We start from the raw sequence: 287,370 nt of genomic DNA, 5'->3' as shown, positions 1-287,370 counted from the left end.
ACACAGTGAGTCCATTTAACTGGAAGTTAAGACTGCCTCTTGGGCCCTTTGGGCTCCTCATGCCTATGAATCACCAGGCAAAGAAGGGAGTTAGTGTTCTGATGGGGGTGACTGATCCTGACTACCAAGGGGAATAGAACCATTACACAACAATGGTGGTAAGGATGAGTATGTCTAGTCTACAAGAGGTCCCTTAGGGTGTCTGTTATTACTGCTATGCTCTGTGATTAAGGCCAATGTAAAACTGCAACGATCCAATTCAGGCAGGGCTATTAATAGCTCAGACTTTTCAGGAAGGAAAACTTGGGCTACCCACTATGTAAAGAATTATGGCTGCTTAAGTTTTTGCTGAAGGCAAAGGGAATACAGATTAAGTAGTGAAAGAAGGTAGTCAAAAATACCAGCTATAGCCAAATGGCCAGTTACAGAAATGCAAAATGAGGACTATAATTGTAATGAATATTTTCTCCTTATTTTGTTACAAATGTGTGTGTGTGTGTGTGTGTGTGTGTGTAGATAGATGGATAAAGCAAATATTTTTGTTTTCTTCCCTCATCCCCCCTCATCATGTAAAATAAGATGTGTTGACTTTACATCATTGTATGTAAGTTACAGGACATCAGGGAGAAGAGTTAACATCATTTCAGGACTTTATCTCCTCTTCTAAAATGTTAGTGTGTTTCTGGTTGTACACAGAATAGTTTTATTATGATAGGAGGAAATACGACCTTGTTGTCTTTTTTGAGATTGAGTATGGTTTAAGGACACGTATATGGGTACCAAGTTGACAAGGGGTAGGTTTATGATAGTTTTATGTGTGAATTGAGTAGGTCATGGGGTGGCCAGCTATTTGGTCAAACTTTATTCTGGGTGTGTCTATGCAGGTGTTTTAGGATGAAATTCACACTTGAATTGGTGGACTGAGAAAAGAAGATTGCCCTCCCTAATGCGAGTGAGCCCTGAATAAAACCCTGACTCATGCATCACTCAAGTAAAGCCTTCCTTCTGGAGGATGGGGAGGCATAGCCTTGTTTTTTTTGTTTGTTTGTTTGTTTGTTTTGGTTTGTTTGCTCTTCACCTATGTAGACTTTTGAGTACTGCCTCACTTACAAAGTTCTTCTATTCAGGGGAGAAGATTGGGAGGAAAAGGACTCACACAGCTGCAAATGAAACCCAGGAAATCCACTTGTATCAGCTTCCCAGGGCTACTGTAACAGGGCACTACAAACTAGGTGGCTTAAAGCAACACAATTATATTTTCCCACTGTTCTAAAGATTATAAGTTTGAAATCAAGGTGCAGCAGGGTCATTCTTCTCTGAAGCCTGTAGGGCAGAATCCTTCCTTGCCTCTTCCTAGCTTCTGGTGGTTTGTGGGCAATCTTTGATGTTCCTTGGTTTCTAGTTGCAGGAATTCAATCTCAGCCTCTGTTGGCACGTGGCATTCTCCCTCTGTATGTGGACCTAAATCTCCCTTTTTATAGGGGACCCCAGTCATATAGAATTAGGGCCACCCTAATGACCTCATCTTAACTTGATTACATCTGCAAAGACTGTATTTCCAAATAAAGTCACTTTCTCTGGGATGGGGTCTAGGATTTCAAAGTATCTTTTTGGGTGACACAATTCAATCCATAACAGAACCTTCACTCATCAACTTAGAGCATCAGTCAAATAGTTTACCACATGTTTGACAAAACCAAAGGCATTCACTAACATGGGCAATTAGATGATCCAAGTAACCATAAGAGAACATTTAAAAACTGAATTGACTATCTTCAGAGAAGGTGTCATAGAGTAGGATAAAATATCCACAAAATAAGAACAGACAGCAATGACAAGGTGGCAATCAGAGGAAAACATAGTTCTTACAAATTAAAAAAAGTAAAATTTAAGAAACAGTCAATACCAGTGGAAGATTTGGAAAATAAAGTTACAGAACTCCCCCAAACTATAGAGCAAATGGCAAAGAGATGGCTACCATAAGAAAAAAAAAGTAAAAAAAAAAGAAGGAACAACTCTCCATACATAACGCTATCAGTTAGTAGTACCAAGAAGACAAAAAAAAAAAAAAGGGGGGAAATGAGGGGGATAGATAAACAAATATGTAACTGAGAAAAATTTCCCATAATCCCCTAAACCACAAGTATTGAGATTTCAGAGAGCTCTAAATGTTAAGACAAAAACAAACAAAAGAAACTTTTGCCTTAGACAATTATTTGTGAAATTTCAGAACTATTAGGACTCAAATAAATTTATAAAAGCTTCCAGAAAGAAAGAACACTGTCTGCACAGTAACTGGCTGTTGCAAACTCCAGGCAGCCCCATGTGCACGATATTCCCTGGCTTTGTGTCCCAGGGTCCAGAAAATGTTCCCTGAAGCTGAGCGGTGACGTAGCATTGGATGGGTATTATACTGCAGAAGTCAATAGACAAATGCTTGAAATGCTGAGTATGAATTATTTTGAAACCGCAAGTATATAAAGTATATATTTATCCAAACTAGAATTTAGATGTGAGATCAAAATAAATAAATATTTTGGCCTGCAAAGCCTCCAAAGGTTATCACCTACAGAACCTCTCTGAAATAATTGAGAATACATAATAGAAATAAATAAATAGGCCGGGCATGGTGGCTCATGCCTGTAATCCCAGCACTTTGGGAGGCCGAGGTGGGTGGATCACTTACGTCAGGAGTTCAAAACCAGCCTGGTGAAACCGCCTCTACTGAAAATACAAAAATTAGCTGGGCGCGGTGGCAGGCACCTGTAGTCCCAGCTACTTGGGAGGCTGAGGCAGGAGAATCACTTGAAACCAGGAGGCGGAGGTTGCAGTGAGCTGAGATCGTGTCACTGCACTCCACCTTGGGTGACAGAGTGAGAATCCATCAAAAAAAAAAAAGGAAAAGAAAGGAACCACATTAAAAAAATTCCAAATTAAGTATTTTTACTGATTTAGATTGATCTTTCACCAACTAGTCCCAAATAAAGTTCTGTTTTTATACTTATGAGAGATTAAATTTCTTCTTAATGTTATTTATGTGTGAATTGTTCTGTTGTATATTTGTGTGTATATGTGTGTGTAACCAATTCCTTATGATGGCTGACCCTCTCTACTATTATATTTCTGATCTGATTTTTTTCTGATGCCATTTTTGTGTCTTTCTAGGAATTTTTCAATTTCATCTACTTTTTCTAATCTGTTGGCATAAAGTTGTTCATGATTTGCCTGTATAAAGTTAAATTTTATGGGGTCTGAGTGATGTCCTTATATCTGATTTTAATAAATTATGTCTTGTCTGTTTTGTTCTTGGCAGGTCTTGCTAAAAATTCATCAATTTGTTAATATTTGCAAAGAACCAACTTTTCACTTTATTGAGATCCTCTATTGTCTTTTTTGTTTTTTATTTTCTATTATTTATTTTTAAATTGACAGGTAAAATTTTTATACATTTATGGTGTACAAAAAAAGAAGCAGCAGCAAGATCAGCTGAGGAAGGAAAGTTAGTTTAAAAAAGTAAGAGTCGGCTGGGCACGGTGGTTCACGCCTGTAATCCTAGCACTTTAGGAGGCTGAGGCGGGCAGATCACGAGGTCAAGAGATGGAGACCATTCTGGCCAACATGGTGAAACCCTGCCTCTACTAAAAATAGAAGAATTAGCTGGGTGTGGTGGCGCATGCCTGAGTCCCAGCTACTCGGGAGGGAGGCTAAGGCAGGAGAATTGCTTGAACCCAAGAGGTGGAGGTGGATGTTGCAGTGAGCTGAGATGGTGCCACTGCACTCCAACCCTGGAAACAGGGCGAAACTCCGTCTCAAAAAAAAAAAGGAGTCATGAATACTAATCAGACTGAGCCATGAGACAGGCATTGACTGATGATTAATAGTTTTAATTAAGTTTTTTTTAAAAACTTGCTGTCAGGAAATTTAATAGTTTCTATGATTTGGTGTTCTGGATTTAGTTAATTTGTCATTTTTTGATAGTTTATTAGTTTCCTAATAAAATTTCCAACACAAAATGCATATGCTGTAAATACAACTGAAGATGTTCAACAAGTCCTGGATGTTAGTTCTGGCTTGTGCATACACTATTTGCATAATTTGGGTGAGTTCGTATCAATTTCTCTGAATCTGTTTTAACTTCTGTGAAATGGCAAGTTTGGTCTATCTGGTCCCCAAAGTACTTTTCGGCTTAACAACAGTGAGAGAAGTTCTGGTGTATGCTGAGGTGCTGATATGGAAGAACACTCAGCCTGCTCTTCAAAGAGCAGAGTCTGGAGGTATTTAAACGGTCAGAGGCCAAGAAGGAAAGAGTGCAGACGGCTGTAGGTATTATGAAATTTCTTCCTGAACTACTCATTTATATTGGTGTATAAATAACTTAAGCATAAATGTAAAAATATCTTAGTGTCTACTTTAGTTGTGGTGACAAAATACATACAGTGGCCATAATATAAGGTAGAATGGTATACAGCTATAAGAGTAGTACTCTGAGAACAGAGAGGAACACAAAGCTTTCTTTCTTCATTTTTGGTTTTGCAAAAAAAAAATTTCGAAAAATATCATCTACAAGCAAGAAATGTTAAAAGTTAATTGGGCTGTGTGGTGGATTAAATATTACCCCAAATTCCTTGACATTCCTCCCATCCTAACTTGAAGATCTATGTCCCCTCATTTAAATCATAGTGGGCTCAATGACTACTTTGACAAATAGATTATGGCAGAAATGATGCTATGCCAGTGTCTGGGAACAGGGTTTAAGAAACTCACAGCTTTTACTAACTGTTACTTACAAAACTCTTTCTGGGAGCTGTAGCTTGTCATATAAGAAATATTATCTTGCAACTGCCGTGATGGTAAGGTCACATGTTGGTGCTCTGTTTAGTAGTTTCAACTGAAGTCAGCCTTTTAGACTTTTTAACAAAGGTGCCAGTGATTATCTCAATCAATCCCACACGGAGCAGAAGAGTCTCTCAGCTCAGATCTGTTCAACTTCTTTACCCACAAAATTGTGAGATATAATGTAATGAAAATTGTTGTTTGACACTGCTAAATCTTGGGGTAATTTGTTATGTAGCAATAGATTACTAGAATAAAATGATAAAATGCAATAGATAACCAGAAAGTAGACCCTTTTTTCCCTGAAGTTTTATTTGGTTTGTGGTATACTGTAAAGACAGTTTGTAAAATCAGACCTTCTAATCTTGGGTCTTTTTTGATGACTTCTTGAATGTTAAATATAGACAGAATTGCCTATACTCTTTTTTGCTCCTTCTCCTTTCTATTTCTGGGTGGGTGGGTTGGTATAGAATTCCTTTAGGTCTGTTTGAATGGTAATCCAAGCCCTATTAGGTAAGATCCAACAGCCTCTTATTTATTTTTTAAAACTTATTTATTTATTATTCATTTGATTTTTCTTTTCTTTTCTTTTTTTTTTTTTTGTAGAGATGAGGTCTGATATGGTTTGGCTCTGTGTCCCCACCCAATCTCATCTCTAATTGTAATCCCCACATCTCTAGGAAAGGACCTGTAATACCCATGTGTGGAGGGAAAAGGTGATTGGATCACGGGGGTGGTTTCCTTATGCTGTTCTCATGACAGTGAGTGAGTTCTTACGAGATCTGTTGGTTTTATAAGTGTTTGGAAGTTCTTCCTCCACTTCTCTGTCTCCTGCTGCCTTGTGAAGAAGATGCCTGCTTCCCCTTCTGCATGATTGTAAGTTTCCTGAGGCCTTCCCAGCCAAGTGGAACTGTGAGACAATAAAACCTCTTTCCTTTATAAATTAGCCAGTCTCAGGGAAGTTCTTTTTAGCAGTGTGAAAATGAACTAATACTAGGTCTTACTATGTTGCCCAGGCTGCTCTTGAATTCCTGGCTTTGAGTGAGCCTCCCGCCTCCGTCTCCCAAAATGCTGATATTAGGAATGTGAGCCATCTTGCCCAGCCAAACTCCTATTCTAAACAGGCCATTTCCCCCCATATATTTCTGCTTCCATGGTTGATAACATGTTGGAATTGGGAGAAATTCTATATCTATTTTTTAATCAGTTGAATTGGGATAGAAGAGCTAAGACTTTTAAAATGTAATTAAATTTTTCTACTTAAACTAATCCTGTTTCGCCTCAGGCAAACTACTAGCTTTACTATTTTATTTTTTTTAATAAAATGAGGATAGTAATTTCTACTTTGTTGTGCGGTTGGTAGCAAGTGTATACATGAAAAGAAAGTGCTATAAAACAACTTGGCAATAAATATGACATATAGAATGAAAAAATTTGGTCATTAGAATAAACTTCTTCCAAGTTCAAGTCCCATTCTGCTTCTCTTTCTGTTCATTTCAGCTATTACTGAATGCCTGAAGCATTTCAGGCTGTAATCTAGATACTGGACATACAAAGATGGATAAGTCACAGCTCTGGCCTTGAGGAGCTCACAGATCAAAGAGGGATTTGGAAATTGAATCATATATGTAAAATCATATAGCTCAACAACTGAGGCATTGGAAGGGCTCATTTATACATCACGGCTGCCCTAAGAACAAAACACAAAATCTAGGGAAGTTATTAAGATGTAGAACTCAACAGGAGAGATTCCCCAAAAGCACCGAGTGTGACAGGAGCCAAATCATGTTCTGAAAATCACAGTGAGAGGAGATACTGAGAACAAGAAAATTATTGTCAAATAAACCCTGGGCAAAAAAACCCCAGGTGAATTAAACATGCAGAATTAGCAAAAGCTTCTGATCGGCACAGATCAGAAAAAGGTTTGGTAAAAGGTTGTAAAAGTTTGGTATAGGATGCTAGTCCTTTGTTAAATAGGTTTAAAGGGAGCTAAATTGAACAGCTGATGCCAGTAAGGCTGCAGTGCCCGTTAAGGCAACACTGCCAAACTAGACCCTTTCACTCTGAGAAACTGAAAGTGAAACTAATTGCAATAAAATCTCAATAGCCTATGAAATAACATGAATGCATGCATATGCATGTTTACATCTGATCTACAACTGTTCTAAAAGTCACCTAGTCTCATGTTCAAGGACATATAAAACCTCCCCACCCATACTCAGCCAGAGGCCTTTTATAGACAAAACTCACACTCAGCCCCATCTGCACTACCTTCCAGGCCCTATCTCCTGTCTCCTGAACTTTCCCATTACTATTCCAGACAGAAGAGTTCAATGAAGGCTATTTAAATAAAAATGGTATGCTATAATTGTATATGTGGGCTCTTCATTCCTTCAAAAGTATTACTTGAGTACCAGCTATATTCCCAGTATACCAAATCATGTAAATTATAGTTTCAACACAAATGATTTATTTAGCAAATGGTTTTTATGGACTATCATAAGACCTCTGACAGCCTTGATAACTTGAGGTTCTGAAGCCAAGATTTCTTTGGGACAATTATTTTTGCATAAAGGAGAGTTCTATTCTCTCTGGATTCCAAAATTGATCACCAAATTTAAGTATGTCTGTTTCTGTACAAAACTATGTTTGGCTTAAGACAAAGCTATCACCAGTTTCAATACAATGGAAAATGCATGAATAGATAATTTGGTTGTTATGTTCTGTAAGTATCTAAAACAGAGATAAACAATATCTCCATTAAGGATAGTCAGTTGTTGGAGCATAAGTAAATAAGCATTTAGATACTAATCTAAAAATGCCTTAAGGTACAGCTACTTTAAAGATCATTAAAATATTTTAAAGTAAAAAAGAGAATTAAAACATTAAAATGTGATAAAAGCTAAGACTTTAGGATTAGATAATATAATAAGTTATTTTTAGAATAGTTTAATGTTTGGCTAACTACATTTTTCCATGATTCCTAGCTTTCCTATTTAAATATAAAATTAAAAAAAATTTTTATAATTATAAAATTGATTATGATGCAATAAAATTTTTTATTTTGCTGAATACCTGTTTTTAGAATTTTATTTTGCTGTTTACTAGAAAAACATTTCTTATTGGATTATGAGAATTTCAAAATCTAGAACTATTGGCCTAATACACTTGACACATAAGAATAAATACATTTTGTTTAGATAACTTTAAGTACAAGACGCTTTCTGTATTTTCTATTTACAAATTATACTAGAGACTTTTTTCATTGCATGTTATTATTTTAATTGACTCATTTGGAATGATAATAATCTAAAGGTTTAAATTGGATTAACATTTATTCAATTTAAATTGATAATATTGGATTATCAAATAGGAGATTCAGAATGTTATGGCTAAAGTTTGCTCAGAGATAAAGCAAAATGAAACCCAAGGGGAAACCTGATTCAGAAAGCAAATCCCAAAATCTTTCCAAGAGAGATGTCCATTAACTGGGCTCTATGAAAGAGTGTGATCTTTTTATTATGTGAAATACAATTTCCATTTCACGTGATTAATAGTAAATAGTAACATAACACTATTTTTTTAACCTCTGGCAAAAGTAGTTTTTAGTTTCACTTTTGGATCATGTTGTGCTGTGATTATTTGTACAGCCCTCTCGTTCGATTTTTGTCTCATTTAACTTTATTATATTTCCTCTTCAGATTCTATTCCCTTTCATATCTAGTCCCTTCTCCCCAGGATATATTCTAGGAGATTTTTTGTATCTTTAAAAAACTCATAATATTTCTTTTGTATTCACTTGTTTTTAATTTACACAAATGATATTCCACTAGGGTTTTCTTGTTTGTTTTGTTTGTTTGTTTTTACTTAACAGCATGTTTTCAAGATCTACCCATTGGCTTTGATTACGTCTAATTCATTATTTTTGACTACTTCATAACATTCTGCAACATGCATCATCACATTTAACCTATCTACTGTCTAGGTGATGAACAACTAAGATGTCTTCAAGTCCTCACTTTCATAAGTAATAATGTGAGAAACTTGTATCTGTTCCTTTATGGGCCTGTATAAGATTGTCTCTGGGCATTTTACCTAGAAGAGGTTCTAAGTCATCAATATTTATATGTCCATCTTATATGTCTTCCCAAAGAACCCAGCTTTTGTTTTGTTGATTTTCAAAAATTTTTTATTTTGTTTTGTTGCTGTTCTCTATTTTGTGATGTCTCTATCTTTTTTATTTCTGTCCTTTCTAGCTTCTTGAACCCTTAGCTCATTTATTTTTAATTGTTCCAGTTCTCTGATGTATTCAAAACTATACTGTTTCCATTAAGCATTACTTGAGTAATGTTCCATAGATTTGATGTATAATACCAAGTATACCATAAGTTCCCCTCCACTTTTTTTTTTGTTACCCAAAGGGTCACTTAGTAGTATGCTATTTAAAATCTCCAAACATATGGGATTATTAAAGGCATTCTTTTATGTTTAGTTCTATAGATGAGCTGGCTTAATATGTTGGAATGAGCTAAAAATGAACTGCTGCTCTACTATAGACCTACTCAGGTGTGGCCCTGAAAAACAATGATGAAGGAAAATCCTCCAGGGCTGGGGTTCAAGCAGCACACTAGGTCGGCACCTTTGTGGATAGAAAAGTGTTCTGAAAGAAGACTATACATAATATTTTGGAAAGTGCCATGTAGGTTGTCTGGTGGGTCAGGAGCTCAGAATAAGATTGGAAGATCAGCTTCAAAAAAGACTGGGGAAGAATCTTGTAGATACATCTTTGGGATGAGCATAAAATAAAGCGAAGGATTCAAACAATCAAGTGTGCAGAATAACTCATCTAAGTTAGCTAGCCTCTGTTATCTTGGCCATGCCAATGCCCACAATGAACCCACAAAGAGTGGTCATGATGGTGGAGATGGAGGCTAAACATGGGCTCAACAGTACAGATTCCTCCTACCAACATTAATCTAACTACTGCAGCTATTGATTACGTGAAATCTGCCAGCAGCAGAAACTGATGCTGAGTCCTCAAATAGAGATCAACTTTGTGGCAAGTTGGTTGCATTGGGCCCCTTTATGTCAAAGGAGGGATGAAAATAGCAGGTGACCAGGATCCACTGGTCTTACCATATACCACATTACCCTAATCTGTAAGTCTGATAGTGAAACAGAATTGTTCCCTGGACCCCTTCACAGGACTTGCAAAGGGGTTGGCTTGTTTACTCAGCCCACACTGCTCAACCCCTCTTGGAATGGGGAGCACACAGATGAGCAGGTGCAGGGCCTGGGACGAGTGTTTTTGGGTGCCGGCAGGAGCAGAACTCTGTGTGGCCCTGCGGCAGCATCTAGAGGGATATCCATGACCCCTGGATATATGCCAGAGGGCATGTGTTACGATGCTCTTTTAGCTTTGCCATCCACAGATGGCTTAAGTGTTTAACAACTCAGTTTGACAGCCCTCTGTATCCCGAGCTCTTGTTGGGCATCCAGGAAGAATCAGGACACATGAACAAATTGAAGATGGTAAATGTGGGGGATTTTATTGCTGATGAAAGTGGCTCTCAGCAGGATGGAGAACTGGAAAGGGGATGGAGTGGGAAGGTGGTCTTCCCCTGGAATTCAACCATTACCAGCTGAACTCTTCTCTAATGTATAGTCGTTAAGCTGTCCCTCTGAAGACAAGGTGCTTCTTGCTGATGTCATGCTGCTTCTTCTCTGTTTCTCTGCCAATCTGCTGCTTTGCTAGTGGGGCCTGGGGGGTTTTATGAGTACAAGATGGGGGCTGGGGTGAGCCCACGTGGTTTTGGAAAAGGCAACATTTGGGTGGGAAAACAGGAATGCATGTTCTCACTTTGGGCCATGGGTCCAGGCTTGAGGGTGGGGCTTTGCTAGGCACCCCGCCCCTTTCTGCCTAGTGTTTCCCTGCCTCTTGTCTGTTTCAACAAAATGGCCTCTTAACAATAAGGCTTGTGGATGACATTGTGGCTTTTGAGTGCTGTTTTTTAGGATATGATATATATTTTGAACCAATGGCCATTATATATCCTATCACTGTGACAGCTAGAACATACGGTTTCAGGAATCAAAGGATAGAAGAAGGAGTGGGTCTTATTATTACTCACAATGCACCACTTTGGAGGTTTGTGCTTTCATCTGCAAAACTTGTGTTATACTGGACTAAAAGGGATCAGTAACGTTCTACTAAATTTGAAGCTCTGGCAGCCACTGGCTATTTTTGGCTCCTTAGGCCAATAGGCCAGCAAACAAAGACCGGAATTACTATGCAGAAGGTGTAATTGATCCTTAATGTCGTGGAGAGATAAAGTTACTACTACTTAATAGCAGCAAGGAGAATTATGCCTTGAATTTAGGAGACTCACCAGGTTCCTCTAGGTGCTTCTATGTCTAATGATCACAGTGAACAGGCAATTGCAGAAACCATGAACTGATTAGAGAACAACAAAAAGGTGATCAGATCCCTCAGGGATGTGGGTCTGAGTTTCATTAAAGTGAAGCAACTTAGACTAGAAGTGCTGGCCAAGGTTGAGTGAAATGTAAAATGTCTGCTAAAAAGGTAAGATGATGAATAGCAGTCATAGCCTCAGGCCAACTGCAGCAGCAGAGGCTGCAGTTTGTCCCATTGGCCTCCTATTGTTAGTATTTAATTTCATTTTATTTTAAAATTGTGACTAGCCACTACATTGAAGAATAGTGACTAGATGGAGGGAATTTAATTCAAAGCATGAGTGAATCTGTGCAGTACAGTGGGTACAGTAGAGCAGTTACAGCCATATCCCCTATGCAATTATGTTTCCCATACATGCCAATAACTTCTTTACTTGAGGTACCTGCATCCCTTAGTCAGAGGGTTTCCTGGGTGGAGGGTGCTTGGCCTCTGTAATCTCCAGGGAGTTACTGTCCATGAGCACAGCTTTTAAACAATGAGGAGTAGAAATTGGTCTTCTCCTGGAGTTTGGCCGTCCAGAAGCCAATCTCCACCTTTCTTGCCCCTTGAATGGAACAACTCTGAGGCAAATTCTACATCTACTGGAGGGGCCCAGTGAGACCTAATCCAATTTCACCAAGTGGTAACCTGCTTGTTAAGGTATCCTGAATTCAGATTCGTTTTCTGTTATTCTCTATTTCACTTCTGCAGTCCTGTATTGGTGCTTTTTGAGATCACCACACGCATGCAAAAATTTGCACTAAAATCCTTGGCTCAGGGTCTGATTCTGGGAAAATCCAGCCTAACACAATATGGATATGTTCCCTTCCAAGATCAGTATCTTAGCCCACTTTTAACTCCCACCAACCATTCTATCATCCTTCAACTACATTGACATTATTATTAGTTTAATCTCAGAATCCTTATGATACAAACAGGGGTCAGGGAAATACTGGGTGGAAGAGGACAGTTCCCTGACAAAGGCCCCACCCTCAAGCCTGGAAACCCAAGGACCTAAATGGGAACAGGCATTCCTGTTTTTGTGCCCCAAAGCTGTTTTTTGGCCTGCCACCCCCCACTATCCTGTACACATAAACACTATAAACCACAGGCACCATGAGCAGATGAGCAGACAACCAGACAAACAGAAGAGCAGAAGAGTGGCAGAATGGCATGGCAGAGAAGGAGAGAAGAGGAGTGCCTGAATATCAAGAGGAGTTTTGCTGGGGATGGTCAGAGGGGAGATCAGCTGCTGGACGGCCAAACTCCAGGGGAAGATCACCTTCCCACTCCATCCCCTTTCCAGCTCCCTATCCATCCCATTGAGAGCCACCTCCATTACCCAGTAAAATCCCTGCATTCACCATCCTTCACGTCCATGTGTAACCTTTTTCTTCCTGGATGCCAGACAAGAACCTGTGTACCAAGAGGGCACTAAGCTGGTTAACACTTAAGCTGTCTGTGGATGGCAGAGCTAAAAGAGCACAGTAGCACACCCATGGGGGCTTTGAGAGTCACAGGCACACATCCCTAGACATCACTGTCGGGCCAAAGCCCAAAAGCACATACCCTGGCTCCTGCACCTGCCCATCTATGTGCTCTCCCTCCCATGAAAGCTTTGAAAAGTGGCAGCGGCCAAACAGATGAGCCACATCCTTGTCACGTGTCCTGTGAGGAGGGTTAGAGAACTCTCCCATTTCACTTATTGATGCATTGTTTTCATTTCTTTCTGTTTTTATTGTTTTTTTTTTCTATTTTTGATAGTGGTTAAATAAAAAGTGTTATTATTTCCAAAAGTGTTTTCAATAATGGTTTTAGTTTTAGTGTGATAAAATTTCTGAGACTTCGTATGCTTGAGAACATCTTCAACTTACCTTACATTTAAATGATTATCTAGACATAAAATCCTAATTTAAAGTTTCTTCAGCACTTAAAAAACACTGATTTGTTTTCCCCTTGCTTCTGCTGTTGCTATTGAGAAGCCTTATGCCATTTTAATTCTTTCTGCATTGTATATGGTCTTGTTGCATTTTCTTGGAAACTTTTCTTGTATATAATTTACTTTCACAGTAAGTGCAAGATCAAATTGTCCACATGACATATTGCTAAGATAGTATATATTACATTTGGCATTCAAAAGCTATGTTATCATTATGGGGAAAGAAAACTTCAAGGGCCACTATAATTTGAATAGGAAATGTGACAGTCACGGAGGTGTATTAGATCTTTCCTTGAGAGAGCCTGCCACAAAGAGTGTAGTGAGCTGACAGCCTCCAACTCTCTCCAGTCAGCTCCCTGGAGACACTAAGCACATCAGGGGTGCTAGATAACTAAACAAAGCAGCGATATTAGGGCATGGCAATTTCCTCTTAATCTGAAACTCCTCTGTTAGGAATCTGTGCACTAGAGCTCCCCATTGGGCTCACTGAGATTTTCTGCACCAAAAAGATTTTCTACACCACAGTGTGAGGCGCTTCCCCCTCTATCTTTCTTCCTTATGGCTTTTCTTTCTCAGGTGTCGGACTTGCATGGTGGACTGTAGGCTATCTCTGCCTACACTTTCTCCCCCTACTCCTTATCTTGCACAAGTGCATTATACCTCTTGAATTTCTGACTACATCTTAGTGTCTGCTTCCGGGGGACCAGGACTAACAAGAATAAATGAGTGTATGTTGTGTATTTAAGTAGAAAGCCCAGCCCAGAGAACTTGCAATCTGATAATTTTCCACATGATGCCATGGAGTTGTACCACCATCATCCAGCATCCTCTACTTTTCCTATTCTTGGCCCCATCAGGGCTTTCCGTGAAATGGATTTGGGGCTATCAAAAATAGATATGTTTTTATTATAGATTATTTTTACAATACCCTTTGCTGGATTGACATGACACCTTTTATATTTATAGTATGACAAGAATGCAAATGCTTACCATTATCTCTTTAATCCATTCACAATTTACCAAACCGACTAATTTTACCACAGTAGATTACAACTTGGATATAGATTTGATGGTACTGATTACATTGTTCCTGTTTACTTTCTTGGCTTTAAGAAATCTGTGAGTGGTTTCTGACTCAGAGTTAACATTTTCTACCTTTAGTGTGTTATGCTTTACAAAACACTAAAATTTAAGAATTTAGACATCAATAATTCAGAATATTTTTGTAAATTCTACAAGCAAGTTCATAAAGACAGAATAATTCATGTTCAAAACATAAATGTTTTTACTCATTTAAAATATGTTTATAGATATATAATAGTTACACAAATTTATGGGGTATATGTGATATTTTGATACAAGCATGTAATGTGTAATGATCAAGTCAGGGTAACTGGGATACCTCAAACAATTATCATTCTTTTATGTTGAAAACATTAAAGTTCTTCTAGCTATTTCAAAATATACAATACACTATTCTTAACTATAATTTTCCTATTGTACTATTGAATACTAGAACTTATTCCTTTTATCTAATGGTATTTTTTCAAACATTAACCAACTTCTCTTTCTCCTCCCCTACTCCCACTTACCTTTACAGCCTCTGGTAATTACCATTATTATCTTCTACCTCCATGGGATCAACTTTTCTATTTCTCACATATGAGTGAGAACATGTGGGGTAATTGGTATTTCTGTGCCTGGCTTATTTCATGTAACAAAATGACCTCCAGTTCCATCCAGTTGCTGCAAATGACAGGATTTCATTCTTTTTTATGGCTGAATACTAGTTCATTGTGTATATGTACCCCATTTTCTTTATCCTATCATCTGTTGATGGAAATGTAGGTTGATTCCATATCTTGGCTATTGTAAATAGTGCTGCAATAAACACAAGAGTGCAGATGTCTCTTTGATACACTGATTTCCTTGTCGTGGTAGTGGGGGTGGTATATATCCAGCAGTGAGATTGCTGGATTGTATGGTAGGCCTATTGCTAGTTTTGTGAGGATTTCTATACCGTTTTCCATACTAGTTGTACTATTTTACATTCTTACCAATAGTGTATACATTTTCCTTTTTCTTTACATCCTTGCCAGTATTTATTATTTTTTGTCTTTTTGGTAATAGCCATTTTAACTGGGTAAGATGATACCTAATTGTGGTTTTGATTTTCACATCCCTGATAATTATTGATGTTGAGCATCTTTTTGTATACCTGTTGGCCATTTGTATGTCTTCTTTTGAGAGATGTTTATTCAGATCCTTTGCCCATTTTTAAAGTGGATTTTTGTTTTTTGCTATTGAGTTGTTTGAGTTCCTTATATATTCTGGTTACTAGTCTCTTGTCAGATGAATAGTTTGCAAATATTTTCTCTCATTCTGTAGGATGTATGTTCGCTTTTTAAAATTGTTTCTTTTGCTGTGCAGAAGCATTTTAGCTTCATGTAATATCATTTGTCTATTTTTGTTTTTATTGCCTATGCTGTAGAGTTCTTACCTCCAAAATCTTTGCCCAGATCAAAGTTCTGCAGCATTTACTCTATGTTTTCTCCTAGTAGTTTCATAGTTTCAGGTTTTACATTTCAATCTTTAATCCAGTTTGCGTTGATTTTTGTATATAGTGAAAGATGGGGATGTAGTTTCATTCTTCCGCATTAGGATGTCCAGTTTTCCCATGCCATTTATTAAAGAGAGTGTCCTTCTCCCAGTGTGTGTTCTAGTCATCTATGTCAAGAATGAACTGGCTGTAAGTGTGTGGATTTGTTTCTAGGTTCTCTCTTCTGTTCCATTGGTTGATGTCTGTTCTTAGGCCAGTAGTATGCTGTTTTGGTTACTATACCTTTGTAGTGTAATTTGAAATTAGGTAGTGTGATACCTCCAGTTTTATTCTTTTTTTGCTTAGGATTACTTTAGCCATTTGTGTTTCTTTTTGGTTTCATGTAAATTTTAGAATTGTTTTGTTCTGTTTCTGTGTAAAATGTCATTTATATTTTGATAGAAATTTTATTGAATCTGTAGATTGCTTTAGGTAGTGATATGGTTTGGTTGTGTCCCTACTCAAATCTCATTCTTGAACTGCAGTTCCCATCATACCCACATGTTGTGGGAGGGACTCAGTGGGAGCTCACTGAATCATGGGGACAGCTACCCCCATGCCGTTCTTGTGACAGTAAATGAATTCTCATGATATATCATGGTTTTATAAGGGGTTTTTCCCCCTTTGCTCAGCATTCATTCTCTCTCCTGCTGCCCTGTGAAGAGGTGCCTTCCGCCATGATTGTGAGTTTACTGAGGCTTCCACAGCCATGGGGAACTGTGAGTCAATTAAACTCTTTCTTTTATAAATTACCCAGTCTCAGGTATTTCTTCATAGCAGTGTGAGAACTAATACAGGTAGTATAGACATTTTAGCAATATTAATTATTCTAATCCATGAGAATGAGATACTGTGTTAGTCTTTTCTTGCATTGCTATTGTGAAAGGAAAATCTTGGGGGCCCCAAAATTACTAAGCTAAGGGAAAAGTCAAGCTGGAAACTGCTCAGGACAAACCTGCCTCCCATTCTATTCAAAGTCATCCCTCTGCTCACTGAGATAGAGGCATATTCTGATTGCCTCCTTTGGAAAGGTTTATCAGAAACTGAAAGAATGCAACCATTTGTCTCTCACCTACCTGTGACCTGGAAGCCCCCTCCCTGCTTTGAGTTGGTCCCACCTCTCTGGACGAAACCAATGCACTTCTTACCTATATTGATTGATGTCTCATGTCTCCCTAAAATGTATAAAACCAGGCTGTGCCCTGACCACCTTGGGCACATGTTGTCAGAACCTCCTGAGGCTGTGTCATGGGTTCCTGTCCTTAGCTTTGGCAAACAAACCTTAGCTTTGGCAAACAAACCTCCTAAAATGATTGAGACTTGCCTCATCATTTTTCTTGATTGACACTATAAAGAAATGCCTGAGATTGGGTAAGAAAAGAAGTTTAATTGGCTCATGCTTCTGCAGACTGTACAAGCTTGGCACTGGCATCTGTTCAGCTTCTGGGGAGGCCTCAGGGAGCTTTTACTCATGGCAGAAGGTGAAATGGGAGCAAGCATGACACATAGTGAAAGCAGGTGCAAGGCGGGGGAAATGGCACTTTGAAAAATATCAGATCTTGCAAGAACTCACTATTGAGAGGACAGCACCAATAGGAAGGCACTAAATCACTCCTGAGAAATCTGCCTCCATGATACAATCACCTCCCACCAGGCACCACCTCCAACACCAGGGATTACAACTCATCATGAGATTTACAGGAGACACATGTCCAAACTATTGCAGATATCTGTTCTATTTTTTTGGTCTCTTCACTCTCTTTCATAAGTCTTTTGTTGATTTCTTTGTAGAGATATTTCATGTCTTGGTTAAATTTATTCCTAGGCATTTTATTATTATTTTTTTTTTTTGGTAGCTGTTGTAAATGGAATTTCTTGATTTCCCTTTCAGATGATGTTTGTATGTTGGTTTTATATCCTGCAATTTAAATAAATTGGCTGATCAGCTCTAAGAGTAGTTCGGTGGAGTCTTTTGGTTTCCCTAAATATAAGCTCTTGTCATCTGCGAACAAGGATAATTTGACTTCTTTCTTTTCAATGTGGATGCACTTAATTTTTTTCTATTGTATAATTGCTCTGGTTAGAACATTTAGTGTTATGCTGAATAAAAGTGGTGAAAGTGGGCATCCTTGTCTTGTTCCAGGTCTTAGTGGATAAGATTTCAATTTTTCCCCCTTCAGAATGGTATTAGCTGTGGGCTTGTCATATATGGCCTTTATTGTGTTAAGATATGTTCCTTCTATACCCAAATTGTTGAGGGTTTTTATCATATAGAGAACTGGTTTTTAAAACCCTTTGTATTTGGAAACATTCTTTATACAATTTCAATGTTTGTTTATTAATTCTAATTTATAAACTGTTTATTTTTAAAATTTACTTTTAAGCCAGGTGCGGTGGCTTACACCTGTAATCCCAGCACTTTGGGAGGCCGAGGCGGGTGGATCACCTGAGGTCTGGAGTTCAAGACCAGCCTGACCAACATGGAGAAACCCCGTCTCTACAAAAAATAGAAAATTAGCTGGGTGTGGTGGCACATGCCTGTAATCCCAGCTACTTGGGAGGCTGAGGTAGGAGAATAGCTTGAACCTGGGAGGCAGAGGTTGTGGTGATCTGAGATCACTCCATTGTACTCTAGCCTGGGCAACAAGAGTGAAACTCCATCTAAAAAAAAAATAAATAAATAAATAAATAAAAATTTCTTTTAATTGATTAATGGTAATTACGTATATTTATAGGATACAATGTGATCTTTTGATCTATGTATACATTATAGAAACTTTAACATATCCACCACCTGACCAACTTAGCATTTTTTTTGTGGTGAGAAAGTTAAATATCTATTCTTTCAGCAATTTTGAAGTATACAATACATTATTATTAACTGTGCTCACCATATAGTGCAACAGATTTCTAAAACTTATTTCTTCAGTCTAACGGAAACTTTGTAGCTTTTGTTTACCATCTTCCTTTTCCTGATCTCTCCTCTTTCTCCTAGTCTCTGTTTCCATGCGATCATCTTTCTTAGATTCATCATGTAATTAAGATTATATAGTATTTGTCTTTTTGTGCCTAGCTTTTTTCACTTTGCATAGTGTCCTCCAGTTTCATTCAATATGTGTATTTTTATATTAAAGCATACTGATTCAGTAAAGCATAAAGGACCTCCCTGGCTACACTTTTTAAATTTAGCTGTGGTAATATTTTTTTCTTTTTTTGAGATGGAGTCTCGCTCTACCACCCAGGCTGGAGTGCAGTGGTGTGATCTTGGCTCACTGCAACCTCTGCCTCCCAGGTTCAAGCAATTCTCGTGTCTTAGCCTCCGAAGTAGCTGGGATTACAGGAGTGTGCCATCATGCCCAGCTAATTTTTGTATTTTTAGTAGAGATGGGGTTTCACCATGTTGGCCAGGCTGGTTTCAAACTCCTGACCTCAAGTGATCTGCCCACCTCAGCCTCCCAAAGTGCTGGGATTACAGGCATGAGCCACCATGCCCGGCCTTAGCTGTGGTAATTTGGATTTGATAAAATATCAAATAATTCATAGCTACTCACCTATCCAAATCAATTCAAATCATTTATGTTTATAATAGATTATATTTATTTAGTTTGAAGGCTTTCTCCAATTACAAGTGATCAGCCTGCCAATTTGAAAATTAAGATATTTTATGAAAAACATGTGGTTTGTAGTGATGTGATTATGATTATTTACATATCAATTTTTATTTATATATTTATATGCATGCTGCCTTTTTCACTCTGTGGTTAGCGTTAAATGTCTGGCACCAGTGTACTTATGTAAAATAGACTACTGTGGAAATGCTTTTCAGAGTTCAGCAGATTTTACGTGTCCACAAAAACCACAGAGCTACTAGGTGTCACATAACAGCTATACTGAAGCAAACTTTTGTTCAAAGCCACACTTACTTTTGCTGCAGTGAAGTGCATTCTTACTATATGTACTCCAAAAATTTTCAAGGCTTTTCCTGCAAGAAAAATATTCTATATTATACCATCTTCTTGTTATGTGTGTGTGTGTGTGTCTCAGTCATCTTAAATTCATTTGAAATTCTTTGAGTGCAAGGTCTGATATTTTTGTTTTCAATTTGCATTTTAATACTCCATAATACTTAAAAGTTAAATAATATATGGCTTACAAGCATACCTGTTAAAAGTTAAAAATAGGAGAAAAAAATGAGTACTTTTCAAACAATTTAAAAAGTATTAGTTATTATTAATGATTAAATCTCTTGGTGCTATATAATAACTTCAGCCTAAATTTAACTCTTTCTTCATATTCCATTTTTTTTTTTGAGACAGAGTATCACCCTGTCGCCCAGCCTGGAGTGGAGTGCAGTGGTGCCATCTCGGCTCACTGCAACATCTGCCTCCCAGGTTCAAGCGATTCTCATGCCTCAGCCTCCTGAGTAGCTAGGACTAAAGGTGTGCGCCACCTCACCTGACTAATTTTTGTATTTTTAATAGAGACAAGGTTTCACTATGTTGGCCAGGCTGGTCTCAAACTCCTGACCGCAGGTGATCCACCTACTTTGGCCTCCCAAAATGCTGCGTTTACAGGTGTGAGCCACCACACCTGGTATTCTTCGTAATCCTTTCTCTTTCTCTTTCTTTGCTTCCCTCCTTCCTTCCTTTTCTTTCTTTCTTTCCTTCCTTCCTTCCTTAACTTTTGGTATTGGCTGCACTTTCAAACAATAAATACAGATGTTAATGAAAAGGTCCTTTCAATCTAAGAATTATGAATATGCTGGGTGAGTCTAGATCTTCTAGTCTTTCCACAGTGATCATTTGTAGTCATGGTGGAATTTTCCTGACCTTGGTAAGCTTACTCAAATATGAGGATGAAATCTCTAACTTTGGCTAGTTACCACTCTGCTTTTTCTATCCATATGCTATGTCATTAACTCTCTTCAGTCTCTTTTTCCCCCAAATGCATGGTGAAAATTCAAAGGTGATATCAACCATACAGGCACATTCTGGGGAAAGTGGTAGCAAGGATGTCAGTCCATGACCTCAGTCTTTTTCAGGCTCATTACAAAGACATTGGGAGGAGGTGTTAAGGTGTTAGTGGGCCTTTTTATAAAGACTTGTGTGGAAATACTAGTAGCTTGGGTTTCAGTTTGCAGTAGTTCCCGTAATATTGTTTCAATATAATACTCTATTAAATAAAAACATTTCTCAGATATCTATAAATCTGTTCATCCTTCTATAATCATTTATCAAGCTTTACAATATTTGTCCCAGAACTTTGCTAGGCTACAAGCTAAGGAAACAGGAAAAAATATGTATGGCTTTCGATGTCAAGGAGCTAAGAGGTTTGGAGAAGATGAAAATGAAAACAAGAACCATAGAGAAAATAGGTGTTCAAAATAATACAGGATAATACAGCAAGAGAAGAAGTTGAATGCTCATCTGGAGTGGAGAAAAACTAAGAGAAGTTTTAGGAAAGAGGTATTACCTGAGCTGAGTTTAAAAGAATGAATAAGGCCGGGCACGGTGGCTCACGCTGGTAATCCCAGCACTTTGGGAGGCCGAGGTGGGCGGATCACGAGGTCAGGAGATCCAGACCATCCTGGCTAACACGGTAAAACCTCGTCTCTACTAAAAATACAAAAAATTAGCAGGGCGCAGTAGCGGGCGCCGTAGCCGGCACCTGTAGTCCCACATACTTGGGAGGCTGAGGCAGGAGAATGGCGTGAACCCGGCAGGCGGAGCTTGCAGTGAGCCGGGAGGGCGCCACTGCACTCCAACCTGGGCGAAAGAGCCAGACTCCATCTCAAAAAAAAAAAAAAAAAAAAGAATAAAATTGATCACGGGCTTTAATTTACAAGCAAGTTAAATGTAAGAGCTTGGGGCAGAGTATAAAATACAGTTGGAGACGAGGGTGGGGACCAGTCTTCTCCATCCTGCTAAGGAGCATGGACTTGATCCCACATAGGTAGTGGCAAACCACTGAAGGATGTAAACAAGAGAAAAACCTGGACCACCCTTGAGATGTAAAAAGATGACTTCAAAAATTTTTATAGAGGACAGATTGCACTTGGATGGAGTTGGATGTAGAGATACCAAAGGAGAGACAATGAAATCTTAAACTTGAGACACAGTAATGAGAAAAGAAGAAGGGGATGAAGAGGAGACCTATTGTGTCCGAAATTGATGGGTTCTTGGTCTCACTGACTTCAAGAATGAAGCCACGGACCCTCGAGGTGAGTGTTACAGTTCTTAAAGACAGCGTGACTGGAGTTTGTCCTTTCTGATGTTCAGATGTGTTCGGAGTTTCTTCCTTCTGGTGGGGTTCCTGGTCTCACTGGCTCAGGAGTGAAGCTGTGGACCTTTGCCGTGGGTGTCACAGCTCTTAAGGCAGAGCGTCTGGAGTTGTTCTTTTCTCCCGGTGGGTTCGTGGTCTCGCTGGCTTCAGGAGTGAAGCTGCAGACCTTCGCGGTAAGTGTTACAGCTCATAAAGGCAGTGTGGACCCAAAGAGTGAGCAGCAGCAAGATTTATTACAAAGAGCGAAAGAACAAAGCTTCCGCAATATGGAAGGGGACCGCAGCGGGTTGCCACTACGGGCTTGGGCAGCCTGCTTTTATTCTCTTATCTGGCCCCACCCACATCCTGCTGATTGGTAGAGCCCAGTGGTCTGTTTTGACAGGGTGCTGATTGGTGCGTTTACAATCCCTGAGCTATGCACAAAGGTTCTCCACCTCCCCACCAGATTAGCTAGATACAGAGTGTCTATTGCTGCATTCACAAACCCTGAGCTAGACACAGGGTGCTGATTGGTGTGTTTACAAACCTTGAGCTAGATACAGAGTGCCGATTGGTGCGTTTACAATCCCTGAGCTAGACATAAAGGTTCTCCACATCCCCACCAGACTCAGGAGCCCAGCTGGCTTCACCCAGTGGATCCCCCACCGGGGCTGCAGGTGGAGCTGCCTGCCAGTCCCGTGCCAGGCGCCCGAACTCCTCAGCCCTTGGGTGGTTGATAGGACTGGACGCCCGGGAGCAGGGGGCGGCGCTCGTAGGGGAGGCTCGGCCGCACAGGAGCCCACGGAGGGGGTGGGAGGCTCAGGCATGGCGGGCTGCAGGTCCCGAGCCCTGTCCCGCGGGAAGGCAGCTAAGGCCCGGCGAGAAATTGAGCGCAGCGCTGGTGGGCTGGCACTGCTGGGGGACCCAGTACACCCTCCGCAGCCGCTGGCCCAGGTGCTAAGCCCCTCATTGCCCGGGGCCAGCAGGGCTGGCCGGCTGCTCCGAGTGCCGGCCCGCCAAGCCCACGCCGACCCGGAACTCCAGCTGGCCCGCAGGCGCCGTGCCCAGCCCGGGTTCCCACTCGCGCCTCTCCGTGCACACCTCCCCGCAAGCTGAGGGAGCCGGCTCCGGCCTTGGCCAGCCCAGAAAGGGGCTCCCACAGTGCAGCGGTGGGCTGAAGGGCTCCTCAAGTGCCGCCAAAGTGGGAGCCCAGGCAGAGGAGGCGCCCAGAGCGAGCGAGGGCTGTGAGGACTGCCAGCACGCTGTCACCTCTTACTATCAAGGTACACACTAACTTGTGCTCATAAGGGAAAGGGGGATTGAGGAAGCTTCTCAGGTTTCCGGTTTAGTTTGGTTTCTTGGGAGTATAATGGAACTATTAAAACAGAGATAGGGAAGCTTAGAAGAGGAGAATGGGGCAATAAATAATAGTAATGAAATAAGATTTTTTTTTATGTTGAGTTTCAAATGCCTGCGGGCGTTCAGTTAGAGATGTCTATTAAGCTGGTCGCAGGGCTGCTGTGAATTGTTATTGAGGTTGTCCACCATCCTAGGGTGCCATTTTCATTAACTGCAATGTGAATGTTGCTCCCTACTTTATGCAGAGCATTGTTTGTGCAGAGTATTGTTATAAGTGGTGGCCATGTCATTGGTCTAAAATGGCAGAAAACGATATGAACTAGGAACAAACATTTCATTTAATCTTTAACAAATTTTTGAGTGCGTGTGATGTGCCAGGCACTTTGCTAGACACTAGGGATGCAGTGGTGAGCAAATCAATATCCTTGATCTCACTGGACTTACATTCTAGTGGAGAAAATACTTATTTGCTCATTTTACTTGCTTGTTATTTATTTGCTCATTTTATTTGCTTATTTTCTGTCTTCTCCATTAGAATATAAGTGCAATGAGAGGATTTAATGGCAGAGAGTACTATAGGCTATTATTAATACATCTATAATTAATAAATAAGTAGTCAGATGGAGAAGAACTATTCCAAGTAACTTAAAAAACAGGGAGTCCCTGAAGAAATAGCTGGTTCTAGATTTTAGACAGGAATACAAGAAGATAACCTTATAGTATATTCTTACTCCAGAAAGCAAGTGAGTTACCAAAAACTACAATATTGTGTATATCCAAAGGACTCAGGAGCCAACTTGAAGAAACTCTTTATCAACTCAGATTCAGACAAGAGAGGAGCCATGACAACTATTATGGAAACAGAAAGGTTTATGATAAGAATTTGAATTTATATGAGTGTGGAAAGGCTGGGAAGGAAGCCAGAGGATCACATCATTAATGTTTTCAGCTTGAAGCGTCAAGTGGCTTGAAAGGCAAGAATTTGAGAAGAGTGTGAGAAGCTTTTAGTCTTCCTCCCACAGGCAAAATGGTAGCTCATGGAGAGGTCTGTGAAGCCACTGAATATCTGCTTCCACTTCCAACTTCCAAATTTTGCGTAAGTTACTTCTGACTTAAAGCCACATAGGGAAGGTAATTCTGGGAAATATAGTTTCCAGCCACAGAAGATGTGTCAGGAAATTCTCAAGTAAACACAGGACCCCACTCTCCAAATATGGACAACTTGAATATCAATGAAGATAATAACCGCAATTGACAAATACATCATACAATCAAATGCATGAGTTAATAATGATCTTAGAATAATGATCTGATAATTGGAAGAATGACCTTAAGTTACGCTGACTGCAAAAATAGCCTAAAGTATTCTCTTCCCTGTATTCATGTTTGTTATCATATGTTGGCAGCTCCTTCCATAAAGAGGTATTTTTCCCCATCCCTTGAACCTGGACTAGCCTTATAACTTGCTTTGATGAATAGAAGGCAGCAGAGAAAACACTATACCAGTTCTGAGTATGGTCCTCAAGAAGCCTTGTGTGCTTTCTGCTTACTCTTTTATACAATGTTGCTTTCTCATTTTTGCAACACTGCCACCACAGTGTGACAAAGTTCAGGCTAGCTTGTTGGCCAATAATAGATTACACGGAACAGAATTAAGTCATCTCAGCTGAGGCCATCCTAGACCAGCCAGCTGCCAGCTGACCAACAAAGCTCAGCTCAGAGAAGCCAAACCACCCAGCTTATTTTTAATGCCTATTAAAAAAAGTTTTATTGAAGTATAACGGATGCACAATAAACTATATGTATGTAACATGTACAGTCTGCTAAGCTTTGATGTATGTGTGCACGCATGAGACCATGAACGTGATGAACGTATGTATCCATTATCCATAAAAATTTTCTGAAGCCCCTTGGTAATCCTTCCTGCTGGTCCCTACTGGTCCCCAACCCCAGGAGACCACTTCCATGCTGTTACCACACGTTAGTTTTCATTTTCTAAATTTTGTATGTATGAATAAAATAGTATGTACTCTTCTTCTGGCTTTTACTCAGAATAATTATATTGAGATTCAGCCATATGGGAGTGCTTATCAATGGTTCATTCCATTTTAGTGCAAATTTACCTATTGATGGAATTTGGTTTCCACTTTTTAGCTTTTACAAATAAAACTGCTATCAACATTCATGTACCAGTGTTTGTATGTATATATGCTTTTATTTCTCTTGGGTGGAATGTGGAGCGTTTGGATCATAGAGTAGGTGTATGACAAACTTTTAAAGAAACTGAACTGCCTAAACTGTTTTGCAAAGTGTATGTACTATCCCACATTCCCACTATTATTATTCCCACCAGTATTAAGAGCATTCCAGTTCATCCACATTCTCTCCTACACTTGATATGATCAGTTTTTAATTTTATTTAAAATATAGCCATTCTAATAGATGTAGAGTTGTATCTCAATGATTCTAGTTTGTGTTTCCCTGATAACTAATGATGCTGACCATCTTTTCATATGCTTATTTTCCATTTGCTATTTTCTTTGATAAAGTATCTGGTCAAATCATTTGCCAATTTTTACTGAGTTGTTCATTTTCTTACTATTGAGTTTCTTTATACTGTCTGAATACAAGTTTTTTATTCTATATATAATTGGCAAATGTGTTATGCCCATCTGTGGTTTAGAGATTATAGAAATATCAGTTTTTGTGTATTGTTTCTCTATCCCATGGTCTTGATAAATTATTTGTTCTATAAATTTTTTGAAGATTTTATTGGGTTTCTATTAATTTATAATCTACTCACAACTGCTAATAAAGAGAATTTTGCTTCTTTCTTTTCAAACCAGGTGCCTCTTATTTATTTTTTCTTGCCTATTCACACTGACTACAACCTCTAGCACAATGTTGAATAGAAGTAGAAATATTTGTGATTTTTTTTCCTGATCCTAGGAGGAAGGCATTCAATCTTTCACCATTAAGTATGATGTTAGTTATAGATTTTTAATAAATGCTCTATATCTGATCGAAGATTTCTCTTCTATTTCTATTTTACCAAGATTTTAAAAAATTTTAATCTGATTACTATTTATTTATTTATTTAATTTAATTTTATTTTTTGAGACAAGGTCTCACTATTGCCCAGGCTGGAGTGAAATGGTACAGCCTCAGCTCACTGAGCCTCCTGGGCTCAAGTAATTCTTCCACCTCAGCTTCCCTAGTAGCTGGGACTACAGGTGTGTGCCACCATGACAGGCTAATGTTTTGAATTTCTTGTAGAGACTGGGTTTCGTCATGCTGCCCAGGCTGATCTCAAACTCCTGGGTTCAAGTAATCTGTCTGCTTTGGTCTCCCAAAGTGCTGGGATTATAGGCGTGAGCCACTGGGCTAAGACTAAGATTTATTTATTTATTTTTTAAATCAGAAATGGGTGTTGTCAAATCTATTGAGATGAACATACAATTCTTAAAACTTTGATTGATTCTTTAATGTTAAACTAACCTTGCATTTCTGGGATAAATATCCCACTTGAAAAACAATGGTGAGTCAGGTGGGTGGCTCACACCTGTAATCCCAGCACTTTGGGAGGCTGAGGTGGGAGGATCACTTGAGTCCAGGAGTTTGAGACCAGCCTGGCCAACATGGTGAAACCCTGTCTCTACTAAAAATACAAAAATTAGCTGGGTGTGGTGGCATGTGCCTGTAACCCCAGCTACTCGGGAGGCTGAGGCAGGAAAATCACTTGAATCTGGGAGGCAGAGGTTGCAGTGAGCCGAGATTGCACCACTGCACTCCATCCTGGGCAACAGAAAACAAACAAACAATCCAAGAAACAATGGTGCATTTTCTGTTATATATTGTTGGGTTAATTTGATAAAATTTTGTTCAGAATTTTAAACCTATGTGCGAAATATTAGCACATAGTTTTTTTCCTTGTAATGTCTTTTTTTTTTTTTTGTCATAGTAATGCTAGCATCATAGAATGAATTGGTATGCATTCCCTTATACTGTGAGGCCTGAGATTCCATGGGTTGCCCTGACATCTTCGAGCCTCCGGGGCTTCCAAGGCCTAGGTGTGTGTTCTCATGCTCTTATCAGATTTGCCCCCCACCAGTGTGAAAGGTTCTCTGCCCAGCTAGTTCTTCTATTAGCTGGACCAATTGCACTCTACCTAGTCTTCAACCTAAGAGGTTTTATTTCCCTGTCAGCTTGTAAAATTATTCAAAGAAGCCAATCACATCCTCCCATAGGAACCAGTGGTCACCCCACCCCGTTTTCCCTACATGGCCTGCCTCCCACAGTTTCTGCTTTACTCTTTTGCTGAGTGCAAGCTTCATGTGGCCATGTGGCTTGCAGTATCATCTTCCCTGGCCTGTGAGTACTGTATATGTGACTAAGCTTAATCTCTTAATTTCTTAGTCTCATCGGTACAGTGTTAGGTGTTGTGTGTTTGGCTATCTTGTTCTACTCAGGGTGGGGACTCCTCCTTAACGAACAGGGTGAGTAGGAAGTGATTAGAACATCTCTTCATTTCAGTTCTCTAGAAGAGCTTGTGAGGAATTCGTATTGTTTCTTCCTTTAATGTTCGGTAGTATTGACAGTGAAGCAAAGTGGCTTGGGGTTTTCTTTATGGGAAGATTTTAAACTATAGATTCAAATTTATTAATAGATATAGGGTTATTAGGTTGTGTATTTCTTCTTGAGTGAGCTTTGGTAGTTTCTGTCTTTCAAGATTTTTTTTTCACTTCATCTAAGGTGTAAATTTATAGGCATAAAGTTGTTCGTATTTCCTTATTATTCTTTAGTAACTGTAGATTCTTTTATGAGGTCCCCTCTCTCACTGTATCTTCTCTCTTTTTCATGATCTATCTGGCTAGCGGTTTATCAAGTTTATTGATCTTCTGAAATAACCAACTTCTGGTTTCATTGATGTTTCTCTTTCTTATGTCATTAGTTTGTGCTCTGGTATTTATGATTTCCTTTCTTCTATTACTTTGAATTAATTTAATCTTTTAAAATAGTTTCTTAAGGTGGAAGCTAAAGTAATTTATTTGAGACCTTTTTCTCTTTAATACTGGCTCTTATAATAAATTTCCTCTTAAGTAATACTTTACTGGCATTTCCCCAAAATTTGATATGTTCTGTTTTCACATTCAATACAAAATAATTTCTGACTTCTCTTTAGTTTTCTTCTTTAACTTCTAAGTTATTTAGAGTTGTATCAATTAGTTTCCACATGTTTGAGAATATTCCAGATAACTTTTTGATATTAGATTTTATCATGACTAGTGAACACATTTTGTGTGGATTTAATCCGTTTGAATTGAGACTTGTTTTATGGCTCAGAATACAGTCACTCTTGATAAGTGTTCCATGTGCACTTAAAAAGAATGTGCATTATGCTATTGTTGGATGGCATACTCTATAAATATCTATTAGGTCAAATTCTAATATTCTATATCATGCATCAGTAAACTTTTTTTTAAAGAGAAGATAGTAAATATTTTAGGCTTTAGGCTTTGTGGGCCCTAGAGGCTGTGTCAAATTATACTACTCCTAAAGTGCAAGCTGAAATCGTTTATTCAAGATGCTTTTCTTTTTCTTTCTTTTTCTTTTTTTTTTTTTTTTTTGAGACAGTCACGTTCACTCTGTCGCCCGGGTTGGAGTCCAATGGCACAATCTCGGCTCACTGCAACCTCCGCCTCCTGGGTTCAGGCCATTCTTCTGCTTCAGCCTCCCGAGTAGCTGGGATTTTGGGTGCCTGCTGCCACGATCGACTAATTTTTCTATTTTTAGTAGAGATGGAGTTTCACCATGTTGGCCAGGCTGGTCTCAAACTCTGACCTCAAGTGATCCACCCATCTTGGCCTCCCAAAGAGCTGGGATTACAGGCGTGAGCCACTGCGCTCCGCCCTTTCTCTTTTTTTAATAATGGCACTTAGTAGTATAGATTTTCCTCTAAGTACTGCTTTAGTGGTGTTTTTATATCCAATATTGGCATCTAGTGCCAATTTCCTTCTAAATCCTACTCTTCTGTTATAATGTGAAAGCAGCCACAGACACTATCTAAGTGAATGAACTTAGACACTATTTAAGTGATTGCTGGGTCAAATGGTAGTTCTGTTTTTAGCTCTTTGAGAAACTGCCACACTACTTTCCACAATGGTTGAACTAGTTTACACCCCCCAGCAACAGTGTATAAGAGTTCCCTTTTCTCTGCAACCTTGATAGTATCTGTTATTTTTTGACTTTTTAATAATAGTTATTCTGACTGGTGTGAGATGGTATCTCATCGTGGTTTTAATTTGCATTTCTCTAATGATCAGTGATGTTGAACTTTTTTACATATGCTTGTTGGCCGCATGTATGTCTTCTTTGGAAATGTGCCTCTTCATGTCCTTTGCTCACTTTTTGGTGGGGTTGTTTGATTTTCTCTTGTAAATTTTTGTACATTCCTTATAGATGTTGGGTATTAGAGCTTTGTTAGATGCATAGTTTGCAAATATTTTCTTCCATCCTGTAGGTTGTCTGTCTACCCTGTTGATAGTTCCTTTTGCTGTGCAGAAGCTCTTAAGTTTAATTAGATCCCATTTGCCATTTGTCAGTTTTTGCTTTTGTTGTGATTGCTTTTGGCATCTCTGTCATGAAATCTTTGTCCGTTCCTATGCCCAGGATGGTATTGGCTGGGTTGTCTTCCAGGTCTTTTACAGTTTTGGGTTTTACATTTAAGTCTTTAACTCATCTTGAGTTGATTTTTGTGTATGTTGTAAGGTGGAGGTCCAGTTTTAATCTTCTGCCTATGGCTAGCCAGTTATCCCAGCACTGTTTATTGAATAGGGAATCCTTTCTCCATTGCTTATTTTTGTCAGCTTTGTTGAAGATCAGATGGTCGTAGGTGTGTGGCCTCATTTTGGGGCTCTCTATTCTGTTCCACTGGTCTGTGTGTCTGCTTTTGTACCAATACTATGCTGTTTTGGTTACTGTAGCCTTGTAGTATAGCTTGAAGTCAAGTAGTGTGATGCCTCCAGCTTTGTTCTTTTTGCTTGGGATTGCCTTGCAGACACTGGGGCCTACTTGAAGGTAGAGGGTGAGAGGAGGGAGAGGGGCAGAGAAAATAACTATTAGGTACTAGGCTTAGTACCTGGGCGATGAGATCATCTGTAAATGAACCCCTGTGACACGAGTTCACCTGTATAAAAAACCTGCAAGTGTACACCCGAACCCAAAATAAGTTTTTTTTTTTGAAAGGAACTCACAGAATAAAAGAATAAAATGTGGTTGGTTGAATCCATCATTAAGAATTCATCTTAATGAAACAGAATTTTATCTCTAATTGATTCATTGACTTTTTATAGACCCTTAATATTTACAGTTACACTCATGTCTCCAAAGACTTGCAGGTGTGGCCTGCCATGATACATTCACATTGTATCATGAATGAACAGATATTTGATAAATGTTGTTCAATTGACTCACTGACTGAGGAATGGATGTTTCTTCATTTGTAAAATATAAAGAATAATAAAGCCTACTCTCCTCTCAAAAAAAAAAAAAAGGATTACCCTGGTTTTGAGCAATTTGTTTGTAATGTACCTTGGTGTATTTTCCTTTATGATTCTTGTGCTTGGGGTTTGTTGAACTTCCTGGCTCTGTGGCTTTATAGTTTTCATCAAATTTAGAAAAATTTCAGTTGTATTTCTTCAAATAATTTTTCTTTCTCCCCATTTTGAAACGTCCTCTAGGCACTTATAGATATGTGTACATTAGTCTGTTTCAATTATGTGACAGCTCACAGATCTGTTTATTACAAAAAAATTCCCTGTTCTCTGTGGTTTTATTTTGGATAGTTTCTATTGCTGTATATTCAAACTTACTAATCTTCCAATCTGTTCTTCTGAAATGCTAATCTGCCATTAACTACATTCAGCATTTTCATTTTACACATTGTAGTTTTAACCTTTAAAACTTTGGTTTGGGTCTAATAAATATATTTTACATCTCTATTGAACTTTTCAAATGTATAGAATACAACTATAACTTTTAAAATATTGTTGGTTGCTAATTCTAACATGTGCTGACCATTCTAGCTTGGTTTTGATTGAATGACTTATTTTCCCACTTCTCACCAGGCCTAATAATTATTTATGGGTTGCCAGATGATGTAAATTTTACCTCGTTGGGTGTTGAATATTTTTGCATTCCTATAAGAATTTTTAAGCTTTGTTCTGAGTTACGGCTATGTTACTTGAAAACAGTTTGACCTTTTGGGTCTCGAATATAAGATTTCTTTGATGAGAGAAGCTCAATACTTAGACTAGTGCTAATTAATCCCTTTCATTGAGACAAGACCTTTCCATGTACTATTCCCAATGATTTATGAATCATAGGGTTTTCTAGTCTGACTGGTGGGCATAAGCGCTATTCTTGACCACGTGTGAATGATTGGCATTGTTGGCTCTCTATAATTGAAATTCTCTATGATAGAAGTAAAAAAGGGATAATGTCAGGGAAAGCAACAGAGCCATAATGAGTACTGTTTTAGTTAGGGTGGTCAGGGAAAGCCTGTCTTAGGAAATGAGTTTTGAGAAGAGGCTTGATTGAAATGAATTAGCAACATGAGGATTAAAATAAGTCTATATTGTGCTTCAGTTAGAAAGCCATTGATGGCTTTATATTCTATTTTACTGTTTTCAGTGGGGAGTAGGGGATGAAGTTTGAGTGAATTGGCTGAAAATGAGGAAGGGAAGACAGTATTCTTTTTTTTTTTTTTTTTTTTGAGACATAGCCTTGCTTTTTTATCCAGGCTGGAGTGCAGTGCAGTGGTGGGATCTCAGTTCACTGCAACCTCTGCCTCCCAGGTTCAAGCCATTCCCCTGCCCCAGCCTCCCGAGTAGGTGGTACTACAAGCATGCACCACCATACCCAGCTAATTTTTGCATTTTTACTAGAGATGGGGTTTTGTCATGTTGGCCAGGCTGGTCTCGAACTCCTGACCTCAAGTGATCTGCCTGCCTCAGCCTCCCAAACTGTTGGGATTAAAGGTGTGAGCCACTGTGCACGACTAGTATTATTCTTTCTAATAGTTTACTGGGAAGGGAAGAGGAGAGAGTTGTTTCTCTTCTCTCAGGTGGGAAGGACACTAAGCATATCTGATACAGTACAGAATTTTCCACGTCTCTGCTTGGAATTGTCATCTGACTGCAGCTTTCCAAAAATTAGGTCCTTCGTATACACTTTCTTGGGATACACTGTCTTGGGATTATTTCAACGCAGTCCCAGGATCTATATGCTGTTTACTGAAGTTAGGCTACTAAAAACCACACATTAGGTTGTTATCCTATAGTTCTGGATACCTTCTTGGTAAAGCTAAGGCCATTTTGCTCTCAAATTAAAGTCCCCCATGGCTAGCTAACCTATCATGAGAAGCAAAAAAACATCACTCTTATAACCAGAATCCCTGGGCCCAATAACCAGTAATAGAGACCAGGGCAGAACTGCTGTTTCTGCATCCAAAGGCCCAACTCCACAGTTCTGGAAACTCTCAGAACACTGGTTTATTCTAAAGCACCCACTAAGGCATTTTCCAGCAGTTCAGTCCTGCCCTTTTCTAATGTTTCTGTGTGATGACATGGGAAGTGTGCATGAAGCACTTTTGCTGAACAATGAGTACGATGATGGTTATTTTGAGAAAATCACTAGGGATCTAGTTTGAATTGCAACTGAATTATCTGCTTCTTACCATGGAATTTTTTTTTTTTTAACTTGAAAGAGTGACTGCCAGACAGACCATGGTTATTCAGATGTGTGCATTTGGAAAATACTTTCTCCAAAATGAATGAAATGAACTTTTTACTTCAAGAAAGCAACTGATAGTATTTGTTGTCAGTGATAAATTTCAAGTTTTCAAGCAAGGGAGGATGCCTTTATATATATGAGGTTTACTTTAATATCTTTTTCTACTTAACTTTTCTGTAAATTATCCAAGAGATGGCCTGAAAATGGACTCTATTAAGCAACTCCTCCCATACGGTGTTCTGTTATTTGACACAACCAACTGGTACAATTCTTGTTGTGGTAAAAGAGCTACTTCCTGCAAAATAAGATTTTAGTGGCCAAAGACTACACTTTTAAAATGTGATTTAGCAATTGTATTATCTTACCAGTAAGGGGCAGCAAATAACAATGTTTGTTTGAAATACTAAGCTATTACCTTACGGTAATTTGGAATCTGTCCTTTTCTTCTTCTGTTTAATGAAGAAATCTCTGACTCCTTTCTCACTCTTCCTAGTGATGATAAAGTCAGAGAGATTGAGGATAAAAGGGACATTCTAAAGGGAAAATAGTAAATTATGACATTTAAACTACAATACTAAGAAAAGGATAAAATCTGCCTGTCCTTTAGGCTGACAAATGGTGACTTTCTTTTCTAAGTTGGGTCCTAGTAACTGCCATAAACCAAGTATCCACAAAACGTATTCAGTCCACTAATGAGAAAGAGAAGGTAAAAGTAATATCTTGCCTTAATTCAATATTTCTATCAAAAGATTGGTTTCTCATCTGTGCTTTAGGAATCAAGTTTTAAAAAAACTTTTATGTCATTTTAATAAGTATTTATCAAGCATGTACCATAAGCCAGGGCCATTCTAGGTATTTGAGACAAATGATAAGCAAAATAGATATAATACCTGTTCTTGTGGTACTTTGCTTTGGAGGGGAAAGTTATCCAAACTAAGGGAGGGGCTAGGTAGAACAGAAGAAATTATGAACACCAGACATAAACAGAGAGTAAGATGCTAGTGAAAGGATGGACAAAAGCCAAGTGATTGTGCTGGCAAAATTTCTTCAGAAACTTCTTTTGAATCTTTCACTATTTTTTTCCCGTCACAAATGCTGATGTGAAAAATGTAATGTTTTTCTTTCATCTGGATAAAATCTCTATCTCAATACCCTTTTCTGTCTGAAGGATAAAGCTTAATTATTTTCAAGTAAACTTCATTGCTCCGTGGATTTCTGAGTGTTTCACTTTACTGAAATTCAGAATCTGTTCTCCATAACACTCTTTCACCTTAGGTTTAGGAAACAACTTTTGTTGTTTGAGCTGTCTCAATGCTGTGTTGTAATCTTTGAAATATAACTCATTGCATATGGTACTCATGAGTTCTCTTTCCATGCTGACATCAATATCAAGATGTGATTACAACCAGGATGTGATCTGCTGTTGTGACTTCTGGCACTCCAGAGGGCCTCTGCAGGACAGCTAATGGGCGTGCACACACGTGCTCTCTCTCTGTCTGTCTCTCCAACTTTTACATTGTTTCTGGAATCTTTCAGAATTCCCAAGCCAAACCAGGCCATAGGATGCTCACTGGGGCTGCATCAGATCTTTCACTGCCCCTATATCCTATGTGGCTATATTTAAGAAATTGAACCTATATTCACCTAGAAAAGAAAATTATGTGGAAATATTCTGTGGAATAGAACATTTCAGTTGCTCAGGGTCCCATAAGTAAAGTAGGCTCAGAAACCGTTCACTTTTACAGTCCTTAATATATTCTGGGGGTTTCTATTATCCATACCTACACTTTGATACTTAATAGTTGGAGGAATTAAATGAGATATACAATCTTTTACAAGGCTTTTGAACTTGAAGGCTGATATTTGCACTTATTCCAGAAGAGTTTCCTTGAATGAGGGGTAGTCAATTAATGAAAAGGAATTTAAAGGAAAAAATGATACGATACCAATCAAGTAATGATTTACAATTTGACGTATATGTTCAACTACACCATTATTTAAGGATGAAAATCAAACCAACACATAACTTCTATCTTAAACATATTTCTCTTCTTTTTACTGCTAACCTTCTCAAAAGAGAAATACCTACTTCTGAATCATCCAACATGTAAAATTTCCCAGTTATATGGCATATATGAAATGGACATAGAAATACTTTGCAATTTCATGCAATTTCATGAACGGTCTTGTTTCAAGTTCACTAATGCACATCTGCATTAGAATACGGAAGTTTTTGTTTTTTCCAGAATTCCAATATTGTCTGTGAGTTTTAGATTCACCTGCAGAGGGCAGCAAATAGTAGTGCAAATCCCTGTTCTTTAAATGCTTAGGCCTCAAGTTTGGTGGTAGTAATTGATTATGCAATAAACATGAATGCTTGTTTACGTTACTTAAAATCAACACTGAAAGGTTGTTTTGATGTAAGAAAGATTTTTTGTGGCTACTTTAAAAAAAAGTAAATGCTGGGCCGACAGTGAGTAAGAAGTAGTTAAATTTATTTTTGGTAGCTCCTTATTCTTCTGGTACTTCTAGAGCTTTTTTTCTAGACAGCTACGACCTGCTTACTTAAATAAGTTTAAGGCAGAAACCATGAGAGATAAGTAAAGCACTGACATTGGTTTTTTGCTTTAGTGGTATTTGCTGAGCACAGAAGGTCTCAAGCATTAGTTGTTAAGGTTTCACGGATGGAAGACAAAGCCTATGACCCACTCAAGTTCAAGATTATATCAGGAGATTCCTTCTAAACAAAACTGGGACCCCAAAGTGTTATACTCCCAGTTTAAGAATGCATTAGAAATAAACTCTGACATTAATCTGGAACAGAACAAAAAATTTCCTATCTTGAAACTTGATTATTCAACCTTTATTCTCATGAGAGGTGGAAAGAATTTCTCCTGAAGAGTCACAACCACGATTTGGCTTCTATTCAAGTTTGTATCCAGAATTCACACCACCTGGTATTATGAAACACACACACTCAAGCAAAAAACCTGAAGCCAGTGATATAGTTTAAATTGATACAGACTGATAATGTGCACAAACACCTGACAGAAGCAAATGCTAATCCTCCCATGAAGAAATCCACTTTCATCTCAGGCCTCAAATAATTTCCACAGATAAATTCAAATGAAAATGAGAAAATTGAGGCCAGGCGCAGTGGCTCACGCCTGTAATCCCAGCACTTCGGGAGGCCGAGGTGGGTGGATCACCTGAGGTCAGGAGCTTGAGACCAGCCTGGCCAACATGGTAAAACCCCGTGTCTACTAAAAATACAAAAATTAGCTGGGCATGGTGGCGGATGCCTGTAATCCTAGCTGCTCAGGAGGCTGAGGCATGAGAATCGCTTGAACCAGGGAGGCGGAGGTTGCAGTGAGCCAAGATCGTGCCACTGCGCTCCAGCCTGGGCAACAGAGTGAGACTTTGTCAAAAAAAAAAAAGAAAGATCAAAGTAAAAAGAAAAAAGTCAATAAATATATAGGGAAACAAGACACTGTGAATGAGAGCAAGTATAAACAATATTAAGGCTCAAAAGTCTTCATATGTAGGAACTGTAAAACTGAAAAAATAAAAACAAGCTTGTTTAAAATGTTTCAAACAAATATATAGAATGGTGAGTAAAGAGTTAATAGATGTGTAAAACCCAACAGTTCTAGAAATGAAAAATATAATGAAAATGTAAAACTCAACAGACGATTTTACACAAAATTGTCTGTAATTGAAACCCAGAGTTATAAAGAAATAGAAAATACAAAAGATACATGAAGGAAAGAATAAGACGGTCTAATATTTATCCAGTTGGGATTATAGAAGAAGAGAGATAGAGATAGAACATGAGGTAGAAGCTGTATTTGAAGACATTAACTGAGAACTTTTTAGAACTTGTGGAATAAAACAAGCATTAGATCCGGGAACTCCAGTGAACGAGGATAACTTGAAGTGAAAGTTTGAGGTTCGCCAAATTACAAATCATTACACAAGAAAAAGAAAAAAAATAGAAAAAAAGAGGAAAATATTCTTAAAAGTTTGGTGGAATTTTTTCTGAGTAAGAAATTTATCCAAATCCTGTTTCCTGCCATGTCCCTAAGAAATCATTTGTCTTATTCTTTTCCCCGAATACTTGGACAAAAGTTAGAAAAACCTGTACTGTAAATCCTATTCCTGAATAAAAGAAAAAGAGAGGTTTTTTGGCGGGGGGTATAGGTCAACTAGAAAGCTTCTATCTTAGTTGACACCTGTTGGATGTTTCTGGAGCTGTGTCAAGACGTGATATGGACACCTCTATCTTTAAACAGGTAAACGTGGTATTACATTTGTGCTAGTATCACAAAATTAAATTCAGCTGAGCTAAGCTGACAACGTACAAGATACAATTTGCTCTGAAGATTCAACAAAGAGAACCACTGTACGGCATAATGGTTACCAGCAAGCTGAGTAATAGGCAATAAACAGTCCAGTTATTCTACAGTCAGTTTACTTCTGCATGAACCCAGTCGCTGATGTGAAGGGTAGGGGTCAGCGTAGTTAGGGAATCCGTGAGGCTCCTGTTACTGCGCATGCTCTAAGCTCCAAGCCCACAACCTCCTTCGAAAGAACACTACCGCCAACGCTAGCGCTACGGGGCAGATGTGGTTGTGGGTTTTGTGCCTGCAGAGGTAAATAGTCCATTTAACATCTCAGCAATCAAGTCGCAAGAACCTTCCAAAGCGCCACCCTCTAAATCGCAGCTGTATATACTAGAGTGATACTGTAATCAAAAAGGAGGAGGAGGAGAGAGGAGAAAAGGGGGATACAAAGAAACATAAAAGCAAAAAGAACTCACTTTTCTCGAGGAAGTACAATTACCTGTTCACAAATATTTGGGAATAGGTGCAAAGATTTGCTTTAAAATAGTTTTTTTAAACATAGTTCCCTTAATAATTAATGAAGGTATAACTTTCTCTATTGAATACCTGCAAACATACCTATTCAAAGAGCATTCATTATAACCTTTTCTTCTCATTCTCTTAAATGCCAACAATTTTTTTCGTTTTGTCTCTGTCAAGATTTATTTTGGGAAGGAAAAGTTGAAGGAAACTATTTCTCAAAATTTAATACATAATTCTAGGTGATTACATTCAAAACTGTTCTTGCAAGATTGGAACTCAGAATATTATTTAATAACAATATTTCAGTAACCATGTCTACTTATTTTTTAAAAATTAAAAAAGGAATTGTCTAGAATATTATTAATAATGATATTTCAGTAACTACATTTACTGAATTTTAATTTCAGAAAAATAAAAGGAATTGTCTTTGTTCTATGTTGAGTTTTAAAAATGAGAATGCTAACTCTTTTGATTTTAGTGAAGTGAGGTGAAGGACCAGAGGTGAAGTTATGGTAGGTTTCATGGTCAAATGAAGGAGACTCCTTTTAAAGTTCAGGCTGCCACAAACACTTTGGACAAACACGTGGACACTTAAAATTCATGTCTACTGCACACCATTATTCTTCCTTTGTAGTTTTCTTAATAGGATGCTATAGGATGTTTTGAAATCATTAAGTTAAAGCCAACACTCGTTATTTGAAGAACATGGTTTATTTCATATTATACTATATTTTTGGGCTAAGCAACATTAAATTCCACCATACATTTATTTTTTTCCACCCTCAACAACAGCAACAAACTGAGTAGATTATACTTCATAGACTACTAAAATTCATGTTTGAACATTTTCTATAGTTTGGGCAATTGGTATTAAAATTGTTAAAATAAACTTGACTGTTTTTTCTTGTCTTTTTTTAAATAAAAAAACTACTACATATTATTTTTCATTAATGGGAAGATTTTGAGAAAGAAAATGCATTTAAATTTTGGCTCAGGTTTAATAGCATACATACACAAGTCTCGTTCAGACAATACTCAATAGAAAATACAAATATAAGAAATCTATTCTTCAACCTGAGCCTCTAAATATTTTGCATATGATATACTAATAAGAGCAGGGAAAAGGATAGTCGATTCCTAATATATGCATGCATTTATAATTGAAGTTATTTTTGTGTAAGTATGGCAAGCAGAATAGATAGTATTTAAACCTTTAGATTGATAGGATGATAAAATAGGAAAAAACCCCAAAGCTTAACACAAAGAGTCATTGTTGAGTTCAGTTTCATATTCTGAAACACTGAAGTGAATAGAAACATAATAAATAAATCTATGAACTTGCAATTTACCTTTTAGTCCCTTTTTTTGTAGTATATGTAATGACAGCACAAGTTTGTGGACAGAGGGACAACCATGACAAACAGGCTTCTTGGAGAACAAGGGGAGTCCAGTTCAGTTGCTAGAGTCAACATATAGTGTGTTTCCTGTGATTGGTGTGGTTCTCAGGTGCTTGCTGTAAATTTGGGCAGTGTTAAAGGGTTGGCATTTCTATGTTTGGTCAACCTGATAGTGCTTGTACCATAATCATCCATAATCATATAAGATGGTGAAATGGGCATGGGCCTTAAGTCTTTAAGAAATTTAAGATCTATTTTTTTTAAAATGTAAAAGATCTAATCTTTTATATCTTTAAGATTTGATCTTTTAAGATGCTTGGGTTAAGTGAAACTGATAAGAAACTGATAAGTTGTTTCTCTAGCTTTTAAAAATACATGGAGTGAGTTCTATAATTCCTCAGGAAGTAAGAGCTGTTCCTTTTGAGCTGAAGAACATATTGCAATTCCTATTTCATTGCAGAGATATTTCTCTACTTTAAAATGCTACCCGCTTCTCATCCACACAAAAATTGTGAAACAGAGGGGGCTGGGGCCAGTAAGGAAGTTATGAAGAAAAGTAATTTCACATTAGGTGAGCTGGAAGCCAATAGCTTAATTTTAATATGACCAAGTGGATTATTTATTATTTATATCTGTTTTAAAATAATAACCAAAATATTGTCTTTAAAATAGGTGATTTAAAGCATATTCATATATTGTATAAATGATTAATAATGTATAATTAGCAAACAGATCTTTGAAATTTATCGTTATACATAGACATTTCCAGAAAATTAGTGTCCTATGAGTTTTATGTATTTCATTATCAGTAAGGTATTCTCTAATCATTGAAAAATAAGCACTGCTTTTTTATTTTTAGCAACCTCTCAGTTTCCTTTTTGATATTGACACATTTGCATTTCTTTTATTACATATAGAAGTGAAGATAAATATTTGGGATAAATGTGGAAGGGACAGAAATAATCACATGTCCTTTAAGTAACTTACAGTACTCTTTATAGTTGGTATAAAAACCAAACACTCATGAAGAAATTAGAGATACTTAAAACAAATAAGGAATTATTGGAAATAATATTGAGGGATACTGACTTCAAGCACAGTATGGATTCAGTTTCAAGGAGGAAGTGAAATTGAATCTGTACTTTGAAGGATAAGTTGCTTAACATCAAGGAGGTAGAGGGCATTTCACATGGGAGAAGAAAACAAAAAGTCTAAAGGGCAATAGAGACAAGAATGAGGAAGGCACATAGTGAGGACAGTGGAGAGAGGGACCAGATTGGAGAAGATAGCATTTGTTGGGACCAAGGAGGACAGTGGGAAGTAAGATTTTCCAGAGAGTGGTACTTTGGTTATGAAGACCCTAAAAGCCAGCAAGAGTCTGTATGCAGTGAAATAAGCAACAGGGAGACATTGATATTGAGTAGTTTCTTAAGTATTAATTTTTGCATATAAATTAGTAGTATTTTTTCTAATACTTAATAGACCCTACAGTTACACCTCTAGTCTTGTTCTCATCAACTTAGAATTTTCATTTCAAATGAAAGTTTCACCTTTATTGTTTAAAGGATTGAAATAATACCCTATCTAGAATATATGGAAAAAGGTCTCTGAATACATCAATAGAAGAAATTACTTCTGGAATAATTGCAGTTATGAATTTAATAGGGTAGAAGAATTGCATTACATTTTTCTAGAAAGCTAAACAACCTTTGAGCATGCCAGTCTTTTAGTAATAAGGATGGAAGTATAGAGCAAAGGGAAAGACTGTGAGTACCCACAGGGTGGTATTTGTGGCTGTGGCTGGGGTTACTGGGAGTTACTGTTCTACCATGGAGAGCCAGGAGCGGAAGGCCATCGATGACTTACTGGCTCTTCTCCACATTCAGCAACAGGAAACCCACAATGCAGAACACCAGGTTGCGTGTCAAATGCCCTCTGACTCACTCCTTAGTATGGAAAATAATGATAAATAATGCAAATTTCTATTTTGTAGTCTTTTAGCATTTTTTCAAGAGCATTTGCTTTATTTCACTCTATCTCCGTAGTCTTTCATCTCTAATCTGAAGAAAGCAGGTTAGATGAAATTTGCTTAGCATCAAGTTAATGATTAGCAGAAGAACCAGGATTTAACTTCAACCTTTTCTGATTTCAAATCTGGAATTTGTCTTTGTAACAAGCATCTTTGGTGATTCTTATGCACATTGCTTTGGTTTTCTGTGTCTACATAAATCAATAGGTAATTTTAGTGTCCTTGCAGAGGAAGAAACTCTGCGATAAAAATTGGAACTGAAACTAAAAACAAGTTTTGATGAAAGATTGCTTTGACAAGATTTATTGTTGTTACTGTTGGTAAAATAATATCTTTTTTACTCAAACAAAATGTTTATAGTTTCTGCCCTAACCAGAGTGTGTAAATTCTTTGAAAAAATTCTACTCTTCCCAGATCGACTTCAAGCATGCCACATTTTGTACAGAGAAGATATTCTGTATGAATAACTCAGTATTTATTATAATGTTAGAAAATATTTCTCTCAACAGTAAGTTCCTCATTTTAAATAATGAGAGAAAGCATATTGATTCAAAAGAACAAGAAAAATTATCACAATATCATAAGAAAATATTTACTTTATTCATGACAAAAATGTTAGTTTGCTTTTAGAAATATTTTTGGCAAAATAAAGGTCTGAATATAATCATTTTAGTTATCTAGTTATTAGAGTCTAGAAACACATTTTCTGAAACAAATTAATATGGACACATTTTGAATTGAGCAGGATTACTTTTGAAGGACTTCAGGATATGTTAAGGAAATATTTTTCTTGCTTCCTTTGTACTGTAAAGCAGTAAACCTAATTCTTTGACCTATGAGTTAAAAATAGTCTGGTATAAAGTCATGAGAAAATGGCTTCTTCCTTGAAATAGAGGAATGCATTTCAGCAATAAGCTTATGATAATCTCGACTTTCATGCTATTTGGTGCAGCAAATCAATGCATTGCCTAGTAATTGGCTTCCAATTAATTCTCCATTTAGTTTTGACACAGGACTCTCTGGGTACAGAGGGAAAAGCTTAACTTTGAGCCTGTGAATATGGGGATTATGCTGTGCTAAGGGAATTTTAAAATTTGGAACTGACATAACTGATATAAACAAGGGACATACCACTTAGGGCAAGCTGGGGATGGGTGGGTGGGGAATCAAAATTACTACAAAAGGGAAAGGAAACTGGTTTTGGAGATTCAAAATGGAAATTGGCCCTACTTAAGGATGGACCCATCGACTGCCAGGACTTGGATAAACTGTGCTGTAGATTTGACCCTGTGGGTTTATTGTAAAACAGAACAAAACCAAAATCAAAAAAATTCAGTTAACCCAGACAATCCATATACTTAAACCAGTTCTACAATTAAGACCATGTTTCACAAGCAGAAGTGAATTTTCAAGCATAATTTTTACATAGGTATGTCTATTGGTAGAGTATTGGAGTGAATTTAGTTTTTAGTAGTGTGACTTTCTATTTTTCTTTGGTCTTTTTTCCATGCCTTTCATCACTTGATAAGTTTTAGAGGAGTGGAGCAAAAATAAAATTTTCATTTAATTTTCTAGTGCCAGTATGTTTGAAATCCTAGCAGGAGGTAACTCCTCCTTATCTGGTATTTAACTATTTCTATGATATTTATATTTTCTTTTTCTACCTTATCGGTTAAATACATAAATCCTTATATTGCTACATTTGTTATAGGTGCCAAATATATATATATATTTCTGTAAAAATGCTTAGCTATTAGTAACTTGGAGGATTTTTCAATGAGAGAAAAATCTCATTGAAATCCTATGTATTCAGAGAAATATATCATGTTAATTGTAATCTGTCCTTCATAAATTTCAAAGAAAGCACAAATTGTAGATGATTAATCTCTACATAACCTATCTGACCCTACCACTTTAAAGATATTAAAGAGAGGCCAGGTGTGGTGGATCAAGCCTGTAATCCAAATGCTTTGGGAAGACAAGGTGGGAGGATCACTTGAGGCCAGGAGTTTGAGAGCAGCCTGGGCAACACAGCAAGACGTCATCTCTTCGAAAAGTAAGAAATAAAAAAAATTATCCGGGGGTGGTGGTGCATGCCTGTAGTTCCAGCTACTTGGGAGACTGAGGTGAGAGGATCACTTGAGCCCCAGGAGTTCAAGATTGCAGTGAGCAGTGATTGTACAACTGCACTCCAGCCTGGGCAACAGAATGAGACTTTGTCTCTAGAAAAATAAAATAGGCCAGTTGCAGTGGCTCACACCTATAATCCCACCACTTTTGGAGGCTGAGGTGGGAGGATCACTTGAGCTCAGGAGTCCAAGACCAACCTGGACAATGTGGTAAAACCCCGTCTCTACAAAAGACAACTTAGCCGGGTGCAGTGATGCATGCCTGTAGTCCCAGTTACTCAGGAGGCTGAGGTGGGAGAATGGCTTTAGCCCAGGAGGCGGAGGTAGCAGTGAGCGAAGATCACACCATTGCACTCCAGCCTGGGCAACAGAATGAGACCCTGACTCAATAAAATAAAATAACTAAATATTCATATTCATATTTTTTTCAGGAAGGAAGGCATGCTCTGTACCCTCAGCATGTAGGGGAAACACATAGATGAAGTGATAATAATTGGAATTTGTTGTGGTTCTTTGGATCATACACAGTAATGATAAACTTGATTCTCCTCTGAGCTCTGAAGGGATCTATGACTTTGTCACTTACAGCGTTATTTTCCTAGATTTGGGTCTCAGTCCAACTCAGATCAGAGGGCAGTGTCTGTATCTGGGTGAGCCTCACTCTCCTTGGGTTGTTCAATGGTTGTGTCTCTTAGTTTCCCAATACAAATATATAAATGTCTGAGATAAGTATAAATAAATTAACTCAACAGATAATTTTAACTTTAGAGCAAAGTCATTGAATGAAGAAATCACAGAATTAAATTTTGGTAAGTGAGAAGAGAAGGGAAAGAGAAGTAAACAGAGAATGACAGGGACTATGGCCAGCTTTGGCCTGTCAACTCAGCATAAGGGCCCTTGGGCGGTCAAGTGAAGTGAGGACAAAAGAGATGGCTGGGACACTCGTTTACCTGTCAGTTTTGAGGTCAGAGAGAAACCTCATCTACTTGTCAGTGTGGCTTGAGCAAGACATGGTCATTAGTATCTATGAGCTCTGACATATCTTTATGTGTTTAACATACCCAAAAAAGAAGTAACCGTTTCACCAATAGGCCCTTTCTGTTGGGTTCTTCATTTTGGTTAAGGATGTTATCTCATAGACTCATGTCTCTCCCACTGCTTGCTTATTAAATAATTTATTATAACCTGAGGATTGTACTTCTTCGTACCATCTTTCATCTGTTTCTTTCTTTTTATTCCCATTGCTAGAATCAAGTTCAGGACTTCATCACCTCTTGCCTGGATTACTGATTTGCTTTCTAACGGGAAGTCATCATCTCAATAATAACGCTGCTTTCTCTCTGATGGCATTGAGACAGATCCATTTTTTTTCTTTCTTTTTTGTTTAGATTTGCTCTAAACTTGTAATATTTTTGCTAAAAGTATCAGTGATTACCCATCGTCAGCAATAAAATTGACTGTAGACTTTTTTCTGACGTTCAAAGTCAGCCACAAAAATGCCCAATTTTTCTTTTAATATCCTTTTCCTCTATTGCTCTAAATAGTTGCCAAACTCATTGCTATTTATGAACATGCCCCACCAAATACTTGCATGGTGCAGTTTGTATCCTGATGTTGTCACAACCTGGAGTGTGCTCTTCCATTTTTCTTGCCCCAGTGCTGTGTATTTGACATGTGTTCTAGATACATTCTTTGTGAAATATTTCTGATTTTTCTAAACAAGATGCGATCAGTTTTTCCTCTGCACCATCATAACTGTGTAAACAACTTCCATGCCAGATTTTAGTTTGCTCTTTTCTATTATAGTTTTATTTTTTCTTGTTTCTCCTTTTAGACTGTAAACATATTCAGGAAAAAAAACTGTATTTTATTATTTCGTATATCTTCTATCTAGTATATGTCTCAATGCCTTGTATAAAATGGGAACTCTGTAAATGTTTGTTAGATTGAGAGTAATTTGTCACAGATCTATATATACATAAAATTGATGTAATGTACTCTTAACCACACCATCAGGAAGGAATATTTACAATGCACATAAATGTACAACTTAAAAAAAGGTATATATTGTTTTTCAAACGATCTTGGTTGATGATAGGTCTTCCCAAAGGTAGTCTATGACCTTGCTGGTTCAAATAAAATAAAATCCTCTCAAACTCATGGTTCTATTGTTTTCAAATCCTTTTATAAATATGGAAGAAAAACTTATGGAATTGCTTTGGCTCACTGAACTAGTAGAGTGACTAATTACAAAAATATATATGTGTGTACATTTATTAATTAGTGTAATATGAGTCTTTTTTCCTGTTCATTTCTACCAATTGGAAAAGTAGAAATATTTTAAAGTAAAGGGAAAGTTCTAAAAATTTCCATTATATTCTGTCTAGTAAACGGGAAATAATGTTGAAATCAAAGGTATGGAAAATACTGAAGTGCAAAATACCACAGACAATTTAGTTAATAACTGAGCTTATTAACAGAAATGAAATACATTTTATACTTTTAAAAAGATGTTAAGAGTATAACTGTGGTGAGTAATCTATGATATTTAGTGCTTTAAATTTGATTCCTAAGTAAACAGAGAGCAATTATAACAACGTCACCCATGCCCCTTTGTTGAGTTATTGTTACTAAGGTAAGGCTTTGATTTCAAATGCTGATAATATAAGGATAAGATAATATTATTCTAGAAGTTTATATCAAACATAATACATTAAATATGCACAAGTTCAGTATTGAATTATTTTGCTGTACCTAACCCACTTTATGATTACTCTTTGCTACCTAAACACAAGGACAATTTCAAGCTCTGACTTTTTTACATTTTCTGCAGTCACACTAAGTAAGAGTTGCTCCTTCCCCCTCCCTTTTGCTCAGGGTAAGATGGAGAAGGGACAAGAATGGAGACAGGAGAAATGTGTACTTTGTGGTGAATTATATTTTCTTATACAAAATAATAGAATTATATTATAAAACAGTAGGACTAGATAGAAATTATGGAGGGAGGTATGTTGTTAATTGAAAACTCCTCTATAATTATTGTAAGATGTAAACATGGAAAATCACTGTCATTACTATTGTATATATATATATTTTTTCCAGTTAGCTTTTTAGGAACATTGCATAGGCAAAATATTGTTTATAACCTACATAAATTATTTTCTAATTTTGAATACCCTAGAATAGTGGTGATCAATAACTTTTATATTCACATTGCTATTAAAATATAAATTATAGCCTTATCAATTTAGCAGTTTTCATGTATTTCCCTCTAAAAGCTTAAGTGTTTTATTATTTGGCATTCATCTAGTTATTCCTCCCCTCAAAAACCCCCATCCTTCAATAATAAACATTTTTAAAACTAACATCGACATCGCACAAGCTTTTGGAATGCTTTCTTGAAGTCTTCATTAAAGATTGTGTAAATCAGTGGATTTATAAGGGAATTGAGATACCCAAGCCATGCCAAAAAATTGGACATTTCTTCAGAAATTTTACATTTGTCACAGACATTAACAACTAATTCTTTTACAAAAAAAGGAAGCCAACATATTACAAATGCACCCAAGATTAATCCCAGGGTAGTGGCTGCTTTCCGTTCTCTTGTACCTGAGATCTTTTGCCTTCTCCAAGATTTCTCATGCTTGAATTCAGACCTGAGACTTCTCACTGTGCTATGAATTTTATCAAAGTCTGTTGATGGGTCAGATAAAGACTTTTCTAGTACATAGGATGTGGAAACTGATTTAGTGCTTTTCTCACCACTCTCCAAAAGGACTTGGCCATTCACCTCCTCCTTTGCAATCCTACTTGCTTGTCTCTTGTGGTATAATGTCTTTGCTGCTCTATATATTTTGTAGTAAAGGATCAAAATCAATGCCAGTGGGATGTAGAAAGCTCCAAATGTTGAGTAAATGGTGGAAACAATGTGGTCGTGCTTGATGATGCATTCATCATCTCTGCTAGTTCCTTGGTGCCTCCAGAATAGAGGAGGCATAGAGATAAAAACAGATATAATCCAAACTATTGTAATCATAATGCCAGCATGCTTTGGAGTCCTTTTCCTGGCATACTCAACAGCATCTGTGATTGCTCGATACCGATCCAAAGCTATAGCTGAGAGATGCAAGATGGAGCACGTGCAGCAGGTAATGTCAACACTCAGCCAAATGTCACAGACCACTTGCCCCATAATCCAGCTCTCTCTCACAATATACACAATGCTGAAGGGCATCACCAGGACAGCCACAAGAAAATCTGTGACTGCAAGGGAACAAATTAAATAATTGGCTGGATGGTGCAGCTTCCGGGTCACAATAATTGCAGCGATCACAAGGGAGTTGATAGTTGTTGTCATCAGTGCCAGCCCAGACAGAGTGAGGGACACCAGAATTTTGGATGGCATTCTGTTTAACAGTTCCTCTGAGGTCAAGTTTTGATCAGATGAATTTAAGAAATCCATTTTCTTTGTTTTAAAAGATTAATATAGCTGAAAAATGGATACCTGTAACAAGGGAAGAGAAAAAACAGTTCAGAGAAGGCTTCAAGAACTTTTCTCTTCCTTTCAGAATAATTTTTAAAAAGTGTATGTTATGTTTACCCAGAATATTCTATAGATTAAAAAAATGAGGTTCAGATTGAAGGTTTTAGTTTTCCTTTTTATTTAAGAAATTTAATGAGAACAGTAAAAAAAGCCAGTAACTTCCAAAACATTTCTTAAAATATAGGTTAAATACAACAATTTTTAATGAATACTCTAGCTTGTTACTCAGTGAAATCTCTGCCATTATAGAATTGGTTTTTCTCTTTGTCCATGTCAGAAAAAGTTTAAAAGTGTGGCAGGCCCGATCTCAATAACGCAGGCCTCCGTAACAACTGTTTCAGTACTACTGACTGACTAGTTGAGTTATATATTCAAAGCTGATAGAGCCAGTGCCCTTATTCAAAGGCTGGAATGTAACAAAGAGCCCACCAAGAGTTTTGCTTAGGCTTTTCCTAGGCTTGAAGCATGACAAAATAACAAAGGAATTCTTAACAGGATCCATTTAGGATGAACAAGTTTTATTGGGGGTCTGAAGAAACTCCACGAACAAGTTTATTGGGGTCTAAAGGAACTCCCCAAACCTTTACGATTTAGCAGGAGACAAGAAAAGGGTAATCACCCCAGCACCTAGACTCATTTAGATTAAGTAAACTTACTGAGGCTCCAGAAGAAGGCCTTCAGGACTCAGACCTCAGTTATAAATTAAAAGAAGTTAATCTTCTTTGTCTTTAGATGAATGCACACTTACATGAAGACATATAGCTTAGAAGGTATTTAAGCTCTGGAAAACTTTGTAATTTCCAGGCCTTCTCCCTGTAACTGGTTACAGAAATAAAAACTCTCTTTCTCCCCAGTTCATCTGCATCTCGTTATTGGGCTGCGAAAAATAGCAGCCTGACCCTCGGTTTGGTCTGGGAACAAAAGCACACACCATTTGTGCACTGTATGATGCAATATAAGAAAATATTATATTAAAAACTATTCAAAATAATAATTTTGTACTTAATTGAAAGTTACATTGAGAACATTATCATTAGGCTTATGGAGACTAAAGGAACTTTTAGTATATTTTATGTCAAGCTATGGAGGTTATATAAAGAGAAATAGCAAAAAAAATTAGTATATCCTTAGCATTCCATGATCATTGTATGAAATTAGGAAAATGTCAGAGTGCTTACTTGTCTTTGTGGATATAAGTAGTTAATTTGGTTTAAAAAGATAGAATAAGATTAGTTGGAATCAAATAATCGTACAACACTGCCCATTATAATAATGACAGCTATGATCAAACAAGTCCGTTACCAAAGAAACTTACTAGTAAGGACAGCCCCTAATGGCACTCACTCTGAAATGGAAATTATTCTTCTGTATAAGTCACCATTGTAATGACCGGGTTACCTTGCTTCTGAAAAAGGACTCTCCATTCATGGCTTATAAGTTTTGCTTTAGTCCATTATATTAATTACAAGTCAATTAAGAACATTTGGAGTATAATAAAATAGAATTAATATCTTTGATAAATAGCATTTTTTTAAATCAATCCTCTTCTCTCTAATAACTTTTTAGTAGTTACTAATATTTTAGGAAAGGACAATATGGAGACCTGATATTCTTAGGTAGAGCTATTACTATATTTTCATATTCCTTAAATTAATGTTAACGTAGTTCTGTTTTATTTGTTGGAACTGATAAATTAATACTTTAAAATACTTAATTTTTATATCAAGTACTTCATAAGAATATGAGTAATCATACATATAATGTGGTTAGGTATATTATAAAACACCTTGAACCAGGCCCGGTAGCTCATTCCTGTAATACCAGCACTTTGGGAGGCTGAGGCAGGGGGATCACTTGAGGTCAGGAGTTCAAGACCATCCTGGCCAACATGGTGAAACCCTGTCTCTACTAAAAATACAAAAAAAAAAAAAAATTATTGGGGCTTGGTGGCACACGCCTGTAGTCCCAGCTACTTCGGAGGTGCTTGAACTCGGGAAGTGGAGGTTGCAGTGAGCCAAAATCGTGCCACTGCACCTCAGCCTGGGCAACAGAGCGATACACCATCTCAAACAACAACAACAAGAACAACAACAAACCAAAACAAAAAACTTTGAAATGCAGCGTATTTTCTATTCTGTTCTACTTTGGGTACCAGTACTAAATTTAATTTTTAGTAACTGCTTGGGTTAACAGTACTAAATTTAATTTTTCTCTTCAGACATTCACTGAAGGCAAGTGCTGTTAAGCAAATTGAGTGGCAGAAGAAATTTGAATACCTTTCTGGTATTTGAATACCTGAAAAAGAGTGATTGTCTATTGTGTATTTGAGAAGTAGTTGCCTTTCTGTTTTTTTTTTTTATGTCAACATTTAGCCAGTTATAAAGGGCAACTAAGGCAACTCCTGGTAAAGAATGGAGGCTAAAGTCTTAGAAACTCTAAAAAAGTGGTTCTTGAATTTGGAGTGCCTCAGAATCACTTGGATGGCTTGTTAAAGCAGATTGCTGTGTCCCACCCTCTCGAGCTGGTGACTCAGCAAGTCTGGTGAGCTTGGGGCTCTAAAATCTACATTCCTAGCAAGTTCCCGGGTGATACTGATGCTGTTGGTCCAGGGAGTTAGGGTTCTGGGCATAATCAACAGGCTGTTTCTCATCTGTCTAATTTTTTTTCAATGCTGCCACATCTATGAGTTTCTCTCTCTTGACTTTTGTCCTCTGAATTTCATGCTATACAATTTTTTCAGTGTCTCTCATTTTTACATTCTTATTTCTTGGAGTTTCTTAAATTATTTTACACTGGCATATATATATAAAATACATATATACATATAATACATATATTTTATATATATATAATACATATATAATACATATATTTTATATATATAAAATACATATATAAAATACATATATATAATACATATATTTTATATATATAAAATACATATATAAAATACATATATATAATACATATATTTTATATATATAAAATATATATATAATACATATATTTTTATATATATATATATAAAATACATATATTATATATATATATATTTCCGTATTTTTATTGCTATCTTCATCCAGCTCTTGGACTTTGTGTTCTGGGTCTTTTAACTCCCCTTCTCTCATATTGTTTCTATTCTTTTCAGTTGATATGAAAGTTATGCTATGACCATATTTCCTAAAATCAGTATTGGATCACAGGACCTATGATGTAATGGTGTGCTTAGGCACCATCAGGACTGCCATTAAAATTCTTGATATATGTTTTTAGTATCAGTGAACCTCACAGTCTTTAGCTATTTTCCCTTGAAACATTTGTAGAAGGTCAATGATTACAGGTAAAATGCTTACTTCAAAACCAACAAGATGTATTAGTAACATGGTAAATTAATTAATTTCTACTTTACTTCCAATATCTCCCCTATTCCCTTATCATAAAATTTGCACTAAATATTAAATTTAAAAAACTGAATAATTTCTTAATGGGTTAATTCCTTTGGAATGGTGTTTATTTGTTTATCTATTTTATTTTATTTTATTTTATTTTTATTTTATTTTTTTGAGACAGAGTCTCACTCTGTACCCCAGGCTGGAGTACAGTGGCATGATCTTGGCTCACTGAAACTTCTGCCTCCCAGGTTCAAGCAATTCTTGTGCCTCAGCCTCCCAAGTAGCTGGAATTACAGGCACGTGTCACCACACCCGGCTAATTTTCTATATTTTTAGTAGAGACGGAGTTTCACCATGTTGGCCAGGGTGGTTCAGAACTCCTGGCCTCTGGTGATCTGCTCACCACGGCCTCCCAACGTGCTGGGATTACAGGTGTGAGCCACCATGCCCGGCCTGCAATGGTGTTTATTTAGTGTTATGGGAATTCATTTAAAAGTGCTGACAGTTTTCATAATATGAGCAAAAATAGCTTTCCATTTTAATTTGCCTGATAAACAATTTTGGCATAAGAGATCTTCCAGAGATTATTCTGAAATTACCTTTTGAATACAATTTTAAACAGGAGAAAGTGTCAGAAAGAGTTATGTGGGTTTCCATAATAAAAGTTAATTATGTAGCAAAATTGACAAGCTTAAAATTAGAAGGTGAATTGGTTGATAATTCAATGGATTTCCCTAAGCATCAAGTTGTAGCATTTAAATTAAGCTCAATAAAATGGTACCTAATGCCAAGAAAAAAATAAAAATTTTGGGTTATATTCTAGAATTATATGACAAAATTTATCTGTCACATAACTTATATTGCAGCTTTCCAGAAATCTTTTTAATGTTAAATTTAGAACTGTAATTAATCTTCTGCTAGTTGTATTTATAGACAACAAAGAAAATAGAAAAACAAAGGCAACCAATGGCGTTGGGTTTTATTTTTATTTTTCTCCTATTTCTCTTGCTATTTACAATGAGAAATGTAATAAACCATCTACCTTTATTAATTTAGACATGGCCTCTGACCAGGTGTTTTTCTGTTCCTTTATATCTTAAGTTCCTGCTGTGCATCTTCATGGTGCTAGGGACCATCTCTGGGTTACTGGACATAGAGTATGCTACATATGTCCCTCCTACTCTTAGAACATAGACTGCATTCTGTATTTGAATGTCTTCACTGGGAAAAAAATCAAGATTAGTCTGTAAGTAGAGCCTGCAGTCTCATGTGTTATATACAGCCTTCTTGATAATAACAGAGAAAGAAAACTTCCCCAGGTTTTATTCAACATGAATGTTTGCCAATTTGTTGATTTAGCTGCATGAAGCATTTACTCCTCTGCTTACTCAGTTTTTAAAATCTAATGCTTATTTATATTCAGGTGTTTGTTTGATCTTGATATCCAATTATATTGTCCTCAAGATTAAATTATTAGCTCCTAGCCGCATAGTTTAATTCATTTTATATTGTAAATAGCCTGGGATGGTTGTCATACACAAATAGTTTTTATAATAACATTGTGAAGTAAAATTCAATTCTACTGAGACCTCACGAATACCTACAAGTTGGCTGTTTTAATTAGAATAACAATAACATTCATCTTTTCTGAGTGTTTACTTCTGCATGCAATGTACTAAGTGCTTTCCATGCATTAACATGCTTAATCCTCATAACTAACCTTTGAGGTAGGTACAATTATTGTCTTTCTTTTCATAGATAAGATAACTGAAGCACAGATGTTTAATAATCTCTACAATGACAACACAACAAATAATTGGTAGAACAAATCTATTCTTTTAACCACCATTTTTCTCTCTGTAGGAGATGTATTACTGAATAGTTGTATTTCAGTCATGAGGCTTATCAAGTAACTACTTTTTCTTTGCTTTTTTTTTTTTGAGATGGAGGTTCGCTCTTGTTGCCCAGGCTGGAATACAATGGCGTGATCTCTGGCTCACCGCAACCTCTGCCTCCTGGGTTCAAGCGATTCGTCAGCCTCAGCCTCCCGAGTAGCTGGGATTACAGGCATGCGCCACCACACCCAGCTAATTTTGTATTTTTAGTAGAGAGGGGGTTTCTCCATGTTGGTCAGGGTGGTCTCAAACTCCCAACCAGAGGTGATCTGCCTGCCTCGGCCTCCCAAAGTGCTGGTATTACAGGAGTGAGCCACTGTGCCCAGCCCTCAAGTAACTACTTTTTCTATAAAATAAAGATTATGTTACAAAATGAGAAGGGTGTTCAAGTGTAAGCAAATATCCAATAAAATTAATGTTTAAGGTAGCAACCAGGTCTACATGTGTTGATTATAACAGTAGGAATGTATTCATAGTGCTTTCCAATTTTTTTACTGCCTTTTCAACTCTGAGACTTCCCTTTTGCTCTTATATTTCTTTGCTTTCATTTATTCCTTTAAGAACTTTTTTAGTGAGTGTTATTTTTGTGCTAATAAATCTGAGAGTTATAAAAATACCTCTTTTGGCTGGGTGTGGTGGTGCACGCCTGTAATCCCAGCACTTTGGGAGGCCAAGGTGGGTGGCCTGAAGTCAGGAGTTTGCAACCAGCTTGACTAACATGGTGAAACCCCGTCTCTTCTGAATACAAATAATTAGCTGGGTGTGGTGGCACATGCCTGTAATCTGAGCTACTTGGGAAGCTGAGAGAGGAGAATCACTTGTACCTGGGAGGTAGAGGTTGTAGTGAGCCAAAATCATGCCATGCGCTCCAGCTTGGGCAACAGAAGCGAAAGAGCAAAACTCTGTCTCAAAACAAAAACAAAACAAACAAACAAAAAAACCTCTTTCCTACCACCACCAAGAAAAATCTATCCCTGGACAAAACAAAACAAATCAAAACAGCAAAACAAAACAACACTTTGTACTTGTCATTAAGAAGCTAGCTTTGGCCATGAAAACTCTTAACATATAATACAATTATACAATGCAATAAGGGCATTATGGAGATATGTATAAAGTTTCCTGGAAATACTGGTGAGGGATAATTAATTAATCATAGCATGGTTAAACAGGGAAAGCCTTTGCAGGTACAGGAAAAAGTATGAGCAAAAGCAGAGGCATAAAAATGCAGGATGCATCAGACATGTGAAATCAGCAGTCTGATGTGCTACCTACTTACTGCAAAGGCACTTTAGGGCTAGAGTTGGGGGTGAGAGATGAAAATTAACTGAGGAAGACAAAGGAGGCTTGCATGCCATGGTAAGGACACCAGGTTTTATTTTGTAGGCAGTCAGAAGTCTTAGAAATGTTTAAGAAGGTAAGTGAAAGGATATCTGAGTTTTGGCAGAGTGAGGTGTGCAGGTGGCAAGGTACAGCTTGAAGAGAGTAGTGCTGCTGCTCCAGGGAAAAGGCGTAAGCAAAAAGATTAAAGAATGCTTTTGAGAATATAGCTGAAATTATAACCTTCAAAAGGTAACTGGAATAAAAATGGTCTATGTTTTTTTACTCTTCCATTAGTGCTTGAAATTTAGGGTTTATATTGCTAAGTAAAAGATAATTCAATTTATTCAGGATTGGATCAGGAATTGGGATGCAGATTGGGGTCAGAGGCCAAGGGAAAATGTTGTTGGGTGTGCTGGATCAGTACTAGTTTCATAAAACAGCAGGCCAGAGAGGGCAACAAGCTGAGAAAATAGGCCAGCATTGAGTAATTTGAGGTCCTGATGAGGTTCAGGAGCAGGTGTAAAGTGGGCTCAGGTAATGTGCAAGGATGACAAAAAGATGAGATTGCAGTTAGGTTCCGAGCCTGGGATTGTAGAGTTTTGAATTTAGGGAGTGATTCCAGGGCTGGAGTATGAAAATGTATAGGATTGCTCCATAACTCTTCTGTATCAGTGAAGACCTGCTTACTGAGAGAGATGGGAAACTCTGCAAGGCTTTTACAGCACTTCAGTCAATGGAACCTTGCCTATATTTGCCATGTATATGTATACATTTTCTTTTCCCTATTTTTTTAAATCACTGCCTGCTGGATCTGGCCTCTAGGATCCTGACATACACTTCTCAGATTTGTACACTTAACTTTTTGGCTTTGAATACTCATCTCTCCCCACCATGTCTTGCTTTAACTGTCCATGTCCAACTTAGGGGTGTGCTTGTGTTTCCTAGATGTCTGACCTATTCTTTCTTAGTTTATGAATTATGTTCCCGTTAGTTTGTCTGTTGGCTCCAATGACTTCCATCCATTTCATAAGCAAAATATATTCACGTGCTCCCCAAGCTCCCCCAGATCTCATCTAATCATGGCACCAGTCTTTGAAGTCCATGATCTCATGTATTGTATCAAGTCAAGAAACAGATGAGGCTCCTTGAGGCTGCAGTGCATCTTGACTCAGAGAGCTGTAAACTAAACAGGCGATTTATTTGTTCTCCAATCCTTTATATGTAATGGTGAGTTGAGGGCAGGATAATTGCAATAGACACCCCTATTCAAAAAGATAAGGAAATGGGAAACACATAGTGGCCACTGACCTGAAATTCACCCAGACAAATGTTATCAGAGTGCTCTCCTCTGAGGGTTAGAAATTTACCTTCACTAGGGCCCACTTCTGCTTCTGATTTGGTTCTCTAATTCACTGCACTCCACGGCTCTTGAAACGCCCTCCAGGCTCTTGACTCTGCTCTTGAAGAGATCCTGTCTGGTCTCTGGAAAGTAGTCTGGATTATAGCTAAGTAGCCTTCTTAGCCTGCTTTCTGCCTACAGAAAGTCTTTTCATTTTGAGCTCTTTCCCTTTTAGTCCAAGTTAGTATAGTTTTCTTCAAAACTTTGTGTCTCCCTATGAATCGGATTGACAGTCACTACGTGCCCCAAATGTCATATGCATAATTCTTTCCAAGACAGACTTTCTTCTTTTTCAGACTATTTCAGACTATTCTTAGACTATTAGGGCTGTGGGGCAACACCCTTAAGATTTTTAGAAGTCCCTTTCTCTAGCTTAGATATGTAGAAAATATCTGAGATATTTAAAAATATCTCGATATTTAAAAATATTTAGAAAGGGCAGGGCACAGTGGCTTATGCCTGTAATCCCAGTATTTTGGGAGGCCAAGGTGGGTGGATCACTTGAGGTCAGGAATTTGAGACCCGTCTGGTCAAAAAGGTGAAACCCCATCTCTATTAAAAATACAAAAATTAGCCAGGTGTGGTGGCAGTTGCCTGTAATCCCAGCTACTCGGAAAGCTTGGACATGAGAACTGCTTGAGGTGGAGTTGCAGTGAGCTGAGATCTGCCACTGAACTCTAGCCTGGGTGACAGGCCAGAGTGAGACATAAAAAAAAAAGAAAGAAGAAGGCATTCTTATTTTAAATGGAATTTACATATACGCACACCTCATTGCTTAAATGGATCTGGTTATTGTTTTCAAGAGACATCTGCTTGTTAGTCTGCCACACTTGAGAAAATAATTAAATTGCAACAATGACAATCTTAGAGAAAATGACACCACATTCAATGAACACACTGAAACCAGCTACAGGAGCACCTGCTATGGAAAAGAGAGGAAATACACATGTACAGACTCAGTAGGTTGTACTATTTGCTTTGTTTGACTGTTGCTGAAACCTAAAGAGAAAAGAAGTTGAGTGTGTGGGGTGGAATGTAAAGGAAGGGTGGGGAGATATGGCAGAAGTGGAGTTGTGAAGGTAATAGAAACTGATGTTTATTCCTGAGATTATGACTTCAATTAATTAAGAGACTACCAACTACTGTGAATAAAACCCACAATTGCGGCCAGGCATGGTGGCTCACACCTGTAATCCTAGCACTTTGGGAGGCTGAGGTGGGCAGATTGCTTGAGCTCAAGAGTTCGAGACTAGCGTGGGCAACACGGTGAAACCCTGTCTTTACTAAAATACAAAAAATTAGCCGGGTATGGCAGTGTGTGGCTGTAGTCCCAGCTACTCAGGAGGCTGAGGCAGGTGAATTGCTTGAACCTGGGAGGTGGAGGTTGCAGTAAGCTGAGATTGCACCACTGCACTCCAGCCTGGGTGACAGAGTAAGACTCCATCTCCAAAAAACAAACAAACAAAAAAACCCAAAACATAAAACAAACCCGTAAGTGCTAGTGATGGTAGTGGTGGCCCATCTGGAGAGGTTGCTGCAAACAGACCAGCTGTGGCAGGTGAGGTGAAGGCTGGGCTGTGCACTTCAGGGAGCTGGCGGGAGCTGGGAACAGGTGAGAACCCTGCACCCTTCTGAGTTGGTGGGGTGGGAGCCCCACCCCCCCAGGTGCAGCAGCAGCCCCCCAGCTACAGCTGTGGACCTGGACATTCCTATGCTCTCAGGGTCATGGGAACCCTCCCTGCCCCTGCAGGTTCAGAAGTGCCTACTCTTGCTGCCTGATCTCTCCCCACTCCCAGCACCCACTCTCATTTAGGAGCAAAGTTGAAGCCGAGCCCGAGTGTTGTGTGTGTGCTTGAAGCAGTGATGATATGACAGCCCCCTGCCGCCTTGGCATCCTCTGGACTTTGGGCACTGACAAGAATGGGAGAGAGGCCGAGGGGGGACTGAGGGCAGCTAGGTGCAGGCCTGCAGATGCCCCTCAGTACAGCCTGAGCACCATGGATGATGTAATTGATGGTGGCAGGAGGCAGACAGGCTCCTGGGTGGAAAGGAGCAAGCCCCCAGTGAAACCCCATGTTCAAGCCAGGGATGGTCTGAAGCCTGGAGCCTGGGCTGCCTGTTCCATAGCCAGGCATGAAAACTTATGGTGCTTTTTCCAGGCCCACCCATGGCTGCTCATGGACCAGTCAGCATGCACTTCCTCCCTTCTGAAGCCCATAAAAACCCTGGACTTAGCCAGATTTGGAAAGATGACAAGATGACCTGCCCATGGATAGGAGCTACCCACTCTGGGTCTCCTCTCCACTGAGGGCTGCACAGATGTTGGGATGACCTGACTACAGGTAGAAGCTACCCACTCCAGGTCTCCGCTCTGCTGAGGGGTGGAGAGATGTCATCAGGATGACTGCCTGCAGATAGGAGCTACCCACTCCAGGTAGCCTGAGAGCTGTAATATTGCTCAATAAAGCATTCCTTTGCCTTGTTCACTCTCCAGTTGTCCATGTACCTCACTCTTCCTTGAAGCAGGACAAGAATTTGGGACCCACTGAATGGCAGAACTGAAAGAGCTGTAACACAAACAGGGCTGAAACACACCCTGCTGCTTGCCACAGTGTGGGCAATGAGGAGAGAAGAGTTGTGGCCTTTCCAGGAACACAGATGTAAGGGCTCCCTGAACCAGGGCTGAGGCACTCTCTTCGGGGCTCTGCAGTTCCTGGCATCTTCATGCTTCCAGGTGCTACTGCATTCTCCTCATTTAGATATGGGCGCCCACAGCAGAAGCTGCTTGCAGAGCATCTGATTCAGCTGCAGGGTTGCACAGAGGTGGCACCTGGGGCTGCCTGACCTGCCACAGCAGCCAGCGCGCCTGGCTATGTGCAGTAACTGGATCCCATGCTCACTTGCTCATGCACCCCTTGCTGCTCCACTCCATGCCTTGGAAGGCATGGGGTCTTGGCTGGCAGCCAAACTGAGAGCAGCCTGCCAGGCTGAGTGGGCAGAACAAGCCCAGTGGGCCGAGTAAAATTCAGGCAAAGGTGCTACTGGCCACAGAGGCTTCTGACTGGAAAAGTGACAACCTAAGGATCTTGTGACATTTTTAGGGGCTCATCCAGGATCTGTGGAAGGGTGAGTACTAGTGGATTTGCTGCTTTCTGTTCATTTTTCAGAGTCCCTAAACTCCACAGTCAACAGAATGAAAGGAAAATACTGGGTCTCTGTCGGCCAACTAGAAATGACTATCGTGGCTGCCGGACTTAGGACACAGAGGACAGGCTTGCCAGGGAGAACACTGTCAATCCCCCATCACCCTCTGGTGTTGGGAATGTGGGCTTTGTTCCAATCCAGTTTCCCTTCATGGAGGTCTAGCGGTTGTGTGGATTGGAAGGAGGTCCTGGGGCAACTGAAGGTATCTGGCTGAGGCTACTCCTTGGTATTATCCAAAGGCCCCTGGACTGACTTCAGTCCCTGACTGCCGATTAGGGTGTAGCACTAAGACCCTCAGTCTTTCCCATCTCCCTCCCTCCCTCCCTCCCTCCCTCCCTTCCTTCCTCCCTTCCTTCCTTCCTTCCTTCCTTCCTCCCCCCCTCCCTCCCTCCCCCCCCTCCCTCCCTCCCTCCCCCCCTCCCTCCCTCCCTCCCTCCTTCCCTCCCTTCCTTCCCCTCCAGTCCCTGATTGCCCATTAGGGTGTAGCACTAGGACCCTCAGTCTTTCCCATCTCTCTCTTTTCCTTCCTTCCTTCCTTCCTTCCTTCCTTCCTTCCTTCCTTCCTCCCTCCCTCCCTCCCTTCCTTCCATCCTTCTTTCCACTCCAGTCCCTGATTGCCCATTAGGGTGCAGCAATAGGACCTTCAGTCTTTCCCATCTCTCTCTTTCTTTCCCTCTCTCCCTCTCTCCTTCTAGGCCCACCCATAAACCAATCAGCACTCACTTCTTCCCTTCTGAAGCCTATAAAAATCCTGGACTCAGCCAGACTCACAGAGACATTGGGATGACCTGCCTGGGGAAAGGAGCTATCCACTCCTGGACTCCTCTCTGCTGAGGGCTCCACAAATGTCAGGATGACCTGCCTGCAAATAGGAGGTACTGGGTCTCTTCTCCCCTGAGGGCCACAGACAACCTGCCTGTGGATGGGAGCTAACCACTCTGGGTCTCCTGAGAGCTGTACTGTTGCTGTACTGTACTGAGAGCTGTACTGTACTGAGAGCTGTACTGTTGCTCAATAAAGCAGCCCTTCACCTTGCTCACTCTCTAGTTATCATTCTTCCTGAACTTCCAAGAACTCAGGACCTGTCAAATGAAAGAGCTGTAACACAAACAGGACTGAAACACAGCTCCCCGACTCATCAAGTTGTGGGTGATGAGAAGGAAAGAAGAGCTGCGGCCCTTCTGGGAGCTCAGGGAGTGGTGCACTCGAGATGACACCCTCTTTGGGGTCTCTGCGATTTCTGGAGTCTTCAACCTTCTGAGTGCCACCATGTTCCCCTCATCCAGAGGTGGGTGCCCACAATGGAACCTGCTTGTGGTGCATCTAATCCAGCTGCAGGCTTGCATGAAGCTGGCACCTATGCCAGCTCCTGGAGCTGCCCGCCCCTCTGCAGCTGCCAGCTTGCCTGGCTGTGTGCAATGGCTGGACCCTGCACTCACTCACTCACATACCTCTTGCCTCTATGCATCTAGCTCACCCTTGGCAAGCATGGGATCTGGGCCAGTAGCATGAGCTAAGTGCAGACTTCCAGGATGAGTGGGAAGAACAAGTCCAGTGGGTCTGAGTAAAACTAAGGCAAAGGTGCCACTAGCCACATTGGCTTGTGGCTGGAAAAGTGACACCTTAAGGATCCTGTGACACTAGATTTCAAGAAAAATTCATTTAAAGTGACTCCCCCACATAATAGTGTGTGTGAGCTCAGGAAAGTCATTTCAGCTTTAAAAGACTCAGCTTTGGTGGGGAGCAGTGGCTCATGCCTGTAATCCCAGCACTTTGGGAGGCCAAGGTGGGCGGATCATGAGGTCAGGAGATCGAGACCATCCTGGCTAACAAGGTGAACCTTGTCTCTACTAAAAATACAAAAAAAAAGAAAAAAAAAAAAGAAAAAAATTAGCTGGGCGTGCTGGCGGGTGCCTGTAGTCCCAGCTACTCAGGAGGCTGAGGCAGGAGAATGGCGTGGACCCGGGAGGTGGAGTTTGCAGTGAGCTGAGATCAAGCCACTGCACTCCAGCCTGGGCGACAGAGTGAGACTCCGTCTCAAAAAAAAAAAAAAAAAAAAAAAGTCTCAGCTTCATTATCTGTAGAGGGAAAAAATAAATGTCAAACATTATGAAGGGTTGTTGAAGATTACATATAAATCTGTTAGGTACCTGGCTTCTAAAAAACTTAATATTATTATTTGTCATCTGGAGTATAGGGCTAGCAACTCTACCTTTAGGATTGTGGTTAATGTTGATAATAGTTATGAAATAAGTCTAGCTGGGTAAAAAGCATTTCAATTTTTACCCCAGTCTTCCTTTGATGGGATCCATAGTACCATCACTGTCTAATATCAAGTTTTCTAATTCTACAATATGTAAGGGGATGGTGGGAGGAAATAATGTACAATTACCATACATGAGGAATGGTATATTCTCCTATTATGTAAGTTAAAATGAAAAACAGGTAATATGTTAGCAAGCTAGAGATGGAAATTTTGAAAGTTTATGGTCATGATCTTTTCCTCCGCCTTGACTACCCTTCCCTCTCCTTGAGTAATAAGCAAGGCAAATACTTCACACCATAGTGACATTGGATATAATAATGTATTATGTAAGTGGTTATCACCAGGAACTAGACAAAGAATCTGGATATTCTGTGCCCTTACTGGAAAGTTACTAAAAAGTTGATATTTAACTACGTGCAAGATATGAAAAATATTTTAAAACTTTTGTTTGTAAAGTTAGCTATCTGATAAATACCTTAATCTAGGGAAAAATATTGGGTTGGACAAGGTCTATCTCAAAATCAGGGGTGACAATAGCTATTTTTCTTAAACATGAATAAAAATATGTTAAATTATTTAGAAAAATATAACATGCTTAGGGTGTGTTAAAACTTATTGAAAGCTGTTGTGATGTTCAAAAGAAAATTAATTTTAGTGATGATATTTGATTTAACAACTTCAGTTTTTTTTAAGAGATGGGGGTCTTGCTATGTTGCCCAGACTTGACTTGAACTCCTCAGCCTCCTGAATAACTGGGATTATAGGTGTGTGCCATGGTGTCCAGCTAGATTTTTTTTTGATCCATAATAATTAGTTAATCAAGCTAAGCTGGCACAGTTTAAGCAATTTCAGGGACAACATATTTATTTCCCTCTCTTTTATTTTTGTTTTTTACTAGCACCAGGAACTAGACTGTTACTTATATTTTATACAAATGTAATTAATGGAACAAAAGGTATTTCACCTGATCATAATGTATGCTCTTCCATTGTATTCTATCTTTCTTTTGTAAATATGTTAAATTAAAAGTATTCATTCTCTTTTTTAATCTTTAATCTACTTTTCTCTTTTGATTCTCTTAAGCTTTATACTTAAAGTACATTTTACATCAGGTAGGCTTAATAAGTACCAGCTGATTAACTGAGTAGCATAAACAAGACAAATGATTAATACTGACATTTATCGGGCACTCATGGCTTGGTGGGGCTGGTACATAAAGCAGAAGTCTAGTAACATAGTGTGAGTGCTAATTGCTGTCAGTTGAAATTGGGCAGTTGATTTGTCATCTTCAATTAATGGTATTACAGAATGTTCAGCAGTCAACACAAGGCAGATGTTATATGGCCATGATTTGGAGCTCTGCTCAAATGCAATCTGGTCTTCCAGTTTGCTCACTAACCAAGGCTATCAACTAAAATATGAGGAAAAACTTACCTTTTAAACTTGGATAAGGCAGGCAGTGATTGGCTGAGACTTGTTTAGTATGTTTAGTAGCAATGTACACTGACTTTATCTAAAGTTTAAAAAGTCCATGATTTTAAATAAGAAGGGTATCTATTTTTATTTTATTTTATTGGCTTTACTTAATGCTGTAGAATAAAATATCTTGTTTCTTCCTGTTTTAGACAGTAAATTATCATGGAATGCAAAGATACACACTGAAGAACGGGACATAATTAACATACTAACACTGAGATTCAGCTCCAAGATAATTAGGACACATTTGTCTGTATTTGAATGATAAGAAAGGAAAACTTAAAGTACTTTGACTTAACATTCTTTTTACCATTTGAGAATACTGAAATTGATACCAAATAGTATCAATTCTCCAAGATTTTTTTAGAAAAATCCAAATCTTGGATTCCAAAATTTGGATTTTTGCAAGATTTGGATTTTTTTTTGAGATTTGGATTTTTTTCTCCTTTTTGGAGATTTTTGAAGCATTCATTTTCTCCAAGATTTTTGGACTAACATTTTAAACATAAGAAGTTCTTATTTAGTTACTCTGATTAAGTTACTCTGATTACTTCTAGACTTCGTTGACTTTGGTTACTCCTATAAGAGTAGCAATTATTATTTCTAGGTTGAAAGTATTTTAATAAATAAGTACACTTGAGACCGATACTAATAAAATTCATATGTTTTAGATAAAATTATAAAATATTATAGAGTATGTTGGATATTTCAGAAGTGACATGGTTAAAGGATGATGGATTTATATATTCCCTAGTTGTGACTTAGCACAGAACAAATCTGAACTGTCATCTGAATGGAATTAAAAAATACTGGAGAACATAAATGCTAAACCTCCAAACTTGTTTCCTAAGTTTTGAGCATCAATCAATCAATGTTTATTAAGCAATACAGTGTGTATTGGTTTCTATATGTAGTACATATGCATAAAAGATGCAGCTCATGCAATCAGGAAGAATATTGCTGATCAGTAGTTCAGGAAAAGACACATACACCTACTCTGCAAACATTTATTTAGTTCCAGCATTATAGTTGGCACTCTGGATATAAAAATGAATATGCCATAAAACATTTTCTCAAATAGCTCACTATTACATATAGGAATCACTGCAATATGATGAGATAAACGCATTCTGGTAGTCATTTTTTAAAAAAAGATTGCCAGGCATCTAAACCTTTTTTTTCTTATACTAGTAGAGATACAAGCAGCCATATTTGTTGATAAAAATATAGAAATGCTTCTATACCAGCTGGTAAATAAAATATTAAGACTATAACAAGCAGTAAATTTAATAACATGCACTCGGAAATAGACTCATTAGTACGAGCCAGTCAAAACAACTATGGAAAAATTGTTCTCTTACTTTAACGTGCATTGATAATAGAAATACTGAATATGGAAAAATCTTGGCGGATTTTAAAATATTCTGCTGAGATATCAGCAGAAGCTGAGGGAGGATTCAGCATGATGAATAATATAGTTGTTGTTAAGACATTTTCTCTACTTGAGGCCACAAATTCTGCAAAGATGTTGCCCGTTGGCAACAATGAGGTGGGTAATAGGATCTGGGCATGGCTTCTGCATGGAAATTAGTTTCCCTGGTTGCCTGCTGAGCAGACGAGGTTTCAGCAGTGGCATAAGCAATTATCATCTGCTGCTCGAGAGTTGTCTCTCACACCAAATTGGCACTGGTGGCTCATTGGGACTTGTCTCTGGGTGCTGGTCATGTGTAATTCCGACATCTATGTTCATACCTGGCCATGGTGAACAGGCAGCCTGCCTAGACTATTGATTAAGCTCCCTTCCCCACACCACATCTTTATAAATAGTTCTTATATCAATACGTTCTTTCTGCATTATCCTAATTTAAGCGTGCCGTCGGTATTTCCCATTATGAACCTGATGGATAATAAAAATCATAACTCCCTGGCAATGATTGTTAACTAATAATAATGATTAGTTTAGTAGGGCATGTGTCCAAAGGCAAGTGAATCCTAGTAATTTTACAGGAGTTTCCGGGAAGTAATTTTTATTTTTATTTTCTCACTGGACAGGCGGCAGTGAGTATTTAAGCCTGGATCTCTTGAAATCCCTTCCATCCACATGAGATACAAAGCACAATTTATACTCTAAAGTAGCCTATGCATTATATTTATTAGTGAATGTGTTTTTTAAAAGCCATTATTATGCATAGACGGTTATAGCAGTTTTGCCTGGGAGGAGTAGAAAAGATGTTACACTGGAGTTTTAAATTTAAGCTAGGCTTGAATAATGAGTTTATTGAGTCAATAGATGGTTGAAGGGAGCAGGCTGCAGAGAGAGCATTTTTGAGAGAAGAAATAGAATTTGCAAAGTTATAATACCAGGAAGAGTATGGTAGGAGAATAATTTGAATAGGTTATGGCAGTTGAGGATTGAAAAGTTGAATGGAAAGGAAGCTCTTTACATACCACAATCCTGGAGGCAATGGAGAGCGACCGAAGATGAAGCAGAATAGGTAAAAATTAGAGTCCATGATAGGGATTATTATTACTTATTTTTTTTGATAGAGAGTTTTGCTCTTGTCACCCAGGCTGGAGTGCAATGGTGCAATCTCGGTTCACTGCAACCTCCGCCTCCCGGGTTCAAGCGATTCTCCTGCCTCAGTTTCCCGAGTAGCTGGGATTACAGGTGCACACCACCATGCCTGGCTAAATTTTTTTTTTTTTTTGTATTTTAGTAGAGATGGAGTTGGCCAGGTTGGTCTTGAACTCCTAACCTCAGGTGATCCACCTGCCTCGGCCTCCCAAAGTGCTGGGATTACAGGTGTGAGTCACTGCTCCAGGCCAGGTATTATTATTAAGCAGCTGAGATGTGAGACAATGAGACTCTAGCCAAAAAAATGAAACAAGGTGATGGAGAGAAAGAAAACAGGTTTAAGCTTCTTTAGCGTATGACATGATTCTATAGCTTATTTTTGGAGGGGAGGAGGTGAGACTTGAGGAAGAAGGAGGTTTGATTCCTCTGTTACTCGATGGGCAACTAGTGGATGATAATGTCATTTACATGATTGGGAACACAAGAAAAGGAGGTTTAGAAGGGATTGAAAAGAATATAGGGTCAGGGGAAAGTAATAAGTAGTTTCAAACACATTGAGACTAAGGTATCATGAGATAGCCCACATGGAGTTGTCTAGTTGTCTAGAAGGCAGATCTGGATTGAAATGTAATTTAAAATACATAGATGATTAATCACAACCTTGTGCATCTGTAGTCACCAGAGATTGGTGAAGACAATATATTCAAGGATGAATAAAAGATGAAGAAATTGGGAAAATGTATGTGAAGTACTCATTTAAAAGATTTGGTTACTAATAAAACACTTCAAATTTAGAAATTTTAGAAAAGGCAAGCAATAGATGGAAACTTTAAGTTGAGAAAATTGATTATTGTAAAACACAAACATACTTTGATATATGTATATGGTAATGGGACTAAATCTGGCAAAGTAAAAATTTGAATTACAAATTTAACCACCATTTATAATTTATTATATGTCTTCCCTCATTAGAATGTAAGATCTAGAAGGGCACAGACTTTAATCCCTGGGCCTAGAACAAAATTTGGTTCCTGCTAGTCACTCAAACATTATTTAATAAATGAATGAACGAATGAAAAACACTGTGTGTTAATTGAGGGTGAGGAAAAGCATGCACAATAACACACTGCTGACATAGATTGGTAAGCCCATGGAGACAATATGGCAATCATTTTTATCCAGTCATTCTATTTCTAAGAACTTCCCCTATAAGTATATTTGCATGTGGTAGAAATGAATATGTATATCAGTAGAAGTAGGCAAATAAATTATTGTATATACATAAAATGAACAAAGCAGCTCTTTATATTTTGATATGAAAGAATTTCCAAAACATATTTTAAAGTGAAAATGAGTGCTGAAAAGTGTACATGGCAGGTTACTATTTATGTAAAAACAATTTATAAATGTACTTGCTTATTTGTATATGGAATATTTCTAGAAAGATACACAAGAGGTGGTTAACTGTGATTATCTCCAAGGAATGTGTGTCTAAGGAAACAGTTTGGAGAGACTCTAAAATTTTGCACCCATTATGCATTTGTTACTTACTTTTTAATATTTTATTTTATTTTATTTTTGAGATAGGGTCTCATTCTGTCACCCAGGCTGTAGTGCAGTGGCATGATCACAGCACATGTCAGAGTCAACTTCCTGGGCTCTGGTGATCCTCCCACCTCAGACTCCCTAGTAGCTGAGATTACAGGCACTCCCCAGCACACCTGGCTAATTTTTGTAGAAACGGGGTTTTATCATGTTGCCCAGGCTAATCTCAAGCTCCTGGGCTCAAGTGATCCTCCTGCCTCGGCCTCTCAAAGTGCTAGGATTACAGGTGTGAGTCACCATGCCCGGCCATTGTTACCTATTAAAAAAAATAAAAGACTGAAACGAACCAATCAAATTTATTGAATACTTCAGTTGATGTCACATACTTTTCCAAGTATCTTGCCTTATCTTATTTGAGGCCAGAAAGAAGAAGGTAAGTGAAGGAAGTAAATTTACAGCTGGTGAATATGTGAGCATGTATGTGTTAAGGTGTTGGTAGAAAATGGCAGAAACTTCATGTGTCATAATTTCTATTTTCTCTTTGGATGGAAGGTAGTGTCATCTGTGGAAGGGGAGGAGGCAGGGATCATGAAGGTAAGAGGAACATTTGGCAGAGTTGCTATAGGAAGGAAGGTGAACAAAGGCAGATAAACAAATTCTGTGTATCATTTAAAGTTGAATAGGCATCAATCTATACTACTGTGAAATTTTTCTTTGGAAATGCTCAGTAGCCATATAAGAGTGGAAAAGAAACATTGTTGGATTATATATCTTGCTGTGGGGAAGCACATGGTAACTAGGGAGCTGAAGATATTATAACAGAAAAGTAGCTAAAGTCAAATGTAAATAAAGACACCAATAGGGAAATAAGTTTAGATTATAAGGGAAGGAATCCGTGTCTTGAAAACAAGGGTGAATTTCATTAGTTGAGAGAAAGTGAGAATTTCAAGGCAGAGCTCTTATCTTTTCCAATTGATCACAGAAATTCTGCCCTTAGTACACACAATTTTTTGGTTCTCAGCCCACAGGCTCTGAAGGGAGCCCTCTTGAGTAAAATTATTTTAGAATAGCTCCAGCTATTCCCTGTGTGGCCCTCGCTCAGGGAAACATTTGTATTTCTCATGTACATTCCCACTTTGGGCTTTTCCTCTACCTCAGCAATTTTCAAAGTGTAGTTTCTGGATCAATAGCAACAGCATCACTTAGGAACTTTAAGAAATGTAAATTCTTGTCCCCATCCTTGATACTGAATCAGAAACTTTGGGAATGAAACTCATCAATGTGTTTTAAACCCTGCCCCCACCAGAGGATTCAGATACATGCTTAACTTAGAACTATTGTTCTAGCTGTTCCCCTGTATCTTACCTGAGATAACCACTTGGTTAATTAACTCCAACTCCTTCAAATCTTTGCTCAAATTCCCACTACTCTGCTTAATGTTGCAACCTACATTTACCTCTCATCCTCCATGAATTAGTCTGTTCTCACACTGCTGATAAAGACATACCTGAGACTGGGTAATTTATAAAGAAAGAGAAGTTTAAAAGACTCACAGTTCCACGTGGCCGGGGAGGCCTCACAATCATGGCAGAAGGCAAAAGCCATGTCTGCATGGCAGCAGGCAAGAGAGAAAGCATGTGCAGGGGAACTCCCCTTTATAAAACCATCAGATCTCTTGACACTTATTTACTACCATGAGAACAGAATGAGAAAGATGTGCCCCCATGATTCAATTACCTCCCTCTGGGTCCCTCCCACAACACGTGGGAAATATAGAAGCTACAATTTGACATGTGGGTGGGGACACAGCCAAACCATATTATTCCACCCTGGCCCCTCCCAATCTCATGTCCTCACATTTAAAAACCAATCATGCCTTCTCAACAGTTCCCCTGAATCTTAACTCATTTCAGCATTAACTCAAAAGTCCACAGTCCAAAGTCTCATCTGAGACAAGGCAAGTCCCTTCCGCCTGTGAGCCCATAAAATAAAAAGCAAGTTAGTTACTTCCTAGATACAGTAGGGGTAAAGGCACTGGGTAAATACACCCATTCAAAATGGGAGAAATTGGCCAAAACAAAGGGACTACAGGCCCCGTGAAAGTCCAAAATCCAGCAGGGCAGTCAAATCTTAAAGCTCTGAAATGATCTCCTTTGACTCCCTGTCTCACATCCAGGTCATGCTGATGCAAGAGGTGGGTTCCCATGGTCTTGGGCAGCTCTGCTCCTGTGGATTTGCAGGGTACAGCCTCCCTCCCGGCTGCTTTCACAGGCTGACATTGAGTGTCTGTGGCTTTTCCTGGCACACAGGCGCAAGCTGTCAGTGGACCTACCATTCCAGGGTCTGGAGGATAGCGGTGCTCTTTTCACAGCTCCACTAGGCAGTGCCCCAGTGGGGAATCTGTGTGAGAGCTTCAATCACACGTTCCCTTCCACACTGCCCTAGCAGAGGTTCTTCATGAGGGCTTCATTCCTGCAGCAAACTTCTGGGTGGACATCCAGGTGTTTCCATACATCCTCTGAAATCTAGGCGGAGGTTTCCAAACCTCAATTTTTGACTGCTGTGCACTTGCAGACTCAATACCACGTGGGAGCTGCCAAGGCTTGGTGCTTGCACCATCTGAATCCATGGCCCAAGCTGTACCTTGGTCCCTTTTAGCCATGGCTAGAGTGGCTGGGATGCCGAGTACCAAGTCCCCAGGCTGCATACAACAGGGGGGCCCTTGGCCTAGCCCAGGAAACCGTTTTTGCCTTCTAGGCCTCTGGGCCTGTGAAGGGAGGGGCTTCCACAAAGGTCTCTTATATGCCCTGGAGACATTTTTCCCATTGTCTTGGAGAGTAATATTTGGCTCTACATTAGTTATTTTAAATTTCTGTAGCCAGCTTAAATTTCTCCTAAGAAAATGGGTTTTTCTTTCCTACCGCTTTGTCAGGCTGCAAATTTTCCAAACTTTTAATGCTCTGCTTCCCTTTTAAACTTAAGTTCCAATTCCAAACCATATCCTGTGAATACATAAAACTGAATCCTTTTAACATTTAAGTCACCTCTTGAATTCTTTGCTGCTTAGAAATTTCTTCTGCCTGGCCAGGTGCGGTGGTTCATGCTTGTAATCCCAGCACTTTGGGAGGGTGAGGTGGGTGATCACCTGAGGTCAGGGTTTTGAGACCAGCCTGACAAACATGGTGAAACCCTGTCTCTACTAAAAATACAAAAATTAGCTGGGCGTGATGTCAGGCATCTGTAATCGCAGCTACTTGGGAGGCTGAGGCAGGAGAATTGCTTGAACCTGGGAGCTGGAGGTTGCAGTGAGCCAAGATCGTGCCATTGCACTCCAGCCTGGGCAACAAGAGTGAAACTCTGTCTCAAAAAAAAAAAAAATTTCTTCTGCTAGATGCCCTAAATCATCTCTCTCAGGTTCAAAATTCCACAAATCTCTAGGGCAGGGGCAAAATGTCACCAGTCTCTTTGTTAAAACATAGCAAGAGTCACCTGTATTCCAGCTTCCAACAAGTTTCTCATCTCCATCTGAGACTACTTCAGCCTGGACTTTATTGTCTAAATTACTATCAGCATTTTGGTCAAAGCCATTCAACAAGTCTACAGGAAGTTCCAAACTTTCCCACATCTTCCTGTCTTCTGAGCCCTCCAAACTGTTCAAACCTTTGCCTGTTGCCCAGTTCCAAAGTTGCTTCCACATTTTCAGGTATCTTTACAGCTGCGCCCTACTATACTGGTACAAATTTGCTGTATTAGTCTGTTCTCGTGCTGCTGATACACATACCTGAGACTGGGCAATTTATAAAGAAAAAGAGGTTTAATAGACTTACAGTTCCACATGGCTTGGGAGGCCACTCAATCATGGCAGAAGGTGAAAGGCATGTCTTCCATGGTGCCAGGCAAGAGAGAAAGCATGAGCAGGGGAACTCCCCTTTATAAAACCATCAGATCTCGTGACATTTTTTCACTATCATGAGAACAGCACAGGAAAGACCTACCCACCCCCCCCCATGATTCAATTACCTCCCACCGGATCTCTCTAATGACACGTGGGAATTATGGGAGCTCTAATTTGAGGTTTGGGTGGGCACAGCCAAGCCGTATCACTCCTTGAGGTACCACTTTCCCTGTATTCTATTTTTTTTTTTTGAGACAGTTTCACTCTGTCACCCAGGCTGGAGTGTAGTGGCACAATCTCAGCTCATTGTAACCTCCGCCTCCTTGGTTCAAGTGATTCTCCTGCCTCAGCCTCCTGAGTAGCGGGGATTACAGGAGTGTGCCACCATGCCCGGCTAATTTTTGTATTTTTAGTGGAGACAGAGTTTCAAAATGTTGGCAAGGCTGATCTCAAACTCCTGACCTCAAGTGATCTGCCCACCTTGGCCTCCCAAAGTGCTGGGATTACAGATGTGAGCCACTGTGCCTGGCTGAGGTATTGATGTTTTCATTCAGAAGAGGTACTATAAGCAAAAGAGTTAAACAAATGTCATTCAACCAATTTCTATTTAAATTTCTTTACTATTAGGATAGACAATATTTTCATTGTACGTAGTAGAACTTTTCTAAGTCAATAAATTATGTAAATAATTCTGTAAGCAAATTTCATTTGTAGGTTTAATTTATTTGCATTAACTCATATACTCTTAACTAATTAAGAGTATAAAGTTGGAGTATATGAGTTAATGCAAATTATTTCTTGGAAATCCTCTGTAGCCATATGAGAGTAGGAAAGGAACATTGTTGGATTATATGTCTTGTTGTGGGGAAGCACAAGGTATTTTTGTAAAATGTGTGATGGAATTCTACTCTTAACTAATTAAGAGTATATGAGTTAATGTACTTAAGAAATTTTCCACGCCCTGACAAAGGGGTTATCTTTTATCTTATGAGTCTTAAGAAGTATGTAAAATAATGTAATTAATCAGCAAGTATTTATTTTAATTCTTAGATCACTAATGAAGATGAAAAAAATCACTTGAATTGAGTCATCAACTTAAAATTTAACTAATATATCATTTTCTGCCTAATATTAATTGTCATAAAACGAGGTTAAGAAATCACAATGCAAAGAGTGTCCATGTGACAGACCATTATTTTTCTATCAAAGGTGAAGTTTAACATGCAACAGACATAAGACATCACATTTAGCCATCAATTTTCTTCTTTGGATAGAAAAAGCTCACAAAAATGGGAAAGACTGATCCAGAAGTTAGTTATGTAACAGTTCTGATATCTTTCTGCCATGGTGTGAATTGTTTATGTCTACCCAAATTTATACATTAAAATCCTTACTCCCAAGGTTATGGTATTAGGAGGGGAGGTCTTTGGGAGGTGATTAGGTCATGGGGGCAAAGCCCTCGTGAATGGGATTAGTGTCTTTATAAAAGAGGCTTGAGAAAGGTCCTTGGCTTCTTCCACTACCTGAGGTTAGAGTGAGAAGACGGCTGTCTATGAGGAACATAGACACCAAATCTGCTGGTGACTTGCTCTTGGACTTCCCAGCCTGCAAACTGTGAGAAATAGATTTCTGTTGTTTATAAGCCACTCAGTTTTTGGAATTTTGTTATAGTAGTCTGAATGCAATAAGAGACTCTTCTAATGTCCTATTATGTCTAGGAGGAGGAAGACATAATATGAAGTCCCTAAAGGACATTTTAGTAAAGAATTTAATAGGCCATCTGAGATGCAAGGGAACTAAGGGAAGAGGGTGGAGTGTTAGTTTCAGCTGATGTGGCTCTAATCCGGGTATAAACAGCCTTAGTCAATAAGCTTTTGGCATTGACTTGAAGAAGAATTCACAGGCACATTCCTTGCCTTAGTACTCCTTGCTAAATTTTGTATTGTGTAAGCTATCTAAAATTAGTGCTTTGTGGATATAATCTCAGGCATTTGTGTTAATTCTGTGGTTGTTTAGTATCTCCTTGCAAAAGTTGTTCCAAATAAGGTGTGTCGCCAGTTATTATCCTAAAGACATTATTATCTAGTGTCCCTGGAATATGTCTATTGACTTTATTTTTAAGAAGCCAGCATACTTTCAAAAGGCTTTTTAACTGTATGGAAGGTCCAAAAGGAAATGATGTGCCATTTTCAAATCTTGCTTTAGTCCAATTTAATCTCACAATTTTCATCCTCCTATTTCATAATTTGACAATACTTATATCCTTTGGATTGATATTTAGTTTTGCAATATATATGAAAAGTATGTGAATTGTGCAAAAAATGATAGGAGATGTGTATCAAACAGATTTTGAAACATCTTTTTAGACTCCATAATGTAGAATATTACTCGCTTAGAAATGTATGTCACCAATTCAGACTTTCTGCAAGTTCATATTATTAACTGAATTAATCTGGGTTTATGAAGGGCATGACTGTTTATAAAAAATGAAATCCAATTAAATCAGCTTAAGAAAAAGAGGTCATCAACAAGTGACTTCACATCACACAGGGGCAGTATATTAGTCTGTTCTCATGCTGCTAACAAAGACATAGCTGAGACTGGATAATTTATTTTAAAAAAGAGGTTTAATGGACTCACAGTTCCACATGGCTGAGACCTCACAATCATGGCAGAAGGCAAAGGAGGAGCAAAGGCACATCTTACATGGGAGCAGGCAAGAGAGCTTGTGTAGGGGAACCCTTTATGAAACCATCAGATCTCATGACTTATTCACTATCATGAGAACAGCATGGGAAAGATCCACACTCATGATTCAATTGCCTCCTACAAGCCCCTCCCGTGACACCTGGGAAATATGGGAGCTACAGTGAAGATGAGATTTGCATAAGGATACAGCCATATCATATCAGGCAGGAAACAAATTATAGCTGGGCTACTCAGAGGACTGGAAAGGAAACTGGAAAGGAACATCTCTTACTATCTTTCCAGATCCTAGTGGTCTCTCCCATCTACATTTTTCTTTGCTCTTCTTTCCCTTTACTAACCCTCTGTTTTCAGTCCTGGCCCCAGTGTTGTATAACCTTCCTGTTCAACTGCCTGGCTTCATACAGCAGTTAATTTACTCAATAGCACTCTGTCCTATTGGTAAACTCTGAGAAGAGGGTTTGGATTGGTTTCAGAGTATGGTGCTATCAGATGTCATCTGGAGAGTGGAGTCAGGAGTTGTGGCTCAGGGAGGAGGAGGGCAGCAAAAGGAATTTCAAAAAAGGAGCGATTACTCCAAACTACGTTGATTAACTCTAAATATCAAATAGTATTTTAGAATTTTATTACTAATTACTCCATGTTGCTTATTTTTATTGGTATGCTTATGGGTAAATAAATGACATCAGAGCTGTAGGAGTGATTTACTTTGGCGTCATGTATACCCAGAAGGAAATAATTCAGATTAAGGGTGAGGAATATATTATAGTTTTATATTCTAATATTCAAGGACAATTATATAGCAGTTTTATAGTTAATCCAAATCCTTAAGTGGAAGTCAGTGGAGACCTGTGATAATTGAGTTAAAGCACCCGGCAGCCAATTTAGGGAAAAAGAGCCTCAAGGGGCTTGTGAGGGTGTTAGAGGAAAAAGACACTAGTTTGGGTTCCTGAGTCCTGCTGCAAGGAATGCAAGGAAAGCTGGCTTGGATTGGAGAAAGTTCCTGGAGATAAATGAAAGAAAGATGCATTTGACTCCTTAGTATTAATTTCTGAATTATTAATGAACTCCCACCAAGTATGAACCTGGTGCTCTGGGGCTCTGAAGAGTAAGAATGAAGTATAGACCTTGCTTCCAAAGGGTTTACAACTCAGTTGGAAAGACAAAGCACATATGTTGCTAGATAGGTTGGGATAAACCATGACATAAATTTACAGAAAGTTAAGATCTCTAACCCTCAGGTGCCAGCATAGATGTTTTCTCTCAAATCCTTTCACCTCCATTGAGAAGTTGAGGGATCATAAACTCAGAGCTTCTTGGTTCTGAACTATAAAATCATGGATTTCCTGCAAAGACCTAATATTGTAGAAAACATTTGAGGCCCACAGAAATGTCAAAAGGCATAGAATCTGGAGGTTGCCACGTTGGAGGAGAGAGGATAGTTATTGTCATCTTGGAGGACAATACACAGCAAATGGCTCATTGTTTTATTCCTTGTGGGGCTTCACTTTTGGGACAAATAAAGATTTAGTGAAAGTAAGTCTGAGTTTTAAAAGTTCTTCATGTTTAGGCAATTAGGCACATCAGGATAACTCAGCATCTTCTTCTTGACTAATATAAGAAGCTTTCCTAGAGATAGTTGTGGCAGGAACTGCTCTACTGATAGTGCAATACTTTTTCAGAAATAGTATAACTGTTTCTGATTATTGTCCAGAAGCACAGGAAAATATTCTTAGGATAGATTTGGCTTGTACATTAAATTATCAACTGTGAAAAACAAATCAAGAAAACAAGGATGCTTCAATAAAGAAGAAGTCCAATAACTGACATTCGGTAGATTTATTTGACCAGAAGGTTAAAAATGTCACTAACCCTTGCCCAAGACCATTAATTTTCCATGTATTAACAAATTTTGTAAAATATCATTATCAGAGTATAAATCAGTATTTTTAATCTTAGCAAATTACTGAAGAGGATTAAATTACACATGATTATTTGCTCTATTAAGAATTTATCAAGAAAGTAAAAAAAATACATAATTTTCAGGGTTGTTAAAATGGTATTTATTGTCTATTAGTATCACTAGATTAAACTACAACCAAAGAGAGAATATCTGGTGAGGGGAAGGTTGTCTGCATTTGCTTAAGAGTTATATTGGAAATAATTTAATTTTCATTATTTTAAAATGTTCTTTCCAAGCAAGGACAAAGTAAATTGTCAGTTGTATTCTGTGTTTACATTTTTCCCATTAGTTAGATACTTCAGAGATTCTGTATATATAAAACTGAAGAGTACAAATATTAAAATAAAATACAAATCAATACCATTTGTATAATTTAGTTTTCAAATGAATTTCTGATTACTTCATATCCTGCTAATATAAACATAAAAGGAAAACATCTCTTATATTTATAATGAATGAATTCATAACACTGGCATACATTTAACTTCCTTTTTTATTTTTAGAAATAGTTCTCTGACAGCACAATTCTCACATGTTGACTTAAGTATAATGAAGTTCATGTCGTCTCTGTTGTGCATAAATTTCTCTCGGCTTATCTTTAGTTTTATGCTAAAGGAATTTTACATTTATTCAAATAAAGCTATTTATTGATTCATAACACAAATAAATTGCAGTTTGAAATAGCTTTTGTACCTATTTTTCACACTGTCAATCTTTATTTCTCTATGCAGTTCATGCAAAATTTAATTAAGATTTGCTTTTTAGTTTTCCATTTTCCCCCTTGAATATTACTATCCTAAGTAGTAGCCAAATCAGCTATTCTGAATTCTCAGGCTGGTCCTAATTTTTATCATTTGTTTGCAAAAAATCCAAGTTGTCTGTCTTTCTTTATTACTTTTGGCATGCCAGTGTTTGAAAACTAAAAAAAATCTTTATTTTTGCTTATATTCAATGTACGTCATTTTTGATGCAATGTAGATAGCACATTGAGGTTGCCTGGTTTAGCAAATGAAAGAATAAGAATTCTCAGTTAAATCTGAATTTCAGATATACAATGAATCATTTTTTAGTATGTCTATGATATTGCATGCTTATACTGACAAAAATATGTATTGTTTGTCTGAAATTCAAATTTAGCCTGCTGTCCTATATTTTATCTGACAACCCTTACACATTTTGTCATATTTGGTAGAATTTCTGTAAACCTTTTATTCTTTTTTTTTTTTTAGATCTTATTACCTCTCTTTTATACTACCTCCATTACTTTCCATTTTTCAGGTTACAAAATAAGAAAACAATGGATTTGAGTATAATTTTTTGTCACACAGTGAAGTTGTCTCGCTGGGTGAGATATTAGATACTGTGTTCACATGTAATACATTAAAGTTCAAAAAAATTTTAAAGTTATGTTTCATTCATTCATTCATTTAGAATAGAGATGGGTCTCACTATGTTGCCCAGGCTGGTCTCAAGCTCCAGCCTTCAAGTGATCCTCCCATCTAGGCCTCCCAACATGCTGGGATTATAAATGTGAGCCACGAAGCCCAGCTGAAGTTATAAAAAAATTTAACAGCACAAGTAGCCAGGATACTGATGAAACTTTCTACTTTAAATCTCTAATTTAACATTTTCATCTCAAAATTTAAAACCTCTCCCACACTTTTTGGCTTCCTCCTTTGATTAGAGTTGGCTCGGAATGGGGTCTCTTCCAATGACAAGGAGGAGCATATCAAATTAATTTTCTTGCTTTTGACTAGTCATCAATAATATCATTCGTTAGTATTCTCAATCTATGCTCTTTGGACTTGGACTACTATAATTGTTGATTGGTGCTTGTAGTGGGGAAGGGTGGTCAAATAAAATTGGGAAATCCTGGGTAAAAAGGCATCTCAACTGAAGAACTTCCCTGAAACTTCAGTATTTTACTTTCCACTGGACATCTCTCATAGGGGAACCCCAGTATACTGCTTTTCCCTACTTTATTTGACATCAGAAAGTTTGTGTGTATGTGTGTGTGTGTGTGTGTGTGCACCATACCAAGTACACTTTTTGCGACATTCAGAGTTTTAGAAAACACAGTTAGGAAATTCTAAAGAGAGTTCCAGCTACTTTTCATCTGATTTCCAGGTCACAGGTGGCTTAAAGAGTAAAGTAGCATGATAGTCATTAGTAAGCAGTCTACCACCATATAAGTCAGGCTGCATCAAACATGACAGATTTCAAACGACTCACTCTGATTACAGATGAGTTAATTTAAGTTTAATAAACCCAAGTCCAAGTAACAGAGAATAGGAAAGGCATAGAGGTAGGAGAAATTTGGAACTAATCTTTGTTGTGCACTTACCATGGTACTTGAATCCATGCAAGATGCTTCTATATAATTTATATAAATTATGACTTCATAATACCCTCACAACAAAAATATAGCCTTATGTAGATGAGGGAACTCAGAATGGTCTAGTTATTTGTTTATTGTCACATAATCAGTTAAAATAGCACAACTGAAATTCAATACAGGTTCTGTTGGCTTCAAACCCATATTCTTTCCCTACTCACAAAAATCCACTTAAAGTCAATTTCCTTTGGCTTTTGCTATTCCTAGAAGGACCCAGACTACTCCTTCAGTTTTGAGAATTACTGTCTAAGGAAGCAATGATTCTTCCCTTTATAAACCATCTGGGCAGCTACTATTTTCTGATACTTACAATGACCACTTCTTTTTGTGATTTATTTAGGATGTTTTCCAAATTGCATATTAGTAGCCACTCACAGGGGTAAATGAAGGCTCATCAAGTAGTGAAAAGGCAGCTGTTCTCAATTTGCTGGCTGCCACTGGAATCATCTACTGACCTTTAAAAATGTTGATGCCTGCTTTTCAGCCCCACAAATTCCAATTTAATTGATTGGGGTATGGCAGAGGCGTTGGGATTTTAAAACACTACCTAGGTGATTTTAATGTGTAGCTAGGCTGAGAATTATTGTTTTTTAAGGATCAAGATGAGAATATAAGTATTTCCATAAAGAAGTAAAAGAAATAATGTTACTATTTATTCAACAAGCCCAACTTTTTGAATAGCTGCTGAATTTAAGGATTTTTTCAGATGGAAAATAAACAATTTAAAGTTTGATATCTTTTTCTATATAAATGACATTTGTATTCATTTGGAGAACCTGTTTAAATATGTGCTTACTTCACTAGTTAAGTTACTGATTCATGCTTATTTAATCTGTAAAACACATAATTCTCAAAAAAAAAAAAAAACCCATGGTGGTCTCACATCGTATCCCAGTGTAGATTTAATTATTACACTAAGAAATTCATATTATCAGAACAGCATGAGCTATCCCTAAGTCAACATCTTAAATCCTTTCAACAATGCACTTTTTACATTTCATATTTGTCTCTCTGATATTGACATTGTTGGAGGTTTAACAAAGCGAATTTAAGTAAAGTACCACTTTCTTGATGTAACTACAGTATTTTTCAAACCATTCTTTAATTTTGGTTGTTACTTTTTTCTAATTGGCAAAATTGAAGTAAAAGAGGCTCTATTAGATTTCTACTAGAAATAATACATTAAAATATTAAAGTAACAAAGTGACCATACAATGGGTTGAAAACAAAGCGCTCTCAATTGCCAGACTTTGGCAATGAATACATGTAGGAAGCAAGGGAGAATTTGGATATTATAAGGAGGGCAAAAATTTATGGTGTACTAATTGCCTTATACATCACAGTCTCATTAAACTCCTAATAATACTAGCATTTAGGTACTATTCCAACCATAAAAATGTGAGAATTGAGTCTCAGAGAGTAGGTTTTGAACTCACTCTATTTCTAGAGCTGTTGGTACTAACCATTATATGCTATTGTCTTCCTCAGAATGGTAATATTTTCTGCTTGAGTGACTAAGAGATTAAGTACATCAAACAACATAGATATGTAACTCAAGTAAATTAAAAGTTTCAGAGTAAGATATCAAGGTAATAAGTTTATACTTAGACATATTTAATTTGGGTGCAGGGATTTTACCCTGATAAAATATTCATTAGTCAGTTGACAATATGGATCTGACAATCAGTTGAAAGTTCAGAGATGAGGAAGATGGAGTACCAAATGCATGGTGGTGGTGGTGGTTGAGAAAGTGGCAGTGGAAAAAATAAGGGAGGAAATATAAAGTAAAAAGAGTTTTAACATATGATCCTGTGGGAACACCTCTAATTGTGAAGGAGATAAGGCACAATCAGATTGGCAAGAGAGATGGCAAAATAACAGAGACTACATCACAGAAACCAAGGGAAGAGACATTTTTAAGAAAGGAATGGTGATAGCAGTGTCAAATGCAGCAGAACTGGACTAGATAACGTGTGGGTAAAGGGATACTGGATTTGGCTGTTAGAAAGTCATTAGCAATCTTCTAAAGAATGATTTTAATATCCTTGTAGGGCTAAAATGGAGACTAGGTTAGCTTCCTGAGTAAACAAAGAGTGTTTGTTTAGAATTAATGTTTGTGGAGTGCCTCCTATAAACCATGCATTGTTCAAGGGTTTTACATGTTTTTAATGAGCTAACAACCCTACTTGGGGAGTCAGTGTACTCAAGGGCACACAGAATTAAAGAGAGACAGACAGTCACTCCAACATATTAGAAGTTTTAAAAAACTCTTCTCTAAGCTAATGATGGAACAATTAGACCAGAAAATAAAACAAAACAAAACAAAAACAAAAACAAAAAACAACCACCCAAACAGTAAGGATATAAAGGATCTAAACAACACAATTTTCCACCTTGGTCTAATTTATATTTAGAATACCCAACAACTGCAGAATACACATAAGATATTTAACAAAATATAAGTATTTGAAAATTGAACAGCATACATCTAAATAATCCATGACTCCAATAAAAAATTACAAGGGGAATTTAAAATAATTTTAACTGAATGTTAATTAAAATACTGTATGTCAAAATTTTGGGAGACAACTAAACTATTCTTAGAGGGGATTTAGAGCTTATTTTTATATTATAAATCAGTGACCTATGGTTTTATCCTAATAAACTAGAAGGAGGAGCGCAAACTAAATCCAAGTAGAAGAAACAAAATAATAAAATAAGAGCTGACATCAAAGACATAAAAAACAGACAAATGAAAAAAGCCAAAAGATGTTTCTTTAAAAAGATCAACAAAAGTAATGGAATTACTTTTAATTTTAATTACTTTTAATCAGTAATTAGACTGATTTAAAAAAGCCAAATCAGCAATATCAGAAATGAAAAATGGGTTTTCTACACAAATCATATGAATATTAAAAGGATAAAAAAAGAGTATTAAGAACACTAATGTCAACAAATTAGGCAACTTAGATTAAATGGACAAATTCCTTGAAAGATGCAAAGTACTAAAGTTTACTGAAAAATAAATAGATAAGCTGGAGAACCTTATCTGATTCCATATGGTTTCTTTGGTAAATTCTATCAAATAGTTAAAAAAGAAGCAATATAAATTTAATACAAATGCCTTGAGTAAATAGAAGAGAAAGAAACATTTTCATATGATTTTCTGATTTCATAATTATCCTGAGACCAAAACCAGAGAAAGACACAAAAAACAAAAACAGAAAAAGACCCACTCTCTCCGTGAAATTAAATGTTAAAATCCTTACCAAAATGTTAGCAGTTGAATCCTGCAATATTTATAAAAGATAACATATCCTGACCAAGTGAGATTTATCTCAGGAATGCAGAGTTACCTTAAGATTAAGAAATCAATCAATATAATTTAACATATTAAGAGAATGAAAGAGATATACCATGATATCATTTCACTGGAATCAGAAAAAAAGTCCATCTGATTGAATTTAACATCTATTCCTGATAAAAACTCTTAGAAAAGTAGGAATAGAAAGGAACTGCCTCCATCTGATAAGAGGCATTTATAAAAAATCTGCACCTAACGTCCTGTTTCCTTGTGAAAGTCTTAATGGTACTCTCCTAAGACTGGGAACAAAGATGCTTACTTTTACCATTTCTATTCAGCATTGTATGTCATAGACCTGGCTAAAAAAGCAAGAGAAAATAATTCATGAGGATCAGAAAAAAAAGATAACACTGTCTCCATTTGGAAATGATGAATCTATTTACTTTGAAAATCTACAGGAATCTAAAAATCAACTATTAAAGTAAGCGAATTTTACCAAGTTGCAGGATACAACGTTAATAAAAATCAATTGTAGTTTTATATAATAGCAAATAATTGGTAAATGAATTTTTAAAAAGTCATATCTAAGAACACTAAAATCATAAAGTACTTGGGAATTAATTTTTCAAAGATATACAAACCATCTGCTCTGAAAATTATGGAACATGGTTGAGAGAAATTTAAAGAAGACCTAAATAAATGGAAGGCATATATTTAAAGATTCAGTATAATTAAAATGTTAATTATTCCCAAATTTATCTATAGATTCCACATAGTCCCAGTCAAAATTCAAGTGGGGTTGTCTTTAGAAGCTGGCAAGCTGGTTCCAAAATTTACATGGAAAGGTAAACATATTTTAAGAAAGAACATAGTTTAAGATGCACAATTCTTGATTTCAAGACTTACTCTAAAGTTATAATACAGACAGTGTGGTATTGGTGAACAGCAGAGATATACGTCATAGCAATACTTTAAAGAGTCCTCAAATAGACTCACAAATATATGTTCAGTTGATATTTGAAGACAGTGCCAAGATAATCCACTGGAGTGAAGGAAAGTCTATTAAATACCTAGTTATCCATATTAAAAATAATGATTATCAATTCTTTACAGATACACAAAAATTAACTTGAAATGAATCATAGACATAAAAGTCAAAACAATAAAACATACAACACTGGAGAAAATTTTAGCTACTTTAGATTAAGCAAAGGTCTCTTAGTATAAAGGAATACAAATTATAGTGGAAGAAAAATCATTAAATTTGATTTTACCAAAGTGTAATAAAGCTTCTGATTTCTAAAAAACTGTTAAAAAATAAAGTCAAGCCACAGAATGGGAGACAATACCCATAAGACTTGAGAATTAATTGCATGATAAAATATTTGTATCCAGACCATATACAGATCTCTTATAAGTTAACAATAAGACTAATAACTCATTTAAAAAAACTCACTTAAAAATAGACACAAAATTTAAACAGATACCTCACAAAAGAAGATATTTGAATAGTCCAAATCTCAGGGAATATGGTCAACATCACTGTCTTCAGGGAAATTTTAAATGATAATGAAATTCCAGTTTATACTCATTAGAATGGCTGATGATAAAACGATGAAAAATACCTACATTGGTGGAAATATGGAGCATACAGAATCTTCATGCATTATTAATAGTAATATAAAATGGTACAACTACTTTGGAAAACTATTTGGCATTTGTAAAAAAAGGCTAAACAAATATGGCTGACAATACGACCCAGCCATTCCATTGCAAGGACTTTACCCATGAGGAATAGATGCATATGTCCATAAAATATCCTATATATGAATGTTCACTGTATTCATAATAGCCTCAAACTAGAAACAACCCAATTCATCAATGGTGAATGGATAAAAAAGATGTGCCATTCATACAATTGAATGCTACTTATCAGTTAGTACAAAGCAGGAAACTACTGATACATGCAACATGGATGAATCTCAAAATCATTATGCTGAGTTAAAGAAGCCAGACATAAAAAGGGTCCATTTTGTATTATACTACTTACATAAAAACGAAACTAATATAGGTGCGAAAAAGCAGATGAATGGTTGCCAGAGTCCAGAGACAAAGGCAGGGAAGGACTGCAAAAAAACCTGAGGAGTCTCTTAAAGGTGGTTTGAATGTCTATTTTGATTATGGTGGTGGCTTCAGGATATACACAACTATTAAAATTCGTAGAATTTTGCATTTTAAATTGATATAATTTATCTTATGCAAATTATTCCTCAATAAAGTAGGTGAGGCAAAAAACAAAACAGATGGACACCAAATAACTGAGACAATAAAGCAGGGGTAGCTACAGTCCAGAACATTCTCCAAGCAGAATATAGCATAAAGTAGAGCAAGTTTATCTTGGAGACACCAGAAGATGTACAAACACTACTTGCGATGTTGAACGGGGTTGAAAACAGGAAAATGAGTTGAAAGTTTAATAAGTTCCTTTCACTACTTTAAAAAAGTTTGTGTCAGAAATAACCTATTGAATTTTTGCTGTGATAGATGATAACTTAGTTTATTACTTCCATTATTCCACCTGCTAAGCCCCATTCTCCTTACATGTTTATATCAGTATTTAAAATGTTTTAATTGGTTATCTTCGTGGCTTTCAGTAACACTCTATCAACTTTCTCTTTGTTTTCATTAACAACAAATGTAGTTTTTGACTCTGTACTGTGTGAAATGATATTCATCAACCCCTGTTGATCCCTTAAATTTTCTTTTGCTTTATACTATAGAATTTCTACTTTTACATTGTTGAAGTTCATAATATTTCTCTATTTTCTTATCATTACTAAGTTTACATAGCTTAGAACAGGTTTAATCTAAAAGTTACAAATCAAATACACAATTGTGGCTACGTATATTTATTGCAGAAGCAGTGGCTACTAATATTATACATCTCTTTATCAGCTTTTGCTTTTCTTAGAGTTTCTAGTCTTCCTACTTTTTAATTGATACATAATATTTACACATATTTATAGGGTACAAGTGATATTTTGATAAATGTACATAATGTGTAATGATCAAGTCAAGTGATTTAGGATATACATCACCTCAAACATTTATCATTTATTTTTGTTGTGAACATTCATGTCTTCTAGCTATTTTGAAATATACAATATATTGCTGTTAACTATAGTCATCTCACTGTGCTATCAAACACTACAACTTACTCCTTTTAGCTGACTATTCATTTGTATCTATTAACCTACCTCTCTATGCTGTCTCCACCTGCCCACCACCTCGCCACCCATTCCCTGTCTCTGGTAACTATCATTCTATTCTTTACCTCCATGAGATTAACTTTTTAAACTTCCACATGTAAGTTAGAACATTGACATTTGTCTTTCTATGTCTGTCTTATTTTACTTACCATAATGACCGCTATTTTCATCCATGTTGCTGCAAATGACAGGATTTCCTTCTTTTAATGACTGAATAATGGTCCATTATGTATATTTACCACATTTTCTTTATCTATTTAGCCATCGATGGGCACTTAGGTTGATTCCATATCTTGGCTATTGTGAATAGCGTTGCATTAATCATGGGGGTGCAGGTATCCTTTTGATATACTGATTTTCTTTGCTTTTGATAAATACCTAGTAGTGAGATTGCTAGCTTATATAGTAGTTCCATTTTTAGTTTTTGAAGAAATCTCCCACTGCGTTCCATAATGGCTGTACTAATTTACATTCCCACCAACAACATATAAGTATGCCCTTTTCTCTGCATCCTTGCTGGCATTTTTTTTTTGTCCTTTTGGTAATAGCCATTCTAACTGGGGTTAGATGATATTTCATTGACTTGCATTTCCCTCATGATTAGTAAAGTTTAGCAGTTTTTCATATACCTGTTGGCCATTTGTATGTCTTTTTTTGTAAGATGTCTATGCAGATCCTTTGCTCACTATTTTCTTTTCTTTTTTTTTTTGCCGTTAAATCGAGTTCTTTATATTTTCTGGTATTAATCTCTTGTCACATAAATAGTTTGCAAACATTTTCTCCCATTCAACAGGTTGTCTCTTCAATCTGGTGATTGTTTTCTTTGCTGTGCAGAAACTTTTTAGTTTAATATACCCTCATTTTTCTCTATTTTTGTTTTTGTTGCCTGTGCTTTTGAAGTCTTAGTTATAATATATTTGCTTAGACTAATGTCCTGAAATGTTTTCCCTATATTTATTCTAGTAGTTTAATAGTTTCATGTCTTATGTTTTAAGTCTTTAATACATTAATACATTTTGAGTTGACTTTTATACATGTTGAGATATATAAAGATTGATTACATGATTTCTGTAAAACTGTGTACTCATTTTTTTAGTTATTACTTATTTTGATAAAAAACATACTCAAGTAATTGTAGAAAATATACATGAGGTAACTTTTATGTGTCCTTGTATGGCTGAAAATGTAGTGTAATTAGCGTGAGAAAAAAAAACAAGTAAAAAGGCATAGAAGTAGCTGCCTCTGGAGAAAGCAATTGGGATTTAGAAGGGATGTGGTGGGTGACCATTGCTTTTCACCATCCGAAAGCTTGCATTATATTGATTATAAATATTTTAAAAAAGTTCCTGGTGACTTGCTTTATTCTATGCATTAATGATTTTCAGAATTTTGTCAGAAATTACGCGTGTAAATTGCAAATTATGCAAAACAATTTGAGAAACAGGTTTTTAAATTTCTACGTGAAGATATCATTTCCTTTATTGCCCTTAGGGCTGATCGCAATTTATTGATGCTGACAATGTTTTAGCACTTTTTGTACTTGTCTTTAAATCTTAAAATACTTTTATGAGGAAGACACTATTTTTAATCCCCATTTTATAGATGAGAAAAGTGAGGCTCAAAGAGATTTCCCCAAGTCTGCCTGTTTCCATATCAACATCTGTATTGTATTGTATTAATGAGATTCTGCAATTCTGGTAGCCTCAGTTGCTCTTTGGGGATGAATTAAATGCTTTAGAAACTATAAGCCCAGGTATAAAAACTGATAAATATTAAAAAGGTCTAATTATTGCTGTTGTTAAAAAATAAATTTTAAAATAGTTACATTTTGTTGTTGCAAGTTAGTAAAATATAAACATGTTTCATTCAGGTCTTACCTGAGTCAATGTAGAATGTGACCTTGTCTACTTTAAATATTGATATCAGGACTCAACTTGAGAGGATATGAGTTAATGCCACTTTGAAAAAAAATCTCAACCAAGATTTCCTTGAGTAGGTCAATAGATTAACTGTGGTACATCCAGACAATGGACAATTATTCAGTGCTAAGAGGAAATAAGCTATCAAGTCATGAAAAGACAAGGAAGAAATGTACATGCATATTACTAAATGAAAGAAGCCAATCCAAAAATACTACATGCCGCATTATTCCAACTACATGACATTCTGGAAAAGGCAAAACTATTGAGTCAGTACAAAGATCACTGATTGCCAGGAAACAGGAGGAGATGAACAGGCAGAGTATAGAGGATTTTTAGGCCAGTGAAACTACTCTGTATGATACTAAAATGATGGATATATATGTCCATCATATATATATGCATATAACTATATATTTGCCTACATCTACAGAATATACAACATCAAGAGTGAACCCTAATGTGAACTATGGACTCTTGATGATGATGTGTCAATGTAGGTTCATCAGTTGTAGCAAATATCCTACTCTTGTGGGGGATGTTGATAATGGAAGAGGCTATACATGTATGGGGCAGGTAGTATGTGAGAAATTTCTGTAACTTCCAATCAATTTTTCTGTGAATCTAAAACTGCTCTAAAAATAAAGTCTATTAAAACAATTCTGGGGTAATGTACCAACACACTTCAATTTCTTTAGAAAGTATTTATTGAATGGTGTCAACTTCCTCATGCTTATTTTACTTGTTTTTATTATGAGAAGGGTAATGGTATTGACCTCATAGGATTGCTAAGAAGATGAACTAAAATGATACATCTAAACTGTACAGTGTCTAGCACATAGTAAACTTTAATATATAACTATTGTTCTTCGTGGTAATGCTGTTATAAATAATATGTTTTAGACATTATGCTTGACATCTTTGATAGAATGGTATGCAAAAACTTACAGTCTGAAATCACAGAGATCATGTATAACCTGAATCCACTTGCACTTAGCAGTATTGGAGTGGGAGTAAAACAGTTGTTAGGGTTTTCCAAGTTTCGGAGGTTGCCTGTTGGATGGGGAAATTTGAGACAGTGGAGGCTTCTGAAAGCAGAACTAATGTGAAAGTTGCAGATACCAGGATGAAATCACTTTTGTTAGACCCAGACAAAATAGGGCCAGGAAGGACAGAAGGAGAGGAGATGCATTTATATCTGAGATAAGAACTTGTTTCCAAGGACTGTCTAAATACCCTTAATGCATTTCCTGCTTTGATAAGGCTTATCACTAGACATTATTTAGGACTGTATTAATTCAGACAGTGTTCTTAAAGAACACTTGACCAGTAATGACATTTCCACCAATGAATTGACAACAACTCTGACTTCGAACCTCTGAAACCAATGAACTCTGTTTCTAAGCAGCATATATACATTTTGTTTTGTTTGCAGTAAAAGCTCCCCTTTCCTCTTCCCATACCAAATGCACTGATGACTTGCCATTCCATGTATTATTCCAGATTATAATCATTCTTTTTATTCTCAGGTAAACTCAATATATTTAGAAATAATTCTCTTTACTCCTCCCTTTTTTTTTTTAAGTTGACACTATCATTATTGAGGTCTAAGATAAATCTGTAAAAAAATAACATCAGGGCATCCTGATCAACTGAAGGACCAGAAGGAGTCAAGACGTGGTTATGTATGAATGAAGGGTTGAAAGAAAAAAAGAAAAGATGGTTTTAGAGTACCAGATTTTGGAATTAAGTTTTCAATGGATTAGACTGATGTAATAAGGAAGTCCAAGGCAGAACTTGTGAGAGGATAAAATAGAATATATACAAAAGTTGTTTGCTATGGTTTGCATATTGTTTGTTTACACCAAATCTCATGTTGAAATTTTATTTTCAGTTTGGCAGTATTGGGAGGTGGGGCCCAGTGGGATGTGTTTGGGTCATGTGGGCAGATCTCTTATAAATTGCTTGGTGCCATTCTTGAAGTAGTGAAAGAGTTCTTGCTTTTGCAAGAGTACATTGGTTCTCAAGGGAATGAATTAGTTCCTGGGAGAGAAGACTGTTACAAAGGTAGGGTGTGCCTCAAGTTTGGTTCCTCCTCATAGATGCCTGCTTCCCCTTTGACTTTCTCTGCTGTGTTTTGAGGTAGCACAAAAGCCCTCATCAGAAGCTGAGCAGATACCAGCCCATGCTTCTCGTCCAGCCTGCAGAACCATCAGTTAAATAAACCTCTTTCCTTTATAGGTTGCCAAGCCTTAGATACTCCTTTCTAGCAACGTAAAGTAGACCAAGACATTGTTCAAACTGGGAACGGTGAGGTGACACTGTCTTATGTTTTGAATTCCCAAGGGCTATCACAGAAAATGAAAGAAAATGAAGACTTACTTGAAAACTATGGCCTCTGATATTTAGGTCAGTAGATGGTAATTAGAGTGGTTACAGGAAGGGTGATGTAAAAGGAGACGGTGTGGGTTTCAAGAGGGAGGGGATTTTGGAGTCATGGTAAGAAGGCAAAGATCTGAAAGTGGCAATAAGAAACAAAAAGACTGTCAGCCATCCCTTCTGGATTCAAGAAATAAAAAAGAGAGATAATTGTGGCTTTTCTTTGAACTTTATAACCTGCTATTAAGCTGTTTGCTTTCTCAATGTCACTTGTTTCCCTAACGCATACATCAGACTTGAAGGAAATTTGTATTCCTTTACAGGAGGCTGCCTTTCTGAAGGAGTCCTCTTCTAAGGACTGAGTAGAGGAAGCTGTGATTTATACCTTACAAAGACCTTTTCTAGATATGCAGTGTCAGACTTTTAAGCTGCTGCTATTAGAAACTGACTGAGCTGCCAGAAGTAGAAGTACTTAAGTAATTAATAAATGCCTAAGTAGTTAAAATGAAATTATTTGTAAGACAGTGTTAGAAACTACCCTAAAGGATCTTTGCTCTTCTTGGCAATACAATTAACTTCTATCATTGTGTGTGTGTGTGTTTGTCTGTGTATATACAAACTCTTTTGGCTTTGAAGAACAAATTTACATACACACTTTGTCAAATTCAAGTCTAGTTTGAGACTTTTTTTTAAACAGTCATTTCCAAAATCTAAGCAGAGCTAAACATTGATAGAATATAAATAGATACACAATTTGGTTTACAACAGGATGGTTTATGAAACTGATCTGAAAATAAATATACTGCTGAATAAGATTTTAGTGTTTAACAGATTCAAGAGGGTTGTTATTGTGCTTTATTCAGTACTCCTAAAGCAAGGTTCTATAATATGGCTATTGGTACTACAAACATGGCATAACATTAAAAATTAAGTCTTCTCAGAATAGTTCTCAAATAGTAATATTAAAATAATAGTACATAAAAAAGACTGGGCACGATGGCTCATGCCTGGAGTCCCAAAGCTGGGAGGCCAAGGTGGGCAAATCACTTGAACCCCAGAGTTGGAGACCAGCCTGGGCAACATGACAGAACCCTCTCTACAAAAAATAAGCAAAATTAGCTTATTTTGGTATGAGCCTGTAGTCCCAGCTACTTGGGAGACTGATGAGGCAGGAAGACTGCTTGCGCCCAGGAGGTCAAGGTTGCAGTGAGCTGTGACTATGCGACTGCACTCCAGCCTGGGCAACAGAGTGAGGTCCTGTCTTAAAAAAAAAAAGCATATAAAAAAGAATTCTAGCTGCCAGGAGAATTGAAATGTGACTTTCCTCTTACTTGAGAGTTTCAATTTATGCATAAATAAATGTTATGAAGAAGTAATTTAACAGGATAAATACATTTTTAGATACAATAAAATACAATGTCTTGGAGCCTCTTTATTCTAGTGACCTCTGCCTTTCTAATTAACTATATAGCTACCTTTTGGTCTTTCAAGTTCATTTAGTTCACAGAAGTTATTATAATAATTAATTAGGATGCTCTGAAAATTGGAGGCAGGCCAGCCAAAGTGAATGAGGCACTGAAAATAGTCAAACTTACGATTCAGAATCTTTAAAATTGAAGGCTAAATACTTTATTTTACTTTACTTTTCTATGATGATAGGATAAGCCTTAATGTTTTATAACATTTTTCAGAATGTATTTTTTTCAATGGAATAAACATCCAAGATTAGTAATATTAGATAGGATTTTTTTCACTCTTTGACAAAAACATACATATGAGTGGTTTAATACATTTTTAAAAATAGCAGAAAATTTCAGCCTCACAAACTCAAATGTTGATTTTGCACTATTAAGACAAATTTAAAGTGACATATCAACATTATTCGATTTGAGTGTGTTAAGAAAGATATATTAGCATTTCATTAGTCAAATTTAATAACTGCTTATCAATAAACATAATAGTTATATAATAAATATAAAGATGATTAATATTTTTGAGCAGTTACTTTGTGTCAAACATTTTAGTTTTTACATATATTATGTCAATTAATCTTCACCCCAAAATCCTCCACAGTGGATGTTATTATTATCTTATTTTACTCAATGGATTACAACTAGGAAGTGGCTATTGCTGGCCTTTTGGGGTCGAGTATTCAAGCCTTTACATACCATGCTATAGATGCTCTCTCATATTTTTTGTACCTTTGACATGTGTGGTTATAACTAACAGTAACATTTCTGTGTTTCTAAATGTTAATGACTTTATGTAATACTGTATATGAAAATAGTCCTCTTAAAGTTCATTAAAAAAAGGAAATTATCAATTCCCCCCTACATTTACACAATTACAACTTCAGACTTTGAGAGCAAAAACTTATTTTCACTTGTTTGTTAAGAGAGAACTATTCTAGTATTCCACATATAATCATGTCATCTTATCTGTCCAAACCACTTTTTTTCCTGTCTTTTAACATTTAAGTTAATAAGATGTGAATGTAAAAGACTTCTATTTAGCATTGTCCTTCCAGTAATAAAAATTTCAAATTCCTCTGAATGAATGATGAGAAGAAAATATTATGATAGCATTAATATTACTTTAAAGGCAAAAATATGTTAAAACACTACAAATTGCTGAGTTTAAAATGTTTTCTTTTAATAAGAATTCAAAGATACTCATTGAAAGACACACTTGAAAAGAAAGGCAAAATTTATTCTTAGATTCAAAATATTCACAACCATTTCAACACAACGATTAAATAATAAAATTAACTCTTCAGAGGATTTAGGGACAGACCTATTGCTCCTTCCTCATTCCTTTCTCTGATTTAATAATATATATGGGCTGGGCGTGGTGGCTCATGCCTGTAATCCCAGCACTTTGGGAGGCTAAGGCGGGCAGATCATGAGGTCAGGAGATCAAGACCATCCTGGCTAACACAGTGAAACCCCGACTCTACTAAAAACACAAAAAATTAGCTGGGCGTGGTAGCACGCGCCTGTAACCCCAGCTTCTCAGGAGGCTGAGGCAGGAGAATAGCTTGGACCTGGGAGGCAGAGGTTATAGTGAGCAGCCCGAGATTGTGCCACTGCACTCCAGCCTGGGTGACAGAGTGAGACTGTTTAAAAAAAAAAAAAAATATATATATATATATACACACACACACATATATGTAAATTACCTCTATCTTTTCATCTATATGTATTAGGTACATTAAATTTTTTTTAGTGTAGATAAGCATTTGATTTTAGAAAAGTTAGAAAAATTTGTATTTGTTTTATTCTTATAAATAAAAATAAATGATTTTTGCCTATTAGAAAATGTTATGTTCTTTGGTTACAAGACTTCAGGTTCTTTTATTTGATTATATTTTTAAATTATTTTTCAGGCTACCCTCTTTGGGGCCCCTCCCTTTGTATGGGAGCTCTGTTTTCAGGCTATTAAATCTTGCAACTGCACTCTCTTCTGGTCCGTGTTTGTTATGGTTCGAGCTGAGCTTTTGCTCGAAGTCCACCACTGCCGTTTGCCGCCGTCGCATACCGCCGCTGACTTCCACCCCTCTGGATCCGGCAGGGTGTCCGCTGTGCTCCTGATCCAGCGATGCGCCCATTGCCGCTCCCGATTGGGCTAAAGGCTTGCCATTGTTCCTGCATGGCTAAGTGCCTGGGTTCATCCTAATCGAGCTGAACACTAGTCACTGGGTTCCACGGTTCTCTTCCGTGACCCACGGCTTCTAATAGAGCTATAACACTCACTGCGTGGCCCAAGGTTCCATTCCTTGTAATCCGTGAGGCCAAGAACCCAAAATCAGAGAACCCGAGGCTTGCCACCATCTTGGAAGTGGCCCACCGCCATTTTGGAAGCAGCCCGCCACCATCTTGGGAGCTCTGGGAGCAAGGACCCCCCCGGTAACATTTTGGCGACCAAGAAGGGACCTCTAAAGCCGTGAGTAATATTTGACCACTTTTGCTTGCTATTCTGTCCTATCCTTCCTTAGAATTGGAGGAAAATATCGGGCACCCTTCAGCCAGTTAAAAACGATTAGCGTGGCTGCTGGACTTAAGACTCAGGTGTGAGTCTTAAGGGCTTTCCAACAACCCCCAGCCCTTCTGGGTTGGGAGCATTCATCTGCCTAGAACCAGCTTCCGCTTTCAATTTTCTTGGGGAAGCCGATGGCCAACTAGAGGCAGAAAGCTGTCATCCTGAACTCCCAGCATTAGCCGGTTGACATCATGGCGCAGCCAGAAGTCTCTACTCAATAGTCGCCCATGTGTGCGCCCCTACCTTTCCTTCTGACCTGTACCTCCTGGGTCCCAAACACGACTTTCTTGAAAGTGTAGCCCCAAAATTCTCCTTACCTCTGAATCGACTTCCTCTGATCCCTGCCTCCTAGGTACTAATGGTTCAGACTTTCATTTCCTCTAGCAAGTTGTATCTCCAAAGGATCTAAGGAAGCTCTATGCTGTGTCCTTAGGCATCTAGGCTATAAACCCAGGGAGTCTTATCCCTGGTGTCCCTCCCGATTTAGGTGTACAGCTCTCGACATGGGCAGTTATGTGGGACCCGTTCCCCACCATCCTTGCCAGGGCCCCAAGTCTGTAATGGCTAAGAGAAGGAGAGAGAGGGAGAGATGGAGGAGAGAGAGAGAGAGAGATGGAGGAGACAGAGAGAGAGATGGAGGAGAGAGAGAGACAGAGAAGAGAGAGAGAAAAAGATAGAAATAGTAAAAAACAAAACAAAACAAAACAACCAGTGTGCCCTATTCCTTTAAAAGCCAGGGTAAACTTAAAACCTATAATTGATAATTGGAGGTCTTCTCCGTGACCCTGTAACACTCCAATACTACCTTGTTGTCAATGTAAACAACGGCATAGCCTGAAAACACTGAGACCACTGACAACCTGTAGCCTTCCTATTAAAATCTTTAACCCCGTAACCCACGGATGGCCCAAATCCATTGAATCTGTAGTGGCAACTGCTTTGCTAACAGAAGAAAGTAGAGAAGTAACTTTTAGAGGAAACCTCATTGTGAGCACACCTCACCACTTCAGAATTATTCTAAGTCAAAAAAAGCACAAAGATAGCTTACTAACTCAAAAATCTTAAAGTATGGGGCTATTCTGTTAGAAAAAGGTAATTTAACACCAACCACTGATAATTCCCTTAACCCAGCAGATTTCCTAACAGGGGATTTAAATCTTAATTACTATACAAAGGTCCGACCAGACCTAGGAGGAACTCCCTTCAGGACAGGACGATAGATGGTTCCTCCCAAGTGGTTGAGGAAAAAACCACAATGGGTATTCAGTAATTGATAGGAGACTCTTGTGGAAGCAGAGTTAGAAAAATTGCTTAATAATTGGTCTCCTCAAAAGTGGGAGCTGTTTGCACTCAGCCAAGCCTTAAAGTACTTACAGAATCAAAAAAGACTATCTCAATCCTGACTCAAAAGGTTACCTACATCCTCTCTGAAATGAATTTGCATAAGAACTGTTGCTTATGGGAATGCATCTTGATGGGGAGCTGGGTTATGAAATACTCTGGAACCCAGTCCAGCTCTAGGACTCACCCCTGAGCACAAAGGCAATGTTGGGCACACTAGTAAAGGACCACTAGAATCCAGCAGCCCAGACCCCTTTCTTTGTGGTCAAGGAAGGTGGAAAAACAGGTGCAGGACTACTACATTGGTGAGCATAACTAATCTGATAAGCAGAGGTCCATGGGTGGTTACGCACCCTGGAAAGGAATAAGCATTAGGACCACAGAGGGGGCTCTAGTACTAATGCTCATCGGAAAATGACTAGGGGTGCTGGCATCCCTATGTTCTTTTTTCAGATGGGAAATGTTCCCCCCAAGGCAAAAACGCCCCTAAGATGTATTCTGGAGAACTGGGATCAATTTGACCCTCACAGGCTAAGAAAGAAATGATTTATATTCTTCTGCAGTACCGCCTGGCCATGATATCCTCTTCAAGGGGGAGAAACCCGGCCTCCTGAGGGAAGTATAAATTATAACACCATCTTACAGCTAGACCTCTTTTGTAGAAAAGAAGGCAAATGGATTGAAGTGCCATATGTACAAACTTTCTTTTCATTAAGAGACAACTCGCAATTATGTAAAAAGTGTGATTTATGCCCTATAGGAAGCCCTCAGAGTCTACCTCCCTACCCCAGCATCCCCCCAACTCCTTCCCCAACTAATAAGGACCCCCCTTCAACCCAAATGGTCCAAAAAGAGATAGACAAAGGGGTAACCAAAGAGTGCCAATATTCCCCGATTATGCCCCCTCCAAGCAGTGAGAGAGGAGAATTTGGCCCAGCCAGAGTGCATGTACCTTTTTCTCTCTCGAACTTAAAGCAAATTAAAATAGACCTAGGTAAATTCTCAGATAACCCTGATGGCTATATTGATGTTTTACAAGGGTTAGGACAATCCTTTGATCTGACATGGAGAGATATAATGTTACTGCTAAATCAGACACTAACCCCAAATGAGAGAAGTGTCGCCATAACTGCAGCCTGAGAGTTTGGCGATCTCTGGTATCTCACTCAGTCAGGTCAATGATAGGATGACAACAGAAGAAAGAGAACGATTCCCCACAGGCCAGCAGGCAGTTGCCAGTGTAGACCCTCACTGAGACACAGAATCAGAACATGGAGATTGGTGCTGCAGACATTTGCTAACTTGCGTGCTAGGAGGACTAAGGAAAACTAGGAAGAAGCCTATGAATTATTCAATGATGTCCACTATAACACAGGGCAAGGAAGAAAATCCTACTGCCTTTCTGGAGAGACTAAGGGAGGCATTGAGGAAGCATACCTCTCTGTCACCTGATTCTATTGAAGGCCAACTAATCTTAAAGGATAAGTTTATCACTCAGTCAGCTGCAGACATTAAAAAACTTCAAAAGTCTGCCTTACGCCCAGAGCAAAACTTAGAAACCCTGTTGAACTTGGTAACCTGGGTTTTTTATAATAGAGATCAGGAGGAGCAGGTGGAATAGGACAAACAGGATAAAAAAAAAAAAGGCCACCGCTTTAGTCATGGCCCTCAGGCAAGTGGACTTTGGAGGCCCTGGTAAAGGGAAAAGCTGGGCAAATTGAATGCCTAATAGGGCTTGCTTCCAGTGCGGTCTACAAGGCCACTTTAAAAAAGATTATCCAAGTAGAAATAAGCCACCCCCTCATCCAAGCCCCTTATGTCAAGGGAGTCACTGGAAGGCCCACTGCCCCAGGGGACAAAAGTCCTCTGAGTCAGAAGCCACTAACCAGATGATCCAGCAGCAGGACTGAGGGTGCCCGGGGCAAGCGCCAGCCGATGCCGTCACCCTCACAGAGCCCCGGGTATGCTTGACCATTGAGGGCCAGGAGGTTAACTGTCTCCTGGACACAGGTGCGGCCTTCTCAGTCTTACTCTCCTGTCCCGGACAACTGTCCTCCAGATCTGTCACTATCTGAGGGGTCCTAGGACAGCCAGTCACTAGATACTTCCCCCAGCCACTAAGTTGTGACTGGGGAACTTTACTCTTTTCAAATGCTTTTCTAATTATGCCTGAAAGCCCCACTCCCTTGTTAGGGAGAGGCATTCTAGCAAAAGCAGGGGCCATAATACACCTGAACATAGGAGAAGGAACACCCATTTGTTGTCCCCTGCTTGAGGAAGGAATTAATCCTGAAGTCTGGGCAACAGGAGGACAATATGGACGAGCAAAGAATGCCCATCTTGTTCAAGTTGAACTAAAGGATTCTGCCTCCTTTCCCTACCAAAGGCAGTACCCCCTTAGACCCGAGGCCCAACAAGGACTCCAAAAGATTAAGGACCTAAAAGCCCAAGGCCTAGTAAAACCATGCAATAGCCCCTGCAATACTCCAATTTTAGGAGTACAGAAACCCAATGGACAGTGGAGGTTAGTGCAAGATCTCAGGATTATCAGTGAGGCCATTGTCCCTCTATACCCAGCTATGCCTAACCCTTGTACTCTGCTTTCCCAAATAGCAGAGGAAGCAGAGTGGTTTATAGTCCTGAACCTTAAAGATGCCTTTTTCTGCATCCCTGTACATCCTGACTCTCAATTCTTGTTTACCTTTGAAGATCCTTCAAACCCAACGTCTCAACTCACCTGGACGGTTTTACTCCAAGGGTCAGGGATAGCCTCCATCTATTTGGCCAGGCATTATCCCAAGACTTGAGCCAGTTCTCATACCTGGACTCTCTTGTCCTTCAGTACGGGGCTAAGTTACTTTTAGCCGCCTGTTCAGAAACCTTGTGCCATCAAGCCACCCAAGCGCTCTTAAATTTCCTCTCTACCTGTGGCTACAAGGTTTCCAAACCAAAGGCTCAGCTCTGCTTACAGCAGGTTAAATACTTAGGGCCAAAATTACCCAAAGGCACCAGGGCCCTCCGTGAGGATCGTATCCAGCCTATACTGGCTTATGCTCATCCCAAAACCCTAAAGCAACTAAGAGGGTTCCTTGGCATTACAGGCTTCTGCCCAATATGGATTCCCAGGTATGGTAAAATAACCAGACCATTATATACACTGATTAAGAAAACTCAGAAAGCCAATACCCATTTAGTAAGATGGACACCTGAAGCAGAAGAAGCAGCTTTCCAGGCCCTAAAGAAGGCCCTAACCCAAGCCCCAGTGTTAAACTTGCCAACAAGGCAAGACTTCTTTATATGTCACAGAAAAAAGCAGGAATACCTCTAGGAGTCCTTACACAGGTCCAAAGGACGAGCTTGCAACCCATGGCCTACCTGAGTAAGGAAATTGATGTAGTGGCAAAGGGTTGGCCTCATTGTTTACAGGTAGTGGCGGCAGTAGCAGTCTTAGTGTCTGAAGCAGTTAAAATAATACAGGGAAGAGATCTTACTGTGTGGACATCTCATGATATGAATGGCATACTCACTGCTATAGGAGACTTGTGGCTGTCAGACAACCATGAGGAAAGTAACTAAAATCGTAAATCCCCATGTTCCATTGGTCCATATGTCTGTTGTGGTACCAGTACCATGCTGTTTTGGTTACTGCAGCCTTGTAGTACAGTTTGAAGGTAGCATGATGCCTCCAGCTTTGTTGTTTTTGCTTACGAGTGTCTTGGCTATATGGGCTCTTTTTTGGTTCCATAAGAAATTTAAAGTAGTTTTTCCTAATTCTGTGAAGAAAGTCAATGGTAGCTTGATGGGGATGGCATTGATTCTATATTTTCGTGATATTGATTCTTCCCATCCATGAGCATGGAATATTCTTCCAATTGTTTGTGTCCTCTCTTATTTCCTTGAGCAAGGATTTGTGGTTCTCTTCGAAGAGGTCCTTCACATCCCTTGTAAGTTGTATTCCTAGGTATTTTATTCTCTTTTTAGCAACTGTGAATGGGAATGCACTTATGATTTGGCTCCCTGTTTGTCTATTATTTGTGTATAGGAATGCTTGTGATTTTTGCACATTGATTTTGGAATAAAGGGGTGTTGAGTTTTATCGAAGGCCTTTAAAACACTCCTCAGCAAATGGCAAAAGAATGGAAATCATAACAAACAGTCTCGCAGATCACAGTGCAATCAAATTAGAACTCAGAATTAAGAGACTCTCTCAAAACTGCACAACTACATGGAAACTGAACAACCTGCTCCTGAATGACTACTGGGTAAATAACAAAATTAAGGCAGAAATAAATAAGTTCTTTGAAACCAATGAGAACAAAGACACAATGTACCAGAATCTCTGGGACACATCTAAAGCAGTGTTTAGAGGGAAATTTATAGCACTACATGCTCACAGGAGAATGCAGGAAAGATCTAAAATCATCACCCTAACATTACAATTAAAAGAACTAGAGAAGCAAGAGCAGACAAATTCAAAAGCTAGCAGAAGACAAGAAATAACTAAGATCAGAGAAGAACTGAAGGAGATAGAGACATGAAAAACCCTTCAAAAAAGTCAATGAATCCAGGAGCTGGTTTTGTGAAAAGATTGTCAAAATAGATAGACTGTTAGCAGACTAATCAAGAAGAAAAGAGAGAAGAATCAATTAGACACAATAAAAAATGACAAAGGGGATATGACCACTGATCCCACAGAAATACAAACTACTATCCGAGAATACCTCTATGCAAATAAACTAGAAAATCTAGAAGAAATAGATAAATTCCTGGACACGTACACTCTCCCAAGACCAAAGCAGGAAGAAGTCGAATCCTGAACAGACCAGTATCAAGTTCTGAAATTGAGGCAGTAATTAATAGCCTACCAACCAAAAAAAGCCCAGGACCAGATGGATTTACAGCTGGATTCTACTAGAGGTACAAGAGGAGCTGGTACCATTCCTTCTGAAATTATTCCAAACAATAGAGAAAGAGGGACTCCTCCCTAACTCATTTTATGAGGCCAGCATCGTCCTGATATCAAAACCTGGCAGAGACACAACAAAAAACAGAAAATTTCAGGCCAATATCCCTGATGAACATCAACGCGAAAATCCTTAATAAAATACTGGCCAACCAAATCCAGTAGCACATCAAAAAGCTTATCCACCACAATCAAGTCAGCTTCATCCCTATGATGCAAGGCTGGTTCAAAATACACAAACCAATAAATGTAATCCGTCACATAAAGAGAACCAATGACAAAAACTACACGATTATCTCAATAGATGCAGAAATGCCCACTTTTTGATGGGGTTGTTTTTCTCTTGTAAATTTGTTTAAGTTCCTTATGGATGCTGGATATTAGATCTTTGTCAGATGCATAGTTTGCAAATATTTTCTGTAGGTTATTTGCTTACTCTGTTGATAGTTTATTTTGCTGTGCAGAAGCTCTTAAGTTTAGATCCATATGTCAATTTTTGCTTTCGTTGTGATTGCTTTTGGTGTCTTTGTAGTGAAATCTTTGCCTGTTCCTATGTCTAGGATAATATTGGCTAGGTTGTCTTCCAGGTTTTTATAGTTTTAGGTTTTATATTTAAGTCTTTAATCCATCTTGAGTTGATTTTTGTACATGGGGTAAGGAAGGGGTCCAGTTTCAATCTTCCGCATATGGCTAGCCAGTTGTCCCAGCATCATTTATTGAATAGGGAGTCCTTTCCCCATTTCTTGTTTTTGTCACTTTTGTTAAATATTAGATGGTCTTAGGTGTGCAGCCTTACTTCTAGGCTCTCTATTTTCTTCCATTTGTCTATGTGTCAGTTTTTGTACCAGTACCATGCTATTTTAATTACTGTAGCCTTGTAGTATAGTTTGAAGTCAGGTAAGGTGATGCTGCTTGCTTTGGTCTTTTTGCTTAGGATTCTCTTGGCTATTAAGGTGCTTTTTAGGCTCCATATGAATTTTAAAATAGTTTCTTCTAGTTCCATGAAGAATGTCATTGGTAGATTGATGGGAATAGCACTGGATGTATAAATTGCTTTGAGCAGTATGGCCAGTTTAATGATACTGATTTTTTATACCCATGAGCGTGGAATGTTTTTCCATTTGTTTGTATCATCTCCGATTTCTTTGAGCAGTTTTGTAGTTCTACTTAGATAGAGATCTTTCACCTCCCTAGTTAGCTGTATTCCTAGGTACTTTATCCTTTTTGCCAATTGTGAACGGGACTGTGTTCCTGATTTGGCTCTCTGCTTGCCTGTTGTTGGTGTATAGGAATGTTAGTTACTTTTTTCACATTGATTTTTGTGTACTGAGACTTTGGTGAAGTTGTTTATCAGCTTAAGAAGCTTTGGGCTTACACTGTGGGACTGTCTACATATAGAATCATGTCATCTGCAAACAGTGATAGTTTGACTTCCTCTCTTCCTATTTGATGCCTTCTATTTCTTTCTTTCTTTCTTCTTTTTTTTTTTTTTTCTTTTGAGATGGAGTCTCGCTCTATTGCCCAAGCTGGAGTGCAGTGGCACGATCTCGGCTCACTGCAACCTCTGCCTCCTGGGTTCAAGCGATTCTCCTGCCTCAGTCTCCTGAGTAGCTGGGACTACAGGCACCCACCACCATGCCCAGCTGATTTTTTTGTGTTTTTAGTAGAGACGGGGTTTCACTGTGTTAGCCAGGATGGTCTTGATCTCCTGACCTTGTGATCCTCCTGCCTCATCCTCCCAAAGTGCTGGGATTACAGGCGTGAGCCACTGCGCCTGGCCCTATTTCTTTCTTTTACCTGATTGCTCTGGTGAGGACTTCCAGTACTATGTTGAATAGCAGTGGTGAGAGAGGTCATCTTTGTCTTGTGCTGGTTTTCAGGGGGAACACTTCCAGCTTTTGCCCATTTGGTATGATGTTGGCTGTGGGTTTGTCATAGATGGCTGTTATTATTTTGAAATATGTTCCTTCAATACCCAGTTTAGACATTCTCACATGGAGGAATGTCGAATTTTATCAAAAGCCTTTTCTGCATCTACTGAGACAATCATGTCGTTTTGTTTTTAGTTCTGTTTACCTAATGGATCATATTTATTGATTTGTGTATATTGTACCAAACTTGCATCCCTGGGATGAAGCCTACTTGATCACGGTGTTTAATGTGTTGCTGGATTCAGTTTGCAAGTATTTTGTTGAGGATTTTTGCATCAATGTTTACCAAGGATATTGGCTTGAAGTTTTCTCTTTTTGTTGGTCTCTGGCAGGTTTTGGTATCAGGATGATGCTGGCCTCATAGAATGAGTTGGGGAGGAGTCCGTCCTCTTTTTTTTTTTTTTTTTGGGTAGTTTCAACAGGGATGGTACCAGCTCTTCTTTGTACATCTAGTAGAATTTGGCTATGGATCTATCCGGTTCTGGGATTTTTTTGGTTGGTAGGCTATTTATTTTTATTCAGTTTTGGAGCTCATTATTGGTCTGTTCAGGGAATCAATTTCTTCTTGGTTCAGTCTTGAGATGGTGTAGAGTCTAGGAATTTCTTTGTCTCTTCTAGATTTTCTAGTTTGTGTGCATAGAGGTGTTTAGAGATGAAATGAGTATCTCAGTCAAATGAATGGACTTGTGTGTGTAAATCTCCTAGTGGGTAGTAAACAGGCTTGCTACTAAGAGCTCTGGCTGTCCTGAATCCCCAAACAAAATATTTCAGTTGTTTATGCTCCGTGATTTAATGTATGAAATCAACTAAATTATAGATTGTTGTGCTCCAAAGTTCACTCTAGCTCTTATTTTATATTTTATAATTTACCATCTTATCTTTTGCTGAAACCGTGGTCAGAAACATCACAGATTTTACCTCCAGTCTGTGGTATCTTATTGGAGTGTTATAAAAATTATCTTTTTCTAATTTATTTATTCATTTATTAAAAAATTAAATGTTTATTGTATTCTGCAATGTGGTTAATAACTAGATGATAAAGTTTTTAAAAAGATAAATCCTAAAGCAGTCGTGGAGACTCAAGTGGCTCAGAGGAAGAAAGCAAAATTATTAATCTTTCAGTTGAACACAATTGTATTCTATAGTGCCATTTACAAATCTTTGCTTAACTTCCTATATTTAAAAAGTTACAAGACAAAGACTTAATTTTAGCATACTGAATGCACAATTGTATTCTTTTAGAAAATTATTCTTGTGTAAAACTTCTCAAAGTATAAATATATTATTTGGAGTGTGTGATAGACTGAAGGCATCAGCAAATATTTAAAAATCCTAAAAATAGGCTAGGTGCAGTGGCTCACGCCTGTAATCCCAGCACTTTGGGAGGCCAAGGTGGGAGGATCACTTGAGGTCAGGAGTTTGAGACCAGCCTGGCCAACATGGTGAAATCCCATCTCTACAAATATAGAAAAATTAGCCAGATGTAGTGGTGGGCGCCTGTAGTCCCAGCTACTCAGGAGGCTGAGGCAGGAGGATCGCTTGAACCCAGAAGGTGGAGGTTGCAGTGAGCCGAGATCATGCCACTGCACTCCAGCCTGGGTGACAGAGCGAGACTCCATCTAAAAAAAAAAATCCTAAAAATGTGGGGAAATGTTATTAAGCCAAATTTTTTTTTTCAGAAGAAATAATTTCTTTTTCCAAAGCATTTCACTTGCAGCCCATTAAATAAACTTCTAACACAGAGATGTTAAATAAAACCTCTCATAATTTTATGATTTCAGAATATTTTTCAACAAAATGGAAACTTAATGAAACAGTGAAATGGTTTGTTTTTAGATTATTCTCAACTTTAAATTTTAATTTGAGTACATTAGATAGAAAATTTAATCCAGTTAGAATTTTCAAGTAGTTGATTTCCAATTTTGGAGGTAGGTCTTTCAGCTGAGTGAAGCAGTTTCATTTAGCGGAAGACCTTTTTTTTTTTTCTTTGTTTCTCATTTAGTGGAAGATCTTTAATGAGGATAAGACACTTGCAGAAGCCTCACCCTGGTGGAATTATTTAGGTAAAAACTGGGGAAAAAAAAGTTGCCTGCTCTCCTTTGAGAGGAAAGAAGAGTGAAATTGACTCTTAAAGAGCAGTCAATGCAATGCAGAGTCACCAACAATAGAACCTGTTGGTGAGAGACAATGATGGGAGTATGGAGGAAGTAGCATGCTACCCACACTCCCTCTCCTTTTTCTCTTCATTTTTGGGGCCTTGTTAGTACTTCTCACGTTGTTGTCTCTGCCTTTAGAGTCCAGCTTTTGTGAAGTAACCGTTAAGAACCAGAGATGGTGGTTCACACCTGTAATCCCAGCACTTTGGGAGGCCAAGTCAGGAGGATCACTTGATTCCAGGGATTCAAGACCAGCCTGGGCAATGTAGTGAGACCTTGTTTCTACAAACAAATGAAGAAAATTAGTTGGGTCTGGTGGAACGGGACTTTGGTCCCAGCTACTTGTGAGGCTGGGGTGGGAGGATCACTTGAGCCCAGAAGGTCAAGGCTGCAGTGAGCTGTGATGATGCCACTGCACTCTAGCTTGGGTGACAAAGTGAGACTCTGTCTCAAAATGAAAATCAAAAACAGTTAAGAGTATAAGCTTTAAATTCAGACATTCTGAATTTTTAATGCAACTCCGTACTTCTTAGGCTGTGAGGTAAATTGCTTAGCTTCCCTCTTGGGGGTGATGTGAAGATTACAAGAGATACAGCATTGCAAAATGCTTCAGTCTTATGTTTGATTGCTCAGAGACAGATCCTGGAATGAAGATTTGCCTGGAAGTGATTGTTGAAGTCATCTTGGGAGAAATCAACAAAGGAGTCAGAGATGAAGTCAAGCAAAGGAGTGACTTCTTGTAAAGTCCCACTGAAGATAGTTTCTGCATGACCCTAAATAGCACCTTAGAATAGTCATGACTGATGCACAGGAGCTGGGGTTTCATGACTGCACTAGCCAGTCATTAGATTTTGCCTTGATATCAGGGAATAAAAACTCCCAAGCACTTCTGGTTCTTTTTACAGAGACAAAGCAGTTCCAGGTGGTCAAGGGCAGTCCTCCATGGAGAGTCATAGATATGGACTGTTGGAATGGGGACAGAGGGTGGGTATTAGTGATATGACAGGATTAAGGTGGAACACCAACAGTGTATGCTACAACTTTGCACAGTGCTTGGCAATGTTAAACTCTTAGCATGTGTTAACCCTTACTGTTATTTTTCACACCATCTTTCTCTTTCATTCTTTCTCTGTTACTGTTACTTCACTAGTGTTTTCTTGATATGCTTTGATTAACAGTTACTGTACAGGGGTTCGAGTAGGTCAAGATAGCTCACTGATGAATAGCTTGCAAATTAGAAGGAAGTATGGGGAGGAAGACTAGGAATGTGGGCCAAAGACGAACCAGATATTATGAAGTGACATACAGCAGGAACAGTTTTCCCAGGGACTGGAAAAGCTGACCAATAGAAATTTAAGGTGGCAATATAGAAAATGATGCCAATGGAATACATGTATAGGCTGATCCCAGGGAGTCTTATCTTCTCATTATAGGCTGGAAAGTATCTTGGCAGAGCATGCTACTGCCCATGACTTTCAAAAACCTGGAATGGAATTAATCTCTTTATGTGTTAGTTTAAAGAAAGACTATGGCATTGAATGTATATATTACCTTGGGCAGTATGGCCATTTTCATAATATTGATTCTTCCTACCCATGAGCATGGAATGTTCTTCCATTTCTTTGTATCCTCTTTTATTTCATTGAGCAGTGGTTTGTAATTCTCCTTGAAGAGGTCCTTCATGTCCCTTGCAAGTTGGATTCCTAAGTATTTTATTCTCTTTGAAGCAATTGTGAATGGGAGTTCACTCATGATTTGGCTCTCTGTTTGTCTGTTATTGGTGTATAATAATGCTTGTGATTTTTGTACATTGATTTTATATCCTGAGACTTTGCTGAAGTTGCTTATCAGCTTAAGGAGATTTTGAGCTTAGACAATGGGGTTTTCTAGATATACAATCATGTCGTCTGCAAAGAGGGACGATTTGACTTCCTCTTTTCCTAATTGAATACCCTTTATTTCCTTCTCCTGCCTAATTGCCCTGGCCAGAACTTCCAACACTATGTTGAATAGGAGTGGTGAGAGAGGGCATCCCTGTCTTGTGCCAGTTTTCAAAGGGAATGCTTCCAGTTTTTGCCCATTCAGTATGATATTGGCTGTGGGTTTGTCATAGATAGCTCTTATTATTTTGAGATACATCCAATCAATACCTAATTTATTGAGAGTTTTTAGCATGAAGGGTTGTTGAATTTTGTGAAAGGCCTTTTCTGCATCTATTGAGATAATCATGTGGTTTTTGTCTTTGGTTCTGTTTATATGCTGGATTACATTTATTGATTTGCATATATTGAACCAGCCTTGCATCCCAGGGATGAAGCCCACTTGATCATGGTGGATAAGCTTTTTGATGTGCTGCTGGATTTGGTTTGCCAGTATTTTATTGAGGATTTTTGCATCAATGTTCATCAAGGATATTGGTCTAAAATTCTCTTTTTTGGTTGTGTCTCTGCCTGGCTTTGGTATCAGGATGATGCTGGCCTCATAAAATGAGTTAGGGAGGATTCCCTCTTTTTCTATTGATTGGAATAGCTTTAGAAGGAATGGTACCATCTCCTCCTTGTACCTCTGGTAGAATTCGGCTGTGAGTCCATCTGGTCCTGGACTCTTTTTGGTTGGTAAGCTATTGATTATTGCCACAATTTCAGATCCTGTTATTAGTCTATTCAGAGATTCAACTTCTTCCTGGTTTAGTCTTGGGAGAGTGTATGTGTTGAGGAATTTTTTGCCATCCCCATCAAGCTACCAATGACTTTCTTCACAGAATTGGAAAAAACTACTTTAAAGTTCATATGGAACCAAAAAAGAGCCCACATTGCCAAGTCAATCCTAAGCCAAAAGAACAAAGCTGGAGGCATCACACTACCCGTCTTCAAACTATACTACAAGGCTACAGTAACCCAAACAGCATGGTACTGGTACCAAAACAGAGATATAGATCAATGGAACAGAATGGATCCCTCAGAAATAACGCTGCATATCTACAACTATCTGATCTTTGACAAACCTGAGAAAAACAAGAAATAGGGAAAGGATTCCCTATTTAATAAATGGTGCTGGGAAAACTGGCTAGCCATATGTAGAAGGCTGAAACTGGATCCCTTCCTTACACCTTATACAAAAATTAATTCAAGATGGATTAAAGACTTAAATGTTAGACCTAAAACCATAAAAACCCTAGAAGAAAACCTAGGCATTACCATTCAGGACATAGGCATGGGTAAGGACTTCATGTCTAAAACACCAAAAGCAATGGCAACAAAAGCCAAAACTGACAAATGGGATCTAGTTAAACTAGAGAGCTTCTGCACAGCAAAAGAAACTACCATCAGAGTGAACAGGCAACCTACAGAATGGGAGAAAATTTTTGCAACCCACTCATCTGACAAAGGGCTAATATCCAGAATCTACAATGAACTCAAACAAATTTACAAGAAAAAAACAACCCCATCAAAAAGTGGGCAAAGGATATGAACAGACACTTCTCAAAAGAAGACATTTATGCAGCCAAAAGACACATGAAGAAATGCTCACCATCACTGGCCATCAGAGAAATGCAAATCAAAACCACTATGAGATACCATCTCACACCAGTTAGAATGCCAATCATTAAAAATCAGGAAACAACAGCTGCTGGAGAGGATGTGCAGAAATAGGAACACTTTTACACTGTTGGTGGGACTGTAAACTAGTTCAACCATTGTGGAAGTCAGTGTGGCGATTCCTCAGGGATCTAGAACTAGATATACCATTTGATCCAGCCATCCCATTACTGGGTATATACCCAATGGACTATAAATCATGCTGCTATAAAGACACATGCACACGTATGTTTATTGCAGCACTATTCACAATAGCAAAGACTTGGAACCAACCCAAATGTCCAACAATGATAGACTGGATTAAGAAAATGTGGCACATATACACCATGGAATACTATGCAGCCATAAGAAATGATGAGTTCACGTCCTTTGTAGGGACATGGATGAAATTGGAAATCATCATTCTAAGTAAACTATCACAAGGACAAAAAACCAAACACCGCATGTTCTCACTCATAGATGGGAATTGAACAATGAGAACACATGGACACAGGAAGGGGAACATCACCCTCTGGGGACTGTTGTGGGGTTGGGGGAGGGGGGAGTGATAGCATTAGGGGATATACCTAATGCTAAATGATGAGTTAATGGGTGCAGCACACCAGCATGGCACATGTATACATATGTAACCTGCACATTGTGCACATGTATGCTAAAACTTAAAGTATAATAATAACAATAAAAAAAGTAAAAAAAAAAAAAAAAAAAAGGAAAGACTATGGCACAGTATGCTGTTGTTGAAAAGAATGACATAGAGTTATTTGAGCTGGAGGAATTTCCAGAAGGTTTTATTCACTTATTGAATGAAAAACTGAGATGTGTAAAAGTGTGTAATATAATTCTGTTCTTGTAAAACATCAACAATATGTGTAGGTGTGTATGTAAATAAATGTATATGTATAGGTATGTATGTAAACAAATAGTAGTAGTAGCTCATATGTATATAGCGATAATTATGTGTTAGGCACTGTTCATATTTTACATATATGATTGATTCATTTAATCCTCACCAAGTCTATAAAGTGCAAAAATCCTCAACAAAATACTGGCAAGCTGAATCCAGAAGCACATAAAAAAGTTTATTCACCATAATCAAGTAGACTTCACCCCAGGGATGCAAAGTTGGTACAACATACACAAATCAATAAATATGATTCATCACATACACAGAACTAAAAACAAAAACCATATGATTGTCTCTCAGTAGATGCAGAAAAGGTTTTTGATAAAATTCAACATCGTTTCACATTAAAAACTCTCAATAGACTGGGTATTGCAGGAACATACCTCAAAACATTAAGAGCCACCTATGACAAACCCACAGCCAACATCTTACCAAATGGGCAAAAGCTGGAAGCATTTCCCTTGAAAACCAGCACAAGACAAGGATGCCCTCTCTCACCACTCATATTCAACATAGTATTGGAAGTCCTGGACAGAGCAATCAGGCAAAAGAAAGAAACAGAGGGCATCAAATAGGAAGACAGGAAGTCAAACTATCACTGTTTGCAGATGACACTATTCTATATCTAGAAAACACCATAGTCCAAGCCCAAAAGCTTCTTAAGCTGATCAACAACTTCAGCAAAGTCTCAGGATACAAAATCAATGTCTAAAAATCACTAGCATTCCTATACAATAGCAACAGCCAAGCTGAGAGCCAAATCAGAAAGGCAATCTCAAAAGGATAAAATACCTAGGATTACAGCTAACCAGGGAGGTGAAAGATCTCTGCAAGTAGAACTACAAAACACTGCTCAAAGAAATCAGAGACGATAGAAACAAATGGAAAAACATTTCATGCTCATGGGTAGAAAGAATCAGTATTATTAAACTGGCCATACTGCTCAAAGCAATCTGTAGATCCAATGCTACTCCTATCAATCTAGCAAGGACATTCTTCAAAGAACTAGAAAAAACTATTTTAAAATTCATATGGAGCCCAAAAAGAGCCCAAATAGCCAAGATAATCCTAAGCAAAAAGAGCAAAGCTGGAGGCATGATGTTACCTGATATCAAACTATCTTACAAGGCTACAGTAACCAAAACAGCATGGTCCTGCTACAAGAACAGACACATAGACCAATGGAACTGAGTAGAGAGCCCAGAAATAGGTCTACACATTTACAACCATCTGATCTTCCACAAAGTTGACAAAAATGATTAATGGGGACACAACCTCTTATTCAATAAATGATGCTGGGATAACTGGCTACCCATATGCAGAAACTTGAATCTATAAATTATATCCTATTATTACTATTCCCAATACAGAGAAGTTAAGTGAATTGTTCAAGGTTAAACAGCTAGTAAATTTTGAAGCTGATTTTCATCTGAAAATAGGTAAAACCATATATAAGTAATCTGGTTGCCATATACGTTGTATGGTGCTTGTATACAATTATATTACTGTGGAGCCAGCAACGGAAAGAGGCTCTGCCCTGATGAAGAACTTCATAACTGTTTTGCTGAGAACCACTGCATTTTCTCTACTAGTGACATGCCAGGTGCCATGTGCTTTCTGTTCTTGGCTGTTGGTTACTTTTACACTCACTGCAGCTACCAACATCATGTAAGGGGGGAACATCTTAACTGTTGAAATTTGTTTCCAGACAATAGCTAATTCCTGTTAGACTTAATTTCTTACTCATCAAATGTAAATCTGTCATACTTTATATCCTTTTTTACCTCCAGCTGACAGGTGATGTGAAGAGAAAAATGTCTCATTTCTCCAAACTAACACACTACCTTCTTGAAAATAAAAATGGATATGCCCTTATCACATTATCACCAGTTGAGTTGCTTAGACTAGCTTTTAGACTCAGACAGCTCTTTTTCACTGATGGCTTTCTTGGTACCTGGATTACACTGGAACTGAAATGTTGTACCCTTACACACAAAATGTATATTTCTTTTTCTCTCTTTAAAAGTTAGTGTTTTCCTTTTCTTCTCCTGTTTATCAGTGGTCTTGCTTAGTTTCTGTGTTATCTTGTAGAAATAAAAGTAAGCTAATAAAAGACAAATGGATACATAATAGAATGAATGGTCCAAAACCAAAACGTAAAGTAGGAGAATCAAAAGCTGCGGAAGGTGGTTCATTTCAGCATTGATAGTAATGGTTCACATAATTATGTATGCACCATGGCAAATAGCAGGACTTGGGTCTGCTACATAGATTGTGCAAATGAATGTGTCTGTGTAAGTGAACATATTCATTTTTAGGGACACAGAAAATAATATATAGTCATGAAATAAAAAATATAAAATAGTATATGAACAAGTGATACAAAATCACCTATACTATTACTTAGAAATGCTAGAGCTGTCCAAATAAAATGTTCAATTCACAAATTTCATTTGTGAAATATTTTTCAGTTGAAAGTAAATTAAGGGCCTAGCGTGGTGGCTCGTGCCTGTAATCCAGCACTTTGAGAGGCTAAGGCAGGTGGATCACTTGAGGACAGGAGTTTGAGACCAGCCTGGCCAATGTGGTGAAACCCCATCTCTACTAAAAATACAAAAATTAGCCAGGTGTGGTGGTGCATGCCTGTAGTCCCAGCTACTTCGGAGGTTGAGGCATGAGAGTCACTTGAACCTGGGAAGCAGAGGTTGCAGTGAGCTGAGATTGCACCACTGCACTCCAGCCTGGGTGACAGAGCAAGACTCTGTCTCAAAAAAAAAAAAAAAAGCAAAGATATTGAACTATTGATATTAGTACAGGTAATTTAAGGCACAGAGAGTGATTTATGAAATCATTTGTTAAGTTTATTAAGCCACCAATGGAGTTTATTTACACATTTCTTGATTACCATTGATATAAAAATTTTTAAAAGCTTTAAAATTAATGCATTGTAGAATCATCCTCCGTAAAATTATTTAACTAGTATTAATATTTATGTACTGTTCCCTGTGAGAAGAATGATAGCATCTGTCTTATTTACTTGTGTATCTCCAGTAACTAGCACTATGCTTTGTACAGGTAGGCATGAAAAAGTATGTGTTGCATAAATAAATAAATGCAATAATTTAGTTGAGATATTTGATTGGTATTTGTAGAGGTGGTACAAATGATTAGAAAGATATGCCAGAATAAATTTGTATTACAAAGGTTCATATTCATTTTATTCTTTCATTTTTCAAATAAAGATAGCTCTATAAAATGTGATTATTTAGATTTCTAAATATAATATACCATTTAGGAAACCCAAATAATATAATATACATTTTTTTGGTGTGACTGTAGAGATCAATTGAAGCCTGATTTTTCTAAGACACATTTTCTGGATCTGTATTACGTGCACTTCTTTTCACTGGGAACATTCAAAATATGGACTGCTGAGCATATTTTTAAAATATTAAGAAGTTATCTTTACATTTAAAACTAAGACGAATAAATATTTTTCTGTAATCAACATGAAACAACGTGTGATCAACATTAAGGGTATTGTTTTTCCCTTTCTTTCACAGTCTTCTCTAGTGCTCCAGGACATAACTGTCTTTTAACCCATCAGCTATTTTTCAGGCACTTATTGTAACTACATCTTTTGCAGACTCACTGGTGATCATCTACACTTAAGTTGTGGCATATAACCATGGTACTAGTTTTTTGTTTGACAGGTCGGAATCTCTGAGTGTGGGCAAGTCTTCTGAGAGTCCTCTACAAAGCCTCGACTGTGGCTTTCCACCACTCCCCTGTCATTTTTTTCTCTTTTCATCAAAGCAGTGACAGCAGATTCTACCAAAGCAGCAATTGTTGCCCTTCTTGTCACCTGTCCGAATTCTCAGACTTAATTCTGGGCCATTTTAACTAACTAACATTTCTCAGTAGATCCTGAGGAGAAATATGTTACTGATTAATCTTCAGAAGAGAAGACAGCAGGATACCTTACCTATCACCGTGTCGTCCTGATTGCTGAACATGTGTGGGTAGCAACTCTTCCTAAGTGAAACAATTTTTTTTCATTTTATAAAATTTAGTAATATGAACCCAAGTGAGTATAGTGACAATAAATCTTACCAGTAGAGGTCAATGATTTTTTTCTAGCTTGAAGATCTTTCAGTATAAAACGATCTTTCAGTATACACTATATGAGGGCAGTATTTTTCCCACGGACTAAAAGAGAAGTAATCAATGTTATTTAATAATACTTTTTCATTTACTGATCTCTTTGAAATTTACTAGGTATTAGGCATTGATGCTTTGTCTAAAATACAAAGATTAATGAACAATATCTCATCAAAATAGGCTCACAGATTAGGGGACATGTAAATAAATGAATCTTTAGACTATTATTAGTGTTCTGATAAAAAGAAAAATAGAATGCTATGGGAGCATATAGGAGAGTCATCTACATGATGCTGTGCTGACAAGTGTGAAATAATAAAGATATGTTCCAAGTGGAGTTTTATCTCTGTGCATATCCTACTGTCTGATCTAAAATATTTAGTTAATCTAAAGTCCCTATTAAACTTGAGAGTCAACACTGAATGAACTGCAGTGAGTGTTTTTTAAAAGGACCTTGTATATAACTTAAGGTAGAAGACTTATTAATACAAGCTTTATCCACTGACATACTTTCACTTCAGTAATGTCAAAAGCATGTGAATACGTAAATACAATTACATTTCTGTAAAAAAGATTGATTTAAGCCTATGTCTTAAAATATGAAATAAATGTATCTGCTTTTAGGAAAAGCAAAGTGTAAGTAATGGATGTCATCAAGATAGCTGATTGGAGGTGTCCAGTGCTCATCTTTCTTCACTAAGAAATGACAAAAACAACAAATACATAACTACATTTCAAGTAAAGTATCTAAGAGAGAACACTGGAATTCAGCAAGAAGTAACACAGCCTTCTGAAGTACAAAAACTCGATATGGCAGCATAGAGAGAGAAGTAAAGCACCAAGCCAAGATTGTAGAGAAATGGTAAAGGGGAGATCTCTAGCAGTGTCCATTACCACTACCAATACCTGCAATCATAGCTACAGAAAAAGATCACACTCCATGCAGGCCCTGAGCCATATAAGAAGATCCCTGGAGTCCAAGTGGCTGCATTACTCCAAAGAAGAAACCCATGCAGGGTCCTGCTTACTCTCCAAGATGCAAACTACTATGGCATGACTTTATTTTGAGAACAGAGACACTGTTATGGGGCATTGTAACCTGGGATCCCCTGCATCTCCACATTCCCAAGACCCTCCTTTTATTTCACTATGCCCATGCCAAAGGCCAGAACACCATGACCCCAGCTAGATCAGTGGTACAAATGTGACCACAGCACTTAAGGCCACACAGTGCCCTGCATCCCCAAAAAGAAGTGGTCCAGTACAGCTGGGAGGTCATTTCCAAGACCCAAGTAACTGAGAAGACATCCCCTAGAACCCAAGAACTGACCACCCAGCACCCACAACAGCCTCCACAACCAGATAAGCTGTTGTATGTGCCCCCTAGAGTCCAAGGACTGTTCTGCCCAGCATCTGCCACCATTGGTCGCCCCAATCCCTTGACCAGGGAGTCTTCCAGAGCCAAAGAACTGGCTTGCTCAGCAGTCCTATTCCTTAGCAAAGCCACACTGCTGCCTCAACAAACACCCACAATCTAGATCACTGAAGCATTTACAGTTACCACTGATGTTGATTACAGCTGAAGAAATCATGAAGAGACAAAAAAAAAAGAATGAATAAAACCTTTGGGACTTAGGGATCACCATATTCGCATTATAAGAGTTCCAAGGAGAAGAGAGTACAAATAAAAAAAAAATTTAAGAAAGTATAGTAAACCTATTTAATAACATAATAGCTGAAAATTTCCTAAGTCTTGAGAGAGTTAAAAACATCCAGATCCAAGAAGCTAATAAATTCTGCAATAGATTGAACCCCAAAATGTCCTCTCTGAGGCACACTGTAGTCAAATTGTCAAGTAAAAGACAAAAGAGAGAATTCTAGAAATAGCAACAGAAAAGCATCAAATCACGTATGAAGGAACCCTCATTAGACTGACAGCAGATTTCTCAGCAGAAACCATACATACCAGGAGACAATGGATAATATGTTCAAAGTGCTGAAAGAAAAATACTGACAGCCAAGAATAGTGTACCCAGCAATGCTATCCTTCAGAAACTAAGGAGAAATAGTCTTTTCCAGACAAGAAAAAACAGGGAATTTGTCACCACTAGGCCAGCCTTACAAGAAATACTTAAGAAACTCTTAGATCTGGAAGCAAAAGGACAATAACTACCATCATGAAAACACATGAGAATATAAAATTCACTGGTAGAACAGACATACAACTGAGAAAGAAAAGAATCAAATCGTGTCACTACAGAAAGTCACAAAACTGCAAAGATAAGCAATAAGAAAAAAAGCTATGCAAAACAAACTAAAAATAATTAATGAAATTATACAAGTCTTAACCTATCAATAAGAACCTTACAAGTAAACATTAAATTCCCCGTGCATCAACAAATTGGTAAACCTAGTTGAAATGAGTAAGTTCCTGGACACATACAATTTTACCATCACTGAACAGGAAGAAACAGAAAACCTGAAGAGACCAAGAACATGTAATGAGATTGAATCATTAATAAAAAGTCTTCCAAAAAAGAAAAGCCCAGGACCAAATGGCTTTATTGCTGAATCCTACCAAAATTTTAAAGGAGAACTACTACCAATATTTCTCAAACTATTTCAAAAAATCAAACAGTTGAGAATGCTTCCAAACTGATTCTACAAGGCCAGCATTACCCTGATACCAAAACTAGACAAGGACATAAAATAAAAAGAAAACTAAAGGCCAATATCCTCAATGAACAGAGATGCAAACATCCTCAACAAAATACTAGCAAGCCAAATCCAACAGCACTTCAAAAATGGTATACACCATGATCAAATTGGATATATCCCAAAGATGCAAGATTGGTTCAACACATGCAAATCAATAAATGTGATATATCACATAAATAGAAGGAAGGAGAAAAATAAATCTTCTCAACAGATGCAGAAAAAACATTTGCTAAAATTTAATATCTTTTTATTATAAAAACTCTTAACAAAGTAGGTATTGAAAGAAACATACTTCAAAACAATGAAGATCATATATGATTCCATCAATAAACTCTTATAACTGAGAAAAAATCAGTAACATTGCAGGGTACAAGATCAACATTCAAAAATCAGTAACATTTCTAGAAACCACTAACAAGCTAGTTAAAAAAAACAAGAAAGCAATTTCATTTATAATAGCTACAAAAATATCTAGCAATGAATTTAATCAAGGACCAAAAAAATCTCTGATAAAAACTATGAAACACTGATGAAAGAAATTGATGAAGACCCCAAAATGGAAAAACATCTTGTGTTTATGGATTGTTAAAATGATCATGTCCCCCAAGAGACCTGCAGATTCAATGTGATCCCTCTTAAAATACCAATAACATGATTCACAGAAATAAAAAAATATTCTAAAATTCATATGGAAACCACAAAAGACTTCAAATGGCTAATGGGATCCTGAGCAAAAGAACAAAGCTGGAGGCATCATACCACCTGACTTTAAAATATTCTAAAAAGCTATAGTAACCAAAACAACATAGCACCAACATAATAAAAGATACATAGACCAATGGAACAGAATAGGGAACACAGAAATAAATCCACAGATTTACAGCCAACAGACTGATAAATACTCCAAGAACATGCACTGGGGATGGGACAGTCTTAATAAATGTTGCTGGAAAAACGGGATATCCACATGAAGAAGAATGAAACTAGACCCCATCTCTCCCTATATATAAAAATTAACTCGAAATGGGTTGAAGACTTACATGTAAGACCCAAAACTGTGAAATGACTAGAAGAAAACATAGACCAATATAACAGACTAGAGAACACAGAAATAAATCCACAGATTTACAGCCAATGGACAGATAAATACTCCAAGAACATGCACTGGGGAAGGGACAGTCTTAATAAATGTTGCTGGAAAAACGGGATATTCACATGAAGAAGAATGAAACTACACCCCATCTCTCCCTATATATAAAAATTAACTCAAAATGCATTGAAGACTTACATGTAAGACCCAAAACTGTGACATGACTAGAAGAAAACATAAAGTAAATGCTGCAGGACATTGGCCTGGGCAAAAACTTTATAAATTTTATAAATAAGATCTTAAAAGTACAGGTAACAAAAGCAAAAACAGAGAAATGGGATTACACAAACTAAAAAACATCTGCACAGCAAAGGTAACAATCACCGGAGTGAAGAGGAAATCTGCAGAATGGGAGAAAATATTTGCAGACAATTCATCTGACAGGGGCTTAATATTTACCATATAGAAGAAACCTAAACAACTCAAAAGAAAAAAATCTGATTTCAAAATGGGCACTGATATAAATAAAATTTCTGAAAAAATACCTATAAATGGCCAAGAAGTATATGAAAAAAATGCTCAACATCATTAATCAGGAAAATGCAAATGAAAACCAAAATGACATATCATTTCATCCTAGTTAGAATGGCTATTATACAAAAAACAAAAATAACAGATTCTAAGTAGGATGGAGAGAAAGGGAAACTCTTATACATTGCAGGTAGAAATGTAAATTAGTATGCCCATTATGGAAAACAGTATGAACTTTCTTCAAGAAACTAAAAGTAGAACTACCATATGATCCAGCAATCCCACTACTGGGTATGCATCCAAAGAAAGGAAATCAGTATGTCAAACAGATATCTGCACTCCCATGTTAATTGCAACACTATTCACAACAGCAAAGATGGAATCAACCTCAGTTTCCATCAAAAGATGAATGGATAAATAAAATTCATTAAAAAGTGGATTATATCACTGTTGGCAACATGGATAAACCTTGAAGGCTTTCTGTTAAGTAAAATAAGGCAGAGAAAGACAAATGCCATGTTTTCACTTAATATTTCTATGGTAAACAAGTTGTTCATGGAAGTAGAGATTCGAATAGTTGTTACTATAGCCTGGGAAGGGTAGCGAGGAGAGTGGATAAGGAGATGTTGGTTAACAAATAAAAAAATACAGCTAGATAGGATTCTAGTGTTCTATATCACTATAGAATGATGATAGTTAACAATTACTTATTATATAGTTTTAAATAGCTAAAGAGATGGTTTTGAATCTTCACAACAAAAAGAAATGATAATGGTTTGAGGTTATGGGTATGTTAATTACCTTGATTTGATCATTACACATTGTATATGTGTATGGATATACCTATCACATTGTACTCCATAAACATGTACAATTATATCGTGTATAAAAAAAGCATGTTATATTTTAAGTTAAAATGTTCATGACATTCTGGAACTTGCCTTGCACATAAACTATACAATAATCCATTAGTTAATATTTTGCTTTTGTGGCTAATATCAAACAGAAACTAAATTCTTATGATAAATTATAATCTACTTCTCACATGAAAGACTGTAAGGTAAATCCAATCAATATATTTAAACACTAGATGCCCTGTCATGTTCAATTATGATATAGGCTGTTAACACAAGAATCAGAATTATGTTCTGATATGTTAAATGGTTTAATCTGAATTTTAATGATTCACCCCCAACCTCTAGCAATAGACATTTATTTGTAGATGTTCGACAAATATGAAAGATAAGCTAATTTCTCCAGTTATAATGAAACACTGACTCATGTATATAATATGTAGAATTACATTAAAGACCAAGTATTGAGCTTTAGGGGGATATGTGAGATAGTAAGATAGTAAATTAAAACCTAAGGAAAGGATAGTCAGAAAGAAAGAGGAGAAGCAAGAGGACATAGTATCATCTTAGTTAGAAAAAGTATATTTTTTAAAAAAACTTTTATTTTAGGTTCAGGGGCAGATGTTCAGGGTTTGTTATATAGGTACTCACATCATGTGGGTTTGTTGTACAGATTATTTTGTCGCTGAGATACTAAGCCTAGTACTCAATAGTTCTTTTTTCAGTTCCTCTCCCTCCTCCCACTCTCCACCTTCAAGCAGGCCCCATTGTGTGTTCTTACTCTTGTTGTGTCCATGTGTGCAATCATTTAGCTCCCATTTATAAGTGAGAACATATGATATTTGGTTTTCTTTTTTTAAAATCTTTCAGAAACACCTTTTATGTTCCTTTCCAATAACTACTCCCCTCAAAAGCTACCTTACTGTTTTACGTGTCATGATTTATTCCATATCATTTCTTTTTTAAAAAATATAGGTGCCATGTCCTATATCCTGGGAGGCATGCAGAATATTTTTCTTAAATTTTCTCCAGGGTCTTGCAGTAGCTTATCTTCAGAGATATGCTTGTTTTTTTATTTCCATAGGTTATTGGGGGAACAGGTGGTGTTTGGTTACATGAGTAAGTTCTTTAGTGGTGATTTGTGAAATTTTGGTGCACCCATCACCTGAGCAGTACACACTTTACCCTATTCGTAGTCTTTTATCCCTCACCCCCTTCCCACCCTTTCCCCTGAGTCCCCAAAGTCCATCGTGTCATTCTTATGCCTTTGCATCCTCATAGCTTAGCTCCCACTTATGAGTGAGAATGTAGGATGTTTGCTTTTCCATTCCTGAGTTACTTCACTTAGAATAATAGTCTCCAACCTCATTCAGGTCACTGTAAATGCAGTTAATTCATTCCTTTTTATGGCTGAGTAGTATTCTATCATATATATATATATATATATAATATTACATATATATCTCTCCCACACAGTTTCTTTATCCACTCATTGATTGATGGGCATTTGGGTTGGCTCCACATTATTGCAATTGCAAATTGTGCTGCTATAAACATGCATGTATGAGTATTTTTTTCGTGTAATGACTCCCTTTCCTATGGGTAGATACCCAGTAGTGGGATTGCTGGATCAAATGGTGGTTCTACTTTTAGTTCTTTAAGGAATCTCCACACTGTACTCCATAGTGGTTGTAATAGTTTATATTCCCACCAGCAGTGTAGAAGTGTGCCCTGTCCACTGCATCCACGCCAACATCTACTATTTGCTGATTTTTTTATTATGGCCATTCTTGCTGGAGTAAGGTGGTATCATATCGTGGTTTGATTTGCATTTCCCTGATTATTAGTGATGTTGAACATTTTTTCATATGTTTGTTGGTCATTTGTATATCTTCTTTTGAGAATTGTTTATTCATGTCCTTAGCCCATTTTTTGATGGAATTTTTTTTTCTTGCTGATTTGTTTGAGTTCGTTGTAGATTCTGGATGTTAGCCCTCTGTCAGATGTATAGATTGTGAAGACTTTTTCCCACTCTGTGGGTTGTCTGTTAACTCTGCTGACTATTCCTTTTGCCGTGCAAAAGCTCTTTAGTTTAATTAAGTCCCAGGATTTTATCTTTGTTGTTATTGCATTTGCTTTTGGGTTCTTGGTCATAAAATCTTTGCCTAAGCCATTGTCTAGAAGGGGTTTTCCAGTGTTATCTTCTAGGATTTTTATAGTTTCAAGTCTTAGATTTAAGTCCTTAATCCATCTTGAATGATTTTTATATAAGGTGAGAGATGAGGATCCAGTTGCATTCTCCTACATGTGGCTAGCCAGTTATCCCAGCATCATTTTTTGAAAAGGGTGTCCTTTCTCCACTTTATGTTTTTGTTTGCTTTGTCAAAGATCAGTTGGCTGTAAGCATTTGAGTTTATTTGTGTTCTCTGTTCTGTTCCATTGGTCTATGTGCCTATTTTTATACCAGTACCACGCTGTTTTGGTGACTACAGCCTTACAATATAGTTTAAAATCAGGTAATGTGATGCCTCCAGATTTGTACTTTTTGCTTAGTCTTCCTTTGGCTATGCGGGCCCTTTGTTGGTTCCATATGAATTTTAGAATTGTTTTTTTCTAATTCTGTGAAGAATGATGGTGGTATTCTGATGGAGACTGCATTGAATTTGTAGATTGCTTTTATCAATATGGTCATTTTCACAATATTGATTCTACTCATCCATGAGCAAGGGATGTGTTTTCATTTGTTTGAAAGAAATCTACAATTTCTTTCAGCAGTGTTTCGTAGTTTTCCTTTAGAGGTTTTTAGACTCCTTGGTTAGGTACATTCCTAAGTATTTTATGTTTTTTGCAGCTATTGTAAAAGGGGTTGAGTTCTTGATTGATTTTCAGCTTGGTCAGTCTTGGTGTATAGAAGAGCTATTGATTTGTGTACACTAATTTTGTATCTGGAAACTTTGCTAAATTCTTTTATCAGTTCTAGGAGCTTTCTGGAGCAGTCTTTAGGGTTTTCTAGGTAAATGATCAAATCATCAGCAAACAGCAACAGTTTGACTTCCTCTTTACTAATTTGGATGCCCTTTCTTTATTCCTTTCTCTTGTCTGATTGCTCTGGCTAGGACTTCCAGTACTGTGTTGAAGAGGAGTGGTGAGAGTAAACATCCTTGTCTTCTTCCAGTTCTCAGAGGGAATGCTTTCATTTTTTCCTCTTTCAGTATATGTTGACTGTGGGTTTGTCATAGATGGCTTTTATTATATTGACGTATGTCCCTTGTATGTCAATTTTGCTGAGAGTTTTAATCATAAAGGGATGCTGGATTTTTGTCAAATGCTTTTTTCTGCATTTATGGAGATAATCATGTGATTTTTGTTTTTAATGCTGTTTATGTGGTATATCATATTTATTGACTTGTGTATGTTAAATCATCCTTTCATCCCTGTATAAAACCCTCTTGTTCGTGATGAATTATCTTTTTGATATGTTGTTGGATTCGTTAGACAGTATTTTGTCAAGGATTTTAGCATCTACGTTCATCAGGGATATTGGTCTGTAATTTTCTTTTTTGGTTATGTCCTTTACTGGTTTTGGTATTAGGGTGATACTGGCTTCATAGAATGATTTAGGGAGGGGTTCCATCTTTCTCTATCTTGTGGAATAGTGTCAATAGGATTGGTACCAATTTATCTTTGAATGTCTGGTAGAATTTAGCTGTGAATCCATCTGGTCCTGGACATTTTTTTTTTATTGTTGTTAATTCTTGAATTACCATTTCAATCTCTCTGCTTGTTTTTCATCTGTTCAGGGTATCTAATTCTTCCTGATTTAAGCTAAGAAGGTTGTATCTTTCCAAGAATTTATTCATCTATTCTTGGTTTTCTAGTTTATGCACATAAAGTTGTTCATTGTAGCCTTGTATGATCTTTTGCATTTCTGTGGTGTCAGTTGTAATATCTCCTGTTTCATTTCTTATTGACCTTATTTAGATTTTCTCTCTTCTTTTCTTGGTTAGTCTTGCTAACAATCTATCAATTTTAGTTACCTTTCCAAAGAACCAGCTTCTTGTTTCATTTAACTTTTGTATTTTTTTTTTTTTTGCTTCAATTTCATTTAGTTCTGCTCTGATCTTGGTTATTTCCATTCTTCTGCTGGGTATGGGTTTGGTTTGTTCTTGTTTCTCTATTTTCTTGAGGTGTGACCTTAGATTGTCTGTGCTCTTTCAGACTTTTTGATGTAGGCATTTAGGGCTATGAACTTTCCTTTTAGCACTGCCTTGACTGTGTCCCAGAGGTTTTGATAGGTTTTCTCACTACTTTCATTTGGTTTGAAGAATTTTTTAATTTTAATTTTGATATATTTTTAACTCAATGATCATTAAGGAGTAGGTTATTTAATTTCCATGTATTTGCATGGTTTTGGAGGTTCCTTTTGGAGTTTATTTTCAGTTTTATTCCACTGTAGTCTGAGAGAGTGCTTGATATAATTTCAGTTTTCTTAAAATTATTGAGAATTGTTTTGTGGTCTATCATGTGGTCTATCTTGGAGAAAGTTCCATGTGCTGTTGAATAGAATGTGTATTTATGGTTGTTGGATGGAATGCTCTGCATATAGCTGTTAAGTCCCTTTGTTCCAGGGTATAGTTTAAATACATTGTTTCTTTGTTGACTTTCTGTCTTGATGACCTGTCTAGTGCTGTCAGTGGAGTATTGAAGTATTATTGTGCTGCTATCTCATTGCTTAGGTCTATTAGTAATTGCTTTGTAAAATTGGGAGCTCCAGTGTTAGGTGCATATATGTTTAGGATTGTGATATTTTCCTGTTGGACAAGACCTTTTACCATCATAGACTGTCCCTCTTTGTCTCTTTTAACCATTGTTGTTTTAAAATTTGTTTTGTCTGATATAAGAATAGCTATCCTGGCTTGCTTTTCATGTCCATGAAATGTGTTTTTCCACCCCTTTACTTTAAGATTATGTGAGTCTTTATGTGTTAGGTGAGTCTCCCGAAGGTAGCAGACAGTTGGTTGATGAGTTCTTATCCATTCTGAAGTTCTGTATCTTTTAAGAGGAGTCTTTAGGCCATTTACATTCAATGTTAGTATTGAGATTGAGGTACCATTCCATTCTTCATGCTATTTGTTGCCTGTGTACCTTGTTTTTTTTTTTTTTTTTTTCTTTTTTGCTTTTTAACTGTATTTTTGTTTTATAGGTCCTGTGTGATTTATGCTTTAAAGAGGTCCTTTTTTGATGTGTTTCCAGGATTTATTTCAAGATTTAGAGCCCCCTTTAGCAGTTCTTGTAGTGGTGGCTTGGTAATGGCGAATTCTCTTGTCATTTGTCTGAAAAAGACTGTATCTTTTCTTCATGTATGATGCTTAGTTTAGCTGGATACAAATTTCTTGCCTGATAATTGTTTTGTTTGAGGAGGCTGAAGATAGGGCCCCAATTCCTTCTAGCTTATAAGGATTCTGCTGAGAAATCTGCTGTTAATCTGATAGGTTTTCCTTTATAGGTTACCTGATGCTTTTGTCTCACAGCTCTTAAGATGCTTTCCTTTATCTTAACTTTAGATAACCTGATGACAGTGTGGCTAGGTGATAATATTTTTGCGATGAGTTTTCCAGGTGTTCTGTGTGCTTCTTGTATTTGGATTTCTAGGTCTCTAGCATGGCTGGGGAAGTTTTCCTTGATTAGTTCCCCAAATATGTTTTCCAAACTTTTAGATTTCTCTTCTTCCTCAGGAACACCAATTATTCTTAGGTTTGATTGTTTAACATAATCCCAGACTTCTTGGAGGCTTTGTTCATATTTTCTCATTCTTTTTTCTTTGTCTTTGTTGGATTGGTTTAATTCAAAGGCCTTGTCTTTAAGCTCTGAATTTCTTTTACTTGTTCAATTCTATTGGTCTTCCGATTTTCCAGAGCATTTTGCATTTCTGTAAGTGTGTCCAATGTTTCCTGAAGCTTTTATTGTTTTTTTCTTTATGCTGTCTATTTCTTTGAATATTTCTCCCTTCACTTCTTGTATCGTTTTTTTGGGTTTCCTTGCATTGGGCTTCGCCTTTCTCTGGTGCTTCCCTGATTAGCTTAATAACTAACCTCCTGAATTCTTTTTCAGGTAATTCAGGGGTTTCTTCCTGGTTTGGATTCACTGCTGGTGAGCTAGTGTGATTTTTTGGGGGGTGTTATAGAACCTTGTTTTGTCATATTACCAGAGTTGGTTTTCTGGTTCCTTCTCATTTGGGTAGGCTCTGTCAGAGGGGAGGTCTAGGCCTGAAGGCTGTTATTTAGATTCTTTTGTCCCACAGTATGTTCCCTTGATGTAGTACTCTGTCCCTTTTCCTATGGACGTGGCTTCCTGACAGACGAGCTGCAGTGATTGTTGTCTCTCTTCTGGATCTAACCACCCACCAAATTTACCTGCCTCTGGGCTGGTACTGGGGGTTGGTCGTCTGCACAGCAGAGTCCTGTGATGTGAACCATCCTTGGGTCTCTCAGCCATGGATACCAGCACCTGTTTTAGTGGAGGTGGTAGGGGGGTGAAATAGACTCTGTGAGGGTTCTTAGCTTACGTGGTTTAATGTTCTATTTTTGTGCTGGCTGGCCTCCTGCCAGGGGGTGGTGCTTTCCAGAGAGCATCAGCTGTGGTAGTATGGGGAGGAAATAGTGGTGGGTGGGGCCCTAGAACTCCCAAGAGTATATTCCCCTTGTCTTCAGCTACCAGGGTGGGTAGGGAAGGCGCATCAGGTGGGGGCAGGGCTAGGCATGTTTAAACTTAGACTCTACTTGGATGGTCTAGCTGGGGCTGCTGTGGAGGATGGGGGTGAGGTTCCCGGGTCAATGGAATTGTGTACCTAGGAGGATTATGGCTGCCTCTGCTGAGTCATGCAGGTTGTCAGGGAAGTGGGGGGAAAGCTGGCAGTTACAGGCCTCACCTGTCTCCTAAACAATCAGAAAGGCTGGTCTGACCTGCAGCGTGCCCCCTCTAACAGCACTGTGTGTTTCTGGGCCGTGTGTGAGCAGGGTTTGAGAACTTGCCCCAGGATACCCACCTCAGCTGTGAAAGAAAAGGGATTTGATTCTTCCCCTGCCCATGGAATCTGCAATATCGGATTCATGCCCTCTGCCGAGTTCTGGCCAGGAGGCTTCTCGATCAGTTCAAATTGTTACAAAATTCAGCTGGAGATTTCCTTCTCCCTGTGGCCTTTTCCCAGTGCCTCTGGCCTCCCTCCTGAAGGTCTTCTCTGAGATCAGGCAAAAACGGCTTGGTAGGGGACCCAGTGAGCTTCCAGGGGTTTCCTGCTGCCACCTCTACCCCTGTATTATGCTGGGCTCTCTAAATTGACTCAGCTCCAGGTAAGGTCAAAATCTTCCCTTGTAATGTAGGCCTTCAGCTTCCTGGACCATCTCCCTTTCCCACTTCCACAGTTTGGGCATCACAGTATTTGGGGTGTCTGCCGGGTCCTGCAGGAGCAATCCGCTTCCTTCAGGGGGTCTGTGGATCCTCTCAGGTTTCCTGATTTATTCCTTCAGTTGTTGTGGAGCAAAAATTCATGATGCGAGCCTCCACATGCTGCTCTGTCTGTCCAAGTCAGAGCTGCAATCTAGTCCTGCCTCTTGTCTGCCATGATCCCTGTGATATTTGGTTTTCTGTTCCTGTGTTAGTTTCCTAATAATGGTCTCCAGCTCTACCCATGTTGCTGCAAAGGACATGATCTCATTCTTTTGTATGGTTGCATAGTATTCCATGGTGTATTTATTGTACCACATTTATTTTACCCAATCTGCCATTGATGGGTGCTTAGGTTGATTCCATTTTTTTTGTTATTGTGAATAGTGGTGCAATCAACGTATGGATACATGTGTCTTTATAACAGAACAATTTATATTTCTTTGGGTATATATCCAGTAATGGGATTGCTGGGTCAAATGGTATTTCTATTTTTAGGTCTTTGAGGAATTGCCACATGGTCTTTCACAATGGTTGAACTAATTTACACTCCCAGTGTATAAGTGCTCCTTTTTCTCTGCAAACTCACTAGCATCTGTTATTTTTTCACTTTTTATTAATAGCCATTCTGACTGGTGTTACTGGGTCTCTCATGGTGCTTTTGATTTGCATTTCTGTAATGACCAGTGATGTTGAGCTTTTTTTGGTATCACTGTTGGCAACATGTCTGTCTTCTTTTGAAAGGTGTCTGTTCATGCCCTTTGTCCTCTTTTTAATGGGGCTATTTTCTGTCTTTTAATGTTTTTTAGGTTCCTTATAGGTGCTTAATATTAGACCTTTGTCAGATGCATGGTGTGCAAAAATTTTCATCCATTCTGTAGACTCTCTGTTCACTCTGTTGATAGTTTCTTTTGTTGTGCAGAAGCTCTTAAATTTAATTAGGTCCGATTTGTTAATTTTTGCTTTTGTTGCAGTTGTTTTGAGGTCTTCATCATAAAATATTTGCCTATTGCTCTGTCCTGAATCATATTGCCTAGGTCGTCTTCCAGGACTTTTATAGTTTTGGGTTTTACATTTAAGTCTTCAATCCATCTTGAGTTGATTTTTGTATGTGGCATAAGGAAGGGGTCCAATTTCAATTTTCTGCATATGACTAGCCAGTTATTCCAGCACAATTTATTGAATAGGGAGTCCTTTCCTCATTGCTCATTTTTGTCAGCTTTGTCAAAGATCAGATGATTGTAGGTGTGGAGCCTTATTTCTCGGCTCTCCACTCTGTTCCATTGGTCTATGTGTCTGTGTTTGTACTAGTACCATGCTGTTTTGTTACTGTAGCCCTGTAGTGTAGCTTGAAGTTTAGTGGCATGATGCTTCCTGCTTTGTTTTTTTTTTTTTTTTTTTGCCTAGGATTGCCTGGGCTATTCAGACTTTTTTTTTTTTTAAACTTTATACGAACTTTTAATAGTTTATTCTTCTAGTTCTGTGAAGAATGTCATAGGTGGTTTGACAGGAATAGCATTGAATCTGTAAATTGCTTTGATCAGTATGGCCAGTTTAATGACATTGGTTCTTTCTATCCATGAGCATGGAATGTTTTTCCATTTGTTTGTATCATCTCTGATTTCTTTGAGCAGTGCTTTGTAGTTCTACTTGTAGAAATCTTTCACCTCCATGGTTAGCTGTATTCCTGGGTATTTTATCCTTTTTTTAGCAATTGTGAATGAGACTGCCTTCCTGATTTGACTTTCGTCTTGGCTGTCGTTGGTTTATAACAATACTAGTGATTTCTGCACATTAATTTTGTATCATGAAATTTTGCTAAAGTTTTTTTTTTTGTTATCTTAAGGAGCTTTTGTGCTTAGACTATGGGGTTTTCTAGATATAGAATCATGTCATTGGCAAACAGGGATAGTTTGACTTCCTTTCTTCCTATTTGGATGCCTTTTATTCTTTCTCTTGTCTGATTGCTCTGGCCAGGACTTACAATACTATGTTGAATAGGAGTGGTGATAGAGGACATTCTTGTCATGCTGATTTTCAAGGGGAATGCTTCCAGCTTTTGCCCATTCGGTATGATGTTGGCTGTCAGTTTGTTATAGATGGCTCTCATTATTTTGAGGTATATTTCTTCGATACCCAGTTTATTGAGGGTTTTTGAACATGAAAGGAAGTTGAATTTTATTGAAAGCCTTCTCTGCATCTACTGAGAGACAATCATAGTTTTCATCTTTAATTCTGTTTATGTGGTTAATCACATTTATTGATTTGTGTATGTTGAACAAATCTTGCATTCCTGGGATAAAACCTACTTGAGAGTGGTGGATTAGCTTTTCAATGTGCTGTTGGATGCAATTTGCAAGTATTTTATTGAGGATTTTTGCATCAATATTCATCAAGGATAATGCCTTTTTTGTTGTGTCTCTGCCACATTTTGGTATTAGGATAATGCTGGCCTCATATCCCTTCTCAATTTTCTGAAATAGTTTCAGTAGAAATGTTAACCAGCTCTTTGTACAGCTGGTGCAGTTCTGCTGTGAATCTGTCCAGTCCTGATAGGCTATTTATTACTGATTCAGTTTTGGAGCCTGTTAATTGTCTATTCAGGGAATCAATTTCTTTTTGGTTCTGTCTTGGGAGGGTATATGTGTCCACAAATTTATCCATCTTTTCTAGGTTTTCTAGATTGTATGCACAGAGGTGTTCATAATAGTCTCTGATGGTTGTTTGTATTTCTGTGTGGTCAGCGGTAACATCCCCTTTGCCATTTCTAACAGTGTTTATTTGGATCTTCTCTTTTTTCTTCTTTATTAGTCTAGCTAGTCGACTATCTTGTTATTTTTTGCAGAAAACAAACTCCTAGATTTGTGGATCTTTCGAGTGTTTTTTTGTGTCTTGATCTCTTTCGATTAAGCTCTGATTTTGTTTTTTTCCTGTCTTCCGCTAGCTTTTTGGTTTGCTTTTGCTTCTCTAGTTCTTTTAGTCGTGATCTTAGGTTGTTAATTTGAGATTATTCTCACTTTTTTGATGTAGGCATTTAGTGCTATAAATTTCCATCTTAATATTGCCTTAGCTGTGTCCTAGAGATTGTGGTATGTTATATCTTTGTTCTCATTAGTTTCAAAGAACTTCTTGATTTCTGCCTTAATCTCATTATTTACTCAAATGTCATTCAGGAGCAGGTTGTTTAATTTCCATGTATTTGGATGGTTTTAAGCAATTTTTAAAGTATTGATTTCAATTTTTATTGCACTGGAGTCCAAGAGTATGTTTAGCATGATTTCTGTTCTTTTGAATTTGCTGAGGATTGTTTTATGTCTGACTGTGTGTTCAATTTTAGAGTATGGGCCATATAGTGATGGGAAGAATTTATATTCTGTTGTTTTTGGGTGCAGAGTTCTGTAGAGGTCTATAAGATCCATTTGGTCCAATGTTGAGTTTAGATCCTAAATATCTCTGTTAATTTTCTGCCTCAGTGATCTGTCTAATACTGTCAGTGGAGTGTTGAATTCTCCCAGTATTATTGTGCGGGACTCTAAGTCTCTTTGTAGATCTCTAAGAACTTGCTTTAGGAATCTGGGTGCTTCTGTGTTGGGTGCATACATATTTACGATAGTTAGGTTTCCTTGTTGAATTGAACCCTTTACTGTTATGTAATTGTCTTTTTTGATCTTTGTTGGTTTCAAGTCTGAAAAAAATGATGGTTAGATGCCACAAAATAGGTGGCAATGTCTTAACCATATGTGTCTTGTCATGCCCGAGGGCCTCTTCCATCCTTGTCAAGGAGTATGGTAACCTTTTCTCCTTTCATACAACACAGGAAAAGTTTCAAGTTGCAATTGGTGCCAAAGAATTTGGGATAAAAAGCTTCCTTAAATTTATCAAGAAAAGAGAGAAGGTATACTTAGGAGAGTAATATCAATATGTATATGAAGAATAAGAAGGGATAAGATTAGATATTTAAACAGTTAAAAGAATATTTAATATAGAAAATTATTATAGACAACATAGGATAGAATTTTGGCAGGAAGTATGGTACAGATTGTAGTTAGTCTGTATTAAGAATAGATTAATCTGTTAATCGGTTAATATGTATTAATCAAATAAGAAGAATAAAAGACCATGGAGTATGCTTAAAGAAAACTGGATAGTACACTCTTTTGTCATTTTCCTCTTTCTCCCGCTAAAGACCTGCATGCCAGTGTAATGGCTGGAGCATCAGCAGTTCTTAGACCAACTGAGAGACCTTGAAAATAAAGTCGTGAATGGAGGAATATAGCAGAAATGTAGAAGCCTGGATTTCTAAAGACTCTGGGGCTGTCTGTTTAGACCTAGGTTTCAAGCTTAGCTTCTTTACATAAATGAAAAAATAAACTTCTATGATGGTTTAGAAAATCTTATTTTTTATTTCTGTTTTATGCAGCTGAACTTATTCTTTCTGGTAAAATTGATTTTGTATCTCGAAGCCCCTTGAATTTCTACCAAGTGTTTGTTACTAGTAGGCTTCTAAAGGGAAAGAGAATGGGAAACTGATTTGATGCACTGTCTTCTCAATGCATATCAGTGAGTTGTTCTGCTTTTATATTAAGCAGAGGAAGCATATCGTGAGCACGTAACGAGTTGACTTTTTTCACCATTAATGGAAGTGTATGTGGTCATGAAGAAAGATTTTGTAATTAGATACTGACCAGAGGTATACTGAAGCACATTGGCTAGGTTTTACTGTGGTGACAAACCACCAAAATTTCAGTAGCTTAAAGCAACACAACTTATTTCTTGCTCACTGTACATGTTCAACATGATTTGACCGGGGATTCTTTTCCATATAGCCACTCCACACCATATGCTATCTCCTTTGCACAGCAGGGGAAGAATGGGCTAGAGAGTTGGGCACTAGTATTTACCACTGGTGACTCTCATATTCCCTCACATCTCATTTGCTAGAATTAGTTACATGACCATGACTAACTCCAAGAAATGAAGCAGTATAGGCTTCCTCATACACAGAAGTGGGAAAGAACTGGATATTTAAGAACATTAATTATATCTACTACTCTACTAAAACATAAAATAACCTGTGCAAACACTTTCAATGCACAAATATGTTTTTATCTTTTGTTAAATTATTTTATTAAGAAAGGTTTTCCTCTAAAAAGAACAAAATAAACCATTGCCAGATGAGAATTTCTACAAGCCTAATCTCTCTTCAGCAGGTGAAAGACACTTTCACTGAGAAATAGCAAGTTTCTTTAAGAAACAGATGAGCACTAAGTCTTAAAGATTCACAAATACCCACACAAGTTTATTCATCCATTCATTCTGTAGACAATGATTAAGCATCTGCTAAGTGCGGTTCTGATGAAACCTATTGAAATTAGAATGTAGGGTGCCAGATTTAAAAAGAGGAAATGGACATGACTCTAAATATTTATAAAATTCTTTCTCTAAGTAGAATTTTATTCAAAATACAGAAACTACATTATAATCTCCAAATACATTTACGTTACCAGATAGTTCTTGGAAACTAATTATATTACTATGATTAAAAATACCACAGTGACATTTATCCCAGTTGGGAAACATTTAACAGAATATATTTAAGAAAACACATCAGAATCTCTGGGAATAAGGTACCGAGAAGACTTTCCTACCAGCTGACTCTAGCTAGCTGCACACACATTTCATAATAATAACTTAGCAATATGGTTATTTTCCACAAAATAGAAAATTCACTGGTTTTTAATTTAAGTGATATCAATCTACTTCTTTTTGTTTTCTTACATGGTATTTATTGAACTGTTCTACATAAAGTATCACTGTATCAGAATCTCTTATGATAGATTAATAGTAATATAAGGCAACATTTCAAATATCAACTTGAATAAAATCTCTGATGGGAAACTTCTCAATAGATAGGTTGCCAATTATACTTTTATGTTCTATATGTGTTGGTATAACACTTATGGAAAGATTCGAAAAAGTATTTTTCCAAATTCTGATTATTTCCTTAGGATAGATGACTTGAAATGGAAATATTAGTTCAAATTTATTAGAACATAAATTTAAAAGAATAAATTCAACACATACTTTCAAATTGTTTCCAGACAGAAACTTATACTAATTTGTATTCCAACATATAATCAGTCTGCTGATGCCTCTTTCTTTTGGTTAAAAATGTTATCAAAAATTATTCTTTCTTTGCTATTCCATTGCTTTCATCTTGAGAAGGTACTTCTCCATTCAGAAACCATGTTATTACTTACCTATATTTAATTCTAGTATTATGATTTTGTTTTACTCTATTGCCTCCAGTCTATTTAAGTAATATTTACTTTATTCCTTTAAGCTGTAGGTTTTTGAGAGCAACGACTTTCCTATATACCTTTTAAAAAAGAGTCTGTCTTGTGGTTGATATGGTGTGAATATTTCTAGGATAAATGGGGACTATGGTGGCTTTTACCTTTAGAACATCTCATGAATTTTCTATGCCTGAACATGATTTTTCAAATCAATTTTGTTTTAGACAAAATGACATTTTTATTTTTTAATTATGAAAACATAGCTATGTTAATTTCATATTTTTTGGTGTGTTTAAATATACATCCAACAACGGACTAATATCCAGAATCCACAAGGAACTAAAAAAAATCAGCAAAAAAAAAAATCCCTTCAAAAAGTGGGCTAAGAACATGAATAGACAATTCTCAAAAGAAGATATACAAATGGCCAATGAACATGAAAAAACACTCAACATCACTAATTATCAGGGAAATACAAATCAAAACCACAATGCAATACCACCTTACTTTTGCAAGAATGACCAATAATCAAAAAAAAAAATAAATGTTGGCATAGATGTGGTAAAAAGGGAACACTTTTACATGTTGGTGGGAATGTAAACTAGTACAACCACTATGAAAAACAGTATGGAGATTCCTTAAAGAGCCAAAAGTAGAACTGCCATTTGACCCAGCAATCCCACTCCTAGGTATCTACCCAGGGGAAAAGAAGTCATTATATAAAAAAAGATAGTTGCACATGCATATTTATAGTGGCACAAGTGGCAATTGCAAAATATGGAAGCAGCCCAAATGCCCATCAATCAACGAGTGGCTAAAGAAAATGTGGTGTATATATACCATGGAATACTACTCAGCCATAAGAAGTAACAAAATAATGGCATTTGCAGCAACCTGGATGGAACTGGGGACCATTATTCTAAGTAACTCAGGAATGAAAAACCAAACTTCATATGTTCTCACTTACAAGTGGGGGCTAAGCTATGAGGATGCAAAGGCATAAGAATGATACAATGAACTTTGGGGACCCGGGGGAATGAGTGAGAGGGGGGCGAGGAATAAAAGACTACACATTGGGTACAGTGTACCCTGCTTGGTTGATGGGTGCACCAAAATCTCAGAAATCACCATGAAAGAACTTATTCATGTAACCAAATACCACCTGTTACCAAAAGCCTATTGAAATAAAGAAAAAGAAAGAAAAAATTAAAAAAAAAATTTTCATTAACTACAGTTTAGTTTGGTAGGCAGCATTATTTATCAGGAGACTGTCAACAAGAAAAGATTTTTATTTCAAAATTGAATGTGAGAAAACATTATAAAAATTATTCTCTTTCTTTGTTCTATAGGAATTACAGAAATATTTATCAAAATAGTCATATAATGACTTGTTCAGTCATATTATTTCCACTTTCTTGAAAGTGCTTGCTTTTTACAACACATACAGTTTGGTATCAATACAGATAAAGAAGGGCAGGCAAGTTTCACATAAGGCCTTATACATAATAAACTTCAATTAAAGTTAGTTTCAGAAGACCAATTTTCAAAAGTTACTCTATAGCCTTAACCTTTGGTATTTTTACCCTGAGTTATATATTGGAACACTTTTTTTCCCAAGTGACAATTTAGCGTTTTATTGTATTTTTTCTCTTTTTACTGTAAAATAATGCACAACACAATAATGTATAGTTCAATTAATCCTTATAAGGTGAACATTCTTGTAACAATCATCCAGGTCAAGAAATTGAACCTTGCCAGCCATCCTAAAGTCCCCCTTTTTTCCTGATCCCAGTTGCCTTCATTTTTCTTCCAATGGGAATCATTGTCTTGACTTAATATCGTATCTCTATAATATTTCCTTGCAGTTTATCACCCAAATGCTCATTCATAGGCACCACATTTTAGTCTTCAAACATTCTACTTCAAAGCTTTAAAAAATGCTATCTTTGTGCCTATTTCTCTGAAGAAAGATTAGAATGATAGTTTCCATTTTTTTTTTTTTTGCTAAATAAAGTATTTAGAGAAGGTTACACCTTTGAGTCCTCCTTGAATGGAATTTACATTGCTCTCACATTCACACAAAACATAGACAAATTGTAATAACATTCTTTAGAAGAAATTCATTTCAAAAAGTATGTCTCAATGACTGTCAGTATTGTCAAAGGGAGCATCCCAACGTTCTGCAATTTGTTATGATAGCAATTATGTCTTTGTGCAGGCTGCACCAAGTTTCTGTTGCTCCTAACCAACCTATATACTCATGAGGAAAAAGAAAATGTATACATTTTAAAAATTAAGGGGCAGCAAAAATGTCAGTGAAAAAAGTCAGGTTTTGAGTAGAGAATTTGGATGAGTCAGTTAATGTAAATGGCACCAATTTCTTTTTCTTGGTGTTTTTTTTTTACACAAACTTTTTTTTTGTTTGTTTGAGATGGGTTCTCACTCTGTTGCCCAAGCTAGAGTGGCACTGGCGTGATCATAGCTCACTGCAGCCTTGAACTCCTGGGCTCAAGAAATCCTCCTGCTTCAGCTTCCTGAGTAGCTGGGACTACAGACATATACCACCAAACTCAACTAACTTTTAATTTTTTTTTTCAGAGACAGGGTTTTGCTATGTTGCTCAGGCTAGTTTCAAACTCCTGGCGTCAAGCTATCCTCCCACCTCAGCCTCCCAAGTAGTTGGGGTAATAGGTGTGAGCCACCATACCAGTCCTGGACAAATACTTTCATTGAAGAACAAAACTATATTGAAGAATACATAATTCATCACTGCACAGCTTTTGTGAATTTTTATAAAGGAAAGATATTATAAACCACCCCTCAGATCAGGCTGTAGGACACTATGAGCAGTCAAAATAATAAGTATCCCTATGTCTCCTCCAAAACATTATCACTCCAACCTCTCCACAAAATGTAACCACTATACTAACTTCCATCAATCTAGATTAGCTTACTGGTATTTGAAAAATGGAATAATGTGGTATAATGTGTATGCATTCTATTGTGCTTGGCTTCTTTTGCTCAACATTATGATAGTGAGTTTCATATTGTTGCATGCAGTAGTAGTTAGTGCTTCTACTTCTTGTGTAGTATTGTATGATATGACCATACCACAGTTTATTTATTCATTTTATTACTGAAGAACATCTGGGTTGTGAGTTTCATATTGTTGCATGAAATAATAGTGTTTCTTCTTGCTGTGTAGTATTGTATGCTATGACTATACCACAGTTTATTTATTCATTTTATTACTGATGGCCACTTCGGTTGTTTTCAGTTTTTGCTTCATTAAAAATAATGCTGTTAGGAGCCTTCTTCTATTTTTCTTTTGGAGAATATATATATGTACACATTTCTATTAAGTAAATAGAAAGCAATGAAATTGCTTAATCAAAGCGTATTGAGTGTCCCAATTAGCAGATACTGCTAAACAGTTTTCCAATGAATTTAAACCTTTTTACACTCTCGTCAGCAAAGTGTAAGATTTCCACTTCCTTGTCATTGTCACAAACACTTGGAACTGTCAGCCTCCTAAATTTTAGCTATTTTGTTAGGTGTGCAGTGATATCTCATTGTGGTTTTAACTTGTCTTTTTCTGAGGATTAATGATGTTGTAAACGTTTTTTTATGCTTATTAGCTACTGCCTATCCTTTTTTGTGAATTATTGGTTCAAGTCTTTTCTTCATTTTGTGTTTAACTGGATATTCTTTTTAGTTTTAGAGCTTTTTGATATATTCTGGATACAAGCGTTTCATCAGCTAGATGTATTGCAACCATCTTGTAACTATGGCTTTACTTTAACATTCTTAAATAATCGTTTGGTTATTAGAAATTCTTAGCTGTGTATCATTGCTGGACATTTGGGTTGGTTCCAAGTCTTTGCTATTGTGAATAGTGCCGCAATAAACATATGTGTGCATGCATCTTTATAGCAGCATGATTTATATTCCTTTGGGTATATACCCAGTAATGGGATGGCTCGGTCAAATGGTATTTCTAGTTCTAGATCCCTGAGGAATCACCACACTGACTTCCACAAGGGTTGAACTAGTTTACAGTCCCACCAACAGTGTAAAAGTGTTCCTATTTCTCCACATCCTCTCCAGCACCTGTTGTTTCCTGACTTTTTAATGATTGCCATTCTAACTGGTGTGAGATGGTATCTCATTGTGGTTTTGATTTGCATTTCTCTGATGGCCAGTGATGGTGAGCATTTTTTCATGTGTTTTTTGGCTGCATAAATGTCTTCTTTTGAGAAGTGTCTGTTCATGTCCTTTGCCCACTTTTTGATGGGGTTGTTTGTTTTTTTCTGTAACTTTGTTTGAGTTCATTGTAGATTCTGGATATTAGCCCTTTGTCAGATGAGTAGGTTGCGAAAATTTTCTCCCATTCTGTAGGTTGCCTGTTCACTCTGATGGTAGTTTCTTTTGCTGTGCAGAAGCTCTTTAGTTTAATTAGATCCCATTTGTCAATTTTGGCTTTTGTTGCCATTGCTTTTGGTGTTTTAGACATGAAGTCCTTGCCCATGCCTATGTCCTGAATGGTAATGCCTAGGTTTTCTTCTAGGGTTTTTATGGTTTTAGGTCTAACATTTAAGTCTTGAATCCATCTTGAGTTAGTTTTTGTATAAGGTGTAAGGAAGGGATCCAGTTTCAGCTTTCTACATATGGCTAGCCAGTTTTCCCAGCACCATTTATTAAATAGGGAATCCTTTCCCCATTCCTTGTTTTTCTCAGGTTTGTCAAAGATCAGATAGTTGTAGATATGCGGCATTATTTCTGAGGGCTCTGTTCTGTTCCATTGATCTATATCTCTGTTTTGGTACCAGTACATGGATGAAATTGGAAATCGTCATTCTCAGTAAACTGTTGCAAGAACAAAAAACCAAACACCGCATATTCTCACTCATAGGTGGGAATTGAACAATGAGAACACATGGACACAGGAAGGGGAGCATCACACTCTGGGGACTGTTGTGGGGTGGGGGGAGGGGGGAGGGATAGCTTTAGGAGATATACCTAATGCTAAATGACGAGTTAATGGGTGCAGCACACCAGCATGGCACATGTATACATATGTAACTAACCTGCACATTGTGCACATGTACCCTAAAACTTAAAGTATAATAATGATAAAATAAAAAAAAGAAACAAACAAACAAAAAAAAGAAATTCTTAGCTGTATTCAAGTCCATCTTTATCTTTTTTTCCCTCTTTTGGTCCTGTTTAAAAAACTTTGGCCTACCCCAAGGTCATGAAGTACGTTACCTTCTAGATGCTTTATTCCTATCTTCTCACATTTAGGATTACGATCTACTTGGAATTGACTTTTTTTCCCCATGCTGTGGGGTAGGAATCAAGATTCATATTCCTCCCCAATGAAATTAAATTTTTCTGGAGCAATTCATGAAAAGAATAACTTCCCCCTTTGCATAGTGGTGGCATATTGATTATAAATCAGGTGATTATTTCTGCGTGAGTATCTTTTTAGGGTCTCTGTTTTATTCTATTGTGCTACTTTCCTGTCCTTACACCACCACTAATCTTAACTACTACAGTGTTATATATTTGATATGTGATCATTTAAGATGTCTGGTTTTTATTGTTTTAGGTACTGAAGAGTATGTTATATATAAATTTTAGAATCCAATTTCCACCTAAATTCAACTGAAATAATTTTGATCAATTTGTGAAAAATTCATATATTTATAATATTGAGGCTAACTATGGTTTATAAAAATTAATATATTTATAATATTGAGGCTTTCTAACTATGGTTTATTACTGCATTTATTCAGATCTTTAGCTCAGAAATGTTTGGCAATTATTTTGTAGAGGTCGTGCTGATCTTTTGTTAGATTTAATCCTAAGCATTGGATATTTTTGAAGCTAGTGAACCAGAGCCTAAATAAAATATGTCACTAGAAAAGCCATTCCTGACTGGAAACAGATGATAGAGGAAACTAGATATCCTCCTACATAAATAGTTATTATCACAGAATACTAAGTAGAGACCATTTTTTTTTCATTTTTGGTGAGTGTATATGTAAATTGTTAATATTAAGGAACAATTATATCTAACACATAATCGCTTAAGCAGTTGGCTTAATTTCATTCTCTACATTTGTCTTAATATTACAAATAGTAGTAATAATAATAGAAATTTGAAGCCGGAAGTAAGCCCCTTAAGAAGTCTAGAAAATCTCAGGCCACTACTACTTATTGGGTGGCTTGTACAACAGAAATGTATTTTTCTCACTCCTGGAGGCTCGAAGTCCCAGATCAAGGTGTCAGCATGGTTATTTCTTCTAAGAGCTCTCTCCTTGGCTTGCAGATGGCTGTTTTTTTCTCATCTCTTCATGTGGTCTTTCTTCTCTGTGTTGGTGTCCTAATCTCTTCTGATAAGGGTGCCATTCCTACTGGTTTGAGGCCCAATCTCATGAGTTCAATTTATCTTAGTTACCTCTTTAAAGCCCTTATCTCAAATACAGTCACATCCTGAGGCCCTGGATGTTGGAATAGGTTTCTTGCCATAATTTCAACAAATGATGGGGTATGAAAACAAACTACAGCAACAGAATCTTTTTGAGATGTTTAATTGAGCCAGTATAATTGTACTCTAAAACAATGGTGTTATTATAAAATAATTGCACTGTTGCGAAGTCAAACTTGATACTGTGCTTTTTCTCTTTCCTTCTGGTGGAGTGTCTATCCTAGACCCAGTCCTTGGATGTCGTTCTCCTCTATGTGTACTATCATGGCATTTCTTACTATGTATGTATATATCCTCATGACTTCCAAACTTATCTATTCTGGGATCCTATACATATAAACACAACTATCTACTTAAAATTTCTGCATGGATGTCTAATACGCATCTCAAATGTAACATGTCCAAAAACAAATTTCTGCTCCTTCTTCCAAACCTGCTTCTCTTGCTGTCTTGGTTAGTAGCAACTCTTCCAGATGCTCAGTATAAAACCCTTGGGGACTCTCCTTAACTCCTCTACTTCTCTTTTGCCTTATGTATTTAACACATCAGCAAATTTTATTGGCTCTAACTTTAAAATATATTCAGAAACAAATTCTCACTGCCACCTCTAGAATCTCTCAAGTCTACTCCCCATTAATCTCTTGCACCCAGGCTTATGTTATATTCTGCTCATTTTTTCCCCTGCTTCTACCCTTACCACCTTCGTGATGGAGCAGTCAGTCACCCTGCTGAAATGTAAGTCAGATCATGCCCCTCCATTGCTTCAGATCCTCCAATTACTTACCATCTTATTTAAATTAAAGGTTTCTCCAGTACCTGATTTCCCCAAACTTGTCTGAGTTAATTTCTGACAACTCTTTCCTTCATCCACTCAGCTCCAGCTACATGGGCCTCCTTGCTATTCTCTGAACAGAGACAGAGTGCACTTTTTGATTCTGCTGCCTTAAAAGTTCATTCCAATATATCCCAATATATCTTTCTATTGCCCCCTTCAGGTCTTTGTTTAAATGGCATCCCATCCACGAGACTTTATCTGACTGTGTTGTTTAAAATTATAACATTATTCTACTCCCTTGCCTCCTTACTTCCTTTTCTTTATATTAATACTACTTATCCCATTGAAAATACTATAAAATGAACTTAATTATTTTGGTTTATATCTGCCTTTCTGCACACATGCCTCCTTACTTCCTTTTCTTTATATTAATACTACTTATCCCATTGAAAATACTATAAAATGAACTTAATTATTTTGGTTTATATCTGCCTTTCTGCACACATGTGTAGAGCCTATGTAGATAGTAATTTTTATTTATTTGACTCATTGATGCATTCCCCACACATAAAATGATAGACTGCGATTTTTGTTTGTTTGTTTGTTTTGAGACAGAATCTCGCTCTGCCACCCAGGCTGGAGTGCAGTGGCGCAATCTTGGCTCACTGCAACCTCCATCTCTGGTTCAAGCGATTCTCCTGCCTCAGCCTCCCGAGTAGCTGGGATTACAGGCACAAGCCATTATGCCTGTCTAAATTTTTTGTATTTTTAGTACGGACGGGGTTTCACTATGTTGGCCAGTCTGGTCTCGAACTCCTCACCCCAAGTGATCAGCCCGCCTCAGCCTCCCACAGCTGGATTACAGGCGTGAGTCACCGCACCCGGCCATGATATACTGCCTTAATGCAATAATTATATTAGGCTATTTAAAATTACTATGTAAATTATAGAAATTATAAAAGGATTTAGCTTTCCTACAGAGCTTTAATGTTTATAAACATATAAAAGTAACTTCTACGTAAATTAAAAGGTATTTAGCTGGTTTCCATATTATGACAAGTAAAAACAAAAATGAACAAACTAGCTACCAGGAATAGGAAAGTGTGGGAATTTCTAAAAAGCTGTTTTAATGAAAGAATTCTGGTAGTATTTATGATGGCTAAAGAAAAGTGAACCTAAAATATACCACAGTGTATAAACAAGGCTGATGACATAAAAATACTGAGGATTGTCGCCTTTGTGTCTGAGACTGAGGATATCAGTTGCTTTGGTTTCCTTAATACATTATTTGGCTTGCCTAGCATTGTCAAAGGACAGTATTTACTTAAGTTATTTAAATTAATTTTGAGAATGAAAAATTCATAAGGCTGAAAGAGGGCCATAGAAGATAAAAATTAGTTCACAGAAAATTTAATGTCAATGCTTACTTCCTGGAGCATGTTAATATATTCTGTGTTTTGCTCCTCATAGCAGAATCTTGTTAAAATTTCAGAACAAAAAAGGAAATAGATTCCTTGTAAAGAGACTGACTGTGTAACTTAGGTAGGAAAAACATACACAAAAGTAAATGTTTTGCCTCAGAAATAACTTGTATAACACTTTCAATATCCAAACATTTACTTTTAAAATACAATTTAGATTTCTCTGAGTTGCTTATAAATAAGCAACATTTCTTATAGGAATAATTTCAGCAAGAAATAACTAAGATGAATAAATAAAATATCATATGTATGTAAATCAAAAGCATTAACAAAAACAAATACCCCTTAAGAAAAAAAATATTGGTCAGCTACTATATCTAACTAGTTATATCTGCTAGCCTAGTATATGGTAGTTACTGAATTTATATTTCTAAATGAAAAAATAAATTCATCTTTCATATAAAATTATTTTTTCTAATTAAACTACAATGTTAGAGAAGAATTGAATCATATTACAGTAACATTATACCTTTATCTTATTAATAGCTAATCTGTTGAGGCATGAATTATGATGATTTGGTTTTATGACATATGCCAATTTCTTCCTACCCATTCTGTCTTTGCTTAGAAAAAAACATCAGCATGAGCTAAAACAACTTTTAAAGACTAAATGACCTACCCAAGGCCTCAAGAGATTTCATAATTCTGGGCCTTATTTTCTGTATCTGTAAAATAAAAGGCTAGGACTAGAAGACCTAAGATGAATTCCAGGCTCTATCATCCCACAACTCTAAGATTGCACAAATAACTCACCTGATATAGATCTGTAGTAATCTTACTCAGAGCTCTTATCACACTGTATTGTAATCTGGGTTATTATTTTTAGCCCATCTTGTTCCTTGGTAATACTGTAAGGGGATTTCCACTCTGTCTTACCTACACCCATCCAACTATCCATCTAGTTGTACATGCATCTATTTTTCATCCACCTATTCATTCACCTAACAATCCACTCATCATCCATCCTTTGATCTATTCATCTGCTTGTTCATTCATCAACTAATTATTGATCACTGAATCTGTGCCAGGCTTACACTGTTGGGAGACATGTATATAATCCAATTATAACATAGTGAGATAAGTATAATAAACAGGTTGCATAAAATTATATGCATCCCAAAGTTGGTTGGAGATAGATAAGAAAAATTTCCTACAGGAGGTACTGGGAAGAATTTCAGGACACTGTGGGAAGATAGGATGGAAGTGAACAAATGACGTATGCAGGAGTGTGAAAGAACATGAAAAGTGGATAAAACAAAATGGTTGCTTCTGGGAAAGTCCACATGTGTGCTTTCAAGGAGAGGCAGGAAAGAGGGAGGTCATAAGAATTTAGGCTGGAGAAATGGGTGTCATCAGATCATGAAGGGTTTTATATGCCATAGTGGGTGCTATTAAGTTAATGTAAAATCTTCATAGGACAGATGTAAGTTAGTAAGCTCAAAACGAATAAGCTAATATTTTCATGGATCACTATATCCATTAAGAAATTAAAAATGGTTTTTGGTTTTTATTTTCAAACAAAACTGAATAAGCCCTCTTATCTGACAAGGTTGCACTGATATGTGGCCCGCTTATTGAAGAAGTATATTTGACCTTTTTTTTGGATTTCACATATAAATGAGATCATGCAATATTTTCCTTTTTTGTGTGTCTGGCTTATTTCACTTAGCATTATGTTTTTTATGTCTATCCATGTTGTAGCAAATGGTATAATCTTCTCCATTTTAAAGGCTGAATTATATATATATATATAAAACATTTATATATATATGTTTATATATTATATAAACAGTTTCTGTAACCATTTGCTCACAGCTCATTGATGGGCACCAGCATTGGTTCCATATTTTGGCTATTGTGAATAATGTTGCAATGAACACGGGAGCTCAATATCTTTAACAGGTGATAATTTTATTTCCTTTGAATATATATCCAGAAGAGGGATTTCTGGGTCATATGGTAATTCTATTTTTAATATTTTTGAGGAACATTCATATTATTTTGCATAAGGGCTGCAATAAGCTACATTCCCACCAACAGCGTACAAGGGTTCCCTTTTCTCCACACTCTCACCGACATGTATCTCTTGTCTTTTTGATAACAGCTATCCTAATGGGTATAGTGGCTTTGGCTTTGATTTATGCTTTCCTGATGATTAGCGATGTACAGCATCTTTTCACATACCTGCTGGCCATTTTCCCATCTTTGGAGAAATGTCTGTTTAAGTCCTTTGTCCATTTTTAATTAGGTTACATATTTTCTTGCTATTGAGTTGCTATATGCATTCTTTATAAATTTTGGATATTAATCCCTTTTCAGATATATGATTTGCAAACACTTTTTCCCAATCTATTGGTCACCTTTTCACTTTGTTGATTGTTTCCTTTGCTGTGGAGAAGCATTTTAGTTTGATGTTGTCTCATTTGTTTATTTTTGCTCATATACCCTGAGCTTTTGGTGTGATAGTCAGGAAATCACTGCCAAGGCCAGTTAGATAGACCTACTTTTAAGTTAAAATCACTTAGTGTTCTTTCAGCTAATTAATTTGAATAAAGATACACAACATGTTCTATCTTGGGCAACATCATGTAATGATGTGATTATAACTGTCAGGCACAGTGCCTGGCACACATTAGACACTCAGACAAAATAGTAGATGGACTGTATGTCCCTTTTCTGAAGCCTGGTTAGGCTCTAGGCTCCTTTCCGCTCTTCAGAAGGAGGCCCAGGCTGCTGCTATGACTATTGGTGTATGCATTGAGCAGGTAAAGCTCTTTTCAGGTAATGTCCCTGAGGTGAGATTGATTGGCTGGTAAATAGTCAGAGGGGTCCCTGTTGAGCAGCACTGGGAGACAGCAGCATTCAGAGATAAGAAGGCCATCTGTTGTCCCTAGCAATGTCACTCTTTCAAAGTGGGGGAAATCAATGATTCACAACCATTTCTCTTTTCCATTTTATTTTAAAAACTGTTTCTAATTCAACAATAGAGATGATATTTTAAAGCACTCTTCTTATAAATACATCTTTTGGAAGGGCTTCAATTCATTACTACTATAAATCACTTACTCATCACACCACCTGCCAGTGTTTCTCTCTCCCTGCCTGTCTTTTTTTGGTTCCAGAGCTATTAACTCTTATCTTACCTGTATCAAATGTTATGAACGATTAGAAAGATGTCAAAAATTCACCAAAGTCTTAACTTCATTTTAAGGAGTTTCTAGAAATGATAAATGCTCACTTAAGAAAAAGTTTTTTTATCTACAAGTATGACATATTCACTCATTTAATCTGTCAAATGAGCAATGTAAAGATGATGGTTGAAAACTATGAAGGGCAGAAATCCCTTAAACTCAGTTTCTTTTCTACTATAACTTGAACTTGCTATTAATCTGGTAAAATCCGAAGATGTATTTTGTATCATGAGGAAATCGTTCCTAATAGTCAAATTCTTTTGAAGAGAAAGATAATTAAGTATAATATATTCAGATAATATAATACCCAACAGAGAGTTGGTATCCCATCAATATTATTTGTGTGTATATATTTGTGTATACACAAATAATATGTGTGTATATATGTATATATAATACAGGTATATGAGCATCTTTTCATATACCTGTTGGCCATTTTTGCATCTTCAGAGAAATGTCTATTCAAGTCCTTTGTCCATTTTTATTGTGTATATTTAATGTGTATTAAATGTGTATTTAATCTGTATAAAGTGTATATATACATATTTACACACATATTATTTCATCTAGTTTTCACAAGAATTCATGAGATAGGGGATTCACTTCATGCTATTAAGAGAGAAATCAAATAGCTTGCTCAGTGTTATCCACCTAGTAAAAGGCAAACCTACATCTGTGACTTCAAGTCTGTGCTCTTTTCATCACCCCTGTCTGAGTAGATACTCTTTCAGTTTTTGAATTTTGCAAACTGGTTAACCCCCTTTAATCCTTTAGGACTAATACCCAATTTACTATTTTGACTTTACAATAGTGATAGTAGTAATAATACCATTCACTAAGCCTTAATCATGAGCCAGGCGTCACGCTAACAGTGCTGTATACACTATTATATCCTTTCAAAAACTCCTTGAGGTATTTAAAATGACCAACATTTGTGTAGCCATTCTTATTTGCTAGTGGCTTTTCTCAGCAGTTTTCTCAGCATATTAACTCTCTTAATCCTCATGTGATTGGTATTATTTTATCCCCATTTTACAGTAAAGGAAACTGAGGTATAAGGAGACTAAGTTATCTTGGTTAAGATAGCCCAACAGGTAAATGCAGAGATGAAATTCACATCTACATATTCTGGCTTCAGAGTCCTTGCTTTTTACTTTTATTTTGAAAATGAGGCTGGGCACTCCAGCCTGGGTGACAGAGAGAGACTCTGTCTCAAAAAAAAAAAAAAAAAAAAAAAAAGAGGCTGGGCAACATGGCTCACATCTGTAATCCCAGCACTCTGGGAGGCCAAGTTGGGCAGATCACTTGAGGTCAGGAGTTTGAGGCCAGCCTGGCTAATATAGTGAAACCCTGTCTCTGTAAGAAAATACAAAAATTACCCAGGCATGGTGGTGCGTGCCCATAATCCCAGCTACTCGGGAGGCTGAGGCTTGAGAATGGCTTGAATCCTGTAGGCAGAGGTTGCAGTGAGCAGTGATCGTGCCACCGCACTCCAGCCTGGATGACAGAGTGAGACTCTGTCATTGTATGTTCTTACTCGTAAGTGGGAGCTAAGCTATGAGGATGCAAAGGCATAAGAATGACACAACAGACTTTGCGGATTCAGGGGGAAAGGGTGGGAAGAGGATGAGGGATAAAGACTACCATCCAGGTTCGGTGCATACTGCTCAGCTGATAGGTGCAGCAAAATCTCACAAATCACCACTAAAGAACTTACTTATTTGGTGGTATATGGGGAACCAAATACCACCTGTTCCCCCCAAAACCTATGGAAATAAAAAAAAAAGAAAAATAAAAAAAGCTGTCCAAAGCAGAAAGGAAAAAAAATGAGTAAACAACTCACAAAATTTAGGTAAACTGAGGAAGATGATTTGGATAAAATTGACCAGGTAAGGACTGTAATACAATGTGTATGGACAAGTGGCCAATCTCAAGGAAGCATATGCACCTTTACTTATGTAGCATTATAATGAAATTAATGACACAACTTGCAATCATTTTAGATGGATATTTGCTTTGTCTTCTTAGAGAAGAATGCTGAGCATAACTTTCTGAGATGACTTAGGAAGAGTCTTATGAAAGAACACCAGTTATTGTCATGGATTGCAAAGCAAAGATGCTGTCAAGAGCCATTGGCATGGATAAGGTTATTTGCACTAGCATTAAATAGTCCCAGGCCATTGCGCTTAAACACTTCTTCTTCGTGGTCAGGCATTCTGGCCAGCCACTTGCTACTGTTGACATTGTGCCTACCTCTAGCAGTCTTTTAATTTGGTATGTTGAAATAAAGTATCAAATAGATGAGTCAATGGATTGATATTTCTAATAATAATCTGCAAAATTGTGGAATCTAAGGATGTATTAGGATTCTTTGACTTTTTTAAAAAATTAATTAATATATTGCTCAATTTAGCATTGTAAATTAAGCACATAACTGTAGGTGGAATCATTTTTAGGAATGATAAACAATGTGAACAGACTCATACATGTACTAGAATTAATGCTTGGGGTTGATACCAACAATTTTGGCTATTCAGAAATTTACTTATTTTGTTTAATTATAGTTGATAGGTTTGAGTTTCCAAATAAGTGACTTACAGATAAAAAATACCAGTAATGTTTGTGTATATATCACTCACTCTTCAGATGTACTGTCACTGGACTAGAAATTAAAGTGCATCAGGACCAAATCCCTTTATATTTTTAGCCAGTTGTCCCTTACAATTAAAAAAATTTATCAACTGTATAACAAACTTTAAAGATCTACACTGTAAAACATTCTTCTATAATATATCATACTTAACTTACATATATATATTTTTTTCTTTTTTTGGTATGTTAGTTCCCTTCTCCTTTCAGGAATTTAATTAATTATTCATAGGAAACTTTGACAAAGGTAGGCCTGACAGATGATGGTAGCAAACTGTTTTTTATTTAACAATTGTGATATTAGCTACATCATACAAATATTTGCAACTATGCCCAAGAGATCCAGATGCAAACTAAATGACCTTTATTACAGTATAGATTAAAAAAAAAGCCCCAAAAGGGCGCACGATAATATAATTAATTGTGTTTTATGCATTTGAACATGCACTATTCTCTAGATAATTAAAACCACAAGTGAATCTAAGTTGAAAAGTAATGCCATGAAAATTAACATTTCGGGAACACCTACCATGTGCCTAAAAGTATACTGGGTAGCTTTATAGATGTTGTCTCCTTTCAAGCCTGATTTTATCCCCTTGTTCAAGATGAGAAAACTGAAGGTCAGAGAAGTTATATAAAAATATCTTGATTTTGAATTCAGGTCTCTAATTTTGTAGCTCAAATTCTTTCCACTATGTCTTGCCGCCTTTATGGTAATTGTAAAGCAAACAAACATAACAATGAATCTGGATATTAAACTGAAAAATTTTAATAATCAATGGAAATAAAAATGTTAAATGAAAGAGATAGAGGCTTTAACATCTTCTAGGGAAAGTGCCAGTAACAGAATTAAACTAACTTTTGCTGTTTTGCAGCATACTCCATTTTATAGCTTTCAAAATTTTATCTATGCCTTTATTGTATCATAACAATATTTCCCTGATTACAAATCTTTGGCTTATTATCTAAATTAAATAAAATTACACCAGTGATACACTTTATCCCCAATAATAAGAACAGAAGTCACAGAGCTATTGATAGGTTCTAAAAAGAAATAAAGGGGCTGATACCAAAGATGGTGTTAAAACACTCATGTGAGTTTGATTTTTCCCCTTTAGGTTTCTGCAAGATCCAGGGAAGAAGAGAAGATACTACTATGTGGAAGGGTGAAAATGTGTCTTGAGTTGGCAGCTCAACAGGAACATGAGCTTGCCTTAAGTCATCTGTGTTTCTCCCACTCCTGGCATTGTACAGTAGTCAGAGACTAATTACAGTGGTGATTATAAAGTTAATGAAGTTGAAAAATTCACGGAAATAATTATGTCTGAATGAATGGGATAAAGAATGTGACATACAAGACATAATGACTAATTGGACACTGAAAGAGCTGATTTTGTGGACATTCCTTCATGAAAAAGAGTTCAGTGAGAGAAACAACGAAGTATCAATCACTTGACCTGAAATAATGATGGGTTTGGCAAACAGGAAAGTAAAACATAAAGAGGGTTTAGAAGACAACTGGATAATAAGCAGATTCTTTGAGGTGAGTTAGGGGATACTGAATCTCAATTCTTTTCAGGCAAAGAAAAGCAATGTAAGGGTTTTGCAGGAAAAGTTCCATTGTTATAAGAAAGGAACTTAGATTAGATTTGTAAATCATTCTTGTTAGGTGTTTTTGAAATGCTTGAGGGATTTAGGTGTTAAAATTTGTAAGTGAAATTTAAAATGTCTAAAGAAATTGAATTAATGAGGTTCATAAGTGGTGTTAAATGTTTAGGGAAAATTAATCTGTCAACTTTATGTCAATTAAGCACTGATCAAAGAAAAATGGAGAATGGCATTTTTTTTATTTTAACAAAAAACACTCAATTTATATGTATTTTTATTAGATATCTCTTTGAAGATTTGAAAAGAATTTAAATTATAATTTTAACAAATTGAATTCAAATTAAAATGAGTAACTGTAAGTACATATGCATAAAATGTTCTTGGACATTAAGAAATAAGTGAGCTGGGTGCGGTGGCTCATGTCTGTAATCCCAGCACTTTGGGAGGCCGAGGCAGGGGGATCACCTGAGGTCAGGAGTTCAAGACCAGGCTGGCCAACATGGTGAAACCCCCTTTCTACAAAAATACAAAAATTAGCTGGGCATGGTGGCAGGTGCCTGTAATCCCAGCTACTTGGGAGGCTGAGGTGGGAGAATCGCTTGAACCCGGGAGGCACAGGTTGCAGTGAGCCGAGATCGTGCCATTGCACTCCAGCCTGGGCAACAGAGCAAGACTCTGTCTCAAAAAAAAAAAAAAAAGAAATAATTGACTTGTAGTCAAATCAGGGAGTGCTTTCAGCTGGAACTTTAGTCCTAGCATCAATATTTGTGTACTTTTTAAAATAATAAACTCTATTTTGGAATAATTTGAAACAACAAGACTTGCCTTTCTCATCCCATAATATCAGTGGGTACATGATATTCATATGACATTACTGGCGGTATTTATCTTGATTACTAAGTTAAGGTGGTTTTACAAGTTTATCCACCGTACAGTTAATATTTTTCCCATCTAATACTCTATTCTAAATCTAGCCCATACTCAAAAAAAAAAAAAAAAAGGCATCAGGAGCTAAATTTCACCTTCTGGAGAGGATAGTTACTTACATACATTGTTCAGAATTCTTCTGGAATAAAATATTTGTTTCTTGTTTTGCAATTGTTTACTAAACCTCTTAGAACCTTAATCTCTAACATTACTCATGCTTCACTCCGCAAAGGATTGCTCTGAGGACCCATAATAGAGATAAAAATTTTATAAAAGCTGCAAAAGTTGCAAGTGATTATATTCCCTCAGGTATATTGCTGAGATTAAGTACAAACATATATATGCAAAAATAAGAGTAACTTGTATTTCAGTGTGTTAATGCACTGAATATCATTTTGAATTATTTTTGCTCCCTTCAGATGACACAAAGAGCAAACCCTTCATCAATGACATGCAGCTTGTGGATTTGGATGACACGGTTCTTTAAAAGAAGCACACTGCATAGGTATTATATACATTTACCTTATATTACCTGGGTACATACAAGGTATATATCTGGGTACACAAGTACACAACACAGGGTTCTAAACTTTCCATTGAAATCCTAAGATCACTTTTGTGTCTTTTGACAATTTTATACCAGGAAATATTTACAAAGCATTTTTATGACACTTCAGAATGTGTTATTACTTTCTTAAAATCCAAATTATGTTTTCAGTGGAGGTGCCTGGTGCAAGACTTGTGATCTAAACTCAAAAGCTATCATGTCTAAATGACAGTTAAATTATTAATCTCATAAATTATAAATTCATATCAGAATTTCACTTGTCAGATTCAGCAAGTTGGCAATTACTTAGTGCAATAGGTTTCCAGACATTAAATAATAAAATGGTAAATGTTAAATTACCAAACATGGCTCATTTAAAGGAAACAAAAAAAAATCAAATTTTATATAGTTTGGATTATCAGGCAAGACGGCCTTGTTTTCAAAGGATCTTTTAACTGCCTAACATTTTCCTTGTAGCATCTCAAACCCAGATATGCAAGTTTTTTTCACCTCCAAATCTTCTTAGTCAGAACACTTGTCCTAATTTGGAGGAAAAAAGAGATGTTTTCTATGCTTAAATTGATAAAATTAGATCTTTTGTGTTTTAGAAACAGTGAAGAGACTTGTTTGAACATCCTAAAATCTAAAAATGAAATAATCTTCTATTATAATTAGGGAATGGCAGGTGATAAGATGAAATATATAAATATTTTGTATTGCAAATTTAGTCATTCACAATTTTATGAATATAATTGCTGTCTTAGTCTGTTTAGTGTTGCTATAAAGGAATACATGAGGCTGGGTAATTTATAAATAAGAGAGGTTTATTTAACTTATGGTTCTGCTGGCTGGAAAGTTTAAGACTGGGCATCTGATGAGGACATCAGGCTGCTTCCACTCATGGTAGAAGGTGAAAGGGAGCTGGGGTGTGCAGAGATTACATGGCCAGAGAGGCAGCAAAAGAGAGCTGGGGAGATGCCAGGCTCTTTATAACAACCAGCTCTCATGAGGACTAAGAGTAAGAATTCACTGTCTTCCCCACCAGGAAGAGCATTAATCTATTCGTGAAGGATATTCCCCCATGACCCAAACACCTCCCATTAGGTCCCACCTCCAACAATGGGGATCAGATTTCAACACAAGAATTGGAAGAGACAAACATCCAAACTATAGCACTTTCTGTTCTTCCTAAAATAGAGTAATTACAGATGCTAATATTTTTTGAGTGCTTATTTTGAAGTAAGTACTGTGCTAAATACTTTCAGCTCATTATCTCACTTAATCTTTACAAAAACCTTGAGGTAGGTACTTTTAGGCTCCCCATTTTACATATAAGGTCAGTCAGTTTAAAGGAAGTTAGATAGCAAGGAATCAAGAAGAAAGAGATTGCAGAGCTTATGCTTATAGCCACTAATTATTTAGTGTTATACTTCTACAATATAATTCAATAACCAGATTTCCCAATATAAACATTTGTGACATCAGATGGAAATTTTATGAAAATCCATAAAGTCCATATTCTTTGTCTCACAATGTTTTTTTCCTCATACTCAATGTATTTAGTAATTTCATACTTCTATTTTATTTTATTTTATTTTTTATTATACTTTAAGTTCTAGGGTACATGTGTACAATGTGCAGGTTTGGTATTTAGGTATACATGTGCCATGTTGATTTTCTGCACCCATTAACTAGTCATTTACATTAGATATTTCTCCTAATGCTATCCCTCCTCCAGACCCCACCCTACAACAGGCCCCGGTGTGTGATGTTCCCTTTCCTGTATCCAAGTGTTCTCATTGTTCAATTCACACCTATGAGTGAAAGAATGCAGTGTTTGGTTTTCTGTACTTGTGATAGTTTGTTGAGAATGATGGTTTCCAGCTTCATCCACATCCATGCAAAGGACATGAACTCATCTTTTTTTATGTCTGCATAGTATTCCATGGTGTATATATGCCACATTTTCTTAATCCAGTCTATCATTGATGGACATCTGGGTTGGTTCCAAGTCTTTGCTATTGTGAACAGTGCCACAGTAAACATACATGTGTGCGTGTCTTTATAGTAGCCTGATTTATAATCCTTTGGGTATATACCCAGTAATGGGATTGCTGGGTCAAATGGTATTTCTAGTTCTAGATCCCTGAGGAATTGCCACACTGACTTCCACAAGGGTTGAACTAGTTTACAGTCCCACCAACAGTGTAAAAGTGTTCCATTTCTCCACATCCTCTCCAGCATCTGTTGTTTCCTGACTTTTTAATGATCGCCGTTCTAACTGGTGTGAGATGGTATCTCATTGTGGTTTTGATTTGCATTTCTCTGATGACCAGTGATGATGAGCAATTTCATGTGTCTTTTGGCTGCATAAATGTCTTCTTTGGAGAAGTGTCTGTTCATATCCATTGCCCACTTTTTGATTGGGTTGTTTTCTTCTTGTAAATTTGTTTAAGTTCTTTGTAGATTCTGGATATTAGCCCTTTGTCAGATGGATAGATTGCAAAAATTTTCTCCCATTCTGTAGGTTGCCTGTTCACTCTGATGGTAGTTTCTTTTGCTGTGCAGAAGCTCTTTAGTTTAATTAGATCCCATTTGTCAATTTTGGCTTTTGTTGCCATTGCTTTTGGTGTTTTAGTCATGAAGTCCTTGCCCATGCCTATGTCATGAATGGTATTGCCTAGGTTTTCTTCTAGGGTTTTTATGGTTTTAGGTCTAACATTTAAGTCTTTAATCCATCTTGAATTAATTTTTGTATAAGGTGTAAGGAAGGGATCCAGTTTCAGCTTTCTACATATGGCTAGCCAGTTTTCCCAGCACCATTTATTAAATAGGGAATCCTTTCCCCATTCCTTGTTTTTGTCAGGTTTTCAAAGGCCAGATGGTTGTAGATGTGTGGTGTTATTTCTGAGGCCTCTGTTCTGTTCCATTGGTCTGTATGTTTGTTTTGGTATCAGTCCCATGCTGTTTTTGTTACTGTAGCCTTGTAGTATAGTTTGAAGTCAGGTAGTGTGATGCCTCCAGCTTTGTTCTTTTTGCTTAGGGTTGTCTTGGCAATGTGGGCTCTTTTACGGTTCCATGTGAACTTTAAAGTAGTTTTTTCCAATTCTGTGAAGAAAGTCATTGGTAGCTTGATGGGGATGGCATTGAATCTATAAATTACCTTGGGCAGTATGGCCATTTTCACGATATTGATTCTTCCTATCCATGAGCATGGAAGGTTATTTGTTTGTGTCCTCCTTTATTTCATTGAGCAGTGGTTTGTAGTTCTCCTTGAAGAGGTCCTTCACATCCCTTGTAAGTTGGATTCCTAGGTGTTTTATTCTCTGTAGCAATTGTGAATGGGTGTTCAGTCATGATTTGGCTGTCTTTTATTGGTGTAGACGAATGCTTGTGATTTTTGCACATTGATTTTGTATCCTGAGACTTTGCTGAGTTGCTTATCAGGTTAAGGAGTTTTTGGGCTGAGACGATGGGGCTTTCTAAATATACAGTCATGTCATCTGCAAACAGGGACAATTTGACTTCCTCTTTTCCTAACTGAATACCCTTTATTTCTTTCTCTTGCCTGATTGCCCTGGCCAGAACTTCCAACACTATGTTGCATAGGAGTGGTGAGAGAGGGCATCTCTGTCTTGTGCCAGTTTTCAAAGGGAATGCTTCCAGTTTTTGCCCATTCAGTATGATACTGGCTGTGGGTTTGTCATAAATAGCTCTTATTATTTTGAGATAGGTTCCATCAATACCTAGTTTATTGAGAGTTTTTAGCAGGAAGGGCTGTTGAATTTTGTCAAAGGCCTTTTCTGCATCTATTGAGATAATCATGTGGTTTTTGTCCTTGGTTCTGTTTATGTGATGGATTACGTTTATTGATTTGTGAATGTTGAACCAGCCTTGCATCACAGGGATGAAGACAACTTGATCGTGGTGGATGAGCTTTTTGATGTGATGCTAGATTCAGTTTGCCAGTATTTTATTGAGGATTTTAGCATCGATGTGCATCAGGGATACTGCTCTAAAATTGTCTTTTTTTGTCGTGTCTCTGCCAGGCCTTGGTATCAGGATGATGCTGGCCTCATAAAATGAGTTAGGGAGGATTCCCTCTTTTTCTATTGATTGGAATAGTTTCAGAAGGAATGGTACCAGTTCCCCTTTATACCTCTGGTAGAATTCGGCTGAGAATCCGTCTGGTCCTGGGCTTTTTTTGGTTGGTAGGCTATTGATTATTGCCTCAATTTCAGAGCCTGTTATTGGTGTATTCAGAGATTCAACTTCTTCCTGGTTTAGTCTTGGGAGGGTGTATGTGTCCAGGAATTTATCCATTTATTCTAGATTTTCTAGTTTATTTGCATAGAGGTGTTTATAGTATTCTCTGATGGTAGTTTGTATTTTTGTGGGATTGGTAGTGATATCCCCTTTATCATTTTTTATTGCGTCTATTTGATTCTTCTCTCTTTTCTTTATTAGTCTTGCTAGCAATCTATCAATTTTGTTGATTGTTTCAAAAAAACAGCTCCTGGATTCACTGATTTTTTGAAGGGTTTTTTGTGTCTCTATCTCCTTCAGTTCTGCTCTGATCTTAGTTATTTCTTGCCTTCTGCTCGCTTTTGAATTTGTTTGCTGTTGCTTCTCTAGTTCTTTTAATTGTGATGTTAGGGTATCAATTTTAGATCTTTCCTGCTTTCTCTTGTGGGCATTTAGTGCTATAAATTTCCCTCTACACACTGCTTTAGATGTGTCCCAGAGATTCTGGTTCGTTGTGTCTTTTTTTCTCATTGATTTCAAAGAACATCTTTATCTCTGCCTTCATTTCGTTATCTACCCAGTAGTCATTCAAGAGCAGGTTGTTCAGTTTCCATGTAGTTGTGTGGTTTTCAGTGAGTTTCTTAATCCTGAGTTCTAATTTGATTGCACTGTGGTCTGAGAGATAGTTTGTTGTGATTTCTATTCTTTTACATTTGCTGAGGAGTGTTTTACTTCCAACTATGTAGTCAATTTTGGAATAAGTGTGATGTGGTGCTGAGGAGAATGTATATTCTGTCGATTTGGGGAGGAGAGTTCTGTAGATGTCTGTTAGGTCTGCTTGATGCAGAGCTGAGTTCAAGTCCTGGATATCCTTGTTAACCTTCTGACTCATTGATCTGTCTGACAGTGGGGTGTTAAAGTCTCCCATTATTATTGTGTGGGAGTATAAGTCTTTTTGTAGGTCTCTAAGGACTTCTTTATGAACCTGAGTGCTCCTGTATTGGGTGCATATATATTTAGGATAGTTAGCTCTTCTTGTTGAATTGATCCCTTTACCATTATGTAATGGCCTTCTTTGTCCCTTTTGATCTTTGTTGGTTTAAAGTCTGTTTTATCAGACTACGATTGCAATCTCTGCTTTTTTTTGCTTTCCATTTGCTTGGTAGATCTTCCTCCATCACTTTATTTTGAGCCTATGTGTGTCTCTGCATGTGAGATGGGTCTCCTGAATATAGCACAGTGATGAGTCTTGACTCTTTATCCAATTTGCCAGTCTATGTCTTTTAATTGAGGCATTTAGCCCATTTACATTTAAGGTTGATCTTGTTATGTGTGTATTTGATCTTGTCATTATGATGTTAGCTGGTTCTTTTGCCCATTAGTTGATGCAGTTCCTTCCTAGCATTGATGGTCTTTACAATTTGGCATGTTTTGCAGTGGCTGATAACCTGTTGTTCCTTTCCATGTTTAGTGCTTCCTTCAGCAGCTCTTGTAAGGCAGGACAAAATCGGGTGGTGACAAAATTTCTCAGCATTTGCTTGTCCGTAAAGGATTTTATTTCTCCTTCACTTATGAAGCTGAGTTTGGCTGGGTATAAAATTCTGGGTGAAAATTCTTTTCTTTAAGAATGTTGAGTATTGGCCCCCACTCCCTTGTGGCTTGTAGAGTTTCTGCCAAGAGATCCACTGTTAGTCTGATGGGCTTCCCTTTGTGAGTAATCCAACCTTTCTTTCTGGCTGCCCTTAACATTTTTTCCTTCATTTCAACCTTGGTGAATCTGAAAATTATGTGTCTTGGGGTAGCTCTTCTTGAGGAGTACCTTTGTGGTTTTCTCTGTATTTCCTGAATTTGAATGTTGGCTTGCCTTGCTAGGTTGGGGAAGTTCTCCTGGATAATATCCTGAAGAGTGTTTTCCAACTTGGTTCCATTCTCCCCATCACTTTCAGGTGCACCAATCAAACATAGATTTGGTCTTTTCATATAGTCCCATATTTCTTGGAGGCTTTGTTCATTTCTTTTTACTCTTTTTTCTCTAAACTTGTCTTCTTGCTTTATTTCATTGATTTGATATTCAATCACTGATATCCTTTCTTCCACTTGATCGAATTGGCTACTGAAGCTTGTGCATGCATCACGTAGTTCTCGTGCCATGGTTTTCAGCTCCATCAGGTCAAGGTCTTCTCTACACTGTTTATTCTAGTTAGCCATTTGTCTAATCTTTTTTCTAGTTTTTAGTTTCTTTTTAGTTTCTAGTTTTTAGTTTCTTTGCGATGGGTTCAAACATCCTCCTTTAGCTTGGAGAAATTTGTTATTACTGACCTTCTGAAGCCTTCTTCTGTCACCTCGTTAAAGTCTTTCTCCATCCAGCTTTGTTCTGTTGCTGGCAAGGAGCTGTAATCCTTTGGAGGAGAAGAGGTGCCCTGGTTTTTAGAATTTTCAGCTTTTCTGCTCTGGTTTCTCCCCATCTTTGTGGCTTTATCTACCTTTGGTCTTTGAGGTTGATGACTTACAGATGGGGTTTTAGTGTGGGTGTCCTTTTTGTTGATGTTGATGCTATTCCTTTCTGTTTGTTAGTTTTCCTTTCAACAGTCAGGTCGCTCAGCTGCAAGTCTGTTGGAGTTTGCTGGAGGTCCACTCCAGACCCTGTTTGCCTGGGTAGCACTAGTGAAGGCTGCAGAACAGCAAATATTGCAGCACAGCAAATATTGCTGCCTGATCCTTCCTCTGGAAGCTTCATCCCAGAGGGGCACCCACCTGTATGAGGTGTCCGCCCCTACTGGGATGTGTCTCCCAGTTAGGCTACATGGAGGTCAGGAACCCACTTGAGGAGGCAGTCTGTCCGTCCTCAGAGCTCCAACGCCATCCTGGGAGGACCACTGTTCTCTTCAGAGCAGTCAGACAGGGACATTTAAGTCTGCAGAAGTTGTCTGCTGCCTTTTTTTTAAATTTATTTTTTATTTTTTTATTATTATACTTTAAGTTTTAGGGTACATGTGCACAATGTGCAGGTTAGTTACATATGTATACATGTGCCATGCTGGTGCGCTGCACCCACTAACTTGTCATCTAGCATTAGGTATATCTCCCAGTGCTATCCCTCCCCCCTCCCCCGACCCCACAACAGTCCCCAGAGTGTGATGTTCCCCTTCCTGTGTCCATATGTTCTCATTGTTCAATTCCCACCTATGAGTGAGAATATGCGGTGTTTAGTTTTTTGTTCTTGATAGTTTACTGAGAATGATGATTTCCAATTTCATCCATGTCCCTACAAAGGACATGAACTCATCATTCTTTATGGCTGCATAGTATTCCATGGTGTATATGTGCCACATTTTCTTAATCCAGTCTATCATTGTTGGACATTTGGGTTGGTTCCAAGTCTTTGCTATTGTGAATAGTGCCGCAATAAACATATGTGTGCATATGTCTTTATAGCAGCATGATTTATAGTCCTTTGGGTATATACCCAGTAATGGGATGGCTGGGTCAAATGGTATTTCTTGTTCTAGATCCCTGAGGAATCACCACACTGACTTCCACAGTGGTTGATGTTTACAGTCCCACCAACAGTGTAAAAGTGTTCCTATTTCTCCACATCCTCTCCAGCACCTGTTGTTTCCTGACTTTTTAGTGATTGCCATTCTAACTGGTGTGAGATGATATCTCATTGTGGTTTTGATTTGCATTTCTCTGATGGACAGTGATGGTGACCATTTTTTCATGTGTCTTTTGGCTGCATAAATGTCCTCTTTTGAGAAGTGTCTGTTCATGTCTTTCACCCACTTTTTGATGGGGTTGTTTGTTTTTTTCTTGTAAATTTGTTTGAGTTCATTGTAGATTCTGGATATTAGCCCTTTGTCAGATGAGTAGGTTGCAAAAATTTTCTCCCATTTTGTGGGTTGCCTGTTCACTCTGATGGTAGTTTCTTTTGCTGTGCAGAAGCTCTTTAGTTTAATTAGATCCCATTTGTCAATTGTGGCTTTTGTTGCCATTGCTTTTGGTGTTTAGACATGAAGTCCTTGCCCATGCCTATGTCCTGAATGGTATTGCCTAGGTTTTCTTCTAGGGTTTTTATGGTTTTAGGTCTAACGTTTAAGTCTTTAATCCATCTTGAATTGATTTTTGTATAAGGTGTAAGGAAGGGATCCACTTTCAGCCTTTTACATATGGCTAGCCAGTTTTCCCAGCACCATTTATTAAATAGGGAATCCTTTCCCCATTGCTTGTTTTTCTCAGGTTTGTCAAAGATCAGATAGTTGTAGATATGCGGAGTTATTTCTGAGGGCTCTGTTCTGTCTGCTGCCTTTTTTTCAGCCATTCCCTGCCCCCAGAGGTGGAGTCAACAGAGGCAGTAGGCCTTGCTGAGCTGCAGTGGGCTCTGCCTGGTTCGAGCTTCCCAGGCTGCTTTGTTTACCTACTCAAGCCTCAGCAATGGCAGACTCCCTCCGCCAGCCAGGCTGCTGCCTTGCAGGTGGATCTCAGACTGCTGTGCTAGCAGTGAGCAAGGCTCTGTTGGTGTGGGACCCGCCAAGCCATGCATGAGACATAATCTCCTGGTGTGCCGTTTGCTAAGACCATTGGAAAAGCTCAGTATTTAGGTGTGAGTGTCCTGTTTTTTCCAGGTACAGTCTGTCACGGCTTCCCTTAGCTAGGAAATGGAAATCTCCTGACCCCTTGCACTTCCCAGGTGAGGCAATGCCCCGCCCTGCTTAGGCTCACCCTCCGTGGGCTGCACCCACTATGTCCAACCAGTCTCAGTGAGATGAACCCAGTACCTAAGTTGGAAATGCAGAAATCACCCGTATTCTGTGTCGCTCACACTGGGAACTGCAGACTGGAGCTGTTCCTGTTTGGCCATCTTGGAACCACTCATACTTCTATTTTAATGGCTTATAAAATATGTTCTCATACCAAGTATTATCTTTTCCTGAGCAGGCTCATTAAGATGAATTTGATAAGTCTCCAATTACAGTTTACAACTGTTTACGTTGAAAATCCCAAAACTAGAGAAAAACTGAAAAGAGTAGTAAAGTGAGACCTCATGTAAGCTTACCTATTATTGCTACTTTGCTTTCTATTTTGTCTCTCTTTGTCAGCTTCTGTCTCTCTCTCCCCGCCCCGCCATATATGGACATACTCATCAATACACACACACACACACACACACACACACACAAACAAACACACACACATTTTGTAGCTGAACAATTTGAAGAGTTAGTTGCAAGTTTTAATTTTAGGTATCAATGAATAAATTGAAGAAATATTTTTTGAAAATAATTTATTCCTGTAAATAGAGTAATCCAGTTAATTTATTTCTAAAAACAATCCTTTATACCAGGTTTCTAATACTCACTATGTATCCTAAGAAAGTAAGTTTTCCTTTATTCAATTTAGATTTTTGGCATTTTCTGTATGCCTTTTTGCTGATGATGTCTTTTAAAGAGCTGATTAATTTTGGTGAAAATTATCTTTAAAAAATTTTATTGAGATGTAATCTATGTACAATGAATTACATCCATTTAAAGTGTACAATTTGATACTTTTAAAAGACATATACAACTGAAAACCACACCACAATTAAGATATGAGACTTTCCTATTACTCCCCAAAGTTTTCTCATGCCCCTTTTCAGTCCATCATTCTCGTTATCCTGCACCCAGCCTATCACTTATCTGTTTTTATGTCACTGTAGAATAGTTTGCATTTCTTAAAATTTTGTATACCGAATCACAGTCTTTCAACTTTTTTTGTGCCTGGCTTTTTGCACTCAGTAAGAAAAGTTCATTTTATTGAGCCTTAACTCTCAGATTTTCATTTTATATGAAAAATACTGTTTAGATGTTAAATTTTATATTTCTTTTAAATAGGAGGAAATATATTAGAATCAACAGACAGGAAATTCCTAATGTTCTGTTTGTACATTTTAGAGTTATGAATAGATAACAGAAAAAAATATGCCATCATTACAATTTATGTATTATTAATGGTGTGAGAAATAAGATAGGCTGATGTTGTAAGTATAGAAGCTAAACAAATCTTGTTTAACTAAACTTTACAAATTAATGTGTTGGTTAACTCCATAAAATGAAATATTCATTTTATGGAAATATGGGTGATACTTTACAATGTATTAGAATAAAATCATGAAAAATTTGCTTCTTGAACTAAAAATTTAAGAATTTTAGAAACTGGCATATTTTTCTTTAATGAACAATTCTACATATCCTAGAATGTTCTTATGATGCCATTACAGTTAAATATAATTAAAAATATCATTCAAGGGTGTGTGTGGGGAGGGGAGAGAGGGTTTTGTGCTAGGGCAGATTCTTGGCTAATGCACTGCCAGGTTGGCATTGCAATGAAGTGATTTCACACATAAGGAACCTCTGTAAAGTTATGGAGGGTAATGGGTTAATAACCTGTAAGTAAAAAAACATTAATGACATTTAATATCTTCATATACATCAGTACTAAGACTTATATTGTACAAGCAAAAATAAGAAGTTAAAATATGATTAAATGCATTATACTCTCAGGGTGAATATTTTAATTGGGAATTTTAAATTTTTATTGCAATAAATCAAATTTTAATTCTGTTTAACAATTACTAATGCTATACAACATGATTCCACTTAGATTGGAGATTATGTTACCTCTTTTGACTTAGCATTCTTTTAAACTAAATAAAAAGAAATTACTTAGTTGAAATCTTCAGGTAGCCAAGAAGAAATTCACAGCATATACTGTTTCAAAAAGTTCTGTATGATTACTGTGCAAATACTTAAATAGCACAAATCAAAATTCATTTTCTACTTAGAAATATTTCTGTCTATATTTACATATACATAACAGTTATTTAGGTGTTAATTACATAATTTCTGCTGAAAGATGAAAAGAATAACAGACTTCCTACTGTGTTTCAGAACATTAACAAAGTGAATATTGCTTTTCTTAACTACAATATGACACCTATGAGATGAACTCAAGTTCAAGCAAAGATCTAAGGCAAGACATAAACCAACCAGCAACATATAACTTTTACTTAGTGGAGGAAAACAGCCTAAACATAGTTTTTTTGTTTTTATTTTTCTCTTTACTTTCCTCCATTTCAACAAAAAAAAATCTGTGTGTGTGTGTTTGTGTGTGTGTGGTGTGCTTGTGGCATCTGCCTGTGTATACTTACAAAGAGCAAGATCAATACAACAGAGTAGATCTGAGAGCACAATGCCTCCTAATTTCTACTTAGAGATACGATGGGCATTTTTTGAAAGCTTACTGCCTCTGCCTCATCCTACAATTTTAGGTGAAACAAAACTATGAGCAAAAGTAAGAGTCTGATTCATTTGAAGATAGGCAGAAATTCTCTTTTATTCTATCTCTGTCCTGCTGGAAATCATTTTTATCGATATTTCTGTTTCAATTGGACATTTCACACATACATAAAATGATTTAGCATTTACTTCCTGGGTCTACCAGGCTTCTTCTGGGATTGCTGCTCTGGACACTGTTGCAGTCCAACAGTCCTAAGTAACATCTATTTTTCTTCAAGATGATTTAATACTCAGTGATCTGGTTCATAAATGGTCTGAAGTTGTGTACTGGACACCTTATGTGTTTCAGCTGAACTTTTTCAAAGCAAAACCTCTGCTCTAGAATGACTAATTTTGTTATTGGTTACAAAAGTCCTCTTATTTCTACCTCAGAGCCAATTCCTAGATTCTCAATCTATTTAAACTTAATCCATTCTCAAGATCCCGTCCATTCTCCCTTTTTCATTAAAACCACTATCAATCGTTCAAGTCTGCACTTATTTCCTATTTGTAAAGCATTTTAGAAGAACTTAAATAATAAGATATTAAAACTGAGAGAGAAATTGGATAAACTTTATATAATTCATTGTGTGGGAGGTCTGGAAAGAGGTGGAAATTTAGAAGTGGACAGGAAGGGAAGGAGCTTTGCTACACATTTCCCCGTTCTCTTATCCTTACCCAAAGACAAACAGTGTTCACATTTGTATTGATTTCTTCTTCTGTGCAAGCCTGCTTTACACATTTGAGCTCATCCTCCATGTACAGTATAGTACAGCAGCAGCTGGGAGCTTGAGCTTTAGAGTTAACTCAGAGTCAGTTGAAGCTCTGCTCTTACTATTGATAGTTGGGATCTTGGATATCACTTAGATCCTTGAAGCCTCAGGTTCTTTACTGGTAATGGGAATAATAACAGTGCCCTTTTCATGTTTGTTGTCAAAATGATATGATATAAAGCTATAATGCATATAAAGTGCTTAGCACATTGTAATAACTTAATCATCATTAACTTTTACATAAAAATTGATAATTTCTTAAGTAATTTCTCATGTAACTAGTAATCCCCCATTTATAGTTTTGGAATGTTTTTTCTTTCAATTCACTAAAAATTGAGTGGGTGCCTAATCAATTTTTAGTGAATTGAAAGCAAAAGAGAAAGGGCAAATAAAATTCATTGTCTCCTATGATCAGACACAGGCTAGACAACTCAGGCACATTACTCCATTTAATCCTTATACTAAGTAGTGAATAACATTATCCTATTTTCTTTTATTACAAACAAAAAAACTGGCTTGGAGAGGTAATATCATTTGGTTTATGTCCTAGAACTTGTATGTGGTGAAATTATGGTTTTTTTCCAGAGATTTCAACTCACTACAAATCTTGTATGCTTCTATATCAGTTTGCTCTTCTATTTTAGCTGAAATAAATAGAATGACCCTATGAAAATAAGATGATGCATTCTAAATAACTTTGTAGACTGCATATTTAATATCCTAGGCCTAAAATTACTTTTTGAAATCTTTCTTTTTTTATTTTAGTAAAAAGCACATATCATAAAATTTACCATCTTAACGAAAATTTACCACCTTAGTGATTTTTAAGTGTACAGTACAGTAGTTTTATATATATGAACTTTATATGGCTTTAATGAAAAGGAGGGGAATGAATAGGGCCTTAAGAAATAAGTTAAGTTTGAATAGACTGAGAATCTAGGATAGACATAGGAACAATATGTATATGTTGTTCTTCGGTAGCTCTACAGACAATTTTCACCTTGAAAAACTGAAACTCTATATCCACCGAACAATAAATCCTATCTTACCCCTTTCCCTGGTCCCTAGCACCATCTACTTTACTTTTAGTTTCTGAGAGTTTGACTATTTTTTATGACGCCTATAAGTGGAACCATGCAGTCTTTGTCATTTTGTGACTGGCTTATTTCACTTAGCATTTTGTGGCTTATTTCATTTAGCATTTGTCATTTTGTGATTGGCTTATTTCACCTATAATGAAGTATAACGTCTTCAAGATTCATCTGTGTTTTTACTATGTGACAAGATGTCTTTCTTTTTTAAGACTGAATAATATTCCCTTGTATGAATATACCACATTTTCTTTTCATTTTCACATTTTCTTTGTCCATCAATGGACATTTAGGTTACTTCCACTTCCTAGCTATTGTGAATAATGCTGCAATGATCATAGGTGTGGGAACAGCTCTTCAAGATCCTGTTTTCAATTATTTTGGAGATATATACCCAGAAGTGGTATTGCTGGATCATGTGGTAATTCTATTTTTAATTTTTTGAGGAATGTTCATACTGCTTTCCAGAGCAGTTACACTGTTTTATACGCCCATGATCAGCACACAAAGTCTCCAATTCTACACATCCTTCCCAACACTTGTTATTTTATGTGTTTTTTTAAGTAGTGGACGTATAAATGTGAAGCAATATTTCACTGTGTTTTGATTTGCATTTCACTGGTGACTAATGATGTTGAGCATCTTTTTATATGCTTATTGGTTATTTGTATTACTTAGGAGAAATGTCTATTTGAGTCTTGCCCTTTTTTTTTTTTTTTTTTGAGACGGAGCCTTGCTCTTCTGCCCAGGCTGGAGTGCAGTAGCGTGATCTTGGCTCACTGCAAGCTCCACCTCCTGGGTTCAAGCCATTCTCCTGCTTCAGCCTCCCGAGTAGCTGGGACTACAGGCACCCACCACCATGCCCAGCTAATTTTTTGTATTTTTAGTAGAGATGGGGTTTCACCGTGTTAGCCAGGATGGTCTCAATCTCCTGACCTTGTGATCTGCCCGCCTCGGCCTCCCAAAGTGATGAGATTACAGGTGTGAGCCACCGCGCCTGGCTGAGTCTTGCCCATTCTTAATTAGGTTATTTGATTTTTTGCTGTTGTGTCCTATGAGTTCTGTACATATTTTGGATATTAACTCCTTATCAAATATATGTTTTACAAGTGTTTTCTCCCATTTCATAGGTTGCCTTTTCACTCTGTTGGTTGATACCTTTGCTGTGCAGAAGTTTGTTTTTTTTTTCTTTTTTTGAGATGGAGTCTTGTTCTGTAGCTCAGGCTGGAGTGCAGTGGTATGATCTCGGCTCACTGCAACCTCCATCTCCCTGGGTTCAAGTGATTCTGCTGCCTCAGCCTCTGAGTAGCTGGGATTACAGGCAGCCACCACCATGCCTGGCTAGTTTTTGTATTTTTAGTAGAGACAGGTTGCACCATGTTGGCCAGGCTGGTCTCAAACTCCTGACCTCAAGTGATCCACCTGCCTCAGCCTCCCAAAGCGCTGGGACTACAGGCCTGAGCCATCACACCTGGCCTACTGTGTAGAAGTTTTTAAGTTTGATGTGGTTCCATTGTTCTATTTTTGCTTTTGTTAACCTGTGCTTTTGTGTCATATCCAAAAAATTATTGCCCAGACCAATATCAAGATGCTTCTTTCCTATGTTTTCTTCTAATAGTTTTACAGTTTCAGGTCTTCCACTTAAGTCTTTAATCCATTTTAAGTTGATTTTTGTATATGGTGTAAAGTAAGGATCTAATCTCATTCTTTTCATGTGGATATTCAGTTTTTGCAACATCATTTGTTGAGGAGACTACCCTTTCCACATGGTGTAGTCTTCACACCATTATTGGAGATTATTTAACCATATACTTCTGGGCTTTCTATTACGTTCCACTAGTCTATATGTCTGCCTTTATGCCAGTGCCATAATGTTTTGATTACTGTAGCTTTGTAATATGTTTTGAAGACAGGAACTGTAAGATTTCTAGCTTTGTTTTTCTTTCTTAAGTTTGTTTCAGCTATTTGGTGTCCTTTGAGATTCCATATTAATTTTAGGGTTTTTTTTTTTTCTATTTTTGCAGAAAAATGCTTTGAGATTTTGGTAGGGATTGTATTGAATCTGTATACTGGTTTGGGTAATATAGGCACTTTCACAATATTAATAAATCTTTTAATTCATGAGTGTGAGATATCTTTGCATTTGTTTTTGTCGTCCTTCAATTCTTTCAGCAATGCTTTGTAGTTTTCCATGTACAAGTCTTTTCCCTTCTTAGTTAAGTTATTCCCAAGTATTTTATTCTTTGTGATGCTATGGTAAGTGGGACTGTTTTCTTAATTTCATTTTCAGATTGTTCATTGTTAGTGTATGAAAATAAAACTGATTTCTCTGTGTAGGCTTTGTATCCTGTAACTTTGCTGAATTATTCCACTAGTTCTAACAGATTTTTTTTTGTATGTGTGTGTGTGGAATCTTTAGGGTTTTCTACATAAAAGATCATGGTATTTGTGAACAGAGATACATTTATTTATTTTTGCCAATTTGGTCACCTTTTTTTCTTTTTCTTGCCTAATTGCTCTGGCTAGGAACTCCATTATCATGTTGAATAGAAGTCATGAAAGTGGACATCTCCTTGTCTTGTTCCTAATCTTACAGGAAAAGGTTTTATGTTTTCATCAATGAGTATGATGTTAGCTGTGGGCTTCTCATATATGGCTTTTATTATATTGAGGTAATTTCTTCTACTCCTATTTTGTTGAGTGTTTTAATCATGAATGGGTGTTAAATTTTGTCATGTACATTTTCTGTATCTATTGAGATAATCATATGGTTTTTGTCCTTACTGTTAATGTGGTAGATCACATTGACTGATTTTTGTAAGTTGAGCCATGCTTGCCTTTTAACGGTGTATCACATTGATTGATTTTTGTAAGTTGAGCCATGCTTGCATTTTAGGAATAAATCCCATTTGGTCATGATGTATAATCTTTTTAATCTGCTGTTGAATTCAGTTTGCTAGTATTTGGTGGAGGATTTTTGCATCAATATTTGTGATGGTTAATTATATATGTCAATGTGACTGTGCTAAAGGATGCCCAGATAGTTGGTAAAACATTATTTCTGGGTATGTCTTTGAGGGTGGTTCTGAAATAGATTAGCATCTGAATCAGCAGCCTGAGTAGAGATGATTGCCCTTATCAATTGAGGTGGGCATCATCTAATACATTATATCTTGAATAGAAGAAAAAGACAAAGGGGTATTTTCTTCCTGTTTGAAGTGGAGCATTCATCTTCTCTGCTCTCAGATATTAGTGCTTCTGCTTCTTGGGCCTTCAGACTCTGACTCATGTTTACATCATTCATCTCCTCCTTCCACTCCCATGGTTATTAAGCCTTTGGACTTGGACTAGGACTTACACCATCAGCTCCTCTGGTTCTCAGACTTTTGGACTTGGACTAAATTATACTACTGGCGTTTCTAGTTCTCCAGCTTGCAGATGGCAGATAATGGCACTTTTTGGCCTCATAAGCATATGAACCAATTCTTATAATAAATCTCATAAATCTCTCTGTGTGTGTGTGTGTGTGTGTGTGTGTGTGTGTGTGTGTATGTATGCATGTATGTATCCATCCATTGTATTGATTCTGTTTCTCTGAAGAACCTTGACTAATAAAATATTCATTAGGGATATTGGTTACTACTCTGTAGTTTTCTTTTCTTGTAGTATCTTTGTGTGGCTTTTGTATCAGCATATTCCTTGCCTCATAAAATAAGTTTCAAAGCATTCCTTCCTCCCAATTTTTTGGAGAGTTAGAGAAGGATTGGTGTCAATTTTTCTTTAAAAGTTTGGCGGAGTTGTCCTGTGAAGCCATCTAGTGTTGGGCTTTTCTTTGTTGGGAGGTTTTTGATTACTGATTTAATCTTAATAATCATAGGTCTATTCAAATTTTCTATTTATTCATGATTCAATCTTGATAGGTTGTATATTTCTAGGACTTTATCCATTTCTTCTAGGCTATCCAATTTGTTGGCAATGTAATTGTTCATAGTAGTCTCTTATGATCTTTTTTATTTCTGTGGCATTAGCTGTAGTGTCTCCTCTTTCATTTTTTAAATTTATTGTATTTTATTTTTATTATTCGGTTTTTGTTACTTAGTCTCTTTTAGTTAGACAAGTTAAGGGTTTGCCAAATATATTGATCTTTTCAAGAATCCAACTCTTAGTTCTGTTTATTTTGTATCACTTTTTCTATTCTGTTTCACCTTTTTCTGCTTTAATTTCTATTATTTACTTTCTTCAGTTAACTGTGAGTTTAGTTTGTTCTTATTTTCTTCTTACTTGCATAGTAACAAGAAGCTTGCATAGAAAATAAGTCAGGTTGTTGATTTGAGAGCTTTCTTTTTATTTAATGTAGGTGTTTACCACTACAAACTTTTCTTTTAGTATTGTTTTTGCTTCATACATAACTTTGGCATGTTGAGTTCTCCATTTCATTTGTCTCAAAATAGCATTTAACTTTCTTAGCGATTTTTTTCTTTGACTTATTGGTTGTTCAAGAGTATGTTTTTTAATTTCCACATACTTGTGTATTTTACAATGTTTCTTTTGTTATTGATTCTATGTCCATTTAATTGTAGTCTGAAAAAACATTTTATATGATTTCAATCTTTTCAAGTGTGTTAAGACTTGCTTTGTGACCTAACATCTTACCTATCCTGGAGAATGTTCTGTGAACTCTTGGAATAGTTCATTCACTGTTGTTGGGTAGAATATTCTCTATATGTTTGTTAGGTCCATTAAGTCTGTAGTGTTGTTCAAGTTCTCTGTTTCTTTATTGATCTTCTGCCTGGTTGTTTGACCTATTGTTGTAAGCGAGGTATTGAAATCACCTACTGTTAATGTGCTGCTGCCTATTTTCCCTTCCATTCAATATTTGCTTCATATATTTGGGTGCTCCCTTCTGGCCTATAGAATTTCTGCTGAATAAGTCACTGATAATCTTATGGGAGCTCCATTATATGTCATGAGTTGCTTTCTTCTTGGGGCTTTCAAGATAATTTTTTTTTGCTTTTCACTTTCAACATTTTGATTATAATGTGTCTAGCTGTGGGCCTCTGTGGATTCACCCTAGTTTGAACCATTAAGCTTACTGAATTTAGATGTCCATTTTCTTCCTCAGATTTGGAAAGATGTCAGATATTGTTTCTTCACATAAGCTCTTTGTACCCTTTCTCTTTCTCTTTTCCTCCTGGGACTTCTGTAATGTATATATTTTCCCACTTGACAGTACCCCATAAGTCCCATAGGCTTTTCTTCATTCTTTTTTCTTTTTGCTTTTCTGATGTGATATTATCAAATGAGGTCTTTTCAAATTCACTGATTTTTTTTCTTTTGCTTGACCATGTCTGCTGTTGAACTCCTCTAGTCAATTTTTTCATTTATTTGTTGTATTCTTCAGCTCCAGAATTTATGTCTGGTTCTTTTTAATAGTTTCTATCTCTTTATTGATATTCTCATTTTGTGCATTATTTTCCTGATTTTTAAGGTTTCTATCTATATGTGTTTACTTGTAGCTTGCTGAGTTTTATTTATTTTAAATTCTTTTTCAGGTAATGCATTGATCTCCATTTTTAGTGCTGGTTTCTGAATATTTATTTTGCTTCCATGATTGAGCCATACTTCCCTGTTTCTTCACGTGATTTTTTTTTTTTTTCTGAGATTTGGGTATTTGATAAAGTAGCCATCTCTCCCAGTCTTCATGGACTGGTTTCATACAAGAGAAGACTTTCACCTATCATCCCAGCTAATTATTCTGGGTACCTTTCAAACTTTTTGGGGGCATGCATTTTCTCTGGAATTGTGCATATAAATTTCCAATTAGAGATGTATGTTTGGTCCTTTTTCAGAATCTTGTAATAACTTGCTTCTTCTAGCACCTATCTGTGGTACTGTGGTTTCTCTGGTGCTTCCACAAACTCCAGAGCTCTCCTTTGTTCTTAGTGACCCCTAGGCATCCAAAGTATGCTATATCTCCATCACTGCTCTGAGTCAGGTGAGACAGAAACCAATTCCTCAGGCAGCCCCATGAAAAGCCAGAACATTGGATGTGTGTTCCCCTTTCTTTCTCTCTCCCAAGACAGAAGCTGTGTTTTGGGCATTTTTTCTTTATTGCACCAAGCTGTGCTGGTTTGTGGAGGGCTATCATGAATGAAATACAGTAGCTTTTCTTAATTGTTTCATTTCAGTTGTTCTTGGCTTGGTGCATGCCTGGGGTATGGCAACTTCTAAGCTGGTTTCTGAAGTCCTGGTAAAGCTTTTTGGCTAATATATTGTTATTAAGTTACTGTCTTAGTTGGAGAATTCTTCCATCTTACTACTGTTGTTCTGAAAGTTTGATTTCTTTACACAAACTCTGGACCATCCTGAGAATATTCCTTGAGATATAATGATAACTTGTGGGGAAAGTTTTGACAATGAATCTTACTCCTTACTTGGAATACAGACCTCACTTTTATTACTAAAATAATTATAGAAAACTCACTTATAGTTTTTAGTTATGAAGTATGTACAATACCTGTTACATAGATGGTGCTCAGTAAATATTTGATTCCTTCCCCTTTAAGAATAAAGTGTTTCAATGTAAACATAATTTCATTGCATTTTATATGTAGCAATCATTGAAAATACATAATTTAGAAATAATTTTTACTATAGTTTACTAATGATAGGTTAGCAAACTGAGAATTGTATCTTATTTTATCAAATGTGATAATTAGAATGTGAAATTTTCATTCGCAACTATGATGGTTAATTTATGTGTCAATTTGGGCCACGTGTATCCAGATATTTGAACAAACATTATTTTAAGTTTTTCTGAGAGGTTGTTTTGGGTGAGATTAACATTTAAATCAATAGACTGAGCCAAGCAGATTGCCCTTCCTAACATGGGTAGGCCTCATCTAATCAGTTAAAATCCTAAATAGGACCGAAAGGCTTCTCCCGCAAGTAATAAAATTTCTTCTGCCTAACATCAGTTTTTCTTGTGTCTTGATTCTGGCAACCTTTGAAGCAGAACTCTGCTGTTTCTTAGGCCTTTGAACCTGAACTGGAAGTACATCATCAGCTCTCTTGGGTCTCCAGTTTATCGACTCACCCTGAACATCTTAGGACTTTTCAGCCTCCATAATTGTATAAAACAGTTCTTTAGAATATCTATCTATCATCTATCTATCTATCTATCTATCTATCATCTATCTATCTATCTATGTATCTATCTATCTATCTATCTATCTATCTATCTATCTATCTATCTGTTTGTCTATCTATCTATCCTATTGGTTCTGTTTTTTTCTGGAGAACCCTGACTAAAGCACTCACCTAACATGCTGTGGTATGGAGAGCTTTCAAATAATGTTCATGATAATTAAACTAGGAGATATCTTACAAGGACCTATTTGAATTAGCTGGACATATTAATATATACTTAGGATAAGTGCTATGTGTTTCAGTAGTCTATTGGCATTATAAAGCTTTTCTATTATATATGTTTGTTGTTGTATGCAGAAAAATTTAAGACTATTTCTTAGGTTGTGATAACAATAAAGTTCAAGGATTGAGGGCAGTTACTTTCTTCCTTGTTATCTTATTATTATTTATACATATATGAACGGCACATGTATAATAGCAACATTTGAAAAAAATTCAAAGGTTCATGCTATTTCAATTTTTCTTTCTTTTACATTGTTAATCCTTATATTAAAAAATCAGCATCTTATATTTATTATTTTTCATGGATTACCAATAATTTAAAAAGTCAAGACTGCATAATGTTCAGATAATTGACTAGAATGTTTGTTGTAAGTAAATGTACATTGATACCCAGTGCAATTAAGCTAACTTCATGCCCTTGCTAGATTCTTAAGAGGATTTAACTGAACTATGCTCTATACAGAGAAAAAAATGGAAATAATAAACATCATTGTTTGCATTATAGACACAGGCTTAATAGTAGACAGAGGTTTTTCTCTAATTCTCTGGTAAGGCTATCTGTTTTGGAGTTTCATTTTATTTAATTCTTATCTAAAATATATATTTTAATTTTTTCCTGAAGTTTTGAAAATTTCTAAATTTTATAATAATTTAGACAGGCAATATTTTACCTAAAAACAGAATATATTCAAAGATACTAAATGTCAACAAAGACAAAAAATACTTTAAGAAAACCTGCTACTAATATTTGTGTTGCATTCATTCTTCTATCTAATTATATCCTTCTTAACCATTTCTTTCTCTAAGAAAATCCTTTAACAAGTGAAAGTAGCTACCATATAAAAAGTGAAATCACATCTAATTCAAATTTCAATCAGAGAAAAAAATCACATAATCTGATTAGTTCTTTATAGGTTTTCATGAATTGGTTAATTGTTAATCTGAGTGACAGTCATTGATTTTATTATCCAATAAAAAATTAAAAGGGCTAGAAGAAACAATGAGATCCAACTAATGTCAGAAATCTCCAAGCTAAAAGCCACCATGGCAACAAAATCATCTTCTAAAGAAAATGTCAGAGGCTGTACATATTTTATTTGATGAATTAATGTGGTTAACTAATATGGAAGAGAGAGACAACTGTTAGTAGTGCATTAAGAAATAACAGGGAGGAAAACACAAAAACCCAAAATAAGGAATGGAATTTTTAAGGCAAACTGGATCATAAGCCATAGTTAAATCATTTCTGTTTACTTAGTGCTACAGTTTATTCCATTTGCACAGCAGAATCACCATTTAAATATAAACTTATAATTAATGATTTAGACAACAAGAAAGAGAAGCTATGAAATCAAATCCAGATATGAAGTTTTCTGATGGAATTATTATAGATCAAGACCCCTACTATTTTGTACAATGTGGTACCATTTTAAACCTCAACCATAGTGTATTTCTCCAGTGAAGAAAATTAGAACACTTTTAGTAATATGATTTAAGTAGAATTTGATATTATTTAAACAAAGAAACTCCAAGTTGCACAGAAGAATTGACAGATTTTCACTGAATAGCAGACATCTAGTTTCCTGTAGTGAGGACTGCATACATCTTGCACATATATACATTGATTTTCTGGGGGAGGTCACTCAGAGATAAAATATATAACTCATTTTCCTGGAGTATTTATTTTACTTTGATATTTTGGAATAAATGTTCAATTTTTGCCACTTAAAAGTTTTTGTCCCATGCTTGAGCGAATAAAAATTGAGTCTTGTTTTTTCCCCCCATTTTAACTCTTCTGAAGAGATCTGCTTGGGTGTGTGAAAAAAAGAGAAAATATATGAGAGAGAGAGAGAGAGACAAAAAGAGAAAGGTAAGATAGAACATTTCGATGTACAATGAGAGATTTAAAAGTTTGATGCCTCTATGTTCTGTAAGAACTTGCTGTTATTACTACTGCATTCTTATCAAGGGTGAAAATGCCAAAGAATTTGAAGCCAACACCACTGACTCACACAAAAAGTGCAAATGTGCTGCCCTAGGAAGGAATGAGTTTGAAGAGGGAATTTCCTACCGTGTTCTGGAAGATTTCATGGCTTGGTGTTTGAAAAAATACTTTGACACATTACAAGCTAGTATTAATTTTTTAAATTCTGTAATACTTCTCATAAATCAGTTCAATTTTCTGCAACCATCATATTGCATCAGTATTTTGTTTATAAACTTAATTATCTAAGCTGGCTATTACTTCAGGTTCAAACTGATGTTTTTAATAGAAATACTGCTCAGGGGAGACCATAAAGAAATGTAAAAAAGTGGTACTACACACCTTTTCTTCCACCTTAACAACTGCTCCCTGAACACACACACGCACACACACACACACACACACACACACGCACGCACACTTGTGCCCATGTACACCTCTAATAAATTCTAACCCGAACAATTTTCCTGCTCATTAGAAATCACTACGTTAAGAGAAACTGTAGTCAATAACTGTAAGAAAACAAACATCCAATTTTGCAGGAAATGCACTTGAAGTCTTTCAGTTTGGGGTTTCTTTTTTGCAAGTATGAGAGAAAAATTGGCTACAAGAAACAATATAGTGGAAAGTGTAATCAAACTAGCAAACTGCTTGTTTTCTGAAGTGTCCCTCTAGGTTAGTTGAATTCTCTTACAATGTAAAGGTCATAGTGTCAGGTAAAATCTGGTGATGGCTTGTAGTACAGATAAAGACATATTTTAATATTTTCCAAAAGCCTTCTAAAGGAGCTAGTTGTTTTTCGGTCAAAGGATTTATAACTTTGCTTATGGGTGCATTAGAGCTAAGATAATTGCCTTGACTAGTCTCTCTCCATCAGGACTCTGAATCCAAAGTCATGCTCTGACTAGCAGCTCTAAATCCTACCTGAGCAGACATTCAGACCCTACCTCTGATGGGGCATATGTTCGTAGCACCTCAATACAAAATATTTGCTTTTGCATTTGAGTCCCTTATTTTAAGTATTCTAGTTGGTAATATTGAACAATTATTTGACACTTTCTTAGGACACTGGATTATTGATTTATGGAAATTATTTTACAAAATGTTTTTCATTTTCCTCATGGTTCTCACTGGTCCTTCTTTTAGAGAGAAAATGTCTGGGTTAAGGAGGCTAGGACAGAAAAACTTAGGACAGGAAAAATTTTCTGGCATTGCATCATAAAACAACTAAGTATTGGGAAGGATGTGGAGCAAATGAAACCCTCATTCATTGCTGGTGATTGATATCAACTTTTTGGTAAGCTGTTTGTCAGTATCAACTAAATCTGAACATATGCAAGCCCCATGTGCCAGCAGTTCCACTGGTAGATATACATGCAACATGAATTTATATAACACTAAGAGGCATGCACCAGAATGTTCACAGTAGTCTATCTGTAATAGTCCCATACCAGAAACAATCAAAATATCCACCAAGAGTAGAACAGATAAATAAATTATAATTTTTTATACTAGAGAATATTATACACTTGGGAGAAATGGGAGTAGTGTTAAAATGAATAAAGTTAAATGAATAAGCCATTGCTACATACAAACAATTTTTATGATTCTCACAAATACAATGCTGGGAGAAAGAAACTAGACACACAAAAAATTCATATTTATTGTGTATTTATATATAGTTCTAGAATGAGGAAAATTAAGTAGTGATGGTAACAGTCAGTCAAGATAATTATTAGCTTTAGGGAAGAGGGTTTATGGTGACTGGGAGATGGCATAAGGTGATTGTCGGTGGCACTGATAATATTCTATTTCCTGATCTGGTTGCTGGCTACTATGGTCTGTTTATCTTGAGAAAAATTCATCAAGTGGTACACTTGTTATCTGTGCATTTTTAATAATATATTTTAAATTTCAATAAAAATATTTTCCTAAAAATATCTGATAGCAAGAGAGACTGCATTAGGTACTAAGAGAGTTATTATGAAATAAAATGAGTGATAGAGGTGATGATGTAAGGCAAAAAAAACCACATTGTTCTATTGGAATTTGACGTATTGAAGCAAGTAAATAAAGTCACCAATAAGTTTTAAAATGAATATCAAGGCTTCTGTATGACTAAATAACTCAGATCAACCCTTAGACTAACCTTCATGCAGATGACAGTTATATTTTATCTTTGAAGAAAGACAAAACTTCCTGAAGGCAGTAGACAGTGTCAAAAAGCAGACAGATGCTGGAAAAAAATCAAAACATTGTAGAAGGGAATTATGCTAAATGAGTTTTCCAGATATATTGCTTTTCTTTTCTTTTCTTTTCTTTTCTTTTTTTTTTTTTTTGAGATGAAGTCTTGCTCACCCAGGCTGGAATGCAGTGGCTCAACCTCAGCTCACTGCAACCTTTGCCTCCCAGGTTCAAGCGATTCTCCTGCCTCAGGCTCCCAAGTAGCGGGGATTACAGGTGCTCACCACCGCAACCAGCTAATTTTTGTATTTTTAGTAGAGACGGTGTTTCACCATGTTGGCCAGGCTGGTCTTGAACTCGTGACCTCAGGTGATCTGCCCTCCTGGGCCTCCCAAATTGCTGGGATTACAGGCATGATCCACCATGCCTGACTGATATATTGCTTTTCAACTGATGACAGGCACCAGTCTTCATCTTGTAGGGGAGCTAAAACTCCAGTAGAATACCTACAGTCTTTCTAGATTGAAGAACCTGAGGACAGAGTTTGGGTCAACCATAGTCGCTGAATAATGTCAGATGAGATCCTGGAAATAACAGAACCTGTAAGGTAGGGCCCTGAATTCTATGTATAAATTCTAACAGTTTTCTGGCTGACCAGAACAACCCATATGTGGTGCAGACTCCTAGAAGTGTTATCTCACGCTAAAGGAGTGAACTGAGATTTGGGCTGCCACCATTGCAAGGAAGGTAGTTTGAACTTTAAACTGGCTATGGTAGGCCAAATAACGGCCTCCCAAACTGTCCATGTTCTAATGCCCAGAAACTGTGAATATGTTAAATTACATGAAAAAATGGAATTAAGGAAGCAGATGGAGTTCAGGTTGCTAATCATTTGACCCAGAAAAAGGGAGATTTTTCTGGAATACATGAGTGAGCCCAATGTAATCATAAGGGTCTTTAAATGTGGAGGATGGAGGCAGAAGTATCAGAGTGATACAGTATGAGAAAGACTAGACTAGCCATTGTTAGCTTTGAAGATGGAAGGTGGCATGAGTCAAGGAATGTGGGCAGCTTCTAGACATTAGAAAAGACAAAAAAGAATATATTCTGGGTTGAAGGTCTTCAGAAAAGAATGCAGTGTTGCCAGTGCATTGGCTTTAGCCCAGTGATAACCATTTCAAACTTCTGATGTCTAGAACTGTAAGATAAATATGCATTATTTTAATCCACTTAATTTGAAGTAATTTGTTACAAAACCCATAGAAAAGAATACAGATTTTTGTACTGGCAGTGGGCTGCTACTGTTACAAATACCTAAAGTGTAGAAGTGGCCTTGGAATTGGGCAATATATGAAAGATGGAAGAATTTTAAGGAGCATTATAGAAAAATTGATTTCCTTGAAAAGGCTGTTAGTAAAAATATGGATGTTAATAACCGCTAGGGAAAACTCAGAAGGAAATAAGGAACATGTTATTGGAAACTGGAAAAAAATAAATCCCTGATATATAGTGGCTGAAAATCTAGCAAAATTGTATTCTGCAGGTATATGGGAAGTAGAATTTGTAAGTAATTAATGTGGATATTTAGCTGAGGCTATCTCATCCAAGCAAATATCAAAACTGGGTTCTGATTTCTTCCTGCTTCTTACAGTAAATTGTGAGTGGAAACAAATAAAATGTTTGAAAAATCATTAAACAAAAAGGACTAGGGTTGGATCACTTTGGAAAATCTCAGCCTATCCAGATTGCAAGACACTAAAATTAAAAGATTAACTGTCAGGAAAACGTGCTCTGGAAACAAACCAACAAAACCCCCCCAAACTCAAAGCAAGTGAGGGTATGGTTGGACGACCTTTTGCTAATCCTTCAGAAAGATCATTAGGTCATAAAATTCATTCATATAAAAGGCTTTTTGAAAAAAGTAAGTATGTGGCCAGGCACAGTGGCTCACGCCTGTAATCCCAACACTTTGGGAGGCCAAGGTGGGTGGATCACTTGAGGTCAGGAGTTTGAGACAGCCTGGCCGAAATGGTGAAACCCCATCTCTACTAAAAATACAAAAATTAGCCAGTGGTGGTGGCACATGTTTGTAATCCCAGCTACTCTGGAGGCTGAAGCAGGATAATCGGTTGAATCTAGGAGGCAGAGGTTGCAGTGAACCAAGATCCTATGACTGCACTCTAGCCTGGGTGACAGAGTGAGTGACTGTGTCTCAAAAAGAAAAGAAAAGAAAAAAAAAGAGTAAGTACATGAGTCAGATTAGCCATTTCATCAGAAGTCAAAAATAGAAAAATTAAAGAAAAATGATCCATTATATATAGAAGAACACACAATTTCAATGATTGCAGACTTTTCATTAGAGACAGCGGAAGTCAGGAGAAACTAGACCATAAAGAGTGGGTTTCTAGAAAAGATCCATGGAAAAGACACGTGTCTAATGGAGTAAATTTGTGTGACATATATTGGAGATCCATGCATTGGTCTTGAAAACTTTATATCAGCAGAAACACTGCCAGTTTGAATTAAAAAGTACAGAAAGAATACAAAATAAAGGAATGCTGTTTGTCTCCCAAAATTCTGTAGGTAAGATACAAGATGGTAAAACTACTCAGCTTCAAACACTGTATTATCTTTCACAATAGGGAAGGATTGTTCATGAGGGTTCACTGATCCCAGAGGGTGGATTGTTAAATTATAGACAACTGTTTTCAGCTGTTAAAAACAAATGAAGTTTACTTGGTTGGATTTCAAAATTGCTTGAGATTGGTAACTTATCAACCAAGAATTCTATATCCATTGAAAATGTTCTTAAAGAGTGAAGGTAAATTAAAGCCATTTTCAGGTAAATGAAAACCAGTACATTTGCACTTCAGAAAAATGCAAAAGAACATTATTCTGGAAGATGGCAACTCAGACCAGATGATTCTTCAGGAAGGGATAAAGCACACTGGAAATGGTAAATATGTGGTTAAATATAAGAGGTTATTTTTCCTCCTTATAATTTGTTTAAAATATAAATAATTGCTTAGAGAAAAGTTATAACATTTGATTGTGGGATTTATAACATATTTAAATGTGATATACATGAATGGAATAAAGGATAAAGAAATAAATGGACCTACATGGCTATATGGTTTTGATATTTTATGTGCAGTGGTATAATATTAATTGTAACTAGAATGTGAAAAGTTAGGAATGTAATCCCTAGAGCACTTGTCTAACAATATTTCAAAGAATTATACCTAAAAAATAATAAAAATTAATACCAGCAAAAGCTTAGAAAAACACAAATTTATGTAAGTAGAAGAGCTATGGGAAGGAATTGGCCATCTAATTTTCATCATGCAATGAAAAAGAGCTATTTATGTGTTTTCTAAAATATTTATGAGCTCCAAGGCCTCAAACTTCAGCAAGAGAAATTTAAGTCATGTATAATAAGGACTGTAAGGCATGTTAAATATTGCTACTCTATACGAGCACAGAAAATGGCTTGTGTGTCTATTCTGGTAAAAGTCAATAATAATTGTTAGTATAATATATTTATGGAAATACAGTCCTTGTAAAAGCATAAAATGAATGTGGCAATAATTTTGATTTTGTTCTTCTAATTGAAGATTAGGGAAAATTGTCATTTTCAGGAGGTAAAGCTCTTCATCCTTACTTGTGGGGCCTCATTTTATAATTTAATTATTTAGGCTGTATTCAAAATGGATTTAGTATTCACAGTGATAGGAAGAGTGAACAAAATGTTCTTAGTGAGTAAATTTAATTCCTAGTAAAACAAGTGGAATCACCATCTCAACTTTTTACCGATGAACAAAATCCAAAATTGCATACTTTCTTAGATATAATTGTTTCCTATTTGATAATAATATTTTATTATATTTTTTGAGATGGGGTCTCACTCTGTGGCCCAGGCTGGACTGCAGTGGTGCGATCTTGGCTCACAGCAAACTCTGCTTCTCGGGTTCAAGCAATTCTCATGCCTCAGCTTCCCGTGTAGCTGGGACTACAGGCACCTGCCACCATGCCTGGCTTATTTTTGTATTATTAGTAGAGATGGTGTTTTGCCATGTTGGCCAGGCTAGTCTCGGACTCATGGCCTCAAGTGACCTGCCCGCCTCATTTCCCAAGGTGCTGGGATTACAGGCATGAGCCACTGCACCTGGCCTGTTGTTAATATTTTATATGTAAGTCAAAGTAAGTCACTTTGGCATTCTCTTTTGCAGTTATTTATTTGACTTCTCACTTACTAACAATGAGTCTAAGGATTTCTGAACACAAAATTTAAATATTCTAGTCATTATGCCATGTCCTTATGCAAGCAAATGAATGCTGAACTATGACTGAGATGAATTCAATGTACTTTTCTGATTCTAAGCCTCAACCTTAATAAAATAGAAAAAAAATGGATCTCTCACTATGTGTATTACTTCACTGATGACGAGAGGGAAAAATTTAATATAAAATTCAATATACACGTTAGTTTTTCAAATCAACTAAGAATGACTTTGAACCTAGAAAATAATAACAATTCATAGGGAAAAAATGTGAATGACAAAGGAAGCATGTCTGAATAAAGATGTGGCCTAGTGTCAGAGTTCTATTGAAAAAGGACAGTGAAATAATTCCCAACCCAACATAATGTTCTCTGCAAAAATACAATCCAGTGTATGTTATGCCTCAAATAGCAACAAAAACTACAACTCAGTGTGTCATGGTACAATGTGTTTACATATTATATTTATCAATTGCTATAGTAAGTTTTAAAGTATGTTTATTGCTTCCGATCTAGAAAAGAGAGTTGATTTTATAGTGACTTAATTTCATTTAAAACTTTCAATTTTCCACGTTAAAAATGCATATGCCACCTAGAATGTTATTAATGTAAAATGGTATATGCAGATTATGATACAGATTTCTCAGCAAAATTCTATATCTATGCAGAGTATTTTGAAATTTTCTAAGTAACCTTCAATGCCAAGGTGTATACTTTTCATAACTGGCCACTTTACATTTGTAGTGAAAATTAAATGCTCATGTTTCTGCCTTTTTGTTATTATTGTTTTTTATTTTTGTTTTGGAGTCTATTGGATTTCTAATAAGATATCAATTTAGGTCAAGGCATCAATATTCATGATTTTGATCTCTGGATGAAAATGCAGAGTGAAATATCTACTTTTTTTCCCCAGCTTTATTGAGGACTAGACTTGCAACCTGAAAGGAGACTGAACTTGCCTCAGTTATGATTTGGAATTTATTGGCTTTCATCAAGACATGGCCTAGGCTGAATGAATTAAGTTAAAACTTAGTGGTGTATGCCTTGTGAATGCAGCAAGAGGGAGGCTGAGCCACTGTGGAGAGCACACAGGCTCTGCCTAGGAAACCTCATGCTTCTCATGTGCTTGCCACACCAGATGTTGCACCTTCAGCAGCTTTTTAAGTTCATTGAGCATTGCTGAATCACAAGCAGTATGCCGGGCTGCTCCAAGGACACATAGGTAATATAAGTTCACTTCCTGAAATGATTACAATTTTGTTAATATGCTTTCATTGTGTGATCGTTCCTACAAAATTTGCTACTGTTTTGTGGTTCTACTGTAGAAGCAGCATTCTATTAGTACCTCATTCTTGTTGTTGTCTGCAGAGTGGCAAACTACATATTAGTAAACCAGCTGGTCTTCTTGTCCTATCCCCAGAACCCTGAGTCAGGACAATTTAGTAGTATGAAGTATTTTTTTAGACTGAGTGACTGTTACTTGAGACTAACACACTATAGTGATGAACAGCAACAATAAATTCCTGTGCCAAAACTTCTCTTTTTTAGTTTGTTTTAACTTCCTTTTTTGACACAGAGTTTCACTCTTGTTGCCGAGGCTGGAGTGCAGTGGCACGATCTTGGCTCACTGCAACCTCCACCTCCCAGGTTCAAGCAATTCTCCTGCCTCAGCCTCCCAAGTAGGCTGGGATTACAGGCATCTACCACCAAGTCTGGCTAATTTTCTGTATTTTTAGTAGAGACAGGGTTTCATCATGTTGGCCAGGCTGGTCTCGAACTCCTGACCTCAGAGGATCCACCCTCCTTGGCCTCCCAAGGTGCTGGGATTACAGGCATGAGCCAACACATCCAGCCCAAAATTTCTTAAACTCAACAAAGGAAATGCACTGGTGAAAAAGAAAACCATTTGTCTCAGATCTGTAATTTCTGCAGCCGGATTTGTAAAGGAACTAGAAACAATTTGACCCATTACAGAGGATGTGCTCACTTTCATGGTAAAGCATTTCTTTATCATTCTTAGTAAAGGTATCACACTTGCTTTTAGGCAAAAAGGAGGCTATATTCAGAAGGTTACACAAAAGATTCCATGGTAAAACAAAAAAAAAACCGAGAATATCCATTTATTTCAGATAAAATTAATTTTACAAGCAATTACAGGTGCTTGCAAGAATTGAATCAACCACATCCATAAATATAGTACTTTAGTCCCCCAAAATATAGGTACTGATTCTCAAGAAAGAGTTCATGTTGGACATGGGATTAGGATGAATCTATAAAAAGTAAACCATGGATAGGAAAAAGGTGAACTGATGTGAAGTGCATGCCACGTTGACAGACAAGCTCAAAATAACAGGTCTGTCTTCTCGGGCAAAACAATGTAACACGATGGCTGAGGGTGAAGTTTTTCTTGACCCAGTCCTAATATAGACAAGCTTCTGCAGACGTTCACAGGAAATCACAGGTCATGATGACATAGAACTATTCAGTCTTGGTCACACTTTGTACCCCTGAGTTATATAAAATTTTACAGTGCTCTATACATGCCTTTGCTCAGTAAAACTGTAGACTTTCACTCAACAGATTGGGAGTATTTATCAAGCCATAAACTCCTTTGTCTACAACAAATCACTTAAGATTTACTGAAAATAATTAGACCAGGGCCTGAGTTTGTGGGACTAGGGTAGAGAATAGATTATAATTCGCTTTCTCCTTTTACTGTTGCAATCCTTACCAAAGGACCGATAGAGTAATAATGCACTTTACCATTTTTCTTTATTATTATTAATTTTAACTTTACAGTGTAAGAATACTGAAGCAATTTAGTTGAAAAATAAAAATAATAGTGTTATTATTATCATATCTTGCCGTAGGCAGAATAAAACCTCCCCAAAAGTTCCATACTCGAATCCCCAGAGCCTGTGAATATGTTACCTTACATGGGGAAAGGGACTTTGCAGATGTGCCTTAATCCATAGAACGTACAACACCAAGAGTGAACCCTAATGTAAACTATGGACTCTGGGTAGTGATGTGTCAATGCAAGTTCATCAGTTGTAACAAATGTACTACTTCGGTGGGGAATGTTGCTAATGGGGGAGGCTATGCATATGTGGGGATATATGTGAAATCTCTGTACCTTCCTTTTCATTTTTCTGTGAGCTTAAAATTACTCTAAAAAAAAAGTCTTTAAAAAGACTTGGAATGGAGATCACGGACATTTAGAAGACATACTAAAATATCTTCTTTAAAATGAGCTATTTTCTGTTTTTCTATTTTGGGTCTATTTATTATGGAAAAATAATACTAGAACTATTCTTTCTTTGGAAGGTATTTGTCATATGTCATAAATCTGCATGACTGGCTTTAGATGGAAATATTAATTTTAAAAACATCTATTTCCTATTTTATATTCTTCCTATTCATTATTCTCTATACTTGGAATGCAAATTATAATGATTTAGTAATCTGTATTCTACTTTTTTTTACCATAATCAGATGTTTGGTAAGAATTTTTTTCTCTTAATTGGAAAATATTTTAATTTACTACAACATAAAAATATTTGTCAAGTTGTAGTTCTGAAAAACCTGAGACAGTTTTATCTGCTTGTCTCCATTCCACCTGATACTCATTGTGCTCTTCAAGCAGAAAAATAAAATAATAATAAATAATAAAATAATTTCTTGGTTTCACAGAACAGTCCTAGGTAGAGCCATATCATAAAGAAATACAACAAGAAATGAAAACACTAATAAGTCTGGGGAAATAACAGGATAACATAAGCTGTAACTCTGAAAGCATTGGCAGAATCAGTGGCAGCTGGTACACGTCATTTTTGCTAATAATGCCCAAGGACTGTGTTTTGAGATCTTCAGAAGGTTCACATTTAATGTGGGGCTCTACAGATTAGATTATATAAAAACAGGTTATATGCCTTTTATTTCATTCTTAGAGGTATGGATACAGGTTGTGCCATTTTCTGTAATACAAGATTTGTCTGAATGCACATATTTACATGGGCATACATTTAGGAAAAAAGTGTTTAGTTGTATATTCTGAAAAATTTTTCTAAATTTTATCTTTTTGGTTTAATAATTTTGCATTAGTGACTAACTGAAGGTTTGTCTTCCTCTGTACTGTTGGAAGAAATTCTTTACAAAAAGCAGTTGTGTTTTGTGCATGCCATAAAGAACAAGTAGGTATAAATGTCAAGTCAATATTACACAAGACAAGTAAGTATAAGCTATTTATGGGACACTTTAAACTTTCAAATTATGTTCAAATATATTTACTTCTACATTCCTCATTTTTTAAAAAATAAATAGACCATTTTTAGAGCAGTTTTGGGTTCACTGTAAAATTGAGTGTAAAGTGCAGAAATTTCCCATATGCTCGCTGGGAGTAAGTATACCTAATTTTAAAATGTTACTTTATTCTGATTACACAATAAGGATTCTGTCATCTCTTACTCATGAGGGATACATTTCAGTACTCCCAGTGGATTCCTGAAACCCTGGATAGTACTAAACCCTAAAAATACTGTTTTTTTCTATAAATAAATATCTATAATAAACTTGAATTTATAAATTAGGACCAGTAAGAGATTAATAGTAACTAATAATAAAATTGAAAAATTGTAACAATATATTATAATAAAGGTTATGTGAATGTGTTTTCTCTCTCAAAATATCTTTTTACTATACATCTTAGCAACCTTGAAATATAATTTTTTTCTTAAATCAAGAACTTTCACCTTTTTACTTAAAGGAAGCACTTCCTGGCTTCTCTTTGGTGAATCCCAATTGCCAACATCATTAATGTTGTGCTTTAGGGCCATTATAAAGAAAAATAAGTGTTACTTGAACACAAGCACTGTGATACTGCGAGAGTTAATCTAATACTGAGAGGGTTTGTGACTAATAGGCAGAAAGTGTGGACAGTGTGGATACGCTGGACAAAGGGATGATTCACATTCCTGAGAGGGACACAGCAGAATGGAGAGAGATTTTATCATGCTACTCAGAATGATGCACAACTTAAATCTTATGAATTGTTTGTTTCTGGGATTTTCCAGTTAATATTTTCAGACCATGTTAGGTTATGGGTAATTCACACCAGGCACAACGAAAACTGCAGATAAGACAGAACAACTGTATAAGTAATACAATGGACAGAGAAAAAAAATTCTAAAAATGTGGCCCCCTAATGCATCCCACTTTTCTCCCACTATCAATATCAAATTAAATTCATTCTCTTTGCTGAGTCTACCATTGAGACTTGCTGGGGGAGTTACAGAAAAAGCGACTGGAGGGTTTTCACCCTCTGTTTTGGAGAAAGGTGTGGAAAGCAGCCTTGGAGGCCTCTGGGATAAAGATCTGAACAAAGCTTTTTCTAGGAAGAGCTTGATCCATGAGGATCCCTGGATTATCAGGAAGAGGAAAAGATTAATATTATGGTAAAAGTTCCTCAGGTCTTCATGTTCTGTCTTTAGCAGGCCAAAGAGTAGTTAAACAGGTGAGAACTAAATTGTATCCCCACTTAAGCCTTCAAGAGCACAAGGGAACAGAGGAGCAGAGAGCTGCCTCCAGATGCTTTGGAAGGCTGACAAGTTGATGCTAATGTACACTGCATACAAGAGAAGATGCCATTGCACCATCCATTATTGACTGGGCAAGTGGAGCAAAAGCCCATTGAATATATGAAGAAATGTATATCATGTCTAAGTGGGGGGAAGATAACAATGAGAGAGAGACAGAGAACACACAACTAGGAAAGATGCTCTAATGAATAGATCTGCTTGAGGAGACATAAAGCAACCCGACCAAAAAACAGCAACAACAACAACAACAAAAAATATTTAAAACATTCAGGAACAAAACAATAACATTTCTAGAATGACAAACATAATTTTTGAACAAAAAGTTAATAGATATGAATGTCAAGACGAGTCTTAAATTAGTAGGCTGGAATGGAAGAGGAAGAATGTCTCGAACCACAAAACAAAAATGCAAAAAGAGTATACCAGTAGATTCAATTTCATCTGTTGCAAATAAATTTTTATGTTTTCTGACTATAATCAGTAATAATGAAAATACATTATTTTCAAATATGTTTTTCCAAATATTTCACTACATAGAATTTAAGAAGTACCACTGGCAATAACTCAGACAAAGGAGGATATCAAAACTGGCATTACATTTTTAAGAAATTAAGCACTTAATCTTTCACATCAGAATGAATGGAAAGCAACAAAAACTGTACTCAGAAACAAATATATAGCCACACCTACCCTAGGTATTAAAGAAGTCAGACTAAGAAATAATAAGTATTAGGAATAAAGATAGACAAAAAGGAATCAATGAAGATAAAAAATAAAATCAGTTATTTAGAAAAAAATCTTGGAAATAAAAACAGGTCTCAAATCTGATTCTTATAACTCAAAACAACTAATGAGGTAGATAAGACACAAATAAATACATTCAAGAAAACAGAAAATCAAAAATATAAAAAAAGAGAAAGGAGTCCTAAAACTGTAATTCTTTTAAATAGAAACACTAAAAGAATTTTCAGGGAATGCTACATGTAATATACTGGAAATGGGGTTAAAATTCTACATAAATAATTTTCTGTAAAAATAGAAATTACTAAGATGAACATAAGAAGAAACGAACAAAGTGAACAATTACTATAGAAATAAATGTAAAGATATTAAAATGATGACATTAAAAAGGTACCAGGATAACATAGATTTATAGCCAAATTTTACTGGCTTTTAAAAAGCAGTCATTCATGCATCTGACAAAGGTCTAATATCCAGCATCTAAAAGTAACTTAAACAATTTTACAAGAAAAAAATAAATAACCCCATTAAAAAGTGGACAAAGAACATGAACAGACACTCGTTAAAAGAAGCATACGTGTGGCCAACAACCATATGAGAAAAAGCTCAATATCCCTGATCACTAGAGAAATGCAAATCAAACCTACAATGAGATACCATCTCACACCAGTCAGAAAGGCTATTATTAGAAAGTCAAAAAATAACAGATGTTGGCAACGTTGCAGAGGAAAAGAAACGCTTATACACTGTTGGTGGGAGTGTAAATTAGTTCAACCCTTGTGGAAAGCAAAGACATCAAAGACCTAAAAACAGAAATACCATTCGACTCAGCAATCCCATGACTGGGTATATACCTAAAGGAATATGAATTGTTCTACTATGAAGACACATGCAGGCAAATGTTCATTGCAGCACTATTAACAATAGCAATGACATGGAATCAACCTAAATGCCAATCAATGATAGACTGGATAAAGAAAATATGATACATATATACCATGGAATACTATGCAGCTATAAAATGAAAAGATCATGTCCTTTGCAGGAACATGGATGGAGCTGGAGGTCATTATCCTTTTAGCAAACTAACGCAGGAACAGAAAACCAAATACTGCATGTTCTCACTTATAAGTGGGAGCTAAATGATGAGAACACATGGACAAATAGGAACAACACACACTGGGCCCTACTTGAGGGTGGAGGGTGGGAGTGGGAGTGGGGAGAGGATCTGGAAAAATAACTAATGGGTACTAGGCTTAATACCTGTGTGACAAAATAATCTGTACAACACACTCGCATGACATGAGTTTATAACAAACAAAGAAACTAGCGGAGTGGGAGTCTATAGAGTGAAAATCTGAAGTCTAAGCACATATTATAAAATCTATCGAGAGGAATTGATCTGAATATTTAAAAAGCCTAATGAAATAAAATAGAAAACATTAGAGCAAAAAAAAAAAACAGCCACTACAATGTTAGTTAAACCATGTCAGATTATAGAAAACTATAAAACTTTATTGAAGGACGTAAAAATATGAACAATGAAATATTCTGATTTTTTGAGGGAAGTTTATTGCAATTAGAATCACAATAAGTTTTAATATTTTGTGGTTTAAAACACATAAAACAAATTTCTCACGGAAGAATAGATGTCTAAGAATAGCCAAGTGAACACTGAAAAGAAGATTACTAAGGGAGGATTTGATTTAGCAAATAGCCCATATTAAAAACAGATCATACAGCTGTAGCAGAAAAACACCCACATGGCACATGTATACATATGTAACAAACCTGCACGTTGTGCACATGTACCCTAAAACTTAAAATATAATAATAATAAATTTAAAAAATCTACAAATTGCTTGCAGAATACATGAAAACTTAATGTATGACACAGGCAATAAGAATTTGGTAGGAGAAAATGTGATTTATTTGATAAATATATCTGGGTATTATTTCAGGATAAAACTAAGTTGAACCTCTACTTCATATTATATGCAAAATAAATTCCAAATGAATTAAGAAATAGCAATTTTAGAAATAAGCCATGGAGGCTACATCTAAAATCTGGGAATGAACAAGATTTTCTAAAACAGGAACAGAAATGCATAAACTATAAAACAGATATAAAGAATTCTTGATACAAAATTTGTAATGAAGATGATAAAAGCTAAAATCCAATAAAAAATAGTTAACAAATTGATAAGAAGAAGATAAAATGCAATGAAAACTTGGGCAAAAAACTATGGGTAATCATTTTATTCTAGAGAAAGTTCAAAGGCCAATAAACATAAAAATATAATGAAATTCATATTAATCAGGGAAATGCCCATGAAAGTATCAATAAAATACTATTTCATAGTCATCAGACTGGCAATAATCCTTATTGCTAGTGGGGATGTTTGGAAAAATAGAGTCTCAGCTATTGCTGGTAGAAATGTACATTCTTTTTTTTTTTTTTTGGCTTGGATGTTATATTTATTTTTCAAAATAGCAAAGTAAATTAAACTGTTATTTTCATTTAACCCATTTCCTGTTTGCTCTGAGAATACTTTTACTTCTAATCCTAATGTAACATCATATATAAGAAATGTACATTCTTATAGGTTTTTTGACAGGAAGAAAAACTTAGCACTACTTTATTTCAAAAAATACATATGGTTAGGCCTGGTAATGCTAATCCTGTAAACCTATACCATAGCAATTAAAAGCATCAATTCATTAGGATAGATGTTCAGGGATGTTAACTGCCTCATTGTAAAAAGAATGTCATAGAGGAATAGTTGGATTTATTATGGCATATCAACAGCATGGAATATTAGACTGTCATTAAAAAGATTGAGTTAGCATAGTTGGCCTGAAAAGTCCCATGAAATAGCATTAAGCAATAAAAGTAAGATGCAAACAGATGCATATAAATATATTTTCAAAAAGCTAATAAAGCCCCTATATATGTAAGAAATTATATAAGCAAATTTTTATAGATTACCATCTGGGAGTGAAAATAAAATGGCTAAATGGTTATCAGATTGAATGAAAGTTTAAAAAAATAGTAGTTAAAAAAATACACATGACTTGCTTCCATTTCAGTAAAATGGAAGCAAAGTCTGTGCAAATAATATATACATAAACAATTTGAATAGTTATACAGAATCAGATCTATCTGCTTCTTAGGTGATCATGATAAACTGTTAAGTGAAAAAAGAGAATTGCAAAATAAAGAGCATAATAAAATTTTGGTAAAAGAAGCTAGAAACTAATGTTTAAATATGTATAGTTTTGTAGCACCCAGAAGAAAAATGTGGAAAGATGCACCCAGGCTTGTTAACATTTTTACTTCAGTGGGACAAAAACAGATATAGGTGGTGGGATGGCAGGTAGCAATGGTTAACTCTGCATTTAAACATACTGTCTTGTTACTCTTATTATAAAACAACCAAATAATAACAATTTTTAGAAAGACAGTACTTATATATTATAGTATAGACAACTATAGAAAATTTAGGTAAATAAAAAACTGTGATGAAGAAAACAAAAATCACCTAATTCCAGAAGAGAGCAATACCTGTTGCTAGCATTAGTTTTGGTAAACTTTCCCTAGGTTTTTTTTTTTGTTGTTGTTCCTAAATACAATTAAATCTGCATACAAACTTTATATATGCCATTTTCATGATCAGAGTTCATATGTTTTTCTTTATGATTTGTGCTTAATAAAATATAAATTTTTCTATATTAATTTTTGAAAATATTTCTATTGACATACTTAATTTTTGAATATATCATAATTTTTAATTTGCTAAATAACTTTCTCACTTTTTTTATTATTATACTTATGTTTTAGGGTACATGTGCACAACGTGCAGGTTTGTTACATATGTATACATGTGCTATGTTGGTGTGCTGCACCCATTAACTCGTCATTTACATTAGGTATATCTCCTAATGTTATCCCTCTCCACTCCCCCCACCCCACAACAGGCCCCGGTGTGTGATGTTACCCTTCCTGTGTTCATGTGTTCTCATTGTTCAATTCCGACCTATGAGTGAGAACATGCAGTGTTTGGTTTTTTGTCCTTGCGATAGTTTGCTGAGAATGATGGTTTCCGGCTTCATCCATGTCCCTACAAAGGACATGAACTCATCATTTTTTATGGCTGCATAGTATTCCATGGTGTATATGTGCCACATTTTCTTAGTCCAGTCTATCATTGTTGGACATTTGGGCTGGTTCCACGTCTTTGCTATTGTGAATAGTGCCTCAATAAACTTACGTGTGCATGTGTCTTTATAGCAGCATGATTTATAATCCTTTGGGTATATACCCAGTAATGGGATGGCTGGGTCAAACGGTATTTCTAGTTTTAGATCCCTGAGGAATCACCACACTGACTTCCACAATGGTTGAACTAGTTTACAGTCCCACCAACAGTGTAAAAGTGTTCTTATTTCTCCACATCCTCTCCAGCACCTGTTGTTTCCTGACTTTTTAATGATCATCATTCTAACTGGTGTGAGATGGTATCTCATTGTGGTTTTGATTTACATTTCTCTGATGGCCAGTGATGATGAGCATTTTTTCATCTGTCTTTTGGCTGCATAAATGTCCTCTTTTGAGAAGCGTCTGTTCATATCTTTCGCCCACTTTTTGATGGGGTTGTTTGTTTTTTCTTGTAAATTTGTTTGAGTTCATTGTAGATTCTGGATATTAGCCCTTTGTCAGATGAGTAGATTGCAAAAATTTTCTCCCATTCTGTAGGTTGCCTGTTCACTCTGATGGTGGTTTCTTTTGCTGTGCAGAAGCTCTTTAGTTTAATTAGATCCCATTTGTCAATTTTGTCTTTTGTTGCCATTGCTTTTGGTGTTTTATACATGAAGTCCTTGCCCATGCCTATGTCCTGAATGGTATTGCCTAGATTTTCTTATAGGGTTTTTATGGTTTTAGGTCTAACATGTAAGTCTTTAATCCATCTTGAATTAATTTTTGTAGAAGGTGTAAGAAAGGGATCCAGTTTCAGCTTTCTACATATGGCTAGCCAGTTTTCCCAGCACCATTTATTAAATAGGGAATCCTTTCCCCATTGCTTGTTTTTCTCAGGTTTGTCAAAGATCAGATAGTTGTAGATATGCGGCATTATTTCTGAGGGCTCTGTTCTGTTGCATTGATCTATATCTCTGTTTTGGTACCAGTACCATGCTGTTTTGGTTACCGTAGCCTTGTAGTATAGTTTGAAGTCAGGTAGTGTGATGCCTCCAGCTTTGTTCTTTTGGCTTTGGATTGACTTGGCAATGCGGGCTCTTTTTTGGTTCCATATGAACTTTAAAGTAGTTTTTTCCAATTCTGTGAAGAAAGTCATTGGTAGCTTGATGGGGATGGTAGTGAATCTGTAAATTACCTTGGGCAGTATGGCCATTTTCACGGTATTGATTCTTCCTACCCATGAGCATGCAATGTTCTTCCATTTGTTTGTATCCTCTTTTATTTCATTGAGCAGTGGTTTGTAGTTCTCCTTGAAGAGGTCCTTCACATCCCTTGTAAGTTGGATTCCTAGGTATTTTATTCTCTTTGAAGCAATTGTGAATGGGAGTTCACTCATGATTTGGCTCTCCGTTTGTCTGTTATTGGTGTATAAGAATGCTTGTGATTTTTGCACATTGGTTTTGTATCCTGAGACTTTGCTGAAGTTGCTTATCAGCTTAAGGAGATTTTGGGCTGAGATGATGGGGTTTTCTAGATACACAATCATGTCATCTGCAAACAGGGACAATTTGACTTCCTCTTTTCCTAATTGAATGCCACTCATTTTTAAACATTTAGATTATTTTATTGTTTTTGTAATTCTAAACATCTTGTACCTAACATTTATATAAAGAAAATGCATCCTATATATATTATTTCAAATGCTAGACATATAAAGCTCAATAACCTAAAAAGCTTCTGCACAGCAAATGAAACAATAGAGTGAAGAGACAACCTCTTGAAGGGGAAAAAATTTGCAAATTACTTGTTCCGCATGGAATATCCAAAATGTACAAGGAATTCCAACAACTCAACAGAAAAAAAATCCCACTAAAAAATGGGCAAAAGGGCAAAAGACATGAATAGACATTTCTCAAAGAAGACATACAAACAGCCAGCAGGTATATGAAAAAATGCTCAGCATCAGTAATCTCCAGGGAAATGCAAATCAAAACCGCAATGAGCTATCATCTCACCCCAGTTCGAATGGCTATTATCAAAAAGACAAAATTTAACAGATGATGGCAAGGATGTGCTGAAAAGGGAACTCATACACTGTTAGTGAGAATGTAAACTAGTACAGCCACTGTGGAAAACAGTATTAAGATTTCTCAAAAAACTAAAAAGAGGCCTACTATACAGTCCAGTAATCTCACTGCTAGGTATTGATTATCCAAAGGAAAATAAATCAGCATATCAAAGAGATGTCTGTACTCACATGCTTATTGCAAAGATATGGAATCAACGTGTCATCAGTGAACAAACGCATTTAAAATGTGGTATATATGCACAATGAAATATTCAGCCATAAAGAGCGCAGTCATGTCATGTGCAGCAATATGAATAGAACTGAAGGTCATTATGTGTAAGTGGAATAACCTAAGCACGGAAAGACAAATACTGCCTGCCTTCCCTCACATGTGGGGACTAAAAATCTTGATCTTATGGATACAGAGAATAGAATGATGGGTACCAGAGACTTGGAAGGGTGGGCGAGGGCAAGAGGAGAATAAAGAGAGGTTGGTTACAGGCATAAAGATATCATTAGATAGAAGAAATAAGTTCTAGTGTTTTGATAGCAGACTAGAATGACTATACTTAGCAATAATATTATGTATATTTCAAAGTAACTAGAAGAGAGGAACTTGCAATGATATCAGTGTAAAAAAATAATAAACACCCAAGTTAATGGATACCCCAAATACCTTGATTTGGTCATTACATATTCTATGCATGTAACAAACACTCACATGTACTCCCATAAATATGTAAAATATTGTCTATCAATACAATAGAAAATATAGATATATAAAATTTTCAAAAATAATTCCTGGAGGTGTAAGTCTTCAGTTCAAGCTGTAGAATTTTTAAATGTAATTGATATATATTGTCAAATAGAACCCTAGTAAATTTGTGACAATTAACCCATCTGCAAAAATATAAGATTAAAGTGCCTCTCTCAAAGCATCACCATTATTATTCACAAATCTTTGCTAATTTGGAAGGCTAAATTTAAAAAATAGTTCATCAATCTTTTAATTTGCATTTCTTTGATTTTTAGTGAAACTGTACATTTTTATATGTTGAATGATCATTTATGTATATTTTATTTTATGAATTTTTTATTTTCCCCATTTTGTATTTAAATGTTTGGGCTATTTTTGTTTTTATTTTTCCCCAATATATCTTAAAAATAGCAATAATATATTTATCTACAAAAATGGATACTTCTGAATATACTTGCCATAAAATTATTTTAATTTTAATTAAAGCTAATTAAGGGTAATTGACCATAAAGCAACATTTCACTGTCTGCTAGAAAATTTCTATAAAACTATAAAATTCAACTCCAGCAGGAAAAACTTGAAATTTTCTTTCAAAAGCTATAAATCTTATGTAACTAAAATACAATGACTATCTTTAAAGAATTTGTACTTAAACAAGAAGTTGTTAATTCAAACTTTATTCTCAACAGAAGCAACTTATTATATTACCGAATAGTGTCCTCTTCCCAGTTCCAGCACTGCAAGCCATTACTCAATTGTGGAAATAACACTGAATTTGTAGCTCAAAACAAACAAACAAACAAACAAAAAAATTGAAATGCTGACTATGTTGCTATCTAGCTGGGTGATTTGGAAAAGTCTTTTGTCTTTTTATGAGCCTTATTTTTCTCATTTATTAAATGATAAAGTTGTATAAAGTTGGTATTCTATTTCAGTTATCCGCTTTGTGTTCATAATATATTTTTTTTTTGAGATGGAGTCTTGCTCTGTCACCCAGGGTGGAGTGCAGTGGCACAATCTTGGCTCACTGCAACAACCTCTGCCTCCCAGGTTCAAAAGATTCTGCTGCCTCAGCCTCCGAAGTAGCTGGGATTACAGGTGCTTGCCATCACACCTGGCTAATTTTTTGTATTTTTAGTAGAGACAGGGTTTTGCCATGTTGGCCAGGCTGGTCTTGAACTGCTGGCCTCAGGTGATCCACCTGTCTCAGCCTCCCAAAGTGCTGGGATTACAGGCGTGAGCCACCGCACCCGGCCCATACTACTTTTATAGTTTTATATAACTATGTGTTTTTTTAATTATCTGTTTACTCTCTTCCCTACAAGAATCTCAGATCCACCTGAGTAGGAAATTTGGTTTACTGCTTATCCCTAGCCCTAGAAGATGGCTAGCACATAGTGAGTGTGCCATCAAAAAATTTCTAAAGAATTGCCTGTCTGTTGTGTGCTAAGTACTAGGATTTGATGATGACTAAAATCCATGCTCCTAAGGAATTTACAATCCAATGGACAAATTTGTGAGTGAAAACACCAAAATAATATTTGCAGAGGAAAATATATATTCCATAAAATATATTGACTCAAATAATGACAACTTGAGCAATGCATGGTAATAGCGAGTTTTTGTTGTTGTTTTGTCAGTTTGTTTACTTTGGTGTGGTAAGACAGAACTTGTGCCATGTCTTGTATTTGAAAAAGAAAGTCATTGGTAGCTTGATGGGGATGGCATTGAATCTGTAAATTACCTTGGGCAGTATGGCCATTTTCATGATATTGATTCTTCCTACCCATGAGCATGGAATGTTCTTCCATTTGTTTGTATCCTCTTTTATTTCCTTGAGCAGTGGTTTGTAGTTCTCCTTGAAGAGGTCCTTCACATCCCTTGTAAGTTGGATTCCTAGGTATTTTATTCTCTTTGAAGCAATTGTGAATGGGAGTTCACTCATGATTTGGCTCTCTGTTTGTCTGTTGTTGGTGTATAGGAATGCTTGTGATTTTTGCACATTGATTTTGTATCCTGAGACTTTGCTGAAGTTGCTTATCAGCTTAAGGAGATTTTGGGCTGAGACTATGGGGTTTTCTAGATATACAATCATGTCATCTGCAAACAGGTACAATTTGACTTCCTCTTTTCCTAATTGAATACCCTTTATTTCCTTCTCCTGCCTAATTGCTCTGGCCAGAACTTCCAACACTATGTTGAATAGGAGTGGTGAGAGAGGGCATCCCTGTCTTGTGCCAGTTTTCAAAGGGAATGCTTCCAGTTTTTGCCCATTCAGTATGATATTGGCTGTGGGTTTCTCATAGATAGCTCTTATTATTTTGAAATATGTCCCATCAATACCTAATTTATTGAGAGTTTTTAGCATGAAAGGTTGTTGAATTTTGTCAAAGGCCTTTTCTGCATCTATACAAGCCAAAAGAACAAAGCTGGAGGCATCACACTACCTGACTTCAAACTATACTACAAGGCTACAGTAACCAAAACAGCATGGTAGGTACTGGTACCAAAACAGAGATATAGATCAATGGAACAGAACAGAGCCCTCAGAAATAACGCCGCATATCTACAACTATCTGATCTTTGACAAACCTGAGAAAAACAAGCAATGGGGAAAGGATTCCCTATTTAATAAATGGTGCTGGGAAAACTGGCTAGCCATATGTAGAAAGCTGAAACTGGATCCCTTCCTTACACCTTATACAAAAATTAATTCAAGATGGATTAAAGACTTAAACGTTAGACCTAAAACCATAAAAACCCTAGAAGAAAACCTAGGCATTACCATTCAGGACATAGGCATGGGCAAGGACTTCATGTCTAAAACACCAAAAGCAATGGCAACAAAAGCCAAAATTGACAAATGGGATCTAATTAAACTAAAGAGCTTCTGCACAGCAAAACAAACTACCATCAGAGTGAACAGGCAACCTACAAAATGGGAGAAAATTTTCGCAACCTACTCATCTGACAAAGGGCTAATATCCAGAATCTACAATGAACTCCAACAAATTTACAAGAAAAAAACAAACAACCCCATCAAAAAGTGGGCAAAGGACATGAACAGACACTTCTCAAAAGAAGACATTTATGCAGCCAAAAAACACATGAAAAAATGCTCACCATCACTGGCCATCAGAGAAACGCAAATCAAAACCACAATGAGATATCATCTCACACCAGTTAGAATGGCAATCATTAAAAAGTCAGGAAACAACAGCTGATGGAGAGGATGTGGAGAAATAAGAACACTTTTACACTGTTGGTGGGACTGTAAACTAGTTCAACCATTGTGGAAGTCAGTGTGGCGATTCCTCAGGGATCTAGAACTAGAAATACCATTTGACCCAGCCATCCCATTACTGGGTATATACCCAAAGGACTATAAATCATGCTGCTATAAAGACACATGCACACGTATGTTTATTGCAGCATTATTCACAATAGCAAAGACTTGGAACCAACCCAAATGTCCAACAATGATAGACTGGATTAAGAAAATGTGGCGCATATACACCATGGAATACTATGCAGCCATAAAAAATGATGCGTTCATGTCCTTTGTAGGGACATGGATGAAATTGGAAACCATCATTCTCAGTAAACTATCGCAAGAACAGAAAACCAAACACCGCATATTCTCACTCATAGGTGGGAACTGAACAATGAGATCACATGGACACAGGAAGGGGAACATCACAATCTGGGGACTGTTGTGGGGTGGGGGAGGGGGAGGGATAGCACTGGGAGATATACCTAATGCTAGATGATGAGTTAATGGGTGCAGCACACCAGCATGGCACATGTATACATATGTAACTAACCTGCACAATGTGCACATGTACCCTAAAACTTAAAGTATAATAATAAAATAAATAAATTAAAAAAAAAAAAAGAAAAAGAAAGTCAGGATGGTGAAGGGCCAGTGGTAGGTTTATGTGGTATCTATGGCAAGAAATTTATGTTTGCTCTCAAGTTACTTCAAAACAACATGTATGATATAAACATCTGACATAATTATAAAGTGCACTCAGGAAGAACACTGCTCACATTTAATATCTTAGAATGCAAAATATAAAATATTTAATAACATCATGAACAGAATGCAGCAAAGCATATCAATGTTGTCTTTGCTAAAATACAGTTAAAATAATTTGAGCCTATGTTATTAAGACCACTAGCATAAACAAAAAGATTTTACAGATTACCTTCATTTTGCTTTTATTAATATTTTTGTTTCTGAGATTGTTTTTGAGTGGTTTAGGTTACAATGTCTTATAGGAAATGTGTAGCATCATTCCAGATGCAGAGGTACAGATAAAACCTCAGCGGCTTCAATTGCATGGGTCCACTTGAAAAATGGACTTTGCATGCTTTGAAGATAGAGGTCACACAAGCTTGTCCGAACTGGGAAACCTTTATCACAACACTGTCCTTTACCGAGACCTATCTACAGCATGTATAAAGTGTGTCCTTTCAAACCTGTAGTTGAATGTGTGTCTGTTGTTTTATCGTTCTTAGTGGCATTTTACAGCTTTTAACAATTACTTGATTCTGATCTCTGATCGAGGAAAATCTGTTTTTTCCTGGGGCAGTTCCTCACATACTAGAAATGAAGTGCCAAAAGGTTGTTTTATAAAAAGCAAGTCTTAAACAGTTTTCTGGTTTGTAATCTGTAGAGATTTCTAGTCTCTTGTTTCTCCTCCAGAAATTTGGATACTGTTTTACATTAGAAATTGTAAAGCCATCATATATGTGGTAATATTTCATTATAATTTCTATGACTTTAACAATTTAGTACTTGTCATTATTTAAGACGGTTTTTTTCCCCAGGAAATTATTTTATTGAAACTTAATCCTAGATATTTGAAAATCTAATATAGCTCGTGAGATGTTTCATAACTCATCTCAATGTGTTGAGTCTCTTTATAAAAACTATTGTTTTGGCCGGGTGCGGTGGCTCACACCTGTAATCGCAGCACTTTGGGAGGCCAAGGTGGGTGGATCACTAGGTCAGGAGTTCAAGATCAGCCTGGCCAAGACAGTGAAACCAAGTCTCTACTAAAAATACAAAAAAAATTAGCCGGGCGTGGTGGTGGGCGCCTATAATCCCAGCTACTCGGGAGGCTGAGGCAGAGAATTGCTTAAACCCGGGAGGTGGAGAATGCAGTGAGCTGAGATCAAGCCACTGCACTCCAGCCTGGGCAACAGAATGAAACTCTGTCTCAAAAAAACAAAACAAAACAAAAAAAGCCTATTGTTTTGAGTTGCTGAATTGCTAATGTTCAGAGATTTTTCATTTTCCAGAAGAATAAGTATACAATGTAACCTTAATGGGAATGAAGAAATTCTTTTCCAATCTAATCAACTTTTAATTTCAGGAAGAGAGGGGAAAAACGTTACTAGGAGTGAAGTCTAAGCAGAAGCTCTTGGGAAATCTTCAAAAGACGAAATTTATGTTAGTTTAGTTTTTTTTTTTTTTTCTTTTTCTTTTTTTTTTTTTTTTGAGACAGAATCTCACTCTTGTTGCCCAGGCAGGAGTGGAGTGGCATGATCTCAGCTCACTGCAATCTCTGCCTCCAGGGTTCAAGCGATTCTTCTGCCTCAGCCTCCTGAGTAGCTGGGATTACAGGAGCGCGCCACCACGTCTGGCTAATTTTTGTATTTTTAGTAGAGATGGGGTTTCACCATGTCGGCCAGGCTGGTCTCGAACTCTTGACCCCAGGTGATCTGCCTGCCTCAGCCTCCCAAAGTGCTGGGATTACAGACGTGAGCCACCGCACCCAGCCCTATGTTAGTTTAGTTTTTAAGGTCATTGAGCTTCACAGAAATCTAGAATTTCAAATAACATATAGACGATGCATTTTCTTTAAACTAGTTGCTCCACTGACTAGAGTTCCCAACCCCCTTGCACTTTCATATATTTGTTAATACAATTAGTGGGAGAATGGATTAATATTTTAGTTCCTGTTAAACATATAATGCAATCGTAAGTAAAAAAGAATATTCGCTGCCAGATTTGATTAAAAGGATTGATTAATAATGGGAATTTCAGGGACTAAGAAAATCCTAGAGAAGTTTTGCTTTAATGTTTACAAGAGACTCTATTTTTTATTTATTAAATTTTTAAGAGTTTTATTTTTAATTGACAAATAATTTTGTCATATAATAATTTTGTTAATACTTGACAAATAACAATTGATAAATAATTATATATTTATGGGGTACAGTGTAATGTTTTGCTATGAGTGTATGATGTAGAATGATTAAATCCGGCTAATAAGCATATGTATGATCTCAAATATTTATCATTTCTCTGTGCCAAGAATATTTAAAATCCTTTCTTTAAAATAAACAATACAAAATTATTAATTATATTTTCTTTGCTGTGCAATGAAACGTCAGAACTGTGTCTCTTATCTAACAGTAGCTTTGTACCCACTGACCAACATCTCCCCTTTTCCCGTCCACACTCTCTTCAGAGCCACTGGTAACTGTCTTTCTATTTTCTACTTCTATGAGTTCAATGTTTTTATATTCCACATACAAGTGAGATGATACAGTATTTGTCTCTCTGTGCCTGGTGAATTTAACTTAACATAATATCCTCTAGGTTCAGCCATGTTGTTGCAAATGACAGAATTTCCTGTGTTTTTAAAGCTGAATAATATTTTATTGCATATATACATCACATTTTAAAAATATTCATCTAATGATGAACAATATTGAGCTATTGAGAATAATGCTGCAGTAAATATGGGGGTGTGGATATCTTTTCAGCATATTAATTTCAAGTACTTTGGGTATACTCCAGTAGTGGGATTGCTGGATCATATGTTAATATTATTATTATTATTGTGGGAAGCTTTGTACTGTTTTCCAGAATGGCTGTGCTAATTTACAATACCACCATCCCTGTATAAGTGTTCCCTTTTCTCTACAGTATAAAGCTTCCCTTTTCTCCACATTCTCACCAACGTTTATTTTCATGTTTTTTATAATAGCCAATCTTACAGATGTGAGGTGATGTCTCATCGTATTTTTAATTTGCATTTCTCTGATAATTGCAGTTGAGCATTTTTCCATATATCTGTTGGCCATTTACATGACTTCTATAGAAAATATTCACAAACTATGCATCTGACAAAGGTCTAATATCCAGGATCTATAAGGGTCTTAAACAAGTCAACAAGCAAAAAAGAAATAACCCTATTAAAAAGTGAACAAAGGACATGAACAAACACTTCTGAAAAGAAGACTCAGCAACCCTGTTACTGGGTATACACTCAAAGGAAAATATATCATTCTACCAAAAAGCCATATGCACCCATTTATTCATCACAGTGCTAATCACAATAGTGAAGGCATGGAATCAACCTAAGTTTCCATCTGTCCATCGGTGGTAGGTTAGATAAAGAAAACGTGGTAGATATACACTATGGAATACCATGCAGCCATGGAAAAGAATGAAATCATGTCCTTTGCAGCAACATGGATGCAGCTGGAAACCATTATCCTAAGCAAACTAATACAGAAATAGGAAACCAAATACTGCATGTTTCCACTTACAAGTGGGAGCTAAACGTTGGGCACACATGGTCATAAAAATAGGAACAACAGACACTGGAGAATACAAGATGGGGGAGAGTTGAAAAAAACTACCTATTGGTTACTATGCTAACTACCTGGGTGACAGATTCATTTATACTCCAAACCTCAGCATCACACAATATACCTTTGTAACAATCATGTACATGTACTTCCTGATTCTAAAATAAAAGTTAAAAGTGAAAAAAAACAAACAAAAAATTCCAATGACTTTTTTTAAAGGAAAATATCCTAAAATTTGCTTACAATCACAAAAGACCCCAAATCATCAAAGCAATCCTGAGTGAAAAGAGCGAAGTAGGAAGCATCACACTATCCAACATGAAAATATATTACAAAGCCATAATAATCAAAACAGCATGGTACTGGCATAAAAACAGACACACAGAACAATGGGACAGAATACAGAACTCAGGTGTAAATCCATACATTTTTGATAAAGTTGCCAAGAATACAAACTGAGAAAAGGGAAGTCTTTTCAGTAGATGGTGGTGGTAAAACTGGACATCTACATGCAGATGAATGAAATTAGGCCCTTATCTTACACTATCTACAATGAGCAACTCAAAATGAATTAGTGACTTAAACATAAAACCTAAATTGTAAAACTATTGGAAAAAAACATAAAAAACATACAGAAAAGCTCCATGACATTGATCTAGGCAATGATTTTTTTGAGTATGAACCCAAATGCACAAGCAATCAAAGCACAAGCAAAAGAAAATAAAAAGATTAAATCAAACTAAAAGGCTTCTAGACAGCAAAAAAAAAAAATAAAAATAAAAATAAAATAAATAAATAAAAAGAACAATCAATAGAATAAAGAGACAATTCATGGATTGGGAGAAAATATTTGCAAATTATACAGCAGGTAAGCAATTAATATCAAAAGTATACAAGAAACTCAAACTACTCAACAACAAGGAAACAGCCTTACTTAAAAATGGGCAAATAATTTGAGAATTTTTTTTTTTTTTAGGAAGGAAGTTTTCAGACTCAGATTATAGCATTAGGGAAGCTATTCATTCCTTCTAGATTTTGTCATTAGATTTGAAGAAAGTGTAGTTATTCCAATTGTGTTTTCTTATCTACTGTTTTCACAATGCATGTGCACAGTTCAATCGGTTTTCATTTCAGTCCATTATTGAGTGGATATTGCAACAATTTAAATGTAAAACTCTTCAGCTACAATGCAACAAAAGGTAATCACAGCAATCAAGGAAAAATTATTGCTATATACAATAACTTGGATGGATCTCAAGGGTATTATGTTAAGTAATATAAAAAAAACCTCAAAATTTCACATACTATATTATTCGATTCATGTAGCTTCACAAAATGACAAAATTATAGAGATGGAAAACAGAGTGGTGATTATGAGCAGAAAAGAAAGAATTATGGAGAGAGGTTGAAGATAGATGGCAGCAGGGGATAGTTGGTAGATTAGGGTCCCTGGAGTAGCTGGCAAGGGTGGAATACAGGACAACAAGAAAATGTTTATTCTGACACTGGTAGGGTCCCTCTACCATTGACAGGAGATAGAACATTGTAGGAGTGGTATTTTGACTACCAGCCACTTCCTGCATCAATTCCTCCAGATAATCAGCCCTTAACTAAATCTTTCTTCCCTAATGGTCAATTTCTATTAGCAATTATTATATCATTAAGATTCTTTTTCTTTATTATTTAATGAGTGTAGCTTTATTGAAATTCGACTCTGGTTTCTCTCAAGAGAACTTAAAGTAAATAAGCATTTTATGTTCTGAAAGAAATTGTTCCATAATCTCAGTTATTATTTCCATATAGTATCCACGTGGACAAAATAAATTCTGAAAACATTTGAGTAAGAAATAAGAAATTCTAAAAATATAAGAAAATAGAAATGAAACACATTGATTATGGATAAGAGATAAAATATTTTTCAATAATAATTATACTGTAACAATAATATTTTATTGTCTAAAGTCAAGGAGGAGCTGTAATACATTCAATGCCACTTAATGCCAGAAAATGGGCTAAGTACCTTTCACTTAAAATATATGTGATATTTCCTATAGAAAATATGAGGTGAAAAATTAGAAAATTGTCACACATTATATAATATATGTTTAATAATAATAAATTATCCAATGTATTTAGAATTCTGTATATTCATCTATTTCTACTGTTAAACTGTGGAGGACATTTTTTGTTTTCCTTTGTGGAGAATCCAGTTTCCTCTCTCTGAGTAATGGTGCCCTGATTTTCCTGAGGGAAATATCCTTTCTATTTTTTTCCCTTGTGATTTGTGTGAAGTTGGACACATATTCAGCTTCCGGATTGTGAACTTGCCTCAGGTTGGCTTTTCAAATAATTACAATGATGCTCAATTTCAGATTTTTGCTGGAACTGTAAGAAAAGAGGTTCTCTGTCCTGTTGGCACTGTTAAACTAGTAAGATATAATCCTGGAGTTGTTGACGACTGCCTTATTTCTATAAAAATAATTCATAATAAAGTGAACACAGAGAAAAGCAGAACTGAGAATATGGAGAAAGAATTATGACACTGTGAGATTCTGATTCCTTGGCTTGTTCAGTTATGTAAGCTAAATTCCTTTTCTTCTTTATTAACTGAAGATTGTTTAATTGGTTTGATAATAATTGCAACTAAAAAAAAGCCTATTTAATAGTACTGAAAATGAATATCCATGAAATTTAGGAAATTAATATTGACTAGCAAACAATGTTAAGGAAAAAAGTCCTTCTGAATTCTTTGCAAACATAATAAGTCTGTGAAAAAATTTCATGTTTCTTATCACAAAAAACTAACAATATATCACTGATATGAAATGTTCTTCCCATAATCTACAAAGTATTATTTTATTTTAATGATACTATATTAATAACTTAAAGATAAAAGTTATAATTAATTTATAATTGTGGAACTAAGGATAGGAATAAGTAAATACTGAAGTACAAAAAGAAAAAATGGGCTCCAAGATTTTATCTTGTTTTTTGTTTTTCTCTAATGTTTCACCCAAACTCTCTGACCCTTAGTTTCAGAAGATGTAGGAGAGAGTTGATACATATATTTTAAAACTTTTTCCTCAGGGAGGTATCTGGAAGATCATTGAATTGCTTCTCTTCAGTGCTGTGAGCTTTTCTGAGATTGGGACATTCTGAATATAATATAATCTGATGGGAGATGTCAACATTCTAAGAAATACTAGTCTTTAATAAATTGCAAACTAATGAAATTTAAAACATTAAGAAATTCTGTAGCTTCACCTTTATTCAATGCTTACTGGATGACTCTATTATTCATAACAAATTGAAAAACCACTTATGGATATTAAAATTATTTTCCAAACAAAAATTGAGTGTGACTCAACGTGAAACAAAAAATCTTCTGAGATATTATTGTTTACTAGGACACATTATTATATGACTCTTAGCACAAAAAACAAAAGCTAAAAGAAAAAATATCCTTTTTCATATCAAAAAAACCCAACATCTCAATGAATGAGACTATTCTCTCGCTAATGGTAATTTTATGACTACATTAACTTTACTGACAACCTCAGATCTCTAAAGTAACAGAATAGAAGTATTGTCTTTCCTAAATCAGTGAATTGGTTGACTAGAATCACAAATATTCCCTGAAGGAAGCTGAACACTAGCATGGAATCCATCTGGCCAAGTGGGTACATGTTCACCACTTTGCAGATAATAAAATAAATGGATGATATCTCCTTTTCTGCTGGGTAGAATCCTGGAGAATAATATCTAGAATTATTATAGGTTTAGTGTAGTTTTAGTGTTGGTTTGGTGTAGGCTTAGTTCTTGTGACCATAAAATTATCAAGTTAGGGTCCTTTGCACTGGCACACTACAGCTAATGCAAGGGTCTGAAAATGCCCCAACAAAAGTTCCTCATTTGCTTTATAATGTGCAGACCCAGAGGGTACAGACAGCTGATAAGTGCCCAGGGAAAGCCTTATTCACAAAGAACAAAAATGGCTCTAAATAATGGCTCAAGTTATCTGTAATTTGGACATCTCTTTAGGATAATGTATGATCCAACCATTGATGAAGTTCATGCTAAAAAGGAATTTGGTCTCAAAAATACGGAAATGACATTTAGTCTTTTACGATAGGAATGCTACTTCTTGATTTAATACCAGAAGGAAGTACAGGAAATTGAAAAATAATCAGCCAAGAACATTGCTAACTGCTTTATATGCATGGTCTATTGTGACTTCTAAAGTTTTTGAGACAGATATCATCAACTACATGGCATCACTATGAAAATAGGGGTTCAGATAGATTCTTTAACTTGTGACGGCATCATATTTCATTATGTTGTAATCTGGCTTCATCGAAGTATAACCATTTTGACCAGGCTCAGAAAAGTCCCCCGATTGGGGTTTAATGCTCTGTGGTTGCTGTCTTGAGATTCTTAGTCATTTTAGTTTTGTATTTATATGCCATCTCCATATTTAGATCCTGTCTGCCCTGGGGGTGGGGTTGGGTTTGCGGGGGGGTCTTGGGGGTAAGGGTCCTTTGCCATTGCCAGGCATTTTCCTTTTGCCTTGAGCCCCACAAGTTATGTAGCCAGCCCTGAGCAGAGTTACGATTCAAATCCAGTTCTGCCTAACACCAAGAACCTCTGGAGCAGGAATCAAGATGTTTGGTCCAGAACGAAAATCAATTTTCTAGGCTTAGAAAAGTACGGAGAAAATGGCATTGAATTTGGAGTTCAAACACCTATCGATAATTCCAGATACATAATTTACATTTTGTAGCTCTCTGGGCAAGACACTTAATCTTTCTAAACTGAGGCATCCATAGACTTTCTGTAAAGGGTCAGATATTAAATATTTTCAACTTTGCAGGCCATATGGTCTCTGTTGCAACTACTTAACTCTACCATTGCAGCATAAAAGCCACCACACAAAATACCTAAACAAATGAGCATGGCTGTTTTCTAGTAAAACTTTATTCATGGACACTGAAATTTGAATTTCCTATAATTTTTATGTGTCATAAAATATTACCAACCTTTTGATTTTTAAAACAATTTTGAAATGTAAAAACCCTTCTTAGCACCAGGGATATAGAAAAATAGGCAGCAGGATGGATTTGGTCCTGCAGGTTATACTTTGCAGACTTCTGGTCTAAGCTATTGTTTTTCATTCATTCATATATCCATTCATCACTGTTCAAAGTGTGTTTATAACTGGACTAGGCATTAGGGATCAAAAGACATGGATTTGTATGATCTAGACCTTGAAGTTCTTAAGCGCCACCTCACGTTGACTTTCCCAGGCCTAAACAAACAAGTGAAAACAGACTAATGGGAAATAGCTTGGGAAAAAAAAAAAGAACTAAGTCTTTCCTAAAATAACATCTGCTTTTTAAGTCCCAAATTGTTTTCATTTTTAATATATGTATATATTCACATTTATATGAGTATTTATATGAGTATTTGTGCGCATATATACACATATACACACATACATAAACATACACATATACATGTATTATGCATACCTTATGTGTATATATACATATATGAATACACACACAGTATCTTACAATTCTGAATTAGAGATCCAATCACATTGCATGTATAGTATAGTGATTAGAGGAATCCAACTTGGGTTTTATATCCAAATATATCATCCCTGTCCTAGAAATACAACCACTGAAATAAATTACAAACAGTACTATCAGATAGTTTGCAACAGTTAGGAATACTCACCCTATTAAGTAGTTTCTTGCCATGTATAACACAAAATGTGCACCTGAGTTGAGCAGCCAATCTATATATTTTTGAAGATACAACAAGATAATTTTTCTTTAAAGACAATCAGAAGTGAACTTGTAAGCTCTGATTACAAAGTTATTAAAAATGGAAGTCAATACTTTTTCAGAGTAAAAAGCTAAGAATCTTCGTGCAAGTCTCAATTACGTAAAAATATAAGAAGGACTTAAAAAAAAAGGGCTTTATAGGCCGGGCACGTGGTGGCTTATGCCTGTAAACCCAGCAGTTTGGGAGGCCAAGCTAGGAGGATTGCTTGAGGGTGGGAGGACTGCTTGAGGCCAGGAGTTTGAGACCAGCCTAGGCAATATAGTGAAACCCTAGCTCTACATAAAATTTTAAAAAAATTAGCCAGGTGTGGTAGCTACTTGGGAGGCTGAGTCAGCAGGATCCCTTGAGCCCAGGAATTTGAGGCTGCAGCTAGCTACAATCATGCCACTACACTCCAGCTGGGCAATACAGCAAGACCCTGTCCCTATTTTTTTAAGTGCTTTATAAATACGGTATGGGGTCAACTGAGTTCCTTGTTGAAACAGTATACTGTTTCCCTGGTTCCAGCTCACAGGTTCTGACCCAAAAGGTCAGGAATGAGGCCAAGAAATCTGCATTTTTTTAAACAAGTAGATTAAGTTATTTTGATATAGCAAGCTCAAGGACAACACTTGGGAAATGGCTTTAAAAGAAAAATAGTTAAGGTTTTTAATTTTTATATTTCCCTAGTTCCAGTTTGGAGACATTCTGGATACTTAAGGGAAGCAGAAGTCTCTTCACCCTATATGCCTTTATCTAGAAACACCTCCCAAAGGAAGCAGAGTCTGCCAGTGGAAACAATGACAATATTGCAAGCAGATTTGGGGCCAGAAGAAAACACTGCTGAGAAAAACAGAGTGTTATCCTTTGCAGCTTAAAAATTCTAAACAAGAGGCAAAAATCTCTCATATGTAGCTTTTCCTTGACAGCTGGAGAAAGGTGTTGTTAAGACCCTCAGACCTTAAAGAACCTTTGAGTAAGGAAAAGGTGATTTCCAGACACGTAAGTCCTGTTACACCAGTCTGAATACAAAAGCAAACAAAACAACAGACGGAACAAAACTTGGCAAATATTTTCTCTATCTATCTACTTACTATCCAGAGGCTTTTCATTCCTGGAACTCTTGATAAAAGTTTCAAATAACTCAAATATAACTTTCAAACATTATTTTGTTAGTAATATGTAATCTTGATAATGTGAAATGTGAAAGAAACTCTGTGGCTGTCTGACAATGACACAGCTTGATTCTCTCCAAGAGGCCAAAGTTTTGGTCTGTATTCACGAATTCATTTGTGAACTAGTTACTCTGATGAACAATTCTTACAAGAAGGGGTATTCTGGCTGGGCGCGGTGGCTCACGCCTGTAATCCCTGCACTTTGGGAGGCTGAGGTGGGCGGACTGCCTGAGTTCAGGAGTTTGCGACCAGCCTGGGCAACAGGGTGAAACCCCGTCTCTACTAAAATACAAAAAATTAGCCGGGTGTGGCGGCGTGCGCCTGTAGTCCCAGCTACTCGGGAGGCTGAGGCAAGAGAATTGCTTCAACCCGGGAGGAAGAGGTTGCAGTGAGCCGAGATCGCGCCACTGCACTCCAGCCTGGGCGACAGAGCGAGACTCCATCTCAAAAAAAAAGAAAAAAAAAAAAAAAAAAAGAAGGGATATTCTTATGTGTGTGTTTTGTGTGTATAATACATATTATACATTACATATAATTAATTATTTCTACTATCACATTAATTTAGTGACGAAGTACTTTTATAAATTCTCTTTGCCTTTGACAATACTTTCAAGACACATGGAAGATACGGATTTTAGCTTTAGTTACTCAATACGAGTTCTCTTTTAGCTTCTAGGCAGGTGGCACAGTATAGTGGTTATGAACACAGGCTCTTGGCATTAGAGAGCTTGAAATTCTTACCACCTGTGTGATAAGTAATTTAATCTTACTAATTCTGTTTCCTTATGGGGATGACACTAGTACCTATCGTACTGTTAATAGTAATAATAGTGCATGGCGATGATTTTAGTACCTACTTCATGCAGTTGTGAAGATTACAATAATCCATTAAGTTTCCAAAAGTTAGCAATGTGGCTCATAAAAATATAAAATAAACATGTGTCAAAGATATTATTCAATTTCTTGATTAATGAGTAAACCAATCAGACGGCAAGGCTGAATCAAAGGGCATTTTGAAGATCTGAATATTTATAGGCCTTTTGAGATAATATTAGTATAAGATTTCTGGGATAATAATCTATAGCACTGAAGTTTGTTTTTCTTCTGGATAGAAATAATTTGTATCTGTGGGCCGGGCGCAGTGGCTCACGCCTGTAATCCCAGCACTTTGGGAGGCTGAGGCAGGCAGATCACGAGGTCAGGAAATCGAGACCATCCTGGCTAACAAGGTGAAACCCCGTCTCTACTAAAAATACAAAAAATTAGCCGGGCGTGGTGGCCGGCGCCTGTAATCCCAGCTACTCAGGAGGCTGAGGTAGGAGAATGGCGTGAAGCCGGGAGGCTGAGCTTGCGGTGAGCCGAGATGGCGCCACTGCACTTCAGCCTGGGCGACAGAGTGAGACTCCATCTCAAAATAATAATAATAATAATAATAATAATAATAATAATAATAATAATAATTTCTTAATATCTTTTAAAGTACAAAGACCCTACTAAAGTTAGTTACTAATATTTGCATTGTTATTTATTTTGTAGACCAAAATATTTTGTTCACCTTGATTAGATTATTACTTCATTGGAGCATGATGTTTGTCCATCATATTAGCAAATTCTTCTCATATATATAAGAATATTTCAAGAGTTATTTAGGGTATACTTAGACCCCACACTACCAGGAGCCAGAAAAATAGCTATGAATTTACCACATCCATAGATTGATTCATTGATTATTTTTTCATTTATCAACTGTTAATTCAGTGTCAGACTCAGAGGATATTGCACTGAATAGGACACAGTCCCTTCTTTCATGGAACTCCACGTAATATTATTTATAAGTCATATTTACTTAAAACTAATTTCTACTTCAAATATCAATACATGTGCCATAAACATTGCTTAGAGAAAGAACTCATTGTAAAATATTTTTCAGTAATACTGATTTTCACCCAGGAACTTCTTTATTTGACTTTAAATCTCTGGCGCAAGTCCATCTGTCTCTTAATGCAAGATACAGGTGGCGAAACAATGTTGGTGTTCACAGTTAGAGCTCTCTAATTCTACACATTTTTTTTCTAAAACATCCAAAATATTTTTCTGTGTGTAAAAATATAAAGATTCAGTGAGATGTTGCTAAATACACTTTAATGAGATCTTCTCAAATCCATTTTGCTGCCACTAATTTCAAGATACTTATTTTTTCAATAAAGGATTATTTCCATAGATAGCACGAGAAATCATGAGAAATTAATGTCTTCATGATGATAAACCAGAGCATAGGAAAATGAGATAGTGAATAATGAAGTTATATCATTATAATACATAGTTTTATGACATGACCAAGAATATTCCTATTATTCTGAAAATATATCAGTGTGCATATGCTGATGGACTTACCACTACTTCATTTACTTCAGTGAGTCCACACACATGAGTATTTTTTCAGTATTAAAAATATACTGCTTGGAGGAATTTACACACAATGCATAGATTTCATTTTATGTCATGGTTCTGAGGAAAACTGTTCTACCTTTTACACCAGAATGATATAATACCAGGACACATATATTTTTGCACACAATTTCAAGGGGCTCATAGACTCTCTAGAATCATATCCAGGTGAAGCAAGTATGTCACAAAAAGACTGTGTCAACATTAAATGTTTAACTACCCAAGAAGATTTTGTTTTTATGTTCTACCAAATTATTTTCAAAATAAAAATTCATTTCAAATGAAATAATAGGATTCAATTTATTTTGTAAATAAGACTAGAAAATGCTTAAATTAGGGAAATACTATTGTATACATCACACTAAAGACTATTTAAGGATAAAAAATTTTACACAAGCAAAAGTGATTAGTCAGTTTTTAAAGATCATATTCATGCTTCTGTTGCAAATATTAATTACTGGCTCTAATTGAGCATATCAGTAATCTATGATGTACTTACAAATTGTATATACCTTTGATTACATAACAGGGTAAATTACAAGAATAAATTATGTTTTTTATTTTATTAAGTAACATCATTATTTTTGCAAATTTCCTTTTCTAAAGGAAGACCTATATATTATCTCCATGAGCATAAAAGTGTGTTTTGCATGAGTGGCTGGTTCACTTGAACCAAAAAAGAATAGTTAATAGCATGTTTGGTGAGTGGAACACAAGTGTGCAAACATAGATGAAAAGCTCCTTAAGTCCCTCAGGACAGTGTGAATGTGCAAATGCAGTCAGAGAGATCCCTAAGGAAGGGGGGAATCCCAGAGGAATGACCGTGAAGGTTAGTGGTTCGACTGCCTTCTCATGAATGGGGAGACTTTCTCTTCTGCCAAATTTGGAGGACTTGGATTTCAATGTTTTAAGGAAGATCACAGCTTTTTAGGCACATTGTGCATATCGCATATGCTTCATTTGACAGTCTCAATACTGGATTTCAGATTCTGCTTGTTACATACAAATGTACAATATTACTTATATTTAAATGATAATAAATGAAACTGATTTTTTAAAGAAATTGGTGGATAATTTTCATGAAGCCACCCAACAATATCAGAGTCTGGAGACCAAACTGAGGTGCAGCAAACAGGCAGAAGGACATGTCTTTGGTTCTTTTCTCTTTGAAAAGGCTCATCACTCAACCAGGAGGTAAAATAAAGATAACCCAACACAGCAACAGCCATAGAAGTCTCCTTCACAGCCTCACAAATAAAGCACAGGACAGATCTTTTTTTTTTAACTTTTTTTTTTTTTGGTATGCTGACTTTGCCACAATAAATTTTTAAAAATTACTTGTCCACCCTAGAAATGAACCACATGTCAGCAAGTGGTTTTCTGTTGATGAAAAGCACCTGAAGAATCCAGGAAGGAAAGGGAAACATTTCTTTGTTTTGTTATTGGGAAGGGATGGATTTGGTAAAGTATGACATAGTTCTAGCACTGTTTCGTCCAGAAGGTTGAATTAAATATATTAATCTACATTTTCAAGTAACAATAGAACAGGTGATCTTTTTCAGAAAATCTATGCACTCAAAAAATGTTTTGTATTTAGTTCTGTCTTAGAATGTCTATTGCTATTATAAAACTAAAATGAAGATATATGTCATTTAAAATGTTCAAGGGTTAGATATGAAATTTGTGGTTGATTCAAGTGCTCAGGTTTCTGATTTCACTCTTTCTGGCTACTCTACTCAGTGCCTAATTCACTGCTGATCAGCAATTCTTCCTTGGGTGAGATGTCAAATAAAAAGTGATAAAATCCACACAAATTAATTCTTAGCTCTAAGCAATGTTAAGAGCTCATTGGGAACAAAGGTTGAATGTGCTCTTTAAAGTAAAATTTTGAATTATCTGTAGATCCCAATTTTCCATTCCCTGTTGTTGTGGACAATTAAGAGTTGTATTTACACTTAAACTGTATTTGTTAGAAAAATTCCTTTTAAAGTAAGAAAAAGAGGCTAAAAACATAAGCCTAATTTTTTTAGTGCTTAACTAATCGAACGTGAATGACACTCCCAGTTCATGTTATGCCAGGAAATATAAGTTCCTCATTTTGTCAGTTACAAAGTGGGTTTTTGAAAGTTCTCATCTACCAACTGAAGAATGCAGAGACATGCTATAAATTACCACACTTCTTGAGAAATGGAACAGAATTTATAAAACGATCTTATAACAAAATAAATAATATAAACACATCACAGATATGGGAGAGAACAGTACAATTACCCTCCCCTACCCAGATGGAACTATAGAACTCTTCAAACCTAGTGTAGATCTACCATAGAGTAGGCTTACTTGCTACATATTTAAATATTCTGCTCTCTCTGGCCCTTAACTGAGTGATGAAGATCTTGTGCAGGTAGCCAGAGAAGTTCATTAAGTTACCCCAGGAGAGAAGGGTACAGTTCCTGTGAATGTGTGGTGCCATTTTTCCAAGTTGTACTGAAACTATGATACAACAGCTGAATGCCAGTTATTCCTAGATCACCTCACCCTTTTCCAATCAACGAGGTTTTCTCTCAGGACCATCATGATAGGGCTATGTTTTTTGGCACCAACTTGCAATATAAAAGAACTTACGAATAGAATGTGAATGTGTATTTTGAAGGTTGTTAAATTTTGCTTCATTGCTTTCCAATTCATTTATTTACAAAACTGGAAAAATATGATTAATTTTTCAAAGGATTTTTTAAATAAAGGCTTTAGAATTTCTCAACTTTGAAATCTCAATTACAGAATGCTATTTTCATGCAAATGAGAGAAGCATACATACTGCAGTTTTCTTCTAGGTTTAAAGTCTTGGTGTTTAGAATTATATAAAAATAGTGCTTGCATAAAAATTACACTTGTTTATGACACAGGATACAAAATGGTAGCACAGTTTGACAAAGAAAATTCAGATAAGAATGTGACTGCCTGGGAAAGGAAAAAAAATTAAGTTGATAAGGGCAATGAAAATAATTATAGTATAAGTGGGAGCTGAACAATGACAACACATGGACACAGGGAGGGGAATAACACATACCAGGGCCTGTTGGGGGTTGCGGGGAGAGGGGAGGAAACTTAGAGGATGGGTCAATAGGTGCAGGAAATCACCATGGCACACATATACCTATGTAATGAACCTGCATGTTCTGCACATGTATCCTGGGACTTAAAGTAAAAAAAAAAAAAAGAAAGAAAGAAAATAATGATAGTGGTGGCTCAAACCTGTAATTCCCACACTTTGGGAGGCTGAAGCTGGCAGATGACTTGAGCTCAGGAGTTTGAGACCAGCCTGGGCAACATGGCGAAAGCCTGTCTCTACAAAAAATACACAAATTAGCCGGGCATGGTGGCCCATGCTTGTAGTCCCAGCTACTTGGGAGGCTGAGGTGGGAGGATCTATTGAGACCAGGAGGCAGAGGTTGCAGTGATCCAAGAGCACACCACTGCACTCCAGCCTGGGTGACAGAGTGAGACCCTGTCCCCAAAATAATAATAATAATAATGATAGCAACACCTTCCATTATCTACTATTTGTGGACTTTCAAGCACATTCTAGGTGCTGTGGTACTGTTCTCCATTCAAGGAATTTACACGGTAGTAGGTAAGACAAATAGTACCAATATGGCAAGATACAGGCTTAAAGAGACGTTATCGAAGTGCACTGCAGGGATAGGAACACTAAGCTGGAAAACACCTACTTTCTGAGATGAAGCAAAGGTTGGCAATGCTTTATAGAGAAGCTGATCTGAGAATAATGGGCGTTTACGGGATGTATAAGCAGGGAAAAGCATTCTAACTGGAGAGGCTGGCTATGGAAAGTACAGAGGATTAAAAAGACATGGACTTTATGAGAAAATCAAGCAGGTAAAAAGAACGAGTGGCAGAGCTGATTTCATAAAAATATGCAAGGGTAGAGTAGAAAAAGCTATGAAATATTTATTTTTGCTTGTAACTTAGGGGAAATCAATCATTGATGTATGAGCAAGAAAATAGCATGAAGAGAAACAGTTTCCAGCTGTTATAGAAAGAGGATTTGCAGAAGCATTGATCAAACAGGTTCCCTGAGACAGAATATGGTCTCACCCAGGTTCTCTAATACTGTTTGAGAAATAAAGATATCCTTGGTCCCCAAATGATAGCAGGACAGGAGAACTAGGAAAGCATGCAGAGTTTCTGCAGACAGGTTCTGGTACCATCAATGGTGCCTAGAAGTGGTAGGAGAATGCAAGAAGGAAATTATCCTCTAGTGAGCATTCAATACATTACAGCAAATATTTTTTAATACACATGATCTTATTTAGTCTTCACAACAATCCTATGAAATATGAATTATTATTTCAAAGTAAAACATAGTTAAACTAAGTTCCAGAGAGGTGAACTTATCCAGTATTACACCACTGATAGAGGTGGTGGTATGTCCCTACAATGGGATCTAAAACCCTGCCTGTCTGTCTGGTATCACAACTTACACTCTTTCTGTAGAATCTCCTGTCTCAAGTGGTACCTCTGTCATTGGGTATATAGCAGCAAGACAACCATTTTGCTTTCAGGGAGAAGGCTTTGTGACATGATTCTAAGTTAATTCCTCTATGGTTTTATGGGAAAGTGATGGTAGCGTTAGAAGACAGGCGAGTGCGACTCTGAGACTAAAATGGGTCAATTTTTAAAGGAAGCCATGGTACTAATGAAAACAGCATAAATCCCAGAAATATTTTGTATGATGAATTGAGAAGATATAGTGACCAATTGGATATATGAAATGAAGGAGAGCCAGGCATTAAGGAATGACTCTTCTGGCATGAGAGACTGGAGAAAGAACCATCAAACAACATACAGAATATAGAAGGGGAAACAAGCACCAGGTAAATATGACATGAAAGCAATAGTACATATTTTAGTGATTATTAGACTTAGGAGAGAGAAGTCAGGGATTTTACAACCACACATTTCATATATTTGTGGTAATTAATATATTTCAGGCTCAGGCAAACTACAATATAAAGGGCTATAAAACTCATTATCGGTAAGGTCAGGACAGCTCTGAGGACGATTATTTGGGATCATTTAAATATATCATACACAACTGTGAGTTCTGAAACAGACACTACTCTTGTGATGGGAGAGATGCAAATCATACTTGAGAGTCCATTTATTATAGCTGTTGTCTGAAAAGTTGTTAAGGCAAATAAGACATTACAAAGAGTAGGAAAACAGATTTATTGCTATGACATATTTTTATGTGCTTTGACCATTGCACAATTTGAAATAATTGGCATAATAATACTTCTTATAATCACTATTATCAAGTCTGAATATCATTTTTAGCTATGGGAAGAAAGACACAAAATCTGTTCGTCAGTGTAAAAATTCAGAAGCTAGAGAGGGGTGGCTGGAAAAATGAAAAATTCAAAATGGAAACAAAAACATTTTCTTTTGCCTTGTTTTGGGAGCTTTCATACTTATAGAATTATCTTGAGTTGAAAACAGAATTTTATTATTTATTTGAATTAATTTGGTAATTTTTGACTCTTTGAAGTCAAAAGTAATTCCAAGAATGTATTTCGTAAAGAAATAATGTGCTTATGAAAGCACACCTATACACATGTCCCAGTCCAGGACACTGATGGTTATGTGCAGCTGTCAATCTCATTCCCATCAATTCTAGGTCTGTTTCATTCAGGGATTCATATTATGGGTATCAATTCATTCTTTCATTCACAAGGTTTATTGAGTGCTTACAGTAATTGTGCTAGGCACTATTCCAGTCCACTATACTGACTTGAGAATAAAACGGAAAAAAATGTTTTCCTAATAGAGAGAGAAACATAAATTAACAGAGAAATAGAATTTATAGGAGGGATAATGCACTATGAAGAGTGATAAGTAAAAAGGCCTGTTTTACATAAACAAGCTTGAAATACTGGCCAGGGATCCAATCATGTCGCATTTTAAAGGGCATCATTAGGGATATGTATTGGAGTAGGATGCATAGGACTTGCTGATGGGTTGGACAAAGGTAAGACCCCCACATTTTTGGTCTAAGCAACCAAGGGTATAGTAGGACTATAATAGGAAAGACTTGTGGAGGAACAAGTTTAGATGGAACATCAAAAAGTTAATTTAGTACATATCTATTTTGAATCATTGAGTAGACATACAGGGAGAGATTTATAGCTCTTTGATATCTAAGTAAGAAATCATAGGGGATTCAGGGCTGGGATAAAGATCTGGGAGACTTCTGCATATGTTAGCTTTTTTTTTTTTTTAGGCGGAGTCTCACCCTGTCGCCAGGCTGGTGCGATCTTGGCTCACTGCAAACTCCGCCTCCCGGGTTCAAGCGATTCTCCTGCCTCAGCCTCCCGAGTAGCTGGGACTACAGGCGCGCCACCATGCCCAGCTAATTTTTGTATTTTTAGTAGAGACAGGGTTTCACCATGTTAGCCAGGATGGTCTCCATCTCTTGAACTCGTGATCCGCCCGCATCGGCCTCCCAAAAGTGCTGAAGTTACAGGCGTGAACCACTGTGCCTGGCCTGTTTTTGTTTTTTTTAAAGCCTGTAATCCCAGCACTTTGGGAGGCTGAGGAGGATGGATCACTAGAGCTCAGGAGTTCAAGACCAGCCTTGGCCGGGCATGGTGGTGCACGCCTGATGCCTGTAGTCCCAGCTACTAGGGAGGCTGAGGTGGGAGGATCACTTGATCCTGGGAGGTGGAAGCTGCAATGAGCTGTGACTGTGCCACTGCAGCCCAGCCTGGGTAAAAGCATGAGACCGTGTCTCAAAAAAAAAAAAAAAATATGGGACCAGTTGAGAAAACCTGAGTGGAGATATGGATAAAGAAGGGAAGAGAGCTGAAGATGTATTCCTAAAGTGTTCCAACATCTAGAGGTCTTGAAAAGGAAGATGAACTACGAAGTAGACTTTGCAGGGGCAAGAGCATCTTGAATCAGTAACTGTTGATATTCTCCATCATAACTGAGAATCAGTATACTTGGAAAATAAAAACTTTTAAAAAATAATACTAAGGAGAATGGGTACCATTGAGATTTTCAAAATCTAATGTATAGAATTATAAATTAATATAAACTGTTACAAAATTTGCAATAGACAGTACATTCCTGCCATCCATTTAATTAAAAAATCATTTATTAAATATATACTTTTAGCTTTGTGACAGTAGCTTACATGATATATGTCATGCTGTCTCTTAAAAATATTAAAATCCATATATATGACAAGTGACTATCCTATGGTTGCATTAATCTTCTAAATAATAATGTGCATTTATATAAAACTTAAAATTTTACAAAACATTCTTTGACTAACTCAGACAACTGTGTAAGATTGGGAAGGTAAATATTATTGTCACCATTTTCCTAGCAAGCACTCTGGATTCAGAGAGGCTAATTGATATGAATAATATTATCCGGCTAGGAGCCAGCAGATCAGTGACCTGAATAAAGATATTAGGGCACTTAATCCATTGCTGTTCCCAAGAGTAACATTTATTATGTTGTTTCATTTCTTATGTACACATATAATCAGAGGCAACACGTATGGCTTGTGCAGGTTGTGTATCACATGGATAAGCTATGAATGGTCCCCTCAGACTGGGCTGGGCAATAAGCAACCTGAGCAAAATAAGCAGTAGCTGTTCTTAAAAATCATACTTTGCCTCAAATAAACTCTGAAACATGGAGATGTAAGAGTTAAAACTAGTCTGTTATCCCACTGAGGATAGTTATCACCCTGCCAAATTATATAAAAGAAAACATTAAATTTTCCAAATCATTATTATAATTGAGAAGATGGTTAAATATAAAATCTGCAGGTTTTTATCTGATTTAGTATTTAATGTCTACCTTTCACTTTCTATAAGCATTTTTCTTAATTTATTTTTTCTTTGATTTATGTTCACTCACCCAAATGTTCTCTTAACACCATCTCCAAGTCTCCACCCTATTTTCCTCCAATAGGCTCCTGGACCCATCCTTCCTTTCACCTTGAAACACTATTGGCCATTAGTGAACCAATGATCAGTGGCTCTGGCCTTTCCTGGAAGCAGGAGTCATATGGACTTTCATCCCTCCAGTGTCCATTTTGCATTACGTTCTTTGATTTACCACATTTTTTTTTTCACTAATTGTCAATTTATTTTTCTTCATGGTTTAAAGCTGGGAATGCTTACCATACTGTGGTAGATTGAATTGTGGGTTTTCATCACCATTTCGTCTCCTCATGTTCCTGTTCTTTTGAGAAGTTCATGAAAGTTTCACAGTCCAATTCATTCTCTCCCAAACTCCTCCTTAAAAAAGCAAAGAATAAAACAAATCATTTCTTGTCTCTTCTCCTGAAATTTTCCCAGCCGTAATATACCCTGGCTGATCTGCTCAAACAATTGTTACCTTTCTTTCCCCCTCTCTGACCACTAACCACTTTTGAAATAAAATATCCGGTTTAGAAGTCAATAAAAGAAAAAACGTCTTTTTTGGGGGGAGATGAAGATCAGCTGTAATAGTTGCATTATAAAATGCATACTAAAGGGGAATATTTGGCTTATTCCTTTTGTAATTAACGTTTATTACTATCTACTAGATATTTGATTAGAGAATAAATTAGATAATTGGAATTAAACTTAACTATGACATTTGGGACAGTGGTTTCGCTGACAAGCTCCTTATGACACTATCATCCCTGACACCAGGGAGCATGAACAGTGTTATCAAATAACTAAAAAGTCAATCCCTAATATTTTGGGATTTGAGGGATGATGGAAATATATCTAGAAAGTAAGGGACATCACAATATCAACATCACGAACATTTTAATATAAAATAAGCTAATGGCATGCTACTTTCTATGTTTTGTGGGATTAAAAGTAGGGTATCATAAGGTGAAGACTGGATGTATAAGATAGGCTCAGTTTCTCATGAGAAGACAAAAACAAAAGCAAACAGATGATGCTGGCCTTTTCTATTTCATAGAGTAGATATGAGTACCAATGCAGATAAGGTACTTGGAAGTACTTTGGAAAATAAAAGATTCATACAAAAATATAACTTATGGGTTTCTGAAATTCTTTACAGGGGCTTTCAATTAAAAAACAGTGCAGAAAAACTTATGGATCTTAGAATCTAAACAACGTATTTAATTTAATTTGAACAATCTCTGTGCACCAAAAATAAACATCATTCATTATTTAGTATTTTTAGGTAGAAGTAAAATCTTGAATAAAGCACAACTGGTATGAAATATCAAATATTACCAAAGGGTTGGTTTATTCATTGGCAATTCTATTATTTGTTGTCCAAATCAGTGAGAAAATCAATTATTACCTTCAGTTGAAAGATAGTTGATTTGACATATTCAAGAATACTTACTGACTGACTTTTGATTTAGTCATATTTAGTACCACTCAAGATAAATTTTAATTTGATTTACCTGAGTTAATAGTCATGCAGAACTTTACAAAACATAAATAAGGTTATAAATGCCATTGTTACATGAATCTGTAAATCTTAGCCACTTTATTTTATGTTTATTCCTTCCCCATTAAGAAAGAAAACTGGTAATGCTAATCATAATAAATTTATTAAATTAATTTTAATATATACTCTCAAGTATTTGAGAGCATATCAACTCTCAAATTTATTACAATTTACCTTTTAAATTTAAAGAATGTGAAGATATTTTATGAAGTGCTATTGAATAATTATTCTAAAACTTTTTAGCATATATCCAAATGACTACATCTTTGATGGTATGTAACTATCCTGTTTCATATTTCTTGACATCTTGATGTCATATTGGGCATAAATCATGTTAAAATGGGTCATGAGCCGGGCGCGGTGGCTCACGCCTGTAATCCCAGCACTTTGGGAGGCCGAGGCGGGCGGATCACGAGGTCAGGAGATCGAGACCATCCCGGCTAAAACGGTGAAACCCCGTCTCTACTAAAAATACAAAAAATTAGCCGGGCGTAGTGGCGGGCGCCTGTAGTCCCAGCTACTTGGGAGGCTGAGGCAGGAGAATGGCGTGAACCCGGGAGGCGGAGCTTGCAGTGAGCCGAGATCCTGCCACTGCACTCCAGCCTGGGCGACAGAGCGAGACTCTGTCTCAAAAAAAAAAAAAAAAAAATGGGTCATGATTCCAGGAAACCAAGTTATTGGAATCTTTACTCATATCTGTTCTTTTATCTTTGCTCATCATGTTTTAGGATTTAGACTTGTTCATTATTATTATCTTTTGAAGTTGGGTTAAAGTGTTTCTATTTCTCCAAAAGAAATTCACATATCTACACAGAAATATAAAAAGCAGAATATTAAAATTAAGAATTAACTTATATATAGCATTGTAATAACCTTGAAAACTGGCCCAATAATTTTAAGAGTTAAATTGTTCTCATTTACTATTTAACTTTTTTCTCATTGTACTTAAATAGTTTGTAGTTTGTCAACAGTAATCATAAATTTTTGGTTGAAAAACTAATTAATATTGAGTTTCATTTTGGGAAATTTATAATATATAGAAATGTTTTTGCCCCTATTAGCTAATATTCTTTTATCTTATATGCATTTTAAAACTTTATAACCTTATATATTGGCATGATGGAGATACTGGTCAGTTATAAAGTTTGTTCATTAATAAATAATTCACATATTCCAATTTCAATTCTTTATACAACTTGCTGAATTTCAGCATATGTATGAATGTGAAAATAAGCAGAAAAATTATTTTTAAAAAAGGCATAGCATAATGATGATATCCAAAGCCTTTTTTAAAAAAAGGCAAGAGAGAAAATAAAACTGAGAATTTAGTTAACATGAGATAATTTACTAGTATTCTTCCAGGATCCCAGAAGATTCAAACATGCAAACTAGATGAAAAATAAAACTGCCCTCTAAAAATAAGTCTACAGATAAAACAACCAGTATAAATATGTAAAATATTCAAAGTTAAGCAAAAAAAAAAATCTTATTGTATAACAATGGGATTTGTATACCAAAAACACAAATGCCCATATGTGTGTCTGGTTGTGGGGAAATGAAAACAACCATGAAAATTCATAGTGACAATTGGTAAAATTATTTTAAATAGAACCATGGCAGTATCCAATGCATCCCCCCAAATTACTGATAATTTGACCAGTAATCTTATTGCTGATACTAAACATGCAGAGATAATTTAAATGAAGTAAAACAGTGTGCACATGAGATAAGTCACTGAACTGTGTTTCACAGTGAAAAACTGGGAGTAAGCTTTCTCTGTTGTTCTGTATATAATAGGATATTGCAGGGTATTTTTTCTATTTCCTGGAATTTTAGGCCAAAGCTGAAGACAGAGGGGAGCAGGTATGCAATATATGTTTATTAAACCAGCAATAAGGTGCTAGTTGTTGAGGATGGTCAAATTCCTGCAGAGCTTAAGGAGTAGATTCTAAGTTACCCAGCTATACCATACTCTACTTCCAACACCTGGGACTAGGATGAGGCAAATGAGGGGTCTAGGGTGCAAAGTTAAAGAAGCACTTGCCCAACCCTGAGTGAGTGCCTTCATAAATTTTGTGCTCTATGCTTCTTTCCCATTGGACAAGGGTTTGGCCTCTAGACTTGATAAGATATACCTGTGGATGGGTAAACAGGGGAAAGCATAATTTGAGAGAAGCAAGGCTAAGGAAACAGAGGACAGGGGTCTGAGAAGAGAGGGGCCGTGGAGGAGCCTATCCACCTACTGTTTGGCATGGCAGGACTGCAGGTCTCTTGTGGATCAAGTGCACACCTAGGATGACATTTCGGTTTGAGCCATCATCTTCCATCATTTCTACTGCTCCCCAGATTTTTCTGCTGCTGGAGATGCCTCACTTTGCAAGTAGCTTTCTTGGTGCAGTACTTGGCAGGATGGCTTAAATAGAGGTATGTTTTAGGTTTTTCAATTGACATAGGAAATACGCAACCCTGCTGTGCCAAACAGTGGGCCTGAAGCTGCTCCACTGTCACCCTTCCTTTATGCCCATTCCCTTGTGCACCTATTATTTTTAAAACTCTCTGGTATCTATGTTGATTTGTATCAATAATGTAAATGCTAGAAAAAACTTGAAGCTTTTGTCATATATATGGATGTATTTAGCACAGCTCTTTGCAGGTTGTATGATTCATTCTGAGGGCTGCTTTACATCTTAGCCAAAGTCTCTTTGCTGAGAGCTTCTTCAACAAGATGCAAATAGTACGTGCAGAATCCCCAAAGTTAAACTGTTTGTATAATTCATTAAAACAACCAAGGATAAATTACAATAACTCTTTATTTTTATTAAATCTTAAAATTGTAGAGTGCCATTTCTGAAGGTTATCAGTTTCCACAGAATTTGTACTTGTCAATTCCATCTTTGATGAAAAATATTTTTCTACTGACTCTCCTGAATTTGATAGAGCTGTGCTTTATATAGCATAACTTCGTCAGTAACATGAGCAATAGTACTGAGGTGGCATCGGCAAACCAATAAATGATGAAAACTTTGCCATACAGTTACATCATCTCAGTAGTCTTACCATTTGTCTACTTTAACTTCTTAAATTTAAACTTCCTTTATGTCACTTGGAGTAAAGGCATCTAAAAGATTGCTCACAACAGCAATAAAGTCACATTTCAGCTATGCATCTCATTTGTAAAATTTAAGTTTGCAGTATTGCCAAAAGTGTTGGTTAGTTCATATTCAAAACAACGACAAAATGCCAGAGCACTCGGTAATGCAACAAGTGTAGTATTCCCGACTGTTTTAGTGTTTTGCTAGCTAAAATGCATACCATTCTATGTAGGAATTTTGCAATGGGGATGTTAAGAACTGTTGCCTGACTTTTCTAATTGAATATCAACTTTGTATTGCTTCTGATCATGTTTATTACCATTCAGAAAGTTATTATCACTATCAAAGATGCATGGTATTGACTGTTTTTGTATAATGATATATTGCACACTATATAGAGATGTACTTATCATCTTTCAAGAATTTAAAATCTAAGAAAACAATAATGATGTCAACTAAGATGGTTTAAAATGCATTGCCAAACGGAGTATCTGTCTCCCGCATGATAGCATTCAAGTATGGGGCTACCAAATCAGCAAAGTTGATACTTTTTCCACACATTGATAAATACAAGAATTAATAAAGATAGGAAATCCAGTAACATTTCATTTTATTTGTGGGATATCTTGTGTGTGCACTCACACGTGCATGTGTGGCTATCTGAAACTTTAGTAAAACTATAAGCTCATAACATTCAAATTGGTCTGTTTTTCTATACATAATACCTTACATTTATAAATACCTTTGTAACCAGTATTCTTATTTTGATACCAAAATATTCTGAGATTTTAAAGTGGGGGGCCATAATTACTATATCAATTTTTCAGGTAAGTAAACAAAAACACAAAAAAGTTTAGAGACTTGACCAAGATGGTATTACTAATAAGAAAATCAGGTATTATTAGTTCATTGAACTTTCATTTGCTAGTTAAACATGCATTTACTGATTCTGTTAACCTTATTTTAGTCACTAGTCACTACGTACAGAAGGATTAAAGGCATGTTCTATGCTCATTCAGACTGAAGGTGGGGGAGATATTTTTTAGACATAAACTATACGTACATATAGTAAATTCAATTACAAATTTATACAAATAAGAGCTGTAAAATCCCAGTAAATTAAATAGCAATTTCTGCAGACACTCTAGGTAGATTTTAATGAGAATGTGATTGTTAAGTACTTCTGAGTTGAGAAAATCAGAATGGTAAATTAATCTGGTCTAGAGGTAAAGTTGGAAAAGCACATGGGGCTAGATTGTAAAGAATGTTTACATCAGGTTAAGAATATTTGATTTTTTACTCTTTTACCCATTTGCTTTTTGCCACTTCCGGTTGACCTCCAAGTACTACCAAAACAAAAAACAAACAAACTAACAAATCCTATAAAACACAGAAAGAATGCTTAAAATGTAAAAAAAGTCAGAAGAGCATTGCTATAGAAACTAATTAAAAATATTTCAAGAAATAGTTTCTGTAAGTCATGGTCAAATGCTGCCAAGTGATAAGACAGGATGAGGGCTGAAGATTGTTTTATGGATTTATCAATTTGGAGGTTACTGAAGATTTCAGTAAGAACACTCCGAAGAGAGTGATATTTAGCCACTCAATTAAGCCCCTCTTCTTGCATAGAATTGTGTTTGGAAACTTAGTTCTTTCCTTAATCACATTTTCCTGTCATGTTTCAAATTTGCTCAAGGTTCACTTCTCTGCAAATGAAACTGAAAAATGAATCTAAACTAGTGCATTTCATGAGAATAGATGGATTAATTTATCCCTCAATGAAAACTTGCATTGAATAATTGCCTAGATAACTTTTGTTTTATATACCAGAAAAGGCAAAAGCCCCTTCACTGATATGCTGCAAAGAGGGAGATGAGTGAAATGCTGGGAGCTGGGTGTCACTTTTGTTTTTAGAAGGAATGCTACTAAGACATTACCATATGCTATATGAAGAATAAGCTGTTGGCATCTATAGTAATCAAGAGCTTCTAAATTTGCCTTCAGTGTAAAGTAAGGCAGGAATTTTAATTTGCTAATGTCAAATAACTGCAGGAACTTACACTTTCCATCATGTTACTTCCCTTGTCAAAAACTTTCAATGTTTCTTGAATGATAAATTGTATAACCTTAGATCATCAAGGTAAACTGGTCATCAGTTCCCTCTTCTATAAAAATGTCATGATGCTTTCTTTTTAATATCATTTGGGAATTAAATAAAAACATAAATAAAGCCGTCAATACAATGTATGCATCTTCAAATATGGTAATTACATAGCAAATAAAAGACAAATCCATAGGCTCATTTGCTAACCTAGTACCAAGCTAGTACACTTCCTGATACTACCATAAGCTTACTTTGCATTTGGAATATATTAAGCTGCTTACCTTTTAATTAAACATTAATCTTTTCTACTTCTGTATCAGTTCATATATATATATATATTTGATTCACCCACAATGTTCTAAATCTGACCATCTTCATCCATTAAAACACTGCAGACACTATTTTTAATGTCAGGGTTTTAAATTACCCCTGTTTATTATAGCCCAAAGTTATTTTCTTTCATGAATTCCCATGACACATCATTCCTGCCTTTTACACAATTGTATTTTTGTAGCAAATACCATAGGTTGGTCCACTCAATACCCTTTCCACATTCCTTGACTTCCTTTTCCTGAACCATAGAGGCTACAAAATAACAAGTGACAAAATTGGGTCCTGAAGATTATCCATGTGTCATTGCCCATAGCTTTTTAAATTTTGTCAAAGATGGAAAGGAAAATGAATGTTGGTACTGACTTCCTCCTTTGGTGCCTGCATTTCTCATGAACTCTCCCTCCTATATAAGAGTAATTTTCAAGTAGCTATGTAGGTATATTAACAACTAGAGCCATATCATTCCCTTACTAATTATAATTCATATTCTGACTTCAATTTAGTATTTTCTATTGAGTAAGGACAGCTAGAAGGAAACAAGTAGTATAGAAGCTGGAAGAAAAATAATAATTCCTAATCTATTTATATACCACATACATTCATGTTTATTATCTTTATTGTCTTTTAATCATTTTAAGATGTTTGCTGAATAGTTCCAATTTTGCAGAATTTTACAGATGGATAATAGAAGTCTTAATATTTGGAATCTAAAAAGATTGAACTCAAAGGAGCAGAGTAGAATGTTGGTTACCAGGGGCTGGAGAATGATAGTTGGTCATAGATTACAAAAATATGAGTTGGATAAGAGGAATAAGTTCAAGAGCTCTATTGTATAACATGGTGACAATAGATAATAACAATATATTCTATACTTGAAAATTGCTAAGAGAGATTTTAAGAGTTCTTAACACAAATGAATATTATATGAGGTAATACATATGTTAATTAGCTTGATGTAGCCATTCCATAATGTATACATATTTCATGTTCCACACCATATATATATACAATTTTTGTCCATTAAAAATAAATAAATGAAATAAATTAAGACAGATTAGGTAATTTTGTTAAAATCATACACTAGGTTATGATGTTGGGATTCAAATCTGTGAGTTTTTGATTTTATGGTCTCAGTCATTTTCAATTTTACCACATTGCGTCATTCATTACTTTAAATGTGAAAGTGCATACCACCAGGCACAAGGCACCCTTTACCTTTACCAATTAGGTCTTATATAGCCTTATATAGCCTAGTAACCACTTTTAAAAATGCTAAAAAGATTATCCCAATGGCTTTCTGGTGTTTTAGTCTGTTTAGCACTGCTGTAAAAATCTGCACAAGACTGGGTAATTTGTTAAAAAGAAAAAAAAAAGAGGTTTAATTGATTCATAGTTCCACATGGCTGGGGAGGCCTCAGGAAACTTAAAATCATGGCAGAAGGGGAAGCAGGTATATCCTATATGGTGACAGGCGAGAGAGCATATGAAGGAGGAACTGTCAAACACGTATAAAACCATGAGATCTAATGAGAACTCACTATCATGTGAACAGCATGGGGGAATGACCCCCATAATCCAATCACCTCCCTTTCTCGACATGTGAGTATTACTGGTCCCTCTCGACACGTGGAGATTACAATTTGAGATGAGATTTGAGTGGGGACACAGAGCCAAACAATATCATTCTGCCCCTGGCCCTTCCCAAATCTCATGTCTTTTCACAGTTCAAAACCAATCATGCCTTCCCAACGGTCCCCCAAAGTCTTAACTCATTTCAGCATTAACTCACAAGTCCACAGTCCAAAGTCTCACCTGAGACAAGGCAAGTCTCTTCTACCTATGAACTTGTAAAATCAAAAGCAAGTTAGTTACTTTCAAGATATAATGGGGATACAGGCATTGGATAAATGCTCCCATTCCAAATGGTGAAATTGGCCAAAACAAAGGGCCTACAGGCCCCATAAAAGTCCAAAATCCAGTAGGGCAGTCATTAAATCTTAAAGCTCCAAAATAATGTCTTTTGACTCCATGTCTCAAATACAGGGCACGCTGATGCAAGGGATGGGCTTCCACAGCCTTAGGTAGCTCTTTCACAGGCTGATATTGAATACCTGTGGCTTTTCCAGGCACACAGTGCAAGTTGTTAGTAGTTCTACCATTTTGGGGTCTGCAGGATGGTGACCCTCTTCTCACAACTTCACTAGGCAGTGATCAATGGGGACTCTGTGTGGGGGCTCTGACCCCACATTTCCCTTCTACATTGCCCTAGCAAAGATTCTCCATGAGGGCCCTACCCCTGCAGCAGACTTCTGCCTGGACAACCAGGCATTGCTATAAATCCTCTGAAATATAGGTGGAGGTTCCCAAACCTCAATTCTTGACTTCTTGACTCTGCACATGCAGACCCAGCACCATGTAGAAGCCACCAAGGCTTGGGGCTTGCACCCTCTGAAGCAACTGCCTAAGCTGTACTTTGGTCCCTTTTAGCCACAGCTGGAGCTGGAGCAGCTGGGACACAGGACACCAAGTCCTGAGTCTGCAAAGAGCAGAGTGGCCCTTGGCCAGGCCCAAGAAACCATTTTTCCCTCCTAGGTCTCTAGACCTGTGATTGCAGGGGCTGCCACCAAGATCTCTGACATGGAGATATTTTCCCCATTGTCTTGGTGATTAACATTCAGCTCCTCATTACCTATGCAAATTTCTGCAGCAGGTTGAAATTATTCTCAGAAAATGGGTTTTTCTTTTCTATTGCATCACCAGGCTGCAAATTTTCCAAACGTTTATGCTCTGCTTCCCTTTTAAACATAAGTTCCTATTTCAGATCCTCTCTCTCAAATTCAAAGTTCCACAGATTCCCTAGGGCAGGGGCAAAATTCCACTAGTCTCTTTGCTAAAGCATAGTAAGCGTGACCTTTGCTCCACTTCCCAAGAAGTTCCTCATCTCCATCTCAGACCACCTCAGCCTGGACTTCATTGTCCATATCACTATCAGCATGTTGGTCAAAACCATTAAATAATCCTAGGAAGATCGAATTTTTCCCTCATCTTCCTGTCTTCTGAGCCCTCCAAACTCTATCAACCTCTGCCCATTACCCAGTTCCAAAGTTGCTTCCATATTTTCTGTATCTTTCTAGCAGTACCCCACTCTTTGTACTAATTAACTGTACTAGTCCATTTTCATATTGCTATAAAGGACTGCCCAAGACTGGGTAATTTATAGGTTTAATTGACTCACAGTTCTGCATGGCTAGGGAGGCCTCAGGAAACGCACAATCATGGCAGAAGGGGAAGCAAGCATTTCTTACATGGTGGCAGGTGAGAGTGCATATGAAAGATGAACTATCAAATACTTATAAAGCCATCAGATCTCATCAGCACTCACTCACTATCATGAGAACAACATGGGGGAAACTACCCCCATGATCCAAACACCTCCCTCTCTCCACACATGGGCATTACAATTCAAGATGAGATTTGAGTAGGGCAACAGAGCCAAACCATATCATTTGGAGATGACTTTCACCGGCTCATGAGAATCACTGGACACATTTCTTCCTGACTCTGTGTTCAGTGACTTCATGAAGATAGCTTGAAATTGATCATGTTGGGAATATTTACACTATGGAAATTGGCAAACTTCATGAATCAGGGCTTTTCCTCTTTCTCCTCAAGCTGTTTTTTTAAACATTTACCAGAACACCACTAGTCAAAACACTTTCATTTGGAATCTTTAAAAACATCTTTCCATAATTTTAACATTAATACTTTTCTTTTCCTATTATATACATTTCAGGGCTGTTTCATCTATTGACATTTGAGAAATCATTGTCATATCCTTTATGTTTCAAAGACTTCCCACTATTAAAAATAAAGCCCATTAATTTCGACTTTTTCCCTATTTACTCCTAGATCTTCTTTGCTCTTTTTTAAAATGGCAATTTCAATGTGCAGTCTTGCCAGGAACTATCACATTGAAGTAGTTTGAGTGTTTGTCTGTAGGAAGGCTTTTTTTTTTTTTAACAATAGAATTCCACTGAATGACCTGGAAATATATGAACTGCAAAGGCAGATCTATGGTAAATCATTCAGAGGAACTAGTGAGCCAGACTACTGGAGAATCTCCAATTTTGCCACTATGGTTCATATATAATTTTAAGTGTTTCCTATATGAGAACTCAAGAAGTATGAATTAAAGAGCCTTTCTGAACTAAGGGAAGAAACAAATTAATAAAGTATCTGAAATCAGGATTACTTACTAGTACTTACTATATGGCCTATTGGCATATAAAAACAAAGTCAAGTTATCTGGGGAATAGCAATAGAAAGTTTTAATATTCTAAGCTTATATGAGCTGATATAAGATCTATCTCAGATGAGTTCCATGTCAGTGTATACACATACTGGTCAGATGCTTCTTAAAATTAACTCCTGTGCAAAGTAACTGTGGTTTCTTCTTCACATGAAATATAAACTGTGTCAAAGCCACAAGTTGGGGAACATACATATTTTCAAGATTGCATGTAGTTCCTCATCTACCTGAGTTCATATTGAAATAATTTATACACCAGTAAAAGAGGAAACAACTGAGCCATTTTTAGAAAATGACTAGTGATACCAACATCTTCCTGGCCAAAGTTTCAGGAATTTCCATTGAAATAGTGTGATTCAGTTTGATGGAAGCCACAGAGGATGGAAATATAACAATATTAAATTTCACCTCCTTCAAAAAAGCTATCTATCTAGAAGGCAAATAAAGATAATGCTGGCTGATTCAGTCTGCCACATCCTGAGTGAATGGGTCAAAGAAAGGCATCAAAAGAAAGTATGGGGAGAAATGGAAGTCATTTCTAGGCCTACTGTCTGCTTGGAACTTTGGGAAAAACGCCGACATCCAGAAATGTGTGATTTGGCCAAGCATAAAATTAGGCACTGCTAAAGTTTATTATAGTAAAGACAGCAACATCAAATGGAATGAACAATGACATTTCCGATGAAGGAAGTTTCTTTTGGGACTGTTTGTTCCTTCCACTTCCTGTCAGGCTATAAGATCTGGAAATGATAAGGAATTCAAAGCATGACCTACATCAGTTTCTAGCAGAATCCATATAAACTCCATTTGGCTATAAGTTTAAATTGAATAAACATATATTTTCTCCAAAAGAAGAAATAAATCAAGAAATTATTTGTCAATAAAAAAGACAATGACAAAAGAGAAAGGAATGACAAAAGAAAAAATAAAACACTGAAACTTGTTTGATCAGGTAAAATGGAACCTGATATTTATGGTAGCTAATTAAAAAATAAGGTGAGTTCATCTACTGAAAGGAAAAAAAATAACCAGATGGTGTATCCAGATTGGGTAAAAACAATTTAATAATATTTTGCTTTTAAGAAAAATTCAATAAAATGACTCAGGCCCACAAACTTTAGGCAAACTTAAAGAAAGGAAAAATAATAAGGCTAACATTGGACAAGATGAATTTAATAAAATAAAGTAAATTTCACATAGAAAGATCGGACAATCATGTGTTTTTAAGTGCCCCCAAATCAAACACCATAACATACAAATAAGCATAAGATGGTTAAGTCCAATGGAAGATAGACAAATGTGATTATAGAGGGAGACTTTAGTGCATCTCTAGCAATCAGATACAATAACATAAGAATATGGAATGCTGAATATAATGCTGTATTATTAGTGTAGTATCCAGTATGTAATTTGCTGTTTGTCAAATGTACAGTGGAACTTATCACAAATTAAATGCATGTAAATCAAAAAAGAAAAGCTTAGTTAAGTTTGTCAATTAGAAATCATGCTAGCTACATTTTCTAGACAAAATGTAATATTAAAACTATGCATCAACTGAAAATATTTAAACACAAAAACTCCAAATATTCCTGTTTGAAATCGCTTCTTAAAAATAATTTTTTGAGTTGAAGAAGGAGGCTTAATTGAATGATACACTATTTGGTTTGCACGATTAAGAGTGATTTATAATAATTCAAATGGACTATCTCTCTAAATATAATTATATGCTATTATTTAGTACATGAAGCAGAAACAATATTGCTGAGGAAAAATTTTTAGATTCAAAATATTTTCTATTATTTTTAACTCCATCTTTTATGTGATGATATATTGACTATTTTAAATAGTCAAGAAAATCAAATAAAAATCTATTCATATAAGAATTAAGTAAATTAAATGGATAAAAGGAAAATGAATAAAAATATGTGACTTTTCTGTAAACTAGCCAAAATCAAAAGGAAATGTAATAATATGTTAGGAACCAAAACAAGTCTCAATGAACTTTTAAAAATAGAAACCACATAAAATATTTTCTCAGACTACAATAAAACTAGAAATCTATAAAAAGAGAAACTTTGTAAACTATACAAATTAAACAACATGCTCCTGAACAACCACTGGGTCAAGGAAGAAATTACGGTTAAATCAAAACAATTCTAGAAACAAACAAAAATTCAAACACAACGTATCAAAATCTATGGGATACAGCAAAAGCAGTGCTAAGAACAAAGCTGATAGAATAAATGCCCACATAAAAAAGTAGAAAGATTTCAAATAGACAATTTAAAAATGCACTTTGAAGAACTAGAAATGCAAGAACAAACCAAACCCCAAATAAGTAGAAAGAAAGAAATAATAAAGATCAGAGCAGAATTAAAGTAGAGGCAAATGAAAAAATGCAAAGGATAAATGAAATGAAAATTTGTGTTTTGTAAAGATAATCAAAATAAATAAATCACTTGATGGATTAACCAAAAAATAAAAGAAAGAAGGCCCAGGCAAAATCAGATATGAAAAAAAAAGACATTACAACTGATATCACAGATACACAAAGGATCATCAGGCACTATTATGAACAACTATACATTAAAAAATTAGAAAACCTAGAGGAAACAGATAAATTCCTGGACTCATACAACTGACCAAGATTGAATCAGGAAGAAATTAAAAATCTGAACAGATCAATAACAAATAATAAGATTTAATAAGTAATAAACAGTCTCCCAACAACAGAAGTACAGGACCTAATGGTTTCACTGCCAAATTCTATCAAACTGTCAAAGAAGAACTAACTCCAATTCTCCTCAAACTATTCCAAAAAATTGGAGAGGAGAAAATTCTACCTAACTTATTCCATGATGCCAGCATTATCCTGATACCAAAACCAGACAAGGGCACAACAAAAGAAAACTACAGGCCAATATACCTGATGAACATAGGTACAGAAATTCTCAAAAAAATACTAGCAAACCAAATCCAACAGCACATTAAAAAAATAATATACCACTATCAAATGGGATTTATCCCAGGGATGGAAGAATGGTTCAAGGCATGCAAATCAATAAACAATATACATCACATCAACAGAATGAAGTACAAAAACCATATGATGATCTCAATTGACATGGAAGAAGCATTTAATAAAATTCATCATCCTTTCATGGTAAAAATTCTCAACAAACTAGGCATAGGAGGAACATACTTCAACATAATAAAGGTCAAATGTAATAAACCCACAGGTAACACCATGCTGAATGAAGAAAGCCTGAAAGCCTTTCCCCTAATAACTAGAACAAGATGAGGATGACAACTTTCCCCACTCCTATTTAGTATATTACTGGAAGTCCTAGCCAGAGCAATCAGGCAAGAGAAAGAAATAAAAGGCAATCAAATTGGAAAATAAGTCAAATTGTCCCTGTTTGCTGACGATATGATCTTATATATTAAAAAAACTAAAGATTCAACCAAAAAACTCTTAGACCTGATAAATTCAATGAAGTTGCGGAATACAAAGTCAGCATACAAAAATCAGAATCATTTCTATATGCTAATTAATGTACTAATTAATGTACTAATAAATCAAGAAGGCAATCCCATTTACAATAGCTACAAAAATAAAAAATACCTAGGAATAAATGTAACAAGGAAATGAAAGATTTCTAAAAGAAAAACTACAAAACACTGTTGAAATAAATTAAAAACAACACGAAGGGAAAGATACTCCATGCTCATGGATCAGTAGAGTTAATATCCTTCAAATGACCATACTGCCCCTTGTGATCTACAGATTCAATGTAATCTCTATCAAAATACCAATGAGATTTTTTACAGAAATAGAAAAAATAATCCTAAAATTTGTGTGGAAACTAAAAGAGCCCAAATAGCCAAAGCAATCCTGAGCAAAAAGGACAAAACTGGAGACACCACGCTACTTGAAACTCAATATATTACAAGGCTATGGTAACTAAGATCGCATGGTACTGGTACAAAAACAGACACAGAGACCAGTGGAATCGAATACAGAACCCAGAAATAAATCTACATATTTACAGCCAACTGATTTTTGATGAGGGTTCCAAGAACATACATTGGGGAGTCTCTTCAATAAATGGTCTAGGAAAACCGAATGTATACAGAAAATGAAACTAAATTCATACCTCTCACCATAAACAAAAATCAACTCAAAGTGGATTAAAGACTTAAATGTAAGATTCAAAACAATAAAACTCTTAGAAGAAAACAGGGAAAACACTTCAGGACATTGGTTTAGGAAAAGATTATGGCTGAGTCTTCAAAAGCATAGACAACAGAAACAAAATTGGACTATATTAAACTAAAACTCTTCTTCACAGCAAAGCAATAATCAGCAGAGTGAAGAGACAACCTGTTGAATAGGAGAAAATATTTGCAAACTATTCATCTGACAAGGGACTAATATCTAGAATATACGATGAACTCAACAGAAAAAATAAAACAAATAATTCCATTAAAAAGTGGGCAAAGGACAAGGGGAATGTAAATCATAACCACAGTGAGTTATTGTTTTACCCCAGTTAAAATGGCTATTTTTAAAAAGACAAAAAATTACAGATGCTGGTAAGGAAACAGAGGAAGAGAACTTTTATACACATTGACAGGAATGTAAATTAGTATAGCCACTATGGAAAACAGTATGGAGATTTCCCAAAAAACTAAAAATACAATCCAGCAACTCTACTACCAGATATTTATCCAAAGGAAATTAGTATATCAAAGCATACTTGTACTTAAATGTTTATTGCAGCATTATTCATAATAGCAAAGACATGGAATCAACCTAAGTGTTCATCAGTGGATGAATAAAGAAAATGTGGGATTTATACACAATGGAATACTATTTTCCAATAAAAAAGAATGAAATCATGTCATTTGCAGTCATGTGCATGGAACTGGCGGTCATTATGTTGAGTGAAATAAGCCAGACACAGAGACAAATTTCACATGTTCTTACTCATATTTGTGAGCTAAAAAAAGTTGCTCTCATGAAAGTAATGAATGTGCATGTAAATGGGGCAAAAAAAAGTGTTTGGTTAATGAGTACAAACATGTGGTTAGTTAGAAGGCATAAGTTCTAATGTTTGATAGCAGAGTATGGTAACTATAATTAGCAACAGTGTATTGCATATTTCATTTTCTTTTCTTTTTTTAAGTTCCAGGGTACACGTGCAGGATATGCAGATTTGTTACACGGGTAAACGTGTGCCGTAGTGGTTTGCTGCATTTATCAACCCATCACCTAGGTATTAAGCCTAGCATGCATTAGCTCTTTTCCCTAATGCATATTTCAAAGTAGTTAGAAGAATTTGAAATGTTCCCAACACATGGAAATGATAAATACCCAAGCTGATAGATGCTCTAAATATCCTGACTTGATAATTACACATTGTATCCATGCAACAAAATATTACATGTACTCTCTATATATGTAAAATATTATACATCAATTTTAAAATAAAAAAAAGATATGAAATACACAGGAAAAACCTAAATAAGAAATGCGTGGAACTCATAGGAAGTCAGTTATAAAACTTATTGACAAACATGAAATATCTAAATTAATTCAGAGACACTGTATTTCCCTGTGGAAAATCCAGTCAGTCATTTCACATTAATCTATACTCAAACTGCTATTCTAATAAATATCTTAACTTTTCTGCTATCTCACAAAATTGACCATGCTCACTAAGGAGGAACAAATAGGTGGGAATAAAGAAAATTTTGGAGAAGAGTGGTAAAAAAAAAAACCTTGCTCTACAAGTTGTTAACATATTACAAAATTTATAATAACTAAAAGCAATGTAGGCTTGCTGCCACAATCAAATAAGGGAGCAACTAAATAGAACTCATCACTTTAAACAGAAACACCCAGTAGATGGTAAAATTAATATTTCATAACAGTGGGGATAGAATGACTTTCAAAGACATGGCATTAGTATCAAAAGGTTGACTCTAGAAAAAAACATTATGATAACAACTCATCACACTTGATATATAAATATGAATTTCAGCTTGATCAAAATTCTAAATTAAAATAAATAAGGTAATCAAAATTAGAAGATATAAAGAAATGTCCAACAGATCTTTAGATGGAAAGTTGCAAGCTTACTGTTGGTTTCATAAAACCAAAACCAAACCAAAGTAAAAAAGTTGAATTGTTAAACTACATAAAATTTAAAATTTAAAATTACATATTATCAATAATTTCTATGAAACAAGTTCAAAGACATCAACAGAGGGGAAAATTTGCAGCATACAACAGACAAAGCTTTGGAAGAATAAACATCTATAGTAACGTGAGCACAAAGAACTGCCAGACAACTCAAAAAGGAGAAATTCAAATAACAATAAAAATAGGAAAAATACTGATATTCAAATTTCTAGATAATAAAATGGGAAATATACCAAAATCAAGAATTGAGATATATAATTTTGGCTATCAACTCAGCAAAACTTTTTAAAAAGCTAAGATACACTATTCAGTTATACTCAATTTTTTTTGAGAATGCTGTTATACAATTTTAGAGAATTTTTTTTTCCTTTTTGAGCAATGAGCTCTTGCTGTGTTTCCCAGGCTGTCTCAGCACCTGGGCTCAAGCATTACTCTCATTTCAGCCTCCCGAATAGCTGGGACCACAGGCATGCACCACCAAGCCTAGCTTTTATTTTATTCTTTAAAAAGTTTTATAAATATATTCATCTTTTCAACAATGAAGAAAATGTTATTAAAATAAAATCACATTTTTGTATGTCAGAAACACCTGGATGGTGAGAAATATGAAACAAAATACTTTTTAGTTTTAAGTGTAAATATTGCAATTCATTATTATTTTAAACCTGACAAATAATAAAAAGATAAAACATATTAAAAATGAAATCAAAGGAGGATACAGTTTTTTTCTCTAATAACTTAGGGTCAAAGAGCAACAAAATCTATAGCTGGAAAATGATAGGACTGAATTGTAATGTGGATTTGTACGCCCAGTTTCACCATTTATCTGCTCTTGGCTATAAAACAAACCATCTCTGGGAATCACTTCCCTCTTCTGTAAAATGGGGATAATCCTTCTTGTCCACCCTTGAAGATAACGTGTAATAAAATATCTGAATGAAACTGTAAAAATGATCAGTTTATTCTCAAGTTACTATGATTGTACTCATGGAATTATATGTAGTTCTATATTATTCTTCTACCTACTCCATTGTTTGTACACTGGGCAGAAGTATTCCTTCTACTTTTCAGTTTGGAAGACCTGATCTGACTTTTATTATGCTTTAGAATTCATTCACTGAGAAAGCACTTCCCTACTGTAACACGAATTGTACATATTTTGTATCTTATGTCAAATTAGATGCTGCTTCTGAGTAATGTTCCAATATATGACACTGGTTTTACTGTAACCTTTCTGAATATCACTGCAGAAGTGAAATTGTCTACTTACAATTTCACAGTAGTATGATGCTTTCATACTTTTTAAAAAGTGCATCAATCTGGATAGATTTTCCCCCCTTAGATCCTGAGGATAGCAATGATGTTCAATGAGATGTTGCACCTGCTTTTAGTGAGAGGGTAAATCTGGGAGAATATATGTAGAAAGGAAGTTTGCATAGAATTGAGCTAAATCTTGGTAAACTTCTTTAAGACGAAAATGAAGTTTGTCAGGATTTTAATCCTTACACTTGAAGGCCCTTTCCAGGATTATGACTAAGATAAAATAAATAATATTTTCTCTCTTCTGATATCTTATAAAATTGATGGTGGCTGAGTGAACTTAATCAGAAGAGAGAGGGGAAAGGAAAATTCACAGATGAATTCGAGAGAAAATGGTTTTTGGAGCATTTGAAATCCAGGTTCCTTTTCTCAAAACAGAAAGGCTCCAAATCATACAATCTAGACTTCATTTAGGAAAGGTAAGAATAGACAGCTCCATTGCTTTTATTTCAACCAGAATTACTAAGATTGAAGGGTCCTCCTTGGCTTGTCAAGCAGCTGCCAAGATTCTAAAGAACCTGCTAAAAGATGCCTTGAATTATTAGTGCTGTGTTGTGGTAGCTGCACTGGATGAAATGTAAACAGAATGTTGCAATGGGCACTTTCCAAATCTGCGACTTATTATTTCAAACATTATTTAATAAAAAGGCATGAAAATATGCAACTAACCTATTTACTTTTATGTGTACCATAAAACTAAGCTACCCTTGCTTGTAAGCATGTGCCAAATTAGTCTTTTTCTGATGTTACTTAGCTATTAATACACTGGTCAGGAATTTTGCTTCCTATGATAATTAGAAAACAAAATCAAGCCAGGAGCGGTGGCTCATGCCTGTAATCCCAGCAGTTTGAGGGGGTGCTGAGGCAGGAGGACTGCTAGAAGCCAGGAATTTAAGACTAGCCTAGGCAATATAGTAACATACTGTCTCCAGAAGGAAAACAGAAAAATTAGCCTGGCGTGGTGGTGCAGGCCTGTAGTTCTAGCTGCTTGGGAGGTTGAGGTGGGAAGATCACTTGGCCCCCAAATTTCAAGGCTGCTGTGAGCTGTGATCATCCTACTATTGCACTCTAGCCTGGATGACAAAACAAGACCATGTCTCAAAAAAAAGAAGAAAGAGAGAAAGAGGGAAAGAAGGAAGGGAGGAAGGAAGGAAGGAAGGGAGGGAGGGAGGGAGGGAAGAAGGGAAGGAAAGAAAGAAAAAGAAGGAAGGAAGGAAGGAAGGGAGGGAGGGAGGGAGAGAGGGAGGGAGGGAAGAAGGGAGGGAAAGAAAGAAAAAGAAGAAAGGAAGGGAGGGAGGGAGGGAGAGAGGGAGGGAGGGAAGAAGGGAGGGAAAGAAAGAAAAGGAAGGGAGGGAGGGAGGGAGGAGGGAGGGAGGGAAGGAGGGAGGGAAAGAAAGAAAAGGAAGGAAGGAAGGGAGGGAGGGAAGAAGGGAGGGAAAGAAAGAAAAAGAAGGAAGAAAGGAAGGAAGGAAAGAAAGAAAGCAAAGCCATGCTTTATATATTTTTCTAAATATCACAAATGACTTAAAAACAAAGTATTAAAGGATCAAAACATAATTATAAAATAAGGGCTTTTCATGTCTAGGTATTTGGATATAACCTTGACTATTTTAATGTATATACTTCTTTTTACTTCTATAAACTATCTATCTCCAATACGAAAGGAAAATATCTTAGGCCTCCAAAATCACTAAGGAAAACTCAAGCTGCAAGCTGCTTAGGGCAAACCTGCCTCCCCTCCCATTCTATTCAAAGTCATCCCTCTGCTCACTGAGATAGCCTCCTTTGGAAAGGCTAATCAGAAACTCAAAGGAATGCAACTGTGTGTGTCTCACCTATCTGTGATCTGGAAGCTCCCTCCTGGCAAGTCCTCCTGCCCTTGCTTCAAGATGCCCCACCTTTCCAGACCAGATCAACGTACTTCTTACATATATTGATTGACGTCTCATGTCTCCCTAAAATGTATAAAACCTAGCTGTGCCCCGACCACCTTGGGCACATGTCGTCAGGACTTCCTGAGTCTGTGTCACAGGTGCACTCTTAACCTTGGCAAAATCAACTTTCTAAATTAATTGAGACCTGTTTCAGATATTCTGGGTTCACACAAACAAGATTTTACTCCACTAATTTTCACTATAAGTGTGCTACTACACTGGTATACTATAAGGTATAAGATGAGGAGATAATACAAAAAGAAAGGAAAGACTGAAGCTAAATTAGCACCAAAGAGCTTTGAATCCTAGATAAGCTAGAAAGTTAAGCCTCTGCAAAAGATGAGTGCTTATTAATAACTCCAGATTTAATTCAGATATTTTTGTTCAATATTAGTTGGCATTGTTTTGAAATAGATGAAAGTTTGACATAAGGAAAATGTAACTCCATATTCATTTCAAGAAAAAAGAATAGAAATAACTATAGTAATGTCAATTTATATTGTATACGAAAAATAAAGGCAGCTTAACACTAAAGTGGGTTATTGAGTGAGACTATATACTTTTCTTGATATTTTGTTAAATAAGAGAAATAGCCATCTGTCTTAAAGACTGTAGATACAGAAGATTACATTAGGAAACTTCTCTGGGGTTTTATTTTGTCTTTTAATTTTATGAAACAGTTTGAAAGAGAGAAATGCCATAGACAGAGTACCAATGAACCAAGAAAGACAATTTTTTGAGGTGATTTCCAGAAAATCACTCCTACTCAAGGGTAGTTGTAAAGTATTACATAACATGGCTTGTTTACAGTTGCTCTTAACTCAGGCAACACAAGAGTCACAGAAGTTTCCCTTTGATGCTGTTTGTGCTGAGCACTACAGTTCATTCAGTCTGAAGATACAGAGATGGAAAAGACTCCATTTCTGCCTCCAGGTACTCACTAGCCTAACTGGAGAGAAGAGACATGTAAATAAATAAAATACAAACAGCATGGTGAATGCACTATGGATATTTACAAAAGGATCACAGCTACTTTAGAGGAGTGAATTACTTTTTAGCAAAGGAAGAAGTCTGGGAAGAAAAACAAATCCATGTAAATTTTGGCAAATGACTAAGAATTTGCCAGGTGGAAGGAAGGATATTCAGAGCTGAGAGAAGAAAGGAAAACCTATGTCAGAGAAGTGTGAGTAGTTCCCTGTTGCTGAGCATAGCTAGTGGGCTGGCAAGGAAGGGTGGCTGAAAGTAAAGTTGGAGCAGAAATTCAGAGGAAGAAGGACTTGGAAGGATGAGCTACAGGGCTTGGCTTGTTCCCAGAATGACATGAGGAGCCACTAAAGGATTTTAAGCATGAGACAGAACTAATACCTAAAGTTAATTTGGTGACAATATGGGAAAAACGACAAATGAGGGCAAGGCTAGATTCAGGGAGATGAGTTTGGAAGGTATTGAAAGAGTCTAGACTAAGCATATTGAATAAGTAAGTAATGAATGATCAGGAAAGTATAGTATATTCGAGAGACCCATCTAAGAGTAGTCTGACTGTATTTGGCTGAGTCTGGAGAAAAACTTTAAAAAAGAAATTTGGAGAGTCTCTCTGATAGAATATGGACTATATGAGTCTTAAACATTTAGGGGAGAAAGATGAGTTTAATTATGAACCTGTTAACTGAGCATGGAGGTCATCCATCTGTCCATGTTACCATCTTGAGGGCTTTTAGTTTAATAGGGAGGATTGGGCTAGATATGCAGAAGAGAGGGGAATTTACCCCAATGCCAGGATGTATCCTACTGGTGCTACTCAGGGGACTACTTGTACCAGCTCATGGAATTACATAATGTTGTATCAGATAGTGAGGGTTTTATTCTCCTTTCAATTTCCTTTCCCTTTGGATTAACCACTTCAAAGACTTCTAGCTTGGTGGAAGTTTGTTCTTAACTTTTGCTCATCTACTTTTTACTTCAACAGAATATCAGCCTCGGGCTCAAGTCTTTTAGCTGAGAATAAATACCTAATTAAAATGTAATAATATCACTATGTTGTTTGCTATATTCTTTTTATCATTTCATCTTATTTGTGGCAGTAGTATCAATTTTCCATTAACAATATTGATAAGGATTTTATTTTTATTTATTGCTATTTTAAAATATGATTCAATTTAAAGAAATGATATAAATAAGAAACATTGTTGTATGCAGGTATGAAAAAAAATCATGAAGGCAGTATGTATAACGACTTGGATATACCAAAAGGGGACTATTATTGGGTAATGCTAGAACTGAGAGTCACCTTCACATTTGGACAAACTAGGATTCATCATCTCATTTGGTGTTGCTGAAATTACAGTAGCTGATGAAATTTTTTTATAAGAAAGCCTGGGAAAGATTCCCAACTCTCACTGATGGACTTAAATGAGTCTGCTAATTGTCTAAAATTATCTGCAAATATTTGTATCTATGTGCATTTTTCCCTTGGGGAGAAATGACATAGTTTGTTTTTATTTTCATTTTTTCCTATTTTTGTTTTGAGACTCTCAAAAGGATCTTTGACCAAAACATAAAATGGAAGTGAATGAACAAGAGAGCTAAGAATGGGCAATGGAAGAGGATCACCAAACGAATGAAGAAGTAAAAATCAAAGATATAATAAGGGGACCAAGAGAGTGCTGTCAGAGACTTCACAGGAAAGACAAGTGTCTCTGAGCCTCAGGAAAAATAAGGCATGGATGATTAATGGTTAGCTTTGTCCAATGTTACTGAGTCATTCGGTGAGCTGAGTTTTCAGTGATCAGTAGCTTCTGATTTAATAATATAGTGACTATTGCCAAAGTAGTTTCATGGGATCGTGGGAGTGGAATCCGGCCTGTGGTGGGAGAGGAGTTAATGGGAGTGGAGGAGCTGGTGACAGGAAATAAAAATTAGGTTTTTTTTTTTTGAGGGAAGATAGCTGAGAAAAGATCAAATGGGACTCTAGCTACGGCGGGTGGAGGGGGGTCAGGGTCATGAGAGTTTTGCTGTTTTTCTGCTGGTTTTATGGATGGATGGGAGTGATATAATCTTAATACCTTTAAATAACAAAGTCATGAAATACAGAAGAGGCTCAAGTTGCAGGTGGTTAAAAGAATTGTTTATGAAGCAAAATTCAGATTGGAGTGGGGGCAGTTGTGGGACCCAGAGCAGAGAGGGTGGTCAGCTTGACAATCGGCCTAGAGGGAAGCAGAGGAGCTGAGCAGATAGACATACAGGAGTTGGAACTGGTGAGGGAGATTCATTCTTGAGAACCTCTGAAGTCCCGGTGAAGAACTGTCCTGAGACTGAAGGGGGAGGGGGCAGAGACAGTGTTAGTTTGGAGCAGGTGGGAAACTGGAGGGAGTGGCAACCAATGGTAAGAAAGATTTGATGAGAGTGATGATCCGAATGACATTAAGACCTGAGACTTTATGATGCCATCAACTGCAATTGTACATGCAACTGTCCCAAGCACACTTAGCTTTAGGAATGTAGGATGCTGGCCAAAGGACAGATCCAAATCTGGGAGTTTCTGGGAAATGGCACTGTCCCTGTTCCTCAACCTGCTAGTTCCCTCTCTTACTAGCACCAGTCATGCCATCCCCTACCACTTATTAAAGGGTTTGCTCCCACAGTATTCCTTTTTGTCCCACCATCAGCTTTGCCTTCTGTGTAGTTTATCCTCATTGGTCTACTTCCGACATTAGTAACTCCCATTTTAAAAACAAGTCTCCATGGCCCACTCCAGCTACTTTTAATCTTCTTTTTGAAACTTTTTCAGAGTTGTGTGGTACATAGTATTAATTTCCTCATCACCCATTCTTTATTTTCTTTCATATTTTAAGCTACATTTTTTTTTCAGATTCATGCGTGAAGTTTTATTTAGGGTTTTGAATAGCTAATCTATGTGCACGTGATTCAAAGGTATTAAAGTATATAAAAACAGAGTTTATCTTCCTTCTATCATTTTACCCTACCATCCAGTTTCCTTCCTTGTAGGAAACTACTATTGTCTACTGTTTTTAAAATATGTTTTCATATAAAGGCTCATTTTGATTTGTTCTGTAATAAATGATAGCATTTCAAACATACTGCATTGCAACTTTTTCTGCTAGCTTAGCAGACTTTGCAGATCTTTTAATTTTAACATATGGAAAGCTGCCTAATAATTTTAACACCCAGATAGTATTCCATTGAATGTACATACAGTAGTTCCTAGTTATCTATTAGGCATAGGCCCAAGACCCCCCAGTGAATGCCTGAAACCATGAATAACTCCAAACTCTCTGTATACACACTATGTTTTTCCCTATCCATACATACCTATGATAAACTTTAATTCATAAATTAGGCACAGTAAGAGATTACCAACAATAACTAATAACAAAGAACAATTATAACAATACTCAGAATGACATGCTATTTAAAACATGATTTTTGTATGTCTGAAATTTTCCATTTAACATTTTTAGACTGCGGTTGACTGCCGGTAACTGAAACTAGGGAAAGTGAAACTGAATAAGGAGGGACTACTATATATAGATTATTTGGCTTGTTTTCTATGTATACGTATTTATGTTGTTTTCAATTGTTTGCTTATGTACAAAACTGCAAAGAGTAACTGTGAACATCTATTATTATTTTTACTTAAGTGCAAGCATATCTATAAGATAAATTCCTAGAACTGGAATCACTAGGTCACCAATCTATGCTCAATTCTTAAAGATCAATCTTGTCACCACCATTTTGACTGAAATAGCTTAATTCCAAGGTAATTCTTTGCCTTTACATAATTTTGTACTTTAGCAACATTGGACACAGCTGATCAGCACTTCCTTTTTTCTTAAAAAAAGTACTTTCTTCTTTTGGCTTCCATAATATCACACCCTTCTGGATTTTTCCCTATTCCACTAACTGCTCCTTCTCAGTTTCCTTTTATGGCTCCTACCCTCTTCAATATCCATATTTTGGACTGCTCTAGAACTCTTTTCTCAGCTTGATCCTTTAAATACATTCTCCCCTGAAATTATTTCATAAAATCCCGTTCTTCTAAATGCCATTTATATAATGATGACTCACACATTCTTATCTCCAACTCTGGCTTTTTCCTTGAGCTCTGTCCCATCTACCCGTTATGCCTGCACCTAGATATCTAGTAAGCTGCTCAAAATGTAACTGTTCCTTTGTCTTCTCATATCAGTTGGTGACAACTGCATTTTTTCCTGTTGCTCTGGTCATAAATCTAGACATGAGCCTCAATTCCTTTCCTTCCAACACCCACCATATCTAATCTATCATCAAGTCTTGTCACCTTTGCCTCCAAATACATCCAGAATTCACACACTTCTCACCATCTCTACAATACATCCTGGTTAAAGACTAGGCTGGCAAACACTAGTGACTGCCTGACAGCCTTCTTGCTTCCCTTCTTGTCTTCCAACAGAAACTCTCCACAGAATAGCAAGAAGTTATTGGGGAAACAGTTTCCTGCTGAAATGCTTTCATGTCTTCCCACTGTACATAGAAGAAAATACGAGCTCTGTACCCTGGGTTAAATGGACACATATTACTTCTGAGAGAAGGAAATAACACAAAGAAATTGGAAAGATTATGAAATTAATAGAGTTTCCCCTTTTTCATACTCATTGATGTAATTTTTGCCTATTTCTGTTCATTTCTAGGCTCTAAAATATGTCTCTTTTGTTCATTTTCAAATGGAAGGATCATGTCTGTTTCAGATGTCAATTTTGAGTTTTCCTACTGCACTTCAAGGTTCTCACTTTTAGATCAGAAATTAGTATTTCTTCTCTGTCTAATTTAAGGCTGAGGGAATGGAAAAGTAAGGTTTCCACTTACAGGGCACGGGAACTGTGGTTCTAGGTTGGATCACTACATATGTTTCCCTAGGGGTTTCTGGACCTGGCCACTGAAAGATTAATAGTGCTTTCAGCTAACAACCAGAAGGCAACACACAGCATCTTGTTTACCCTGCCTCAAACAGCATCCCGTCCACCTTTCATATTGGAAAAAAAAGAGAATCCTGCCATGGTTTTGCAAATATCGCTATGTCCATGTTGTTTTACATTACCCAGTTATTACTAACGTACTAGAGAGTGCCCTTCAAACATCTTTAAAATGATTTCAGTAAAAGTTAATCAAATTCAAAAAAGACCACATTTGCTAGATAAGAAAATTTAAACTATCACTCCTTTTATTTCTGATTAAGAAGTAAGTTGGCCGGGCGCTGTGGCTCACGCCTGTAATCCCAACACTTTGAAAGGCCAAAGCGGGCAGATCACGAGGTCAGGAGATCGAGACCATCCTGGCCAACATGGTGAAACCTTGTTTCTACTAAAAATACAAATTAGCTGGGTGTGGTGGCATGCGCCTGCAATCCCAGCTACTCAGGAGGCTGAGGCAGGAGAATCGCTTGAACCAGGGAGTCAGAGGTTGCAGTGAGCCGAGATTGTGCAACTGCACTCCAGCGTGGAGACAGAGACTCCATCTCAAAAAAAAAAAAAAAAAAAAAAAAAAAAGTCAGTCATAATTTTGAAAGTCTTTGGGAAAAATATGCGCCCAACTTTAAATAAAAATAAAATATCTTCTAAGAAAAGTATGTGTATAATTTTAATTAACAGCTTTATAGTAGTCTTTATAAGAACAATAAAAACAATATAACTAGTTAATATATTCATTTTTAAAAAGTGAACAAGTTGACTTTACAAATGTGCTGTTGCTCAATCCCACCCATTTATATAATAAAATTTGGCTAATGCGGCAAGATGGCAGAAAGTGCATTATTCTTTAAAGTCCTCATTCCAACAAATAAGTTATTTGTATGCTGTTGACAAGGAACAATCCCTTAATATAACTTAAGCTCATTAGCTCTGTAATAAGCCCACTTGGATGAAGCGTGAATAAATGATTCATACTAACTGAAAGACGTGTGGAAAAATATACTGAACTTCCTTGGATTAAAAATTAGTAAAATAAGTTATTTTCATAGGAACTCCTAAGTTAATAGCAGGCAAGTGTAAAATTTGTTCTAGAAACATCTGAGTTTGTTCCTTTATTGAACCACCTCTCCCAAAGCTTAGAAAACCCCTTTTGATTGGAAACAGTGAATACATACTCTCATTCTCAAGACTCACTTTGAAACAAAGATTAGAATGGGGTGGGGGGAAGCATGAACGACTCTTTCCTTAGGGAAGGCACGAAGTGGTGATGCTTGGACCTGTTTATGAGTTTGGGGAGGGGAAAATGGAGAGGAAGAAGAGGAAGAGACTGCAAGCCCAGAGGCGATGGCAGAGTCTTCCTCGGGTTTGCTTCTGCGTGGATACCCTCACTTTATCAGCGAAATGTAGCCCAGAGTTCATTCCACCTCTCACAAGAAACACACAGACAAATGGGGCACACCAAACTTAAGCATCATTAGACTGTTGATCATCAAATCAAATTTCAAAGACTTGTATGTAAATAGAACTAGAGCGAAACCCGTTTTAAAATTTGTACTGTTTTCCTGTTTTCTCTCTCTCTTTTTTTTTTTTTTGGCATAGCATATCCACTAAAATTTAATCAAATTGTAATAATTATATATCTGTTCCAGAATATGGGGGAGAGGTTAATGCCACCTGCTTATGTCATCTTAAATATTCACCTAACAAATCATCTTAACTATATTACGATCGTCAAGGTGCCTGGGAAGTAATTAACATGCAGGAAAAACAAAATCTGCTCCTTAAGGCTTCTTCCAAAGTGCCTGTCCTTACGAAAGGCTCTCTCATCCAGGGCCCCATCAGTGGCCACCTCTTTCATGCAAACTGAAATAACCTCAACATCACATCCAGCATTGGAACCTCCCCAAATGCCCATCTCCGTTTGCATTTTTTCTACTCATCCCTGAGCTCTCACAGCCCCTTTAGGGGCAGGACCCCTGAGGATGAACCCTCATTCCGCCGGTCTCTCGGATCCCCCTTTCTCTTTTGCTTGATTGCCCCTCCAAACAGGAAGGCGCCAACAACCCTACCTTGAGTCAGACCTGCGGCAACTAGGCAAGCTGCAGCCGCGAGGTAGAAGCTCTCTCTGACCCTTTTACCTTAATGGTTCGTACCCGCGGGAAATAAAGTTGGAAAACTGCAAGCGATTTCCGATCTACGGCTTCTTCCAGCTCCTCAGATTTATCTTACCGTCCCCCCCGCGAATCCTCTCAAGATCCCACCGAGAGATGGATTCGAAGACTCTCCCCTCCTTCCGCTGCTGGATTCTGGCCCGTGCCCCGTCTCTCTCCACCCCAGCGGCTTCCCGAGGTAGGAGCGCCAGGAGCCTGCGCCCTAAGTGGGGTCTCGCCGGCTTGGACCGCCACCCCTCGCCCTTGGGCCCGGGTCAGACCCCTCCCTTCCTCCCAGCCTTGACCACTATCTCCGCCTAGCACCACAGAACTTCGCCCCCAGGGAGCAGAGGTTGTGGGCAGAAAAGGGAAAGGGCAATTCTTGAATTCCTGCGCTGTTAGATCAAAGTAGTGTGGGAAAGGACTTGGCGCCGGCTTCCCAGCGTTTCCGCCGAGAGCAAGCGCTGTCCAGCCTCCCACTCCCCACGTCCCCACACCCCTTCCCCACCTGCGCGCCAGCTGCGGGCGTGACCCGCACTCCCGGGCTCAGCGCTGATCCGCACACTCACCCCTGGCGCTCCCTGCAGCAGTCGGAGCTGGCAAGGTGGCGCCCCCAGCCCCGGGGCGCGGGAGGGCAGGGGCGACCCCACGGGGCGGGAAGACAGCAGCGCCTGTCGCCAGCTTTCGGGGCCGCGACGCTGACTGCGCGCTGGGGAAGTCTTGCGCCGCCCTTGCGGGTCCGGGGCGCCTGCGGGTGGGCGGACGCCCCAGGCTCTCCAGCACGCCTAGCAGCCCTCTCCTCTTGCCTTCCTCCCTTCCTTCCTTCAACACCCCTCTCTCCCTTTCTCTCTTGCTTCTGTCACTTTTTCGCCTCCCTGCCTCTTCTCTCCTCCGTCTCCTCCCTCCTCTTTCACTGATGCGTGGAGAAGGGCGGGGGAGAAAAAAGTCCAGTCTCTTAAACTTGAGTGATACCTTCGAGATTATCTGTTCATGGAATCCGAAAAATGACGTGAATCACTTTTCCGAAAACCTTTAAAATAAAATGATTTTTGCCTCACATTTTTTCATCTTTGCGTCTTCTTCCCAGTGACTCTTTTTATCCAGCTGGGTGGCTAGCAATGAGAGAGGTCAGATAAAGAAAGCAAAACGGGAATTATAGGTAGAGGACTTAGGAAGTGGGATCGTGAACAGCCATTGGGTGGGCCCAGGGATTAATTTACCCACAATTTCATGAAGAATGCATTTTCTGAAAAAGAAGTGGTGCTGGAGCATGAGAAGGAAGATAGGCAAGGTAATAGGGTCAGGATTTATTCACAATTTTATTCTCAGGCATGCCTGGTGGTTTATCCAGGAGATGCCTTAGCATATGTTTGTAGTGCTTTGACCTGGAGAGAATACGTGACCTTTTCCGTTCCTGGCCTTAAATCGTTTTCGACTAATGTTTGGTAGCTTGCAAAGAGTCCAGTTAGCCTGCCAGGAATTCCCCAAATCTTCTTTAAAAGACCTTAGAAGCTTGTATGCTTCTTGGAAGGTGGCAATTTTTCACCACTGAAACAGGTCTCCAATGCTGAGAAAGGTGGGACAGATATTTATTTATTTATTTATTTATTTATTTATTTATTTATTTATTTTGTACAGAGCACCGCCTTTGTAGTCCACAGATGCACCTTCCCAAGACTGAGTTTTACTCTAAGCCTGACTGTCTTAGATTCATATTCCCAGAAAGGAGCTACTGTTAACGAGAGATCCTTTCTGTTCTCCCATTTCCCAACACTAAGTTGATCTTAGATGAGTCTTTCTTATAGACCAAGCCTGTGCTTTCCAGCCCACCTTCCTTCCATTGGTGAAGTCATCCATGATATTCTTCTGGTATCATATATTTAAATGAGATAGCGTATATAAAATACTAAACATAATGCTTGGCACTTAGTAGTCAGAAATGTTAGCAGAATTATGGGTAATGACGTCAGATTATCATTAGCATTTATTTTATGTTTTAATTCTCTCACGTAGTTTTTTAGCCTCAATTTCCTATGCCATGACTTGCACAGTTCTTGTCTTTGTCCCTTATAAATATATGACAGAGTGTTTATGGCTACTCTTAGCAGAGTACAGTGAAAATAATTTCAGAGGAAGTCCAGATTTATAACTTTCCTAATAGGACACAGTAATTTCTCTAGAAGATATGATATTGACAGCCTTGACTTTACACTTGTAACTGAAAGTAATTTGTAACAAATCTTGTAGATGACAGCCATGGATAAAGTCCAAAGTTATATTTCCTCAACAAGCAGATTAAGAATATCTCCACTTTATACACAGAGTTTCTGCAATGATAGTGCAAACAGCAAGTTGTCCATAGGAACCAACCTGCAATCTGGAGAGCTGAAGACCTCAACTTTAAGGTGTTTCCAGATGACATATTTGGACTTACATAGCTGGAGTTTACAATTTAATGATCTATCTTGGGAGTAGTTATGTTAAGTGAAGGTGTGGAAAATACCCCATCTGTGATGCAAGAGGAATATACAGTTTCAGATGCTTCTGCTATTGCTACTGCAGCAAACAAATTGGTTAGGTGTCAGTGATGAAAATGCACCTTGCGTGCTGCAACAGGACATTGTGCCCTAGAGGTATTCCATTTGCTATTCAGTGCACAGATACTTAACCTGGCAGGCAGGACACAGTCACAGCACTCAGCAAGGGTTTCTCTGAGTAGCGGATGCCATAGAATTAACACTGTAGGCTGCTTCTTTAGATAGACTACATTTTAGAGGCCTTGCTCTCAGTGAGAAAGAGGCCAGAATCTCAGTTAGTTTTTAAATTCACTGCTTTTAAGTTGTTTAAAGTGAATTAAAGTTCAGACCAGTTCTTTCTGAATGCTTAGGAGAAAGATCCTGAAAACACTGGTGCTTTTAAGGTCTTGTTTATTTTTAATCTTAGATATGCAGAATGAGGGACATGTCTTAATAGACAACACACTAATTGTCTGTTCTTTGAGCTTTTGGCAGAAAGAATATTTTATTAAGGACAAATTGCACTAATTTGGTGATATCGATCTCAGTTTAAGACGAAGTTGAATCTCTCTTGTTCTTTTCAATTAAGCTGACTGTGAACTGTAAAAAACAGCCACAAAGTGCAAAATTAAGGGAAAAAAATCCAAGAAGTTGTAAAAGGATGTAAGTAGTGTAGACAAAACTAGTACAAATAGTGCAGGCCTAAATAACATAACCCTTAATAGTTTATGATTTTCTTGAGTTATTTGGTTAACTGAGGAAGACTAACCTCATTTCATATATCTTATAAGATATACTGACTCATCCCATGATATCAAAAAGTCGATTTTTAGGTGCATTATTTTAAGTACCTTTTAACTGTATTTTGAAAAAAATACTGCAGAGTAAAATAAAAATTTGCAATGCAAATAAAAGCAATCAAATAAGCAACTGTTTCCTGGCTTATGGGAAAAACATTTTAGTTTTTTTTATAATTATTCAGATGACTGTATGCAATCATTAAATTCATCAGGTAATTGCTTAGTTCTCCTTTTGGAAGGAAGTCAAATAGAAAGATATGAGAATGTTAAATAAATATAATTATAATTTAACATTTCCATAATATGTAGGTGAAGACTGGGTTGGAAATAATCTGTTATAAAATAATGTTTATTTGCTTGTAAATAGAAAATATCCCTAGGCTCTTCTCTAGAAAATATTATCATATCTAAAGCACTGACCAAAAATTGGGTTTATAGTTTAAATTCATTTTTATAGAATTTTTTTTTAATTTTTAAAATTTTTATTTTATTTTTTTCTTCAAGTCTTATTTTAAGTTCTGGGGTACATGTGCAGGATGTGCAGGTTTGTTACACAGGTAAACATGTGCCACGGTGGTTTGCTGCACAGATCAACCCATTGCCTACATATTAAGCCCAACACCTATTAGCTGTTCTTCCTGATGCTCTTCCTCCCCCTGCATACCCCCCAAAAACGACAGGCCCCAGTGTGTGTTGTTCTCCCACATGTGTCCATGTGTTCTCATCATTCAGCTCCCACTTACAAGTGGGAACATTCAGTATTTGGTTTTCTGTTTCTGCGTTAGTTTGCCGAGGACAACAGCTTCCAGCTCCATTCATGTCCCTGCAAAGGACATAATCTTGTTCCTTTTTATGGTTGCATAGTATTCCATGATATATATGTACCACATTTTCTTTATCCAGTCTGTAATTGCTAGGCATTTGGGTTGATTCCATGTCTTTGCTATTGTGAATAGGGCTTCAATGAACATATGTGTGCATCTATCTACATAATAAAATGATTGCTAGGTCAAATGGTATTGCTTCTAGGTCTTTGAGGAATCACCAGTCTTCCACAATGGTTGAACTAATTTACACTCTCACCAACAATGTAAACACATTCATTTTTCTTTACAACCTCGCCAGCATCTGTTATTTCTTGACTTTTTAATAATTGCCATTCTGACTGGCATGAGATGGTATCTCATTGTGGTTTTGATTTGCATTTCCCTAATGATCAGTGATGTTAAAAATCATTGACATTCCCATTCTAGTTAGCTAAATTTATGAGTTATTTTCCAGACATATGCAATATGTCTGGAATGCGACAGATAGTGAAGGAGACGACTGAATGAGAAGGTTCCAGGTCGGTCACTATGCAACAATCTTGCCTTAGGCTGTAGTTAGCTCATCTCTAATATTGGGTGGGTGAGTAGTGAACAAAATGAACACAAGCGTCAAAATGATTTCTTATCTGTTGCCACAGTGTTCCTTGGCTCCACAATGAAAAGAATTATAGTACAATGTTTTGCACATGATAATGAGTGATATGGCTGGACAAAAATGTTGAAGACTATGTGATTTGCATCTACTATGATAGAAAAATACCAGTTGATCAAATTTACTTTAAATAGATACTAATGACACTAAACTACTATATAATCAAACTCTCCAGCTAAAATCCAAATATCTCAAGAGATAGTCAATGTCAGTATATCCATGCCTCTTGAAAAATTTAATGTTATCCTCAGTTATATCATAGTTGTATTTTACCTAGAGCCATTGTTTGTATTAGTCTTAATACTTTCAATACCATTTCATAATTTCTCATTTATCCTGTATTTGGTAAGGCAATAAGAAAACTTCAGTTATATCTCTGCATTCATAATAAATCTGGTCATAAATGTCACAAAGGACCCTTGCAGTAGACTTGAATTAAATTGGCTGTTAATTTCATCTAACCATTAACCTGCTTGATGACTTAAAAAGGTATTAAATTGCTTTCAATTTCAACTTCCTAAAATTTAATATGAGAATAAGGCAATTCTATCTATCTCCAGAAGTTACCTTGAGTATACCAGAATGTAGTATATGGACTTTCGTAAAAAGGGTAATGTATTACACAATATAAGACCAAATTTATGTGATGAATCTAGCAATAAAATCAAAACAAAACCATCAGGCTTTTGTTGGGTATCAACAAACACCTGATGGAATATCTTAGGATCTGCTAATCTTTGGGTTAAAATTTTGTCCTGTCAACACAAAGCAAATTTTAAAGAGAAAAGATTTCATGGAAATGTAAATTGCAACTATCAACCTTCAGGACAACCAGATAGTGTGACTTGTATGCATTTCTACCAGTGACTACTCCACCAATTGTAGTACCCTATGATAACATTCAAAAAAGTTGTATGTATATATAAGGTAAACAGGTTTTTCCTTCTTCTCTTCACAATTGCTACTGGTCATTTCTATGTAGTTATATAGATAATACCAAAACAAAATAAAGATGCTTTTGAAAAATCAGGATAAAACCCATACTGGGTAATTGCCAGTTCTTCATAGTATATGTAAAATAGTGTAATTAATGTCTACTCTTGGAGTTTTACTAGAACAAAAGAGTAGATAGACCCTGAGTGTTTGACATGGAACCAAATTATCCCAAAATATTAGCATTTAGGAGATTGTTTAATATGTGTCCTTGATGGAGAAAAAATTATGATTATTTAGAAAATACTATTTGTTACATCTTTATATGTATTCTTCTGGTGAATGTGAAATGAGACAAATTAACTAACAGCTTGCTAAAGCCGTTGATGTATTATTATTGCTTAATTAAATGCAATACTTGAAGGGTTTTAATACAATTTGTTCAAAGCTCATTGCCAATTCTTTAACCATTTAAAATTCCTTTATCATAATAGCACAAAGTTGGAAACAGCCCAATCCAGCTGTAGATTAACATGAATATGCTCCACTGTTACAACTGCAGTCCTACTAAGATCACCTGATGAAGTAGAACATTTCTTTGAAATAGAGTTTACATATAAGTCTTAGTTTTCAAAGGGAGAAAAGCTTTCAATATTTTTAAATTATAAAATTTTGCTTATATGATCTTGAAAAGCGCATATTTATATGCGTAATTGCATTAGTGAGTTTGTTTTAAAGTATGTCTTAATCCTGCTTTGGGAAGCAGACTCTCCCAAACATTTAATTATTTTTTCCATACGATGCCTCAAACTGTGCCTATCTTATTCTTTTATCATTTATCATACTTTATTATATTTTCTCTCCATGTGTATGTTTGTGCATGTCTCTTTTCCTCCAGAGTTTTAGCTGTACTAACGAGAAACTGTTTTTTTCATCTTTGTTTACCCTTAGTAATTTGCCTAGTACCTAGAAATGAGAAGACACTCAGTAATATTTGAAATGCATGGGTAAATGAAGGTATCAGGTACATGTCTTTAACCTTTACATTAAGTGAGACATAGCAGCTGCTATTTTCCAAAAAATTAGTATTTAATGAATGGTACGAGTTATCAAGAGTCTTTTCCAATATCACCCAATGATGTTACGTAAGATAGCCCTTTCCTCCTACTCAGCTATCCACTTTCTGCTTTTTATGTTGGAAGTATCTTCAAATGTCAAAAGTATCTTTGGATGTCCATTAATATTCGACAGCGGGACACAGAAGCTCTGTGTGCCAAGGTGTATCTTCTTAAGACCGGGCTTCATTAAATTTGGTTGGTTAGTGAGCTGGTTATTCCATGAACAAAAGAGAGGCTATTCTCTGGGGCTGTTCAATTACCATAGTTAAGAATCTTCTAGTTTTTTTCTTGGAGATATTCTGGGAATAGTAAGGGGTAATGGAACTGGAGATTCCACTCTTTATTACTACGTAGATCTTTACTTAATCCACCTATGCTATGCCTTGTACCTGGTAAATCTCCAATCTCTCTCCTGGAATGAGAGTAGAGAAAATACTGCCCAGCTACGAAGCATGATCTTGGGACCCAACCATGGTTTTCCATTAGTATAAAAGACTTATAACCTGTTTTCAGCTCTGTGCTACACCTCACCTTCTAAGATGCTGTGTGTTTTTTTAGTGCTAAGCCTTTCATGAGTACTAAGTGGTGTGCCACCACTCATTTATCTGCTCTCTTTCATTATCTACCAATTTTTCCATCTCCTAGTAAAATATAGAACTATCTATCTTTTCTGTTTTCATGTTATTTCATTCCTGTGGCTTAATGTCATTTCATTTCTTTACTGCCATTTTAGCAGGGGTGTTATGGATGAATGCACAAAAACATGATGTTTAATTAACCTTTCAAAGTTAAAGGAGAAACTCTGTAAAATGGATAGGCAAATATTTGGCCCTAAGTATTATGAATTATTGTATACTATGCTGTGTCACAGAATGATATTACAACATATATAGTTTATATGTGTTTTTCCTATGTTATTGTCATAACTATAAATCTCCATTTAAAATATTGACAGAATAATAATTATTTGCTTTCAGTTGCTTTTTTTTTCTTGCTCTTCCTCTCCTTTTTGAAACTTCAATTTCTATTAGTCTCCTATTTTCTATACATCAAGCTTTATTTTCTTTTCTAAATGGTGACAGAACCGTGAGAGACTTATGTCACCTTGTAATGATTTACCATTGGCTTAAATACAGTTATTTATGTTTACTTGCTCCCATATTTTATATAAAATAAAAAATATTTGCCATTTCATAACTGTTTGATATGAAATAGAAAGGAAAAGCTTTTTTAGCTACATCCTCTGGTAGGGGCTAGAAACTATCCTATTAAGTAATGCAGTTTGAATTATCCTATTGGCAGAACGTCAGTGGAGTATGGCAAACTGGCAGTAATCATCACTCTGAATGATAATGATTATTACTACTACTTCTAGTAACAGCTACCATTTGAGTCCAACACCATGCCAGCTACAGGAACCTCTTATGTATTGTGAGAGTAAGAGAGAAGTATTAGTGTCCCCATTTCACACACTACAAATGGTTTTTCCTATGGTCAACCAGCTAGTAAGTGGGATATATTGGATTGAAACCATCTTATGACTGATTTCAAAGTATGCTTTTCCCCTAAAATACCATTAATAAAAAACAAGTATGCATAATTATGTAATTTTAAAGTCAAGGATACTGATAAGAATAGTTATGTGGACAATTAATATTTTAAAGTTTGAGTTGTTTTTATAAAATCTCTAGCACAATTCTACCAGCTCCAGTTCCAGCCCCTTACCTTGGTGCTCAGCTTTGCTGCAGGACTGTTCTTTTCCTTCTGCTCATTCTCTGCTTCTTTACTGTTTCACTAGTAGAAGCTCATAGCCCAGGTGTAGTCTTTTTTGTGTAACAGCTTTACTGAACTGTAATTTATATACTATAAAATACACCCACTTAAAATCTGCAACTCAATGCCTTTTAATATGTTCAGAATTGTACAGCCAACATCACAATCAATTCTTAGATAATATTTGTCATCCCCACAAGAAACTCCATACCATTAGCAGTCACTCTCCGTGTTCTGTCCCCTCTTCCCTTGTACTAGGCAACCACTAATCTACCTCCTATCTCTATAGACTTGCCTATTTTGGACATTTTATATAACTGAAACTATATAATATGTAGTCTTTTGAAACCTTGCTACTTTCACTTAGCATATTTTCAAGGTTCATCTATGTTGTAGCATGTGTCAGAACTTTGTTCCATTTTATTGCAGAATTGTATGGATATCCCATATTTTTGTAGGAATAACACATATTTTTATTTATCCACTCATTAGGTGGAGGGCATTTGAGTTATTTCCAGTTTTGGACTGTTATGAATAATGATGCCATGCACACTTGTGCACAAGTTTTTGCATAGCCATATATTTTTATTTAATTTATCTCTATCCTTAGGAGTAGAATTGGTGATCATATGGTAACTCTATATTTAACCTGTTCAGGGACTGCCAGATTGTTTTCCAAAGCATCTGTACCATTTAACATTCAATGTGAGGGTTTCAATTTCTCCATATCCTTGACAAATGTGTCTTTTTAATTATAGATTTCCTACTGGGTATACATGGTACCTCACTGGTGTTTTGATTTGTATTTCCCTAATGAATAATGATGCTGAGCATATTTTCATGTGCTTATTGGCCATTTGTATAGCTTTTGAGAAATATCTATTCAAATACTTTGCCTATTTTTAGTTGTATTATTTGATAGTAAGAGTTTTTAATATATTCCAAATACAAGTCCTTCATTTGATATATGATTTGCAGACATTTTTCTTCAATTCTATGGGTTGTCTTTAAAAATTTTTTAAATTATAAATTGACAAATTATAGTAGTATATATTTATGGGGTATGAAGTGATGTTATGATTTATGAATACAATGTAGAATAATTAAATCAAGCTAATTAACATATCCAACACCTTAAATACTTAATTGTTTTTTGTGGTGAAAACATTTGAAATTTATTCTCTTAGTGATTTTGAAATATACAATACACTATTATTAACTATATTCGCCATGCTGTGCAATAGAACTCAAAAACAAAAACAAGGAAAGAAAGAAAACCCAAAACTTTTTTCTTTTTTTTTTTTTTTTTGAGACGGAGTCTCGCTCTGTCACCCAGGCCGGACTGCAGTGGCCTATCTCGGCTCACTGCATGCTCCGCCTCCCGGGTTCACGCCATTCTCCTGCCTCAGCCTCCTGAGTAGCTGGGACTACAGGCGCCCACCACCGTGCTCGGCTAATTTTTTGTATTTTTAGTAGAGATGGGGTTTCACCATGTTAGCCAGGATGGTCTTGATCTCCTGACCTTGTGATCTGCGCATCTTGGCCTCCTAAAGTGCTGGAATTACAGGCGTGAGCCACCCTGCCCGGCCAACCTTTTTTTCTGTCAGAGGCTTTGTATTACCCCCAGCCCTCAGCCTCTAGTAACCACCATTATACTCACTACTTCTATGAGTTCAATTCTTTTAGATTCCACATATAAGTGAGAACATGTAGTATTTGTTCTTTTGTGTCTATCTTATCTTATTTAGTGTAATCTTCTCTAATTCTGACCATATTGTTGTAAATTACAGAATTTCTTTCTTTTGTAAAACTAAATAATGTTCCATTGTGTATATATACCACATTTTCTTTACCCAGTCGTCTACTGATACTTAGTTTGATTCTATATCTTGGCTGTTGTGTATATTGCTACAATAAACATGAGAGAACAAATATATCTTCAACATGCTGATTTCAAATCTTATGGGTAAATATTCAGACATGTGAGTGCTGCATCATATAATAATTCTGTTTTTAGTTTTTAAGGGAATCTCCATACAGTTTTCCTTAACAACTCTACTAATTTACATTCCCACCAACAGTGTATAAGGGTTCCCTTTTCCTCACATCCTCACCAACACTTGTTATCTTTAGTCTTTTTGATAATAATCATTCTGAATAGGTGGGAGGTGATATCTCATTGTGATTTTAATATACATTTCCCTAATGATTGGTGATATTGAGCATGTTTTTACATATACACTGGCCATTTGTATGTCTGCTTTTGAGAAATGTCTATTCAGGGTCCTTGTCCACTTTTTAATCAGATTATTTATTTTCCTTCTATAGAGTTGTTTGAGTTGCTTATATATTTTAGGTATTAGATGATTATCAGATGTATTTTGCCAACATTTTCTCCCAATCTATAGGTTGTCTCTTCATTCTGTTGTTTCCTTTGTTATGCAGACGCTTTTTATTTTGATGTGATCCATTTTATCTATTTTTTTGCTTTTGTTTCCTGTGCTTTTGGGGTCAAATCTAAAAAATCACTGTCCTGACCAGTGTTGTGAGGTTTTTCTGCTATGTTTTCTTCTAGTAGTTTTACAGCCTCAGGTCTTACGTTTAAGTCTTTAATATCTTTTGAGTTGATTTTTGTGTATGGTATAAGACATTTTTGGAATATTTTGGAATATTTTGGAATTTTTTGGAAGTTAAGAAAAACAATACCAGATTTATTCTTTTGCATTTAAATAATCAGTTTTCCCAGCACTGTTTATTAAAGAGACTGTCATTTTCCAATTGTTTATTCTGGGCACTGTTGTTGAAAATCAATTGGCAGTACATCCCTGGGTTCATTTCTGGGTTCTTTATTCTTCTGTTCCACTGGTCAATGTGTCTATTTTTATGCCAGTACCATGCTGTTATAATTACTATATTTTTGTAGTGTAGTTTGAAATTAGATAGTGTGATGCCTCCAGCTTTGTTCTTTTGGTTCATAGTTGTCTTTACTATTCAGATTTTTTTGTGGTTCTTACAAATTTTAAGATTGTTTTTTCTGTTTCTAAGAAAAGTGACATTGGAATTTTGATAGGCATTGTGTTGAATTTGTGGATTGCTTTCAGTAGTATAGACATTTCACAATTCATATTTTCACCATATGAATTCTTCCAATTCATGAGCATGAGATATCTTTTCATTTATTTGTGTTTTCTTAAATTGCTCTTAACATTTTATATTTTTCAGTGCATAGGTCTCTCACCTTTTTGGTTAAATTTATTTCTAAGTATTTTATTTTATATAGCTTTTTAAAATTGGATTATTTTCTTGATTTCTTTTTTGGAAAATATGTTGTTAGTGTATAGAAATGCTACTGATTTGGGTATGTCAGTTGAGTATCCTGCAACTTTACTGAACTCCCTTATTAGAGTTTTAACAGTTTTTTGGTTGAATCTTTAGGGTTTTCTATGCACAGTCATGAAGTGCATGAGGACATTTTCGTCAACAATGGATCACATATATGATGGGGGTTCCATAAGATTGTAATACTGTATTCTTATTACACCTTTTCTGTCTATAGATACATGAATGTTTCTCATTGTGTTACCATTGCCAATAGTATTTAGTATAGTAACATTCTGTACAGGTTTGTAGTTTAAGAGAAATAAGCTATAACATATAGCCTAGGTTTTTAGTATACTATACCGTATAGGTTTGTGTACGTACACACCATGATGTTCACACAGTGACAAAATTGCCTAAGGATGCATTTCTTAGAACACATTCCCATCATTATGCAATGTTTGCTGACTAAGATCATATAATCAGCAAACTGAAAATTTCACTTCTTCTTTTTCTGTTTAGATGCCTTATTTCTTTCTCTTGCCTAATTGCTCTGGCAAGAACTTTCAATGCTATGTTGAATAGAAGTGGCAAAAATGGGCATTCTTTTACTTGTTTCAGATGTCAGAGGAAAGGATTTCAATTTTTCCCCATTGAGTGTAATGTTACCTGTAGTTTTATCATATATGATCTTTATTGTGTTGAGGTATGTTCTTTCTGTAACTAATTTGTTGAGAGTTTTCATCATGAAAAGATGTTGAATTTTGTCAAATGATTTTTCTGCATCTAATGAGATGCTCATGTGGTTTTTGTCCTTCATTCTGTTAATGTGATAACCATAATAAGTTAAACCATATTTGTGTCCTAGGTATAAATTCCACTTGATCATGGTGAATGGTCCTTTTAATGTGTTGTCTAATTCCATTTCCTAGTATTTTGCTAGTATTTTGTTGAGAAATTTTTCATCTATGTTCATCAAAGATATTGGCCTGTGATTTTGTTTTTTTATGATACCCTTGTCTGGCTGTGGTAAGACAGGGTAATGTTGGCCTCATAAATAAAGTTTGAAATAATTCCCTCTTCATCAATTTTTTGGAAGTTAAGAAGGATTGGTATTAATTCTTTAAATGTGTGGTGGAATTCGGCAATGAAGCCATCAGGCCTGAGGCTTTTCTTTGATAGGAGACTTCCTATTACTGATTAAATCTTCTTATTCATTATTATTCTGGTCATATTTTCCATGGGTTGCCTTTTAACCTTCTTAGATAGTGTATTGTGAAGTTTTGAAATTTGATGAAGTTCAATTTATCTATTTTCATGGTGTTGTGCTTTTGTGTCATATCTAACAAGGCTTTGCCTAAGCCACGGTCATGAAGTTTACTCCTATATGTTCTTCTAAGAGATTTAGAGTTTTAGCTTTTACACTTATGTATTTGACCCATTTTGATTAGTTTGTGTATATAATGTGAAGAAGAAATCCAGCTTTAATGTGAATATTCAGTTCTCCCAGCATCATTTGCTCAAAAGATGATTCTCTCTCTGAATTGTTTTATACCTGTTGAAAATCCATTGATCATAAATGTAAGGGTTTATTGTTGGGCCCTCAATATTATTCCATTGAGCTATATATTTATCCTTATGCCAGTAGTACCCTTCCCTGATTGCTGTAGCTTTGCGGTTAGTTTTGAAATTGAAAAGTGTGAGTTGTCCAAATTTGTTCTTCTTTTTCAAGAAGAATTATTTTTCAAGATTATTTTTACTATTCTCAGTCTCTTGAATTTGGAGACTGAGAATAGTAAAATTTTCAAATAAATTTTGGAATTAGCTTTACAACTGGGGTTTTGATAGAGATAGTGATAAATTTGTAGATCAATTTAGAGAGTATTGCCATTTTAACCATTTTCGTCTTCCAATCCTTGAACATGGAATGGCTTTCCAATTATTTAGGTCTTCTTTAATTTCTTTCAACACTGTTTTGTGGTTTTCAGACTATAAATTTTACAGTTCTTTAATTAAGTTTATTTCCAAGTATTTTATTATTTTTCATACTACTGGAAGTGAAATTGTTTTTCGTTTTTTTTTTGGATTATTTATTGCCAGTGTGTAGAAATACAGCTGAATTTTATAGACTGATCTTGTAACCTGTAACCTTGCTGAACTTCTTCAATAATTTTAGTAAATTTTAAGTGGAATCCTAGAAATTTATATAAGGTTATATAACTCTGCAATTATAGATTTACCATTTTCTTTTCGATTTGCCTACTTTTTACTTCATTTTCTTGTCTAATTGTCCTGCATAGCACCTCTAGTATGACATTGAAAAGATGTGGTAAGGAGAATATCTCTTTTTTTCCCTGATCTTAGGGAAAATCCTGTAAGTTTTCACCATTAAGTATGATGCTAGCCATAAGCTTTTCATAGATCCTTTTTCTTATCAAATTGAGGAAGTTCAACTTTATTCCTAGTTTTCTGAATGTTTTTCACTAATGAGTGTTGCTTTTGTGGCTTTTGTCCTTTATTATATTATTAAGGTGTATTGTAATAATGAATTTTTGAATGTAAAACTAACCTTACATTTTTGGGATAAATCCAACTCAGTAATGATATGTTTCCATATGTTGTGGGTTCTGTGTTTCTAGTATTTTGTTGCGGACTTTTGTATCTATATTTATAGGAGATGTTAGTATGTAGGTTTGTGTGTGTGTGTGCGCACGTGTGTGTGTGTGTTGCTCATAAGGTCTTCTTAATTAAGAACACTGTCCTCATAGAATAAGTTAGGATGCGTTACCTTTTTTAGGTTGTGAAGAAGTTTGTACACAGTGGTATTAATTCTTAAATGCATGGTAAAAATCACCAGTTAAACCATTTGAGTTCTGCTTTTCTTTATGGGAAGTATTTTAATTACAAATTCAATCTCTTTACTTCTTATAGATTAATCAAATTTTCTATTTCACCTTGAGTCAGTTTTAAAAATTTTTTATATATAATTTTTATTATACTTTATGTTCTAGGATACATGTGCAGAACATGCAGGTTTGTTACATAAGCATATGTGTACCATGGTGGTTTGCTGCACCCATCAACCCATCATCTACATTAGGTATTTCTTCTAATGCTGTCTCTCCTCTAGCCCCACACCCCCTGACAGGCCCCAGTATGTGATGTTCCCCACCCTGTGTCCATGTGTTCTCATTGTTCAAATCTCACTCATGAGAGAGAACATGCAGTGTTTGGTTTTCTGTTCCTGTGTGGGTTTGCTGAGAATGATGGTTTCCAGCTTCATCCATGTCCCTGTAAAGGACATGAACTCATCCTTTTTTATGGCTGCATTGTATTCCATGGTGTATATGTGCCACATTTTCTTTATCCAGTCTATCATTGATGGACATTTGGGTTGGTTCCAAGTCTTTGCTATTGTGAATAGTGCCGCAATAAACATACATGTGCATGTGTCTTCATAGTAGCATGATTTATAATCCTTTGAGTATATACCCAGTAGTGGGATTGTTGGGGCAAATGGTATTTCTGGTTCTAGATCCTTGAGGAATTGCCACACTGTCTTCCACAATGGTTGAACTAATTTACACTCCCACCAATAGTGTAAAAGCATTCCTATTCTCCACATCCTCTCCAGCATCTGTTGTTTCCTGACTTTTTAATGATCACCATTCTAACTGTTGTGAGATGGTATCTCATTGTGGTTTGATTTGCAATTCTCTAATGACCAGTGATGAGCTTTTTTTCATATGTTTGTGGGCTGCATAAATGTCTTCTTTTGAGAACTGTCTGTTCATATCCTTTGCCCACTTTTTGATGGGGTTGTTTGTTTTTTTCTTGTAAACTTGTTTAAATTCCTTATAGATTCTGGATATTAGCCCTTTGTCAGATGGATAGATTGAAACCATTCTGTAGGTTGCCTGTTCACTCTGATGATAGTTTCTTTTGCTGTGCAGAAGCTCTTTAGTTTAATTAGATCCCATTTGTCAATTTTGGCTTTTGTTGCCATTGCTTTTGGTGTTTCAGTCATGAGGTCTTTGTCTATAGAAATGAATAAGTAGAAGAAGGAAATGCAGAGCTCAAAGACGAGGTCTTCAAATTAACCCAATCCAACAAAGACAAAGAAAAAAGAATAAGAAAATATGAACAAAGCCTCCAAGAAGTCTGGGATTATGTTAAAAGACCAAACCTAAGAATAACCAGTGTTCATGAGAAAGAAAAGAATTCTAAAAGCTTGGAAAACATATTCAGGAGAATATTGGAGGAAATCTTTTCTGGCCTTGCTAGAGACCTAGACATCCAAATACAAGAAGCACAAAGAACACCTGGGAAATTCATTTCAAAAAGATTTTCACCTAGGCACATGGTCATCAGGTTATCCAAAGTTAAGGTGGAGGAAAGGCTTCTAAGAGCTGTGAGACAGAAGCACCAGGTAATCAACAAAGGAAAACCTATCAGATTAATAGCAGATTTATGAGCCAGAAACCCTACAAGCTAGAAGGGACTGGGGCTGTATCTTCAGCCTCCTCAAACAAAACAATTATCAGCCAAGAATTTTATATCCAGCAAATCTAAGCATTATATATGAAGGAAAGATACAGTCTTTTTCAGACAAACAAATGGTGAGAGAATTTGCCATTACCAACCCACCACTACTAAAAGGAGCTCTAAATCTTGAAATAATCCTAGAAACACATCAAAATAGAATCTCTTTAAAGCATAAATCACACAGGACCTGTAAAACAAAAATACAAGTTAAAAAGCAAAAACACAAAAACAGAAAAAGCACACAGGCAGCAAAGAGCACAATGAATGCAATGGTACCTCATATTGCAATACTAACATTTAATGTAAACAGCCTAAATCCTCCGCTTAAAAGATACAGAACCACAGAATGGATAAGAACTCACCAACCAACTATCTGCTGCCTTCGGGAAGCTCATCTAACACATAAGGACTCAGATAAACTTAAAGTAAAGGGGTAGAACAAGGCATTTCATGCAAATGGACACCAAAAGAGTATGCTTTTATTAGACAAAAAAAACTTTTAAAGCAACAGCAGTTAAAAGAGAGAATGAGGGACATTATATAATGGTAAAAGGCCTTGTCCAACAGGAAAATATCACAATCCTAAACATATATGCACCTAACACTGCACATCCCAAGTTTATAAAAGAATTACTAATAGACCTAAGAAATTAGATAGACAGCAACACAGTAATAGTTGGGGACTTCAATACTCCACTGACAGCACTAGACAGCTCATCAAGACAGAAAGTCAATAAAGAAACAATGGATTTAAACTATACCTTGGAACAAATGGACTTCACAGATGTATACAGAACATTTTTATCCAACAACTGCAGAATACATATTCTACTCAACAGTGCATAGAACTTTCTCCGAGATAGTCCATATGATAGACCATAAAACAAGCCTCAAGAAGCTTAAGAAAATTGAAATTGTATCAAGCACTCTTTCAGACTGCAGTGGAATAAAACTGGAGAAATTCACTCCAAAAGGAAACTTCAGAACCATGCAAACCAGAAATCTGCTATTAATCTGATTAATCTATTAAATAACCTGTTCCTGAATGAGCACTGGGCCAAAAACGAAATCAAGATGGAAATTTAAAAATTCTTTGAACTGAATGACAGTAGTGATATAACCTATCAAAACCCCCGGGATACAGCAAAGGTGATACTAAGACGGAAGTTCATAGCCCTAAGCACCTACATCTTGAAGACTGGAAAAGCAAAAACTGACATTCTAAGGTCACACCTCAAGGAACTAGAGAAACGAGAACAAAGCAAACCCAAACCCAGCAGCAGAAAGGGAATTACCAAGATCGGAGTAGAACTAAATGAAATTGAAACAAAAAAGACAATACAAAATATAAATGAAAAAAAAGCTGGTTATTTGAAAATACAAATAAAATTGATAGACTATTAGCAAGATTAATTAAGCAAAGAAGAGAGAAAATCCAAATAACCTCACTAAGAAGTGAAATGGGATATTACAACTGACATCACTGAAATACAAAAGATCATTCAAAGCTACTATGAGCACCTTTATGCACATAAACTACAAAACTTAGAAGAGATGGATAAATTCCTGGAAAAATATAACCTTCCTAGCTTAGATTAGGAAGAGTTAGATACTCCGAACAGACCAATAACAAGCAATGAGATTGAAATAATGGTATTTGAAAAATTACCAAAAAAAAAAAAAAGTCCAGGGCAGATGGATTCACAGCAGAATTTTACCAGACATTCAAAAAATTGGCACCATTCCTTTCGACACTATTCCATAAGATAGAGAAAGAAGGAACCCTCCCGAATATATTTTATGAAGCCAGCATCACTCTAATACCAAAACCAGGAAAGGACATAACCGAAAAAGAAAACTACAGACTGATATCTTTGATGACCATTGATGCTAAAATTCTTAACAAAATACTAACTAACTTAACAAAATACTAACTAACAACATATCAAAAAGATAATCCACCATGACAAAGTGGGTTTCATACCAGGGATTTAGGGATGGTTTAACATACACAAGTCAATAAATGTGATACACCACATAAACAGAATTAAAAACAAAGATCACATGATCATTTCAATAGATGCAGAAAAAGCATTTGACAAAATTCAGCCTCCCTTTATAATTAAATCTCTCAGCAAAATAGACATACAAGGGACATATCTTAATTAATAAAAGCCATCTATGACAAAAACCACAGCCAACATAATACCGAAAGAGGAAAAATTGAAAGCATTCCCTATGAGAACTGGAACAGGACAAGGATGCGCACTCTCAGCAACCCTCTTCAACATAGTACTGGAAGTTCTAGCCAGAGCAATCAGACAAGAGAAAGAAATAAAGGGCATCCAAATTGGTAAAGAGGAAGTCAAATTATCACTGTTTGCTGAAGATCTGACTGTTTACCTTGAAAACCCTAAGAACTTCTCCAGAAAGCTCCTAGAACTGAGAAAAAATTCAGCAAAGTTTATGGATATAAGATTAATGTACACAAATCAGTAGCTCTTCTATACATCAACAGCGAACAAGTGGAAAATCAAATCAAGAACTCAACCCCTTTAACAATAGCTGCAAAAAGAATGCTTAGGAATATACCTAACCAAGGAGTGAAAAGACCTCTACAAGGAAAACTATGAAACATTACTGAAAGAAATCATAGACAAGACAAAAAAATGAAAACACATCCCATGCGCATAGATGGGTAGAATCAATATTGTGAAAATGACCATATGGCCAAAAGCAATCTGTAAATTCAATGCAGTCCCCATCAAAATACCACTGTCTTTCTTCACAAAATTAGAAAAAAAATTCTAAAATTCATATGGAACCAAAAAAGAGCCCACATAGCAAAAGTAGGACTAAGCAAAAAAAAAAAAAAAAAAAAAAAAAAAAAAAAAAACAAATCTGGAGGCATCACGCTACCTGATTTCAAATTATACTTTAAGATCATAGTCACCAAAACAGTGTGGTACTGATACAAAAATGGGCACATAGGTCAGTGGAACAGGATAGAGAACACAAAAATAAACCCAAATACTTGCAGACAACTGATCTTTGACAAAGCAAACAAAAATATAAAGTGGGGAAAGGACACCGTTTTCAAAAAATGGTGCTGGGTTAATTGGCTAGCCACCTGTGGAAGAATGAAACCGGACCCTCTTCTCTCACCTTATACAAAAATCAACCCAAAGTGGATTAAGGACTTAAACTTAAGACCTGAAACTATAAAAATTCTAGAAGATAACATTGAAACAACCCTTCTAGACATTGGCTTAGACAAGGATTTCATGACCAAGAACCCAAAAGCAAATGCAACAAAAACAAAGATAGATAGCTGGGACCTAATTAAACTAAAGAGCTTTTGCACAGCAAAAGGAACAGTCAGCAGAGTAAACAGACAACCCACAGAGTAGGAGAAAATGTTTACAACTGTACAGCTGACAAAGGACTAATATCCAGTTTGTTGTAGAAGCAAACTCAAAACAAACCAGTAGGAAAAAAACAAAAATCCTCTTAGAAAGTAGGCTAATGAATAGACAGTTCTCAAAAGAAGATATATGAGTGGCCAATAAACATATGAAAAAATGCTCAACATCACTAAGGATCAGGGAAATGCAACTGAAAACCACAATGTGATACCACTTTACTCCTGCAAGAATGGTCGTAATGAAAAAAATAAAAAAACAGTAGATGCTGACATGGATGCGGTGAACAGGGATCACTTCTACACTGCTGGTGGGAATGTAAACTAGTACAGCCACTGTGGAAAACAGTTTGGAGATTCCTTAAAGAACCAAGAAAGTAGTACTACCATTTGATCCAGCAATCCCACTATTGGGTATCTACCCAGAGGAAAAGAAGTCATTGTTCAAAAAAGATACTTGCACATCCATGTTTTTAGTGGCACAATTCACAATAGCAAAATCATGGAACCAACCCAAATGCCCATCAATCAATGAATGAATACAGAAACTGTGATATATATATATGATGGAATACTATGCAGCCATAAAAAGAAATAAATTAACAGCATTTGCAATGGCCTGGATGAGAATGGAGACTATTATTCTAAGTGAAGTAACTCAGGAATGTATAACCAAACATCGTATGTTCTCACTGATACGTTGGAGCTAAGCTATGAGGACACAAAGGCATAAGAATGCTACAGTGAACTTTGGGGACTTGGGGGGAAGAGAGGTAGGGGGGCGATGGATAAAAGACTACAAATATGGTGTGGTGTATACTGCTTGGGGTGAATGATGCACCAAAAGCTCACAAATCACCCCTAAAGAACTTACTCATGTAACCAAATGTCACCTGTACTCCAATAACTTATAGAAAAATAAATAAATAAAAATAAATTTAAAAACAGCTGTAAAATAAAAAAAAATTATCGAGGCGTGTTTTTATGGTCCAGCATATTGTTTATCCTAAAGAATATTCCTTGTGTGCTTCAGAAGAACATGTACTCTGCTATTGTTAATGGACTGTGCTATAGATGTGGGTAGGTCTAGTTGGTATATAGTGTTGTTCAAGCCTTTCTTATTGATATTTTTCCAGTTGTTCCATACCTTATTGAACTTGGGGGTAATGTATTCTCCAAATCTTATTGTTGAATTGTTTTTCTGCTATGTCAGTTTTTACTTCATATAGTTTTGGGACTATGTTGAATCTGCATTTATCTTAGCTGGATTTCATTTCACTTTTGAATATGTAGATTTATGTTTTTAATAAAATTTGGGGAGTGGGCTGAGAGGAACCTGCCAGCCAGGATAGGAGGCAGTCACTGATTTGGATGGTCTCCAGATGGGTATTTGCAATCTATTCTTGAGCAGGGAGGAGACTCCACACCCAGACTTGAGAGGTGAGTGTGGTGTGTGCTCCAGCTGTAATCGTGGTTGTTGGGTGCCTCGCTTTCACAGGACTGGACTGGGAGGCATTTGGCCTGGGAGCTATGGTTTCATCCTGGGCAGGGAGTTTAATGGCATTAGCAGTCTTATGATATGAAGACAAATTGCTTGTGACTTGCCTGGCTGTCTCAGCTTGCTACCAGTAACAGGCCACAGGAGGGAGCCCACCAAGTTGAGAGCATGGAATGGAGGCGGTTCCCACTACTGCATGCTAGCATTTGGAGCCCAAGCTGCCCCTCCTTCCCTATATTAACTCATAGAACGTCATCAATTGCTCCATTTCTTCCTGGAGAGTTCTCCAGGGGCTTAAGAACTGCCTTCTAACCCCCATCAGGACCAGCACTTGCACCTGCCATTGCATGACCCAAGTGCAGACTTGCTTGTCCTAGTCCTGCCAAGCTTTGCAACCCCACCCCCATCTTGGAAGCAGAGCACAGGACTGGAAACATTGGAAGTTCCAAGGCCCAGCCCATCACCTGTGACACCCAAGTATATCTCCTGGTTATCAAAGATCAAGCATAAACTCGACTGCTACCACTGCAGCTGGCTTTCACTGACAAGTGCCACCTACTGGCTGGCAGTTCAACATGCAGTCCATTACAACATCTGCTGACACAAGTGCATAGTGCTCATAGTGTCCCATAAAACAATTACACAAAGGAGAAAAGAGAAAGAAACAACATGGCAACACACTTGAACACCAAACCACAAAGACAAAAAGAAAAAAAAAAGAAACAATCTACAAAGCAACTAAATAACAGTTAAGATTATGACAGGAAAAAAAACTTCACATATCAATGTCAACCTTGTATATAAATAGGTTAGATGCTCCATCTAGAAGATATAGATTGTAGAAATAGATAAAGAAACAGGAACCAACTATATACTGCTTATAAGAAACTTGCCTTACTTTTAAAAACACTTACAGATGGAATGTAAGGAGGTGGAAAAAGATATTTCATGAAAATGGAAAGCAAAAGTGAGCAGTAGTGGCTATACTTATGTAGATAAAGCAGACCTCAAATAAACAATAGTTTAAAAAAAGACAAAGAAGGTCATTATATATTAATAAAAACATCAATTCACCAAGAAGATACAATCATCCTAAATACATATGCACCAGCACTGGAGCACCCAGATTCATAAAACAATTACTAGACCTAAAGAAGAGATAAACAGCAATGCAATAATAGTGGATGACTTCAATGCCCCACTGACAGCATAAGACAAATCATCAAGACAGAAAATCAACAAAAGGAACACTGGACCTAAATTGGACTTTAGAACAAATGGACCTAACATATATTTGTAGAATATACAATTGTAGAATATACATTCTTCTCATCTGCACATGAAACATTCTCCAAGATAGACCATATGTTAGGCCAGAAAACAAGTCTCAAAAAATTTAAAAATTTAAAATCATGCCAAGTATCTTTTTGGACCATAGTGGAATAAAAATAGAAATCAATGTCTACAGAGACTCTGAAAATGATACAAATATATGGAAATTAAACAACATAAACTTGAACCATCTTTGAGTCAATGGCTAAATTAATATGAAAAATTTAAAATATTTTTAAATGATTGAAAATCAAGATATAACATACCAGAACTTTTGGGATACAGCAAAAGCAGTGCTAAGATGGAATTTTATAGCATTAAATGCCTACATCAAAATAATAAAAACATCACAAGTTAACAACCAAAAATTTCACCTCAAATAACTAGAAGAACAAGAAAAAAATTAAGCCAAAAGCTAGCAGAAGAAAAGAAACAACAAAGATTAGAGCAGAACTAAGTGAAATTGAGAACAAGAGAACAATACAAAAGATCCATGAAATGAAAAGTTGTTTCTTTGAAAAGATAAATAAGGTTGATAGACCACTAGCAAGATGAACCAGGAAAAGAGAAGATCCAAAATACACGTATTCAGAAATGAAAAAAGGAGACATTACAACTGATACCACAGAAATAAAAAACAATCATTAGAGACATATGAAAAACCATACATGCACAAACTTGAAATCTGAGGAAATGGATAAATTCCTGGGAACATACATCCTCCGAAGATTGAATGATAAAGAAACAGAAATCCTGAACAGACTAATAAAAGTAGTGAAATTGAATCAGTAATTAAAAAAATCTCCCTCCTCAAAAAAGCACAGGAGCAGATGGATTCACAGCCAAATTCTATAAAACATTCAAAGAAGAGATGGTACCCATCCTCCTAAAACTCTTCCAAATAATCAAGGAGGAGGTATTCCTCCCTAACTCATTCTATGAAGCCAGTATTACCCTGATACCAAAGCCAGGCAAGAACACAACAGAAAAGACTACAGACCAATATTCCTGATGAACATAGATGCAAAAATCCTAGCAAACCTAATACTAACAAACCAAGTGCAACAACATATCAAAAAGATAATTCATCATGACCAAGTGGATTTTATTCCAGAGATGCAAGGATGGTTTAACATATGCATATCAATAAATGTGATTTGCCACATAAACAGAAAACAAAAATCATATGATCATCTCAATAGATGCAAAAGAAGCATTTGATAAGATTCAGAATCCTCTTATGATATAAACCCTCAACAAACTAGGCATAGAAGAAACATACTTCAAAATAAAAACATTCATATAAGACAAACCCTCAGCAAACATCATATTGAATGGGGAAAAATTGAAAGTATTTCCCTTAAGAACTAGAGCAAGACAGGAATGCTCATATTCACCACCCCTATTCAACATAGCACCAGAAGTACTATGATTGCCAGAGCAATCAGGCAAGAATAATTCAAGGATAATTATATGAATGTTCAAAATAATAACATTCATATAAGACAAACCCTCAGCAAACATCATATTGAATGGGGAAAAATTGAAAGCATTTCCCTTAAGAACTAGAGCAATACAGGGATGCTCATATTCACTACTCCTATTCAACATAGTACTGGAAGAACCTGATTGCCAGAGCAATCAGGCAAGAAAAAAACAAAGTACCAAATTGAAAAAGAGTAAGTCAAATTATCTGTTTGCTGATGATATAATCTTACATATGGAAAACGTTAAAGTGTCCTCCAGAAGACTCCTAGATTTGATAAATCGGTTCAGTAAAGTTTCAGGATACAAAATCAATGTACAAAAATCAGTGGAACTTCTACACACTAGTAACAATCAAACTGAGAACAAAATCAAGAAGCCAATCCCATTCGCAATCACTACAAAAATAAAATACTTAGGAATATATTTAACCCAGAAGATGAAAGATCTCTACAAGGAAAACAACAAACATTGAGGAAGGAAATCATAGATGACACAAGCAAATGTAAAAACATCCCATGTTCATGCATCAAAAGAATCAATATCATTAAAATGACCATACTTCCCAAAGCAATCTACAGAATCAATGTAATTTCTATAAAAATATCAATATCATTTTTCTCACAATTAGAAAAAAGAATCCTAAAATTCATATGGAACCAAAAAGGACCCTAAATAGCAAAGCATACCTAAGCAAAAAGAACAAAGCTAGAAGCATTACATTACATGACTTCAAATTACCTCAAGGCTATAGTAACCAAAATAGTGTAGTTCTGGTATAAAAATAGACAAATAGATGTATGGAACAGAATGGAAAACCCAGAAACAAAGCCACATACCTAAAGCCAACTAATCTTTGATAAAGTCAACAAAAACATACATTGGGGAAAAGACATCTTATTCAATAAATAGTGCTGGAAAAAATGGTTTGCCATATGAAGAAGAATGAAACTGGATTTTAACTCTCACCATACATAAAATTAATTCAAAATGAATTAATGACTTAAATACAAAACCTAAAACTATAAAAAAAAGAATACCTCAGAAAAACTCTTCTGAACATATGTTTAGGCAAAAAAATTCATGACTAACACCTCAAAAATAAAGTTAACAAAAACAAAAATAGACAAATGAGATTTAATTAAATTAAAAAGCTTCTGCATAGCCAAAGAAATAACAGAGTGAACAGACAACCTACAGAATAAGAGAAAATTTTTGCAAAACTTGCATTCAACAAGGGAATAATATCCAGAATCTATAAGAAATCCAAACAGTTAACAACAATTTTAAAAATCAAATAACCTCATTAAAAAGTGGGCAAATTATATGAACAAACATTTCTGAAAAGACATAGAAATTATCAATAAGCATATGAAAAAAACTCAACATCACTAATCAGAAAAATAAAAACTCAAACCACAATGAGATACGATCTTATACCAGTCAGAATGGATATTATTAAAAAGTCAAAATACAACAGAGGTTGTGAGGCTGCAGAGACAAGAGAATACTTCTACATTGTTGGTGGGAATGTTAATTAGTACAATCTCTACGCAAATACCTAGATTAGGTAATTAGTACAATCAAAAACTATATGTTGTCAATTATAAGTGGGAGCTAAATAATGTATACAAATGAACATAGAATGCGGAATAATGGGCACTGGAGGCCTGGAAGGTTGGGACAGCGGGAGAAGGGTAAAGGATGAGAAATTATTTATGTACATTATTTGGACGATGATTATACTAAAAGGCTATATTTTGCCACTACACAATATATCTATGTTACAAAACTGCATTTGAATGTCCTACATTCATACAAATTAAAAAATAAGTTAAAAAATAAAATAAAATATATTTTAGCCATTATTTCTTTGGATATTTTTCTGCTTTTTTTTAAAATTTGATACTCTTTGCCAGGGTAGTCTATGAGACTCATTTTTGGTTTTCATTCCAACCCAAGAGGACCCTCTTACTACCCGTCTCTGTCTCTAGCTCTCTTTGTTAGATTTCTATATTTTCTATATTGGAAATGGTGTAGCTCACCACACTCATGGAGCTCCCATTATCCTCTTATTTGTTTTCAAGATTGTCCCTAAGCTTGAACTTTCCCCGTACTCTTTTCCAAATAAAGTCAGGTCTTTTGGGGAGTGTTTCAGAGCTCTCTCTTCTTATTGTCTTCTCTGCCCCTGAACAAAATCTGTGCACGACTGCTCTAAAGCTGAGTGTAGGGATATTGTTTCACTTGTCTTTGAGTGACACACTGTTTTACAAGCAGGAAACTGGTTGGAACTGCATACCTTTGTTCTTCTTAGTTTATTCCTCCCAGCATGGAAGGGACAAGCTCACTTAGACTTATAAGTGAGCTGGGATGAAGGTTAACAAGGTCTCAGCATTCTACAACTCCTGTGCCTGGGGTTTAGCTTCTGTCCTAGAATGGGGGCTAGGTCAGTTATTCTTGCCTTGGAATAGGGCTACTGTAACAGAGAGCTGGGTGGCATGAGAAACGCGGATAGCCTGCCTCTCCTGGGAGATATTCTAGATTTTAACTGACCTTAATTCTCCTGAAAGATATTGCAGCTGGAGAAAGAGGGAGTCTATGTTCTTGGTTGCTCCCGACTAGATTGAAGTTTCTACTATGCTAAGATGGAAGGGAAAGGAAAGAAATGGGTCATGGTTCAAATGCCACAAATGCTCCTTGTTCTTATTGTGTGATTATTTAGATTGTCTTGAATAAATGTTTCTTTATTTGCTGTATGCTTTTAGGACAATTTGCAGTTTTTAAACATATGCAGACACACACACAAACACATACACACACTTTTCTTTCTTTAAAAGGTATGCTTTCTTCACTGGAGACAGGATCTGTGGAGTTTCTTACACCAACATTTGGAAGATAGGCTTAGGTTTGGCAGGGAGGGGTTTGCCTCCTTGCAAAGGATAACTTCTAGACAGCAGTTCTTAAAGTGATCTGTGGACACACAGTAGTCCCTGTGACCTTTTCAAGTTTACCACAGGCTAAAATAATAAAATTGATAATAACCATTATGATAATAATGTGTTATGTTACTTTTTTCACTGTGTTGATGTTTGCAACCACAGTGGAACAGCAATGGGGGGAAAACTATGGTGTCCTGGCATGGATCAAAGTAGTGAAACTGAACTCAACTAATAGTCACTGTTCATCACCACCACTCAGTCACAGGAAAAAAATACAAGTTTTAATTAAGAATATCTTTCATGAAGCAATAAATATTATTAATTTTACTAAATCTCTAGCATTGACCATGTCATCACTTTTGTTACATACCAAAATATGACAGTTGTTCTGAGAGAAAGCATGTGTGCCATTGTTTAAATTGCAAGCTAGAATAAGTCTTTCATGAAATAAAAGTTTTTTTTAACTTGGAAAAATTAGGGACAAAGTTCGTTTATTCACATTTGATGTTTTGATGCATTTTTTGTCAAAAATGATGAAATGGGCTTGTCACTTCAAGGCCATTAAATGTCAATATTTTCTCAACAATAAAATGTGAGATATCAACATAAAATTAAAATTAGAATGTCTATCACTTTGTTATTCTAATACTTAAAGTCTTTTATCACACAATTGGTGGTGATATTAATTAATACGCTTGTTAAAAATTTAGACTAATAAAAGAGTCAACATTTTGTAGGTATGCATAGCTTAGTAAACCAATATTTTCCAAATGACCAATGCTTATAAAGTTATGACTGGGTAAAGAACTATTCAAAGTCCAAGACAGGCATATAAATTTTAGTGTAACAGAGTTTATAAAGTTCATTGACATGGTTTCCTATTCTACGTTGCAACTACCTTTTGAGAAACTATGACATGATGAGTATTGATGTAGCATTTAAAAATAATATTCACAATCATCTGAAACGCCTATTAAAATGTTCTTATCTTTTCCTACTACATACCTGTATAAGACTATCTTGTCTACATATATTTAAACCAAAACAATGTATACCTTGAATGCAGAAGTATATATGAGAATCCATTCATCTTCTAGTACTTGACATTAAATAAATCTACAAAAATGTAAAATACTTGCTTCTCATTTTGTTTTGAAAAAATATATTTTCATAAATACATATTAATTATATCTCACATAATGAATTAACTTTGGTTTTTGGAAAAGGAATTAATGTTTTAGAACTTTCGCTGCTTTAATTTTGAATACAGTAAATATTGATATTATATATGTCAATATTATACCACTCATATAAACAGTAGCTCTTTGGGTCCTCAAAAACTTTTTAAGAGTGTAAGGGGAGAGAGCTAGGGCAGGGGTTGGCAAATTTTGGCCAGCCTGCAGGCTAAATTCTGCCCTCTGCCTGTAGCATGTTTTTGTATGCCCCCAGAACTAAGTATGGCTTTCCCATTTTAAAGGGTTAAAAATAAGACAAAACAAACAAGATAGCAAAAACAAAACAAAACAAAACAAAAAACCAGAAAAATATATGACAGAGACCGTGTGTGGCCTGCAAAGTCTAAAAATACTTTAGAGAAAAATTTGTCAATCCCTTTTCTAGGTCTTCAAATTTTTTTTACATCATTTTCCAACAGTGTTTCAAATTATTCAGATATCAAATAAAACATTTTCATTCTCTTTAGAGGAAACTTCTGACAGCTAAATGGTTTTTTTTTTTTTGCAATTTATTAGTAATTTTCACAAAAATCAAGTTTTCTAGATGAGGATAGTTCCAGTCTTCAGAGTTTCTATTTTTTTTTAATTGGGTTTTTTTTTTTTCGACATTCTATTCACTGGGAAGGAGAGAGGCACCACTAGAATTCCAAATGGAATACATTTGGGATTCTAGATGTTCTACAATTAGCAGAACCATCTCACACCAGAAAAAATGTTCCCATGCCTTATAACTTTTTAATCTCTCTCATCAGACACTTATTTAGATTTGGGCACATTTTATTTCAGTGAGCCTATAGACTAAATCCAGAGTACTTATTAAACAAATCTTTGTACACAGGTTTAATGTACACTTAATTGTTAAGGAATACAATATTATTAATATATGGATACCATTCACTCATTTATTTATTTATTCAGTCATTCAACAAATATTTAGCAACTATGTGTTAGTAGTTGTCTGATGTTATGGGAATACATACGTTAACAAAAATGAAAAAGAAAAAATATTATTGCTTTCACAGAGGGAATGTATTGTCAAGATCAAGATAGTTTAAATTATGCTGTGGTGACAAGCAACCCTCTAAGCTCAGTGGCTTAACACAACAAAAGTTCATTTCTCACTCACGGACACACTGCAAGTCCATCATGGTTTCTAGAGGTGATGATATTCGTGAGTCACTCAGGAATCCAGGTTGATGGAAACTCCTTTATTCAGTAATTGTGCCTTTCAGAACATGTAGCCTCCTCCTTGAATACTTCAGCATAGGAAGAGACCCTACTTTTACTGTTTAGCCTGGACATGGTGCATGTCATTTGGACCAGAAGAACTAGTCACATGAATATAGGCCATATAAACAACTGGCCTTGCCTAACTTCAAATGATCTGCAAAATAAGGGGGGCACATTAATGTTTGCTGAGCAATAGTATCTCTGGCACAGGAAACAAAAAATAAATCACATTTTTAAAAAACCTATACAGCATACTATAGAAAAAAAAGGTCAGAGGAGAGTAGACAGTACAGACTATGATGGGAAAAGCTGGAATTTTAAATAGACAGTAGGATAAGGCCTCACTCAAAAGGCAACATAAGCAAAGTTTTAAATAAAGTAAGGGAATAATCCACGTGTCTATCTGGGAAAAAAGCATTCCAATCAAGTGGACAGCAAGTGCAAAGATGATGGACTAGAAGAGTCCTGGTATGTTAGAGGAATAGCAATGAGGACAGTCTTGCTGAAGAGAACTGAAAGGAGGAAAGCTTAGGTGAGATGAGGTCAGAGAGGTAAAGTCTGGGGATGTAGTGATTAACTTTAGTGTGTCAGGCCATTTTAGGACTTTGGCTTTTATTCTAATCTGGGAATACACTGAATGTTGTTAGGTAGATGAATGTCATATTTTAACAGGATCACAGCTACTGTGTTGAGAACAGACTCTGGAGAGACAAGGGTAGAGCAGTGAGATCAAGTAGGAGATCATGGCATAATCTATGCGAACATTGTTGGTATCTTTTATTAATGTGCAATAGGTGGTGAGAAGTAACTGAATTCTGAATATGTTTTGAAAATAGAGTTTAGATTTGCTAAAGGTAGGATATGAGAGAAAGGAATAAGTCAAGACTGAATGGAAGGTTTTAGCATGAACAACTAGAAGAAGATTTCAGGTCTGGATAGAATAAATTTGAGATACTTATTGAATATTTAACTGATAATGTTTAGTAGGCGTTAGCTCTCAGATTCTGAAGTTCAGGGAAAAAGTGCAGAATGGGGATAATGTTCTGAGCAACAGGCAAATAGATGGTGTTAAAGCCGTGATACTGGAAAGAAGATGCCCAAGAATCAACACATGGGGCAGATACTATAGTAATATGAAACAATGGGAGGGAGGAAATCTAGATAAGGAAATGAGAACAATTTTTGTAAAAGAATAAAGAGGAGCACTTCTCATTTCTTTGCATAGAAAGTTTCTAGTACTGGCTGGGGGCAGTGGCTCACACCTGTAATCCCAGCACTTTGGGAGACTGAGGTGGGCGGATCACCTGAGGTCAGGAGCTGGAGACCAGCCTGGCCAACATGACAAAACCCCGTCTCTACTAAAAACACAAAAAATTAGCCATGTGTGGTGGCGCACGCCTGTAGTCCCAGCTACCTGGGGGGCTGAGGCAGGAGAATCGCTTGAACTTGGGAGGCAGAGGTTGCAGTGAGCCGAGATAGCGCCACTGTACTCCAGCCTGGAGGACAAGAGCGAAACTCCCTCTCAAAAAAAAAAAAAAAAAAATTCTAGCGCGGATATGGGAGGGGGGCAGGGAAGTGCTGGGTAGAGAATGGCAGGGTCCCTGGCGAGGGCTCCACTCTCGAGCTTGTGCCCACGGATCTAAGTGAGAACAGGACTTCTGTTTTCACAACCAAATGTTGCATTTTCCGAGAGCATTCTGGCCCACCACACCCCCTATCCTATGGCCATATACACCCGAGAGACCGTAGCGGGTACACACACAAGCACTAGACGTCAAGAGGCGCAAAGGAGCAGAACACCACACCGACAGACACCACAGACGCCCGCAGCCCATCGACTGTGGGACAACATGGAATTCGGCCAGGGATAGTCAAAAGAGAGTCTGGCCGCTGAGTGGCCCAGCTCCACCCTCAAGACCACCTGCCCACTCCATCCCCCTTCTGGCTCCCCATCTCCCTCGCTGAGAGCAACTTCCACCACTCGATAAAACCTTTCACCCATCCTCCAAGCCCACGTGTGATCCGACTTTTCCAGTACCCTAGGGCAAGAACCCAGGATACAGAAAGCCCTCTGTCTTTGCCATAAGGTGGAGGGTCTAACTGAGCTGATCAACGCAAGCCGCCTGCAGACAGCAAAACTGAAAGAGCACACTGTAACACAGGCCCAGTGGGGCTTCGAGAGCTGTAAACATTTGCCTCTAGACACTGCCATGGGGTCGGAGCCCCCAAACGCTCCCCACAACCCACCCATCTGCATTCTCCCCCCTAGATGTGAACCACACCGCGCGCCCGCGAGGGAGATAAGGGAACTCCTCCTGTTTCAGCGCCATATTACTTCTATCTGAATAACTTTGTTTCACATTTTTTGTGACATACTTCTGCTGGCAATGAATTATGTGTTTTTGTTCATGTGTAAAATATCTTTCTTCTCCATTTTTATGAAAGCATTCTTGCTGGGTTTAGATTATGAGTTGAGAGATTTCTCCTTTTTTTTAGACACAGGGTCTTGCTGTGTCACCCAGGCTGGAGTGCAGCGGTGCAATCATAGCTCACTGTAACCTCAAATTTCTGGTCTCAAACAATCTTCCCGCCTCAGCCTCTGGAGTGGCCAGGACTACAGGCCTGTGCCATCACACCCAGGTAATTTAAAAAAAAAATTATAGGGTGTTGCTATGTTGCCCAGGCTGGTCTTGGCCTCCAGCAATCCTCCTCCCTTGATCTCTCAAAGAACTGGGATGCTGAGATTTTAGGTGTGAGCCATCATGCCTAGCCAAGAAGTTTCTTTGTTTAAAAACTATTTTTTTTTCCAGCAGTTTCTTATTCATAGCAATATTAAGAGGAAGTTTCTGAGATTTCCATTTATCTCCTGCTCCCATGCAGTTAACATAATTTACACTAGGGTTCATTCCATAGTTTATGCAAGAGTTCATTCATGGTGTTGCATGTTCTAAGGATTTGGAAAAGTGTATAATGACATATGTCTGTTATTATACTATCATACAGTGAAGTTTCACTGCCCTAAAAATCCTTTGTGTTCTACCAATTTATCATCCCTCTCCTTCCTTCTAACTCCTGGACATCTCTGATCTTTTTACTGACTCTGTTGTTTTGCCTTTTCCAGAATGTCATATAGTTGGAATCATACTGTATGTAGACTTTTCAGATTAGCTTTTTTCACTTAGTAATATGCATTTAAGTTTCCTTTGTATCTTTTCATGGCTTCATAGCTGATTTCTTCTTAGTCCTGAGTAATATTCTATTGTCTGTATGTACCACAGTTTATTTATCCATTCACCTACTGAAGGACCGCTTGTTTGCTTCCAAGTTACGGAATTATGAGAAAAGCTGCTATAAACATCTATGTGAAGGTTTTTGCATACACATAAGTTTTTAACTCCTTTGGGCAAATATTAAAGAGAACAATTGCTGGATCTTATGGGAAGAGTATGTTTAGTTTTATAAGAAACTACTATACTGTCTTCCAAAGTAGCTGTCCTACCAGTAATGAATGAGAATTTCTGTTGCTCCACATCCTCAACAGATTTGTTTTTAGTGTTCTGGATTTGGCCATGCTAATACATGTGTGGTGGTATCTCATTGTTGTTTTAATTTGCATTTTCCTGATAACGTAAGATGTGAAACATCTTTACACGTGCTTATTTGCCATCTGTGTATCTTCTTTGGTGCAGTGTCTGTTAAGGTCTTTGGCCCATTTTTCAATTGTGTTTTTGTTTTCCTTACTGTTGAGTTTTAAGAGTTCTTTGTATATTTTGGATAATATTTATCAGTTGTGTCTTTTGCAAATATTTTCTCCCAGTTTATGGCTTGTCTTCTCATTCTTTTGACATTATCTTTTCACACAGCAGATATTTTTAATTTTGGTGAAATCCAGCTTAGAAATTCTTTCTTTCATGAATCATGCCTTTAGGGTCATGTAAAAAGTCACCGCCATTCCCAAAGTCATCTAGATTTTCTCCTATTCTATCATCTAGGAAGTTTATAGTTTTGTGTTTTTCATATAGGTCTGTGATACATTTGAATTAATTTTTGTAAATGGTGTAAGGTTGGTATCTAGATTTATTTATTTATTTTTGCATGTGGATATCCAATTGTTCCAGTATCATTTGTTGAAAAGGCTATCTTTGCTCTATTATATTGCTTTCTTCTTTCATCAAAGATCAGTTGACTGTATGTGGGTCTCTATTTCAGGAATCTCATTCTGTTCCATTGATCTATTGTTCTATTCTTTTGCCAATGCTATAGTATATTGATTAGATAGCTTTACAGTAAGTCTTGAAGTTGAGTAATATTAGTCCTCCCACTTTGTTCTTCTCTTTCAATATTGTGTTGGCTGTTATGGGTCTTTTCCCTCTTTATATAAGCTTTAGAATCAGTTTGTTGATATCCACAGAATAATTTGATGGGATTTTGATTGGAATTTCATTGAATCTATAGATCAAGTTGGGGAGAATTGAAATCATGACAACATGGAGTCTTCCTATCCACAAACATAAAATATCTCTCTATTTATTTAGTTCTTCTTTGATTTCTTTTATCAGAGTTTTGTGGTTTTTCTCATATAAGTCTTGTAATATTTTGTTAGACATGTTTGTTAGTATTTTAGTTTTGGGGTGCTAATATTAATGGTATTTTATTAATTGTTGTTATATAGGAAAGCAATTGACTTTTGTATGTTAACCTTGTGTCTTGCCACCTTACTATAATTGCTTAGTTGTTCCAGGAGCATTTTGTCAATTCTTTCAGAGTTGATACATAAAAAATAATGTCACCTGTGGAATAAAGGTGGTTTTATTTCTTTCCTTTTAAACAATATACTTTTTATTTCCTTTTATTGTTTTATTTCATTATCTAGAACTTCCAGTACAATGTTGAAAAGGAGTAGTGAGAGGGGATGTCTTGCCTTGTGTTTGATATTGGTAAAAAAGCTTCTAGTTTCTCACCATTATGTAAGATGTTAGCTGTAAGTTTTTTATATATATTCTTTATCAAATGGAGGAAGTTTTTCGCTCCTGTTCCTAGTTTACTCAGAGTTTTTATCATGAATTACTGTTAGATTTTTTCAAATGTTTTTTCTGAATCTATTGATATGATCACATGATTTTTCTTCTTTAGTCTGTTAATATTATAGAATACATTAATTGACTTTCAAATACTGAACCAGCCATGCATACCTGAGATAAATCCCATTTGTTATGGTGTGTAATTCTTTTTATTCATTGTTGGATTTGATTTGCTAATATTTTGTTGAGCATTTTTGCATATGTGTTTATGAGAGGTATTGGTCTGTAGTTTTATTTTTGTACAATATCTGTCTGGTTGTGGTGTTAGGCTGATGCTGGCTTCAAAGTATAAGTTAGGACTTTCATCCTCTGAAAGAGATTATGAAGAATTGGTATAATTTATTCCTTAAATTTTTTATGTAATTTATCAGCAGACCCATCTGGGACTGATATTTTCTATTTGGAAGGTTATTAATCATTGATTTGATTTCTTTGATAGTTATAGGCTTATTCAAATTGTCTATTTTTTCTTGTGTAAGTTTTGGCAGATTGTGTCTATTAAGCAATCGGTCCCTGTCATCTAGATTATTAGTGGTTCATAATATTCATTTACTGCCTTTCAATGTCCGTTGGATCTGTGGTTACCTCCCCTCTTTCATATCTGATGTTAGTAATTACTGACCTCTTTTTTCTTTGTTAGCCTGGCTAGAGAATTATCAAACTTATTTATCTTTTCAAAGAATCAGCTTTTGTTTTTATTTATTTTCTCCATTGATTACCTTCTTTGAATTGCATTGATTTCTGCTCTAATTTCTATTTATTTCTTTTTGTGCCTTACTTTGGATTTAATTAAACTTGGTATCAAGGCCTAGTTAGGAGTTTAGCTTGATTTGAGTTTTTTTGTTGCTATAGTTATCCTGCTTTATATCTTGCTGTAGTTATCTTTCGTTTATCCTAGAATTCAACTTCCCCTATCATTCTTCTTTCCGTAGATTATAGTTTCCTAGAAAGTTTTCTCTTTTTTATTCTCTAGCATTAGACTATTTTTATTTTTATTTATTACTCAACTTTTACTGGAGTGTGTGGGAAGCATTTTATGTTTTTTGATTGAGACTAATTATTAGGCAGGTGGTATGTCCCTGGATCTCAGAGGTGAGACCTCCTAAATTCTTTTTTCTTAATTTATTTTTATTTTTATTTTTTATTGGAGACAGAGTCTTGCTCTGTCACTCAGGCTGGAGTGCAGTGTTGCAATCTCAGCTCACTGCAATCACTGCCTCCTGGGTTCAAGCATTTCTTGTGCCTCAGCTTCCCAAGTAGCTGGGCTTATAGGCATGCAGCACCATGCCTGACTAATTTTTGTATTTTTAGTAGAGATGGGATTTCACCATGTTGGCTAGGCTGGTCTCGAACCACTGGCCTCAAGTGAACTGCCAAAGTGCTGGGATTACAGGCGTGAGCCACTGTGCCCAGTTGCTTCTAAACTATTCTGTCATTTCCTCAGCTGTAGGAGAATTCTAATAGTCTGGGCCCAGAATGTATGTCTTCTCCATTCCAGGAGTAATATTAATTTTCCTGTTTCATCCCCTTATTTGCAATTATACATTCATCCTTTTATGTTTCTTTCATAGGAGAAATTAGGTAGGATGATCTGTGTGAAGTTTTGTGCCTTTCTTAAATTAGCTGCTCTTCCTTTCCCCAGGCTTGTACCACTAGGAAGATTTTCTTAGGGCTTTCCTTCTCCAGTCTTTTTCATCTGCATGTGGTAAGGTGTGTAGAAAAGAGACAAAGTGAGTATAAATTTCCTGGTATCTGTGGCTCCTAAGGGTTCTGTTCTCTTATGCTACCCCACAATCTGCTTTCAGATATTCCTTGACATTTTTGACTAAATTCTTATTTGCTTATTAGGGTTTGGTGTCTGGCATCTGCTCCAGATAAACAAGTACTTGGGTCCTGTTTGTCCTTGGCTCTATTTGTGTTTGCATAGACCAGATTCTGAGATTTTGTTTGCTCTGTGACATCAGCTATCCATTGTATCCCAGTAAAGTTATAATTTTAAAGATTGTCTGAGCTTTTTGTTGTTGTTGTAAGAGTGAGCATAATACTCTTTTCAGCATTCTATACCATAAATCGAAGATCTCAATTAATATAAAATGTTTAAATGTCTTCGGATCCCACAGAATTCTATTAGAAATCAATAATACTTGAGTCTTGTAATTGATAATTGACAGTAAAAATAATTAAATTATAACATCAAAATTTTTTCCACATCAAAAATTGTGTGGTGTATCTAATGCTTTTTTTTGGAGCAAAATCCTGTAAGTTTAAATGTTTATATAAAAAATAAAAAAGATCAAATATCAATAATCTGAGGTTTTATATCAGGCAGCTAAATCCAAAGAAAGTAGAAGGAAGGAAATATGTAAGGTAAGAAGAGAAGAAAGAAAAATAAGTAAGAAAGAAAAAAAGGCAAACAATGGAGGAAAGTAAGAATATATTTAAAACTTATTAAACCTCTAGCTAAACTGATCAAAGAAATAAAAAGAGATAACACAAATCACAAATATCAGGAATGAAATAGGAATTATCACCACATATTCTAGAATATTAAAAGGATACTAAGACAATGTTTGAAATTCCATTATATACTTAGAGCATACTGCATCATAAGCAAGTGGTGTTTATTGCAACAATGCAAGGTTGGTTTGACATGCTGATATGAAATAATGTCATCCATCATAGTAACAGGTTATAGGAGAAAATCATATGATCATTTCAGTAAATGCAGAAAAGCTTTTGATAAAAATAAATCTTCATTTGTGACTGAAAGTCCCAGTAAACTAAGTTGAGATCCCTTTTATTAGGTTCAGGAAGTTCTTTCTATTCCTAGTTTGCTTATTTGGTGTAATTTCACAATGGCTGCCTTGGTTCTACTGTCTCCTAATCTGTTAACTCCCAGAGAAACCTGTGGGACTCACTGGATATGAGCACATATGGGGTGGTGAGGGCTACTCACAAACCGTCTCTTCTATAGATGTTGCTTTACAGGATTTTAAACAAATTAAAGATAATAATACATGTCCATTCTATAAGTTTCAAGAAACATAGGTTTAAAAAAGTCAGATGCTAAAAATCCCCACAAATTCTTCTATAAATATGAGATATTTTCTATACGTTTTGTCTTCAATGAACTTTTTCTGACATTTTAGTTTTTAATAAATTTACATGTAAACACACATAGAATTACTACATATTTTAAACATTACCTGGTTTTATAGTTTTTTACATATTCATCTTCATAGGCTAAAAATTTTATAATGTAGAAATAACATAATTTACATAAGAACTTATCATTAGAAATTTAGGCTGTTTCTAATTTTTTGCTGTTATAAACAAACCTGAAATGAATGTTCATATAATATATATGGCTTTTTCATTATCTAATATACAATTTTCTAATACCTTTCTTGGAGTTATTGCCTAGATATTTGTAAATTATATTTTTAAATTTACATAGTTCACTTCTTCCTCATTTTTTAGTTTTTAGAAATCTTTCCCTTTTAATATGCTTCCTAAATGATTATTTATAGTTTTCTAATGTTTTTTATTTTAGGTTTCCTTAATACCATAAGATGTAATTTATCTGTGTCTCATTTATATATTTTAAATTTGAATATAAACATGTTTTTTAGAATATGTTTTAAATCATTTAGAATATGTTTTTAAATCTTTCACCTATCGTGAGTTTATATGCCTTTCTAAGAATACCTGTTCTACTGTTTTCATTGCTAAGATTATTGCCAGTGTCAGAGAAAAAACAAAATAACAATTGAGGAGTTTTACTGTTTTATTTATTCATCAGCAATTATACCTTTGGTCCCAGATACTGAGACTATCTTTCTTTATCTTCTTCCATTTAAACTCATTTCAAAAGAAAATAAAAGAAAGAAAAATAATAGTTTTTTCTTATACGTAGACTTGTAGTAAGTCTCATTTTTGTCTTAAGACTATGAAATGCTATAGTTAGAAGTCAGTTCCATTGTTTCATAACTGGTAGAGAAGTGGTATTTTGGATTTTGAAATATTGCCTTCACAACTTATCTACTGTTTAAATTTGGACTATTAAACTTCTTTTTGCCTCAGCGTTTGCATCTATGCAATGGAGACAACATTCCTCCTATTGCATGGGTTTTGCATAATTAATTAAACAAATTAATTTATATAAAGAGCCAAGAATAGTGTCTGGTATACAGAAAATTCGTTAAATATTAACTATTATACTTATTTTAAAAACCCACACTTGCAGAGAACTCCTTGTCCAACACCATTTTGGTACTTTTGCTTGTTTGTTTGTTGTTAAGAACCGCACTTCTTACTCAACATTTGGATTATGTATACAATCAGATTTTATTTCCTAGAGCTTCCTAATTTTCTTTTGTTTTTATGTAGTATCTTCCACCCCAGAGGCTCATTTCATAAAATTATGCCTATTATTTTTGCTGGACTTTAAAAAGTCTGCCTGCTTTAAGTCTGGAGGACATGCAAAATATAGCCCAATGCTTCTTTAAAATGCATAGGAATCATTTGGGAGATTTTTAAAAAATGTAGTTTCTGATCTGGTCAGTTTTAGATGAAGCTTGAGATTGTGAATTTCTAGCAAGCAGGAAGGAGATGGCAATGTTGCTGCTGGTTTCAGGACCACACTTTGTATAACAAGGTACTAACCTATTCTTTTGTGATTAACACACATTTACTTACTCACTTAGTCATCCACAAAACATTAAGAAACAACTCTTTGCCAGTCATTGAACACCTGATTAGGGACACAATGTTGAACAGAGTCTGAGGAAAGGAAGATTAATCAAATCATCACAAAAATACAAACAAAATTACCTTCTCTCCCTGTCCCTTCTTCCCTGCACACAGTGCTGAGAGCTGAAATGTATGGGTCTTTGTCACAAAGCTCACCTTCTCTGTGGAGACAAGGTGACTGGGTCTCCCACTTGGGTGCCACTTTCTGCATCTTTTTTTTCCCCACTCATATTTTCTCATTTTCCTCTCCTACTATGTGCTTTCTTTTCACCCCCTTGATAACAATGATATGGATCTACTCAATATACCTCTAGGTTGCAGCTTTGCTCTACCAAATGCCCCAGCCGTCTGTTTTTCTCTTTGTACAATGGAGACTGCTGAATGTAGAGTATAGCTTCCTATCTCTTCATTCAAAATTAATATTTTAACTATGTTTGAAGCATAAAAGAGTTTAAAAGAAGTATATTATTGCCATTGACACTAATAATTTAAGAAATTTTAGAGTGCTGTACAAGCTAATATAAGTATCTAATGTCGAATTTTTAGAAAACATGGCTATAACTTTGCACACAAAAAACAGCTATGATTTTGTTAAACTGTATGAGACTTGCTTTGATAAGTTTCATAAGATAATGTTCAGCTAATTTTCATTAGAATAAACTATATGAGACTTGTTTTACTATGTTCAATAAAATATTGCTCAGCTAATTTTTTAAATAAAACCTACAGAGATACCCTTCCAAAGAATAACAGTAAAATCTCCACTCAATTTCTAGTAAATTGCATATTACTAATTAAAGAAAACATTCCATGATATTTACTGTGTCACCCCACATATAGTACCATATAATTAAGAAAATATTTGATACTCAAATTTGGAAGTTGGCATGGTAGGACAATGTTTGTTATTAACACATATCATTTTACATGATTAGCCCATAACATTTCAATGGAAATATTAAATATTTTTTCTAGTCTGTGGCAACCACACATGCAATTTGGAATAATTTAAAATGACTGTAAAACTGCAGCAATGCTATCCAGTTTCAGAAAAAAGTGATTTGCAATTAACTTGAAGATAAATAGCCATATCTTTGATATTAACCAGCTGCAGTATAGCTCTGACAGACTTCACCCCAGTTAAATGTCTACAGTATGCATATTAGAATTTAATAGGTGAGTATATATATAAACTTCCACCATTAATTTTTTATATGAATAATAATGTATGCATAATAAAAGCCAACAACACCCATTTAATATGGGCAGTTTTAATATTCATAACCCTGTTTGCCATTTGGCAAGTCAAAGTAGTCAATGAAAGTCAGTCAAGCTGGTTTTGGATTAACTTACATTTTTATGCATAAATTTGCTTATATAGCTGATGGACATAATGATAAACTCAGTCAAAAACAATTGTGTACTTTCCAAAATTTTACAGTGTGATGAAATGGATTAAACACATGCCATTGAATATGTGGGTTAGTTTGACTGCCATCGGTTATATAGGTTTAGACATTAGTTTATTTTTCATTAAAGTGAAGAGATTAGATTAATTGTTCTCTAAAGTCCAATACCACTTTACATTTTTATGGTACTATTGAATTTTCCATTACTTTTATGGTTTGTATTTGCAAAGAATCATGAAATTTATGGTGTTTTGTTTCCTCCTACGGATTTGCCTTGCAATTAAAACAAACTCACGGCCGGGCGCGGTGGCTCACGCCTGTAATCCCAGCACTTTGGGAGGCCAAGGCGGGCGGATCACGAGGTCAGGAGATCGAGACCATCCTGGCTAAAACGGTGAAACCCTGTCTCTACTAAAAAAATACAAAAAATTAGCTGGGCGTGGTGGCGGGCGCCTGTAGTCCCAGCTACTCGGGAGGCTGAGGCAGGAGAATGGCGTGAACCCAGGAGGCGGAGCTTGCAGTGAGCTGAGATTGCGCCACTGCAGTCCAGCCTGGGCGACAGAGCGAGACTCCGTCTCAAAAAAAAAAAAAAAAAAAAAGCATGACAGTATCACGACTACATAGTATGTCATAAAATATTATCTATATTCAATGTAATTTTAGTACTGAATGACATTATGGCATTCAAGCTTTTCAAAATCAGTAATTCACATAGGGATTTATCCATCCATCCATCCTTCCATCTGTCTATTTTTCTATCAATTCACAAATGTTATTGCATATCCACTTTATGTTGGTGTCAGTAATTCGCATATGGATTTATCCATCCATCCATTGTCCATTTTTCTATCCATTCACAAATGTTATTGCATATCCACTTCATGTTGGTTATTGTATCTTTGTTGTAACAAAGTAATGAGGAAATCACAGTCCTTGCTCTTGAGAGGCTTATAGTAGAGTTGTTACTACCTAATCTTTTTTGTTCACTAGAAAAAGTATGACAAAGTAAGATTGCATTTTCTAAACATGCTAGGCAATAGAGACTTTAT

At 36.4% G+C, this 287,370-nt stretch overlaps 1 protein-coding gene and 1 pseudogene across 6 annotated transcripts, besides 5 other annotated features; both read right to left on the bottom strand.

The window, feature by feature from the left end:
• Positions 19,705-19,754: a silencer, noted in NCBI's record as "silent region_14546". NCBI's record gives its function as "represses an Ori minimal core promoter by ATAC-STARR-seq in GM12878 lymphoblastoid cells {active_cell/tissue: GM12878}" and the evidence as "EXISTENCE:reporter gene assay evidence [ECO:0000049][PMID:35858748]".
• On the bottom strand, positions 45,030-246,163 carry HTR1F (5-hydroxytryptamine receptor 1F). Of its 6 annotated transcripts, none has more exons than NM_001322208.2 (3): positions 245,537-246,163; positions 216,745-216,861; positions 45,030-48,161 (listed from the first exon to the last, which is right to left on the bottom strand). In NM_001322208.2, the coding sequence occupies exon 3, from the start codon at positions 48,117-48,119 to the stop codon at positions 47,019-47,021; it is 1,101 nt and encodes a 366-aa protein (NP_001309137.1). In that variant the 5' UTR covers positions 48,120-48,161; positions 216,745-216,861; positions 245,537-246,163; the 3' UTR covers positions 45,030-47,018. The 6 variants fall into 6 exon arrangements, with proteins under 6 accessions (NP_001309137.1, NP_001309139.1, NP_001309138.1 ...); NM_001322210.2 differs by having other exon boundaries at positions 245,966-246,163; NM_001322209.2 differs by having other exon boundaries at positions 246,027-246,163.
• Positions 89,099-89,148: a silencer, noted in NCBI's record as "silent region_14545". NCBI's record gives its function as "represses an Ori minimal core promoter by ATAC-STARR-seq in GM12878 lymphoblastoid cells {active_cell/tissue: GM12878}" and the evidence as "EXISTENCE:reporter gene assay evidence [ECO:0000049][PMID:35858748]".
• Positions 123,598-124,797: an enhancer, noted in NCBI's record as "MED14-independent group 3 enhancer chr3:87963222-87964421 (GRCh37/hg19 assembly coordinates)". NCBI's record gives its function as "activates an origin of replication core promoter dependent on BRD2, BRD4, P300/CBP and CDK7 cofactors, and independent of MED14, by STARR-seq in HCT116 cells {active_cell/tissue: HCT116}" and the evidence as "EXISTENCE:reporter gene assay evidence [ECO:0000049][PMID:35650434]".
• RNU6ATAC6P (RNA, U6atac small nuclear 6, pseudogene) lies at positions 128,525-128,649 on the bottom strand (annotated as a pseudogene).
• Positions 237,127-237,314: a transcriptional cis regulatory region, noted in NCBI's record as "candidate enhancer chr3.2985 targeted for multiplex CRISPR interference". NCBI's record gives its function as "positively regulates HTR1F gene expression with high confidence in K562 cells {active_cell/tissue: K562}" and the evidence as "EXISTENCE:mutant phenotype evidence [ECO:0000015][PMID:30612741]".
• Positions 240,535-240,855: a transcriptional cis regulatory region, noted in NCBI's record as "candidate enhancer chr3.2983 targeted for multiplex CRISPR interference". NCBI's record gives its function as "positively regulates HTR1F gene expression with high confidence in K562 cells {active_cell/tissue: K562}" and the evidence as "EXISTENCE:mutant phenotype evidence [ECO:0000015][PMID:30612741]".
• Positions 246,164-287,370: the final 41,207 nt, after the last annotated feature.

Source organism: Homo sapiens, chromosome 3, assembly GCF_000001405.40.
Source record: "Homo sapiens chromosome 3, GRCh38.p14 Primary Assembly".
Classification (NCBI taxonomy): domain Eukaryota; kingdom Metazoa; phylum Chordata; class Mammalia; order Primates; family Hominidae; genus Homo; species Homo sapiens.
Note: the sequence above shows the minus strand (reverse complement) of the source record. Positions and strands in the feature narration are given on the sequence as shown.

Excerpts from the sequence above, each read along its gene's own strand:
- HTR1F (NM_001322208.2), bottom strand. The coding sequence starts at position 48,119 with ATGGATTTCTTAAATTCATCTGATCAAAACTTGACCTCAGAGGAACTG.